Below are 279522 nucleotides of genomic sequence, written 5' to 3'. Positions count from 1 at the left end.
CCTCTTGGCAAATAATAGACATTTTCTAGGACATACCTTAATTTATGCCTCGAGATCTGGCAACTCTGCCGCCCTAATAGCTGGAGCCTTGACCTGGCGATCGCAGGGCACGAACATAGAAAGTGCTCAACGGTTTCTTCCTGCAGCGCGCACTTCCTACACCTGCTGTCACTAACGAGGCCTAACTTATAAGCATGTGACGTCAGAAGGCAGTGTCCAGTTAGTATGACTTCTTTCTTCAGCGATATGAGCCACTTGTGACTCTTATATCGAAGGCTTTGCGCATGATCTTAGAAATTTTGCAGCCCCGCGCTTTTTTCCACGCCTTTCCTGCTTGATGTATGATTCATCCAAACTCCTTCCTCCCCTTAATTTTTCCCAAATGGATTGGGACGTCTAACGTTGTTTCAACTAGTTTTGCACACTGCTTTGCGAACTCGTCGGCCTTTTCCTTACTTGCTATGCTTGTATGACCGGGAACCTAGTATAGATGTATGGTCTGGCCTGGCTAAGTTTTTCCAATACTTCTTTGCATTCCAGAACACTTTTTGATGAAGTACTGTGTGGCATTATTGCCTTAATCGCCGCCTGGTCATCAACATCTCTATCGATGCGACTGTAACTTAAGCACGCTTCTTCCAGGCTATAATTTCCACCTGAAGGATGCCACAGTAATCTGGCAGCCTGAAAGAGCAACATATTTCTGATCTCCTTCAAAGCTCAGGTATGGAACCATATATTCCGTTTGCCCGATATGGCCAACACTCAAGCCGCCCCGAGACCTTAAGCATTGTTGCTGTTGCTATGTTTTGGCCATTAGTCTGTAGGCGGGATGCGTAAAATGGTGTGCGTGGGTAGTTTTTAGGACTCCCGTTATGATAATCATTGACATCATGCATACCCCGTCAAGTCATTGTGTTGAGTAATAGCAGATTTATACAGCAAGCCGCAGATTTGTGATGGTAGCTTGATTCGTCTTCCCTCTTAAGAGATATGAGCTACATTGTAAGTCTGATATCATAGGACTTGCACATGATCTTAGACATTTTGCAGTCCCGCGCTTGCGTCCTAACTTTTGCTGCTTTTCTTTACCTTATATCCCTTTATGAGAGTGAAGCCTCTCCAATGCTTGCTAGAAAAACTTTACTTTGAATTCCCTACTCAGTACGAAGTAACACATGTTGTCAAGAGTGATTATCCATTTAATTTCTAGAGGTATATTTTTCACTGCTAATGCTTTTTCGTAGGTAGACGAAGTCCCTCAAAGTCTCTAATTCATATCCCATCAATATCAATGCTTTGGCTGCCAATGCCCGATTTCGCCAATCTTCTTTAATGAAAGAAAATACTTCATCGTATCGCATGATAAGGAGTCACCTTGTCCGAAGCCTCATTTGATTCATATCGGTAGCGAGAAGGTCTTGCCAATCCTTACGTGGCTGCTGGTGGTGCTCAACATCATTTACCAAAGCCTTATTAGTTTTCAGTGAACTTCAACTCACATAGAGCCGCATACAAACAACTCTCTTGTTGGCGATATCAGACTCTGCAATGAAGTCGGCATAAATATGGTGTATTTTGTACCGTGAGCCTATTTTAGGATTTGGCACATATTGAGAGCTTGGTCGATAAGGTCCACTAAGGTTGTTGACTTATTTAAGTTTCATTATTTAGCACAATACGTTAGGTGAAACCTTATACTCTATTAAGCCCTCTGATTTTATGGTAATTAGCTTAGTTCGCGGGGTCGCATTTCTTGTGGTATGCGCAAAGCAACTATTTTCTCCTTGTTATTCTTTAGCCACGATATTGCCACTGCCACTTCAGCATAGTCGGTTCCGGAACGTGTTTCCCGTCATCGACGATTATAGTGTCAGGTTCGTCTTCTCCCTCACAAGCTAGCAAAGTCTGTACCAGCATGAATCTGCCCCGATCTTGAAACCTTACGTCATACACTGAATTTCTTAATATAATTTCCTAGCCCTATCAGCCAGCATCTGAAGTTTCTAGCACGCATGCCGTTCTGTCTAACTTTTTCCTTCGAAATAAACGTCTCATTAATATTGTTCGCGTCACGAGAGTGCTCCAATATAATGTTCGTCACCCTCGCTTGTACGCAGCATGGTCCTATCCATCTGTCCCTCTATTTTGCCCCGTTCATCGTGATTCCTGTATGGCAGCGGTTTCGGCTTTAGCATTGAAGAAAACATTAAAAATCAGTACCTTCTCATGAAAGAGTTCGGATAATCCGGGTATATGCATTCATATCATAGTTTTTAGAATCATAGTCCGTTAAATGTTTGCCGTGAAGATATTTTGTGTTTCTTCGGAAGGCCATTTTACGTTGTTGGTCCCAAGCCTAGCGCACAGGAACGGAACGGGATGCCTTGCGTAAAATGTAAAATAGATACAAACTGGGTTGTTCCTTCTAGAAGATTTATGTCGAGCTTATCTCAAAATTTTTTTCATGCTACTTTTTGATATTTACTACGGGACGTCGATGAGAAGCTTTCTGGCCAGAAATACTTTCGGAAGGGGGACTTTGCTTTAAAAAAACTGTTTTCCTTAAGTATTTGACTGTTGCTTATCCTGGATCTTGAACCAAGGCCCTTCGATGTGGTAGGAAAAAACAATACCACCACACCCTTTGTAGTCTTTTAAATAGTGAAATCCCATTTACTGTTAATTGACGCTGTTGTTGTTGTTGTTGTAGCGATAAGGTTGCTCCCCGAAGGCTTTGGGGAGTGTTATCGATGTGATGGTCCTTTGCCGGATACAGATCCGGTACGCTCCGGTAACACAGCACCATTAAAGTGCTAGCCCGACCATATCGGGAACGATTTATATGGCCACGTTAATTTTCAGGCCATTCCTCCCTCCCCACCCCCAAGTTCCATTAGGAGCTTGTGGTCGCCAGAGCCTCGTCTGTTAGTGAAACAGAATTAGCTGCGGATAGGTGAGGTTGACAATTGGGTTTGGAGAAGCTATAAATTGCGCTGGCAACCTGAAGGGTTGCGCTACACAGGCCCTTGAATCTGGTATTGTAATCGCCTCTTACGACAGGCATACCTACCGCGGGTATATTCTGACCCCCTAACCCGCTGGAGGCTCCAATGACGTAAATTCAATTGTCTTTTTTGCACGCCATTAAAAAACAATCTGCCCTAGTAGATGTGGTTCGCAACTACTTACACAAGCATATATATAAAGGTAATTTGCAGCAATATTTTTTTTCTATTGATGCGCCAGGTAAGCAATATTTTGTGATTGTCCTCTGTCAGGATATATAAATGATATATGTATGTAAGTGAAAATATGTTTGCAAAAGAAAAAAGTCAATGCAGGCAAGCTAATGCAATCAAGTAAATTGAAATTTGTTTTTCCCCATATACCATAAATAGAATGACTTAGTGCATGTTTACAAATTTGTCTGAGTGCATTTGCATTTAACTCCATACAGAGTTTAAAATCCGTCACCCTCTGTCTAACGAAAATCTTTGCTCGAATGAGTAACAGTGACTTATATATTTTTTTTTTTTTTTTTTTTTTTTAATGGACGTTGTGGCAGCGCGCTGCCTTCAAGTGGCCCAATGAAACCAGGCTAATCCTGTTCACACGATCGATTTATATATATATATAAGAACTTTTTATTTTTTTTTATTTTGCCGAGTCTTTGATGGGCAGCGGTTTGTCAAGCGTTACGATCTGAGACTGCTCAGCTACAGAAGAAATTTCATCAGCCAAGCGTAATACTTAAAGAGAACAGAAGCAAACGTATTATACATTAATTTAGAGAGGTGAGAACAATCTTTTTTATAGAAAAAAGGGAGTCCGAGCTATCAAATGTGTTTGAGTGAGAGTTATAATCTTGGCATAAATGCCGAAAAGGTTCATTTTGTTCGAAATTCGTTCTACATTGTTTCAGCAGAAGAGGCTTGAAGTGTCTCGATGTCCGAGAGGGAACGCAAAAGTTCACTTCATTCAGAAGGAATGGGCTCGAAATTGATCCATTTAAAAGTTTTGTCATAAATATTACACCAAGCATTTCCCTTCGACTAGCAAGAGTTGGAAGATTGATAAGCTTTAATCGATTAGTATAAGGTGGAAGATTAGTTAAAGAGTCCCGTTGGAAATTTCTTAAGGCAAATAGTAAAAATTGTTTTTGTATTGATTCGAGACTGTCTGCATGGACTTGATAACGCGGATTCCAAATTATCGAGCCGTATTCTAATATTGGCCTAACTAATGTTGTAAAAAGTGCTTTAGTTATGTAAGGGTGGTTAAATTCTTTTGACCACCGTTTAACAAATGCAAAAACACCTTTGCCTTTATTCACTGTAGCATTAATATGAAGATTGAAACTAAGTTTGGAATCCATCATGACTCCCAAGTCAATAAAATTATTTACAGTTTCTAGACTATAGTTGTTAATTGTATATGAAGCTGGTGGCGAAACTCTCCGAGAAAAACACATGAATTTACATTTTTGAGATTGAGCGGCATATAATTTACATTGTACCAGGTAACCCAGTGATTTAAATCCATTTGAAGCAAGGAATGTTCCTCAACCGAGGCACATGATTTGAAAAGTTTTACATCGTCTGCGTACATCAAGATTTTTGAGTATTTATTTGTACCAGATATATCGTTTATGAACAACAAGAACAGAATCGGACCAAGATGGCTGCCCTGAGGAACACCAGAAGAAACATTGATGACCCCAGAAAGTGTATTTTTAAAGATTACTTTTTGCGTACGATAACCAAGATACGAAGAAATCCAACATATAAGACGGGGTTGAAAACCGAGTTGACTGAGCTTATGAATAAGTAATGGGTGTGATACTTTGTCGAAAGCTTTACTGAAATCGGTGTAAATTACATCAGTGTGAAGGCCTTTTCTAAATCCATTAGAAACGTGGGTGGTAAATTCTAGTAAATTGGTGATAGGTGATTTGCCCTTACAGAACCCATGCTGCGAGCTTGCAATTATGGGGAAATAGAGAATGTTAGGTGGTGGGTAACAATAGCCTCAAATAACTTTGGGATAGCGGATAACTTTGCTATGCCCCGGTAGTTTTCTATTGAAGACCTGCTTCCATTTTTATGAAGCGGAATAAGAAAAGATTCCTTCCATATTGTTGAGAAAACGCCATAAATTAAAGATAAATTAAATAAATCTGTTAGCGGCTGATAGATGTTTGCGGCACATTTTTTAAGAAAGTGTGTTGGGATCCTGTCGGGGCCGTAAGAATATGATACTTTTAAAGTTTTTAAATAAGATAATACATCTTCTGAAGATATAAATGGAGCTCTGATTGAATAACATGAATCAATATGGTATGGGTATTCATTAGGTGAAACGTTGGTCTCAATAGAGTAATTTGATTTGAAAAATTCCGCAAAGAAGTCGGCGATCTCTTGATCATCGCTGGAAATATTATCTTAGAATTTCATGGATGATGGAAACCCTTTCACCCTGCGTTTAGAGTTTACGAATCCGTAAAATGCCTTCGGGTTGCAATTTATATTTCTTTTCATTTTACAAAGATAAGCTTTGTAACACTTTTTGTTCAATTTAAAATACTTGCAGCGTAGAATCGAGTACTGTAAGTAATGGTTATGTAAACCCGTCTTTTTGAACAACTTGAAAGATCGAGACTTTTTATTCTTTAAAGTTTTCAGCTCTTTAGTGAACCATACTTGGCTTGTATCGGAATGTACACAAATCCGCTTAGGTACGTATTTTTCAAAAAGACAGTAAATGGTATTGTAAAAGTGAGAAACGCTTTGCTCCACATCAGCATTAAATATTGGCCACACTATTCGAGATAGATCACGATTTAATTTTTTAAAATTGGCCTTCGCAAAGTCGAAGCGATAACTGGAGTCGTATCGTTTATCTCCGCTGTTACAAGCATAATTTACAACTTCGTAAACTATTTTGAGGGAAGGGTGGTAAGCATCTTCAGGTTCAATAATGGGTTCGCATCGACTAATGGAATATTTAGATTCATCATCCACAAAGGCTAAATCTAACACTCTTCCGAATTTATTCGGTTGGATGTTGATTTGTTGAAGGCACAGCTCAGACATTCCGTCTAGAAATTCATTGTTGGAAGACTTTGACGAAACTGGTACGATATTAAAGTCAGAGATGCACCATGATATGTGTGGCATATTGAAGTCACCCAAGACAATAATGGAATCGGAAGGCTTTAGCATCGAATTAACAGTTCTTAGCAAGGAAATGTGATGCATATAAACGGACAGTTCAGAAGATGGCGGGATATAACAGATGGCCAAATAAATGTGGATATTTGCTAGTTGTGTGCGTATGCACAAGAACTCAGTTGTATCGGTGGTGGTTACGCAAATCTCTTCAGATGGTATTGAAGAGTGTACAGCAAGCAGAACCCCACCTCCAACCCTGTTCAGGCGGTCATTTCGATATATCTGGTAGTCATTACAGAGGATCTCTGAGTTAAAAACATGAGGTTTCAGCCAGGTTTCGGTTAAAGCAATTATATCGTAGCTTGAGTTAAATGATTTTAAAAACAGTTCTGTTAACTTGGTGTTTAAGCCTCTAACATTTTGGTAAAGTATATCTAAAGCAGATTTTTCGTTCAGTTTTTTGACTCAGTGTTATTAACAGGGATCTTTGCTAAGTTTGGAACACTCACAAGTGCCCCAGAGGGCCAAAAATCGTTACTCAAGATAGTGTCAAAATGGTCAATAGGTACATCTAATCTAAAGGAAGATACGTTTCTTTCATAACTAAAATTAAATTTCCGAATTGTTACGTCATGGGTTTTCCTTTTTGAGAAGATATACGATTTCAGATCCTCCTCAGTAGTATCCCTCTCGAATCTTGACACGAATATCGATTTTTTAGGAGGGACTACAACCAACTTCCTAGTTCCAGGCTCAGTCGCCTGAGAACGGTTTGCAGGTTCAATATTTTTTCTAGCTGCTAGTTTTGTTGGAGGTGCCTTTGATGTTGAAGGCTCTACTGTAAGAGGACTTGGAGATGCTAAGTTTATATTCATTGAAAAAAAATTTTTGAGCGCCTCTCGTGACTTCCATTCCCAGTAGTTTAAACAGTGGTAAGATAACCATTTCGACAAGCGTTATAATATTGTAACGAACATTGGGAAACTCTGATTATTTTGCACTTTCTGCTATCATTCGAGTCGCTGAACTGTCGAATAAATGACTCAAATATTCAGTATAGCAATGTCTCCTTTATTTAGAATTCTACTGTAGCAGTAGTACTTCATAATTATAATACCCGCGAACTTCACTAAAAGCGTGTTAAAATCAAACTGATTCATTATTCGTCAGATTATCCTGCTTTTAAACTCTCGGTTACCTCGTTCCACACATTTCTCCTAAGTTCTAGACTTTTCGCGAACAGCTGCTGATGTATTTTTCCTTTATGAATCTAATATCTACGTTTCTCTTCTAATTATATGCGTGTGTATGTGTGAGTAACAACTTCTGCTTTTAGTTGCCGACTACATTTATGTATGTTAGTGACGATACAGCGATTTGAGCTATCAGTGAAAATAGATATGGCGATTTTTGAATCACGGCTATTTTTATAGCTATAGCAATTTTTATAGCTATAGCAATGGCTTCGATTTAGTTTTAATAAGCGAATGTGCAATTTGTATACTTGGATATAAAAAAGGAATGTTTAAGTTTGTTTACCGGAGTATATTGAATGTTATACATTAATTTAGTTTAGTATATAGAATATATGAACCAAAATTGGTATAAAAAAAAAGGAAGCCTTTTATTGTAAACTAATGTAATGTGAAATTATAATTTTCTGAGATATTGTGATACAATATTATTAACTGGCTGACGACATTATGTTCAGTCTCGTATTACACTCAATGAGATGAAACTAGCGGAAATAGATGTATATGCGTCTTTGTTTTATAAATTTTGCTAATTGAAAATGATTTGATTTTTAAATGTAAGATGAATCAATCCGAAAGAAATCTATGTATGTGACACTATAAAAACATGATTGATTTACTATTATTTTTATACTACACCGATGTATTCAGAAATACTCCGTATGAATTTATTCTGAAAGTTGTGTTTGTTTTTATAGTAAAGTGAGTTAATTTTAAATGAAAAATTCAGAGCAAAAATATAGCAAATTCTTCAAACTATTATAAAAATATTTTTTAACAGAAAATTTGCCACCCACTTCAGTGCCCTAGAAATTAGCCGGAGAATTCAACCATATAATATGACAAAACTTGAATTGCATTATCTCAAAAAACTTAAATGATGAGTTACATCTGTTTACAATAATACGAGTGATTTATATTTCTATAATTCTTTTATTTTTCCATCAAAAACAGAAATTTTATAAAACTGGTAACGGCTACTGTCTAGAAGTATTAACTTAGGAATTACACAGGCAACCAATCTTAGACCAAGTCTAAAGACCCAGGTCTATTTGGCGTCATTTATAATTAAAAACAAAAAGGAAATCAGTCATTTACGCCCCGATTCTAGTGTGGTAACAACATTCTTCACCACGGTAACGAAATCATGTGGAAACTTCTACACCCGTTTGGTATTCTATCCGCGAAAGTAGCCGGATAATTTTTTACCCACAAAATTAGGTGGTTACATCGAAATAACTACACAACAGCTGTTGTTTAGAAAAAGGCAAAACTGAAAAATAAAGAATTGTAAGCTCAAAGTAAAGATAATAGTAAAAAAGAGTTGTATCTTGCTATACTATGTATTTGTTACATTATGTACTTTCACAGAATAAATTACAATATACCTATGTAGAAACTGATTATGCATAATATGCATATACATACACATCGTCCCGTTTATTCGTTAACCTCGTATCTACAAGTGAGACATTTTCGGTAAAGCAAACACGGTTGCCACACCATGTTTTCATTTGGGACCAAAATTCATCCAAAAAAAGGACCAAATTTTTGTTTTATTTTATTAGTATAAAATACAAAATTTTAGGATGTTTCTATAATTCAAGCTGAACAAACAAATATATGTGCATGCAACCAAAAATGGTACTATATTTTGACATAGGATAAGTCTATGTATTTCACCAAGCAAAAGTTGTGAACCTAGTTTTGGCCACAAAGCTCTTGGTTCTAGAATTATTGTTGATGGCAATGAAATAAAATATGTACTGCAGTTAGGTTTTAGTAAGAAACGGTTCAAAATTTGCGTTCTGGTGTTGCCGAACTATGTATGCGGAAAACTCAGTAAATCATAAATGAAACTAGGCAATTTTGTTAGTGCTATTTTTAACGTTTAAACTTCATATCAGAGCCTAGATTCAGTAAGTGTGAGTTTTGATCCCAGGCCTCAGGGGTTCTGCTAGCACCTATGGGAATAATTTTATACAAAACATTTGTTCCGAAATCAAATCTCTTTTGCATTTGCTTCCTTCTGTCTTCGAGTTAAAATATTTCTTGTGCCAAGATACTTAATTTTCAATTACCTTGCGTGGCTTAACACCACAATAGTCCTGGAATTCCTTGAACTCATTGAGCTGGGTTAGAAAGATTTAAATATCAACGTGCCAAACGAGAAGTAATGCATAGAATTTATTTGTATAAGTTTTGAAAGTGTTAGGCTCACGGCAGAGAGCTCGCTATAAGCTATGCTACGCGAGAAGCAATTTTTATTTTCATATATTTTACATACTGTTGTATAACCGATCGAAATATCTAGCCGTTATTAATATTATAAAACAAGATTTTTTTTTTTTTTTTTTTGATTTGTCGGTTATTTCATCAACAATTAACGACAATGTGTTTGCCAAAACTTTTCTTTTTAATGCCTGGCATAAATTATATCCTAGGTGAAATGTTATTGTTCTGGTACATTTTATTGACTGAGCATTTTTTTATGGTGAGAGTTCCATTGAAGTAAATTCAAAATTACATGGGGGCTAACGAAAGTGTGGCGAATTTTTGAGCAATATTGTGAATTTTTACCTGAGTGAAAACGAAAGAAAAGTACCAATCGTGGCTACTGCCTAAAAAGGTACCAAAATTGAAGAAAAGAGACCAGCGGACCAAATGCGGTTGCAAGGGACCATTTTTGGTCCAAATGGACCAAAGTGGCAACCGTAAAAGCGAAGACAACTAGCTTTCAAATTTCTTCACAGACACTGGTGAGTTCTTTGGTGATGACAGCGTTACCACTTGGGCCAGAATCACGGATAAAAGAACTGGTAACGATATTCGGTTACATAATTTTCTGGGTACTATTTTACCGGTAACGCTCAGAATCGTGACGTTAATCTCTTTTACAATTATCACCGGACTTTGCATGCGTTTCATTTATGGGCTCATAATTGCCACATTTCACTTTTTATACTCAGTTGAGCAGAGCTCACAGAGTATATTAAGTTTGGTTGGATAACGTTGGTTGTACATATATAAAGGAATCGAGATAGATATAGACTTCCATATATCAAAATAATAAGGATGGAAAAAAAATTTGATTGAGCCATGTCCGTCCGTCCGCCCGTTAACACGATAACTTGAGTAAATTTTGAGGTATCTTGATGAAATTTGGTATGTAGGTTCCTGAGCACTCATCTCAGATCGCTATTTAAAATGAACGATATCGGACTATAACCACGCCCACTTTTTCGATATCGAAAATTTCGAAAAACCGAAAAATTGCGATAATTCATTACAAAAGAGAGATAAAGCGACGAAACTTGGTAGATGAGTTGAATTTATGACGCAAAATAGAAAATTAGTAAAATTTTGGACAATGGGCGTGGCACCGCCCACTTTTAAAAGAAGGTAATTTAAAAATTTTGCAAGCTGTAATTTGGCAGTCGTTGAAGATATCGTGATGAAATTTGGCAGTAACGTTACCCCTATTACTATATGTACGCTTAATAAAAATTAGCAAAATCGGAGAAGGACCACGCCCACTTTTCAAAAAAAAATTTTTTTAAAGTAAAATTTTAACAAAAAATTTAATATCTAAATAAATAAATTATGTCAACATTCAACTCCAGTAATGATATAGTGCAACAAAATACAAAAATAAAATAAAATTTCAAAATGGGCGTGGCTCCGCCCTTTTTCATTTAATTTGTCTAGGATACTTTTAACGCCATAAGTCCAACAAAAATTAACCAATCTTTTTGATATTTGGGTGGGGCATAGATTTTATGACGATACCTCTTTTCTGTGAAATAGGTTGATGCCACGCCCACTTTTTATACACAGTCGTCCGTCTGTTCTTCCGCATGGCCGTTAACACGATAAATTGAGCAAAAATCGACATATCTTTAATGAACTTAGTTCACATGCTTACTTGAACTCACTTTATCTTGGTATGAAAATGAACGAAATCCGACTATGACCACGCCCAAGTTTTCGTTATCGAAAATTACGAAAAATGAAAAAAATGTCATAATTCTATACCAAATACGAAAAAAGGGATGAAACATGGTAAGGTGATTGCATTGTTTTATTGAAGCGAAATATAACTTTAGAAAAAACTTTATAAAATGGTTGTGACACCTACCATATTAAGTAGAAGAAAATGAAAAAGTTCTGCAGGGCGAAATAAAAACCCTTAAAATCTTGACAGGTATTACATATATAAATAAATTAGCGGTATCCAACAGATGATGTTCTGGGTCACCCTGGTCCACATTTTGGTCGATATCTGGAAAACGCCTTCACATATACAACTACAACCACTCCCTTTTAAAACTCTCATTAATACCTTTAATTTGATACCCATATCGTACAAACTCATTCTAGAGTCACCCCTGGTCCACCTTTATGGCGATATTTCGAAACGGCGTCCACCTATAGAACTAAAGCCCACTCCCTTTAAAATACTCATTAACACCTTTCATTTGATACCCATATCGTACAAACATATTCTAAAGTCACTCCTGGTCCACCTTTATTGCGATACCTCGAAAAGGCGTCCACCTATGGAACTAAGGATTACTCTCTTTTAAAAATACTCATTAACACCTTTCATTTGATACCCATATCGTCTAGAGTCACCCCTGGTCCACCTTTATTGCGATACCTCGAAAAGGCGTCCACCTATGGAACTAAGGATTACTCCCTTTTAAAATACCCATTAACACCTTTCGTTTGATACCCATATTGCACAAACGAATTCTAAAGTCACCCCTGGCCCACCTTTATGGCGATATCTCGAAACGGCGTCCACCTATGGAACTAAGGATTACTCCCTTTTAAAATACCCATTAACACCTTTCGTTTGATACCCATATTGCACAAACGAATTCTAGAGTCACCCCTGGTCCACCTTTATGGCGATATTTCGAAAATGCGACCACCTATACAACAACCACCACTCCCTTTTAAAACCCTCATTAATGCCTTTAATTTGATACCCATATCGTACAAACACATTCTAGAGTCACCCCTGGTCCTGGTCCACCTTTTTGGCGATATTTCGAAACGGCGTCCACCTATAGAACTAAGCCCCACTCCCTTTTAAAATACTCATTAACACCTTTCGTTTGATGCCCATATTGTACAAACAAATTCTAGGGCCACCCCTGGTCCACCTTTATGGCGATATCTCGAAACGGCGTCCACCTATGGAACTAAGGATTACTCCCTTTTAAAAGACTCATTAACACCTTTCATTTGATACCCATATCGTACAAATGCATTCTAGAGTCACCACTGGTCCACCTTTATGGCGATATCTCGAAAAGGCGACTACCTATACAACAACCACCACTCCCTTTTAAAACCCTCATTAATACCTTTAATTTGATACCCATATCGTACAAACGCATTCTAGAGTCAACCCTGATCCACCTTTATGGCTATGTCCCTAAATATCGTCCACCTATAGAACTATGTCCCACTCCCTCATAAAATACTCTTTAATGCCTTTCATTTGATACACATGTCATACAAACACATTCCAGGGTTTCCCTCGGTTCATTTTCCTACATGGTTATTTTCCCTTATGTTGTCACCATAGCTCTCAACTGAGTATGTAATGTTCGGTTACACCCGAACTTAACCTTCCTTACTTGTTTATACTCAGTTGAGCAGAGCTCACAGAGTATATTAACTTCGATTGGATAACGGTTGGTTGTACAGGTATAAAGGAATCGAGATAGATATAGACTTCCATATATCAAAATCATCAGTATCGAAAAGAAAAAGTGTGATAATTCATTACCAAATACGGATTAAGCTATGAAACTTGGTAGGTGAGTTGAACTTATGATGCAGAATAGAAAACTAGTAAAATTTTGGACAATGGGCGTTGGACCGCCCACTTTTAAAAGAACGTAATTTAAAAGTTTTGCAAGCTGTAATTTCGCAGTCGGTGAAGATATCATGATGAAATTTGGCAGGAGCGTTACTCTTATTACTATATGTCTGGTTAATAAAAATTAGCAAAATCGGAGAACGACCACGCCCACTTTATAAAAAAAAATTTTTTTAAATTCAATTTTTAAAAGAAAAGTTAATATCTTTACAGTATATAAGTAAATTATGTCCACGTTCAACTCCAGTAATGATATGTTGCAACAAAATACAAAAATAAAAGAAAATTTCAAAATGGGCGTGGCTCCGCCCTTTTTCATTTAATTTGTTCAGGATACTTTTAATGCCATAAGTCGAACAAAAATTTACTAATCCTTGTTAAATTTGGTAGAGGCTTCGATTCTAGGACGATAACTATTTTCCGTGAAAAAGGGCGAAATCAGTTGAAGCCACGCCCAGTTTTTATACACAGTCGACCGTCTGTCCTTTCGCTCGGCCGTTAACACGATAACTTGAGCAAAAATCGATATATCTTTACTAAACTCAGTTCACATACTTATCTGAACTCACTTTGTATTGGTGTAAAAAATGGCCGAAATCCGACTATGACCACGCCCACTTTTTCGATATCGAAAGTTACGAAAAATGAAAAAAATGCCATAATTATATACCAACTACGAAAAAAGGGATGAAGCATGGTAATTGTATTGGTCTATTGACGCAAAATATAACTTTAGAAAAAAACTTGGTAAAATGGGTGTGACACCTACCATATTAAGTAGAAGAAAATGAAAAAGTTTTGCAGGGCGAAATAAAAAGCCCTTGGGATCTTGGAAGGAATACTGTTCGTGGTATTACATATATAAATAAATTAGCGGTACCCGACAGGTGATGTTCTGGATCACCCTGGTCCACATTTTTGTCGATATCTCGAAATCGCCTTCACATATACAACTAAGGGCCACTCCTTTTTAAAACCCTCATTAATACCTTTACCATACAAACGCATTCTAGAGTCACCCCTGGTCCACGTTTATGGCGATATCCCGAAAAGGCGTCCACCCATAGAACTAAGGCCCACTCCCTTTTAAAATACTCATTAACACCTTTTATTTGATACCCATATAGTACAAACAAATTCTAGAGTCAGGCCTGGTCCACCTTTATGGCGATATCCCTAAATGGCGTCCATCTATAGAACTATGGCCCACTTCCTCTTAAAATACTCTTTAATACCTTCCATTTGATACACATGTCATACAAACACATTCCAGGGTTACCCTAGGTTCTTTTTACAACATGGTGGTTTTCCCTTACTTTGTCTCTACAGCTCTCAACTGAGTATGTAGTGTTCGGTTACACCCGAACTTAGCCTTCCTTACTTGTTTTTACTATAATTTGCTCTCATCTTTTACTCGGTATTAAAACGGATTTTTAATAAATTAATACAACCAAATTTTCGCAGCCAACCAGATCAAAACGTCGTTTATAAAAATATCAAGTCAAAATAACGTCGCCTGAAAGAGCAAACTAGCTAAAAGTAAACACGATCGAGTGAAGAAATATAGCTTCATGAAGAAATGTCGCTATGGCGAAATGCTGCCAAAATGCCAATCACTGATATATTTGGATAGCAATAGCTATCGCTATTAGCGATTTTTCATTCACGGCGTTGCAATCACCAATAGCGAAATATCGTTTCATCACTAATCTATGTGAAACATTCTCTTTGCTGAAAGCTTCGCTATTTACATGTATGTATGTCTGGCAGCTTGCTTTGATGTTTACATGTACATATGTGTGGCTGCTTACTTTGCTGTTGTTGGGCATTTATTTACTAGCAGCATAGTGATATATAGAACTGCTAATATTCGCCACAGTACCACATATTTTCTGACATTAAATCGATTTTATAAAGTGATTGATATTACAATGACCTTAACTCTCACATTATTTTGACATTAGTTAGTTCTTGTTTAAATTCGCTTTCAAAAGCTATTTAATGTCCATAGACGTTAGTTCAATTGACATTATTGCACTACAAATAAGAAAGTTGTTGTTTCTGTAGCGACAAAGACACTTCCCAAAGGTTTTGGATGGTAGAATCCTTAGAACTGGCGAAAGAAATGTTAATGGTTTGAACTGATCCTTCTTGACAATCTGGCTTCTCAGGGTTCAGAAGAGGTACTGTCCATGTTTGTGTTCAAGAGGACAGAGACAAGTTGAAAGCATGAGTTAGGTAGCTTATTTTCTCACAAGAAGAAGAGTAAAACGTAGAATTCAAAGGGGAGAAAGGGAAAGTGGTTGGGATTGTGGAAGAGGTGGTGGAGTAGGAAGTGGAAAGAAAACAATGCAGGAAAAGAAGAAGAAAAGAAAAGGGAATTTAGCAGAATAAAAGATGGGCCTAAGAAAATCAAGGAAAATAAATAAGCAACGAAAAAAATAGTAAAAGAAAGGGGAAGGCGCATATAACGAAGGTGAGAATAGGGGAAAAGGATGAATAAATTAAAGCGGAATTGAAAAAAATGGACGAGGAATTGGAAGCAGCAGATGTGTTGTGAGAGTCCCTAAGAAGTTAGCGGCGTTTACAAACGAAAACCTTCCTTGACTAGCATACTACACCAGAGACAGCTGAACTCACATCTGGTCAAGCACTTTCATGAATATGGTTACAAGTTGCATTGACGCGGAGACAATTTGCTTGATTTCTTCTAACCTCAATATTCCATGGGTGTACCATGCTATCAAAAGGCTATTTAGAGTCACCACTTCCGATGCAGAAGATTGATTGTGAATGCGAGTTAGTCTGAGATCAGCTCCCATGTTACTAGCAACCGCACTTGGAGATCGATATCAGTGTGGGGATATTAAGAGTTGGGCAGTTTTACAAGCCTTCAAATTTTTTTTATTCAAATTTAAATGATCTTTTCCTTCATCCCAGCCATTGTTGTTTCTCCAGACAAAGTTTCAAGACTGTTGTCCCCAGTTTGCCTGAGGTTTTGAGCTAATTTACAAGTCATCTGAAAATTGGATTTAGATGACCCAGTTTTTGTCATTTGGAATTATTTGAAAGCATTGCTAAAATCAATCAATGAAAAGGCCGAACTTTTGTTAGCACCAACTAAAATTTAAGAACTAATTTTTTTTACCATTCCCGCATTTGTGCCTACATTAACGAACACACAAATATCTAGCACCATAAACGCGTAATTATGGAATAATTTTTCAAAAGAAAATCACCATATCAGCAACAACAAAAACTTTTACAATGTTTGATAGGAAAACCCACGTCAGTGCAATGGTAAAAAATTTCTAGATGACGTATAAAGTCAGATTTGATTTACAACCATAAAATGGTGCGGGTATTTACATAAAACCGATTACAATGTACAACACATTCATGTAGGAGTTAACAGGTTTGTACAAGATGATACTGGTTGGTGAGTATATATGTATGTCTATATGTATATACTAAGTGTGTGACTCTAAATCGGTGCGTACTAAAGTTTTGCGTTCCATGGGAAAATCCAAGGATTATGGCGACATGCAGTTTATTGTCACCTCCACAGGGGATTCTTTAGCGACTATAGAATAGACAGTCAAATTAGAAAAAAGTAATGAGGGGAGTGACATAGTTTTAGGATTCGTACAAATAATTTTAAAAGCAAAAGTTAAAGTAAAAGTTAAGATAAAAGGAAATATGAGTAAGAAGTACATACAATACAGGTGCTGGCGGATTGTGGTGCTGATGATGTTAAAGCGACGTCGAAGACAAAACTCGAGGGGCACCTGCCTGTTAAGGGGCTTAGAATATACCCATGGTAAGCATAAAATACTTTTTAGATCCAAATTTTCGAGCGTAAAAAAATAGCTCTCGTTGAAGTCGAGCTAGTATTAAAAGGGGCTCAAAGGACTGCCCACATCTTGAAGCGTGATTTTTCATTAACAGCAACAACAAAACTCAAGCTGAATTTCCAGGTTGTACAAATATAAGATCGTTTTTTAAGGATACATAAAGTTGTAATAAATTATATGACAAATTAGCATGCGAGAGTTATTATTTTTATTTTTTTTATCCAGCATCTGAAACTGATCACAGGTATGCAACTCGGGTTAAATAATTTTCTGTCCAAAAAGATGTTTTATTTCTATTTGTTTCAGGACATGATTGGCCTCGCTGAAACCTATTGCTATAGATGACCATATTTCGTCAAAATTAAAGGGCAATTAAAGGATTTTCCAACCCAAATTTCAACCTGGCATACCCATGTTGAATAATATTTATCTAGCAGGCGATTCTTTGACGACTTCAAGTTCCTCACGGAGGAAGCTTCAAAGTAGTCATACCAAATCGAGCAGTTTCAGTATCTCTATAAAAAGAAGAAAAGGATCATATTTCGGATCTAGACGCCATATTGCCTAGTGGAGGGCTATAGCGTGCTTCGGGAGACCCAATGGTATTAACTAATTCTTTGTCTCGTCCATCCAGTTTCTCTAAGGCAGGTCATATTAGGCTTTACTTCTGCGCGGCAGTCAAGTATCTTACATTTCGAGAGTCAGAGAAATCAAGGTCTACTTCTGGTCAACATCATTAAACTGGTGTCGTATTTGTGTCTTTACATCTCACAAGCTTAGCACACAACGTTGATATTAGTTTTTCAAGACAATTTTATAAAAATATACAAATAAACTTAAACTCTCCCAAGGTACACCAATCGAGCGTAAGATTTTAATGTTTAAAAATAAAAATAAATTTAAGGCGCGTTAACCTCCGAAGAGATTTTAGACTGAGCTTCTCTTCCAATTTGCGTCGTACTCCTTTTAATTGTTCCTACAAATTGGGCGGACAGGACCTACTTGTTTTATGCCGACTCCGAACGGCATCTGCAAGGCAGATGAGTTTTAACTGAGCGCTTTTCATGGCAGAAATACACCCGGAGCGCTTGCCAAACACTGCCGAGGGGCGACTCCGCTTATACAAATTTTCTACTAATTGAAACCCCCCCCCCCTTTTTTCTAAAATTTTGATGTTGCTTTGCCCGGGGCGTGGACGCAGGATTTTAGGTGTGGTAGGCGGAGTACGCTACCATCACACCACGGCGGCCGCCGTACAAATAAAATTCTTAGAAACAAATCACCATTATTAAAAAAAAACAATTATTGAACTTCCTACACTTTAGGGCGTATTCATATCTACATACATTAATATAAAAGTGAATTATGATGACGCGCACCACCCGCAACGTGTTTCGAACGCGTAATATGCTGCAGTGAGGTAAAACGTTAATACCCGCAAAAAGCCAGCAAACTCCATTTGTGGTAATAATACGAGTGATAAAGTGAAGCGTGTACGAAAATACCGTTAAATATGCGAAACTTCATTGGCTGATAGCTCGTATAAAAACAAATACACACACTCACTAATACGGTTTTATACTCAGCGTGCTTTGCACACAGAGTATATTAACTTTGATTGGATAACGGTTGGTTGTACAAGTATAAAGGAATCGAGATAGATATAGACTTCCATATATCAAAATCATTAGTATCGAAAAAAAACTTTATTCAGCTATGTCCGTCCGTCCGTCTGTCCATTAACAACATAACTTGAGCAAATTTTTAGGTATCTTGATTAAATTTGGTATGTCGATTCCTGGGCACTGATCTCAGATCGCTATTTAAAATGAACGATAACGGACTATAACCACGCCCACTTTTTCGGTATCGAAAATTTCGAAAAACAGAAAAAATGCGATAATTCATTACCAAAGACGGATTAATCGATAAAACTTGGTAGGTGGGTTGACCTTATGACGCAGAATAGAAAATTAGAAAAATTTTGGACAACGGGCGTGGCACCGCCCACTTTTAAAAGAAGTTAATTTAAAAGTTTTGCAAGATGTAATTTTGCAGTCGTTTAAGATATCACGATGAGATTTGGCAGGAACGTTACTAATGTTACTATATATGTGCTAAATAAAAATTAGCAAAATCGGATTAAGAAAACGCCCAATTTTAAACAAAATTTTTTTAAGTCAAATTTTAACAAAAAATTTAATAGCTTTACAGTATATAAGTAAATTATATCAGCATTCAACTACAGTATTGATATGGTGCAACAAAAAACAAAAATAAAAGAAAATTGCAAAATAGGCGTGGCTCCGCCATTTTTCATTTAATTTGTCTAGAATACTTTTAATGCCATAAGTCGAACAACAATTTACCAATCCTTGTGAAATTTGGAATGGGCATAGATTCTATGACGGTAACTCTTTTCTGTGAAAATGGGCGAAATCGGCTGAAGCCACGCCCAGTTTTTATACAAAGTCGACCGTCTGTCCTTCCGCTCGGCCCTTAACACGATAACTTGAGAAAAAATCGGTATATCTTTACTAAACTTAGTTCACGTACTTATCTAAACTCACTTTATTTTGGTATAAAAAATGGCCGAAATCCGACTATGACCACGCCCACTTTTTCGATATCGAAAATTACGAAAAATTAAAAAAATGGCATAATTCTATACCAAATACGAAAAAGGGATGAAATATGGCAATTGGATTGGTTTATTGACGAAAAATATAACATTATAAAAAACTTTGTAAAATGGGTGTGACACCTACCAAGTAGAAGAAAATTAAAAAGTTCCGCAGGGCGAAATCAAAAGCCCTTGGAATCTTGGCAGCAATACTGTTCGTGGTATTATATACATAAATAAGTTAGCGGTACCCGACAGATGATGTTCTGGGTCACCCTGGTCCACATTTTGGTCGATATCTCGAAAACGCCTTCACATATACAACTAAGGGCCACTCCTTTTTAAAACCCTCATTAATACCTTTACCATACAAACGCATTCTAGAGTCACCCCTGGTCCACGTTTATGGCGATATCCCGAAAAGGCGTCCACCTAAAAAACTAAGGCCCACTCCTTTTTAAAATACTCACTAACACTTTTCATTTGCTACCCATATCGTACAAACACATTCTAGAGTCGCCGCTGGTCCATCTTTATAGCGATATCAGTAAATGGCGTCCACCTATAGAAGTATGGCCCACTCCCTTTTAAAATACTCTTTTATACTTTCCATTTGATACCCATGCCATACAAACACATTCCAGGGTTACCATAGGTTCATTTGCTACATGGTGATTTTCTCTTATTTTGTCTCCAAAGCTCTCAGCTGAGTATGTAATGTACGGTTACACCCGAACTTAGCCTTCCTTACTTGTTTTTTTATGTAAATTATGTTCGGCTAGCTCTGCATTAGGAGCCAGTTAACAGTGTTACGTATACGCAACGTACGCTGCTGTTAAGGTGAATGTTAATATACTTGCATATGAATGTGTGTGTATTTGCATTATTTTGGCTGCTTTTGACTTGTTTCTTGTTAATATAAATTTACTGTAGTACTGCTGCAAGCCTATAACGCAGCCGCTGCTGTGGTTTTTTAACAAATTTAAGGATGCAATTATTTGTTTGCTGAGTTTAAAACAAAGTTAAGTGACTACAAGAGTTATCAACTACTCTTTGTGCATACTTAGAGGCTATCATGTTGGCACGATGATGGTTGTGGTTTCGACAGGGTGACTTTGACTTTTTTTGAGGTTAAGGTTATGGTTATGGTTAAGATTTGATAAAAGTTTTTTTATGGTTACGGTTATCGTTATGGTTATGGTTATGTTAATGGGTTTGGCTATGGTTATGCTTACGGGCATGGTTAATGTTATGGTTATCGTTAAGGTTATATTTATGGTTGCGGTTATAGTTATGGTAAAGGTCATGGGTAAATGACCTGGCAAACTTATCATATCTATATCCATATAAAACAGATGATCCAACCAACCTTATGGAAATGTCAGTGTCAATGGCGCCATACCATACCGCCCTAGCCATAACCATACCATAGCCAACCAATTGGTTTTTGGTTTTCTCGTCTTATCCGTAAACTGACTGAAATTCTATATTAAGTGTGCAACTAGTTTTAAATTTTTTGCATTTTTTTTTATGAAACTACCACATTTCTTTAGGTTAAGGCACCAAAAACCGATGCAAATAGATATAGTTAAGTAAAAATATGGTTATGACTAAGGCATTATGACTATGTAAACTTTCTCAGGTCTTTAAGGTAATGGATATGGCTGTGGTTATGCTTAGGGTTGTGGTTATGATTATGGTTATAGTTATGGCTATGCTTATATTTGTGGCTGAGGCTATGGTTATGCTTATGGTAACGTTCATAATTCTGGTCATGGCTAAAATTATAGTTAAGGTCTTTACAAACTTCCAAATTCCGCAGCCGATTTTCAATATATTTTGAGGAATTCTCTACGTTGTAGCTGAGCGTAAAATCAGTCGTAAATTTGTGGCCTAGTGGGTGTCCCGCCCGAGGCAGTATAGAGGTAATTATTTTATGTCTATTTTTGCAGATTTATGATATTTAAATACAGTTGTCCGAGATATAAACATGTTTTGGGAAACCGCTTTTCGAAATTCATTTTCGATAAACGGAACCACTATGTAAGAGGGATTTATTGACAGTGGGAGGGAATAGGTTGAGTATGAGAGAGAATGGAAAACGATTAAGAATGTGGATATGAGAAGGCATGGAAATTGGAGTAGGAGTAGGCACAGAAATAGGAATATGATCAGGAGTTGGAATAGTAATAGGAATCAGAAAAGTAACAGGAATAGGAGTAGGAATAGGAATAGGCAAAGGAATAGGAATAAGAGAAGGAATAGGAATAGTAATATGAATAAGAGTAAGATTAGCAACAAGAATAGGAATGGAGATACGAATAGGAGTAGGAATGAGAATACGAATATGAATAGCAATAGGAACAGAGTAGAAAGAAAATGGAAAATATAGAAGCGAAAGAGGAAGTAGAATCAGAGGAAGATGAAGGGAGAAAAAATCCGACGAAAACAATGTGAAAAAGAAAACCGAATGGGATGAAAAGAGAAGAAGGGTGGGGTGCAGGAAATGAAGAGAAAAGGCTAAGAAGTGTTGAGAGATTACTTGGGAGAGCAAGAACCATGAAGAGAAAAACTTGAAGTATGGAATACCAATTTTAAAATTTAGGCAAATCAATTTTCGGGCAGGACAACCTTTGGCGGACACAAATTATGTGTGTAATGAAACATAAGTACTCACACCTTTCTCTCATGTTTTAAAATTAGCCAGAGCTTGTCCGGGGGTTGAAGTTGAAACCCGATAGAGGTAGCTTTACCAGAAACAACTAATTTCGGGCTCTTTGAGAAGAGATTCGTCAAGCGATAACAACCGATAGCGACAAATTATTGCCTTATTTTTGGCTTGTTAGCGAAAACGAAATTATCGTCGAAATAATGGTTTGTAGTTGGCTTGATGTATTGAAGTTTTAATTAGAGCTTACGATTTCTTCTCGAACACAAGCGGGATTTTCGAGACCCGAGAAATCGAGAACTCAACTTCTCACGAGATTCTCCTGTCTCGAAGTACTCGTAAATCTCACGAGCTTCTCGACATTCTTACTCAATAGCTGTATGGATAGTATTTATAAACTTGTTTTTTTACTTGTGACTTTTTTGTTGACATTTAACTCAAAACATATTTCTTATACATATAATTTTTTTCGCAATATTTTATTTCTTTTTATTTTTCGTAATCTCTATATAAAACAGCCAATGACTCGATTAAGTTGAATGCCGAGAAGCTTGCGAGCCTTACGAGTAATTCGAGATTCGATAATCTCTCGAGAAGGCGAGATTCGCGAGAAATCTCTTCTCGAGCAAGTTCGAGAAATCGTAAGCTCTAGTTTTAATGGTATCCGTTTTACAGAAAAGCGCCGATAACAAATTGGTAACACCTTTATAAGAAATCGATAAATTTTGATGACAAGTCTATAAGTTTGCGTAAAAAAATTAATAATTTTTCTATAACAAATTGATAGTACGCCGATAACAAATTACGAACACTCTGATGAGTTCTCGATTATATGTATATCGATATATTTTAGATTAAAAATCGATAACTTTTCCCTAACAAATTCGCGAAGTCCTGATAACAAATCGATAAGTTTTCGATAACAAATCGACAGCAATAACAAGAACTTGATAGTACTTCCATAAACATTTCATAACACTTCGGTAACATATCGATAACTTTTCGATATCAAATGTATCACTTTTTTGCTTGCTTTGCCTTAACTTGCTGCTGATTTCGCTCGTATAAATTCTTATCACGTGCAGTATTTCTGCACAAAGCTACAGGATAAATATAAAACTTATACTTCCAAGCACTACGCTTACACTTACATTCTGTATTCCTCAATACCGTGAGCAAAGATATTTATATATACATCAAAAGCCTACCTAGTCGACCCCCAAGCAGCCTGACACGCACTATCTCTTCGCCGATTCCAAAGCAACTTTTGATATTGCTTTCGTTTTCAGAAAGCATGAGTCAGAACCCTTTTTTCAGAAAGCCAAAATTCAGAAGTCATAATACGGAAGTAAAATTTCAGAAGTCAAAATTCAGAAGCAAAAATTCAGAAAGTAATGAGACGGCAAAAAAAACAAAAAATTTTGCGCAAGATGATATGTTATTTTGCCGTCTCATTACTTTCTGAGTTTTTACTTCTGAAACTTTTTTCAGCCGTATGTATGCAAGTGAAAAGCAAAAGCAATTTGATATGAAGTCAAGGCATTTCGGTGTGATATACAAATTTACACTAACAAGTTAACACAAAGAATTTTTTCAAAATATTGTAGCACTAAGAAAAATTTATTCATTAAGGGGACTATCAAAATTCTTTAAACATTTAAAATATATATTATTATTATTTTTTTTTTTTCAATTAAAAAAAGTTATATGCCGTTTTCACACAGAAACTTAATCGAATCACAATTTTATTTAATGAAATAATTAATATGTATGTAATTAGCGATACAATCACTAAACTGTTGAATAAATAACTCCACTATTCAATAATGCAAAATGGCCTTTATTAAACTACTTTCAAAATAACACTTCTATTGCTCGCCAGATAGCGTCTTAAATCAAACTGATTGTCATGCCTCCACTGTCGCTGCTTTTATAATGTGCGGTTTCCTCGTTGACATATTTCTAGGCGATTCTATTTCCAGAACTTACTAGTTATTTATCAGCTATAAAATTACTCAGCTGTAACTACAGATGCACGATTTTATAGCTTCTCATTTCGGGAGTATCTCAGATATATGCATGTGGTTTTACGTTGCTTCTCCGCTGCGTGTACGTACATATGTGTAGACATAATGATTGTTTCGTTTATGTACATACAAGTGACTGTCTGCTTTATTGTTGTTGTGGTTTCATTTACTTAGCATCATAATAGTGATGTGAGTATCACTTAGTGTCAATAATGTTCGTCACAATACAATGGTTTTTGTTATCTTTTGGCATTAGTGTACGTATAATTTTGTATATGTATTGTGATTTACACTTCAATATAAAAAATTTTGAACAACCCTGTTTCTGAGTTTTGACAAAAATTTAATATTTTTTCTGCCGTTTGATTACTTTCTGAATTTTGTCTTTCTGAAAAAAGGGTTCTGACTATTGTTTTCTGACAATATGTGTTTCTGAAATTTTTTTTCTGCATTTATGGGGGGCACCGAAAACAATATGAGGTACTTGCTGTCAAAAATGCTTTACTTTTTTAATTGTTATTATACTCAGCGTGCTTTGCACAGAAAGTATATTAACTTTGATTGGATAACGGTTGGTTGTACAGGTATAAAGGAATCGAGACAGATATAGACTTCCATATATCAAAATCATCAGTATCGAAAAAAAATTTGATTGAGCCATGTCCGTCGTCCGTCCGTCCGTTGGCACGATAAATTGAGTAAATATTGAGATATCTTCACCAAATTTGGTGCACTAGCTTATCTGGACCCAGAATAGATTGGTATTGAAAATGAGCGAAATCGGATAATAACCACGCCCACTTTTTATATATATAAAATTATGGAAAACAGAAACAACCTGATAATTTAGTAAGTAATACACCTAGAATGTTGACATTCGTCGTGTGGACTGGTATTGACACTCTTGATAAAAATTTGCAAACAGTTTTTAAAATGGGCGTGGCACCGCCCACTTGTGATAAAATCAATTTTAAAAATATTATTAATCATAAATCAAAAATCGTTAAACCTATAGTAACAAAATTGGGCAGAGAGGTTGCCTTTACTAAGAGCAATACTTTGAAGAAAAATTTACGAAATCGGTTAAGGACCACGCCCACTTTTATATAAAAGATTTTTCAAAGGGTCGTAGACGAATAAAATAAGCTATATCTTAGCAAAAAAGAGATTTGTATCAATAGAATTTTACTTTCTAAATTGAATTATAACATTAAATTCGAAATCAGTAAAATTTTTGAAAATGGGCGTGGCACCGCCCCTTTTATGACTGAGCAATTTTCTATGTTTCGGAAGCCATAACTCGAAGAAAAATTAACGGATCGTAATAAAATTGGGTACATATATTTTCTCTATAGAAGGAAATATATCTAATAAAAATGGACGGGATCGTTTAAAGACCACGGCAACTTAGATATAAAATAAGTTTAAAAGGGTCGTAGACTAGAATAATAAGCTATAACTTAGCAAAAAATTGTTTTGAATCAATGATATTTCACTTATCAAGTTTTACTGTAAGAGGAAATGGGGAAACATTTTTCTTTTAAACGGGCGGTGCCACGTGTTATGTAGAAAAGTAATTTATCTAAAATGAAATTTACAATTGAAGCTCACGCTGAGTATATAATGTTCGGTTACACCCGAACTTAGACACCTTTACTTGTTTTTTTCCTGAAAATTTTTTTTTGTCGCATGGTGTTGCAAGCAAGCATAAAGTAAATGCGTATTCTGTGTATCCATATATATATATATATACATTGTATGTATGTATTAGGGGTGGGACTATCCGAATAAAAATTATCCGAATAATAAACTCTTTTATCCGCCAGGTATTCGTAATCCGAATAATATTTATTCGGATTTTTTATTCGTTTATTCGGATAGTACTATCCGAATAGTGCGCACTATCCGGATACTTCGAATAGTAAAATAAAAGACATTGCGTTTATGTTACGCTCATCGCTTGTCCAGATGAGCATGCACATATATTTATACGTACATATATTTATGTGTGTATAGATGCATATATGCAAATATTTTTGTTTGTTTGGGGTTGCTTTGTTAATATTCATTTATTTAGTTACATATATTTACGTAACCAAAGTTGTGCTTGAGGCTTAAGCTAGAAATAGTTATCGGGGTCGTTTACAACTGCTCTGATCATAGAACTTTGTTTATTGGTATACAGGTGTGGAAATGGTAATATGGTAGGGATTTTTGTTTCCCATATACATACATGTATACATATGTATGTATGTAAGTTGTATGGAACATTTTTGTTTTGATATCTTTTGGTTTGTATAAACATCTAAATGGTCACCATTAAAAAAATAAGTTTACATGTTATTGTCAAAATTGTTTGCGAAGTCTGATGGATCAAAAGTTATTTAAGGTCAATGTTAACTTAATGAAAACTTTGGAAAAAAATTTCCTAGAATAAAGTTTGAAGCAATCCATTTTAAACGTAACAAAATTCTAGTGGAATTAGTGACTAGTTTCAAAAACGGCTGTCTGTCTGTTTTTGCGCTCCTTAAAATTTTGATTGTCAGATAATCAAGATATCAAAACAAAAATGTTCCATACAACTTACATACATACATATGTATACATATATGTATATGGGAAACAAAAATTCCTACCATATTACCATTTCCACACCTGTATACCAATAAACAAAGTTCTATGATCAGTGCAGTTGTAAACGACCCCGATAACTATTTCTAGCTTAAGCCTAAAGCACAACTTTGGTTACGTAAATATATGTAACTAAATAAATGAATATTAACAAAGCAACCCCAAACAAACAAAAATATTTGCATATATGCATCTATACACACATAAATATATGTACGTATAAATATATGTGCATGCTCATCTGGACAAGCGATGAGCGTAACATAAACGCAATGTCTTTTATTTTACTATTCGAAGTATCCGGATAGTGCGCACTATTCGGATAGTACTATCCGAATAAACGAATAAAAAATCCGAATAAATATTATTCGGATTATTTGAAACGAATAAATTTATTCGTTTATTCGAATAACGTTTATTCGGATATAATTCAAAAATAATCCCACCACTAGTATGTATATGTCAATTAACAACCAACCTGTTGAATGTGCTGTTACTTTCACTGTTAATTTTACTATCGCTCTGTTAACCAGAACTTTTAGTTAACATGTCTTTATGGTATTCCATGCAATTCCTTCATGTGGTTTCATGTGCATGTGTATGTGTGTATTACCGGTGTGTTGACTGCGGCGAATTGAATTGTGAATTTTCCTATAAAAGCCAATGTTTGTTCGTATTTGCTACAACATTTGTTAAGGTGAATTTCAAAAGTATAACGGTCGCTCCGCTAGAAGGTCGAGATATTTTGTGCTTAACGGCAACGAAGAAAATAAGAAAACGCAGTAATATTGTCGTTCGACTACAAGTTTGTAAAGATTTTTTTCTCAAAAATAAAAATTGTTGAAAATGTTTAACTGAAAGCGATTTTAATTAGTTGCGTATTTATTAAGACGAATTTGCATTCGAAAATGTGGCGCTTAACAATTTTTACAATATTTTATATTTATTTAATATTTACGGCGAATGTTAAAGGTAAATGAAATTATGGGCATATTCAAAATTTAATGTAAATTAATTTGTTTAAATGAATTTTACGGCAACGATTTCGAGGATATTTGGATTAATTTCTCTACAACAAAAAAAAAAAAAAAAACTAAATTTAAAATCGAATTTGGTTTGAAAAAGCAGACACCCAAAATAATAATTATTTGATTTTCAAGTTTAAAAAAAATCACAGAAATTTCAATAAATATAAAAAAAAGTATTTCAAAATAATTTTGCCGAATAAATATTTTGTTAAGTGATTAGAAATTATTTTTATAAAGTTTTTACTTTGTTTTAGTCTTTAAAAATAATTATTTAAAATTCTTATATGTAAAAGTTTGTATATAATAATTACGGACAGTGAATTTCGCTTTAATAAAGTCCTACAAACAACTGTGGTGTGATGGTAGCGTGCTCCGCCTACCACACCGTATGCCCTGGGTTCACACCTCGGGCAAAGCAACATCAAAATTTTTGGAATACGGTTTTTCAATTAGAAGAAAATTTTTCTAAGCGGGGTCGCCCCTCGGCAGTGTTTGGCAAGCGCTTCGGGTGTATTTCTGCCATGAAAAGCTCTCAGTGAAAACTCATCTGCCTTGCAGATGCCGTTCGGAGTCCGGCCAATTTGTAGAGAAAATCAAGAGGAGTACGATGCAAATTGGAACAGAAGCTCGTCCTTAGATCTCTTCGGAGGTTATCGCGCCTTACATTTTTTTTTTTAAAGTCCTACAAAGTTTTGATTTTTTGATTTAAGTTACATATAAAAGTCTTCAAAAATAATTAGATTTCGAGTTAGAATTTGACTTGTGGTATGCTGTAAAAGTGATCCGGAAAACCATGGACTAGACTATGAGTTTGTTTGATTGAATATTTGACGAGATCGTTTATGAATTGTTGAACCGAGGCCAATGCCATAATAATAGTAATATTTAAATTTGTTGCCTTATCCAATTATCAAACTCGAGTCTCCTTTGGAATATCCATATGTCGCGTTCGTCTATGGGTATATATATATAGGGTGGGTAAAATTTATTGTTGAAATGGCACATCCAGTTTGTGAATCTATGGGTCATACTGAGTAATATTAAGAAATTTAGGGAGGCTCGAAATTCATTTCAGGCCCATGGACAATATTACTCAGTATGACCCATAGATTCACAAACTGGATGTGCACCTGAAGTTTTTTTTCCCCATACAATTTGACCCTAAATGTATATGTATGTGTCTAAGAATACTTGATATTTAGGTTTCTCTTAGTTTTTCTAAAGGTTGCGCATTTATTTATGCACATCCAGTTTCTGAATCTATTGGTCCATACTGAGTAATATTAAGAAATTTAGGGAGGCTCGAAATTCATTTCAGACATAGGGCCAAATAGGACAATATTACTCAGTAAGGCCCATAGATCCAGAAACTGGATGTGCACCTGAAGTTTTTCCTCCATACAATTTGACCCGCCCTAATACATATACATCTCAAATCGGCAGCCCCTACCGTTTTTTTGGTAGCGTTTCCGATTTTCGTGGTATTCTAAACCAATTCTTTCAGCGCTTCAACCCGTTTAAGTCAAGCGGAAATATTGGTAGCCTAAGGCGAAGGAAATTAAATGTTACCAATGCCCATCCATCCGCCTATCCGTTTGAAGGCTCATCCTCACATGTATATATTTTTGCAATAACTTCCATTCGAATGAAGGTATTGTAATGAAACGAAATTTGGCATACAACTTCTTCTGGCCACCAGTAAGGTTTGTACTAAAAATGGACGCAACCCGTATATAACCACGCCTACTTTTTATATATCAAATATTTCCTATGGATAGATTTCTTCCATATTTCGATACCTTTTTAAGCTTTTATCTTCAAACGTATGCATGTAGGCTGGCTATAGCCAGGTAACTGTAAAAACCTAAAAATATTTACAAATTCGCATGGCAGTTCCTACTTTTAAAAATAGATAGAAAAAATAAAATTAATACTTGGCGCGATTTACATCTGACGATATTTAGGACGAGCTTCTCTTCCAATTTGCGTCGCACTCTTTACATTTTGCCTATAAATTGGCGGGACGGGAGCAAACTATATGTTTTATGCCGACTCCGAATGGCAACTACAAGGCAGATGAATTTTCACTGAGAAGCTTTTCATGGCAGAAATACACTCGGAGTGTTTGCCAAATCACTTTCGATGGGCGACGCCGATTAAAAAACTTTCTTCTAATAGTAAAAAACTTGTCACTAACTTTTTGATGTGGCTTTGTCCGGGGCGTGAGTCCAGGTTTTTCGGTATTCTAGGCGCAGCACGCTATCACCACACCGCCCAGGCTGCCCTTTCTTTAAGTGCAAATAAAAAACAACTCAGGTGTGCTGGACTATAAGTATATTGAGCGAAAATGATCAGTACGCAATCTTTTTCATTAAAAATAACATTATTACTATATGCAAGAAAATCTTAGCCACAATAGAGGTCGCAAGGGCCCCAAATGGTAAACGAGGTGATACACGTGTACACCGACGGTTACAAAGTAATGGAAATAGTAGGATCTGCGGTATACTATGCTGATCCGGAAATAAACACATTCTACAAGATGTCAGATTACTCTGGTTGTTTTTCAGGCGTAAGTAGGCGTCGTAAACAAAGCAGTAGAAATATTGAAAAAATAGCTTAAACTGCAGCCGCGTCAACTTTTATATTGGCATCCAAGTAGCAATGACTTCGTGTGAGATTGCTTACACTCTAAACCGAATCATACATTTGCATTGGGTAGCAGGACATATGTGAATAGATGCGAATGAAAAACCGGATGAGCTAGCTAAAAAGAGCGCATTCCCGAAGTTTGCACCGTAAACGTCCCAATAAGATTTGCAGAAATTGAGAGAATGCGAGATCTGTATATGGAAAAGCACGCAAGGTGGGGACCCAAGCTCGGGGGTTTAAAGTGTCGAACACCATGTACAGCTCTTACATCCTTAGACTAACAAAGCTATTTTTATTATTAAAATGAGAAGACTTTAGGCCACTGCTTATCATGCGAATTTCTCTGTATTCCTTTTTGCCATGCATCAGTGGCGTTATCACTAGAAATGTCATTTTACTCACAGCAGTCCAACCATGTATGTCTCTGCACATTAGGGGAACTAAATTCCTAATGGAAGGCTCCTCTGCAAAAACTCAGAGAGGCTTTTGCCGTGAAAACTAGGGCAATGAAACATTATGTGGTCTGCGTTTTCCAGTTTGGTGGGACAGTGTGGACAGAAAGGATCTTCCTATTAAGTAGATACTCCTTGAAACCGCCGTGGCCACTCAATATATGTGCAAGATGGTTCCGCTCATACCATTCTAATTTATTTCGAACTAACATGAAGGTGCAGCGCCCTTTCCTAGATTCTTCCCACCCAACTAATGTTCATGTCCTTGCGCATTTCTTGGCATCTTCAGATGGTGAGCCGATTCCAATGCCATACAGATCGTCTATTTCATTTGGCAGTAGATCTACTGCGACTTTTCGAGATAAAACATGGTTCGCGTCGGACGGACCCCGTCAGCTAAGCACATGCTATTTGGATTACAGTAAAATGGTAGGCTGCTAGTATATCTTTTTGGTGAGTCATTTTAGATCCGTGCTATACTGGTGCTACATATAATATTATCGAGCTGGTTACGTTGGATAATAGCTGACAGGTAGCTTCGCCTGGACCGCTGATGTTACACATTATTCGCTTTAGGGCTCCTCTAACTCTAGAGACTTTCTCTCCAACCGCTCAGAAGTTTTCTTTCAAAGTTAGCTTTCAAGAAAGGTTTTGACTTTATTTCATAGTCTCTTATGGTTTGGACCAACTTATCCCTAGTCTGCTTTGAAGTCACCGAAACGACTTCTGTCTTATTGCTATTTCTATGGACCCATTCAGTATATGCGAGGTCGTCACGTACCGTCCATTGCAACCTAATCAGTGCAATACAAAGTTCTTGGTTTTTATAAAAGTAAAATGCATATGAAGAATTTTCTTTAGAGCACAATTTGATAAGGATGCGAGTTTCTATGTTCACATATATGTATGTATGAAGATATCTAATACCCAGAAATTGCATTTTAATTAGAAATGTTACGTTATATATTGATCCATAATTAGTAACTGTTTTTAAATAATTTATAACCGGGATTAAGCTGCTCCACTGAACTTTGTACTATTAGAACTAAATGATGGTTATTGAGTGGAATTCCCCAAACATTGATAAGACATGCATAAATGAATTAATATGAAAAATTACATAAATGATATACAACATTGGAGATTAAAACTTAGTATTTATTTAAATAACAACAAGCAAAGTCAGCTAACGACACTCCAACTGGATTCAAGCAAAGGTCCGTCATATTGACACATTTTTATTTTCACTTTTTATTGGCTCATGAGTATAAGATATGCATATGAAAGTTGCTGTCAATATTTCACTTGTGTTTGTAACCTAACAACTAACATCGCCATATCTAAACCTAAGCACATATACCATTTTTAATTGCTGTCGTAAATTAATCCCTTCAGGAAAACATTCACTAACATTGAACGCATAGAAATGTTTGTGACAACAAAAAACAAGTAAGGAAGACTAAGTTCGGGTATAACCGAACATTACATACTCAGCTGAGAGCTTTGGAGACAAAATAAGGGAAAATAACCATTTAGCAAAATGAACCTAGAGTAACATTGGTTTCAAATGGAAGGTATTAAAGAGTATTTTAAAAGGGAGTGCGCCATAGTTCTATAGGTGGACGACTTCTCGAGATAACGCCATAAAGGTGGACCAGGGGTGACTTTATAATGTGTTTGTACGATATGGGTACCAAATTGAAGGTATTAATGAGGGTTTTAAAAGGGAGTGACCCTTAGTTGTATATGCGAAGGCGTTGTCGAGATATCGATGAAAATGTGGACCAGGGTGACACAGAACATCATCTGTCGGGTACCGCTAATTTCTTTATATATGTAATACCACGAACAGTATTCCTGCTAAGATTCCAAGGGCTTTTGATTTCGCCCTGAAGAACTTTTTCATTTTCTTCTACTTGATATGGTAGGTGTCACCCCCATTTTACAAAGTTGTTTCTAAAGTTACATTTTGCGTCAATAAACCAATCCAATTTCCATGTTTCATCTCTTTTTCATATTTGGTACATAATTATGGCATTTTTTTCATTTTTCGTAATTTTCGATATCGCAAAAGTGGACGTGGTCATAGTCGGATTTCGGCTATATTTTATACCAAGATAAAGTGAGTTCAGATAAGTACGTGAACTAAGTTTAGTTAAGATATATCGATTTTTGCTCAAGTTATCGTGTTAACGGCCGAGCGAAAGGACAGACGGTCGACTGTGTGTAAAAACTGGGCGTGGCTTCCGCCGATTTCGCCCATTTTCACAGAAAACAGTAATCGTCATCGGATCTATGCACACACCAAATTTCACAAGGATTGGTAAATTTTAGTTCGACCTATGGCATTAAAACTATTCTAGACGAATTAAATGAAAAAGGGCGGAGCCACGCCAATTTTAAAATTTTGTTTTATTTTTGTATTTGGTTGCACCATATCATTACTGGAGTTGAATGTTGACATAATTTACTTATATACTGTAAAGATTTTAAATTTTTTGTTAAAATTTGATTTGAAATTTTTGAAATTTAATTTTTATTTAGCGCACATATAGTAATAGGAGCAACGTGCCTGCCAAATGTTATCATGATATCTTCAACGGCTGCGAAATTACAGCTTGCAAAACTTTTAAATTACCTTCTTTTAAAAGTGAGCGGTGCCACACCCATTGTCCAAAAATTTACTAATTTTCTGTTTTGCGTCATAAGGTCAACGTACCTACCTAGTTTCATCGCTTTACCCGTCTTTGGTAATGAATTATCGCACTTTTTCGGTTTTTCGAAATTTTGGGTATCGAAAAAGTGTAGTCCGATTTCGTTCATTTTAAATAGCGATCTGAGATGAGCGCCCAGGAACATACATACCAAATTTCATCAAGATATCTCAAAATTTAATCATGTTATCATATTTAGAGACGGACGGACAGACGGACGGACATGGCTAAATGAATTTAGTTTTTCACCCAGATCATTTTTATATATAGAAGTCTATATGTATCTCGATTCGTTTATGCCGTTACGGATTACCGTTATGCGAACAAAGTTAATATACTCTGTGAGCTCTGCTCAGCTGAGTATAAAAAGCGCAGAAGAATGCTAGCGGATAAAAATGTATTGGCATTTACTCCATGTGAACGGCTCAAGGTGTCCACATATTTGGGTAACATACTAATACTGGAGCGATAGGGAAAGTGCTTTACCAACGCACATAGTCAAGCAAACACTGCTAGTACTATCAGCTTAGGCCGCTAATATAATTGCTTTTATTTCGGTTGTTTTCACGCTTGTCATTGCTTGCATATCCAAATCGTTTTTCGACTATCTCTTTTTATCCATTGACAAATTTTATTTAGGAGGCCAGCGTAGCTATCTTGAAGTACCATAAATTTTGTAGCTTTGAATTTTTGGCTTGTCATCGGGGAGCTCGAATATATTTGTGCTGTGCCTTCGTTTAGAATTTCGTTTCAGACGCTATAATATGACGCACCCAGTACTCAGTACTTGGTTTTCAGAATTCACAAATTTGTTTTGCTCATACTTGACAGAGGAAGAAAGGCGAATGGTTTTCCGTTTATTAATTGCGAAGTTTCATTAACAGAGGGCAGACAGACAAGTTAAAGAATTTTTGTAGTAGCTTTGGCGAAAAATAAATGTAGAAGAATCCCCATCGGGTTTAATGAGTAGAGAATATACCCGCGGTAAGGCTCACGCCTTCACAACTTCACAATAGGCGCCCAACATCTACAGCATCGGGGTTAAAAAATGCGTGAGTACCCAAAACGAATGCTTTTAGTAAACAAGAGATCCCACAGGGGTTGAAGTTACATAACTAGAACGGTAACTTAATCGGGAAAAAAATAATTTCGAGGTAGTTGAGAGGAGCTTTGTCGGCTTCTTATCGTTAAAAGCCGATACCGAAAATTTTTTGTTTTATTATCGACAGCGAATTTTTATCGTTGAGTTATCGTTTTGGCTTATTATCGCCCAAGCATCAATTTTTTTTTGGTTTATTTAAGGATAGTTATCGACTGATTACATATGTAACATCGATTTTAAATTGAAGTTTATCGGTATCTGTTTCATAACAAACCGATGAGCCGGCGATAAAGAATTAATAATACTTCGATAAAGAATTGGTAATACTTTGATAGGAAGTCGATAACTTACTGATAATTTGTAAATATCTTATTTGCATTTTCCATAACAAATCGATAACATGCCGATATCGATAGTATACCGATACATTTTTGATAAAAAATCGATAACTTTTAGTAAAAAAATCGAATTTTTTTCGATAAATTGAGGATACAGAATTTATAACTCGTGAATTATAAATCGATTACTGTTTGTGAACTTTTGTTATCTTTAGCAAACTTATATGACTTCGATAATAACTTGATGAATCGTCTTAATCTCGTCGATAACACACCTATAGTTCCATAATCCGTCAATAACAAGCTGATAAATCATCGATAGCATGTTTTGCCTTGTCTTGATTTTTGGTCTGATTTCGCTCACATCAACTCTACCACGTACATTGTGTGACGCTCGATAATGAAATGCGTTTTCTAAAGTTCAGAGTCTTAACAAAATCGTCAAGTCCCAACTTCGGTCTGTAGTCTACAGTATGTTGACCTTCCACATATCCAAAATTTCTCCCTACAAACACAATGTACAGCCACATTGCTTTGTGTTTGCGCGTGATATCGAGGTTGTGTGAGAGTATCTTGCAGCAGACTGTGATCTATATCTGCGATAAGAGATGAATACTTCAATTCCACACCGAGCCGCTCGATAAAACGACGGATAAAACTACTTATTCATCCATTGCACGATCTCACATTTCTGCTTGGGAATATTTACTAATATGGGTGGAGGACTGGTTTCCCATTATGTGCAGATATTTATCCTTTCCGTTTAAGGAAATGCTACTTTGGACTAGGTAGGCAATTGAAAAGTAAAGTCCTCTCTCGGCAAACGGAAATCATACTCTACAAGTCACTTATCGTACCCGTGCTGATATATAGTGCAGAAGCATGGATCATGACAACATCAGATGAAGCGGCTCTTGGAATGTTCGAGAGAAAAGTTCTTTGAAAAATTTCCACGCGTTGGCGATGGCGAACGCCGAAGAAGATATAATTATGAGCTGTACGAGCTATACGCAGACATCAACATAGTCCAGCGAATTAAAACGCAGCGGCTGCGCTGGCTAGGCCATGTTATGCGAAAGAAAGATGACGCTCCGTCCAAGAAAGTATCTATATCGGAACCCGCCTATGGAAGAAGAGGTGGAGGGCGGCGCACTCTCCGCTGGAAGGACCAGGTGGAAAACGATGTAAACTCCCTTGGTGTGACCAATTGGCGCGGGTTGGCAGAGAGAAGAGCGACAGGCGCGCGTTGTTGGACGGCCATAACCGTTTAAACGGTTAAGCGTAAGCTAAGTAAGGAAGTATGTAAGTTTAAGGAGATAGGTTAGATTTACTCGTTAGGAACCTCGATTTTACTCAGTCCAGTAACTTTTGCAATAGATCAGGACTCCGTTTATTATTTCACCGAATCCTACACCAAATCAATCTGGAGCTAACAAAAAAATCTGAATCTTCGAAGTTATGAAAACTTGCAAGCTTACCAATCCAATACCCACTTTGTGCCCCTCCATGCACAGTATACTTAATTTGATTATTGGCACAAAGAATCTGCTGGGGGTTGTGAACACAAAGACACGTGAGCAATTGGATGGGGAACAATATGCAAAGGCTCCACTTACCGTTGGTGCTGTTGTTGCTGCAAAAACAGTTCGTGAACGTTTAAGTGAGCTCAAGTGATATGTTAAGCCCTTACCCGGATCTTAATCTCGCATAACCGCCACAGGTATGTGGACTTTATTCGCCTTTTTCGACAAGAATGCTTACAGAAGGAATATCCTAAGCCCCTTAAATCGCGAATTTAGTATTCCAAACCCGTTACGTCCTGAGAGTTCCGAGATGCCTAGTTTCGCGCTGTAATAACTATCCTCACTATATTATTGCCATTAGACATGTTTACATAACGTACACAAATATCAATTAAAACGGAGATAAAGAGTAAGGACTCTATTTAATAGTAATTCCATCAAAAAAATCTCTTAAGCTGAGTGGTAATTATTCTCGTTATATATTTTTTTAAGTTTGATTCATAAAATTTTGAAATTTTAATTACTTTCCAAGTATAATTAGCTAACAATTATCTCATTCTCCTGTGATGTTAGAAGTCAATGAGGGTTTAATGAGTCATTTTATTATATAATTAATTGCGCATAAAAACCTGCACTCATGAATAATGAAAACATATATCTCTGTGTGTGTCCACCTCCTGTTGAATGTGCTACGCTTATCAGCAACAAGTTGAGCGCATCCTTCAATATAACACAAATTTCGCTAAGCTAAGTATTAGGCGATTGACATGTCATGTTCGACATTCATTGATTTGTGGGCATTTAACAGCGCCGATAAGTAGGCAATCGATTTAGAAGATAACAGCGCTTTTTTGCTAGTACCTTGCAAAAATCGTTGGATCATGTGGTACACTTACTTACCATTATACTCCACTGTAATGCAGCAATGGACCAACTCATGTTTCTACACGAACACATTGTAAGCCGATCATTGCTCGTTTTTAACGATTGTAATCACTACACGATGTTTATTGGACTGTGGGTACTCCATGGATTACTCTGATGTAATGCGAAGCTGGAGTATATGGGCCAGTCCTAGGACATCGCAATGTTAATTGGACCATATTTTTTGTATGAATTGTGGTTAATTTTGGAGTACTCGCGATTTTTGCAGGGTAATATGGCGAGTGTATGTGTAAGTGTATGCATGTATTGTACTTGCCATGTTAGCAACATGTTGCCGGTGCTATGGCATTAAAATTTAGCATATCTAATAGTTGCTGTATTATTGTTGGTAGCAATTGGAAGGGGATTTGTATACTTGCGTGAATGTCCGGTACAATAAAAGAAAAGCACTTCTTAGTTCAACGATTTAATGAGGACTAAAAGATAAAATTCATGTATACATATAGTTAACTCATCAATATATGTAATATGTCTTATTCATTCTAATTATTAGAAATATGTTCTGAATAGGAAATATTGAACTTAAAACTCCAAGTTATTATTTCAACAAATATTAGCGTGAATGGAAGGATACCCTGCAAAAATTCATGCGACTAATCCCTAAAGAGAGTTATCCGCGATTGATCTCTTTTGTCTTTATTAGGGTATAATTGATCCCCTCTGCAGGGTTATCTACTTGTAACAAATATACTTGTTATATTTTAAATTTATTATTATATTATTTATTTTTAATTATCAAAAAATTTAAATATTTTAAGTCATCCAAAAATATCTCTAAAAAAAAAAGAAATTATGTTTAAATATATTAATCCAAATTAAATAGAACATTATTATTTACTATACCCTCTAGTACCCTTTGGGTACAGTTGGAAAACTTATGTAGCAACCCTGCAAAAAAACCGATTAGCCTAGGATGAGCCCGGGATTAGTCGCAAAGGAGTACGCGACCAATGCCAGTTTTGATCTCTTTGTACGAGTTGAACTGTTCCCTTTTGTTTGAAAATGAGACTAATTGTACACATTTATACCCGAAAGGAATCGATAGGGTCAATCCCATTTGTACCCATATGGGAAGATATGAAGACTAGTCCCTTTTCGGTTCAATAAAGACTCAAATAGGGCGCAGTCGCATTTTTCATGGCAGCAACGCAATCGAAGGGTTTTCCAAGCCACCAAAATTATTTGATATAACTTGTTCGCCGCTTTTTAAAAAGAAATAAAAAATATTCTTAAGAAATTTAACCCGGCGTAGTCGTTACGTCCTAGTAATTTAGGTTCGGTATAGGGCTCCGCATTTTTCTTAAATAATTAAATCACCTGTAATCTTTTTTATTTTACTCATTTCGTTACCATTTTTTTAATATTTCTTAAAATTGGATGCATAGATTTTAAACTGACTAATCCCAACTGCACCGAAAGGGACTAAAGGGAATCAATTATGCCCAAATGTAGACAAAAGAGATCAATCGGAACCCAATCTCTTTAGGGATTATTCGCACGATTTTTTTGCACGGGAATTTTAAGAAACAATCAAAAAAACCAAACGAAATGGATAAAATAAAAAAAAAAAAATTAAATGGATATGAATCGAATTATTTCGTAAATATCCGGAGCCGCATACCGAGCCTAATATACCAGTAGCCTAGGTTTCACTATCTTGCTCACTACCTGGCCGTCACTACCCTTAGCGATACAAAGAGGCCCTGTCCGATAGTGCCCGCTCAAGTGTTCTGCGACAATTCATTGTTTAAACTTCTTTAGCGGCGTTGGTGAACTACGTTCAACTGTGGTCTGGTAAAGGTGTTATCAAACTCGATGAAACGACAACGATAAAATATCAATCGCATTTAGGGATAAAGTTTTGTCGGAACCGAACGCATTTTGTCGACAATTCATAATTTGGCCTTCGGCTGATAATGCCAAAGCGAGCAATGAGGCGAGCGCACAAACACAAAAAACCGCCGACGTTTATGAAGCCATCAAACAGGAGCCATCCAAAGCAGAAGGCTCAGTAGCCATGCCATGCCAACGGGTATCGCAGAAATTGTAAAGATCAAAAAGGAATCGTCTTTACAAACTTTTGTAGTTCTATAATGTTCCATCACTATCTCTGCTGCATCAACATTTTGTGGATCATTAACACTTGCTTTACGACGCTTCAGTATTCAAATCATGGGCTTAGCTTCAAATCTATCCTTATTATACCTTTCAGGAACATGAAATGGTATATTAACTTTGGTCCGATGTTTCGGTGAGATAGACTCACCATTAAGTATACCGAATTGATCAGGGCGACGAACTGAGTTGATATAGCTATGTACGTCTGTCCGTCCGTCCCTCAAATTTTGAGATATCTCAGTGAAATTTGGCACAAGGATGTATTTTTGTATTATATTAGACATTTGTCGGATGCGGTAGGATCGGACCACTATAACATACATATATCTCCCATACAACCGATGGTTCAGATAAGAAGATTTTGGTCATTCCTGCCGCAATTTAGAAAGTATAAACGTAAAACTCGGTGATATATATTCTAATATATCCTAGAAGATATCCTGAAAAAATCACTTTGATCGGAGCTATATATAGTTATCTCCCATACAACCGATCGTTCAGATAGAAAGATTTTTGCAATATCTCCTTTAATTTCCAATATAAAAACGTTAAACTTGGTGATATTTATTCTAATATATCATAGAAGATTTTCTGTAAAAATCATTTGGATCGGAGCTATATATAATATATATCCCAAACAACCGATCGTTCAGATAAGGGTCTTTTGCCATTTTTTTATATTTATCTTAAAATAGTTTAGGTATGTACATCTGTTCACTATATATTTCTTATCTTATACAGCGCATTATTTGGAGATTACGAATGGGATAAGATTATTGTTCAGCCCCATTCATAAAAGGTATGAAATCTTCGGCTGTGCCGTCCTTACTTGTTTTTTTTTTTTGTCATCTATTATTTTTCTTTTGACACAAGAAAGCGTTCACTATCATTAGAGTATCATTCTACTACCATTGGGGTTAAAAATGCGACTGAGGCCTATTTGAGTGCATATGATGCGAAAAGGGAATAGTCTGCATATATTCCCATATGGGTACAAAGGGGATTGGTCCAATCGATACCTGTTGGGTATAAATGTGTACAATCAGTCTCGTCATAGGACATGCTCAAGCAAAAGGAAATAGTCCAACTCATACAAAAAGATCAAAACCGGCATTGGTCGAATACTCCTTTGCGATTCATCCTAGACTAATAGCATTTTTTGCAGGGTAACTTCAAATTCATAGCTGCGCTAGCCAAATAATGTTACTTGTGCTGTTTAATAGAGCAACTTTGAACGTAACATAAACTTGACTATGAAATTTTATTAGTTTTTTCCAGCAATCTGTCATAACTCCTGGAAGCTTAAATTCTTTTTCTTATCATAACTTCTTTTATATTTATGGATGAGGATACATCCATCATTTCAGAAAAAACTGTACATAACGGTAAAAATATGATTATAAAATCTGTACAAATGTCTCAAGATTAACTCGAATTATCCGGTAGCGGCTACATGATGCAAAATCTTCATTAACACCAATGCACGTGTTTGAATAAAGTTCATGTCTTTGTCTATTTTTCATTTTTGTTCATAACGTTCGTTCGAGGTGTGAACGTCATAAACGTCACGGTTTGCTGCTCAAAATAAGCATTTTCGCTGATGTTTTTCTATTTTTATACTTTTTGTACCTATTTTTATACTCAGTTGAGCAGAGCTCACAGAGTATATTAAGTTTGATTGGATAACGGTTGGTTGTACATATATAAAGGAATCGAGATAGATATAGACTTCCATATATCAAAATAATCAGGATCGAAAAAAAATTTGATTGAGCCATGTCCGTCCGTCCGTTAACACGATAACTTGAATAAATTTTGAGGTATCTTGATGAAATTTGGTATGTAGGTTCCTGAGCACTCATCTCAGATCGATATTTAAAATGAACGATATCGGATTATAACCACGCCCACTTTTTCGATATCGAAAATTTCGAAAAACCGAAAAAGTGCGATAATTCATTACAAAATACAGATAAAGCGACGAAACTTGGTAGATGAGTTGAACTTATGACGCAGAATAGAAAATTAGTAAATTTTTGGACAATGGGCGTGGCACCGCCCACTTTTAAAAGAAGGTAATTTAAAAGTTTTGCAAGCTGTAATTTGGCAGTCGTTGAAGATATCATGATGAAATTTGACAGGAAATTTACTCCAATTAATATATGTACGCTCAATAAAAATTAGCAAAATCGGAGAACGACCACGCCCACTTTTACAAAAAAAGATTTTTTTTAAAGTAAAATTTTAACAAAAAATTTAATATCTTTACACTATATAAGTAAATTATGTAAACACTCAACTCAAGTAATGATATGTTGCAACAAAATACAAAAATAAAATAAAATTTCAAAATGGGCGTGGCTCCGCCCTATTTCATTTAATTTGTCTAGGATACTTTTAACGCCATAAGTCGAACAAAAATTAACCAATCCTTTTGAAATTTGGTAGGGGCACAGATTTTATGACGCTAACTGTTTTCTGCGAAAATGGGCGAAATCGGTTGATGCCATGCCCAGTTTTTATACACAGTCGTCCGTCTGTCCTTCCGCATGGCCGTTAACACGATAACTTGAGCAAAAATCGACATATCTTAAATGAACTTAGTTCACGTGCTTACTTGAACTCACTTTGTCTTGGTATGAAAAATGAACGAAATCCGACTATGACCACGCCCACTTTTTGATATCGAAAATTACGAAAAATTAAAAAAATGCCATAATCCTATACCAAATACGAAAAAAGGGATGAAACATGGTAAGGTAATTGGATTGTTTTATTGACGCGAAATGTAACTTTAGAAAAAACTTTATAAAATGGTTGTGACACCTACCATATTAAGTAGAAGAAAATGAAAAAGTTCTGCAGGGCGAAATAAAAAACACTTAAAATCTTGGCAGGTATTACATATATAAATAAATTAGCGGTATCCAACAGATGATATTCTGGGTCACCCTGGTCAACATTTTGGTCGATATCTGGAAAACGCCTTCACATATACAACTACCACCACTCCCTTTTAAAACTCTCATTAATGCCTTTAATTTGATACCCATATCGTACAAACACACTATAGAGTCACCCCTGGTCCACCTTTATGGCGATATCTCGAAAAGGCGTCCACCTATAGAAGTAATCCCCACGCCCTTTTAAAATACTCATTAACACCTTTCATTTGATACCCATATCGTACAAACAAAGTCTAGAGTCACCCCTGGTCCACCTTTATTGCGATACCTCGAAAAGGCGTCCACCTATAGAACTAAGGCCCACTCCCTTTTAAAATACTCATTAACTCCTTTTCGTATATAATACTGGACCGCTGAGCCCGCCTTGTCGGGCAGGTGGTCGTACGACCAAGATGAACAACTCATTACCTGAATGTAATAAGGAGGATGTACAGAGGAGTACTGAGTCGCAATCCAAGGACGACAAATACGAATTAAGCGATGCGTCGGACTCGGGGAGCGAGAGTAGTGCTGATTCAATGAACTCCGTGTTGGAGAAGCACACAAATGAAAACGGAGTAGAAGAGTGGAGAAGGGTACGGAGCAGAGGAAGTAAAAGAGCTCTCTCGCAGTACCGTGCAGCACTAAGAATTGTACAACGCTTGGGAGCAGTGGTCGACCCAACAGAAGTGGAGATCGAGCGCTTGGAATGGGCCCATGAAGCGGTAGAAGTAGGTCGAAGGCAGTTCAAAAGGTTTGCTGCGAGAAACCCTCGGTTCTGCAACCGGTACGAGGAGGAAGAAGCGTCGAATGGCAGAATGAAGAGGCAACGTTCGGCAGAAGGCGACAAGCCTGCTTTCAAGAGGCAGAAAGGACCCAGTCCTAGAGCCGCGAGGCAGGGCAGTCGCATAGACAAGACAAGTAGGCCCAAAGCTGTAAGACAGATGGGTTCCAATAGCGAGGTAGCAACTACCTTGAAAGCTGCCAGTCAGAGGGAAGTTCCAACTACGGAAGTAGGAGATAAGCCAAAGGGAGATAACACTAAGACTCCGGCTTTCTCGGAGGTTCCAAAGGGAGATAACACTAAGACTCCTGCTTTTCCCGAGAAGATGAGTGATGTGGCAAAGCAGTCACTGAATGTGGCGCTGGTTGATCGTAGCAGTCCGTTCGGACAAATGACTACTGAAAGGTGGAGATCTGTGGAAAGGGAGCTTATTAGCTTAATGCTTAAGATGATGCGGGAACAACCAAGTAAGCCCCTTCCAACCTTTGATTCGGGGGGATGGTATAATGGTGTGAAGATGATAGCGTGCGACAACATCGCGAGCTTGCGGTGGCTGGAGGAAGTCGTTCCAAACCTCCAAAGGCAAGGCACGAACGCGCGGTTTGAGGTGGTGGATAAAGCGCAAATCCCCACGGTACCAAAAGTTAAGGTATGGATACCATGCGTGATGAAGTCGGAGGATACACTGCGACTTCTGCAGAAACAGAATCCGAACATACCGACACAGGATTGGAAGGTACTTACTGTATCTCGGCCTACCGAGGATGGTCAGTTCTACATCTTCCGAATAAACAAGCAGGCGGAGGATATTTTGTACACGCAGCTTGGCAAAATGTCCTTTGGCACTGGCAAAATTTACATGCGACTCAGGAAAAGAAGTCCCGAGGATAAAAATCCTAACACGCTGGAAGTGGGCGAAGTCGAAAAGGACCTCAGAAGCCTAAGGGAAAAAAGACAGGTGGAGGTCCCCGACGTCACCACGAACGTGCTAGAAGAGGACCAACCGCTAAATGGTGCTGTGACTCGCACAGAGGAACACACGGCACAACATTCACGAGGGGCTGAAGGGGGCCTCGAATACTCTAAACCAAAAGGGCAAGAGGAGGACAACGACGTCAAGACGAAGGTGCTGGAGGGGGACAAACAGCCCAATGGTGCTGCGAGTCCTACAGATAAACCTCCAACACAGTAAAGTGGCGTCGAGCGAACTCCTCCTAACCCTTGAGGAGGGTTCGTTTGACGTGGCGCTGATCCAGGAGCCGTGGCTCTCATCGGGAGGAAAGGTTTCTGGACTTAGCGCGCGCGGGTTTGGCGTTTACTACGCACAAACGGAAGGACGGGTGCGAGCTGTAGTAATGGTAAGGAAACAGCTGCATTCATATATGCTGCCTAATTACACCACCGAGGATCTCGTAGCGGTGGCCGTTGAGCAAAAGAATAAGCCGGCATTTATCCTGGCGTACTGCTAGATGGCCCATGCTGCGGAGGTTCCACCGATGGAGTGCAAAAGGCTAGTACAGGAGGAAGGGCGCAAAGGGCGGTTGGTCATAGGCGCAGATGCAAATGCGCACCACAATGCGTGGGGAGGAGCAGATACGAACGAGAGAGGCGAATCTCTATTTTGTTACATCCTGCAAACCAATTTGCAGATAGCCAACAGGGGAAATGTTCCTACATACATTGGTCCAACATCAAGCAATGTTCTGTATATTACATTGAGCTCCGAGCGTGATATATCAAGGTATGATTGGATGGTTCTCGATAGACCATCCTTCTCCGACCATGCGTATATAAGCTTCAGCATCCCACTAAAGAGGGTAGAGAAGGGAGGAACCTTTAGAAACCCTAGGGCAACGAATTGGACTAAATTCCAGAAACATGTAGAAACGAAACTGGGACAACCCAAAGAGGTTGCTAATGTAGAGGAACTGGAGGATTCGAATGAATTCCTAACAAGGACGCTTATGACTGCGTATAACAAAGCTTGCCCTCTAAGAAGATTCAGAGGAAAAGCAAAGCCGCCATGGTGGAGCAATGAGCTGAGTCTTCTAAGAAGACAGGTAAAAGAAATGTTTAAACTCGCAAAGACCGCGGAAAGCGAAGCGTGTCGGGACGAGTACAGGGATCTACTGAGGATCTACAAGCGTGAAATTACCAGGGCGAAGAGAAACTCATGGAAAAGTTTCTGTACGGACATAGAGTGCTCCAGTGAAACAGCACGGTTGAAAAAAGTCCTAGCAAAGGAAACATAGTCCAGGGACTAATAAAGAAAGAGAACGGGGAATGGTCACGTGATAGTGAGGAATCCCTTGAGGTGCTTCTCGATACACATTTCCCATCGGGAGACGGTTTAGAAGAACCAGCAGACATCACTCACACTTCGATCACGGAGCTAGTGGTGCCGGGCTTGGTGACCGATACCAAGATCGAGTGGGCAGTGAAGACGTTTTCTAAGTGTAAATCGCCGGGCCCAGATGGTATATTCCCGGCCATGCTACAAGTCTCAAGTAGGGCGGTCGTGGAATGGCTTAAAATAATATTCGATGGGTGCATAAGACTGAATCATGTACCGCACTCTTGGAGAACTGCTCGTATAGCTTTTCTACCAAAGGTGGGGAAGATCGGTCACGTGTATCCCAAAGACTATAGACCCATTAGCTTAACATCATTTCTGCTCAAAACCTTTGAGAGGCTGATAGATGTGTACATAAAGTCCAACGTGGATGAAAAGCTGCTCTCCACAACACAGCATGCGTACACCAAAGGCAAGTCGGTAGACACCGCATTGCATAGAGAAATCCCTGGAATATAAGGAGTATGCTCTAGGAGTCTTCTTGGACATTGCCGGGGCTTTCAATAATGTTGCAAAATGTGCGATTATGGATGGTCTTAATTACATTAAAGTACATCCTGCCTTAATCAGATGGATCGGCTGCATGTTAAATTGCAGAAAGATTACATCACAATGGGGATTGTACGAGGCCACGAAATCAGTGGACAGGGGCACGCCGCAGGGAGGGGTGCTATCACCTCTGCTGTGGACACTGGTCATCAACCAACTGCTCAGGCAATTCGATGAGGGACCCGTAAAACTTACGGCTTACGCAGATGACGTTGCAATTGTCATAAGTGGAAAATGCCTTCCAACGATTAGTTCTTTGATGGATCGGGCGCTTCGGGATATTCATACCTGTGCATCTAATGTCGGGCTGAAAGTCAATGCGGAGAAGACGGATATGGTCTTGTTTACAAAGAGGTACAAGGTCCCAAATTGGACCAGGCCTAAGTTAGGAGCGGTGACCTTACAGGAGAAACCTTGCACAAAATATCTAGGAATCATCCTAGACAGTAAGCTGTCATGGAAGCTCAACGTGGAGGAGAGGGTCAAGAAGGCCTCAACGGCACTCTATGCATGTAAAAGAATGCTGGGGTGTACGTGGGGCCTATCGCCCTCTCTTTCTCATTGGGTTTTTACAGCGATTGTAAGCCCTATTCTATACTATGGAGTTCTTGTTTGGTGGAAAGCCACACAAAAAACAACATACCTCAAAAAATTAGAGGGGGTATGCAGACTATCGATGCTTTGCATTACGGGAGCCCTGAAAACAACCCCGACGGCTGCACTGTATGCCATTCTGCACATTCCACCTGTAGACCTGGTAGCAAAGAACAAAGCGTTAACGACCGCAACCAGGCTCGATGCTTCGGGGCAGCTTGAGCGCCGACCATATGGCCATAGTAGTATAGCGTCCTCAGTCACAAGACGAACAGACTACATGATTCCCTACCTGCACTTTGAGGGAGATCTTAAGGCCACAATAGAGGTGGACGGTTGGCGCAAGGGTGCGCAAATGGCGGACGAGGCGATACATGTGTACACCGATGGTTCCAAAATAGTGGAAGGAGTAGGGTCTGCGGTATACTGCGCTGATCCGGAATTAAGCAGATCCTACAGGCTGCCGGATTACTGTAGCGTTTTCCAAGCGGAAATATTAGCCGTAACCAAAGCAGTAGAAACCCTGGAAGAGAATAGCTTAAGCTGCAACCGTGTTAATTTTTATATTGACAGTCAAGCAGCAATTAAGGCAATAATCTCGCATAGCACAGCATCTAAATGCGTGTTAGAGTGTAAGCAGTCTCTGGAGAGAATCGGGACAGGGAGAAGCATACATCTATATTGGGTCCCAGGGCATATGGGAATAGATGGGAATGAAAAAGCGGATGAATTAGCTAAAAAGGGCGCATCCCTTGAATCTTGCTCCGTAGACGTCCCAATTAGATTGGGCGAGATTAAGCGAAGGCGAGAGGTGTACATGATCGACCAAGCAGAAAAGGCGTGGGTTCAAGCGCGGGGCTGTAAAGTGTCGAAGATTATGTGTAGGTCTTACAACCTTAGACTAACACAGTTGCTTCTATCATTAAAAAGAGAGGACTGTATACTCATGACGGGTATTCTGACTGGACACTGCCTTCTGGCATCACATGCCTTTAAATTAGGCTTGGTCAGTGATAGCAGGTGTAGGAAGTGCGGGTTGGAGGAGGAAACGATCGAGCACGTTCTGTGCTCGTGCCCTGCACTTGCCAGGCTAAGACTCCAGCTATTAGGAGTGATACAGCTGTCAGATCTAGAAGCAGCAAGTGGCTTAAGTCCTAGGAAGCTTCTAGTATTTGCCAAGAGGACGGAGTTATTTTATAACATAGGTCCTGGTTTTTGATAGGGTTTTTCAGTTTGGTCGTTAAAACAAACTTCTGGTAACACTACGGACTCAATCAGTCTATGTGAGGTCCTCATGGACCGGCCAGTTCAACCTACCTACCTTTCGTTTGATACCTATATTGCACAAACGATTTCTAGAGCCACTCCTGGCCCACCTTTATGGCGATATCTCGAAACGGCGTCCACCTATGGAACTAAGGATTACTTCCTTTTAAAATACTCATTAACACCTTTCATTTGATACTCATATCGTACAAACGGATTCTAGAGTCACCCCTGGTCCACCTTTATGGCGATATTTCGAAACGGCATCCACCTATAGAACTAAGGCCCACTCCCTTTTAAAATACTCATTAACACCATTCGTTTGATGCCCATATTGTACAAACAAATTCTAGGGTCACCCCTGGTCCACCTTTGTGGCTATATCCCTAAATGGCGTCCACCTATAGAACTATGGCCCACTTCCTCATAAAATACTCTTTAATGCCTTTCATTTGATACACATGTCATACAAACACATTCCAGGGATTCCCTCTGTTCATTTTCCTACATGGTTATTTTCCCTTATGTTGTCACCATAGCTCTCAACTGAGTATGTACTGTTCGGTTACACCCGAACTTAACCTTCCTTACTTGTTTTAGTATAAGAAGATCTTAGACCCCTAATTTGTCTGATTATACAATGAGTCAACTAATGGGAATGTCATTTGTTATACTTTTTGAAATATTGCCATTACTTTTTATTGGCAGGAGGGGGTGGACCAAAAAAAGGTAAATGCGGACTTCTATACTCAAAACTAAAAATACACTATACCTATATATATGTATGGATATGTAACACAATATATGCATGCAACATTCGCGAATATACAGTAGTGTTTGAAACTAAAGCATTTTATCTCATCTTATTTAAAATATTAACTTAAAACAATTTTAAGCTAAACAATTTTAACCTTATATAAGGCTTCTCTCTTCCAACCGGCGCCAATTGGTCACACCAAGGGAGTTTAAATCGGTTTCCACCTGGTCCTTCCAACTGAGTGGGGCCGCCCTCTACCTCTGGTTCAAAAGCGGGTTCCGATAGAAACACTTTCTTATTTTTCTATACTTATGTAATAAGACATAAGGATTATAGTTACCTTATTATAAGGTTTGTAGGCCAAATAAAATAAGGCTTACGTAATGACTTATTATAAAATACTGCTTGCTGCATTAGGATATTTTAAATATAGCTTATAACCCACTAAAAATCAGTCTTATATAAGGCGTTATAATAAGGTAATACATCGAGTACAATAACCTGATTATAAGGTTCATCAACCAGGTAACATAAGGAATAATATGTCATAAGAAAAATAAAAAGAAAATCCGGCTTATTTAAAAATATTATGAAAATTTATCGACTAGAGCTGAGAGCTATTTATCTTTATATCTTTAAGTTTAGGCAACATTTACTTTTTATTTATAGATTTACCTTAGGGATAAGGCTTAATTGTAGCGTAAATGAGCCTAAAATAAGGCATTAATATAAGGTGTATTATGTACTATTTATACCTTATTCTAAGGTTAACTGTCAGGAGTGAAACCAGTATTCTTTGTTGCTTACCACCGCTCATGCAAGTTTTTGCTGGGTATTATAGAAATACAAATATTTGCTTGTGTGTATGTGGCCTATAAGTCTCCAAAGTACTCAACCGATCTTGACGAAATTTTTGCATGTCCATCATCATCATCATTAATTTGGGATTAACCGCCTAAGCGATTTTGGCCGTTTTGTAACAAGTCACACCAGCTATCCCTTTTTCGCTATAACTTATGCTAATTGGCAGCATCAAGGGAGGTCAAATCTTTCTCCACCTGCTTCTGATAACCCAGTGGAGGTCTCCGGCCTTCCTCTGCTTTGGAACAGCGGTATGGACTGAAATACTCTCTTAGCAGGAGCATCTTCGATCATTCGCATGACATGACCTAGCCAGCAAAACCTTTGGAGTTTACTATCGACATATCTGCCTAAGGTTCATACAGAGCATCACTATACCTCCTTCAATACTCGCCGTTGGCATCACGGACAGGACCATGCACCTACCGGAGAACTTTTATCGAATACTTCAAAAGACATCTCAGCTTATCTCGATACCGTCCATGTTTCCGAGCTATAAATCAGGACAGATATGATAAGCGATTTGTAGGTCGTGACTTTTGATCGTCGAGAGAGAACTTTACTTTTGAGTTGCCTACTCAGTTCAAAGTAGCACTCGTTGGCAAGAGTTATTTTCCGTGTAATTTCTAAGCTGATACCATTTTTGTTGTTAATGCTAGCTCCCAAACAGACGAAATCCTTCACAGTCTCGAATTTATATCAACTTCCGCTTGGAAGACGCTACAGTGATCAGCCAACTAAAACTTGCAGCTGAGCGACTCATTTTGTTTTGTTGGTTGATTTTGGAACAATTTTCGCCATCCACTTTCAATTGTGGTTTGGAGAAAACCCGATTTTGGCGTTGTTTATTGTAATGTATAGTTCAGAACTAGAATGTTATCAAGAGGTTCTAAACTCAAAATCAGGCCTTTTACACAAGGTAGGAGTAAATTCTAGTCAACTTCAATTTCAGCAGATATGGAAACTTCTGAAAACAGTGAAATGGCTTCTATTGATCTTATAAGGAGCCCCTTATTTTCAAATTTAATACTGTTGGTCTCATTTTCAGACGTATTCGGGCTTGTATTTAGGATTATCTTGATATAACAAAGAAATCAACCATTTTGAGATTGAATAAAGTAAAATTTTGCCATCATTACCAGACCATCTCCAGGTCACTTCGAACCAAGTCTCATGTGGTAAAGATCGAGTCTGTAATTGTCTAGAAAAGGTTTTGAAAAGCTCTCGAAACGGGGTCGGAAGTGTAAAATAGCCCTAGAATATAATTTATATAATAAAGTTATACTAATAGCTTCTCACTGCTAAATACCGAAGAGTAGATAGCCTTATATAAAATACATGATGATGAAATATATATATCTAGTGTAATCCAAACGAGTATGTCGAAGAAAGAAAAAGGCACATGGAAATGGGGAAACAAAAAACCGTAAGCATAGAAATGAGATACCCATCTGTTTGGCAATGGCACATGGAAATGGGGAAACAAAAAACCGTAAGCACAGAAATGAGATACCCACCTGTTTGGCAATGAACCTCCACTGAAAGAGTAGAAACGTGATCGAAGCGTTAATGACCTTACCAAATTATCATTCAAGGTTCGAATCGAGCTTATGATAAGAAACACACCAGCAACTCCGTAGAAATTGGAAAGAATGTCCTCAACCCATTTGAACTAAACCAGAGATCTAACCGCGATCATACAATTATAAGTGCGTACAATTGCTGGTATATGCTTATGATATTGATACCATTGGCCTTTACAACGCGTCTTCTCTAGCTAGACAAGCCAAAGAATCTGATGTATTTATATAATTCGAAACTGTGAACGATTTTGTCTATTGAGACCAAATCGCATTAACTGCGAAAGAGTTGCATATTAGTTAAACCTTTTTTACTTAGAGTAATGGACGCTTTAGAATGAAAGTGTTCATATCTCCAGAACAACTAGCACTGAATATAAGCCCAAGGTCTTCGCTAACTAGATCATATTATGCGACCAACGTTTAAGGATATTTCATTTAAAAGACGATTTCCCACAGCTTCCCTAACGCACGTACCACAGCTCCAGCATCTGAGCATTCGCTACCAAGTCCTGCAGCAATTGGTATGTTTTTTACAATGGAATGACATGAACTACTTTCTATGAATGGTGGAACATATTGGGTCGAGACCATATCGATTAGGCAATTAAGCGAAAGCTACATAGTTATTAGAATAAAAGCTATTAATAGCCATGTTCATTTTACATGTATATACTCGACATTCGCGGGTAAAAAAAGTGCTTATCATCGCTAAGAAAATGTTTACGAGACCCATCTGGCAGCAATCATTGAAGACTCCCTTCAGTGGTTAAATAACTCGCTACAAAACGGGTTGTGCTTAAAAGCGGAGACAGGCACCTCTGTTGGCCATACTGTATAGCCTTAAGGTGAATCGATTGCGATGAATAGTGGACACACACACTTTTCTGTCATAGAAGTGGAGATAAAATGGAAAGACACATTTCAGTTGCAACTGACTATAATAACAATAAATGGAAGGCGCGATAACCTCCGAAGAGATTTTAAGACAAGCTTCTCTTCCAATTTGCGTCGTGCTTCTTTTAATTTTTCCTATAAATTGACGGGACGGAACCTACCTGTTTTATGTCGACTTCAAACGGCATCTGCAGGGCAGAGTTTTAACTGAGAGCTTTTCATGGAAGAAATACACTCGGAGTACTTGCCAAACACTGCCGAGCGGCGCTCCCGCTTAGACAAAATTTCTTCTAATTGAAAAAACTTGTTTCCAAAATTTTGATGTTGCTTTATACGGCGGGTGAACCCAGGATCTTCTATATGGTAGGCGGAGCACGCTATCATCATGCCACGGCGCACAGTGGACCGAAATTGAAAAGTTGACACTTAGGAATTTAAATTTTAACCTTTCGTATTCTGTGATTTTTTCCATAATGTATTGCTATATAACATTTTTTCGTAAAACCTAACTTAAAAAAGTTATGACACTTTTAGTAACCGGGTTTCATACCGACATACCCTAACGAGCATATGTGTACATCTAGGTATTTTTTCCAATTTCCAGCAATTTTGGCTTCACTAAAATAATTTTTACTATTTCTCAATAAAATATGTATCAATGTGTGCAAAATTCGCGAAAACTCGACGAATCTTAGAGTTTATAGAGAGTTAAGAGTTGGCCATGAAATCAAAGTGACGCTTAGATTTACTTGCTATAAAAAAGGTTACAAAGAGTTGATAGTAGGACATGAAACAAGCGTTGAGAAAATTATTGAAGTTTTTGGGGATTCAGCAAAAGTAAGCAGTGCGTGTTAAACTAACTTAAATTGCAATAAAGGATCCTAATCCTGCAACATATATTTTTTCGCGAAAACTCGACGAATCTTAGAGGTTATAGAGAGTTAAGAGTTGGCCATGAAATCAAAGTGACGCTTAGATTTACTTGCTATAAAAAAGGTTACAAAGAGTTGATAGTAGGACATGAAACAAGCGTTGAGAAAATTATTGAAGTTTTTGGGGATTCAGCAAAAGTAAGCAGTGCGTGTTAAACTAACTTAAATTGCAATAAAGGATCCTAATCCTGCAACATATATTTTTTTGCTATAAACGATATTTTTAACAAATCAAGTAATACATTGTTGTTCAAATTCCGAGAATCAAATCAATCATTGGTCATTAGCTTAAGGCTACCTTATTAACTTACTATCTACGACTCGCTGTTTTCGAAATGGATTGTGATTTAGTGACAAATTCTGATTTATTTGGTTTATTGGTAGACGTGGTAAAGCAAGGGCATGGTACAACGAATGATGGCAGTACCGCTAGACGATTTTTCGCTGACATTAAAACTACCGCCTCAATAAATGGTGTTAATGAAAATCTCATTCATGCATTCTATATAATATTAGGGGCACTTTCATGTTGGTGTCCAATAATGTACAAAATTTCAACATGTACGCCAGAGAAATCATTCGAGTTAGGAGTGGAAAGTGCCTTCCAACGATTAGCTCTTTGATGGATCGAGCGCTTCGAGATATTCATACCTGGGCATCAAATGTCGAGTTGAAAGTCAACGCGGATAAGACGGATATGGTCTTGTTTACAAATTGGATCAGGCGTGACTCTACAGGAGAGACCTTGCACAAAGTATCTAGGAATCATCCTAGACAGTAAGCTATCATGGAAACTCAACGTGGAGGAGAGGGTGAAGAAGGCTTCAACAGCACTTTATGCATGTAAAATAATGCTGGAATGTACGTGGGGCTTATCTCCCTCTCTTTCTAATTGGCTTTTTACAGCGATTGTAAGCCCTTTCTATACTATAGAGTTCTTGTTTGGGGGGAAGCCACACAAAAAGCAACCTACCTCAAAAGATTAGAGGGGGTATGTAGACTATCAATGCTTAGCATTACGGGAGCCCTGAGAACAACCCGGACAATTGCACTGTATGCCATTCTGCACATTCCACCTGTAGACCTGGTAGAAAAGAACATAGCGTTAACAACTGCAACCAGGCTCGGTGCCTCGGGCAGCTGGAGCGCCGACCATACGGCCATAGTAGTATAGCGTCATCAATCACAAGACGAACACACCACCTGATTCCCTATCTGCGCTTCGAGGGCGATCTTAAGGCCACAATAGAGGTGGACGGTTGGCGCAAGGGTGCTCAAATGACGGACGAGGCGATACATGTGTACACAGAGGGTTCCAAAGTAGTGGAAGGAGTGAGGTCTGCGGTATACAGTGCTGGTCCGGAAATAAACAGATCCTACAGGCTGCCGGATTACTGTAGCGTTTTCCAAGCGGAAATAGTAGCCGTAACCAAACCAGTAGAAACCCTGGAAGAAAATAGCCCAAGCTGCAATCGTGTTAACTTTTATTTTGACAGTCAAGCAGCAATTAAGGCAATAATCTCGCATACCACAGCATCTAAATGCGTGTTAGAGTGTAAGCAGTCCCTGGAGAGAATCGGGACAGGGAGAAGCATGCATCTATATTGGATCCCAGGGCATATGGGAATACATGAGAATGAAAAAGCGGATGAATTAGCTAAAAAGGGCGCATCCCTTAAAGCTTGCTCCGTAGACGTCCCAATTAGACTAGGCAAAATTAAGCGAAGGCGAGAGGTGCACATGATCGACTAAGCAGGAAAGGTGTGGGTTCAAGCACGGGGCTGTAAAGTGTCGAAGATTATGTGCAGGTCTTACAACCTTAAACTAACAAAGTTGCTTATGTCATTAAAAAGAGAGGACTGCAGACCCATGACGGGTATTCTGACTGGACACTGCCTTCTGGCGTCAAATGCCTTTAAATTAGGCTTGGTCAGTGATAGCAGATGTAGGAAGTGCGGGCTGGAGGAGGAAGCGATTGAGCACGTTCTGTGCTCTTGCTCTGCGCTTGCCAGGCTAAGAATACAGCTATTAGGAATGATACAGCTGTCAGATATAGAAGCAGCAAGTGGCTGAAATCCTAGGAAGCTTCTAGTATTTGCCAAGAGGAGGAATTATTTTATAACATAGGTCCTGGTTTTTGAAAGGGTTTTTCAGTTTGGTCGTTAAAACAAACTTCTGGTAACACTACGGATTTATTCAGTCCATGTGAGGTCCTCATGGATCGGCCAGTTCAACCTAACCTAACCTTACGTCGAACTATATGAACGGTGTTACATGCCTTCTAGTGTGCATACAATTTTAGTACACGGAGCTTCATAATAGAGCATTTTGATTCCATTCCTATTAGAAAAATTTCCGAATAAGCTGAAGAATCCAGAAATAAAGATTTTAGAGCTTATCGTCGAGACCATGCAAGAAAAATTAGCCGCAAAGCCACAAATGAGGACATTTTAAATAATTTGTTAGTTACTTCTGACCCATTTATTTCATCGAGGAGATCGAAATTACATATTAAGCATGAGGAAATATCTGAAGAAGTGAAAGCTCTACTACTCATACCGCAAAACCTCGACTATGATACAGAAAACTAAATATTTTAGTTTCTCAGTTTTAATTGGGTACGAATATACATACTAAATACGCAACAATTTTATAAGTGTCGATAAAGTTACACACTTAGCAGTTCATATAAAGCCTAAGTGCATATGTACATACATGTAAAAAGGACACAGCTAATATTGCACTCTTTTTTGCTTTATGTTAACTAAGTAATTTTTTGATATCGTAAAAAAGTGACATCTGAGGCTGCTGTATTTCTTCACAGCACTGTAGAAGTAGTTAATAATGAATATTTCACACAATGAACTACAACGGTACATTTCCAGCTGCTCTCATACTTACTCACTTACATACTTACGAGACGCACTCTCAGCTGACATCGTCCATTATGTATGCGGTCATAAACCATGACAAATAATTCTCTATAGAAGTACAAACCTTTAGTGAAGGTAGCAGCATTCAACACGTTGTTAATACACGCATACACACACACACACACACGCACACATTACCACACTTTTCATTCTCACTTTTATTCACATTCATTTCAATAAGAGTTAAAAACATATGTGGCTCACCTTTCCTTTACAATTGCTGATGTCGTCATTGTAGTTATCTTAGAAAAAATTTCCTTCATCATTTTACCATTTCAGAATGAATATTTGTTGTGTCTTATATAGTTGTGTGCACTATACATTTGTTGTTGTTGTGAGTTATTAATGTTAGTTAGCCTAAGGTTATGCAGCTTTTACGCTAATAGTTGCCGTATATCATCAACTTCTATTTAATGATTGAGTTTGCTATGTTGAGAACGTAAATCAGAGTTATTTAGAAGTGCAGTGTTGCGACTGTAATGGGCTTAAGTAAAATTATTTTCAGAGGATTTTTGCATTTCATGTTAACTGGTTATACTCAGTTGAGCAGAGCTCACAGAGTATATTAAGTTTGATTGGATAACGGTTGGTTGTACATATATAAAGGAATCGAGATAAATATAGACTTCCATATATCAAAATAATCAGGATCGAAAAAAAATTTGATTGAGCCATGTCCGTCCGTCCGTCCGTCCGTTAACACGATAACTTGAGTAAATTTTGAGGTATCTTGATGAAATTTGGTATGTAGGTTCCTGAGCACTCATCTCAGATCGCTATTTAAAAGAACGATATCGGACTATAACCACGCCCACTTTTTCGATATCGAAAATTTCGAAAAACCGAAAAAGTGCGATAATGCATTACAAAAGACAGATAAAGCGACGAAACTTGGTAGATGAGTTGAACTTATGACGCAGAATAGAAAATTAGTAAATTTTTGGACAATGCGCGTGGCACCGCCCACTTTTAAAAGAAGGTAATTTAAAAGTTTTGCAAGCTGTAATTTGGCAGTCGTTGAAGATATCATGATGAAATTTGACAGGAACGTTACTCCAATTAATATATGTACGCTTAATAAAAATTAGCAAATTCGGAGAACGACCACGCCCACTTTTAAAAAAAAATTTTTTTTTAAAGTAAAATTTTAACAAAAAATTTAATATTTTTACACTATATAAGTAAGTTATGTAAACACTCAACTCAAGTAATGATATGGTGCAACAAAATACAAAAATAAAAGAAAATTTCAAAATGGGCGTGGCTCCGCCCTTTTTCATTTAATTTGTCTAGGATACTTTTAACGCCATAAGTCGAACAAAAATTAACCAATCCTTTTGAAATTTGGTAGGGGCACAGATTTTATGACGCTAACTGTGACGCTTCTGCGAAAATGGGCGAAATCGGTTGATGCCATGCCCAGTTTTTATACACAGTCATCCGTCTGTCCTTCCGCATGGCCGTTAACACGATAACTTGAGCAAAAATCGACATATCTTTAATGAGCTTAGTTCACGTGCTTACTTGAACTCACTTTGTCTTGGTATGAAAAATGAACGAAATCCGACTATGACCACGCCCACTTTTTCGATATCGAAAATTACGAAAAATTAAAAAAATGCCATAATCCTATACCAAATACGAAAAAAGGGATGAAACATGGTAAGGTAATTGGATTGTTTTATTGACGCGAAATGTAACTTTAGAAAAAACTTTATAAAATGGTTGTGACACCTACCATATTAAGTAGAAGAAAATGAAAAAGTTCTGCAGGGCGAAATAAAAAACACTTAAAATCTTGGCAGGTATTACATATATAAATAAATTAGCCGTATCCAACAGATGATATTCTGGGTCACCCTCGTCCACATTTTGGTCGATATCTGGAAAACGCCTTCACATATACAACTACCACTACTCCCTTTTAAAACTCTCATTAATACTTTTAATTTGATACCCATATTGTATAAACAAATTCTAGAGTCACCCCTGGTCCACCTTTGTGGCGATATCTCGAAAATTCGACCACCTATACAACAACCACTACTCCCTTTTAAAACTCTCATTAATACTTTTAATTTGATACCCATATCGTACAAACCCATTCTAGAGTCACCCCTGGTCCACCTTTATGGCGATATTTCGAAACGGCGTCCACCTATAGAACTAAGGCCCACTCCCTTTTAAAATACTCATTAACACCTTTCGTTTGATGCCCATATCGTACAAACAAATTCTAGGGTCACCCCTGCTCCACCTTTATGGCGATATCTCAAAACGGCGTCACCTATAGAACTATGGCCCACTTCCTCATAAAATACTCTTTAATGCCTTTCATTTGATACACATGTCATACAAACACATTCCAGGGTTTCCCTCGGTTCATTTTCCTACATGGTTATTTTCCCTTATGTTGTCACCATAGCTCTCAACTGAGTATGTAATGTTCGGTTACACCCGAACTTAACCTTCCTTACTTGTTTTTAATTTAATGTTGACATATGTGAGTAAAATTTATTCCACCACGTAAGCTAATAAATAAAAATGAGTCTCTTAATTGTGTGTACCCAAAATAAGTTCATAGGGGGATGGTGCGAAATGTGATCGAACGATCACATGCAAGCAGATTGGAATTTAAGTATGCTCTGTCCAGTGCACGAAATCAGCCTGCTTAATCTCGCTTATGAGATTCTCTCTAGCGAATTGTGAGATAGACTCAAGCCTAAACCCAACGAACTGATAGGACCTTATGAAAGTGGCTTCAGACCTAATAAATCTACTATCGAGCAGATTTTTACGATGCCTCAGATCATGGAATAGACTGTCAGTCGACGAAAATATGGTCTTATCGTCATAAGAGAACCGGCACAGACCATATTTTTGTCGACTTCAAAGCTACCTTGAACAGTGCGAAAAGCTGAATTTAAGATCCCTGCAGTTTTAATAACGCTCTTCCAAATTACGTTTAGAAACACCACCAGTTTCGAAAAATTTGGAAAGAATATCTTTTTGACTCATTCGAAACCAAACGAGGCTTTAGACAAGGCAATTCCCTGTCGCGTCATTTTTTAACCTAATCCTCAGGAAAATAGCTTCAACAGCAGATCCAAGCAGGTATAGTTCAAAATATTGTAACGCATTGTCTTGATAATTTCACCTCATCATCATTCATGCAGCTGCAGCAAGAAGGGTTTTCTAGTGTGCAGAGACGTACTGCACTCGTGAACCTATTAATTTAAGCAGACCAGCGATGTATTTCAGGTCAGAAGGATCTAACTAATCTGCATGAGGCAGTGCTCGCCAAGCGTTTGCATAGCCGACGTAAGGCCCATCTACAGAGGAGCAGACTACAAGTGCCCAGGCGTATTCCCTACATCCATCTTCATTCGGTTTAGTTTTACCGATGTACGCTTGGAGATCCTTATTTACTGTGACGTTGAAGTCAACAAGCTTGGTTTTGTTGGAACGCTACTGACAGCAATCATATATCCTTTTTAGTGTATCACAAATAAGTGTAAATTTTATGGCGAAGAACATCACTTCAATGCTGATGCCGGTTAGACGCTCGCTAACGAGTGCAGACGAAAGCACTTGGCGGAGATTCCTATTTCACCAACACAAATCTAACACCCTAACTAAGCCTTCCGCATTTCTTTTTTTTTCCCACTGTAGTAGATGTTACAAGGTGCGAGAAAAGACAGTTCTTATCTGAAGAAAGACAGCTCCTAGACTGGTATGGCGAAGTAACGCCACACTGGCTCCTTGTTTTCGTGACACGATTCTAGCTGTCACAGGGGCTGATTATCGCAGTAGTTAGAAAGCTTGTGTTGACTTAAGTAAGCGAAAGGGGACGGATGGGCATGACCGCATGATTATATCTGCTTGCCCTGCGGTAATGTGGTGTACATTCCTGTTAATTTTCATACTGTTAAGCTATCAGGTTTTAAATTTTAATAAATATATTAAAAACAAGTAAAATATTTTATTACCCCACTGAAAGCCAAAGCATTGTCGAACTACAGGACGCAAAAAAGTTATAATTTTTGCCTGCCATACATAAAGGGTGCCTCGTATGGAACAACAAATTGGGTGATACTCTGTGGGGATTTTTTTAAATATTGTAAGACGGCAACAAATTTCCAAAAATCAGCTTAATTGAAAGTAATGACCTAACAATGAGGGAGGGGTACTAATTATTCACTTTACAAGTTCCTATGTGCAACTTGTCTTATTTGCTTTTAAATATTGTGACCAATATTAGCAACGCTAAGGGATACTATCATATCTAAGCCAATACTAAGCAGTGACTTGTATGCACATCAACAAATAAATCATTATTTCTATACATATGTCCATACAAGCAGCGGAGAAAACGCACAAACACATGCATATATCTTATCTGAGATGCTCACAAAAGTAGGCAATAATTTGTACAAGTATCACTCACATATACATGCGCATATGAGAAGCTATAAACGTAGTTATAGCTGGTAATTTTATAGCTGGTAACTAACTAGTAAATTCTAGAAATAGAAACGATAGAAATATGCCAACGAGGAAACCAAACAGTATAAAAGCAGCAACATTTGAGGCCCGACCAATCAGTTTGATTTAAGCAAGCTATCAGTTGCGAAGTATAATTGTTATTTTCAAATAGTCTAATAAAAACCATTTTTGCATTATTCAATATTGGAATTATTTATTCAACAGTTTAGTGATTCAAACGTTAGCAGAAGATTTGGAATAAGCGGAATTTCAGAAAGTTCGTCACAATATTATAGTCTGTGAATTTGGAGACCCACATACATGGAGGAGTTCAGCTGCATTTTATGAATTAAGTGTGACCTAAATTCTTTAACAACTTAAATTTACCTTCATACATATATGTATATGTATGTGTGACCTTATACAAATAATCATAAGCAAACACCTTGTATATAGAATATGCGTTTGCTTTAAGAAAACTCAATAGGAACCAAAGCAACGTGAAGATTTTTTTGTGGCTCACAAAATGCAACAAGCTTGCGGCAAATTGTTATTTATGAGTTATGAAATATAAACACACACACACACATACACATTAGGCCGGGTCGATTTGTGGGGAGGCAAAAAAATCGCCCATTGCTCTATGAAAATCATATTCTGGGGATCAAAATAAGAAACTTTGCCGAAGGAACCATACCTCTAAAACGAATTCTGATGTCCCCCCCCTTTGGGTCGTAGGGGCAAATTTTGAAAAATCCCACTTTGAAATGCCTATGTTTTTTCTTTTTGGGGTTTATTTTTCTTTTAGAAATTTATTTAGTCAGAACATATGTAAATGAAAAAATGAATTTAACTTAGTAATAGAAAAGAAATTAAAAATAATTATTAGAAATTAGCGTTTTTACAACCCCCTTTTAAAACCAAGGCATCACTGTGATGCATTTGCATGTCGTAAACATAGTTGTGTGGGTTTTTTATTCAACCGTTTTAAAAAATGAAGGTATCACTGTGACACAATTGTAGATCGTAAAATTGCTTGTGTTGTTTTTTTTAAGCCACCACAAGACACAGCAGGTAGAATTGATATTGCCCCTACCCAAAAGTTCGACCCAAAGGGGGGGAAATCATAATTCGTTTTAGAGGTATGGTTCCTTCGGCAAAGTTTCTTATTTTGATCCCTAGAATACGATTTTCACAGAGCAATGAGCGATTTTTAAATCGACCCGCCCTAATACACATACATATGCACAATATAAACTTGGTTGTTAAACTTTTAAAATAGCCACTGTTGTGATGCAGCTATGAATTAAGTTTGACGGCTCAATAAGTGCTGGCGGAAGTCAAGACTTGTCTGACTTAAATTCTTTTAAACTCGTGACTAAACTTTTTTCTTTCTCTTAATTTATTTGCAGGTTCTTGTCTGGAGTATGGACATTCATGTTGGGGTGGTGAGTACTAAAAATATTCATCTGGTGTTTTCACTTTAATGTATTCTCTTAAAACAGCACACGGCAAACGGTCTAGTGGTCCAGCAATTGGTGCCAATAATGCTCAGCATGGTTTAAGCGGCGCGAAGAATTTACGAACCTTTGAGTTGAATGTGTTGAGCGATGAAAACACAAATCAAAATGCTGAAAATAAGGTGAGTTATATTCGGGCTTTAGTCTTCAGGCTGAATTAAAAGTCATTACTTAGTGCCAAAAAACAGATGATCTGAAATTCCTATCAATCGATTGCTCTTAAACTATCCCGCCACGTTTTTCCTGGAGCAGTTATATGATTTCTTGTAGGGCTCTCTAGTTGAACTTGGGCTGCAAATGCATAATATTGGAAAGGAAGCTGTTCTGAATGCTTCAATATGAACAATTGAGATGTCTCGCAGACTCGGCGGAGTGGAGGCACCACAATTGTGTTTAGGCAACGTGTAATAAAATAAGAAAATATGAAGCGAGATATTTCTCGTTATAATATTACTTTTATTAAAGTGAAAGATGTGATTAGAACAAATATTTTACCTGGTTTGCAATGAAATATGGCGGGGTTCCTCGGGACGGTTATAGCTGTGGTTCGCTCGACAATCGCTGAAAAAGTAGACGGTTGCCTTGTCGAGGACAACCGTTGAACCGCGGAAAAAGTATCCGGTTTTAAGGGGAAACTTCCCCACACAGTTGTACCGGCATGTATATATATATATGTGTACGGACAGAGTAGATGAGGTCCCTTGGTGGAGCTTGAGTGGGAATTTTCTACACTTTCAGACGAATAAATAAATACATAAAAAAATGTTCGTTGCATATATTCCCATGTATAACCCCCTTATGCGCGGATGGGTTATATTCGATAAACAAGGTATTTCGTAATTAATCCCTATTAAAGTTGATACCTGTGTGTTTTTTTTTATTTATTTTTAAGGATGCGTGTACCTTCGTCAGACTATATCAAAAATGTGCGCCCAGTGAACATGCATGTATCAGGGGTTTGATAAGCGTAATACAAAGCTTTATAGCTTCAGAGGTTACAAATATGAATGTATCATACACATATTTAGCACGCGAGACTCTGGCCGCTCCAAGTTCCTCATGGTACTATAATGTGGGGGCGACCGGTATGACTTAAAAGGCTTAATGTCGCCATGGTAACCCTTCCCGAGATGGGTGGGCTAGTACCTTAATGGTGCTTTGTTACCGGAACGTACCGCTTCTAAATCCGCCGAAGGACCAACAACATCGTTAACACTCCCCAAAAACCTTCGGGGAGTGTCTTTATAATTTAATTAATGCAGCAACAACAATGAACTTCAATTTCCTTTAAGGATGGTTTGAGAAGGAAGTCCGTTATATTTCTATCCAAATATGGCCATAGGAGGCTTGCGACCTTTCATTGTATCCAATTGATCCAAAATAAATCCGTTGCGCTTGAAATGCATTGTCCCCTCAACTCGGGAGGGCACCAAATGGTGGAGTTGGCAGCTTCATTTATGTAAATTTTGCAACTACCACCACAACAAAGCGGTCCCAGATGTTAGGTCATACTATAACGGTGCGCCTTTGTAGGTGACTGATTTCCACATACTGGTTTCCGCTAGGTTTTAATTTCACTTAAAAGATTTCTATTGATCGCTTCTTTTCTCGAATGCCTTCCACCATACCAGAGCGCCATGCGCAACAGTACTTCGACAGCCGCTGTTCCTTATAAAGTCCATTTCGCATGTTGACCTCCCTTTTTCATTCCTCATTCAGCTGAGGATAGAGATTTATGATTTTGCTTTTGAGTTTCGCCAAGTTGAAGGGGGCGGAGGTGCTTTCCTTATAAACAGGGCAAGTTGCGTTGCCCGAAATGTTGCAAGTTGCTGGTGCCATGAACTTAATGGTTACTGAAAGAGATCTATCTGTCAGCACTAAGTCCGCAGGGTGTGTGATTTCGCTAGTTATTTTTCTTTAACAGTTTCCAACTTAGGGGACTTCAAATATACCCGTGGCAGGTAAGCCTGTCGTAAGAAGCAACTAAAATACTAAGTTGGTTCATGGGGTTGTTTCAAGGGGCAATTATAACTTCTCTATCCCAATTTTCAACCGCAGCGTTACGTATCCTGGTTCTGTTAGAGCCGAGGCTCTGGCGAGCACAAGTTTCTCATGGATCTATGGGCTGGGAGGGCGCTATGGTCTAGAATGTTTCATAGTAAATCGTTCCCGAGATGGTCGGGCTAGTACCATAATGGTGCTAGTTACCATAACGTACCGGATCTGCATCCGGCAAAGGACCATCAACTTCGATAACATTACCCAAAAGCTTCGAGAAGTGTGCTTACAACAACAACAACAACAGCAACTTTCTCTTAGCTACCGGTACCCATAGGAGAGGCTAAGGGACCTGTCATTGTGTGCTGCCCTTGTAAGTCATTTTACATAACGAGGCAGCGCACATAATGGTTATGACGAGTCCTTGATAGAGTCCTGTATTCCAATTGTCTACTTTATGGAAGCAAATGATTTTTAGAAGACCGTTTTATATCGTCTCCAATTTTTCCAAGGTATTTATAATTCTGTAAGCTTGCCTTTCAAACTTCCAGGTATAATTACCATGAGTACTTCCCTCCGAATCTTCCTTTCGATATATTCATTAATCAAGCTAAGTGGAGCTTTTGTGTATTCCTTTCTCAGAGCGTAACCAAGGCTCGGGCTGCACTTGCCTGCAGAATATATGGGCATTCAGTATTTTCGTAAGCAGAAGTTTTGACCTTTCCAATTTCTCCGGTAAAATATGCGTCTTAGGTAAGTCAATGCATGCTGAGGTTATTTTCCATATTATTACATCAAAATTATTTTTATTTTTGTTGAGAGCCGAACAGATCCAAAGCGCAGTTGTTGTGGGTCATAAAGCGCCCTTAGATTCATCCTTGATCTAAATCTTTAGCTAATTGCATTCCTTACCTTTACGTAGGATGGTGGGAGAAGCTGTTTTAAGGTACGCGAGTATCATATATTTCTAAATCAGCCGAAAGACTCAATGAGCACATTGGAACCAAAAAAATGAAGTTATAGGTGTCCCTTAAACTCCATTTTAGTAGCAAGAGATTGGCAATCCTATTGTTGTGGCTCCCTTAAACGTCAAGTTGTGAAGGCAACAGTCTTATACCCTGCCAAGTCTAGTGGCAAAAAATAAAGAATAGCGTACAGAGCAAAACTTGTAGTTCCCCCAATTTATCCAATTATGTTACACAAAGTGTCTGTACTTAAGCTATAGCAAATCATTCTTCAGCCCACTATCTTGTCATTTATTCACTAAATTTTATAACTTTACTAGCAGACCCGGTAGACGTTGTTCTGCCCTAAGTTTGGCCTATCTGCATACATTTTAAAAAGCTTTTTCCGTCTAACTCTGCCCTCCCCCCCTCTTCACTTTTTCCTAATCCTTTTATTCACTCCTCCCTCCGTCTTTTTCGCTTCATCTATCTCCATCTTCGTCTCATTCTATCTCTTTCTCAGTCTCCTTCTCTTTCTCTCTTTTCTCTTCTCTCAAGTTCTTTTAATTCTTCTTCATCCCTTATTGCCTGTCCCAGAGGGTGGTATGTACTTTATTCCAGTCCCAGTCCCAGTCCCACTCCGAGTCTCAGTCCCAGTCCTAGTCCTAATCCCAGTCCCAGACCGTCTCTGGTCTACTTCCCGGAAAGAAGGATCGTAAATACTAATATAGGCAAATTTATTTACCAAATTTCAGGCAAATCGAATAGGACGTATGTAAATAGGTATGTGGGTATTACTAATTCATGTCTTTATTTCGGCTTCGAATGCATATTTATCAGTTTTGCCAGGTTGATGCGACTAAATCGAATAACACAATGAAAATTACTTTAGAGCTCTCAGCAATAGCTTCCATTTGATATTCATATTACCCACACATTCTAAGGGTATCCCGGTCCACGTTTTGGCCTATAACTCGAGACCCTAGTCACCCAGCGTTGTAATATATTACTCTGTACTAAAGCACTCATCAACAGCTTTCATTTGATATTCATATTGTATAAACACTGTCTAGGCATTCACGGGCCCCCATTACGGCCTATATTTCGAGACCCTGTACGTCGATCGCAACCACCGCGTGAGGTATACGCAACTTGTGTCAACGTTTGAACAAAATCGACCAACGCATCTCTTCAAACACCGGCGACCAACTAACACACATTTTAGCATTTCTGTTTATATATATATATTTTTATTGTTCACACTTCACTATAATATTAAAACGAAATGCAGATTTTCGTTGCTGTTGAAATTCGGCTTGAAAACTGCACATGGAACAACTAAAGACTCTCCTGAATTAAAGCAAAATGTCATAGTACCTCTAAATAGCGGGCCCCCTTACAAACCCCGGGCTCGGGGCTAATCCCCCCCCCTCTCATCGGGCCTGGTGATGTGCTATACTTGATATCATTCGCTATAATATTTTTTATTGATAAGCACGTTGTTTAATTAAAAACCAACCAATTACACGGAAGTATATCCGCACCAACTGAAAATATGAGTACCGGTGCGTATACGTATCATTTTGTTAGTACGTATAAACATATAAAAAAAATTTCCAATAAAATAATATTGCGACTATAAACTGAGATATAACCTATCCTATATTTCAAGTTAGATCAAACTACACACGGGGTGCAAAACAAATTCAAAATCGGTTCAGTAGTTTAGGAGTCCATCGCGGACATACAATGTGACACGTGATTTTTATATATAAATATTAAGCAAGCTCTTTCTCACATAGCTCGACATTGATGATGCGTTCGCTTCAGCTGAGAGTTTACTACGCAGAGCTATTAGCAGCGGAGATTCCTTACACGATATGAATGATTCCACAAAAACACGCAGCAATTTAAATTTACCCAAATATGCCAGCGAGAGTGAGAGTAAAAGCGCAATAATGCGAGGCGAGAGTAATCGTATAGAAAATCGAGCAGTAAAACAGGCAGAGAGACACCCGCCACAACAACAACATAAACAACAAGAGCAACAACAATCGTCTTTATCATTACAACAACAACGCAAATATCCTCAACATGCTGAACGTTGGCGTCGTTTTCCTTTTTATGCCTCACGTGCCAGTTTTGGCAATTCACCATTGGCGTTAACCGAGGTAGCACCACAACTTGCAGAGATACAACCACGAAATTCTGATAATTATTTCCTACAACAACTAGGACAGCTGGCAGATGAAAGATTTGATGCTGATGGTGCATATTATGAGGTTCTATAAAATAAAATATAAAATTATGATGCAGCTTTTGGGGATTAGAGGGTGTAGTAAAAGCGGGGTAATATGAATTCGTGTGTTCCAAACGACAGTGCTCTGGATCATGATATCAATTTAACATGCAACTATAGCAACAAAATATATCAGGATCACAATGGCTGCTAAATTTTTGTGGAGATCGGGATTACTGTCCATTGAAATGCAGTAAATGCAATTAATGGTTAATGGCCGCTTAGGTAGGGACACACACATAGAAATAGTAACGCACACACATACACACAGGTAAACAAGAACTTGCCAATACTTTTGTTTGTTTAAAGGAAATTTAAAAAAACATGTCCTGAGTTTTAATATTAATTCATTCCAATATTTTCTGACTGTGTATAATAATAAGTAAATATTTAAATATTTATTAATAAAAAAGGCTCTAAATGTAAACATTTATTTATAAACATTAGTATATATTTTATTATAAGAAAAAAAATTTTGTAAATTTACTTCCGTAAGACTTGATCAAAAAATTGGTGTCAATCTTCGAAAAAGAATATAAAAATAAATTGTACATATATAAATTTGTTCTGTCACAATGTATACTAAAAAAGATAAATACCAAAACTAAATTATTTTCCAATAAAAATATTTGTCAAAATATTGATGATATGGGCTGGATACATCAATTTTATTGACGACTGTAAAAAATTGAAAATTTACCTTAATAAAGGCACAATAATGCAAAAAAAAGTTGTTTTACTTTTCCTACATATTCGGACATAGAATCCTCAATCGAAGCCGTGAGACTGAAAAAAGTCCTATCTAAGGAGTTTCGAGTCCAGGGACTAATAAAAAAGGACGACAGGGAATGGTCACACAGTAGGGAAGAGCCCTTTCAGGCATTACTAAACACACACTTCCCGCAGAGCGAGAGGTACCAGATCATACATACTGGGTTCGTGGTCATAAGGGGATATAAGGTAACGAAAAGGCCGATAAGTTGACAAGAGAGGGTGCAGCACTCGATGAACCGACGGTAGACGTCCCAATATTTTTGGAGAAATTAAAAGAAGACAGGAGCTGCATATGATCCATCAAGCTGGAAAGACGTTGGCAGAATAGCGGGGCTGAAAAATTTCTAAGATCATGTGCCATTCCTACGAATTAGACTAACAAAGTGGCTCATTTATCTGAAGAGAGAAGATTTAACGCTTACGATGAGCATACTATCTGGACATTGCCTTCTGGCAAAATAGTGAGAATTCAAAAACATTTGGCATGTCGGAACCCAAGGAAATATGCCGAAGAGCGCCGTGATGTGATGGTAGCGTGCTCCGCCTACCACACCGAAAATCCTGGGTTCACGCCCCAGGCAAAGCTACGTCAAAAATTTTAGAAACAAGTTTTTCAATTAGAAGAAAATTTTTAAAAGGGGGGTCGCCCCTCGGCAGTGTTTGGCAAGTACTCCGAGTGTATTTCTGCCATGAAGAGCAAGCACTCAGTGAAAACTCATCTGCCTTGCAGTTGTCGTTCGGAGTCGGCATAAAACAAGTAGGTCCCATGCAGCTAATTTGTAGGAAAAAATAAGAGGAGCACTACGTAAATTGGAAGAGAAGCTCGGTCTTAAATGTCTTCGGAGCTTATCGCGACCTACATTTATTTATTTAACCGAAATACTCCGTAATGATTTCGAAAATAATAGTAAAATGATCAGGTAAAAGTGTTGAAATGAACCCGAAAACAGTCTTGAAGCAGTCTCAAAATGATCATGAAACGGGTACAGAAACATTTCAAAAATTACTTCGAAATTATCATGATAATAATTCCAAAATGGTCCTGCAATAGTCTCGAAAAAATTCCGAAACAGTACTGAAATGACCTTAAATAATATCCCGCAACGATCCGAAAATCACCTCGAAATAGTGCTGGAATTAACACGAGGAGTTCCCAAATAGTTCAGAAATCATCCTAAATCATTATTTATACGCGATATTAGGCAGGCTGATTCCGCGATAATTGGCCCTTGAGGTTGGGACAGAGTACACTTAAATTTAAATCTGTAAGTATTCGCTCGTCCTACTATATTTTGCATTAGAGTTGATGTATGCTCTTTACCAACTCTTCGCATCCGTGTTTGAAATACCCGGCGGCTATTCCCTAATTACCTGCGGCCTTTTGATCTTTTAGCCCGAAAATTGCCATTCTCTCTTCGTCATAGTGGAGTGCCGGAACGTGTTTTCCTTCAACGGCGATTGGGTATTGGATTCGTCTTTTCCCTCACTAGCTAGCAATGAGGAAAAGTTTTCCCTCCACAACTTAAGCACACTCAATTACCAGGTCGTTATTATCGTTCCTGTATGAGTCTGTCCCGGTCTTGAAACCTTCTTTCAGGCGCCGGATTTTTTGGTATAATTATGGTCTGGTTTTTTCAACTTAGCTCGCTTCTAGCGTATTAGGTTGGCCATCCTTGGACATTTTTCCTGAGTCGCAGATAAAGTTTGCCTATTCTCCAGGAAACTTTCCCAAACTGCGAGTACAACATATCCCACCTTCTTCTTCATTTAGGAGATGTAGTCTGACCCTATACCGTACGCCAAGGTACACCAAGTACTTTCCAATCCTATGTCGGTATATCCGAGTTCTGACCATGCAGAAGACGCAGCGTATCTTCCAACTTCATCACGCTAAGTATCCATACCTTGAATTTTGGTATCCTGGGGATTTACGCTCTATCGACCATCTAAATACGCGCGTTCGTACCTTGCCTTTGGAGGTTTAGAATAACTTACGCTAACCACGTCCATCTTTACACCATTGTACCACTCCGCCATATAAAACGTTGAAAGTGGCTTACTTCATTCTTCCCCCATCACCTTTAGCATTAAGGTAATAAGGTGCCTTTCATAGATTTCCACCTTAAGGTGGACATCTATGCGAAAGATTGTCACTATCATTGGCTGATTTGCCACATCAATCAAATTCTCGGCAACAGCCGGGGTATTTGAGTTACCTCCAGTGGGCCTCTCCGAGAAAGCCAGAGTCCAATTACCTCTCTTTGGCATATCTCCTCCTTCTACATCGGTTGTTGGAAATCGCCAGTTTTGACGTCCCTTCTCTGACATACAGCTTTATATTCCATTACCTTGTGTATGCGGCTAGCCTGCGTCGCGGTCCTGGGACGAGGTCTATTTTGAAATCAGGTTTGTCGCCTTCAACCGAAATGTGCCTATTTATTCTGCAGCTTGAGGCTTCCTCCTCATGGTACCGTTTGCAGTACTGAGGGTTTCTCGCAGAAAAGCACTTGACCTACCTTCGACCTACTTCTGCCGCCTCACTGGAACCATCCCAACCGCTCACTCTTGGAGCGACCACTGCTCATAATCGTTGGACTATTCATAGTACTGCGCCTTACTATGCTCCGTACTCCTCTTCACTCTACTTCCCTTCTTCGATTCACTTGCTGTTCCATCATGGTCCTCGTTGACTCTCCACAATATATTCCACGTAACTTATAGTGCTATTGTCTTCTTTGGCTTGCAACTCTGTTCTCCCTCTCTCATCCTCCTTATGATTGAGTAGAAGATACTGAGTATTACATCTTGTTAGTACGTCCACCTGCCCGACAAGGCGGGCTTAACGGTTTAGTTTTAAATATGGGGTAAAAAGCCATCCGCCACAGCAGAGCCCCCTTACTGTGTTAAGGTCTTCGTAATCTCCCCAGGAAGACTCCGTTGGAATGCAGCAGGAAATATCCCCTTGCTGCAAATCATCCAATAAGCATGATCCGCTTAACAGCCTAGATAAGGGTGGGGGAAGTTCATGGTCAACGATATCCCGCCGCCTGCCTATGGGGCGGATTGACATAGATGAAAGCCACTAAAGAGCCCAGATAAATGGTCAGGCGCTATGGAGTTCGTCTAAAACTTCACACCACCGACAAGATGCCTACGATCTCCCCATTTCAATCTTGATTGAAATATAAATCTTATACAACAACGATCTGAAAGTCATGATAGTAGCTTTTGTGCAATGGAACCGTGTAGAAACATCAAAGGCAATATTTACATGTGAAAACCTAGTTTTTATTTGTGCTTTTACGTTCCTTCTATCATTTACTTTCTTAAGTATTATATACCGGGTCTGATATTGATTGGAATGGAAATTGTATAATGACAATCAAGTGTTACTGAAAGCCTCTATAGTAGCTTTTGTTGGACGAATCACTAAAGTCAGTACTTACCAGCGAAAAACTTTGTTTTGTCTCTTCCCCACCTTTTCGCCAATCTTCCATCTCTTTGTTTACCCGTTCCGAACGTCTCATTAGTAGCTTTTGTTCGATGAAATGTTGACAAACTGTCAATGTCATTATTTACCGTTGGTTTATTTCTGCTGTTACAAAAACCACTTCAGCCTAGCCTGCTATATAAAGTTTGCTCTGTGTTTCGAATAGCAGTCAACGATAAATCCTGAAATCGTCTAGTTAATACACTTTTTTTAATTTATAAAGAAAAATGAAATTTCTTTTAGTAATCGCGGTAATAATGGTTGGAGTTGCTAGCTCATCAGTATCGAAAAAAAATTTGATTGAACCATGTCCGTCCGTCCGTCCGTTAACACGATAACTTGAGTAAATTTGGAAGTATCTTGATGAAATATTGTATGTAGGTTCCTGGGTACTCATCTCAGATCGCTATTTAAAATGAACGATATCGGACTATAACCACGCCCACTTTTTGGATATCGAAAATTCCGAAAAACCCAAAAAGTGCGATAATTCATTGCCAAAGACGGATAAAGCGATGAAACTTGGTAGGTGAGTTGAACTTATGACGCAGAATAGAAAATTGGTAAAATTTTGGACAATGGGCGTGGCACCGCCCACTTTTAAAAGAAGGTAATCTAACAGTTTTGCAAGCAGTAATTTGGCAGCCGTTGAAGATATCATGGTGAAATTTGGCAAAAACTTACTCCTATTACTATATATGTGCTAAATAAAAACTAGCAAAATCGGAGAACGACCACGCCCACTTTAAAAAAAAAAATTTTTTTAAGTCAAATTTTAACAAAAAATTTAATATCTTTACAGTATAATAATAATAATAATAAACCCAACGGATTAATGCGCTCCAAAGCCCGCCCAACCGACACGAGGGGCGCATCCGCATGACGCACGGATTTGTTTTTGTTTTTGCCGAGTTGTTGATAGGCGGAGGTTTGTTAAGCGTCGAGATCTAAAACTGCTCAGCTACAGAATAAAAATCATCAGCTGAGTATTATATACATAACAGTTGAAAATTATACATATAGTAAATTGTTAAATAAGTTAAGGATTTAGCATATAAAGATTTGTATTTTTTTTTTATTTTTATTTTGTTACGAGTTAAGATAGGATAGGACAGTTTTCCTTATAGTAAAAAGTGAATCCGTTATATCAAATGAATTCGAGTGAGAGTTAAAATCATAACACAAACACCAGAAAGGTTCATTTAATTCGAAATTCGTTCTGCACTGCCTCAAAAGAAGAGGTTTGTAATGTCTTGACGCTCGTGATGGGACATTGAAGTTTACTTCGTTCAAAAGAAAGGGGCTAGAAATTAGTCCATTCAGTAGTTTAGCCATAAATAATACGCCTAGCATTTCTCTACGGCTAGCGAGAGTTGGAAGATTGATAAGCCTTAACCGACTAGTATAAGGTAAATTATGTCAACATTCAACTCCAGTAATGATATGGTGCAAAAAAATACAAAAATAAAAGAAAATTTCAAAATGGGCGTAGCTCCGCCCTTTTTCATTTAATTTGTCTAGGATACTTTTAATGCCATAAGTCGGACAAAAATGTACCAATCCTTGTAAAATTTGGTAGGGACTTAGACTCTAGGACGATTACTATTTTCTGAGATAAAGGGCGAAAACGGTTGAAGCCACGCCCAGTTTTTATGCACAGTTGACCGTCTGTTCTTCTGCTCGGTCGTTAACACGATAAATTGAGCAAAAATCGATATATCTTTACTAAACTCAGTAAACGTACTTATCTGAACTCACTTTGTATTGGTATAAAAAATGGCCGAAATCCGACTATGACCACGCCGACTTTTTCGATATCGAAAATTACCAAAAATGAAAAAAATGCCATAATTCTATACCAAATACGAAAAAAGGGCCACTCCCTTTTAAAACCCTCATTTATACCTTTAATTTGATACCCATATCGTACAAACACACCACCTTTATGGCGATATCGCGAAAACGTGTTCACATATAGAACTAAGGCCCACTCCGTTTTAAAATACTCATTATCACCTTTCGTTTGATACCCATATTGTACAAACGCATTCTAGAGTCAACCCTGGTCCACCTTTATAACGATATCTCGTAAAGGCGTCCACCAATAGAACTAAGGCCCACTCCCTTTTAAAATACTCATTAACACCTTTCACTTGATACCCATATCGTACAAGCAAATTCTAGAGTCACCCCTGGTCCACATTTATGGCGATAAGTCGAAAAGGTGTCCACCAATAGAACTAAGGCCCACTCCCTTTTAAAATAGTCATTAACACCTTTCACTTGATACCCATATCGTACAAGCAAATTCTAGAGTCACCCCTGGTCCACATTTATGGCGATAAGTCGAAAAGGTGTCCACCAATAGAACTAAGGTCCACTCCCTTTTAAAATAGTCATTAACACCTTTCACTTGATACCCATATCGTACAAGCAAATTCTAGAGTCACCCCTGGTCCACATTTATGGCGATATCGCGAAAACGTGTCCACATATAGAACTAAGGCCCACTCCGTTTTAAAATACTCATTATCACCTTTCGTTTGATACCCATATTGTACAAACGCATTCTAGAGTCAACTCTGGTCCACCTTTATAACGATATCTCGTAAAGGCGTCCACCAATAGAACTAAGGCCCACTCCCTTTTAAAATACTCATTAACACCTTTCGTTTGATACCCATATCGTACAAACATTCTAGTCACCCTTGGTCCACTTTTATGGCGATATCTCGAAAAGGCGTCCACCTATAGAACTAAGCCCTCCCCCCCCCCCCCCTTTTAAAATACTCATTAACACCTTTCGTTTGATACCCATATCGTACAAACATTCTAGTCACCCTTGGTCCACTTTTATGGCGATATCTCGAAAAGGCGTCCTCCTATAGAACTAAGGCCCACTCCCTTTTATAATACTCATTAAAACCTTTCATTTGATACCCACCCATAGATCTAAGGCCCAGTCCCTATTAAAATACTCATTAACACCTTTTATTTGATACCCATATCGTACAAACGCAATCTAGAGTCACCCCTGGTCCACTTTTATGGCGATATCTCGAAAAGGCGTCCACCTATAGAACTAAGCCCTCCCCCTCCCCCCCCCCCCCCTTTTTAAAATACTCATTAACACCTTTCGTTTGATACCCATATCGTACAAACATTCTAGTCACCCTTGGTCCACTTTTATGGCGATATCTCGAAAAGGCGTCCACCTATAGAACTAAGCCCTCCCCCCCCCCCCCCCTTGTAAAATACTCATTAACACCTTTCACTTGACACCCCTGGTCCACATTTATGGCGATAAGTCGAAAAGGCGTCCACCTATAGAACTAAGGCCCACTCCCTACTCATTAAAACCTTTCATTTGATACCCACCCATAGATCTAAGGCCCAGTCCCTATTAAAATACTCATTAACACCTTTCATTTGATACCCATATCGTACAAGCAAATTCTAGAGTCACCCTTGGTCCACCTTTATGGCGATATCTCGAAAAGGCGTCCACCCATAGAACTATGGTCTACTCACTCTTAAAATACTCTTTAATACCTTCCATTTGATACACATGTAATACAAACACATTCCAGGGTTACCCTAGGTTCATTTTCCTACATAGTGATTTTCCCTTATTTTGTCTCCATAGCTCTCAGCTGAGTATATAATGTTCGGTTACACCCGAACTTAGCCTTCCTTACTTGTTTTTTTTTTTTTAATTTATAAAGAAAACTGAAATTTCTTTTGGTAATCGCGGTAATAATGGTTGGAGTTGCTAGCTCAATGGCTGCTGTCTCTGAAGCGAGAAGTCGTAAGTTTGGAGGCATTCAATTGGTCGTAAAATATTTTTTTTCTTTACTGAACTCAAAATGCTATCCACGTTTTCTGTTTGAATTCAACAAGTTGCAATTCATATTCAGAAAATTACAACTAAAATAAATATGTAAATGTAAAGCGCGATAACCTGGAAAGAGATTTTAGGCCGATTTTTTCTCGTCTAATTTCCTACGAATTGGCAGGATGGGACCTATTTATTTTATGCCGACTCCGAATAGCATCTGCAAGGCAGTTGAGTTTTCACTGAAAATTGCAACTAAAGCTCGGAATTTTCAATATCAATTTAGAAAGCTCAGTTCAAGACAAGACACCTTCAGTACAAGGTGGTGTTATCCTATCAGCTGATTGCTTCTTCTTGACAATTTCCAAGAAACGTCTTGGCACAGCAAGATGTCAGTTAATCGAAAAGCAAATTTTATTTTAATTTGATGCCCGGCGAAATCGACCCAAGGATGTAAAATCGAAAGAAAATTAGTATTGGTTTTGATTAACTGACATATTACAGTGCCAAGGCGTTGCTGGGAAATTATTAAGAAGAAGCAATCAGCTGATGTTATAACACCACTTTGTAACTCAGTACATGGCAAGGCGAATTAGGGACCAGGCAAGGCGAATCTATACAGGTGGTGGCAAAGCGAATTCAATCAATTCGCCGTGCAGATGAATGTCAAGTCAAAAGAACATTTTCATAGATTTCGATTAGATTTTATTGTACAAGGCTTTGTATGGAAAATTATCAAGAAGAGGCAATCAGCTGATGGGATAACACCACCTGTAATGAATTCGCCTTGGGACCAGGTGTTGTTATCCCAATAGCTGATTGATTATTGATTATTTTGCATACAATGCCTTGTACTACAACATGTCAGTCAATCGGAATCAATGAAATTTTTTTTTTTTGACTTGACATTCTTAAGTACGACGAGTTGGTTGAATTCGCTTTGCCACCACCTTGAATGGATTCGTCTTGATTGAAGCTCATAGAATTATAATTTACTTTCAGAAAAATACAAATTTTGTTGATAACCGTTTGATAGAAACGCGTTCGCTACTTTCCTCCGATAAATGTTTGTTATCTCTAACTAACTGCATATGTACATGCCAAAAATGGTAATTACTTCGCCACACAACAGCAGTTGATACAATTTGTAAATTATATAACCAGAGTTAATTCATATATTTGAAAATATATACGGAGCAGCACTTTGCCCGCTTTCATTTTGTAATTTATTCGTTTTCGAAGTTAACTTTTGAACGGCGATTGCACTGTTTTGAAGACGATTGAAGTTTTGAAGTTAATAGCTGTAAAGATCGGATTGATTTTGGGAACGGCCACAGAAAATTGTATGACCGTTATTAGCAGATTGTGAGTTTTAAGAACAGCAGGTCTTAGGCGTCTTGGCTGTTATGCGAGTAGGCGCGAGTTGGAGCACGGCTTTTAAAATGACCAATACAGCAATGTAGCTATGAATTAAGTGTGACGGCTTAATAAGTGCTGGCGGAAGTCAAGACTCGTCTAACTTAAATTTGCTTTAACTCCTCGCTTAACTTTTTCTTGTTCTCTGTTTTTTTGCAGCTCATTGTTATGAATATGGACACGCGTACTTGGGTGGTGAGTATCAGGGACAATTATTTGTGTGTTTTAGTCTTTATTACAAACATAAATTCGTGTTCTTGTTTTTGTTTTTTTTTTTTTGCTGCCAGGATACGGCAAATAATAAAGTGGTCTAGAAATTTGTGCTAATGAAGCTCAGCATGGTTTAAGCGGTGCGAAAAACTTTCGAAAGTTTAAACTGAATTTGTTGGACGATAAAACACCAATCGAAATAAAATGTAATCCAGGATTGTGACTTTATCTGAAGTTTTAAATAAAAACAATTTTTGTTGTTATATCGGCCTACTGATTTGTAATATCGCGAGTTAATACATCCCAGAGCACGGGGAAAAAGTGTCAATAAAATATGACACTATGGCATCATCGCCATAAACAAAGTCCAATTTTCACAACTATTCTGTAACAGATGTCGCAGTGCTGTGAATATCAATTGGCAAGAACCAGAATTGAAGTAGGAATAATGAAGACAAACAAAAAACCGCTGTGATGGCTGAATGGTTATAGCAGCGGCGCCTAAACGTTGCCGATGAAGGAATTTAGCAGTTCCCGAAGTGGATCTATACAACGAGCTTTGGCAGTTGTCTAAATTTTTTCTTTCTTCTATTCTAATTTAAAATTTTTTCAATTAAGAAAAAATATATTATAACAATAATAATGATAAAATAATTATTGTTAGGCCTTGAGCTTGATATTAACTCGCGATGTTTTAAATAAAAGCAAAACAAACAAAAAATTACTTTGTACCAAAATGTTAGAGGACCACCATTAGAGCTCTTAAAAATATTCGAATAATTCGATTGATCGATTAATTGATTTTAGATCTTTTTACGTTTATTGAATTTTGCTAAGTTAGAAAAAATTAATTGTATTAAGAAAATTTTATAAACGTATTTCGAAAAGTTTTAGAAAAAATGCACAAGTTAAACTTAAAAAAAAAAATAAAATAAATTTAAAAAAAAAGTAAGGACATGTGCAACGAACGAAAATTAAAAAAATATCTTCCACAAATTTCAAGATTTCGAGACGTTTTTAAGAACCTTCAAGAAAATTTAAAAAATTAAAAAAATATATATTTTAAGAAAACCCGATGTAAGCCGAATTTGGAGAAATTTACAAAAAAAAGAGAAGATCAAAAAAAAAAAAATGTATACAAATTTTCCAAATTAAAAAAAATATTTTCTTTTGCATAATCATTGGTTCGAAACGAGCTCCAAGGCCCTAACGACAATTCTTTGCCATTATAATTTTTATTTTTATATACATATTTTGTTATTTTAAAAAAAATTTTATATTAGATTAATGGAAAGAAAATTTTACAGCGAACCGCCATAGCTGGTGATATAGATTCTCTTCGAGAGTTGCCAAACTTCTAATTTTGAAAACGTTTTCGGAAAAGTTCGAGAATTCACACACCTAGACTTGCAAGGTAGAGTGAACAGAAAGTCTTAGTACCATGTAGCCCAAAAGCTGCAAGGACGAAAGAGGAGTGGATTCGTGGCAGTATACCAAGAAAAGACAAAATGCGTAATAAGCTAGAAGGAGGTATCGACGAAACTTCGGATTCCCATTGTCTTGCGTGACAAAGCAATTCCTTTCTGCGGAACTTATCGATTGCAGCAACCTCCTTGGGCAGATGCCCATCCAAAGGTAAAAATCTGTAGCGCCGAAGCTGGTTGGTGTCTTGATCGAAGCGATGCATGATGTATCAAAGTAACCGCTTTCAATATTCGATTCAGCGGGATGGTATACTGATATCAATATCATCAGCGTACGCCAGTAATTGTACGCTCTCATAATGGGTTGTACCGTTACTGTTCAGTTCTGTTGCTAGAATTATCTTCTCCAGTATTATGCTAAAAAAATCGCTTGAAAGGGAGTCGCCTTGTCTGAAGCCTCGTTTGGTTTTGAATGGCTTGGAGAGGTCCTTCCCAATCCGTACGGAGTTCATGGCGTTGCTCAACCTCATTTGGCAGAGCCTTATTATCTTTGCAGGTAACTTAAATTCAGACATATCAGCATACAAGCAGCTTATTTTCGCAATTTCAAAGGCTGCTTTGAAGTCGTCGAAAAGAAGGTGAGTATCGATTATCTTATCGTAAGTCTTGTCCAGCATCTGGCCCATCATGATGATCTGGTCGATAGTAAATTTAGCATGTCTGAATACGCACTGAAAGGGTGCAATAAGTCTGTTGACTATGGGCTTCAGTCTTACGCACAGTACGCTATATAGTACGCTAGATAGAACCTTAAACGCGATATTAAACGGGCTGATTCCAAATAAGTTGGCGCGGTTTGCGGGATAGCCTTTCTTGCGGATGGTGGTAGGGTGCAATTAAGTTCTAATCTGGAGGGATGCGCTCCTCCGACCATACTTTGGACAGAGGTGGATGCATGCTCTTTACCAACTCTTCGCATTCGTGTTTTCCCAGCTACGCGGATATTCCGTCACTACCTGGCGCCTTGTGATTTTTTAGCCGAGACATTGCCATTCTCACTTCGTCATATGTAGTTGGCCAGTGGAGAGGGCTATTTGAAATCAAAAACCCTGGTTGTTGATTGGGTTTGTGATTTTCGTCGTCGAATAAACGTATGGTAATATGTACGTAATACTATGGACACATTCAATCTAGCGAAGAATTTCTGGACCAGCCAGTTTAATCTAACTTGCCATAAATTGTTTTCAAAAGCGTCACCTCTGGCAACTGCCCCATCTATGGTCCGCCTATCCAATATTGTAAGACATACATAACAACTTCTACAAGTCACTATAAAAGTATTACTTTTGTTTAAATAAAAGTTCAATGCCATTAAAATCGGTATTTGTGAATTAAAAATGCAATTCCACAGTACCGTTATACCATAAGTACATTGAATTATTATAATTTTATCACAAGTAACCAAAATTGTATCACACATCCTAAACGCTCATCGAATGCTACTCAGATTACACAAGTACTTATTTACGCTTTGATCTTTGCTGGTATTTCGAAACAAACTGCATCACCCTGTTTATCGCCTAAGCCCCAATGTATCACCAAACTGACAGCTGGATAGATTGATAAAATTTTGATGGTATTCTTGTAAGTATAAGTTTCGCCAGCTTTTAATGGACAGCCGACTTTCTCTTTACCCTCTGCATCATAAATATATGGGCAAGCGCTGGTGCCATAGTAACCAGGGAAAGGTAACGGTACATCCAAAATAATACCCTGTATATCAGAGTTGAGTTCACTGAAATCACGTTCGGGCTTAATTTTCATTTCTATGGACGCCTCAGATTTACGCTTAAGTGTGCATTTATTTTCGGGACAACTGGAAATGGTCACTTCGTCCGGTGTTAAAGCGCGTGCTGTCGCTATAAGAAGGGAAAAGTAATCAAATTGTAGTTCATAAACAAACCAATCAAGTTTGAGGCATTTTCGAAATTCATACTTACACTTGGAACATTTTTTCACTTCAGTTGCATTTGTCAGCGCAAAAAGTGCAAAAGTAATGGTAAGTAGGCATAAAAAGGACTTCATTATTGTGGATTTCCTTTGATAGATTTAAAATTCTTATGGATCTGAAAGTATAAAAAAAGCATATGGTTAAATCTAAATAAAGATCTCAATAATTGCAAAACATTTCGGGACTAACACTGGGTTACATCAGGGCCCTTTTAAGAGTTGTTTCCAGGCAGGTATACTTGTCGTAAGAGGCAACTTAAATACCCAAATGATAAAAGGGGTTGTGTAGCGCAATTTATAGCTACTCCAACCCAATTTTCAACGTCATCTACCCTCGGTGAATCCTCTGTTTTTTTAGCAGGCGAGGCTTCGGCGACCACAAGTTCCATGGAACTAGGGATTTGGGGGAGGGATGGCCTAGAAGGTTCAATGTGGCAATGCTTATTAATTCCCGAGATTGTCGGGCTTGTACTTTAATAGTGCTTGTTACCGGAACGTACGGGATCTATATCCGGCAAACGACCATCAGCATCGATAACACTCCCCAAAATCTTCGGGAAGTGTCTTTATCGCTACAACAATAAGAATTTTATTTTCCGATAGCTTTGGAGATATGTTTGAAATGTGTCGGGATTATTTTCGGAGCATTTTGTTAACATTTCGCGAAAGCTTCGGGACTATCGGCGAATCCCCTCGCATTTTAATTTCTATTTTTTAGTATAGACGTTGTAAGATTTTGCTTAAGCTTCCAAAACTGTTTTTGACTACTCTCAAACATAATATAAGATAAAACACCGTCTTTTTTAGTTCTCATCCACACAATTTTTATTTTTTTTTATAAAGTTAAAGAATTTAGTTTATATACCCACCTGCATTAGGTTTTCAATTTATCTACACTATAAAGACACATTTTGTTCACAAAAAAAGATGCGATGATTATAGCCAGTTTTGATCTCTTTATATAGGTTGCAGTGATTCCTTTTGCTTAGGCTTGTCCTATGGAGAAACCAATTGTACCCCTTTATGCCTGAATGGCCACTGTCGGACAGGTTCCTTTCCTACTCTCATAAATATACTTACGTGTACTGTTCGACAGGTCTTGTTTGTACTCCTTTGGGTACAACGATAACCTTCGAAGAGATTTTAGGCCAAGCGTGGTCGCCGCTCGGCAGTTATTTGGCAAGCACTCCGAGTGTATTTCTGCCTGCCTAAAATCTCTTCGGCGGTTATCGCGCCTTACATATTTTTATTTTTTTATACGTACTTTTGCAAGCTGTATGAGGCAGAAGAACGGTTTCGTATCGCAATTTGGTTTCCCACCTGACGTCTTTTTAAAATAAATAAGGCCTTGTCTCTAAGTAAAAGTTTTGTTTTTCTCTACTCTTGCTCTCACGATGTCTCTTAAATACATAAGCCCTTGTCTCTAAGTAAAAACCTTTTCTCTTCTCTACTCTTGCTCTCACGATGTCTCTACCAAAATCGAGTCTAAACAGTAATAAATAAATCAAACTTCGCATTGTATAAAGACTTCATTCGGGCGAAACTGAATTATGAGACAAACTGGTTCCTCTGCCTGTGAGAGACCCTTCTTCAAAAAAGAAAATTGATATCACTGTACAATTTTGTTATAAAAATAAGCTTAAAATCAAAACAAACTTTCAGCCGCAGTGAAATGTACAGCATAGACGAATTTACTAGGTCAAAAATGACTCGAAATAATACTCAAAGCTAAAAAATTATCATTTAGGTCCAACGGGCTTATACCTAGTATGTTCTTCTTTGGCACAAGAAATAGGTGTGAATTTCATTGAGATCCTCGTGTGACTTTTAAAACAGAATTCTTTGAGTTGGAGCTTATGTGGCAAGAAGCCGTTACTCCCCGTTATAAAACATGAATTGGGAGTGACAGCTGAGATCACTACTCAAAGCTCGATCACTCATTCCGCTTGCAGAAGTACTTAACTACTCACAAAGAGAGCCCAATTCTCAAAAACATGGTTAGTTGGCTTAGTTTTGCACAGCTCTATACTGGGCAAATAACACAATTTTTGTTGTTGTGCTTACTTGTAACTGCTTTAAGTTAGTAAATGTTTTATAAACAATTGGCCTTCCAATGACTATCTCATATTTTTATATAACTGTTTCCTTAAATTTATCGGCATGAAAAATACAGAAAATTATATATTTGCAATGAATTTATTGTTTTTCTTGCACAATACTGTAGCTTAAAATTTTTTTCACTGAATTTCGATATACAAAACTTAGGGCGCAATGCATTGCAACCAATTTAAGTTTTAAGTCGATATTGTATAAATACCTTTCAGTTAGATACGAATATACTATATCTAAAAAATCAAAGCTTATCAAGCTTTTTCCGTATATTATTCAAAGAGCACTTATTTCGTGAAGTAACAAATTGTCGTCTACTTAAGCAATGCTGATATCGATCTGAGTTAGAATTATGTTGCGCAATTAAATTTGCTATTTTTTAAGTTGAACTATATGATTTTTTTTATTTATTTTATTTATTAAACTTCTTTTCAAATTACAAAACACGAATGATTTGTTCGTATTTTTTTTTCTTCTTTTATTATAATTTTATTTACTTATATGATGAGTATAACAAAAGACTTAAGCCACACGCGCTCGCCTTCACAGCCAATAACTTGTTTTGACTGTTGAAAGATATGAACTGAAATTTACTCTTTGGCAAGTTTAATATTTATACAGATAGATATACGCATCGAAACGTCATATTGCATATAAGTACAATCAGTGGCGTAGCTACCTTGGGTGGCACCCGGTGCGGAAGTTGGTGGTGTCACCCCGCCGAAAGTACAAAGCAATAAATTGTATATGATAAGGTAAATAACAAAACACAATAATAACTAAGACAGAAAAGGAATTGTTATAAAATTAAAATTTCTTCTTTCTAGCTTTGACAGCTGCAAACTCAGCAATTACTTCATCGAAATTTATATTTTGTATTGCCTCGTGTTCGATGGCTAGTATAGCAAGATTGCTAAGCCGCGATTGGGTCATTGTTGCCCGCAAATAGTTTTGTATTAATTTTAATTTACTGAAACTTCTCTCATATGAAGCTACGGATACGCAAACCGTCACGAACAATTTCAGTGCAATCATAAGATTAGGAAGAGATTCTGTAAAATCCCATTCTACAATAAACTTTAAAAAATCTAGAGACACCCACTCAGTAACCGTAACATTAGCGGATTTTAAATGTCTTCGCAGCCTTGGTATCTCCAAAACTAATTCGGTTTCTGAGACCTCATCATAAAAATCAGTAAATTTAGTTGTAGCTAATTTCAGTTCTTCAGTATTCGCCAAAAGCAAAGCATTAGTTTGTACGACATCGAACAATGAAGCTACATCTTGAAGAGACAATTTAACAATTCGCGCCAACCAAACACAATACACTTCACCAAACAAATGAGAAATGTTGCAACTGAGACGTCAAAGATCGCGAGTTTGGGACGGGGAATCCCTCAAGACAGCGTCAGACTCTTTTGCAGAAATCCCCGAATTATACATAGAGCTGAGCTAGTGGGGGAATCCTAGAAAAAGAAATTTTTGTGCAAGAGATTTTTTTTGTTTGTACATTGTTCTTAGAGTTGAGTGACCGGGTGGGTGTCACCCCAAAAAAGGTGAACCCGGTGCGGCCCGCCCCCGCCGCCCCTTTGCTACGCCACTGAGTACAATGCAAGTAAGCTTGAGCGTGGAATATTGGCAGTACACCGAAAAAATAAGGGTAGTAAAATCAACAAAAAAGTTTTGTTGTTCTTAAATTAACAGTTATTCAGTAAAACTGATGGAATTACGGTTAATTCAACGGATTTTTTTATCATGAGGATAAAATTTTGTTAATAATCATACAACGAAAAAAAACTGCTTGTCCCCCGTTAACAATATTCTGTTGAAATTACAGATAATCAATCTTACTGAATTTTCTGTTAAGAGAGAGATCTCTGTAATATCAGCAACCACTGTTATACTTTTAACAGTTCTCATTGATATATTTAGGATGACAATAATAATTATTTTGGTGTGTGGTGTTCTAGTAGCGTTCCACGCCTACCTCAACGAAAAGCCTGGAAGAAGCAACATCGAAATCTTAACAAAAAGTTTTTTAATTGTTTTTTTTTTTTTTATCAAAGCTGTAGATGTACTTTTTGATGTGTGAAAACCTTTGCTCTCGGTATGGGGGAATCCTGAATGAAAGAGTAAGACATATGTAAGTTTAAGCGCTGTCTTTGTAAGAGGTATGCTATATGGGTGATATGTGTAGAATTTAAATACAGGCGTAGTGTGTATATCATACACATATAGTATGCCATGATACAAAAAATGGAGGTAGTTCCATTTAGTGAGACGTTAGCCACTTGACTTTTGCGGGGACAATGACAATTTCACCAAAAACAAGCAACCAGATTGAAAAACAAGTTACCAGATTGATGCATTTCATATTAACGGATACGAATAAAATACGCTTCCCAAGGCAGTCGGTTCTATGTACCGGAGGGACTCGGAATTTTTCCCGACCAAAGACTGTCATTTCAGTGTAACCCCATCACTGCTACAACAACAATAAATTACTTTCATAATTTATTTTATTAATTTAGGAAAACTTTAAACAACGTGACATCAGGACTGACAAGGCGACAGCTGTTTCGATTATACCTTCCTTTCAAAGCCTTTTCTTCCGGTAGTGGGATTTGAACCCACACTCCTACGATGGTTGAGGTGTTACAAACGCATTCAGCCACGGCATGCCGTCATGTCAAGGCATATAGCTTGAGCAGAGAATTGTTAAACCATTTTTTAGGGAGAACATTTCCCTTTAGCTCTGCAGGTTAGCCACTAGTTATGAGAGTTATTTTGCCCATTGTACCAGGGATCACCTATACACATTCTGTGCCCCTTTAGCATTGACATGGATGTGGCGTCCCACAAACGTAACAAATTAAACACACTGTAGACTTTTGACGTTTTTTCTCAACATGCCTTGATAGATATCCATTGTAGAGGCATGATAATGGGCCATGCTAGAACAACAGGATTTTTCGTGTATTTTTTTTCTGTCTAGGGGTAAAGCTGCCATAAAGATATGGGTCATTAACCAAAGTCATTATCCACTATTTTTCAATAAAATTGCATGTTTTACTGTATTCACAAACGATGCACATAAATCGTGCTAAAGCATTTTAATTATTGTCTCAGATGACCATTGCGTTTTTATCCTGAAGGAAATTTCGATCCCGAAAAACCATATTTCGCCGTAAACATTAACGGTATGGCAACGCTTCTAGCAAAACAACAAACATTATGCAACTTAAAAAATCCCCAAATATGTCAAACAATTTTGAGTGGAAAGACCTTTTTTTTGTATTATGTAGTATGCTGCATCGGTTAACAAAGAATATGAGCGTAAGTATAGTCACTACAATGTAGCGTTAAGTGGGAGGAAGGTATGAGAGTAATCACACAACAACTCAAGACAAACATGTTACCTACATATAAACTAAGGTTTCTGAACATATACACAATTTGTGTGCATGCAAGTGCTCGAACAGATGTATACACTGTTTTTTGAGAAATAAAGAGCCAGAGAAAACATGAGCAAAAACGTGATTTTCATTACTGATAGGAAAAGTAAGTGTTTGCTAAAATAAGGCACGTGTTTAAGTCTTCAGGTTTAAGTGGAAACTTGTTTCTTTTCAGGGTTTTGTTGCTTGTAACACCTTTGTACATTATTTAGATTTATATGAAATAAAAAAGTGCAAACAAAGTAAAAAATAATTAAAATTAACTCAATTAAAGATATAATAAAAAAATAATAAATAAAATAAAAATAAATAAATCAAAAAAACGGAAAACCTAAATAAACATAACCTTAAATAACATAAATAACATAGTCCAGCGAATTAAAACGCAGCGGCTGCGCTGGCTAGGCCATGTTATGCGAATGAAAGATGATGCTCCGGCCAAGAAAGTGTTTCTATCGGAACCCGCCTATGGAAGCAGAGGTAGAGGGCGGCGCCCACTCCGTTGGAAGGACCAGGTGGAAAACTATTTAAACTCCCTTAGTGTGACCAATTGGCGCCGGTTGGCGGAGCGAAGGAGCGACTGGCGCGCCTTGTTGGACGGACATAACCGTTTAGACGGTTAAGCGCCAATTAAGTAAGTAAGTAAATAACATAAAAAATAATAAAATATAGTAAAATAAAAAATAAAGCTTAAAAAACATACGGGCAATCCCCGGTTAATTCATATAAGTAGACAACATTTGGTTAATTCGTTGTAGTTCTATAAATAGAACAAAAACAACAACAAATACCAAGTTTCTCTGAAAACCGCCTTACAAACAGGCGTAACTTCAACACATAACTACATACGAATTATGTGATGTGTGGAAGATAATATATGCGAAAAAACGCAATTGAGAAAAACTTTACAACAACTAAGGCATAACGTAGCTGAATGCGTTTATAACCATTTCAACTATCGTATGAGTGCGGGTTCGACTCCCACTCCCGGGAGAAAAGGCTTTGAAGAGATTTGCAAGGTATAATCGAAACAGCTGTCGCCTTGTCCGTCCTGATTTCACGTTGTTTAAATTTTTCCCAAATTATTAAATAAATTATAAAATTAACAAGCAAGGAAGGTTAAGTTCGGGTGTAACCGAACATTACATACTCAGTTGAGAGCTATGGTGACAACATAAGGGAAAATAACCATGTAGGAAAATGAACCGAGGGAAACCCTGGAATGTGTTTGTATGACATGTGTATCAAATGAAAGGCATTAAAGAGTATTTTATGAGGGAGTGGGCCATAGTTCTATAGGTGGACGCCATTTAGGGATATAGCCATAAAGGTGGATCAGGGTTGACTCTAGAATGCGTTTGTACGATATGGGTATCAAATGAAAGGTGTTAATGAATATTTTAAAAGGGAGTATTCCTTAGTTCCATAGGTGGACGCCGTTTCGAGATATCGCCACAAAGGTGGACCAGGGGGGACCCTAGAATTTGTTTGTACAATATGGGCATCAAACGAATGGTGATAATGAGTATTTTAAAAGGGAGTGGGCCTTAGTTCTATAGGTGGATGCCGTTTCGAAATTTCGCCATAAATGTGGAGAAGGGGTGACTCTACAATGTGTTTGTACGATATGGGTATCAAATTAAAGGTATTAATGAGGGTTTTAAAAGGGAGTGGTGGTTGTTGTATAGGTGGTCGCCTTTCCGAGATATCACCATAACGGTGGACCAGGGGTGACTCTAGAATGCGTTTGTACGATATGGGTATCAAATGAAAGGTGTTAATGAGTATTTTAAAAGGGAGTAATCCTTAGTTCCATAGGTGGACGCCGTTTCGAGATATCGCCATAAAGGTGGACCAGGGGTGACCCTAGAATTTGTTTGTACAATATGGGCATCAAACGAATGGTGCTAATAAGTATTTTAAAAGGGAGTGGGCCTTAGTTCTATAGGTGGATGCCGTTTCGAAATGTACGATATGGGTATCAAATTAAAGGTATTAATGAGGGTTTTAAAAGGGAGTGGTGGTTGTTGTATAGGTGGTCGCCTTTCCGAGATATCGCCATAAAGGTGGACCAGGGGTGACTCTAGAATGCGTTTGTACGATATGGGTATCAAATGAAAGGTGTTAATGAATATTTTAAAAGGGAGTAATCCTTAGTTCCATAGGTGGACGCCGTTTCGAGATATCGCCATAAAGGTGGACCAGGGGTGACCCTAGAATTTGTTTGTACAGTATGGGCATCAAACGAAAGGTGTTAATGAGTATTTTAAAAGGAAGTGGGCCTTAGTTCTATAGGTGGACGCCGTTTCGAAATATCGCCATAAAGGTGGACCAGGGGTGACCCTAGAATGTGTTTGTACGATATGGGTATCAAATTAAAGGTATTAATGAGGGTTTTAAAAGGGTGTGGTGGTTGTTGTATAGGTGGTCGCATTTTCGAGATATCGCCATAAAGGTGGATCAGGGGTGACCCTAGAATTTGTTTGTACAATATGGGTATCAAAAGAAAGGTGTTAATGACTATTTTAAAAGGGAGTAATCCTTAGTTCCATAGGTGGACGCCGTTTCGAGATATCGCCATAAAGGTGGAGCAGGGGTGACCCTAGAATTTGTTTGTACAATATGGGTATCAAAAGAAAGGTGTTAATGAGTATTTTAAAAGGGAGAAATCCTTAGTTCCATAGGTGGACGCCGTTTCGAGATATCGCCATAAAGGTGGGCCAGGGGTGACTCTAGAATTCGCTTGTGTAATATGGGTATCAAATGAAAGGTGTTAATGAGTATTTTAAAAGGGAGTAATCCTTAGTTCCATAGGTGGACGCCGTTTCGAGATATCGCCATAAAGGTGGGCCAGGGGTGACTCTAGAATTTGTTTGTACGATATGGGTATCAAATTAAAGGTATTAATGAGGGTTTTAAAAGGGTGTGGTGGTTGTTGTATAGGTGGTCGCATTTTCGAGATATCGCCATAAAGGTGGAGTAGGGGTGACCCTAGAATTTGTTTGTACAATATGGGTATCAAAAGAAAGGTGTTAATGAGTATTTTAAAAGGGAGCAATCCTTAGTTCCATAGGTAGACGCCGTTTCGAGATATCGCCATAAAGGTGGACCAGGGGTGACCCTAGAATTTGTTTGTACAATATGGGCATCAAACGAAAGGTGTTAATGAGTATTTTAAAAGGAAGTGGCCCTTAGTTCTATAGGTGGACGCCGTTTCGAAATATCGCCATAAAGGTGGACCAGGGGTGACTCTAGAATGTGTTTGTACGATATGGGTATCAAATTAAAGGTATTAATGAGGGTTTTAAAAGGGAGTGGTGGTTGTTGTATAGGTGGTCGCATTTTCGAGATATCGCCATAAAGGTGGAGCAGGGGTGACCCTAGAATTTGTTTGTACAATATGGGTATCAAAAGAAAGGTGTTAATGAGTATTTTAAAAGGGAGTAATCCTTAGTTCCATAGGTGGACGCCGTTTCGAGATATCGCCATAAAGGTGGGCCAGGGGTGACTCTAGAATTCGTTTGTGCAATATGGGTATCAAATGAAAGGTGTTAATGACTATTTTAAAAGGGAGTAATCCTTAGTTCCATAGGTGGACGCCGTTTCGAGATATCGCCATAAAGGTGGGCCAGGGGTGACTCTAGAATTCGTTTGTGCAATATGGGTATCAAATGAAAGGTGTTAATGAGTATTTTTAATAGGGAGTGGGCCTTCGTTCTATACGTGTTCGCCTTTTCGAGATATCGCCATAAAGGTGGACCAGGGGTGGCTTTAGAATATGTTTGTACGATATGGGTACCAAATGAAAGGTGTTAATGAGTATTATAAAAGGGCTTGGGGCTTAGTTCTATAGGTGGACGCCTTTTCGAGATATCGCCATAAAGGTGGACCAGGGGTGACTCTAGAATGAGTTTGTACGTTACGGGTATCAAATTAAAGGTATTAATGAGAGTTTTAAAAGGGAGTGGTGGTAGTTGTATATGTGAAGGCGTTTTCCAGATATGGACTAAAATGTGGACCAGGGTGACCCAGAACATCATCTGTTGGATACCGCTAATTTATTTATATATGTAATACCTGCCAAGATTTTAAGGGTTTTTTATTCCGCCCTGCAGAACTTTTTCATTTTCTTCTACTTAATATGGTAGGTGTCACAACCATTTTATAAAGTTTTTCTAAAGTTATATTTCGCGTCAATAAAACAATCCAATTACCTTACCATGTTTCATCCCTTTTTTCGTATTTGGTATAGAATTATGGCATTTTTTTCATTTTTCGTAATTTTCGATATCGAAAAAGTGGGCGTGGTCATTGTTGGATTTAGTTCATTTTTCATACTAAGATAAAGTAAGTTCAAGTAAGCACGTGAACTAAGTTCATTAAAGATATGTCGATTTTTGCTCAAGTTATCGTATTAACGGCCGATCGGAAGGACAGACAGTCGACTGTGTATAAAAACTGGGCGTGGCATCAACCGATTTCGCCCATTTTCACAGAAAACAGTTAACGTCATAAAATCTATGCCCCTACCAAATTTCAAAAGTATCGGTTAATTTTTGTTCGACTTATGGCGTTAAAAGTATCCTAGACAAATTAAATGAAAAAGGGCGGAGCCACGCCAATTTTGAAATTTTCTTTTATTTTTGTATTTTGTTGCACCATATTATTACTGGAGTTGAACGTTGACATAATTTACCTATATACTGTAAAGATATAAAATTTTTTGTTAAAATTTTACTTAAAAAAATTTTTTTTAAAGGTGGGCGTGGTCCTTCTCCGATTTTGCTAATTTTTATTAAGCGTACATATAGTAATAGGAGTAACGTTCCTGCCAAATTTCATCGTGATATCTTCAACGACTGCCAAATTACAGCTTGCAAAATTTTTAAATTACCTTCTTTTAAAAGTGGGCGGTGCCACGCCCATTGTCCAAAATTTTACTAATTTTCTATTCTGCGTCATAAGTTCAACTCATCTACCAAGTTTCGTCGCTTTATCCGTCTTTTGTAATGAATTATCGCACTTTTTCGGTTTTTAGAAATTTTCGATATCGAAAAAGTGGGCGTGGTTATAGTCCGATAACGTTCATTTTAAATAGCGATCTGAGATGAGTGCTCAGGACCCTACGTACCAAATTTCATCAAGATACCTAAAAATTTACTCAAGTTATCGGGTTAACGGACGGACGGACGGACGGACATGGCTCAATCAAATTTTTTTTCGATCCTGATTATTTTGATATATGGAAGTCTATATCTATCTCGATTCCTTTATATATGTACAACCAACCGTTATCCAATCAAACTTAATATACTCTGTGAGCTCTGCTCAACTGAGTATAAAAATTGCTTGAAATAAATATTTTCATACATTTAAAGCGATACGGCCAATCCCCGGTTAACTCATATACTTAAAAAACATAAATCGAATAAAATATTTAAAATAAAATATAAAAAATATAGCATTTTAAATAAAACAAAAGAAAATAAAATCAAATAGAAAATAACACTGCAGTAACATAAATTAGAAAAAAGTTGAATAAAATAAAGAATTAAACCTAAAGTAACATAAAATAGAAGAAATTAAAATAAAATAAAATAAAATTAAATTAAATCAAATAAAGTAAAATAAAATAAAATAAAACAAAATAAAATAATACAAAATAAAATGAAATAAAATAACAAAAAAAAAAAATAAAATGAATCTTCACGAAGTTAAATTAAATAAAACTAAATTGAATTGAAATGAATTAAATTAAATTTATTTAAATTCAATTATTCAAATTAAATTAAAATTAATTAAATTAATTAAACTTAATTTATTACATTACTTACATAAAATAAAATTAAATTAAGCCAAATTAAATGAATTTAAGTAGATTTCTGATCTATGAGTTTTTCATTTGCTAGCAAAAAATTCTGGATTTATCATCGAAAGGTTATAGATTTTTTATCAAAAAGTTATCTATTACTTACCGAAAAATTATCGATATATTTTAAAAATATATAAATTTGTTTTTGGAAAATGATGGACTTGTTTTTTATGGGCATGTTATCGGCTTGTCAACGACAACTCATCGGTTTGTTATGGTAAAAATCCTATAAAGCTTTCATATAAAATAAATGACAAATATGTAAACCGATGACTCGACAGCAACATGCTGATTACAAACCGATAAGTCAACGATAAATATTCGTTATCGATAATAAGATGATTACAAAATCGTATGTGTTGTTGCTTACAAAAAACCGATGAAGCTTTTCTCAAAAAGCGCGAACCTAAGTATACTTTTCTGGTAAAGTTACCTCTGTTGTGGTTTAACTTCAACCTCTGTGCTAGCTTGAGTTAAATTTAAAAAATTAGTTTTCAGACGTGCACATGTCTGTTTACACATTGTACTTCACGAATAGTTGGCACTAACGGCTTTTTGGTTTTCTTGCTTTGATGATTGAAACGGGTAATTTAGAATCACCGATTTGTGCGAAGTTGATGGTATTGAATGCTTGCGATAGATGAAAACTGACAGATATAGGGGTTGAATTGACCCGTAGTTCGGTTGATTTTAGCAATTTTTTTCTTTCAGTGTGGGTAGTCGTTCCATTACATATTGCTATAGTCATATACAAACAAAAAGTATATAAATTCCTAAAAATTTTAAATTGAAATGTCATGCGTGTGTTTATAAGAATTATTTAGATTAGCTTTTTCAATTTTCATACCCAACAAGTTTTATTATAAATATGATGAACTGGATGAAAATAAAAAAGGGAACAAATTATAATTATTTATTCAACCGGCATTAAAGGTTATCTGTTTTGTATGCTTTAAGCTACTACTTGCGCTTCTGCTATGACGAGTTCTCGTGCTATTTTGAAAGATTTATATGCAATATAGAAGGTATACGTATATGTAGATACATATGTATGTGTGTATATACTGTATGTAGTTACATAAATATTTAAAAGTATTTAAAATATAGCATTTTTATAAGCATAAACGCATTTAATGTTATAGTTATGAAAGTTTGTTCGTGGAAAATATCAAATGCCACGATCTGGGGTCAACAAGCTGCAAGATAAGGGTTTTTATTTAAAATCACACATCATGTGCATCAACAAATTTAATAAGAATTTACTTATTCAGGTGGCCACCGTGGTATGATGGTAGCGAGCTCCGCCTACCACACCGTATGCCCTGGGTTCGCACCCCGGGCAAAGCAACATCAAAATTTTAGAAATAAGGTTTTTCAATTAGAAGAAAATTTTTCTAAGCGGGGTCGCCCCTCGGCAGTGTTTGGCAAGCGCTCCGAGTGTATTTCTGCCATGAAAAGCTCTCCGTGAAAACTCATCTGCCTTGCAGATGCCGTTCGGGGTCGGCATAAAACATGTAGGTCTCGTCCGGCCAATTTGTAGGGAAAATCAAGAGGAGCACTACGCAAATTGGAAGAGAAGCTCGGCCTTAAATCTCTTCGGAGGCTATCGCGCCTTACAGTTTTTTTTTTACTTATTCATTCTACATTCAATTCTATTTCCGTCTGATTAGAAATTTTTAAGTGCGGATGTGTGATTTTTTTGAAATTAAATATATCGATATTATTTTGAATAAGATTAATATTTGTATTTAGGTTCGAAGGAAAGGAAATAGAGGAAAAGGACAGGACAAAAACCGCTGTCAACGGATAACACGGTGTTACAAGAGAGACAAAAGTGAAAATACCTGGGCAGTCGTACCATTTTAGTAGATCTCGAAGATCTTAAACGAGATTTTCCTTAGACTCCCCTAAAATCGATGTTCAAGCAAAAAACTGGTTTTTCGTACGTTTGAACACTTGTGCTTCCTTGAATTTAGCGGTTGGTGAAGCGTGCTCCATTTCCATAATTTCTTTCTTCAGACCTTCCGCAAAACGCGAAGCTATTCTCAAGGATGCCGTCGAAACTTTGAATTATCGAACAAAGAAAGAACGTTTGAAGCGATTGTGTTAAACAAGATGGACGGAAAGACTAGATACTGTGATCTGCTTCAAAGCAATGTTTGCTCCCATTTATTTCAGTTTAGAAAAAATGCATGACTGTGGAAACGCTGAAAGTTCTAGAAATGCTTTCAGTTATCCACACAATTTGAAGACTGGAGGATTCATAGTGGCAATGGTTGTTATTTACGAAATTTTTTCTTTGGCTCAAACATTAACCTCTTACCTTCAAGGGAAAAGTGTTGATCTTTCTGCAGCAGTTTCACCGCTGATGATCTGGCTATCTTGTTGGAAGAAATGAGGGAAAAGGCCAAGTAAAAATTCAAAGAAATGTTTCTTGAAGCTAAAGAATTAGCTGAACCTATCGGAGAGAAGATTGAAATTCCTAGGGTTGTGAGTCGTCAAAAAAGATAGAGAAAATTACGAAAACAGCTCAGCAGAATAATATTTTCGCAAATTAATATTCATCCCTTTCATCGATCACTTCATATCTTTAGAGTCTAATAGATTCATCAAACCTAAAACACATTGCCCATTATTGAAAATATCATTCCCGATAAATTGGTCAGAAAAGTAGGTGAAAACGTTTCTGAAACTGTCGAAATAATAATGGATCAGTGGCCAGCACTTACTGGAACAGCGGTATCTATGATGAAAAATGAAGTCCTACTATGGAGACAACGTTGGGTTGGAGCAGAAGATCGCCCAAAGACATTCATCGATGCATTAAATCTTTTTAATGAAGAGCTTTTTCTACACGTTTGAAAAATTGGATAAGTAATTCAACCGGAGAAGATTGGCTGAATGGACTTGATACTTAATAATCAATAGAAATATTGATATCACAGTGGAAGAAGTCATTGGCCGATTCGCTCAAAAACAGAGGAAAATCAATTTGTAATTTTGCTCTTTACTATTAATTATTACAACAACATTTTCAGTAAATGGATCACTGAATAAATACAATACTATTTCCTCCCAATAACATTATCCCATACAATAAGTACTTATCATCACTTAACAAAATTTGAATTTTAAATTTTGTGACTCCCCCCGAATAATTCTTGTACTACGCCACTGAACAAATCAATAGCTTTTCGATAGAAAATCGATATTTTTTCGATTAGAAATCCATATCTTTCCTGTATTAAATCGATAAAATGACTATAATTCACCAATAGGGTTGGGACTATACGCATATTCGAATATCCGGATATCCATACGGATATCCGTTGACACACATAAAATCCGGACGGCATGGATATCCGGTTAATATTCGTTTGTGAAACTATCCGGATATCCAGACTTTTGAAGATCCGGTTAATAACCGTATTTTTGGATATCCAGTTAAAGCATTGATGTACCATATATGTATGTTTATTTATTTATTTATTTTGTGGATAATTTTTCGATGTTTGCTTCGGTCAATTCTGATATGCAGATATTCAAATTTTATATTCCAGTATCCGGGCATACGGATATCCGGATTTTCCGTTTACGTATCCGGATAGCGGAACAGCGGATATCCGGATTTCTCATTTATGCAATGATCGCTAGCATTATCCCGAAACTATATCGAAATCACTCCGCAATAACCATAAGATAATCGCTTAACGATCTCAAGAGTCCCGACATAGTCCGGAAATGTTCCCAAACACCTTCCAAAAATAATCTCGAACTAGTACCTATATCCTCCCGAAATGATCCCTATATTATAGCAATAAAAAACGCAAAATGATTCGAAAAAATGGACCTGGATGACGCCAAAAAGATATTATCGGGACTTAGTATGAGTTTTCTGGTTTAAATTTTGAAGAATAACAATTATTTGCAGACCCTAAAAGTAGCATCGTTTTAAGTTTACATTATGTTAATTCTAACAAAGCAGACATAGTTTCACCATTCCCAAAACGTATTTACGTCGCCAAATAACAGTTTAAAAAAAACTTAGGCAATAAATCACACTCAGTGAGCAAACATCTGAAAATAGATACTAATCACTGAGAAAGCAGAAAAAAATTCGAAAGTAAACATATATCACAAAGAAAGTTCTTTCTTGTTGTTGTTGTGTACCGACAAAGACACTCCCGGAGGGTTTTGGGGATTGTTATCGATGCTCCTTTGCTGGATATAGATCTGGTATACTCCGGTAACAAGCACCATTAAGATACTAGCCTGACCATCTCGGAAATGATTAAAATGACCACATTGTACCTTCTAGGCCATTCTGGTCCTACCCTTAGTTCTATAAGAAACTTGGGGTCGTTAGAGTCTCGCCTACTAAACAGGCGTTCGATACTTTTATATATGTAAAACGATTCTTCTCGGGTAAGTAAGATAGACGATTGGCTGGCGGAAGCTGTGAAGCTATTAAGCTTCATATCGCGCTGATTTTCGCCCTTTTTTGTTTTTGGATATCAGTAGTTATCCGTATTAAGCCGAATTGCTTTTCTGATTAATTCTTAAATGTAATATCTGTAATAAAGTTTTCCAGAAATGGTAGAAAGAGACCTGCCTGATAGACCCATGAATGTTAAAAGAGAATCAGTCCGACATGACCAGTAAACTGGTGAAATGAGCCTCTTTATATGACATGCTCAAGCAAAAGAGTTAAGTTCAATCCATGTGAAGATATCATAAGTAAATAAATTCTTCCTAGACTAATCCTTTTTTATCCGAAGTTCCATCAGCGCAAAAGCGCCTTGTCAAACGTTGAATGATTTTAACAGAGGCCGACCATTCTCACTAAGAATCACATCTAACCTATTTAACCAGGAAAGAGCGTCCGAAGTATGAGTGGAAGTTCGCTTTTACATTAATTGGCCTACAAGGTGGGCCTCCGAACTACATGTCAGTCGGATGCAGAGAAAAACAATTGACATCCACGCTTGTACAAACAGTGCCTAAGTCTGAGCTTTGTGTATTTAAATTAATCAATCAAGGGCTGCGACACCCTCAAAACCGCCTGCCATTTAACCAGTTCAGAACGCGCTCAAAAAGCCAGTAAAGGGAATAACTAGTGCGATTCGCTGCGGGTTATCTTCATGCCGGCCACTACGAAAGTATTTTTGCTGTGCCAAGTTTAGGAGTGAAAATTTATCAGCTTACAGATGACGTTCGAAGAGAAGCTCTGCCTAAATCTCCTCCCTGGTATAAGCATACATTTTTTTATATATTCATATGTTTACAGATCTTGCTTGTTTGTTGATAAAAGTAATACAACTCTTAAGTTATTTGCATTTCCCTTTATCGATTTCTGATTCACTAACTTTCCGAGCTTCGGTTCATAAGCGTGTTAAATTTTATTTGTGCTAATATTAATAAATATTATAACTTAAAACAAATATTTATATTATTTTGTATTGTTCTCACCATTGTTTGATTTGTTACAAATTTCAAAGTTAAAGCTTTTAGCAAATGATAATGAAACCTTGGACAGCCATTTTACCTGCAAAAAGAATAAGCTAAGGTGTTGAGTTATATAAATTAATCGCACATCTGGCGGCCACCGAGGTGTGACAGTATTATTTTTTCAATTAGAAAAAAGTTTTTCTAAGTAGACTTTAGGCTCACCACGGGTATTTTGACTGGACACTGCCTTCTGACGTCACATGCTATTAAATTAAGCCTTGTCAGTGATAGTAGATATAGGAAGTGTGGGTTAGAAGAGGAGACGGGCGAAATGGAGCACGTTTTGTGCTCGTGACCTATGCTCCCAAGGCTAAGACTACAGCTATTAGGAGAGGCACAACTACCAGATCTAGAAGCAGAAAGTAGCATAGGTCCAAGAAAGCTTCTAGTATTTGCCAGGAGAACGTAGTTATTTTAAAACAAGTAAAGGTGTCTAAGTTCGGTTGTATCCGAAGATTATATACTCAGCGTGAGCTTCAATTGTACATTTCTTTTCAGATAAATTACTTTTCTACATAACTCGTGGCACCGCCCATTTAAAAAAAATGTCTCCCCATTTCCTCTTACAATAAAACTTGATAAGTGAAATATCATTGATTCAGAACTATTTTTTGCTAAGTTATAGCTTATTATTCTAGCCTACGACCCTTTTAAATTTGTTTTATACCTAAGTTGTCGCGTTTCTGCTATAAGGAAAATATGTGTACACAATTTCATTACGATCCGTTAATTTTTCGTCGAGTTATGGCTCCCGAATAATAGAAAATAGCTTAGTCATAAAAGGGGCGGTGCCACGCCGATTTTTTAAATTTGAAGTTTTTCCAATTTATTGTTATATATCCACTTGGGAAATGAAAGACCATTGACACAAAGCTCTTTTTCGCTAAGATATAGCTTATTTTATTCGTCCACGACACTTTTAAAAATCTTTTATATAAAAGTGGGCGTGGTCCTTAACCGATTTCGTTAATTTTTCTTCAAAGCATTCCTTATAGTAAAGGAAACCTCTCTGCCGAATTTTGTTACGATAGATTTAACAATTTTTGATTTATGACTAATAATATTTGTAAAATTGATTTTATCACAAGTGGGCGGTGCCACGCACATTTAAAAAAAAAATTCAAATTTCTATCAAGGGTCTCAATATCAGTCCACACGTCAAATTTCAACATTCTAGGTGTATTATTTACTAAATAATCAGGTTTTTTGTGTTTCTCAAAATGTTATATATGTATATGAAAAGTGGGCGTGGTTATCATCCGAAATCGCTCATTTTCAATACCAATCTATCCCAGATAAGCTCGTGTACCAAATTTGGCGAAGATATCTCAATATTTACACAAGTTATCGTGTTAACGGACAGGCGGACGGACGGACATGGCTCAATCAAATTTTTTTTGACGATGCTGATGATTTTGATATATAGAAGTCTATATCTATCTCGATTCCTTTATACCTGTACAACCAGCCGTTATCCAATCATAGTTAATGTACTCTGTGTGCAAAGCACGCTGAGTATAATAAGGATCCTGGTTTCTGATAGGGGTTTTCAGTTAAGTCGTTGATTAAACATCTGGTAACACTATGGACTCATTCAGTACATACCAGGTCCTCGCGGATCAGCCAGTTCAACTTATATAACGTTTACGAGAGACTTTATAAAACTTCTTACATTTCTCGATTGGGAGGTATAAACCGTCATTAACTAAAACAGAATTACAGAAGTATATAGAGTAAAGTTCCCGCAAGGGAGTAATACCAGATTACTCATACGATAACCCTCGGGCTTACTGGCAAGCAGATAGATAGATTTTTATGAAATATTCATAATAAGTCAGTTAATGGGTAAAATAACGGCAGACTATAATTTAGGAAAAGTAGGCCGTGTCACGCCGTTATGAAAGAGAAAATTCTAATGCGTTATACTTGCAAAATTTGTGTCTTAATATTTTCCTTTTTGTATTCAATTGAAGATTAAGATATCAAATGCATTGTATTTGTAAAGAAAGATCTTTACTTATTATAATCTAAGACATATCTTTTTTTCATTTTTGTAATATTATAAAAATTGATTTTCTCAAACTTATGAAAAGTTGGCATGGTCTCTCGGGAGTTGTTGTTTTTTTTACAGCTGCTTTCGTAATTTCTATCGGAACCCGCCTATGGAATCAGAGGTAGAGGGCGGCCCCCACTCCGTTGGAAGGACCAGGGGGAAAACGATTTAAACTCCCTTAGTGTGACCAATTGGCGCCGGTTGGCAGAGCGAAGGAGCGACTGGCGCGCCTTGTTGGACGGCCATAACCGTTTAGACGGTTAAGCGCCAATTAAGTAGGTAAGTAAGCTTTCGTAATAGACTGCACCGCTAAACATTTGCTCCTTCAAAACATAAGGTAGGAGATTAAAATGGCGCCCAACAAGGGAACTACCAATGGGTCAAGGTCCCCTTTGTTTTTTTTTGCATTCTGATAAGCTGTTTACAGCTAACATCACAAAATCGGAATTCATTAAAATTATGTTCATGTTTAAGGACACATTTTCCGCTGCACTTTGATCCATCACTGGGATGTTTGTCGATGCATTAGCTACCTAGCGGAATTTTTGTGACATTTGTTCCATTAACGTTGGAACCACGTTTTAGATTTCAAATTTTTATCTCACAGATAATTACTTAAAGAACAATCTCAATGTTCCAAATCCCGTAAAATTTTTCAAATAATTTTTATCCGCTCGCCACCTAGCGGATTATTTTTCTATTTGTATTGCATCGCCTCGGTGACATGAACTATGTGTGAGATTTTGAGTTTGTAGCGAAATGGAAACTTGCTTAAAACTCGACAGCAACCATGGCCAAATTCAGACGAGTTTTCTAAAGTGTGTTCCATGTTTCAAGACTCTAGCAGGACTCGACCTTATGGCCATTTGAAGTGGTCATAAGGGCAATTGACTTTACAATCGTTATTTTTATATCACTGTTCTGAAATTTTGCCTCGATACTTGCTTCGACGAATATTTCATAATGCTGGTGTATGCCGAACTAACTTTTCTTATACGGTCTAATGTACATACTCTTAATGTGATACATATGTATATAACACGTAAAATAGAGTCAGCACGAGCGATTGTAGGAAGTATAAAAAGGCCGGAACCACTTAATTAATGCACACACGTGAGTCTTTCAGATTCTCTTTTTTAGAGCTTTTGTCAACGACCGGATGACTTAAAAAACATAAAGAAAACACAAAAATAAAGCTAACAAAAATATAATAATTACAACAATTTTATATGTAAAATCTGTTTATAAATAAAAAATATATGATTAAAATTAATCAGATTTAATTATTGATCGCCTATTTACATATAGTTTATATACATTAGGGTAGTCCATATAAAACAAGTTAATAATTTTTTCCAATCTCATACCTACGTAGGTCAAAAATATCACACCTAACTTTCGGTACCGATTGGAGACGGTTGAAGGATGCCGCACTTTTCTCTATGGAGATTCAATATGTTAAAATCTGAATTTTAATCACTGTGCGACATCTAATAACCGTTTCCTGAAGGAACCAAATTCATATGTGACATTTTTAGCTTAGGTGCTACCGTCTCCAGGGGTGGGACTGAAAAAAATCGACGAGTATATTCATTTATATTCAAAACATTATTTATTTACTTATAAAGCAAGAAACCTTTCCCATATTTTATTTGCGAATGATAGAATTATTTACTTGTTTCATTATTAGGCACTAATATTTAAAATTTTTACTCAAGCTTAATGTTTGAAACTAAATTGAAATAAAATGCGCAACCTTGACTTTTCGTACCTATTTTTAATGTTTGTTATTTTTGAAATGATAGCGCCGAACTTCTTTGATACTGATCGATTGGAGTGGCCGAACTAGACTGAAGCCACAAAATGAACACTGCCCAGCTTTGGTGCGAGCAAGTGGCGATTCATTGGCAAAGTACGACTTGAAGCTTTGATGTTTTCAAGAACCACATATGTAAATTATAATTCAAATGAACATTTGCATTAGTGTGGGTCGCATATGTAAGTTTTAATATTTTTTACATTAGGAGGAACGTTTTAACCTTCGACTATCGTATTACCGAGCCCCCGGCGCTAACGTTCTATATTCCTGGTGTTGTTGTTGTTGTTGTAGCAGTGCTTCGCCCCATCCAATAGGTGTGACCGATCACAAATTGTCATGAATATCCTCTAATGGGAGTCCAAGGAAACTTGCTGTTTCAACAGGGGGAACCATAATGAGAGGGGTGTTAGAGGCGTTGGTTCCACATTACAATTGAAGAGATGGTGTCATGTATGGACACATTGCAAGCAGGGCATACATTTTGTATGTCGGGGTTGAATCTGGATAGGTAAAAGTTTAACCTGTTACAGTATCCAGATCGAAGTTGAGCTAAAGTGACTCGCATTTCCCTAGGGAGTGTGCCTTCCTCTTCTGCAGATTTGGGGTACTGTTCTTTGAGTACAGGATTCGCCGGGCAATTCCCGACATAGAGGTCCGACGCTTGTTTGCGGAGTTCACTGGGGACTTGCTTGTGTTTTTTGGCTTCGTAGGGATGTGTTCTCAGGTGCCGTATTTCCTCATAATGCTTACGGAGATTACTCCTTAAGCCCCTGGACGGTGTTGACTCATAAATCAGATGTCTGTTGGGGTGCCCAGGTTTCTGGGTATTCAACAGGAGCTGTTTGGTTAGCATTTCATTTCTCTAACTGATGGGGAGTCTTCTCGCCTCATTATGTAGAGGGTGTTCTGGGGACATAAGAAGACAACCCGTGGCGGTTCTGAGGGCAGTATTTTGGCAGGCCTGTAGCTTCTTTCAGTGAGTAATCTTTAGGCTTGGCGACCATATCGGGGACGCGTAGCATGCAATCAACTGGCCAATTGCTTTGTAATTGGTAATGAGCGTTTCTTTATCTTTTCCCCAAGTACTGCCAGCAAGAGATTTGAGGATTTTATTACGGCTCTGGATTTTCGGTACAATTGCGGCTGTATTCTCACTAAAATTTAGATCCTGATCGGACGTCACACCCAAGATTTTGGGGTGTAAGACAGTCGGTAGCGTAGTGATGTTGACGTGGATGTTCAAAATGGTCGACATTTGGGACGCCCATGTTGTAAATAAGGTTTCGCGAGGTGAAAAATTGATCGGGGAGGTAGCCGGTTATTTTGTTGCAAAGCTCATCGATTTGTGGGCCTGGACCTGTAGCCATTATTGTGCAGTCATCGGCGTAGGAAACGATAGTTGGTGTCTGGTGGCGAAGGTAGCTTTGATATGTAGAAGTTAAACAAAAGTGGAGATAGGACACCACCCTGTGCACCCCTTGTTTAATTCTTCTTGGTTTTGATGTTGCGTTTCTAAATTGTACCGATGCCTGCCGGCCACCCAGATAATTTGCGGTCCACTTTTTAAGACTTGGGGGAAGGTCTTGCAGTAGCATGCCATGGTTGACCGTATCAAAAGCTTTTGATAGGTCTACCGCAACGAGTTATGTTCTATGGTGGGGGTTTTGATTTAAACCGCAATTTATCTGGGTGTTAATGGCATTTAGCGCGGTGGTTGTGCTATGAAGTTTTCTAAAGCCATGCTTAAGCCAGGTTAGTTGCAATTTGCGGTGGGTGGGCAGGTTTCGAGTCGATGTGCTTTGGATTACAGGCGTGAGCTTTACCAAGTGAGCATTCACATGTGTTTAATTAAACTTATCACTTCACATTTATAACAATCTATGACTCATTCATTACTATTGCCTTTTACCTTAAGCTTAAGGCTGACTCCTTCATCTTGCAGCTCTTCGACGCTCTTGCGTTGTCACGCGCTTGCCAAGAACCATAGATTTCCTATATCACGGCAACTATTTGATGCAGATATCAAAAATTTAGTGTAGTGATTCTATATATGAGGGAGTGAAATTGATACTGGGCGCGGGGATGGTAGTGGTGTGGTGGTTAGGGGTGAGAGTATGAGTGTAAGTGCGAGTGCTATAATATAAGAAAACCGAAAAGAAAACTAAGCAAAGTGAATTGCAAAAAAATTTAAAGCTCTGCCCTAATGTGCAAATACATATGTATTACAAAATAAATCTCAACCGCTGCAGTTGAATTAAAACGCAGTATTGTAAGTTCAAAGCTGTTTACCACTGACCAATATTACAAGATAACAAAATATGGGGATCTGCTGAAAGTTCGTTAAGTTTCAGCACAACATTTTACTACATATCTTAATTGATGACATATACCTATAAGCCGTTATTTTTGATTGTGGCTTAAGTCTACTTTTTTTTTTTTTTGAAATTTTCCCAACACTCATTTTGGTAAGTACGATTACTGTATATACTAAAATTAGGACTAGAAAAAAAAATTTTTTTTCCGTGGACGTGTGCCTCTTTCAAAAATAATGGTTCTTATGTATATGGTATGTGTAGTAACATAATTAATATAATATTTAAGTACATATGTATGTAGCTTAAGGCCTCTATAAGTCAAATATAAGATTTTGTCCACATTCACCCCCTCAGACGGCAATACCTAAGCCAACAAGTAAGGATAGAACTCTATTCGGCTGTGCCGAAGACTTCATACCTTTCATGAGTGGATCTGAGCAATAATCTTATCCCACTCGTAATGTTCGAATAATCGGCTCTATAAGATACGAAATATATAGTGAACAAGATATACATACCTAAACGATTTTTAAGATAAATATAAAATAAATAAAAAGATGGGTATTTTGTGTGGAAATACAAAGTTTCACGTTTCTTGTGGTCTGTGTGAGATAGCTATGACCATGAATCACTTATCTAAACAATATATCGTCGGTCCAATGCCAATGAAAGGAATGTGCCATTTTTGTTTAAATGAAATATTATATATGTCAAATTTTGCAAAGCCAAATCAACAAATGTGCATTTTTTTGGAAAAAGATTTAAAAATCATTTCTTCAATTAACGTTACTTAGGAGTTTACATAAGTACACCTTGCAATAGTGGTTGAAAAATACAAAATTAAATCTTTTTTTTAACAGTGTCTTACGCGTTTTTCTCAACACCGACGATATATTGTTTAGATAAGTGATTCATGGTCATAGCTAAAGCATACAGACCACAAGAAACGTGAAACTTTGTATTTTTACACAAAATACACATCTATTTTTTACATATTATGTATGAAATTACGAAAAGCTCCTTATCTGAACAATCGGTTCGTATAAGGTATAACTATAGTATATACGATTTTTTCAGACACAATATATGGGGTATTCCATCCCATTTCGACCAATTTTGAACCCGGCCCCTTTAGAATTGCCTGAAAGTTTTTCTTCTTTTTCTAGCTTACGAAAGACGTTTTTCAGAATTTTTTCAAATTTTTTCATCCAACTCAAACAAATTATGAATTTTTAAAAAAACACCGTTTTTGTTTTCAAAATGCTATAACTTTTTCAAAAATTGACCGCTTAGGATCTTTTTTTTTTTTAATTTGGTTTTAAATGTACTTTTCGGAAAAAATACAAAAAATTTTTTAAAGTTTTTTTTTCAATTAAATAAAAAAAAAAAAATCATCGGCCCACTCCGGGATTAGTGGGGATGATTGCAGAATTGATTGAAGTTTTTTATGAGAAAAAAAAAATGGCGAAATACGAAAAATCTCGAAAAACTGAAAAATTACAAAAAAAAAACTTTAAAAATTTTTTTGTATTTTTTCCGAAAAGTACATTTAAAAACAAATTAAAAAAAAAAAAACAGATCCCCAACGGTCAATTTTTGAAAAGTTATAGTATTTTGAAAACAAAAACGGAGTTTTTTTTTTAAATTCATAACTTTTTTTGAGTTGGATGAAAAAATTTGAAAAAATTCTGAAAAACGTCTTTCGTAAGCTAGAAAAAGAAGAAAAACTTTCAGATGGAATACCCCATATACTTTATATGTAATCGTTTGGTGAAATTTGAAGCTGATAGCTGTTTCTTGTGTTTCTTATCTGAACAATGGGCTGTATGGGACATATGCTATATATTCCACCGATCTATAAAATTTGTTGAGATAGAAAATTTTGCCGTATACGTAAGCACTTGAGGAAAAAGCTTCTAACTGTTATAATGGGGTACAAATTACGATACGATTCTTATTTGAACAATCGGTTGTACGGAATATATATGACCGATCTCTATAATTTTTTCAGACAACAAAACGTGCTATATACGAAAGCATATATTTAAATTTGAAGTTTCTGGCTTTTAAAATGGGATAGAAATTACGAAAAGTTTCTTATCTGAACAATCAGTTTTATGGAATATATGCTAAATACACGACCGATCTTTATGATTTTTTCACACAACAATAAATGTTATATACGTAAACATTTCGTGAAATTTAAAGCTTATAGCTCTTAAAATGGTGTGCGAATCGCGAAAAGTATCGTATCTGAATAATCGGTTGTATGTGATATATATACGACCGATCTACTAGATTTTTTCAGACAACAATTGAAGATATGAAAAAAATCCTCTTTTCTGAAAAATCGGTTATATGGCGGATATATACTATAGTGGACCGATGCGCCCGGTTCCGACAAATGTCTAATATGACACCTAAATATACCCGCTAGCCAAATTTTATCAAGATATCTCAAAAATTGAGCGAGTAGTTTGTGTTCAAATAGACAGACGGACAGACAGACAAACAGGCAGACGGACATGGCTAAATCAACTCAGCTCGTCATCCTGATCATTACTGTCTACTTATTGGTGGGTCTATCTTTTCTCCTTTAAGGACTTACAATTATGAGATTCGTGACAAGCTTAATATACCATTTCATTTTTATGAAAGGTATAAAATATCATAAATAAATTTTGGTGGTGATAAGAAACGGTAAAAGGCTTATTTTGTTTTGTAGATTTTCCGACAGGGTGGATAAATGATATATATTGATATATATTTTCCGTCATCCCTTGTCAAATTTGGTTACGAGCAAACCGGTTTCGGTGTTGTGTCATCATCAGTGTCGATTTTCGTTCTGAGAACTGATAATGGCACAACGCGGAAACCGGTTTGTCGCGAAACCAAATTTGACAAGGGATTACGGAAAATCGTTCCAATATACATCAAAACGGTAAAAGGGTGCCGCACAGTGGTTAAAGTTCAGATTTTAAAATTATGAGACTTCATTGGGTAATTTGGGGTGAGGTTGAATTCCTGTACAGCACGGAATAACCGATTCCAATCGGAACAAAATTTGTTTTGTCTTAATGTCAACTATACTAATGGGTATTGAAACGGAAAAATTCAATTTTACTTTCTTGAGTTTCCATAGATTTCTTTGACTTTAGTATAAGCGTATTTAGGCCTGAGACTGGAAAAAGTCGTTTATTTGATTTATATTAGGTGCGTGAGATATGGGTGGGGAATTTTCTTTATTACCTAACAATTGCTTAGTAGAATATTCAAAATTACAAAAAATATATACAATATGATTCAATCGACAATAGTTTGACACTTTATGGAAATCAACCCTTTATGTTTTAACTCGTAAGCAAATGTCAAAAGTCTAACTGCTGACCGATCATTCACGTCAACATTTGTCCATTTAATTTGAGGCTCAGACAGCTCATTGCTTTTTTTTAATGGGTTCAAGACATTTGCGAGTGTAATAATTAAACTTTGTTTAGATTTAATTGTTTAACATTATTTAAAAATAAAAATGAGTAAACATACAAAGTTTAGCTTTGTTAATAAATACGTTAGGGTGGATCAATTTGTATAGAGCAATTGCGGATTCAGATTCTATATAAACAACGCATTTTCGAAATATCAATATTTGGTATACTTTGTGTTCTTCTCAGGACTATGTATGTGTGTATGAAACGTCATATATCCAATGAATGAATTGAACAAAATAACCGATTTCCTTTTTTCGGAACTTTAAACTATGTGCAGGGCGACTAAGTAGTTTAAGCGTGAAAGTCTTGCAAGTGCTCACTCACTCAAAGCTTCATTTAAAATTGCGTAGGTTAGAATCGGCTTCAAATCTAGGCAGCAATGGAATTATTTCAAAGAATTTTTAGTGGAAACCCAAGCTGCTAGGGATGATGCCGCACAAAAAAAAAAAAAAAAAAAAAAAATTGCCTACCCTAATGTACATATATAGAACGCTATTAAATTTAATTTTTTTAACTACTCCTCTAGCTGTCTGATTCCGTCGTCCTTTTCATCTTTAATCACACACTTTACCCAGCCTCACTATCCTAATTATACCTTTCATGAAAATGAAATGGTATATTAAATTGGTCACGAATATCAAAATCGTAAGTCCTTAAAGGATCAGACATAGACCCTCCAATAAGTATACCGAAATGATCAGTATGACGTGCTGAGTTGATTTAGCCATGTCCGTCTGTCTGTCTGTTTGAACGTAAACTGATCCCTTAATTTTTAAAATATCGGGATGCTATTTGGTGAGCTGTTATATTTAGGTGCCCGATTAACCATTTGCAAAATTGTCTGCCATCCCAAAGGTATTTGAAGCCATTGTTACCAATCAGCTAACATTTTCCATTTCTACATTGATTGCAGACTCTGAACATGGATTCTGTAAAGGCAAATCTACCATTACCAACCTACTTGAATTCACAACTCATGTTTCTAATGGATTTAGAGAAAATCTTCACACCGATGTTATTTACACTGATTTCAGTAAAGCATTTGACAAAGTTTCCCACTCCTTGCTTATCCACAACCTAGACTTGGCTTCCAACCTGGTCTCACTCAGTGGATATCTTCGTATCTCTGCGGTAGAACGCAACAAGTAATTTTTAAAAATACACTTTCAGATGTCATTAATGTTCCCTCTGGCGTCCCACAGGCAGTTATCTCGGTCCAATTCTGTTCTTGCTATTTATTAACGATATATAGGTAAAAATTTTTATGTCCTATGCGTCTATTGAAGAACGTCCCTTGCTTCAAGTGGATTTAAACTGCTTAGTTGCTTGGTGCAACGTGAATTCAATGCCGCTGAACATCAATAAATGTAAATTCATGTGCCTCTCTCGGAGATCTTTGCCAGCAGACTCTTACGTAATTGATAATTTTTGTCTTGTATCATTAAATTATTTTGTTGAGTTGGGAGTCACGATGGATGCTAAACTTAATTTCAGCCTTCATATTATGACTACTGCCAATAAGGCTAGAGGTGTTCTATCATTCGTGAAGAGATGGTCTAAAGAATTTAGTGACCCTTATGTAACCAAAGCCCTTTTTACCACATAAGTTAGACCGATACTAGAATACGGATCAATAGTCTGGAATCCGCGATATCAAGTTCATGCAGATAGGCTTCAATCAATACAGAATCAATTTTCTTTAAGGAATTTTCATCGGAACTCTGCGTATAATCTTCCACCTTATACGGTTAAAGCTTATCAATCTTCCACCTCTAGCAAGTCGTAGAGAAATGCTTTGCGTATTATTTATGGCTAAGCTACTGAATGGGCTAATTTCTAGCCCCTTTATTTTGAACGAAGTTAACTTCAACGTCCCATCACGAGCGTCAAGACATTACAAACCTCTTCTTTTGAGGCATTGCAGAACGAATTTCGAATTAAATGAACCTTTTCGGTGTTTGTGTCATGATTTTAACTCTCATTCGAGTTCATTTGATATAACGGATTCACTTTATACTATAAGGAAAACAGTCCTATCCTATCTTAGCTCGTAACAAAATAAAAAATCCAAATATAACAAAAATTCTTTATATGCTAAAAGCGTTAACTTATTTAACAATTTACTATATTTATAATTTTCAGCTGTTATGTATATAATACTCAGCTGATTTTATTCTGTAGCCGAGCAGTTTTAGATCTCGACGCTTAACAAACCTCCGCCTATCAACAACTCGGGAAAAACAAAATCCGTGCGTCACGCGGATGCTCCCGTCGTGTCGGTTGCGCGGGCTTTGGAGGTTATCAATGGGTTTATTATTATTATTATTTTTATTATTATTATTTTTTTTTTTTTGTACGTGGAAGGAGGAAATGCTTTATGCACTAACCGGGTTGTTAAGCCTCGGTGCTACTCTCTGTAGCAGCGAGCCTCTCCGAGTGTAGGACTCCCTTTCGTTTTTTCATGGCCTACCCACTAAAACCTAACCTCCAACGGCCCGCGCATTTTCCGCACCTGGGATCGCGTTTAGCATAACTTCGGGTACGGAAGCGCGCTACGTGTGCTCGTTGGCTACTCTCACGTTATTGGGCGAAGCAACCATCTTGCCGTTTAGCGAGGAGAATATTCCTTGCATATCTGCTGACCATGTCCCATCTGTCATTTCCGCAGGTCATTTTATGGATGACACTGCCCGGGGATAGGTCGCCTAGTGTTACTTCCACTCTTCTTCGATGCTGTGCGAAGTGATCGCATTCGAAAAAGGTGTGGCGTATGTACGTCGTCTATGAGCCCACAGTATAAACGATTCGGATTTTCAACCTTGCCCATTCTGTAGAGGTGTTCCCGGAAGTAGCCGTGGCCGCTTAAAAACTGTGTCAGGTAGAAGTCGACCTCTCCATGTGGCCGTTCTAACCATGGCTCCAGCTCGGGAATCAGTTCCCTGGTCCACTTGCCTGCATTACTGCAGCTCCATTGCTGTTGCCAGCGTCGGATAGAATATTTTTGCGCCTGCGCAGCAGCAACATCTCTACGTACTTCTCGTCGGAGGTGGTAAATTAATTTCCTCTCCTCAGCGAGAAGATGTATCGGTATGGTTCCCGCAATAACAAGAACTGCGTCTGCGGATACCGTGCGGTAAGCTGAGGCAATTCGTAGCGCCCCTCTGCGTTGGACAGAAGTAATAGCTGCTCGATACTTTCGGAATTTCATTGCATCCGCCCAAATTTCTGCACCGTACAAGAGTATAGAATCCGAAACGGAAGCAAGCAGCTTTCTTATACATGGACTTGGCCCGCCTGTGTTTGCCATTAATCGACTTAAGTATCCTAAGGTCCATGCAGTTTTCTCACAGGCTCCCTGAAAGTGTTCCGAGAAGGTTAGTTTGCTATCTAGCCTCACCCCAAGGTATTTCGTGGAGCTGCGTGTTTGTACTTGTTGTTCTCCAACCATCATATTCATAATGGTGGGAATTCGTCTCTTCGTGAGGATTACGATCTCAGTTTTCGCTGTCGCGAGCTGAAGTCCATGGTCACTCATCTATCTATTTACACTGCGCATTACTTGGTTTAATTTAAGCTGCGTCAGCTCGCAGTTCCGTGATGTAATTACGGCAGCCACGCCGTCTGCGAAAGCGACAAGAAAAGCACCTTTTGGCATGTGCAAACGAAAGAGGCTGTCATAAGAAGCATTCCAGAAGTCGGGACCTAACACCGATCCCTGGGCTGCTCCGCATGTTATCCTCATGTTTCTCTGACCTTAATTTGTTTCGTACGTGAGCCAGCGATCTTTTAGGTAGTCTCTTAATATGGCTAGTAGATAAGGAGGTACCTTGAAAGAGTGTTTCAGCGCATCGAGCATGTCGTCCCACCTGACGGAATTGGAGGCATTTTTCACGTCCAGCGTGACCAGTAAGACAACCGGCCTAGCTTGGTGGCACGCGGTTTCGGCTTTCCTTACCGCATTTATAACCTCGGCTATTGCATCTATTGTGGAGTGACCTTTCCGGAACCCATGCTGCCGATGGGACAGACCACCTCCATCTTCAATGGTTGCTATCAGCCGTTGTTTAAGGAGGCTTTCCATCATTTTCCCGGCCGTGTCGAGCATGCATAATGGTCGAAAAGACGACGGGGAGTTCGGGTCTGATTTTTCAAAAAGAGGGTTTTTGTCATTTACTCCTCATTTTAACTGGTAGAAGCTTGAAATTTCTCAAATTTGTTTACATATAAGGCATTCATTATAATCTGAAACAATTTTTAAGATCGGTCGTATTTATATTATATATATCCTATACAACTGACTGTTCAGATTTTATGAATTTTTGAAAATTCTACACGTTATTGGTCACCTCCATCCATGAAAGGTATGAGGTCTTCGGCACGGCCGAAAACAATCCCGTCCTTATTTGTTTTTTTTTTTTTTGTTTATTTCACTATAATCGTCGATTCAATCTAAAAGATCTACATCATGCAAAGAAACAAAAACCAACTTTGCGAACTTAGTTTAACGTAACCTAATTTGATATGGTGATATATGTGGTACGAAACAATTTCAGATTTAAACTCTAACTTTTAACCATGTACCTCTACCGCTAACTCTGCCTTTCCCTCTTCCTTTCATATGCCTCTACCATCTGAATGAACTTTGGTACTGAATCGGCATTTCCGACAGTTAGTTCCGAATAGGTTGATTAACCCTCTAACCGGTAAAAGTGCCTCAGGGCAAGCATTATAAAAATCACATTTTTAATATGAAAATGAAGTTTTTTTTACAAGAGTTAATTCCACGCTCTTTGCCAAATATTTGGTGATATTTCTTTCTCAGAATAGAATCAAATTCAATGTACCGCTTAACTTTTGTAATCAGTTTTATGCGAACAGAGGAAGAACGGTCGATTTTATGCAGTAAAAAATTTCCGTTTTTCAGCATCTAAAAGTTTTATTAAAAATAAGTGCTTTCGGCCTCATAATTTTTTTTTTCGTTGAGTAAAGTTCATAAACTTCGTGCTTTTATATCAAGAGTGGAATAAAATAGTTGGATTTTGTGTTTTGTAGTGAAAAACTAAATGCTCAGGGCACTCTTGTCGGTCCGCGCGAACTTTTTCCATTTTGAATTTTTGAATAACGATTTATTTGTAGTACTTATTTCCCGGTTTCGCAAATTTGTTCTTTTAAATTGTTAGCTCGATTTTCAAATATTTTCTTAAACGCAATACTCAAAAACGTCGCATAATGAAATCGCGAGAGAAATTGTAGAGATTATCGGACGAAGAAATCCGTGAAATCATGGAGTCCTGTGAAGAAGAAGGTTTGTGTAGCGAAAATGGCTCTAGTGACGAAAACTACGACCCAGAGGAAATTAGACCAGAGCACGACCATATTATATCCCATTGCCTTGGGGATATGGAATCGAGTGACATATTTATAAGCGAAGCAGCCAATTTTTCACTGAATATTTCTGCAGCTAGAGATACTGTCACTTCCGATGAACTAGTCACGTTCCCGACAGATGCGATTCCGTCGACTTCGACTCCACTTCCAAGAAAGCGAGCCCGTTCGCCATTACCAATTGTGGAAGCCACCGGTCCAGCAATTGAACCAACCAATGGTGGTTTCACTGGAAGTAAGAACTGCTACCTCATCTTTGAACATTTTATTTTATTCCATTGACCATGATATTATTTTTGCAGGCGTAGAATCTATAAACAAAGATTGTAATGAGTTCAGCAAAGTGATTTGGAGAAAAGCAAACCTCAAGCTTCATGTAAACGAGGTCGCATTTCGCAACTCTGCATTATTACCTGAGAATATAAAATCGTTCTCAACACCATCGCAATTATTTTTGTATTTTTTCGATGTGCATCTAAATCAGGATATAAACACCAAATTCAATTTGAATGTCGATGGTATCTGCCAATATATTGGAATTCATTTATATATGTCAATTTATCGCTACCCGAATTTAGATAGCTATTGGGGTAAGAATGATTTTGAATCTATTCGCAAAACAATGCCATTAAAACGGTTTGAAGCAATAAAAAGATTCCTGTCCTTTTGAGATGAAGACGAAATAGTTAAAAAAGGCGAGCCCGGCTATGACCCCCTATTTCGTATGCGCAATTTTTCCAACCTTCTCAACGAACGATTTGATTCCATTCCGAAACATGCCCGACTTTGGTAGGCTTTTGAAAATTGCACACTTATCATTGAACTAATTTTTTTTCCTTTTCATTGGCAGTGTAAATGAGTAAATGTGCTCAACAAAAATCAAACATCATCTACGACAAGATATGTATGCCGAACAAACCGCACAAATGGGGGATGAAATTGTTTGTATTATGCGATTCGTTTGGTTACGCATATAGGTTTGAAATTTACAAGGGTGCTGGCGATAATACAATTCTACCGAATTGTCCAGATCTAGGTAGCTCGGCAAACGTTGTCGTTCGTTTGTCTCAAACTGTAGATAAATTTAAGTACCATATAATATACTTCGACAATTTTTATACGTTCTTACCGTTGCTGGTCTACTTGCGAGCTCGTGGTATATTTGGTCTTGGGACAATTCGAATGAATCGCATACCAAATTGCAAGCTCCCACTGGATAGTGAGGCATCAAACAAAGAGCGTGGCTTTTCAACAGAGTATGTGGGGTCAGCATATGGTATCGATGTTAGTACTGTTCTGTGGAAGGTTAATAAGGCGGTCAGGCTGGCTTCAACGTATGTAGGCGTGAGAAATTTGCTCCACACAATCCGGATGAACAAGTGGCTAAGGCTAAAGGGTATAATAAAAAGAAGAAGCAGCACATTGAAGTTGATTTCCCTCAAATAATTCGGGAGTACAACAGCCATATGGGGGGCGTTGACCTTATGGATGGTTTAATGGGACGATACCATACAAGAGCCAAGACACGTGATGCAATAGCTCGTCTTTTTTATCACTTCATTGATATGGCTGCAACAAACGCTTACAACCTATATCGCCGAATTCACACGGAGAAGTTGAATAACTCCAGACGACTGCTGGTCTTGTGAACTACAATGAGATTCGTTCGGTAGCCCATCTAAATCGCTACCTTCAACATCTTCAGAAAGTCAACCCGCTGCTCTTAGTGTAGGAAGAAAAGCTGTCCATCCCGTTGATGACGTTCGATTCAACGGCAACAAACATCTTCCAAAATGGCTTCAAAAGAAAGGTGGTAAAAAATGGTGCAAACATTGTAAAAAGTCGCAAACTCAATGTATTTGCGAAGTATGCAATTTACATTTATGTTGCTAGGCCACAAAAATTGCTTTTCGGAATAGAAAAAAATTCCCAACAATTTCGGATAAGTATTTCCAAGTTGCCGGTTAGGGGGTTAATCTGAAGAAAAGTATTGCCGGCCGCCGTGGTGTGGTGATATCGTGCTCCGCCTACCATGACAAAAATCCTGGCTTCAAGCCCCGGGCAAAGCAACATCGAAATTTTATAAACAAATCTTCCAAATTAGAAAAATGTCTTTTTAGCGGACTCGCCCCTCGGCAGTGATTTGGCAAGCACTCCGAGTGTATTGCTGCCATAAATAGCTTCTAAGGGAAATTCGTCTGCCTCATAAATGGCGTTCGGAGTCGTCATAAAATATGTGGGTCACGTCCAGCGGATTTGTAGGAAAAATCAAGAAGGAGAAGGACGCAAATTGGCTGAGAAGCTCGGCCTAAAATTTCTTCGGAGGTTATCGCGTTTTTTTTATTGGCTTTCTATATATAGTCATATGCACTAGGGTATCCGATATTTAACATGTAAGTTGCGTTCCAATGAAGCGCGATCCAGATACGGATAGAAATTCAACATGCAAATGCAATAGCATCCCTGTGATCCTGATATACATATATCTGGATCAGTTTGATTCAGCAGAAGGGTTGCGTGATTCTAAATCCTTTTTGATTTAAAATCCAACTTAAAATCAAAGACCATTTTTATTTTTTTATTTGATGCGGCATCCAAATAAAAAATATTTGTTGTTTGATTCTTCAGACGAATCAAAATACTTTTTATTTTTTATTTACTCGGCGTCCAAAAAAAAAATATTTTTTATTTGTTATTTGATTCTTCAGGCGAACCCAAGATACTTTTTATACTCAGTTGAGCAGAGCTCACAGAGTATATTAAGTTTGATTGGATAACGGTTGGTTGTACATATATAAAGGAATCGAGATAGATATAGACTTCCATATATCAAAATAATCAGGATCCAAAAAAAATTTGATTGAGCCATGTCCGTCCGTCCGTCCGTCCGTCCGTCCGTTAACACGATAACTTGAGTAAATTTTGAGGTATCTTGATGAAAATTGGTATGTAGGTTCCTGAGCACTCATCTCAGATCGCTATTTAAAATGAACGATATCGGACTATAACCACGCCCACTTTTTCGATATCGAAAATTTCGAAAAACCGAAAAAATGCGATAATTCATTGCCAAAGGCGGTTAAAGCGATGAAACTTGGTAGATGGGTTGACATTATGACGCAGAATAGAAAATTAGTAAGATTTTGGACAATGGGCGTGGCACCGCCCACTTTTACAAGAAGGTAATTTAAAAGTTTTGCAAGCTGTAATTTGGCAGTCGTTGAAGATGTCATGATGAAATTTGGCAGGAACGTTACTCTTATTACTATATATCTGCTTAATAAAAATTAGCAAAATCGGAGAACGACCACGCCCACTTTTTAAAAAAAATTTTTTTTAAATTCAAATTTTAACAAAAAATTTAATATCTTTACTGTATATAAGTAAATTAAGTCAAAATTCAACTCCAGCAATGATATGATGCAACAAAATACAAAAATAAAAGAAAATTTCAAAATGGGAGTGGCTCCGCCCATTTTCATTTAGTTTGTCTAGAATACTTTTAATGCCATAAGTCGAACAAAAATTTACCAATCCATTTGAAATTTGGTAGGAGCATAGACTCTATGACGGTAACTGTTCTCTGTGAAAATGGGCAAAATCGGTGGAAGCCACGCCCAGTTTTTATACACAGTCCACCGTCTGTCCTTCCGCTCGGCCGTTAACACAATAACTTGAGCAAAAACCGATATATCTTTACTAAACTTAGCCCACGTACTTATCTGAACTCACTTTATCTTGGTATAAAAAATGGCCGAAATCCGACCATAACCACGCCCACTTTATCGATATCGAAAATTACGAAAAATTAAAAAAATGCCATAATTCTATACCAAATACGAAAAAAGGGATGAAACATGGTAACTGGATTGGTTTATTGACGCAAAATATAACTTTGGAAAAAACTTTGTAAAATGGGTGTGACACCTATCATATTAAGTAGAAGAAAATGAAAAAGTTCTACAAGGCGTAATCAACAGCCCTTGGAATTTTGGCAGGAATACTGTTAGTGGTATTGAATATATAAATAAATTAGCAGTACCCGACAGATGATTATCTGGATCACCTGGTCCACATTTGGTCGATATCGCGAGAACGCCTTCACATATACATCTAAGGGCCACTCGCTTTTAAAACCCTCATTAATGCCTTTAATTTGATATCCATATCGTACAAACACATTCTAGAGTCATCCCTGGCCCACCCTAATGGCGATATCTCGAAAAGGCGTGCACCTATAGACATAATGCCTACTGCCTCTTAAAATGCTCAGTAACACCTTTCGGTTGATACCCATATCGTAAAAACATTCTAGAGTCACCCCTGGCTCACCCTAATAGCGATATCTCGAAAAGGCGTCCACCTATAGACCTAATGTCCACTCCCTCTTAAAATGCTCAGTAACACCTTTCGTTTGATACCCATATCGTACAAACATTCTAGAGTCACCCCTGGCCCACCCTAATGGCGATATCTCGAAAAGGCGTCCACCTATAGACCTAATGCCCACTCCCTTTTAAAATGCTCAGTAACACCTTTCGTTTGCTACCCATATCGTACAAACATTCTAGAGTCACCCCTGGCCCACCCCTGGCCCACCCTAATGGCGATATCTCGAAAAGGCGTCCACCTATAGACCTAATGCCCACTCCCTCTTAAAATGCTCAGTAACACCTTTCGTTTGATACCCATATCGTACAAACATTCTAGAGTAACCCCTGGCCCACCCTAATGGCGATATCTCGAAAAGGCGTCCACCTATAGACCTAATGCCCACTCCCTCTTAAAATGCTCAGTAACACCTTTCGTTTGACACCCATATCGTAAAAACATTCTAGAGTCACCCCTGGCTCACCCTAATGGCGATATCTCGAAAAGGCGTCCACCTATAGACCTAATGTCCACTCCCTCTTAAAATGCTCAGTAACACCTTTCGTTTGATACCCATATCGTACAAACATTGTAGAGTCACCCCTGGCCCACCCTAATGGCGATATCTCGAAAAGGCGTCCACCTATAGACCTAATGCCCACTCCCTTTTAAAATGCTCAGTAACTCCTTTCGTTTGCTACCCATATCGTACAAACATTCTAGAGTCAACCCTGGCCCACCCTAATGGCGATATCTCGAAAAGGCGTCCACCTATAGACCTAATGCCCACTCCCTCTTAAAATGCTCAGTAACACCTTTCGTTTGACACCCATATCGTAAAAACATTCTAGAGTCACCCCTGGCTCACCCTAATGGCGATATCTCGAAAAGGCGTCCACCTATAGACCTAATGTCCACTCCCTCTTAAAATGCTCAGTAACACCTTTCGTTTGATACCCATATCGTACAAACATTCTAGAGTCACCCCTGGCCCACCCTAAAGGCGATATCTCGAAAAGGCGTCCACCTATAGACCTAATGCCCACTCCCTTTTAAAATGCTCAGTAACACCTTTCGTTTGCTACCCATATCGTACAAACATTCTAGAGTCACCCCTGGCCCACCCTAATGGCGATATCTCGAAAAGGCGTCCACCTATAGACCTAATGCCCACTCCCTCTTAAAATGCTCAGTAACACCTTTCGTTTGATACCCATATCGTACAAACATTCTAGAGTAACCCCTGGCCCACACTAATGGCGATATCTCGCAAAAGGCGTCCACCTATAGACCTAATGCCCACTCCCTCTTAAAATGCTCAGTAACACCTTTCGTTTGACACCCATATCGTAAAAACATTCTAGAGTCACCCCTGGCTCACCCTAATGGCGATATCTCGAAAAGGCGTCCACCTATAGACCTAATGTCCACTCCCTCTTAAAATGCTCAGTAACACCTTTCGTTTGATACCCATATCGTACAAACATTCTAGAGTCACCCCTGGCCCACCCTAATGGCGATATCTCGAAAAGGCGTCCACCTATAGACCTAATGCCCACTCCCTCCTAAAATGCTCAGTAACACCTTTCGTTTGATACCCATATCGTACAAACACATTCTAGAGTCACCCCTGGCCCACCCTAATGGCGACATTTCGAAAAGGCGTCCACCTATAGACCTAATGCCCACTCCCTCCTAAAATGCTCAGTAACACCTTTCATTTGATTCCCATATCGTACAACTAGAGACACCCCTGGTCCACCTTTATGGCGATATCTCGAAACGGCGTCCACCTAGGGAACTAAGGATCACTCCTTTTCAAAATACTCATTAACAGCTTTCACTTGATACCCATATCGTACAAACATATTCTAGAGTCACCCCTGGTCCACCTTTATGGGGATTTCTCGAAAAGGCGTTCACCTATAGAACTAAAGCCCATTCCCTTTTAAAATACTCATTATCACCTTTCATTTGATACCCATATCGTACAAACACATTCTAGAGTCAGCCCTGGTCCACCTTTATGGCGATATCCCTAAATGGCGTCCATCCATAGAACTATGGCCTACTCTCTCTTAAAATACTCTTTAATACCTTCCATTTGATACACATGTCATACAACCACATTCCAGGGTTACCCTAGGTTCATTTTCCTACATGGTGATTTTCCTTATTTTGTCTCCATAGCTCTCAACTGAGTATGTAATGTTCGGTTACACCCGAACTTAGCCTTCCTTACTTGTTATTATACTCAGTTGAGCAGAGCTCACAGAGTATATTAAGTTTGATTGGATAACGGTTGGTTGTACATATATAAAGGAATCGAGATAGATATAGACTTCCATATATCAAAATAATCAGGATCGAAAAAAAATTTGATTGAGCCATGTCCGTCCGTCCGTCCGTCCGTCCGTTAACACGATAACTTGAGTAAATTTTGAGGTATCTTGATGAAATTAGGTATGTAGGTTCCTGAGCACTCATCTCAGATCGCTATTTAAAATGAACGATATCGGACTATAACCACGCCCACTTTTTCGATATCGAAAATTTAGAAAAACCGAAAAAATGCGATAATTCATTGCCAAAGGCGGTTAAAGCGATGAAACTTGGTAGATGGGTTGAAGTTATGACGCAGAATAGAAAACTAGTAAGATTTTGGACAATGGGCGTGGCACCGCCCACTTTTACAAGAAGGTAATTTAAAAGTTTTGCAAGCTGTAATTTGGCAGTCGTTGAAGATATCATGATGAAATTTGGCAGGAACGTTACTACTATTACTATATATGTGCTAAATAAAAATTAGCAAAATTGGATGAAGAACACGCCCACTTTTTAAAAAAATTTTTTTTTAAATTCAAATTTTAACAAAAAAGTTAATATCTTTACTGTATATAAGTAAATTAAGTCAAAATTCAACTCCAGTAATGATATGATGCAACAAAATCCAAAAATAAAAGAAAATTTCAAAATGGGCGTGGCTCCGCCCATTTTCATTTAGTTTGTCTAGAATACTTTTAATGCCATAAGTCGAACAAAAATTTACCAATCCTTCTCAAATTTGGTAGGAGCATAGATTCTGTGACGGTAACTGTTCTCTGTGAAAATGGGCGAAATCGGTTGAAGCCACGACCAGTTTTTATTCACAGTCCACCGTCTGTCCTTCCGCTCGGCCGTTAACACAATAACTTGAGCAAAAACCGATATATCTTTACTAAACTTAGCCCACGTACTTATCTGAACTCACTTTATCTTGGTATAAAAAATGGCCGAAATCCGACCATAACCACGCCCACTTTATCGATATCGAAAATTACGAAAAATGAAAAAAATGCCATAATTCTATACCAACTACGAAAAAAGGGATGAAACATGGTAACTGGATTCGTTTATTGACGCAAAATATAACTTTGGAAAAAACTTTGTAAAATGGGTGTGACACCTACCATATTAAGTAGAAGAAAATGAAAAAATTCTACAAGGCGAAATCAACAGCCCTTGGAATCTTGGCAGGAATACTGTTAGTGGTATTGCATATATAAATAAATTAGCAGTACCCGACAGATGATTTTCTGGATCACCTGGTCCACATTTTGGTCGATATCGCGAGAACGCCTTCACATATACATCTAAGGGCCACTCGCTTTTAAAACCCTCATTAATACTTTTAATTTGATATCCATATCGTACAAACACATTCTAGAATCACCCTGGCCCACCCTAATGGCGATATCTCGAAAAGGCGTCCACCTATAGACCTAATGCCCACTCCCTCTTCAAATGCTCAGTAACACCTTTCGTTTGATACCCATATCGTACAAACATTCTAGAGTCACGCCTGGCCCACCCTAATGGCGATATCTCGAAAAGGCGACCACCTATATACCTAATGTCCACTCCCTCTTAAAATGCTCAGTAACACCTTTCGTTTGATACCCATATCGTACAAACATTCTAGAGTCACCCCTGGCCCACCCTAATGGCGATATCTCGAAAAGGCGTCCACCTATAGACCTAATGCCCACTCCCTCTTAAAATGATCAGTAACACCTTTCGTTTGATACCCATATCGTACAAACTTTCTAGAGTCACCCCTGGCCCACCCTAATGGCGATATATCGAAAAGGCGTCCACCTATAGACCTCATGCCCACTTCCTCTTAAAATGCTCAGTAGCACCTTTCGTTTGATACCCATATCGTACAAACATTCTAGAGTCACCATTGGTCCACCTTTATGGCGATATCTCGAAAAGGCGTCCACCTATAGAACTAAGGATTACTCCCTTTTAAAATACTCATTACCACCTTTCATTTGATACCCATATCGTACAAACACATTCTAGAGTCACCCTGGCCCACCCTAATGGCGATATCTCGAAAAGGCGTCCACCTATAGACCTAATGCCCACTCCCTCTTAAAATGCTCAGTAACACCTTTCGTTTGATACCCATATCGTACAAACATTCTAGAGTCACCCCTGGCCCACCCTAATGGCGATATCTCGAAAAGGCGTCCACCTATAGACCTAATGCCCACTCCCTCTTAAAATGCTCAGTAACACCTTTCGTTTGATATCCATATCGTACAAACATTCTAGAGTCACCCTTGGTCCACGTTTATGGCGATATCTCGAAAAGGCGTCCACCTATAGAACTAAGGATTACTCCCTTTTAAAATACTCATTACCACCTTTCATTTGATACCCATATCGTACAAAAACATTCTAGAGTCACCCCTTTCCCACCCTAATGGCGATATCTCGAAAAGGCGTCCACCTATAGACCTAATGCCCACTCCCTCTTAAAATGCTCAGTAACACCTTTCGTTTGATACCCATATCGTACAAACATTCTAGAGTCACCCCTGGCTCACCCTAATGGCGATATCTCGAAAAGGCGTCCACCTATAGACCTCATGCCCACTTCCTCTTAAAATGCTCAGTAGCACCTTTCGTTTGATACCCATATCGTACAAACATTCTAGAGTCACCATTGGTCCACGTTTATGGCGATATCTCGAAAAGGCGTCCACCTATAGAACTAAGGATTACTCCCTTTTAAAATACTCAGTAGCACCTTTCGTTTGATATCCATATCGTACAAACATTCTAGAGTCACCCTTGGTCCACGTTTATGGCGATATCTCGAAAAGGCGTCCACCTATAGAACTAAGGATTACTCCCTTTTAAAATACTCATTACCACCTTTCATTTGATACCCATATCGTACAAAAACATTCTAGAGTCACCCCTTTCCCACCCTAATGGCGATATCTCGAAAAGGCGTCCACCTATAGACCTCATGCCCACTTCCTCTTAAAATGCTCAGTAGCACCTTTCGTTTGATACCCATATCGTACAAACATTCTAGAGTCACCATTGGTCCACGTTTATGGCGATATCTCGAAAAGGCGTCCACCTATAGACCTAATGCCCACTTCCTCTTAAAATGCTCAGTAGCACCTTTCGTTTGATATCCATATCGTACAAACATTCTAGAGTCACCCTTGGTCCACGTTTATGGCGATATCTCGAAAAGGCGTCCACCTATAGAACTAAGGATTACTCCCTTTTAAAATACTCATTACCACCTTTCATTTGATACCCATATCGTACAAAAACATTCTAGAGTCACCCCTTTCCCACCCTAATGGCGATATCTCGAAAAGGCGTCCACCTATAGACCTAATGCCCACTCCCTCTTAAAATGCTCAGTAACACCTTTCGTTTGATATCCATATCGTACAAACATTCTAGAGTCACCCTTGGTCCACGTTTATGGCGATATCTCGAAAAGGCGTCCACCTATAGAACTAAGGATTACTCCCTTTTAAAATACTCATTACCACCTTTCATTTGATACCCATATCGTACAAACACATTCTAGAGTCACCCCTGGCCCACCCTAATGACGATACCTCGAAAAGGCGTCCACCTATAGACCTCATGCCCACTTCCTCTTAAAATGCTCAGTAGCACCTTTCGTTTGATACCCATATCGTACAAACATTCTAGAGTCACCATTGGTCCACCTTTATGGCGATATCTCGAAAAGGCGTCCACCTATAGAACTAAGGATTACTCCCTTTTAAAATACTCATTACCATTTTTCATTTGATACCCATATCATACAAACACATTCTAGAGTCACCCCTGGCCCACCCTAATGGCGACATTTCGAAAAGGCGTGCACCTATAGACCTAATGCCCACTCCCTCTTAAAATGCTCAGTAACACCTTTCATTTGATTCCCATATCGTACAACTAGAGACACCCCTGGTCCACCTTTATGGCGATATCTCGAAACGGCGTCCACCTATGGAACTAAGGATCACTGCTTTTCAAAATATTCATTAACAGCTTTCATTTGATACCCATATCGTACAAACATATTCTAGAGTCACCCCTGGTCCACCTTTATGGCGATTTCTCGAAAAGGCGTTCACCTATAGAACTAAAGCCCATTCCCTTTTAAAGTACTCATTATCACCTTTCATTTGATACCCATATCGTACAAACACATTCTAGAGTCAGCCCTGGTCCACCTTTATGGCGATATCCCTAAATGGCGTCCATCCATAGAACTATGGCCTACTCCTCTTAAAATACTCTTTAATACCTTCCATTTGATACACATGTCATACAACCACATTCCAGGGTTACCCTAGGTTCATTTTCCTACATGGTGATTTTCCTTATTTTGTCTCCATAGCTCTCAACTGAGTATGTAATGTTCGGTTACACCCGAACTTAGCCTTCCTTACTTGTTTTTTATTTGATTCGGCATTCAAATAAAAAATACTTTTTAATTGTTTTTTGATTCTTCCGCCGAATCAAAGATAATTTTTATTTGTGAATTGGTTTCTCAGCCAAATTAAAGATATTTTTTACACCTTTCATGCAAATGGACTAGTACATTAAGTTTGGTCCGAATCTCAAAATTGTAAGTCCTTAAAAGGGAAGAGATATACCCACCGATAAAACAACGGAAATAATCATGATGATGATCGCAAAGTATTTAGCCATGAGCGTGTATATGTATTTTGCTTTCTGATTAGAACTGTGTCGGAACCGACCGGATAGGACCACTATAGTATATGTTCCTTGGCGAGCTTTCTGGCCTCTGATCCCCCTAGCCAAAAGAATCTTTAGGCGCAAACGAGAATAACCGTTCAACCTGCGCTGAGGAAGGTAAAGCTGTGTTATATTTCAGAAAAAGTTCTTTTGCTGCAAAAAAGACATTAAGGACATTAAGCGAAGTTGAAGTTTGATTGAAAAAGTGTCTGAGCTCAGACTCCTCTTTTAATAACAAGCGAAAGTCTTCATTAAGTACATTATTGTCAACGTCGCTGTCGAAATCAAAAAAAATCTTCCTTTTCCTTATATGATACAGTTTCATTATTTCAAAATTTGGTCAGAGTCCGTGAATCCACTTATTTGTAACACGTATCAAGTAATTTTATGAAAAGGAATCGTGCACCTTCGTAAACCTAGGAACATACAAAAACTCAACCAATTTAAAATTGATCGTTCCCTTCCATAAACACTTAAATGGAAAAAGGCTTTCAGCAATAAATAAAAAAGTAAGCAGGTCCGCACAAAAGCTTAACTCTTCTGTCAAAGTTAAGGCCGGAATATAAAGTTCTAAGACAATAAGCCATTTTCTTTTATTTTTTTTTTTGTCAGTTCATTGCGGCTGCTGAGTACAGAATCACCCCATATCCGCTGCCAGTTCGAAATCGCCCTATCTCAAAATATTTTTAAAAAATTGCCCATTGCAGGATTGGCACAATAACGTCTTATTTCCGAATTAGGTTGAAGAATGCCGTATCCCAGAATGCTTTTCATTAACTCCTCTAATGTCAAAATGCATTGGAATTATGCTCAGATATGAAGTTTTTGAAAAAAATTTTGAGATGGTGTATTATTGAATAAAATGCTGACGTACGACATTTTTCAAACAAATTTTGAAAGAATGACCAAACCAACATAACTCTTTTATCAATTCTCGAAATATTTAGTAGATAAAGAATTATTTCCTCCAGAACCTGGTGGCGTTTACAAATTTACTATCACTACTAATATACTTCTAAAGATACTTTTCTACTACAATTTTCGTTGAAGATATTTGAATTATTCACCGTTTTCCTTACTTCGTAAAAGCAACCCGTCCAGATTTTCCAATTGTCTAGTAATTCAGTCATGGATTTGGCTTAAAAATCAAATCACAAATAAAAATTGTTTTTTATTTGAACGCCGAGTAAATAAAAAAATAAAAAGTATTTTTGATTCGCCTAAAGAATCAAATAACAAATAATAAGTATCTTTTATTTCAATGCCAAATCAAATAAAATATCTTTGATTTGAAAACATTGTCAAATAAAAAATACATTTAATTTGTGGATTCGTGATTCATTCAAATAAAAATCACGCAACCCTGTTGAGCAGTTTAGATCTTACAGTAGTCAAGTTATAAACCAAATATACGTATAGCACCATCTTTTGGCAAAATTGGAAAAGTTATGAAAGGCTCGTTTCAGTCCATCAAGGTGGCATCATTATGCTTTGACGTTTCTCACTTTCATTTGCTTTAAACTGACATTCGGCGAACGCTGCTTTTCGTGCGCTCTCTTCATTCTCTCGTTACTTTTATATTTATTTTCTTTATTTTCCTCGCTTCTTTTTTCGTCTTTCAACATTTTTTTAATTGCTTTTCGTGTGCTTTTTCATTTTCAATTCCCATTTGACTGGCATTTGTGATTTCTGGAATATGGCATCAAGATCAGATTTTGAGGTGAGCTCGCGTTTAATTACAAATTTTACTAAATGAATTAAATATAAATCGTATAATATTAGTGATTTCAATTGTTAACATGTCCGGACCCAAAAATTATAAAGAGTTGATATGCAATTTTATGCAACCAAATGAATTATGCGAAAATTTTGTGAGCAATAAGAAAAATGAAAACGAAAGAATTATGCACATACAACGTACATATTAACTGTAAATATGCGCAAAGATAAATGCACTAAATTTGGAAGTGTTTATATTGCAATTTATACATTTTTGCTGTGCTTATCAAAAAATTGTTCATGACTTCGCATGAAGCTAAGCTAAGGTGAAAAAAATTGTTGTTTGTGTTGTGCTGTGAATGTTTGTGCGTTGGTGTGTTATATCAAATTGTCTCAGGTGGCGTTGATCTGGCCATAATCGTTGTTCAGTCTGGTTTAGCGGCGACGCCCTTCGCTGTTGCTTAGATGTACATAAAATTGAGTTAATTAACAAAGCCGAATGAGTGGCTCCATTTAATAGATGACACACTCCCAAGTTGTGTGTTGTAGGATGGAAAGTAAGCTGCTGGCGTGTCTGTGAAGTGGGTGTTCGTGAGATTTTTAGAAGGTATATATTTATAAAGTTCCATAACACTATTATGACCAAATGCTTGAGCACAATTTCTCATTTACTGGAAATAATTAAGCATTCAAATCTATCATTTTAAAAGTTAAAAATGGATCCAGCAAAATAATATCATTGGAGTTGTGTTTTTGTTTTTACAGTAATGCATTTCTGTCGTTTTTCGTTGAACCCACGTGTGGGTGGCTCATTAGTGCATTGTATATCTGTATATGCTCGTGTGTCAGGTTCAATTTTGTTTCTTCGGTGGCGACGAGGAAGGGCAGCAGTTTGCCACACTGCATCGAAATATGAATATGTAAAGTGGTTTGTGAAAAATTCTGGCTATTTTCATGCCCTCTCATTGCATTATTTTCACACTTCTCTCTCTTCGCCTTGTTAAATTGTGCTCTTTAGAATTTTTGTTTTGTTGTCGCACCCTAAACAGTGTTGTTATTCGCTAGTTACTAGGTTACTGGCACGTTTTCTATCATTAAAAATAGTAGTAGGAGTAGGAACCTGAACGCTCAAGAAATATTTTAAATTATCGTAAAAGTCTAGAACAGGGGTTATTGTTGTTGTATTAACGATAAAGACACTGATGTTGTTGTTGTTGTTGGTGTTGTAGCGATAAGGACACTCCTCGAAGGTCTTGGGGAGTGTTATCGATGTTGATGGTCCTTCGCCGAATGCAGATCCGGTACGTTCCGGTAGCAAAGCACCATTAAGGTACTAGCCCGTACATCTCGGGAACGATTTATATGATCACAATCAACTTTCAGGCCATCCCTCCCTCCCCACTTCCTAGTTCCATGAGGAGCTTGTCTAGAACAGGGGTCCACTGCTAATACGCGTTTGAAACCATCGAAAAATGTGTCAAACGACGCGTCTTGATATCTTAATAATTTGAAGACGGAAAACAAAAGATATTAACGAAAAACCGAAAATGACCCCGAGTACCTCTCCAATCTGGGGTTGGGTCCGTGTATTTTTGTCCAGAACACCTTTCAGTGTTGGCGGCCTTCGGGCGCGCTTTTGAAAAATTACACTGACCGGTCCACCAATGGGTCGGCATCAAAATTAAATCCATACACAATCTCTTTGTATACTACATTTTGTTCAGTACACAACAACATTAAAACAACCAAATGAAATTTGGCAACTTCAATTGCAAATATCTCCGGACAGAAATACAATTTTGCTTTTCCGTCTTCGCATAATTCCTGTCGATACGCGTCTTTTTACACCTCTCCCGATATTTTTGGGCGCGTATGGTCATAAATGGCACGGGACCTGGCCCTCCAATATACGAATTTCTAGAATAAACAGCTATCTCCCCAGTCTTTCTAGTTTCTTCACCTCGAGCGACCTGGCATTATCACCGACCAAATCCATGGCCACTGCCAGGAACAGATGACGCAAATATTGGACCTTCACGTCGATGGTGTTACGCTACCGACTGTCAGTCACCCAAAGATATTAGGGGTAACGTTCGAAAATACTCTCACCTTCAAGGCGCATGCCAACGAAATTATATCTACAAGTACAAAGTCGAAACAAAATCCTCAAGTTGCTTGCCGGCAGCACTTGGAGAAAAAATGAAACGTTGCTAAACACTTACAAAGCAATTGACCGGCCGCTCATGTGCAGTTTGCTCGCCTGCCCTTTAAAAAACACATAACTGCCAAGTGTTATCTCTTTATGAGCCCTGAACAGAATCGGTGAACGCCTTTGCCGGGATTTGCACAGTGAACCCCGTTATTAATATACCTAGGATAGGGCTTGCGGAAGAAGAAAGCATACTACAAACAGAGACACCCAACTTCGTTCTGAATACCGTAACAGGCTAAACTCGTACTTGCTCAAAATCAATCCCGACATTTGTAATGTATGTCCCACATGCGATGTGTCCCCACATGACACCAACCATCTTTTCAATTGTGATGTAGTACCTACGCTTCTAACATAAACTTCCCTTTGGCACGTCCCTGTTGAAACTGCTAGTTTCTTTTGACTGTCGTTAGAGGACTTTGATGACAATTTATGAGTTATTGCACCCATTGAATTGGGCGAAGCGCTGTTAACACAAGAACATGAACAAAGTCCTAAAACCATCTCTAGGCTTTCATCCCTAAATGAACCACAAAATAAAAGAGAAACTCGAAAATTTTCAGCTAATAATGTAATAAGAAAGAGACACCCCCAGCGGGTTAGGGGGCTAGAATATACCTGCGGTAGGTATGCCTGTCATAAGAGGCGACTAAAATACCAAAGAGATTTAAGGGGTTGTGTAGCGCAACCCTTTCAGGTTGCCAGCGCAATATATAGCTTCTGCAAACCCAATTGTCAACCTCACCTATCCGTGGGGGATCCTGTTACATTAACAACCGAGGCTCAGCTCTAGGGGCTGGGAGGGCGGTATGGCCTAGAAGGTCGCATGTGGTCATAACAAATCGTTCCCGAGATGATCGGGCTTCGTACCGGAACGTTCCGGATCTCAATCCGGCGAAGGACCATCAGCATCTATAACACTCCCCAAGACCTTCGGGGAGTGTCCTTATCGCTACAACAACAACAACATAAGAATGAGACATATGTGAACCCCTAGATTAACTATTGTAGACTGGTGAGTGTGTAAACGTCGCTAAGTGTGCACAATTAAATTTTTTCTTTGGAAGAATATGAAATACCCTTCGTAAGAAAAAATAAAAAAAAAAATACGAATTTGATAGACTAAAATTTGTTGGATTGAAATTTATTTAGTTGCAAAACTGAATACTCAAAAAGTTTCCAAAATATGCACATAAAATTTGGAATTGTCAAAGATTTTTAAACACTTGTTTTAAATAACAAATAAATAAAATAAAAAACATAAATTTTGTTAAAAATATTTGCTGCCATTTTTGTAATCGCAGGTGTATATGTATACTAAATTTATACATAATTGAAAGTTTGAATGAAATTTTAAAAATATGGTAACTCTCTGGTGGACTTGCAAAGCTTTCTACTCAAATCGTGCTTTTAACGATTTTTTCTTGCTTAGCTCTCGCCCAACATACATATATTTTGTTTGGCATACTTTTTCACTGGAAAAGTGGAATTACATAACCCGAACTGTATACTAACTGGAATTCGTGTAAAGCACCAATCATTATGACATTTCAATTTATAGTAACATACATACATACATAAGTACATAAATAATTTGCTGATTGGAATTGCCTTCCAGCCATTCGCCACCCCTTGGGATTTTCGCCGCTTGTTTGCGCAACCACCACCCTTTCTTTTCCATGCCGGAATCGGTGTCATTAGGACGAGTCGTGCTTGGCTAATTATTGACAAGTATCCATATGGCCATCATACATACATACAACGTAGGTACCCGTGTCGCCGTTTTTTATGCCCATTTTTTATTACTTTTCTCTATGCTTTTGTGGTTTTGATTCACGTGTGTTTTTTCTCGTTTTTACTGTCTACATTTAAAAAAAAAAATTGTTAATTTTGTAATTTTTCATTTGTTTTTTTCTTTCAGTAGGTACAATTTAGCTTATGTATTAAGCTGGAGTCATTGGTGCCGTATGTCGTATCGCTGTATCCGTATCCCTAACGTAATCAGCTGTTTATCGTTACGACGGTAAACCAAAACCCAATTGGTTGGCTACGATACGGTTACGACCTTAGCGGCACCAATAATCGATTGCATTGCTTCTCATAAGGTTGGTCGAATCAGCTGTTAAAAGGTTTCCGATACGGTTACCGATAAAGCACCAATGTCTCTAGCTTTAAGTTGGTTCGGTCGGTTGTACCGGCCGTTTACAATTGCCACAGATATTCTCATTAATGAGTTTTCAACCTTGAAATGATTTTTGTGTCTCTGCCATTTAACCGTGAAAAAAATTAAAATCAACTAAAGAAAGCGTCTCTACTCATACATAGTACATATATAGATAGATAGTTTGTGCGGCTAAATTTTAGGTTATATGCTGCGAGCACATCTGTCAATCAATCCCTCCAGTCACACATAATTGTTGCATGAAAATTGCATTGACGTTGATGATGCAATATCCGTTGACGCTTACGTTGGCACTGGCAATGCAGTTAAACGCCAAATACACGACACGAACATTTCCGCGAACATTCCGCAATCTTGTTCGCAGCTTTGGCCATACACCATACGAACTTTTGGCCAAACATTAGTTCTCTTTCACACAGCGATGAATGCGAACAATTTTAATTTTTCGATTAAAGTCGCATAATCATTATTCTTTTTAATTCTATTACAATAATCTTTGCTTTTTACTTGCCACAATGATGGCAAAGATTTATACATTTCAATAAATTCACTCAGAAATTTTTTATTGTCCATTTTACTTTTCCGCGCACGTCTGTTCCGTTCAGAAATTACTACGATTATGAGCTATTTCGCCATACTCGCACGAACAGTTCTCACAAATGTTCGCCAAAAATTAAAATATTTTGACACGACGACATAAAAGGTCGCAGAAACATGACATAACGGGAATGTTCGCGGAAATGTTCGTGTCGTGTATTTGGCGCTTTACTTAACATCGAGTAAAGAAAGAAAAGTAGATCGAATAGTGCAAAAATGTGTTTTGGTACTATTCATCAACAAAGTACTTAGCGACAGTCAAGTCGCAATTTCTTTATGAACCAAATACAGCGCTCGTTCTGAAGTACGTAAAGGGGCTCAAATATCTAAGAACCCACAATGCTGTACAACTAACCTGGGTATCCTCTCACGAAACTATGAGGAATTGCGAAGGCGTATTGGTTTTGGGGGTTTTAATACGCTAAATCTAAGAGTCACCACTATCACAGCTAAACGAGTCAGCTCGATTGAAGTGTTCAGAAAGAGTCGAGGCTATGGTCGCAATTCAATTCCCAATTTAATATCTATCTGTATAGTTTCAAGGATAACTTCAATGTTGTTTTGTTTAATGTATAATATAAATTTGAACAGGTTACTTTTTTGAATCGAGTTGTTTTTTTGGAACCGAATACTTTTTTAGAATCGGATAATTTTTTGACCGGAGTACAGTTTACTGTTCTAAAACCGGATAATTTTTCAGAGCCGTCTAATTTTTAGAACCGGTTATTTGTTCAAAACCCGGTACATTTTTGAGCTGGGTACCTTTTTAAAATCGGGTACTTTTTTGAACAGGACAAACAAAAATAAATACTGCTTATCCTTATATAGAGAACACTTTGGGAAAAAAAAATTGTAAAAATTCAGGAACGCCTCGAAACTACTAAAAAAATCTGAACTTTATTAAACTGAGGTTGATTGGGTTACAAAACTATATTGCTGTTTTTTTAATTGAAAGTAGAAAATTTTATAACATTTTTACCTTTTTATTACCCGGGTACTTTTTTGGAACCGGTTACTGTTCTAATAGCGGATACTTTTTCAGAGTCGGGTAATTTTTAGAACCGGTTACTTGTTCAAAACCGGGTACTTTTTTCAACTGGTTTTAAAATCGGGTATTTTTTTGAATAGGATAAACAAAAATAAAACGGGTTATCCTTATATAGAGAACATGTTGGTCAAAAAAATTCTAACAATTCAGGAACACCTTAAAACTACTTAAAAAAGCTGAACTTTATTAAACTGAGGTTGATTGGGTTACAAAACTGTATTGCTGTTTTTTTATTTGAAAGTAGAAAATTTTATAACATTTTTACTTTTTAATACCCGGGTACTTCTTTGGAACCGGTTACTGTTCTAAAAAAGAAACTTTTTTTAGAACCGGTTACTTCTTCAAAAGGGGTACCTTTTTGAACTTATTTAATTGGCGCTTAACCGTCTAAACGGTTATGGCCGTCCAACAAGGCGCGCCACACATTGGGGACGAACTTTTCAAAACCACAAATATTAACAGATTTTAATCATTTTAGTACAGACACTTTTGTAATTGAATTCCGAAGAGACTCACATCGCCCGATCTTTAAAATTTAGAATTTAGAAAAAAAAACAATTTTGCAAAATGTTCTTTAAAAAATTAATTTGAAGAATCAAGCGATGTGAGTCTTCAGAATTCAATTACGAAAATTTCTGTGTAAACATTGTTGCAATCGGTTGATTTTTCGAACCTGTAAGTGGTTTTGAATGAAATTAGTGCCTAATCCCCAATGTGCGCCAGTCTCTCCTTCGCTCCGACAACCGGCGCCAATTGGTCACACCAAGGGAGTTTAAATCATTTTCCACCTGGTCCTTCCAACGGAGTGGGGGCCGCCCTCTACATCTGCTTCCATAGGCGGGTTCCGATAGATCATCTTTCATTCGCATAACATGGCCTAGCCAGCGCAGCCGCTGCGCTTTAATTCGCTGGACTATGTGGATGTCTGCGTATAGCTCGTACAACTCATCATTACATCTTCTTCGGTACTCGCCATCGCCAACGCGTAGAGGTCCATAAATCTTTCAAAGAACTTTTCTCTCGAACACCTCAAAGCCGCTTCATCTGCTGTTGTCATGGTCCATGCTTCTGCCCCATATAGCGGGGCGGGAATGGAAAGGGACTTGTAGAGTATGATTTTCGTTCGCCGAGAGAGGACTTTACTTTTCAATTGCCTATCTAGTCCGAAGTAGCATTGATTGGCAAGATTGATTCCTCGCTGGATTTCAGTGCTGATGTTGTTGCTAGTGTTGATGCTGGTTCCCAAATACTATTTCGAAATTATGGCTGGCAACAGTAGCGTGGTTGCCAAGGCGCGTATGCGCTGACTCTTTGCTCGTACTTCGTTTTGTCCTCATTCACCATCAACTTTTTTGAAGATAACAAATAAAAATAAATACTCTATGCCTTATATAGGAGCAAATTTTTGAAGAAAAAATTCTAAAAATTCAAGAAGACCTTGAAACTACTTAAAAGCTGAACTTTGTTTTACTCAAATTAATTGGAGGCTACCTTTTTTTAATTCAAAGTTGCAAATTTTTAAAATTTTTTTCGAAACGTTTTTGAACTTATGTAAGACAGGCACAAAGATAAGAATTTGATTCATGTATACTGAACTGAGCTAAGACTTCGTTGGGTAGGCCTATTATATACAAAAGTTGTTTCTAGTTCTTATTGGTAAGCTGCTGGAACAAAATAATTTATCAAAGAAAAACCGTTTCTTTCGAATATGAAAATTTTTAATCTGGCGTTCAAAGCAAGAAACGAACAAGCGATTCATTTTTTTTCTTAACAAAAGAGTGTCAACTTTTGCCATTCTCATATCAATATTTCACTTCACTACACATGTCTCGCTCGCTTTTTCTCTAAACACGTAACTCTACACTCTTCGCGTCAACCATCCGCTGCATTACACAATCACCCCAACTTAATGTTAAATGTTAAATCTCTTATTCGCGCATTCAGTTCTAATTGAATAAATCTCTGTTTTTTTGCATAATTTTATCTATTCATCAAATAGCTACATTCTCACTTATATGTATGTGCATTAAGCTGGGTCGATTTATTAACCCATATCGCGCCATCGATTTTTCGATAGGTTTTGGGCTCAGGAAAAAAGTTCCACTAAGCATACCCAAAAAATTAATTTTCGAGCCTGCAAAATTTGAGTTTTTTTTCTTTGATTTTTAAGGTTTTTTCATGACTTACTTAAAAAATTTTCATTTGGTTTTAAAATTTTCATGTATACCCTGTCCGACTCAGAATTGTCCGCTAAAAACTTTGGCGATAACAGTTTTTAGAAAAAAAAAAATATTTTTTGGGTTTTGAGGAGTGTTTTGGTGAAAAAATTTATTTTTTCGCCATTTTTTTAAGGGTTTCTTCAGAAACGTGCAAAAGTGTTGCCGATGAAAACGAATTTGCCTCATAGTTCCTATCCCATTTAAAATTATGCGATAAAAACGTTGGCATTAACAGTTTAAAAAAATTTTTTTTTTTTTGGTGTTTGGGACTTGTTTTGGTCGAAATCGATTTTTTTCATTTTCAAGGCTCCAAATCATTTTTTATGTATATGTTTCCGTTAGACCCACCAATAAGTATACCAAAATGATCAGGGGACGAGCTAAGTTGATTTAGCCATGTCCGTCCGCCCGTCCGTCTGTCCGTTGGTTTGAACGCAAACTAGTCCCTCAATTTTTGAGATATCTTGATGAAATTTGGTTAGCAGGCGTATTTTGATGGGGGATTTGACATTTGTCAGAATCGACCGAATCGGACCACTATAGCATATACCTGCCATACAATCGATTGTTTAATAAGAGGGTTTTCGCCATTTCTGCCCCATTTCTGCCTCATTTTAACAGCTAGCAACATCAAATTTTACTACAAGCTTACGTATTGGGCATAGATTGTTGTCTGAAAAAATCATCAAGATCGGACTAAAAATCGATTTCGACAAAAATGATGAAAATCCTCTTACCTGAACAGTCGGTTGTATGGGATATATATTATAAATATGTCCGGTCTTGATGATTTTTTCAGACAACAATCTATGCCCAATACGTAAGCTTGTGGTAAAATTTGATGTTGCTAGCTGTTAAAATGAGGCAGAAATGGCGAAACCCCTCTTATTGAACAATCGATTGTGTGGGAGGTATATGCTATAGTGGTCCGATCCGGTCGATTTCGACAAATGTCAAATCCCCCATCAAAATATGCCTGCTTACCAAATTTCATCAAGATATCTCAAAAATTGAGGGACTAGTTTGCGTTCAAACAAACGGGCAAACGGACAGACGGACAGACGGACGGACGGACGGACATGACTAAATCAACTTAGCTCGTCCCCTGATCATTTTGGTATACTTATTGGTGGGTCTAACGGAAACATATACATAAAAAATGATTTGGAGCCTTGAAAATGAAAAAAATCGATTTCGACCAAAACAAGTCCCAAACACCAAAAAAAAATTTTTTTTTTAAAACTGTTCATGCCAACGTTTTTATCGCATAATTTTAAGTGGGATAGGAACTATGAGACAAATTCGTTTTCATCGGCAACTCTTTTGCGCGTTTCTGAAGAAACCCTTAAAAAAAAGTGGCGAAAAAATAAATTTTTTCACCAAAACACTCCTCACAACCCAAAAAATATTTTTTTTTTCAAAAACCTGTTATCGCCAAAGTTTTAAGCGGACAATTTTGAGTCGGACAGGGTATACATGAAAATTTTAAAATCAAATGAACATTTTTTAAATAGGTCATGAAAAAAACCTTAAAAATCAAAGAAAAAAGCAGTCAAAAATTTTGCAGGCTCGAAAATTATTTTTTTGGGTATGCTTAGTGGAACTTTTTTTTTTCCCTGAGCTCAAAACCTATCGAAAAATCGATGGCGCGATATGGGTTAACTTTAGTCCATGCAAATCAACCCAGCTTAATGTGCATGCAGAACAACAACAAAAACAGCTTAAATGGGCGGCCAATTCATTGTGATTTGATTAGATTTTTATTGACTTATAATTTCATTAGAGAAATAAAAAAAAAACGGACACTAACGGCGAATAAAAGAATTGTAAACAGAAATACAAAAGCAAGGTATGAATGAGTAGGATGCCCTACCCCGACCCCCGGATGCTATTGCTGCCAAAAATAATAATTCAAGGACCTGTAGTAATTTTAGTTTCTTTATGTCCAGTGGTGGTTCGTTCGTCTGCTAAACTCTTATTTCTAATACGCACTAAAAACACAAACTATTATAATATCGTGACTATAAATATTTAACGAGTCACGTCTGATTTGGTTATTAATTATATGGCTACATCAAAAATTAGAAAAAAAAACTAAAATTCACTTTTCTAATGAACAATTTTGTATAAATCTTTGTACTTTGCTGAAAGTTTATTAGCTGTTCTTCTGTAGGATTGCCTAATTGTACTCGGCGAGGCATTGATAGTTTTAGAACTTTTAGAAAAAGTATCGATACCGGTACTCATATAAAATGCTCGGATCAAAGTATCTATGCTAGTACTCATACTCAGTAAAAGGTATCGCGTATACTCGATTCAATTTTACATATATTTTAAGGATTCATTTAAAGGCAAACGTCACGAACATTAACTGATTTAAACGATTTTTGATCGACAGTTAGAAATAAGTTTTTCTAAACGGGCTCGCCCCTCGCCAGTGGTTTAGCAAACACTCGTGAGCGTATTTCTCCCATGAAAAGCTCCCCAGTGAAAATTCGTTTGCCTTGTAGATGCCGTTCGGAATCGGCATAAAATATGTAGGTTTCGTCCTCTCGATTTGTAAAGAAAATTCAAAAGAACACGACGAAAATTGGAAGAGAAGCTCGATCTTAATGTTTTCGGAGATAAATCGCGTCAAGTATTTTTTTTGCATTAAACGTTTTGTGAAGAGATTAACTAAATAGAAGGGGATCAGAACGATTTTCCATTTTGTTAACATTTTTAGTTTGCACCATATCTCTACTGGTAGCATTGTCACGTACCATATATATATATGTTTCAAATATTGTAAAGACTGTATCTGTATGCCAATTTTTTAAAGTAGGCGTGGTCCTTATCCACTTATGAGATTTAAAGGCAACTTTATCCGCTGTTTTTGTATTTTTGAGTAATCTATAAATATCGGCATTATTTCGTCTGTTGGTTATCTTGGTCTCTCATAATATCTCAAAAAATCTAAATTTTGAGTTGAATCAATTTACAATAAAACGTGCGATATTATGTTATGAGTTAAAAGCAATTATACCCACAAAGTAGCAAATTTTCTCATGTATTCCAACAACAAAAGCTGACACTTCAGTCAATTATATAATACATGTGTATAATCAGTTTTAACAACAAAAGCCACAAACACACACTATTTAACAACAAAAATAACTAATTTAACTACTGAGCCAGCAATAAAAGAGCAGTTCTTTCATTCGACGTACGGATATGTACATACGTATGTATGCATAGTTTATTGACTAGGGATGGCAAATTAACGGTGTCATTATCGCTTGTACGTAACTATCGCCATTATCGATAATGATGCCTACGGAAACATTTGAACACTGTACGATATTTTTTTACCAGAGTACGATTTTTTCGTACACCCCGCCTTGCTCTAACGGAGCTTTAATATAATACAGTTTCAATGTCAATAGTTTAAAGGTTGAATTATATTGGACTAAAATTTAATGAACTACACTCAGAAAAAAACACTTACACTAAATTAAGGAAAATATTTCTTAAAAAAATGTTCCATTAAGTTGAGGGAAATTTTACTGTAGTGAGTAAGAACTTCTAATTTTTGTGTAAAAGTTTTCCTTAATCTGAGGCAAAATTTTCCTTAAATATTTTTAATCAAGATTGAATAAGATTTTATAATTTTTGTATAAAACTTTCATTTATTTATCTGAGAGATTTTTTTTTCTTAAATTTTTTCATTAAGACTATTTGATTAAATATTTCTTATAATATTTACATGTAAGGGAGAGCTCAGTGGTTAAAGCAATCGAGTGTGAAATTGGGGACCGCGACTCGAAGTCACATTTCACTTTATATTTTTAATCATAGCTGCTCAACCCCTATACACTTAACGCCATTTTGTCTTTTGTTTCACCCTGAATCATACGCACAGATACGAGTTTTAGCTTCAAATATAAAAAATAATTATCAAAGCACTACCGTATGCCCTCACTATAAATAAAATTCTTATCGAAGTTTTTGATTTTCATATGTAAGTGCAAAGCAAAAGCACTTTCGGTATAAAAAACAAATTTACACTAACAAATTGACAACTAAAAATTATACAAAAATATTATGGTATACAAAATTGATTCATTGGGAAAATTAAAATTTAAGGATTTGACCTCGGAACTTGAAAACTTGCATTCATTATACTCCATTTAGCACATACGATCTGCATTGTACTTGATTTTTCCTAAAAGAAAAACGCAAAAGCAACAATTTGCTCTCAAAAGTATGTCAACATGTTTAAAGAAATATCAAAATAAAGTTTGGAAGCATAAATGGCATCCAAAAGTAAGAGTAACGGGCGCCAATAACATCGACTATCCATGGCGTTCACTATCGATTAGAGATATACGCCGCCGCCGCCGAATGTCAAAAATATCGGCGTGGCGGCGCGGCGTCCAGCGCGTTACTATATTTTCTACTCGTTTAAGACTGTTTAGGCCATTTATTGTTCATGTCGAAAATTGGTCGGATATGGTCGAAAGTGGTATCAACGGATGCGCATCACTGCCAGTTATAAGAAACTAATTGCGAAATTTAACTCTTTATAACTATTGAAAAGTTATTTAAAATAACAGGCGCTTTCGATGTCAGCTTAACACGGACTTTCCATCACCCAATTCAGCAAGTTATTAAAACAAAATACTAAAAGAAAAGTTATATAATAAATTTATATGCTCACTTTGCATTTTTGAAAAAATTAATAATGAACAATTATTTCAAATAAAATGACCCAAGGCGAACATGTTTTTAAACTGTCCTCAAGAATAAGCCAAATCAGTGATGCAAAATCCTTTAGTAGGTTCTAGGGGCATAAACACTCCTTTGAAATTATTCTTACCTCATACTTAAGTTGAGGATATATGTACATATGAGAAGGGTTTGAAAAATCGCTTGGGCTTACATTCAAACATCTGTTGTTTATTTGCGAAACTATACAATAGCGTCTGAAATGTTAATTTTGATTTTCACACTTCATCCTTCAACACCTAAGTCTCCCGGTTTGACATTTCCTAAAGTTGGCGGCCCTATCCAAAACTAGTCCCTTGGAGTGAATCACATTGATTATAGCCTATCAACCAAGTTTAAATATCACCTACACGTTACGGCTCCTTTTAAAATTGTGAATACGTAGGCACATATATCTACCAGGTGAGGCTTTGTCCTTCGCAAGAACACTCAAAGTGGTGAAGCAAAAGCTTTCCCAAGACAGTGGAACTAATGACCGTGTGTGATACTACCCTAACGTAGTGTACAGTTGAACTTGTCTGAAAACTGAAGCTACGCGGTCATCCATAATGAGCTCCTATATCGGAAGGCCGGAAAACCGTAGTTAACAACTTTCAACTTAAAATCCGTCGACTTTCATTCTAAATTTGATTTAACGAAGACTATTGAAATCAATGTTGTGAACACAAATGTCAGCAATCCAGGGTCCTTGTAATATTTTAATTATGTAGATGCGCCGAGGATTATACGGATTTTCACCCATGACGCAATGACATCCACTTAGACTGCTTATGATTTCGAGGGCGGCATCTTTGGCAGAATAGTCACTCCCTAACGTTTCAAAGTGTAGCTCGGCAGCATAGCGCAACAAAAGCATCCGTTGGAAAGTCTTCGGAGCTACACCTAGAGCTTCTAGGAAAGTGACGTCGACGAAGGTATGAGTTCGAAGTCGCAGTCGTATAGCTTCTGTACTGGCATATGGTGTTAGGCTCAGGAGGCGTGGTAGCGACTGGTGGTAGGGATTCCTACTGTTCGCACATCGGAAATTTTAGCTCTTAAAAACAGCCGAAAAAACGGGAGGCGCCCTGTGCCACGATAGTCATGAGTATTAATAGACCATTCATAGCAACCCTAAGTCGCCTTTATGCGTGACCGCCAAGGAGCGACAAATGATTTAAAGAAATTGTGTTCGCGACGATTATTAGAAGTTAACCCTAGGTGGAACTACGCTTTGCACGAGATATACAGGCAAAAGTGTGACTATTTTATGTATCTCTATTTCTTTTCAGCAGACGCAGCAGTACCAATTCCAAAGACCGGGGTTAGGTTCGAAGCCTCTGGAGCATGCGGACGAGCGACAATCCCTTCGCAAGGAGCTACTCCTGAAAATTTTTGAACGGTCTGCGAGATTTTGATGCAAAAACCCCGGATCTTTCCGTAATGGCCAACACGTTGATTTCCTTAAATACATATAAACAAAAACTTTCCTAAATATTATTTTTTTAAATAGAAAAATCAAGATTTTAAAGTAAGAACACCGGCGTATGCCGGCGCGCCGCCTACGCCGCCGCCGCCGGTATATAATAGAGCCTACGCCGCCGCCGCCGATAAAGTGATCGGCGTAAACCTCTACTATCGATAGCTTGTCATCACCACTATATAGCACATACACATACATACGTTTATGCGTATACTCTTATGGTAAACTTTTTTTTGAATTAATAACCTGGAAAATACCTATGCAAACACGTTCAATTTAGTTGCAACTGGATCAAACTGGCAAAATGAAACCAAAGCTGAGACCGAATTCTTCAAACCAAAGGCAAATTAAAAAAAATTCACTTCTACCTTCCAGATGACTAAACTTAATGAATACTTATGTATGCAAATACCACATATATTGTGGTGTGTATGCTCATTAACTCCCCATTTTCTTAGCAGCTTAACAGAAAAATAAAAAACCACGCATATAATTCAAATCATAAATAAATAATAACAACTTTTATTTAAGTACAACTTTGGCCCACTTGCAGAGCGACAATTTTTATTTATTATTATTTTTAAACTCATACATTTTTGAAATTTATTTCATCTTAGATGCAATTCTACAGGCCCCACCCCCATACCTAATGGTCAAAAATATAACATTAAGAAATGCAACGATACTCAATTCCTAAGGACAGCTTGTCCGCAGGCCGTACAAATATAATAGTAAAGCATTATTTATAATTTTACATGCAGAGTATATGATCATGTGCCTGGAAGGGGGATCTAAGGGCTATTACAGAGGTTGAAGGGTGACGAAACTGAATGAAAAAAAATGATAGAGTTTGCGGTATATTTTTCTCTGCCAGATCACTGTAGGGGCTTTCACGCGGAAATGGTAGCAGTGGCTCAAGTTGGGCACAGGGCACTAAATTTTCAGATCTAGTACCACTAAATTTTGAGTGGTAGTGAAACACTATTATCCCAATTCTAAATATTCCCTCGGAATTTTGTTCTCGCGGACTTTTTTATTTCCATGAAAATATTCCTCCAATTCTTTTCTCCTAGGGAGAACAATAATTGGGGACTAGGAATTTCGAATTTTCGAAGTCAGCTGTTTTGTCAATTGAAATTTCGTTGCGCACTTCTTATTTTGTTTAAAAAAGTGAAAAGGTTAATTATTGTTGAAAATTTGTTTGAAATTAAGAAATAAAATATAAACAATGCACAGTATTGCATTTCGTGTGATATTCGCTGAAATGAGTAATAATGGTGCCACAGCAACATCAACAGAGGGGCATAAGAAGAAGACGGCGGGATAACACAAATCCGCCGGAGTTGCTTGCTTCCATTCAGCAAAGCGATTTTCTGGCAGCCAAGTCGAGTTGAATTCGTCTTTCGTCATATACCAAAATCTATTTAAGCCTTCTTAAAAAATCTTTGCGCAATTTTTGGATGGCTGCATCAAATATACCAAGAGCTCTTCCGTTGCTTATGATATACCTTTGGACTCAAAATAAATAATATTGTGATAGAATGTACATATTTTAGCTCAAATTTGTACAAATAAGTGTTCTTTCTTAAAAGAACCAATTTCCTTTAACTACTTTCATGCATTCCCTTTAATTTAACAAGTGAAAAAACTCCTAAGAAATGGCAGAGAAATCTCCCTCTCACTCACATTCATAATACCTACTTTTCTCCCATAACCGGTTTCCGCTTTTTCGAACATTGTTCAGAATAGCAGGAAAGGGAGAAGTGAAAAAACTCACTAGGAATTTTTATTTAGAATACGAGGAATGGGAGAAGGGAAAAAACTGAACTTTTGTTTATAATTGGGCTCATTTTCATTAGCTTATTCATACTGTGACGAATATTAGTAACACCAAGTGATACTCACATCACTAATCTGATAGTAAGTAAATAAAGCCACAACAACAATAAAGCAAGCAGTCACTTGAATCTACATAAACGAATCAATCATTATGTCTACACATATGTACGTACACTCAGCGGAGAGAAACGCACAAACACATGCATATATCATATCCGATATGCTCACAAAAGTACGCAATCATTTGTGCAAGTATCACTCACATATACACGCGCATATGAGAAGCTATAACGTGCATCTGTAGTTATAGCTGGTAACTAAGTTAAATTCTAAACTAACTAGAAATATGCGAACGAGACATCACAGAGTATAAAAGGAGTTAAAGCTGAGTAATCAGTGATCAGCTTGATTTAAGCACGCTATCTGTTGAGAAGTAGAAGTGTTATTGTGAAGTACTTTAATAAAGGCCATTTTGCATTATTGAATAGTGGAGTTATTTATTCAACAGTTTAGTGATTCAACCGTTAGTAGAAGGCTGCAAATAAGCGGAATTTCCCTAAATTCGTTACAATACTATATACTTTCCATAGGTTTCAAAAAATTATAGTAAAAAAAAAATTATTTAATATCACAATTTTCCACTAGCACTAAACTTTTAGAAGTAGTGAAAACTTTTTCACTGGTAGTGGAATGGTTAGTATACTGTGCCCGAGTATGCCTTGACCAAATCAGCGAGAATACTGTGGGCATATATGATAACAAAAAGCGAATGAGCTGATAAAGAAGGTGCAACTATTAAAGTATTTATGGTAGACATCCCAATAAGATTGGGTTACATGAACAGAAGGCAAAAGGTGCATGTGGTCATGTGAGAAGGAAAGGCGTGGAAAGGGGGGCGAGGCTGTTAGGTGTCGATCATCATGTGCAAGTCGTACGATATTTGACTAAAAAATTTAGTCTTATCACTAAAAACAAATGACGGTAGGCTCATGATGGTCTTCTTAAAAAGCATTGTTTTGTGGCAATACTCGCATATAAATTGGTTCTGGTCATTAGACAATAAATAGATGTTAGAAATGTGGACGGCGGCAATAAATAGTTGGCGCGCCGGTCTTGCCAGACTATTGGGACTTTCAAACTTCTCACATCTCGAACAGTAAATTGTGAAGGCCCAAGAAAGCTTTTCGAATTCACCAAGAGGACAAAGTTGTATTATAACATAAATCCTGACAGTTTTGCAGTTAAGTCATGGAATAAACTTCTGGTCAACTTTAGTCTACGTTACTGACCGACTAGTTCTACCAAACACACTCAAAACTTCAAAAAGTGAATATTTGTCAAAAGAACAAAAATAAATTTCGCAATGGGGAAGGGTTCTATTCAATATTCAAATGTCAGTAGCGATTGCAGCCAATTTTAAGGCGATTCATTTTCATTATATAATGACATTTGTTCGTAGTGGGTTTTGAGTTAGAGCTCGAATGTTAGATCCCCCATAGAAATGCTCATAAAATGCAGCCTTAAAATCTATGAAGTGTAGAGGAACCATGATGAGATACCATGTTTATATTAAAAAATCTCTAAGTAAAACTTAAAGTAATTGTTTGTCATCAAATGCTTTACATTCCCTCGCATAAATAACTAGAATATTAAATTAAATAAACATTTATTATTGTTGTGTCGTTAATATTTGTGATTTAAGATGTTGCAAGCGACAGAAATAAGAGTGAACAAAAATTACACTTTATGTAGGGAATTAATAAAAACAACAACAAAAAATACACATACAATACAACGAAACGACGTCAGCAAATTTCGTGCTACCTACCCCCACCCTACAACTACTACAACGTACTTGTGATACAAACAAACCAGCACTCCTTGATATATCAGGGGTTGATTTGAGGAGGTAGCAATCGGATGCTATGGCCCCCGTTCCCTACAATACTACTTGAAAATGTTAGGTCAGTTATTGAATCTGGTTGCTTGAGAACTCATGTAGTTCAACTTTTGTATTTACCGCAAAGCAAACTGTGATTTTTAATTTCGGAAGTCAATCCCTTCTCATTCTCAGCCACTGTCATATGCATGTACATGTGTGTCCACATCAAATCGTTTAATCATAACATGTGTATTTCTCTGTCAGTTCATCGTCATTGCCACAATCAGCAGTAAAGAAAAGTGTAGCATTTGTGTTGTGGCACAATTTTCCAATTGTGTATGATGATATTCGCAACAATGAAAACGTAACCTAAATGGATGTGATAGATAACTGTGATAAATGTCTTAAAACTTAAGTATACTGTTTCTATGAGATAAAGAAAAGATGGTAAAAAATACTTGATCTAAGTATCCAAAAAATACGAGTTAAGGTTAACCCATCTTAATCTGCGATTGCGGGTTGAGGTCTCATATATGGTGAACTACTTACTTTCTTAAGCAGAATTTTTAAACCTTACATTCTCAGCTATCATTGACAAGGACATGAGCCCAATGATAATTTGCTGGAATCCACGGTCAAGATAGGAAGGTCAGGAGTTGGAGAGACAACTAACTGGCGCAGCGATGGCCTGAAGTGTTGTATTACCCAAAGTCCCCCTTATTATGTCAATAAAACCGCAGGGGGTTATGCTTGTATACCTCAGAAAATTAACCAGAAATCCCTCTGATAATGGCACAGCTACGAAGCTGGTTTGGCTGCAAAGAGATTTGACATAGGATTAAGAAAAATCGAATAAGGGAATAGTAGTTTTCCATACTGCTTTCAAATCAGCTACCAACGAGCGATCCCTCGGGGTTGAGAATAGGTGCTGTTTAGGATGTATATTGGAATGATTTTCCGTCATCCCTTGTCAAATTTGGTTTCGAGACAAACCGGTTTCGGCGTTGTGCCATCATCAGTGTCGGTTTTCGTTCTGATATGTTGTTGGCGTTTGTCCTGTATTTATAGTTCGTAGGTACATGAACAGGTATTGTCAAAATTTATGCTTGTGTATATTTAGGTATGTGTATGTGCTGTGTGTTCATTCATTACCGAGGGCGGTTTTTACTGATCGATTTGTGTGGCTGACTGAGGCAGGTAAAAGTCCGTGATTTTAGTCGTTTGACCTTCTTTGTGGGTTTGTTGATTTGGAGCGTTAATTGTTTTGTGTTTATTTGTTGTTGTGTGTTTGTCTGTTGTACTTGTGTGATTAATATGTTTCTTGTAAACAAGTTATAAAGGCTCGAATTTTGTGTCAGAAATTGTGTTTATCTGTTCGTTTATTATTCTATCGTCGAATGTTTTCTGTTTGTAGATTTCCATGTTTTCGAGTACGTTGAGACGTCGCCTTTTTGCTTGTATATGAAGAACCCTAACTGTTTTATTGATTTTTGCTGGGGAACATGTGATTCGCGAAGTTAGACTCTGGTATAATGTTTGGATTCCGTTTGTTTTTTTTGTTGTAATCTCTAATGTGCCCTAGATTGTTCGATGTTTTGAACGCTGTGGTAATGTTGTATTTTTTAAAGAAGTTTGCAAATTTATATGTTGCTTTTCCAGTATATGTCATAGTCGTCCAGGTGTTATTATTTTCCTTTTCATTTTTTGTTTTTGGTTCACCATGCGTCCTTCTGAGCTTATCTACTACTGCTTTTTTTATATCCGTTGTTTGCAGCAATGTTATATGTGACTTCAAGCTCTCTTTATTTGCCTCTTGTGTAAGTGGTGTTCTTTCAAGTCTATGTACCAAATGCCTTAATGCTGCATTTTTATGCTGTTGGGGGTGATTTGAAGTATAATGTATTATTGTGTCGGTGGCCGTTGGCTTTCCATATATGTCATAGTTAAATCTTTTGGCAACTTTATCAATTTTTATCACGAGGTCTAGATAGTTGATTCCTCCGTCTTTTCGTCGGTTTCCATTGTAAATTGTATATTTCGGCGCTGCTTGTTGAGGTACTCCAGTACAAGCTCTTCGTTATTAGTAGTTAAAACGCGTATTATGTCATCCAATTATCTAGCATAAAATGACGCGCCTAATTTAGACTTCAGCTCCTGTATGTACTTTTCTTCCAGATTTTGCATGAACATGGCATAAGAATGGCTGATGTGGGGCTTCCCATTCCAAGACCGTTTGTTTGTCTATATATTTTATTGTTGAATTGAAAATAGCTTTGACGTAAAGTGGTTCTCGCCTGAAGCTGTCTAGGAGTGAGAAGGGTTCACCTGGAGGCATATAAGACGTTCGTGTTGTGTGCAGGGGAGTTTTATTCATGTTGAGGTCAGTGGCCAGAGCACCCAATAATAAATACAAGGCGTGATAACCTCCTAAGAGATTTTAGACCGAGCTTCTCTTCTTTTTTGCGACGTGCTTCTTTGCAATTTTTCCTTCATATTGGTGTGGAGCCTACATTTTTACGCCGATCCCGAACGGCATCTGCAAGGCAGATAAGTTTCACTGAGAACATTTTCATGACAGAAATACACTCGAAGTGTTTGCCAAATTACTCGCTTGGAAAACTATTTTCTAAATTGCTGCTAATGAAAAAAATTATTTCTAAATTTTTCCTGTGTCTTTGCCCGGGAATTAAACCCAAGATCTTGGATGTGGCAGGCACGCTACCACCACTCCACGGCGGCCGGTGGCCAGAGCATTGCCTACTTAATAAACAGGATTCGCCACGAGTAGGTGAGGTTGTCAATCCCTTAAAGAGTTGGATCCAGGGGCTGTGTTGTTTCTTGTCTTCCCACTTCATAGATATTTAACAGGATTCGCCACGAGTAGGTGAGGTTGTCAATCCCTTAAAGAGTTGGGTCCAGGGGCTGTGTTGTTTCTTGTCTTCCCACTTCATAGATAAATACCAATCTATTTTTTTTTTGTTTTCGCGAATTTAAACTCTAGAGTTAAACTGGAGTCACGACCTTTTCGAATACTGCGCAGGGGCTGAAGTAAAAAAGTATCTAAAATTTCTTCATGACTTTGGCAGAACTCTTTAAAGGTTCTACCGAAATACGTTTGTGTTACAAAATTAACATCGCATCCATTAGTGTCTAAGAAAGACACTCACTTGTAAGTTTAGCCGATATCTACTCAAGTATACCATGGGAACGGCGGATTGATCTATATTCCGATTGAACTTGGCTGAGCTCTAGCACGGAATGTGTGAATTAAAGGTTGTCTCTAATTCCTCGTCTACCATATGGCTTTCTACTGGTCAGCTTTTGCTCCATTTCTACTATACTCTTCCCTCATAAAAATTCGGACAATTTTTTCATACCATTCTTTATTCCAACATTCGTAATTTCTCACCCCATTCACACAAATTTAGCAAAAATGCTCCGCTGAAAGCTTATTTCAAAGCAATCATTTATGGAACGCAAAATAATCATACGGTCGGTCGGGTCGGTCCATGCATTGGCAATGAATCTTTGTGCTCACTAACTTTTTTTCACTATGTAATTCTTTCTTTCGCAGCGTATCCTCATTTCGCGTTTTGATGCGATATTTTTTTGTCGGTAATTTTAATCAAACAAGGTCGCTTTCATCTGTACATGTGAAGGTTCGTGTTTTTTTTATATCACAAGCTTTGTTTTGAACGCCGGAAAAAGTGCATTCAATGGGCAGGTGGGAAAAGTAAAATGTTATAAACATAGATTCATACATATATTTATGTATGTATGTACATTAGACTGGATCGATGTATTAACCGATATCGCGCCATCGATTTTCGATGGCATTTGGGCTCAGGAAAAAAAGTTCCTTCGAGCCTGCGAAATTTCATTTTTTTGATTTTTTTCGACTTTGATTTTTAAGGTTTTTCCTGACCTACTAAAAAAATTTTCATTTGATTGTAAAATTTTTATTTTTTTTCAAAAAACTGTTATCGCCAACGTTTTTAGCGGACATTTTTGGGTCGGACAGGGTATACATATGAAAAATTGTTTAGTAGGTCATGAAAAAAACCTTAAAAATCAAAGACGGAAAAAAGTCAAAAAAATAAAATTTCGCAGGCTCGAAAATTATTTTTTGGGTATGCGTAGTGGAACTTTTTTCCCTGAGCCCAAATCCTATAAAAAAATCGATGGCGTGATATCGGTTAAATTTCGTCCATACAAATCGACCCACCCTAATATACATACTGTGCACCCGCTTAGTAAAACCCCTTTCATAGGCTTGCTACAAAAAAAAAAAAAAAAAAAAAGATCGTTCAGCTGTCACCGCTTAGTGAGCCGTTGAGGTCAAAATGCCAAAGGCATTGAATTTGTGAATTGTTAGTGCAAACGCGTTAATCAACTGTAAAGTCACATACTAATTTACGTATGACGCCCACATTCACACATCTTAGTGCAAATGTACTAACTTTCCTTATATTTTTTTATTAAACTCATAGTCACATCCTCTAAGTTCTGACAGAAGTCGTTTGCTGACATAAAGAAAAAAATTAATCATTTAACAGTCATATAAATTTGAATTAGTAAACATTTAATATTAAGAAATAACTGTTTTATAAAAAATATTCCTGGGGATAATATCTAAATAGATTCGCAAAAGCTGGTCTGTTATCTGTTGTCTGTTGTCAATGCATAAAATAATAAAGTGCTCCGAACCCTTGTAAGGGACGAAAGCTGCTGCCTGACTGATTGATATCGTCGTTAGAGAAGATGAGATAACAGATGGGCGGCAGTTATGCTGCGTACATCAGTTGTAATTTTAACAAGAAAGGAAATGATGTCATGTTGTTTGGTCATCGCACAAATTTACCTTATAGTGCGACTCCAGACGTGGTAAGTCTACTATCGATCTTCACTATACGTCAAATCCTTCCGGAGAAAGTTCCACTTGATTTGGTAAAGTGTCATTTGACTGGGGAATAATGCATTTGATTTCACAAAAAAAAAATTAATTTGGTTTGAATAAAGTTTAGTTTGATTTGAAAAAGTTTCATTTGAATTGCAAAAAGTTTTATTTGAGTTGAAAAAAGTTGCATTTGTTATTTGTTTTGAAACCAGTTACATTTGATTTACAAAAAGTTTTATTTGAGTTGAAAAAGTTTTATTTGAGTTGAAAAAAGTTTCACTTGATTTGGAAACATTTTCTTTTGACTCGAAGAAGGTTTCAATTGAGCTAAAAATGCTATAACCCTAAATAGCATTAATACTCAGAAAAAACTGCTATGGAATCGTACATACGATCACGGATCGAAAATTATTTTCACTCAAGCGATAAAAATTAGGCTATTACACTATTTAAAAAAATAATAATATTGTGACGAATACTAGCAACACTAAGGGGTACTATCATCTCTAAGCCGATACTGAGCAGTGACTTGTATGCACATAACCAAATTAATCATTATGTCTACCATATGTACGTATACGCAGCGGAGAAGCAACGCACAACCACATCCATATATCTGAGATACTCCCGAAAGTATGGAATAAATGTGCAAGTATTACTCACATATACACGCGCATATGAGAAGCTATAAACGTATTTATAGTTGGTAATTTTGTAGCTGCTAACTAACTAGTAAATTCTAGAATAGAACCGCCTATAAATATGTCAACGAGGAAACCAAACACTATAAAAGCAGCAACAGTTGAGGCACGAAAATCAGTTTGATTAAGCACGCTATTAGTTGAGCAATAGAAGTGTTATTTTGAAAGCAGTCTAATAAAGTCCATTTTGCATTATCGAATATTGGAGCTATTTATTCAACAGTTTAGTGATTCGAACGTTAGTAGAAGGTTGCAAATAAGAGGAATTTCACTAAAATCGTTACAATATATTATGGATCTAGTGTGTACGCGTTGCCCCTAGTTAATTTATTTCATTAATCAGATACACCATTTCGGAGGTATTGTGTTTTAAAAAACGGCATTGGATCACGGATCGTATGTTACGTTGGCCCCTGGCTTTGATTCCCATACGAGCATATCTCACTTATTTTTTCCAGTTTCAACCAGGTGGCAAGCTTGTAAGAATATCCCTTGTAGCAACACCTAACTAAGAGAGTTTGCAATGTAATGTCGAGTAGCATAACCTAGATAAATATTATTGGAATGTTGTGCACTATTTATGACAAAATTTCGTTCAAATCGGTTGAGCCATTCCACTCACAAAGGTTACAACCAAAGAGTTTATATTTTGCAGGAGAAGCAAAAAATATATTTAAAAGTACATGTACGTGGTTACTGATTAAGAAAATTGCTCACTACTTCAGCAAAGTATACTTGTATTTACTAGAACAACAATATACATACATTTTATGTAAATACATATCTTATGACACAGTCGATTATGTACTTCTTTATTTTTAAGGTGTGTTAGCTTGATTTTTATACTCAGCTGAGCTCACAGAGTATATTAATTTTGTTCGCATAACGGTACCCCGTAACGACATAAGCTAATCGAGATAGATATAGACTTCTATATACCAAAATGATCTGGGCGAAAAAAGAAATTCATTTAGTCATGGCCGTCCGTCCTTCTGTCCGTAAACACGATAACTTGAGTAAATTTCTTCTTATATTAGTGAAATGTGGCATGTAAGTTCCTGGGAACTCATCTCAAATCCCTATTTAAAATGAACGAAATCGTACTATAACCACGCCCACTTTTCGATATCGAAAATTTCGAAAAACCGAAAAAGTATGATAATTCATTACCAAAGACGGATAAAGCGATGAAACTTGGTAGGCGGGTTGACCTTATGACGTAGAATAGAAAATTAGTAAAATGTTTGCCAATGGGCGTGGCACCTCCCACTTTTAAAATAAGGTATTTAAAGTTTTGCAAGCTGTAATTTGACAGCTGAGTATGTAATGTTCGGTTACACCCGAACATAGCCTTGCTTACTTGTTTTTATCTCGATGGCTATACCTAGAAAATTCGAGGACATGTTGGAGTGCATACAAAATGATTCCCCTGTTACTACACCAGTTTTTTTTTTATCGATTTTTTACAGACATTTGCGTCATCTTGGTCATTGCGTAAAAAATGGTTTTAAACTTTTTTGTAATGATTATTCCTAATTGTTAGATTGTTCTTTCCTGTTAGTTCGTTGATACCTCACTTCTTCTGTTTTGTTACGGTTACTTCATTTTTAAACGGTTTTATTTAGGTTGACTTGACAGGCTGCATGGCTAGCACGAATTTTGTAATTAAAATTTAAATAACTTCCCGATAAGCTGCAAACTTGAAACTTGGAATATAGTTCAGAACCCGATGACAATGCAATAATAAGAAAAAAATCGCCGCTAGGTGGCGCAAGGATCGAGATATTCACAAAAATCGTATTTGTGGTCCGATTTCGCTCATATTTGGAACACATAATACATGCAAGAATAGAAAGCGACCTATGAATAAAATAAATAAAAAAAAAAAATTCAGTTAAACGGTTTTATTGAAAACAATACTTACATTAAGTAGTAATAATACTAAAGGATAGACAATAATTAGGTAGGTCCTAGGTACTAGTCATCACACTCCTCATCAATCTAGGGCGTTGATCAGACAATTAAATAAAAGCGTTGGGCGCGTGAAATTGTGAGGCTTAGCATAACCTGATTAAGGTTCAGTTGGGCTTACTTATGACTATCAATAGAAATTTGACGCGTCCAACGCTTTTATTTAATTGTCTGATCAACGCCCTAGATTGATGAGGAGTGTGATGACTAGTACCTAGGACCTACCTAATTATTTTCTTTCTTTTAGTATTATTCCTACTTAATGTAAGTATTGTTTTCAATAAAACCGTTTAACTTAACATTTTTTTAAAATTATTTTATTGCCACTAATAATAGATAGATTATATATTATATAACTATTGTACAATTTGATAAGAATATAAAAAAAGAAGAAATGATCTTGATATTTTTTATCAGTTGTTTCTAGCTTTTGGAGATCCTTCAAGTTATTTTAACTTACCAAAAAAAGTAACTTCATAATAATTAGGTGGGCCTACTGTTTGGTAAAAACTTAATGCATGTATTTACTTCTTAATTTGATTGTACGGTATTTGCAATAGGGTGTTCCTCAAAAGTGAAAAAATATTCAATATTCCTAACAAACAACGAAAACATACATATTTCTCTGACCTTTGGGAAATCTATTGCTCTCATATGCAATATCATCTTCCAATTACTCAGCAACCTTAGCGACATTTTTAGAAATAATTAATTCTTAACCCGCCGTGGTGTGGTGGTAGCAACATCAAAAATTTAGAAACAAGTTTTTTCAGTTAGAAAAAAGCTTTCTCTAAACGGGGTCGCGCTCATCGCCAGAGATATGGCAAGCACTCCAAGTGTATTTATTTCTGCCATTGAAAGCTTCTCAGTGAAAACTCCTGCCGTTCGGAGCCGGCGTAAGAAAAATTGAAAGGTGCATGATGCAAATTGGAAGAGAAACTTTGTCTAAAATCCTTTCGGAGGTTATCGCGCCTTGTATTTATTTATTATTTATAAGCAGCTGAGAATGTCTATTCTCGAGTTAGGGACTGTCCAGAAGCAATTCTTGAAATTTCAAAGAAGTCCTCTTAAGAAATATTTTTGAAATTATACTAAATTTCTTATAAGTCCGCTCAAAACTTTCCTGCAGCTAATAGTATTAGCTTAGAGCTATCTCATAAGAGGCGGACTGATTCTGTCCCCTCGCAGTGCTTTCACCTGACACTTAACTTTGTGGTATGCTACGAAATTTGCAATTGTCCCCATTTGCAGTCCTTTTGAACACATTCTTAAGTGGTTCTGTCGTAGGTGGTTATTAAATAGTCGCTGCCTTTGATTGATTAATTTAACTACATATTGCTCAGACTAAAGAACTATTGGTATAAGAATTGCTGCCAACTGTCGCGCTATGCATCTGATTAACACCAGTTCGGAGGTAGTCAATAAACCTGTAGTGCATTACGCGACTGTCTGCCATTTTCGCTGCAAGGTTAAAATAACTTATTAGAGATTTATAGATTGATTCTTTAAAGGTTGTCAGCCTGCCACTTCCAAATCTTAAGTACTAAACTGTCCACACCTAAAAAAAAAACGACCACCCTAATGTTGTTGGATAAAATTTGTTTGAACCAGTTTATGTTTGCAATTCAATTGGTTCTTACCTTAAGTTTATTGACAATTGAAATTAGTGAAATTAATTAGAGTTTGAATTGCGTTAAGTGCTATTGTTTACTGAAAAAGTAGGCACTTGTTGTGATAGCAATCTAGGTCTACGCTACACCTTTCATCTTGTTATTTCGGCGGGTAAATATATCCTCAATGCCCTTCACCATACTAATTGATGTTTGTTGCTGTAAAACACACAAATAGCGATGACAATTTTTTAAAATCAGATTTCGCCCCTTTAATTCTTTTTTTTCGCTATTTTAATAAAAAGTTCTGTAAATGAAACCGTGGAAATCAGTATCAAAGATGTTTTCGTAATAATTTTAAAAAATTTTACGAAACCTTCGAACTTTTTATTTGAAGTTCTCTGAATTTTTTTTGGTATCCAATTTTGTAGCGGAATCAATTTTAGTGTGATAAAGTATAAGTTATAGATCTCTCAAAATCTGTATTGATTTTCAAAATTTTTTTCCGAAGTGTGTTTAAGGACTAGAGCTGTTATAAGACAGCTGTCGGATTTCGCCCCCATTTTTTTCGAATCGAGCCTGGAATATATTTAGAATAAAAGTGAAGAACATACTTCACAGCGCTGAACACTGGCAGATTGCATTTAGCATCAGAAAAAAACCCCCCGAAATCAGAGAGTACTAAACTTACGAAAAAATCATCTACATTATTATTGTGTCAATCATGGCTGGCAGAACAACAATCCTATTAAAATTTTATGAATCCATTCAACGTTCCACAAATAAAAAGAAATCAAAATGTAAAAAAATTCCAAATTAATGCTGAAATTAACCAGACATATCTGACCTTGTTCAGTCAAAATGAGAGCAGATTATGCCTAAAAAATTATTCAATTAGTATACATTTCTTTCTTTCGTTTGAAATCAAGTGATTTGCAAATTTAAATCTGCAAAAGATCTGTCAAGGTGCTGCATACAGCAGCGAACACGAAAATAGCAGTGGCACTTTTTATCAAAGTTTGTTTCTTTTCGATAGTCTAAGAAAAAACGTCTTTGAATTTTGTTACTTTTACTATGCAAACCAATCCCAAACACGTTTTCATAAATATTCGAAAATTCAAACAAATTTTACGAAAACTGTGAAATTTTTATTTGGAATTCTTTAAATGTTTTCGAGTATGTATGTATTTAGTTTTATAGCCCAATCAATTTTAGTCTAACAAAGTATAAGTTATACATATTTCATTCAAGATTCGCATTAATTTTTTTGGATTTTTTTTTAGCTTCATGAAAACTGCATACGCACAGAAACTCAGAAAACTGTAAATAAAAAATTCGAAAGTTTCCCAGTTGAAATAAATTGTATGCATACGCGAGGTATGTCGATATTGATATTTAAAAATTTAAATAAATAGTAAATAAAATTTAAAAAATATATAGTTTAATTTAAACTATAATGTAAATATGCTTTAAGCATGAACAAGTAATATTCATGGTTTTTGAATTGAAAACATATTTATTCACACATAAAGTATGCGTGCTGTATTGGCGAAAAAGTATAAACTATTCATCAGTACTCGAGTGGGAAAATTATAGGCATGTTGTATCGATGAAATCGTATGTTTGTAAAAATACACTTTTCTGAATTTCGTCTGCCCGTATATAATTTAGATTTGACCAAACCTGTAAGAATTGTGCGTGTATCAATGGTCCATCCAAATTGATGACTTAAAGTTGCGCTATCTCTCATCATATCACTTTTATTGTTATTTTCATTACATATATATGTAGAATAAATTCCTATTGATCAATGTAGGGATATGCGTATGGATGTATAATTGTTTTTCTGGTGCTTTTGTATGCATTCGGCATTAATACAACCATATACATACAGAAGTAGTACAAAGGGAGTAATAGAGTACGCATGCTCCCTGAGAAACTACACGTGTTGAATAGAAATAAAAGTGCATTTATACTGGGTGCTTACACACGAAAACTCGAAATAAAGTTTTCGAAATTTTCGTAAAATTTTTATGAGTTTTCGAATTTTTTCTAAAAGGTTTGTGATATTGGTTTGCTTAGTTTCGGTTACGAAATTTTCTTAAAATATCGAAAATAAAAAAGAGTAATTTAATTGACGAAAATTGGAAAATATCGCTACTGCTATTTTTCTGTTCGCTGCTGTATACCATTTTTGTTGAAGAACTAAACGAAAAAAAAAAATTAAAAGATTGCATAATTTTTTATTTAATCAGAAATGTTGACAATTTCCAATCTAAACAAACTTCAGGCGGATTAATTAAGTACTTTAACCTATAGCAGAAAGAAGTTGTGCTAAACTAAAAAAAAAAATAATAAAAAAAAATTTTTTAAGTTAAACGGTTTTATTGAAAACAATATTTACATGAAGTATTAATAGGTCCTAGGTACTAGCCATCACACTCCTCATCAGTCCAGAGCGTTGATCAGACAATTAAATAAAAGCGTTGGGCGCGTGAAATTTCTAAAAATGTGAGGCGTAGCATAACCTTATTAAAGTTCAGTTGGTCTTATATACGACCAACGCCATAGATTGATGAGGAGTGTGCTGACTAGTACCTAGGACCTACCTAATTATTTTCTAGCTTTTAGTATTGTTATTATTTCATTTAAGTATTGTTTTCAATAAAACCGTTTAACTTAAAATTTGTTTTTTAATTATTTTATTTTCAAGTTTTTAGACTTTATTTAATTGCATATTATTTCTTATTCTATTTAGTTCATTTAGTGACTCATTATTACAAGGACTTTCCTGACAATTTGTTACAATCTAAGTCCTCAATACATAATCCTTCCAAAGACTTTACTCGACTCGGCGCCACGTCCCTCCTCCAACTCCAAAATATTTTGATGTCACTTTATCGGATTGTATGTAATATTTGTTCGAAATATGAGCCAAATCGGACATCATAGGTCGCTTTGTATTCATGTATGTATTATGTGTTCCAAATATGGACCAAATCGGACCACAAATACGATTTTTATACTCAGCTGAGCAGAGCTCACAGAGTATATTAACTTTGTTCGCATAACGGTAATCCGTAACGGCATAAACTAATCGAGATAGATATAGACTTCTATATATCAAAATGATCTGGGCGAAACAAGAAATTCATTTAGCCATGTCCGTCCGTCCATCCGTCCGTCCGTAAACACGATAACTTGAGTAAGGTTCCTGGGCGCTCATCTCAGATCGCTTTTTAAAATGAACGAAATCGGACTACAACCACGCCCACTTTTTCGATATCGAAATTTTCGTAAACCGAAAAAGTGCGATAATTCATTACCAAAGGCGGATAAAGCGATGAAACTTGGTAGGTGCGTTGACCTTATGACGCAAACTAGAAAATTAGTAAAATTTTGGACAATGGGCTTGGCACCGCCCACTTTTAAAAGAAGGCAATTTAAAAGTTTTGCAAGCTGTAATTCGGCATTCGTTGAAGTTATCATGATGAAATTTGGAAGACGCTTTACTTCTATTACTATATGTGTGCTAAATAAAAATTAGCAAAATCGGAGAACGAACATGCTCACTTTTGTGAAAAAAATTGTTTAAGTCAAATTTTAACAAAAAATTTAATATCTTTACAGTATATAGGTAAATTATGCCAACATTCAACTCCGGTGATATGGTGCAACAAAATACAAAAAAAAGAAGAAAATTTCGTATTGGGCGTGGCTCCGCCTTTTTTCATTTAATTCGTCTATAATACTTTTAATGCCACAGGTCGAACAAAAATTTACCAATCCTTGTGAAATTTGGTAGGGGCATAAATTCTATGACGGTAACTGTTTTCTGTAAAAATGGGCAAAATCGGTTGAAGCCACACCCAGTTTTTATACACAGTCCACCGTCTGTCCTTCCGCTCGGCCGTTAACACGATAACTTGAGGAAAAATCGATATATCTTTACTAAACTTAGTTCACGTACTTATCTGAACTCACTTTGTATTGGTGTAAAAAATGGCCGAAATCCGACTATGACCACGCCCACTTTTTCGATATAGAAAATTACGAAAAATGAAAAAAATGTCATAAGTCTATATCAAATATGAAAAAAGGGATGAAACATTGTAAATGGATTGGTTTATTGACGCAAAATATAACTTTAGAAAAAACTTTGTTAAATGGGTGTGACACCTACCAAATTAAGTAGAAGAAAATGAAAAAGATCTGCAGGGCGATATCAAAAGCCCTTGGAATCTTGGTAGGAATACTGTTCGTGATATTACATATATAAATAAATTAGCGGTACCCGACATAATATTCTGGATCACACTGGTCCACATTTTGGTCGATATCTCAAAAACGCCTTCACATATACAACTAAGGGCCACTCCCTTTTAAAACCCTCGTAATTACCTTTAATTTGATACCCATAACGTTGAAACACATTCTAGAGTCACCCCTGGTCCACCTTTATGGCGATATCCCGAAATGGCGTCCATCTCTAGAACTATGGCCCACTCCCTTTTAAAATACTCTTTAATACCTTCCATTTGATACCCATGTCATACAAACACATTCCAGGGTTACCCTAGGTTCATTTTCCTAAATGGTGATTTTCCCTTGTTTGTCTGCAAAGCTCTCAGCTGAGTATGTAATGTTCGGTTACACCCGAACTTAGCCTGCCTTATTTGTTTTGAATATCTCGATCCTTGCGCCACCTAACGCCGATTTTTTTCATAGGTCACTTTCTATTCTTGTATGTATTATGTGTTCCAAATATAAGCCAAATCGGACCACAAATACGATTTTTTGATCCTTGCGCCACCCAGCGGCGATATTTTTCTTATTATTGTATTGTCATCGGGTTCTGAACTATATTCCAAGTTTCAAGCTTGTAGCTTATCGGAAGTTAGTCAATTACAAAATTCGTGCCAACCAGCCAACCAGCTAACGAACCAGCCGGCGAACCAGCCAGCCAACAGCCGGTCAAGCCAAGCTAAATAAACCCGTTTAAAAAAACAAGTAAGGAAGGCTAAGTTCGGGTGTAACCGAACATTACATACTCAGTTGAGAGCTATGGAGACAAAATAAGGAAAATCACCAAGTAGGAAAATGAACCTAGGGTAATCCTGGACTGTGGTTGTATGACATGTGTATCAAATGGAAGGTATTAAAGAGTATTTTAAGAGAAAGTAGGCCATAGTTCTAGGGATGGACGCCATTTAGGGATATCGCCATAAAGGTGGACCATGGCTGACTCTAGAATTTGTTTGTACGATATAGGTATCAAATGAAGGGTGTTAATGAGTATTTTAAAAGGGAGTGGGCCTTATTTGTATATGTGAAGACGTTTTCGAGATATCGCCATAAGGGTGGACCAGGGGTGACTCTAGAATGTGTTTGTACGATATGGGTATCAAATGAAAGGTGTTACTGAGCATTTTAAGAGGGAGTGGGCCTTAGGTCTATCGGTGGACGCCTTTTCGAGATATCGCCATTAAGGTGGGTCAGGGGTGACTCTAGAATGTGTTTGTACGATATGGGTATCAAATGAAGGGTGGTAATGAGTATTTTAAAAGGGAGTAATCCTTAGTTCTATAGGTGTACGCCTTTTCGAGATATCGCCATAAAGGTGGGCCAGGGTTGACTCTAGAATGTGCTTGTACGATATCGTTATCAAATGAAAGGTGTTAATGAGTATTTTAAAAGGAAATGGGCCTTAGTTCTATAGGTGAACGCCTTTTCGAGATATCGCCATAAAGGTGGAACAGGGGTGACTCTAGAATGTGTTTGTACGATATGGACATCAAATGAAAGGTGTATTTTAAAAGGGAATGGGCTTTAGTTCTATAGGTGAACGCCTTTTCGAGATATCGCCATAAAGGTGGACCAGGGGTGACTCTAAAATATGTTTGTACGATATGGGTATCAAATGAAAGGTGTTAATGAGTATTTTAAAAGGGAGTGATCCTTAGTTCCATAGGTGGACGCCGTTTCGAGATATCGCCATAAAGGTGGACCAGGGGTGACTCTAGAATGTGTTTGTACGATATGGGAATCAAATGAAAGGTGTTACTGAGCATTTTAAGAGGGAGTGGGCATTAGGTCTATAGGTGGACGCCTTTTCGAGATATCGCCATTAGGGTGGGCCAGGGGTGACTCTAGAATGTGTTTGTACGATATGGGTATCAAATGAAAGGTGGTAATGAGTATTTTAAAAGGGAGTAATCCTTATTTCTATAGGTGGACGCCTTTTCGAGATATCGCCATAAAGGTGGGCCAGGGGTGACTCTAGAATGTGTTTGTACGATATGGGTATCAAATTAAAGGTATTAATGAGGGTTTTAAAAGCGAGTGGCTCTTAGATGAATATGTGAAGGCGTTTTCGCGATATCGACCTAAATTTGGACCAGGGTGATACAGAACATCATCTGTCGGGTACTGCTAATTTATTTATATATGCAATACCACGAACAGTATTCCTGCCAAGATTCCAAGGGCTGTTGATTTCGCACTGTAGCACTTTTTCATTTTCTTCTACTTAATATGGTAGGTGTCACACCCATTTTACAAAATTTTTTCTAAAGTTATATTTTGCGTCAATAAACCAATCAAATTACCATGTTCCATCCCGTTTTTCGTATTTGGTATAGAATTATAGCATTTTTTTCATTTTTCGTAATTTTCGATATCGAAAAAGTGGGCGTGGTTATAGTCGGCAGGAGTAGTACACTGGCTTTATGAGATGGTTGTCAAACCGATTCTGCTATATGGGGTGCTGGTCTGGTGGAAAGCACTGGACACGGCGAGCACCTCCAAAATGCTAGTGTCAGTGCAACGGACGGCGCTTATCGGCATCAGTGGCGCTATGAGAACAACACCTACCTTGGCACTGAATGTCATGCTGAATATACATCCAGTAGATATTGCGGGAAAGGCAGCCGCGGCCCGGTCGTTGGTCAGGCTTCGTGATATGGGTTATATGCTTTCTGATTTCGGACACTCTAGCCTTCTTACTAGTTTCGACTTTATCCCGGACAGGACGGACTATTGCATGCCGGTGGCCGCTCCCTATACAACCTTCACCCCAGTCATTCCCCCGAGGGAGGAGTGGAGAAGAGGAATTATCTGGGGCATGGGACCGGTTAACTTGTTCACGGATGGGTCGAAGTTGGACGGAAAGGTTGGCGGGGGGGTCTTTTGTCAAGAGCTAAATGTAAGCCGCAAGTTTAAGTTGGCTGATCACTGCAGTGTATTCCAAGCGGAAGTTGCTACGATTAAGGATGCGGTGGATGAAATGCTATCCAGCGCTACTACGGTTAGGGAATTTAACATCTACTCTGATAGCCAAGCGGCTATAAAGGCCTTGAGCTCAACTACAGTGCGATCGAGGGTGGTCTGGGAGTGCCTGACCACACTTGCGATTGCATCGAATTATTTTACAATTAAGATTATCTGGGTCCCGGGCCATAGTGATATTCCGGGTAACTGTCAAGCGGATCTCTTAGCCCGAATCGGTACAACTGAACCGGATGAAGATGGCTGTAGGGATTTCGGGATTCCGCTAGCCACCTGTGGATTGCTCTTCCATAGCTGGGCCTCGAGTCAGCTCAGCAAACGTTGGGCGGACACTACGTCTTGTAGGATATCAAGATCTTTCTGGCCGAAAGTGGATGGCAGGAGGTCTGCTGAAATAATTGGGTTCACTAAGGCTCACCTATCAATGGTCATTGGGGTTTTGACAGGGCACTGTCCCATGGGTATCCATGCGGTACGTCTCAATATATTGGAAACTCCATCCTGCTGCAGCTGTATGGAGGATGATGAGGTGGAATCACCAAATCACTTTATGCTTGACTGCCCAGCTTTTGCCAGAACTAGGCGAAAGTATTTTGGTCGTGACTCACTTGGATCTCCCGAGGAGCTATCCAAGGTTGAGATCGGGATCATTCGGAACTTTATCGTTGCTACCCAACGATTCTCTAAGTAGTTATATCTACGTCACCGTTAGTTTAGTTTATTATATGTGGTATCACAACGGACCGTCATGTTGTCCAAGTGAGCTTCCTCTCATCAGGGAAGCTACCACCCAACCTGACCTGACCTATAGTCGGATTTCGGCCATTTTTTATACCAAGACAAAGTGAGTTCATATAAGTACGTGAACTGAGTTTAGTAAAGATATATCGATTTTTCCTCAAGTTATCGTGTTAACGGCCGAGCGGAAGGACAGACGGTGGACTGTGTATAAAAACTGGGCGTGGCTTCAACCGATTTTGCCCATTTTCACAGAAAACAGTTACCGTCATAGAATCTATGCCCCTACCAAATTTAAGGATTGGTAAATTTTTGTTCGACTTATGGCATTAAAAGTATTCTAGACAAACTAAATGAAAATGGGCGGAGCCACGCCCATTTTGAAATTTTCTTTTATTTTTGTATTTTGTTGCATCATATCATTACTGGAATTGAATGTTGACTTAATTTACTTATATACAGTAAAGATATTAAATTTTTTGTTAAAATTTGACTTAAAAAATTTTTTTTTAAAAAGTGGGCGTGTTCTTCACCCGATTTTGCACATATATAGTAGTAGTAGTAACGTTCTTGCCAAATTTCATCATGATATCTTCAACGACTGCCAAATTACAGCTTGCAAAACTTTTAAATTACCTTCTTTTAAAAGTGGGCGGTGCCACGCCCATTGTCCAAAATCTTACTAATTTTCTATTCTGCGTTATAAGGCATCTACCAATTTTCATCGCTTTATCCATCTTTGGCAATGAATTATCGCATTTTTTCGGTTTTTCGAAATTTTTGATATCGAAAAAGTGGGCGTGGTTATAGTCCGATATCGTTCATTTTAAATAGCGATCTGAGATGAGTACCCAGGAATCTACATACCAAATCTCATCAAGATACCTCAAAAGTTACTCAAGTTATCGTGTTAACGGACAGACGGACGGACGGACGGACATGGCTCAATCAAATTTTTTTTTCGATACTGATGATTTTGATATATGGAAATCTATATCTATCTTGATTCCTTTATACCTGTACAACCAACCGTTATACAATCAAAGGTAATATACTCTGTGATCTCTGCTTAACTGAGTATAATAAAGCATTGCGATCGTATATCCATATATTTCCTTTAACTTCTGTTTCTGCTACCAGTTTGAGCTAGTTATTTCTGAGTTCCACATACCCTATGGAAATTCTACAAGCATTGTGAATCGCTAACTATTTTCCTCTTTCTTTGTAGCTCAGCGCTTCATAATACAGTTTTAATTAAACACAGCCCACACTTTGTATGACTAAGAAATTAAATCTGATTTTATTACTTAATTGCGCAAAAGAGCTGTCATATTAAAACTTGTTAACACCAAAAATTTTAATTATGATTATTCATTTGTATGTTATAATGTTCGTTGAAAAATAATGGTACTATCAAATCTAATTTTACTTTTTATTCGAAATCGATTTGTTTGTTATTGGAGGCTTAGGTGATGTTATTGTGGGCCATAGACAGCCTTTGAGCCATTACATGCTGATCCTTCATTGAATCCATCACTTTTAAACTGAATGAGGCTTAAACTTACAACAATGATAGTTTAATTACGGTTATTACAGCCCTCCATGAATCAGCCATGATTATAACTCTTTGCCTTAACAGCTGAGAGTAAGCGATGCTGTTACTTTCAATCTTTATACCTTTCCTTCGAGCGTTGCTGGACGGGTAGCAGTCGTTTGTTCTGTTTTATGGAAATTGTTTGTTACATAAGTATGTCCAATACTTAAAATACTTTTGAACTTCATTACTAACCCACAATTCCTGTAGTCCTGTCCTCAATTCAACCGAAAGCTACAACGTTTTTGATCATCTACATACAAAAGTATGATTGAAATTTATTGCGCCATGCAAGCTGACGATGAATAATCCGCAGCGTCAAATTACAATTCTTAACTAAGCGGATGCTCTCCACCACGACGATTATTCAATCGGACGGTCTGTGATAATTTCACAAATATATTTTCCTAAAAAGTCTAGTTCAACAAGCATAACAAAGTTTGTATGTGAAGGAATTTCCTAAGCTTCAAATCCATACTCTTATTGCTACCGTCATCCAACCGCCATAAGGAATGACTTGTGTGAGGTCGCGACCTACACGTTCGCTTTTTTGCGATTTGTAAATTAAACGCACAACAATTGGTTTTTTCCGGGCGTTATTCATTAAACCTTAAGATTTTATAAAATATTTCTCAACCACATTGTCTAGGCTACAAATGAAAATGTGAGTGTGGTTGTGTGCAGTGGAATACATTAGAAATAAATTAGACAAGACAGTTTGAGATTTTGCCTTCATTTCTTGTCTGTTTGTTGAACAAGCGCACTTTTAGATTAGATATTTAACATTTTGCTAGCGAAAGGAGGCTAAATCAGAAATTACAATTTTTGGGACTAGAAATACTACTGGACGCCTTAGACTGCGTCCCTTTACACTGTATAACAGATTTTAAAATAGGTTCGACTCATCACTGTAAATACCATACAAATTTGTCTACCTAACATATTCCATTAGGAATTGGTGAAAGCTGTTCCTAAAGGTGAAAGTAATTTTGCTTGTCTATTCAAACAATCAAAGAATATTCGGGGAAAATTTCTCATTAGAAAAATCTATCAAGCAGATATGACTGAGGGACAGCAGAACTTGTGTTAACCCCTCAAAGACAGCGGTTTTTTATCATTACGACGAAAATCCCAAGTTTTAACTTATCATCTAATGGCCCAGAGCTATGTCTTTCTTACGGTGCTAAATACCTACGAGTGCGTTGCACTTAATCTGAAGTGTAGTCTTAATCAGGGCTAACAGTAAGCGGACCATACATAGATATGTCTATCATAGTTTTCGATACAAATTATAGGACTTTGCCTACAACCAAGATTTGAAAACTCAGTTTTCACGGATTTAAAATGTAGCTAATTGTGGCTTTGCAAAACTCCCAGCTTTATCCATATCCAAGCCTTCCGCGGTTGTATTTCAGTTGGAACCTTCGATATCCAGGAGAACATCACTTGGTACAAATAGAACTAACAGAGAGGGTAGCCATCTTTTCCGATAGTCAAGCGGAAGTGCAAATAGTGGGACATGAATATGGCGCGTCTAATCAGCTAGCACACAGCGTGTATCGGCTCTTGATATCGAAGAGGGCCGTCCACTCTGGAACTCACTTGAGGTCGCATTTCTCAGGGTACGGCATTCCAATCTTGAAATCAAACCGACCCTTTCCCAAATCCAAAAATGGAAAAGCGCTTGAATCCGTTGTACAGCACGCATACAATTTATAAACCGGCTAATGTCCCTGAGGATAAAAAATCTTCGATTCATGAACTTGTGTTTTTAGAAAACGGCTAATTCGTTGATGTTCTTTGCTGGTAGTAGATCTCGTATTGAACCGATTTTTTAAAACTTTTGTGCCTGATGCTTAAGGTGGACTGTCGTTACTTTTGTTATACGTGATGATATATGTAACTAAATTCACAAGGCGATTATATATCTCTATGAAAATATTTGAACGCCTTCGAGCTCAGCCTACTTATTATTATTAACTGTTTCTACTGACGTTTGGTTGCAAGGCTTCAGGAGATATCCTATTGATATTCACATATCGTGCTGGCAAACCTAGAAAGCTTACTCTCGGCTACTAAAATACCGACAGGTCTATCGTCTCAAATAATTAAAAACCAGAGCTTTAGGGTAGGTGATAATAAAGCTTCATTGCATTTTTCCCAAACTCGTATGACTGATCAAGCTGAAAACCTTCAATAGACATAACCAGATACCAGGGTTATTCTATTAAAGTGGCAACTGTGGTTTTGTGGTTGCCGCACTACGCTAATAATACAGCTCTGTGGTGTTCAATGTTCGAAACTGATCCGTGTACTGCTTGACAGTTATTTTCTATTCTAATTTGTATGTACATATATAGGTACAGCAGCGCATTGACAAATAGCAGTGGAAATTTTTCAAAATTTTGTCAATTTAATTCTGTTTTACTTTCGAAAAGCTTCGAATTTTGTAACTGAAACTATGCAGATCAATCTTATTAATATTTTCGAAAATTTACAACTTTTTTTAGAGTTTTCTGATTTTTTTGAGTATGCGGTTACACCCAGAGAAAATAGCATGAAATTCTCAATATTTTCACTTAGATTTAACTATTTTTACCAATGGTTTTGCATTAAATTGTAATTTCGTCAGTCTAACTATGTATGCACTTAAAATATCTTTTGATCATCAACATTGTGTTTTCAAGGATGAAAATACTTGAACCAAATTAGGCAAAATATTTGACTTAAAGTGTTCTCATATTTAACTCAAGTATAATTCTACCATTATTAAAGATTTACGTATTAGTTTTAGGTATTGTCATACAATTTTAGCAGAATAAATATATATTTTTTAATTTAAGGTGTTTGGTATTCAAACTTGTTGCTTCTCATATTTAAATCAAGCAAAATTAAAATGAATAGGAACGTATTTAATTTTCCAAGACGGTTTTTCTCTGGGTGTATGTAGCCCAATCAGTTGTAAATGCAACAAAGTACCAGTTCTATGAATCGCAAAATTCACATTCACACTTATCGCGAGTTTTTTTGTCGCCCGAAAATATTCACAGTTTTTGTTCACCCTATCGCAGAGTGGCAGGGTGGCGAAAGAATTTTTCGTATTCGAAAAAGATTTCACCTTATCGGCAACTCTTTGTTCGGGCGAAATGAACAGTGGGGAAACCCAAATTTGTTCACTTATATTTTACAGGCGAACGAGAGGAAAAGAAAATTTGGTACTCTTATAATTATATGTACTTTTATTATTAGAAATAAATCAATAAACAATGCACAATCGGGAGCTGAGTGGAAAAAAGGGAAATTCCTATATTGCTAAGTATGTACATTCTATTTTTTATGACAACGTATCAGTCGGCCAAATCCATTGTGGACAAAGCAACGATTACAAAATGTTGAGCACCTCGGTGAAACAAGATTGGCTAAGACCCACTCCCTGGTCCTTTCCAACGCCTTTCCCTATGCGAAAAAACGAAGACATGTACTCAACTGTACAATTGGTGGAACTCCAAATTTGTGCTTCAATGGGGGCAAGGAGTTGGTAAGATATCTAGCAAATATTAGAATGCCGGCTTGTTTACCCTGTAATATTGGCGAAAGCTAATTGAAAAAAATATAACTTGTTATTCAAAAGTGCTGAAAATAGTAATTTTTAGCTTAAAGTGAATCATTTAGTTTCAAAGGATTAGAACTGTCCCTTAATTGCCTCCGAATCGCTTTCACATTTATATTCTCCTCGCGCTCAATCAATACCAACCTAAGTACTATACTAAACATTATCTTATATATTTTTTATTTCTATTTTTGTTGTATTTTAAGAAAATATATGCTTGTTTACAAAATTTACACAATTGCAAGTAAATTATTTGTTCACTGCTAGTTCACAATAGAGCATCAGCTGTTTCGAAGTGAACTTTTGTTCGCCCGAAATTGCCGATAGGCGGAAAAAGTTCACTCGAACAAAAAAAGTGAAGGCGAACAGTTTTCCGCGTGAACTTCGCGATAAGGGTGATTGATTTTCGATAATTTTTTTCCGAAGGATTGGTTAGATTTTCCTCCATACAAAGTGAAATTTTTTATGTAGATTAAAATCTCAAAACCTCTTGATAAAAAATTGTCAAAAATCTATGCGAATTTTGAGAGACCTTAAGCTCGTACTTTGTTAGACTTAAATTGATTGGGTTACGAAATTGCATACCTAAAAAATTCAGAATTTCTCAAAATTTCCTATTTTTTCGTAAATATTTTTAAGATTGGTTTTCATAGTTTCATTTTCAAAATATAGTCGAAAATTAAATATAAAGGTAAAAAAGGTTTTAACTGCCGAAATTTGATGAAAATACATATACGAGTATGTATATTAAATGGTTATATGTTTAATTTATTTCACTCCTCGTTTACTTTTGCTCAATGAAAAATGCATAGCTGAGGATAGTGGACGTTAGATAGTGTTCAAGTCACTAAGATAGTAGTGGGCAGTAGCCTATTTTATAGGACAAGACACAACAAAAATTTCGCATTTGTGGCGCTTATCAACAGCTTTGTTAAATTTTACATTACACATTTTTTGCTCTACTTGCATTTGTCTTTTTTTGTATTCTATACTGATTTGTAGTTGTTACTGAGATTCAGTTGATTCTGGAAATTGCTCGTTTTATCATTTCTTCATGTTATAAAATTTGTTGATTTGAATTTATTGTGTCGTTCCATTGTACATATATACACTCCTCTCACTATATACATTTGTTGTATATATGTATACACTAGTTTAGTCTGTATATAAAGATGTCGTATGCGTAAGCGACACCGTCTGTCTTGACAGTTGTGGCTTCCTTTCTATATCTGTTTCATCCGCCATTGATAGTTTGGTTTTTTGCTTAGAATTTGTGGTTAAATAATATATTATAACTTTATATTCAACAAGGTTGAGCGAAATCGATAGCCTTAACTGAAAAAACAATTTCTCAACATCGGTATATCCGCCAGCCCTTCATTCCGAAGGCTTATCTTCACATGTTTTTTATACTCAGTTGAGCAGAGCTCACAGAGTATATTAACTTTGATTGGATAACGGTTGGTTGTACAGGTATAAAGGAATCGAGATAGATATAGACTTCCATATATCAAAATCATCACTATCGAAAAACAATTTGATTGAGCCATGTCCGTCCGTCCGTCTGTCCGTTAACACGATAACTTGAGTAAATTTTGAGGTATCTTGATGAAATGTGGTATATAGGTTCCTGGGCACTCATCTCAGATCGCTATTTGAAATGAACGATATCGGACTATAACCACGCCCACTTTTTCGATATCGAAAATTTCGAAAAACCGAAAAAAATTCGATAATTCATTGCCAAAGACGGATAAAGCGCTGAAACTTGGTAGGTGGATTGACCTTATGACGCAGAATAGAAAATTAGTAAAACTTTGGACAATGGGCGTGGCACCGCCCACTTTTAAAAGAAGGTAATTTAAAAGTTTTGCAAGCTGTAATTTGGCAGTCATTGAAGATATCATGATGAAATTTGGCAGGAACGTTACTACTATTACTATATATGTGCTAAATAAAAATTAGAAAAATCGGATGAAGAACACGCCCACTAAAAAAAAAATTTTTTTTAAAAGTCAAATTTTAACAAAAAATTGAATATCTTTACTGTATATAAGTAAATTATGTCAACATTCAACTCCAGTAATGATATGGTGCAACAAAATACAAAAATAAAAGAAATTTCAAAATAGGCGTGGTTCCGCCCTTTTTCATTTAGTTTGTCTAGAATACTTTTAATGCCATAAGTCGAACAAAAATTTACCAATCCTTCTGATTTGTTAGAGGCATAGACTCTATGACGGTAACTGTTTTCTGTGAAAATGGGCGAAATCGGTTGAAGCCACACCCAGTTTTTATACACAGTCGACCGTCTGTCCTTCCTCTTGGCTGTTAACACGATAACTTGAGCAAAGCCAATATATCTTTACTAAACTCAGTTCGCGTACTTATTTGAACTCACTTTATCTTGATACAAAAAATGGCCGAAATCCGACTATAACCACGCCCACTTTTTCGAAATCGAAAATTACGAAAATTGAAAAAAATGCCATAATTCTATACCAAGTAATTTGATTGGTTTATTGACGCAAAAAATAACTCTAGAAAAAACTTTGTAAAATGGGTGTGACACCTACCATATTAAGTAGAAAAAATGAAAAAGTTCTGCAGGGCACAATCAAAAGCCCTTGGAATCTTGGCAGGAATACTGTTCGTGGTATTACATATATAAATAAATTAGCGGTACCCGACAGATGAAGTTCTGGGTCACCCTGGTCCACATTTTGCTCGATATCTGGAAAACGCCTTCACATATACAACTAAGGGCCACTTCCTTTTAAAACCCTCATTAATACCTTTAATTTGATACCCATATCGTACAAACACATTATAGAGTCACCCCTGGTCCACCTATATGGCGATATCTGGAAAAAGCGTCCACATATAGAACTAAGGCCCACTCCCTTTTAAAATACTCATTAACACCATTCATTTCATACCCATATCGTACAAAGAGATTCTAGAGTCACCCCTGGTCCACCTTTAGAACTATGGCCGACACCCTTTTAAAATACTCATTAACACCTTTCATTTGATACCCATATCGTACAAACAAATTCTAGAGTCACCCCTGGTACACCTTTATGGCGATATCTCGAAAAGGCGTCCACCTATAGAACTAAGGCCCACTCCCTTTTAAAATACTCTTTAATACCTTCCATTTGATACCCATGTCATACAAACACATTCCAGGGTTACCCTAGGTTCATTTTCCTACATGGTGATTTTCCCTTATTTTGTCTCCAAAGCTCTCAGCTGAGTATGTAATGTTCGGTTACACCCGAACTTAGCCTTCCTTACTTGTTTTTGCAAAAACTTTAATTTGAATAAGGATATTTTTACGAAATTTGGCATACTACGTCTCCTGACCACGTGTGAGATTCCTACATGGGCGAAATAGGTAATAGGTAACTACGCCCACCTTTTACAATAGCGAACAGAAAAATAGCAGTGGCAATTTTGATCAAATTTTGGCTATTGAAGCCTTTTTTTATTTCGATATTTTCAGAAGAAGCTTCCTGAACTTTGTAACTGAAATTACAAAAACGTTTTCGAAAATATTCGAAAATTGGAGAATATTTTACGGAAATTTCCAACAATTTTTTTGGAGTTCTTTGAATTTTTAGTTCATCAAGTGTAAGTTATGGGCATTTCAAAATACGCATTGATTTTTTACAATTATTTTTTTCCTACGGTGTTTTCTTCCATATAAAACATCTTAGAGAAAAAAATGTTTCAAAAATTAATACGAATTTTAAAAAACCTACAACTTTTACTTGGTTGAGCTAAAATTGCTTCGGTTACTAAACTGCATACCTCAAAAATTTCGAAAACTTAAAAAAAATTCGAAGTCTTCGAAAATTTTCTGAATGTTCGAATTTTTTCGAAATTTACTTTGAAATTAATTTGCGTAGTTTCAGCTACAAAATTCGTGTAAGTTTTTTTTTTTAATTATCGAAAATAAAAAAAAAGAGTTTATTTAATAATTTGGGAAAAATTTAAACAACGTGACATCAGGACGGACAAGGCGACAGCTGTTTCGAAACACTGATGTCACGTTGTTTAAATTTTTCCCAAATTATTAAATAAATTATAAAATTAAAAATTGCTTCAAATAAATGTTTTCATACATTAAAAAAAAAAAAAAAAAGCAATATGGGCAATCCCCGATTATTAAAAATCAAAAAAGAGTTTAATTTACGAAATTTGATAGCGGTTGAAATGATGGAATTTGGTGCGCAGCTTCCACATTCAGTGAATACGGAAGGAACTTTCTATGATGTTCGACTGGGAATTATAAAATACTCCCTATCCGTTCTTGATAAGATCTTAATATAGAATAGCTCGGCTTAGTTCTCGAGAATGACAAACATCAACGGACTAAGGTTACAGCACATGTCGATGGGTCGGTATTCTTCCACAATTATCTGGCTGTTTGCCATAGACAGCATCCTGCGCTAACTCAACGGGAATGAAGTTAAAGTAGTGGTGGAACAACAATACTAACAACTTCTTTGATGAGTGGGATGAGTTTTGTATGGGGCGCTGGCAAAGATGAGAGGATGGGCAGAGACCAGGGGCTGTATTCAGTAAGTGTGAGTTTTGAAATGTACATTCTTCTTTCATACAAATTATATGAAGAACAAGTGTACATTTTAAAATTCACACCTTCTGAATATACCCCCTGTGGTCAATGTAAATCCCTCAATGTTAGAGCTAGTACTCTTCACTACAACTAATACTCTTCACTATCTTCATTACAAGAAGGAAATCTCAGGAAGGAAATCCCAGGCTTTAACTTAAATTCTCTCAATGGTCAAGAGTTAAAGAGTTATATACCTACGAGACCGTTTGATAGGTTGAAAATGAAGACGAGAACCAAACAGGTCTGAGAGGTCCTGTATGTTTGCAAAATAAAAAAGGACACAAAGTGTCGTCGGGAGCTAGAGCTGAGGGCAGGAACGAAAAAAGAGGTAATTTGACAATGTAACATACGGTTCACTGGTGTGGTGGAAGGCATTGGAGATGAGCTGGTAGGTAAAATGTGAAGACTTATCTGTGGCGGTTATAGTGGTGATTAGGTCATGCCTTCCATAGCCAGGGCTCTCAACGTGATATGCAACAAGTCACGGATCGGTTTCCTTAACAAGGAAACGACACTGAAAAGGGGTATATACTAGCACGACCGCATTTCGATCAATGTCTCATATGGTTATTTTGTTTGCAGTTTGAAGTTTCAGTGCTCACGAATTAGCCACTAATAGCCTGTAGAGTAGGAGCCGAAATCTTTGAAACGCTCTCGACCACATGCGAATCTATTCCGGATCCCAGGTGTATGTAATCCGGACAACATGCAAAGTACTATTGTAAACGGATGTTACCGGTACGGGACACCCAACCCATTTGTTAGGCAGATGCCTCTTCGGGCGTTTGGTTATGTTGACATAGAGTTTCTCTAATTAAACGAAATAATCAACGAGTTAGCTTGGATCTAGATTCTACTGTGTTTCTACTGTGTTGCTAGAACTTTTGTTACAATCAGCCAATCTTAAGATGAATAGAAACAATATACTTACATTAGTCGCTAGAGCACTAGACTAATGTGGATCATGCGGTACGAGTTAGATTTTTATAAAATACCTCATATCGCCGCAACAATTTTCCAGGGTAGAAGGAACGAGTAATCACCTACTTCCGACTGTTAAATTTTCTCTTCGTGAAATGTGATATTCGATCATTTTTCAGTGATAATGCCCACCTAATTACGAAAAATGAGACTGAAGATGGCTCCAAAGCAAAATTTTACATCATTGATCAGTTGATCTTGTTAGAGGAATTTCTCACAGATTATTCAACAACATCGAAAGTACTATGATTTTATGTAATCCGACTTAACGGGTCGTTTCAAGAAAAACTGAGTAAATTGCAAATTCTCTTCCTGATTCTCGGATAAAGCCTTTACAATACGCCCGCCTACCCAGAGCTTCCCAATTTCTATACAGTCAATTGGCAATTACATAGTTTTCTATGTACCGCTGAATTTTTACTCTGATTGATTTGGTAATATGCACATACATACGTATGTAACACGTAAGGAGCTGTGAAATGTTTGTATATATTTACGTGTACCGCACCTTCTACATGTGCATTTGAGTATTTCTATTTATAAAGACGGCAATTGTTTGAATGATTGTTCTTAAGCACAAAATTACTATCTTTGCTTCACTTTCCTCCACAAGACCTCAAAAACTATCAACTGAAAATTGTTAATAAATTTCACACAATGGCAAATGTTGAAATATCCGAGAATGTAGTACAAAGTAATTTACATCTGTTTGTGAACCCAAAACAAAAAAAGAATAGAAAAGGGACGACGGAAAAATTAGGTAAATAAAGTATAATTTGCACATAAATGCAAAATGGTCTGGTAATTAAAAATCTAACTATGATTTTAGAATGCAAAAATATGTTTGCTTAAAAAATTTTATTTGAAAAACTGAGATCAGCTTTGAAGGGATATTTCATATATGGGCACGTACACACGTTTTGTATAGCAGTTTAACGAAAATGTATTGTATTGGATGGTGAACGTGATCTTATGGAAGTGATCTAATACTACTTAAGCCCGGTTGCTGTGTAGAATATTAAATTTTTATTTTATAAATTTTTTTTCAGCGGTGGTAATTCGTGAATATTTTTATATAATTGAAAACAAGTTATATGTTTTTAAACGGTTTTATTTAGCTTGACTTGACAGGCCGACCGCACGGCGGTTGTGAACGAATTTTGTAATTAAAATTTAAGTAACTTCCCGATAAGCTACAAGCTTAAAACTTGGAATGTAGTTTAGAACCCGATGACAATGCAATAATAAGAAAAAACATCCAGTAGGTGGCGCACGGATCGAAATATTTCAAAAATCATTTTTGTGGTCCGATTTGGCTCATATTTGGAACACATAATACATACATGAATAGAAAGCGACCTATGATGCCCGATTTGGGTCATATTTACAACAAATATTACATACAGTCCGGTAGAAGTGACACCAAAATATTTTGGAGTTCGAGGAGGGACAAACATAAGTGGCGCAGAGTCGAGTAAAGTCTTTGGAAGGATTATGTATTGAGGACTTAGATTGTAACAAATTGTCAGGAAAGAGTCCGTGTAATAGTGAGTCACTAAATGAACTAAATAGAATGAGAAATAATATGCAATTAAATAAAGACTAAAAACTTGAAAATAAAATAATTAAAAAAAAAAAAAAAAATTTGAGTTAAACGGTTTTGTTGATGATTTAGTGACCTTTATGTTCTTAATCTATGTGCACCTTGAGCCGGCAAAAAACATAGCTTAAACGGTTTTATTGAAAACAATACTTACATGAAATAATAATAATACTAAAAGCTAGAAAATAATTGGGTAGGTCCTATGCACTAGTCATCACACTCCTTATCAATCTAGAGCGTTCTTCAGACAATTAAATAAAAGCGTTGGACGCGTAAAATTTCTATTGATAGTCATAAGGAAGACCAACTGAACCTTAATAAGGTTTTGCTACGCCTCACATTTTTAGAAAAAATTTTGTAAATGAAAAGGCACAAAGTGCTGGACGTTCTACCAGAAACAGCAAAATTTAGTCGACTAACAATATCAGAGGAGTCAATCTCGCCCATAATGAGCTTATGAATGAACATTACCACGAGTAAAGTTCTTCGATTTTCTAAAGTTGGCAGATTAATAAGGAGAAGCCTATTTCTATATGGTGGCAAATACACACGTGAATCCCAGTTAAGACCAAGTAGTGCAAATATGATGAATTGCTTATGTACCGACTCAATACGCTTTATAAAGTTTTGATACCCTGGGCACCAGACACGAACAATACTTCAAGATTGGTCGTACCAACGATGTGTAGAGGGTCTTAGTCCTCCTATATACACCTTTATAAAATCATTTAACATAATCAGGACTAAAGTAATCTTAGGGCTAATGAGATCAAGGTCCTGTGCCCTTTTACTATACCTCTTATCTTCTTTGAAATTCCTTGGCTAACTTAAGGTGTTATATTTGACCCACTTTGTGCAAATGAATGAGCCTTAAATTACGTCACGTTAAAGCAGACATAATCGTATTGTTTGTTCGTTTAATCCTCTACACAGCCATGCCACTCATTGGCAGTATTATTGAGTAGCCAAATGTTTGACAGTTTGAATCACCACCAATTTTTGCAAATCATGTCAAAAATATTTTAGCCCATAACATGACCTTTTGCTCTTTTCTTCGTTATGCTATACATGTACATACTTTTTACGTACATACATACATATGTGTTGTTATTGTGAGTCTTACGTAACAAAGGACATCAAATATTCGTGCCAAAAAAATAATATCGAATTTAGGATTATCTCATTTATAAGCAATTTCGTTATCCTTTTGTTGCCAACTACATCCAAATATTATACATTTCTTGAGTAAAGTTAAATATAAATAAGTGGTATATACATTAGACTGGGTCGATTTATTAACTGTTATCGCCAACGTTTTTAGCGGACATTTTTGGGTCGGAGAGGGTATGAAAATTTTTTTAGTAGGTTATGAAAAAAAATGAAATTTCGCAGGCTCGAAAATTATTTTTTTGGGTATGCGTAGTGGAACCTTTTTTCCTGAGACCAAATCCTATCGAAAAATCGATGGCGCGATATCGGTTAACTTACGTCCATACCCATCGACCCACCCCAATATCTATACATACTTATTGATATACCTAGCTACCTACATACATATGTATACATTGATATATCTATAAAAAAAGCTGCGCTTTGCGCATTTCTCACAAAATGACCCCACTATTATTTTAAGCTGTTTTAACCGCCTTCTATTACCACAAAAATAGTTCGGAATATTTCATTGGTTAGACAGTTGTGTGAATATTCATTTTGCCTTCATTATTGTTTTTGTCTTCTATTAAAAGCTGACCTTTTTTTTTGATACACTTGCTTTTTCTTTGTTTTTTCTTTGCTTGTATTTCCTACTATTTGTTTGTTGTTTTCTTGTTCCATTCTTCCTATGTACATTCATATGTTTGTAATTGGGCAAAGCTTTTTGTTACTACACTTGTAAATTTATTGCTTTTAAACGCTACTCTTTCGTAATTATCGCATCGTTTTGCTGACAGCATTGCCAATAGGCCACTTCACTTCCTTTACACGTCATTGTCTATGCGGTATATAGCCAAGCGTAATGGTCGAGCCACAATGAAGCTTTTCATATATGTAGATGCGTTCAACGCAATCGTATGCGTTCCAGTAACATCGCCACAATCGTGCAAGATATTGAGTTTGTAAGTATAAAGGAACTTCAGACTTAGCAATTGAATTTATTTCGCCTTGCCCATTCACATACAAAACTTTGTGAAGCACTGCTAAAAACAATCTCACTATACAACAAAAATATTTGCTAACATATTTTGTGTCCTATTCATTTGAAAAATTGCCGGTTTGAACTGTGAAAAATGTTAGAACAGACCAACGAGCGGGAAAAAGAATTTCGCTTGCTAAGTGTGAAAGCACATATTCTTCTTCTTATGCTTTGTTTGCAACAAAAATTGGAAGTTGGCCACTTTTTCACATCAGCTGGCGCCAGTGTCGCTCGATTTGCCGTTCTCCATAAAAATACGTGCAATCAACTCATCATGCATAAGATTACGTTAAACGCCTCTACATATATGAAAAGGTGCTTGTGTGGATGGGCTTTAATATAATTTGCCCACAGTAGGTGATTTGTAGATGTCCAGGGATAAAAAGAGAAGTACGTCGTATACAAATAAGATAAAGAAACAGACAAATATGGTACTGAAAACTGAAAAAGTTAGCTACCGATTATTTTAATATCAAATAAACTTGGGAAAATTGAAATACATAAATTAATTTAACCTAGACCAAAAAGAATTCAACTAGCAAACATTCCGACAGAGATAAATTTTAGTCATATCAAATTTTGATCTGCCAAAATCAGTGATAAATGAATCAAATTTTGTTTTTTGACTAATAAAATTGGACAAAAAGATTTAAGATTTTATAAAAATGGGCCGGGCACTCTCTCATTGTAGGTACTTTAAACTTTATATTGTTTATTGATATTGGTATTGAAGTTTTTCTTAAAATGTTGAAATACGTGGCAACATTAAAACTTTTTTAAAGTAACGCACCAGTAAGAGTGCAAGTTAGCCTTATACACAATTCTGTCCAAATCGAATACGCACTTTTTCAGATAGAATCGGACATACAATCAATGTAAATTCATCCTAATTCCGATGAAATGCATTACATTTGAACTGAACCACGCCTCGCTTATACACCGCTTATATAGCCTGCGCGCGTTGATGTTTCCGCACTTGGTTCTATGCGCCGCTGAATTATTAGCGTATCACAATTTCAAATATTTATCTGAAGCATTGGCATATCTTTTTTACCTTTTATTCCTTGACAACATCACAGTTTGATCTCTTTCTTTTCTTACTTGGTCGTTGCTGTTGCATCAGCACTTGTTTACTTGTGGTAGTATACTTACTAACATATCCCACATTGCCCTCCACCAAAGTCTTGTAATCTCGATAAGCCATATTCATTCAAATGAAGCTGGCTTAATTTTATTTCGTCGTTTTTCAAATCTTTTTGTTGTATAGGCTACACTATTAGTCCATTATACAGCTTTGTATGGGCTTTCCCTGTTACACTGCAATTTTTGGAACACATCTTTTTTTGGTTGGGAGATGCATAGCAACAATAAGTCTCCTTATATCTTTTCTAATCACTTATAACTCTGATGCGATGTCTCACAAGCTCGTTACATTTTCTCAACTTATTGTCTAAGATAGTATTGAATTTTCTGGAATTTTCTCCCTCATCGGCATTCATTCTATACATAAAATCCACTTTCAATTGAAGGACACTGCCGTTAATCATTCTTTTTGTTATGTTGTTTTTCCAAAAGGGTGTATAATTTATGTATATTGGAACGGTTTTCCACCATCCCTTGTCTAATTGTGGCATCTTCAGTGTCATTTTTCATTCGAAAACACTAAAGATGTCAGAACACGGTTTGCTCCTAAACTCAGACAAGGAATGACGTAAAATCGTTCCAATATACATCCGTTAATCATCTTTACAATAGCCTGACATTATACATCCGACGTATATACAAAAAAGAATAAGGGTATGTGCCCAATCTTTATTAAATGTATGCACCACATTCCTTCACTCGGTAATGGCTCTTGGAGTTGGGGACTTATGTTTTGACGCACACAATCCACTCTGTGACTGCTTGACTGCAGTCAAACTAATAAGATCGCCACTTTATTTTATCCAAAATATTTGTGATGTCAAGAAGACCTATGCTTAGATCGTTATGTTAATGCGATTCACTGAGAACATCATGAATAATTTTTCTTTGAACAACTGACGTTCTCTCACATTTGATGTAAGCAAGCAGATCCCAGTCGTGGACTATGTTTGAGCGCAGATTTAAAGTAATGCTTGCATACCGAAATACATGATTTATATTACATTTTATGAGCATTTCCTTCCGGATAGTGGGAGAACAAGATCCATTTTAACTTTGCGTCATCTCTCCGCCCGTATACATTCTTGTGAAAAACTTTAGTTCCTATCTACTTTCCGAATTGATCGTATGTAGTTTGTAAGTACCTGATGTACATCGGTTCTGACAAAACGCCTCCTATAGCTTATAAAGCTAAAGAGGTTTTAAGAATTAGGTCAGCCTGGTTTGAAACCATCCTAATCAAATATTACTGCGCACTTCCAGAGAAATTTTTTTGCTTATTTCTGATAGTCTTTATCTAGCCATTGGTCGCGTACTCTTATACTGTTGCAATCCTTATCATTGCCAAATTTGAGTGCCATACCTGCATAACCTCTCAATCATTGCGTAATATATACTTTTTTTGAACCAGTCCACTGTACCTCTAAAGGGCACCGCCTCTGTATTTACATATGTTTGTGTTTGTTGCTTTTTTATACACATTTGTTGATTCATCATTCTTATAGTTGGAATCACTTTGATTTCATTCTGATTGATAAGTTTGGCTTTGAAATACGTATATTCATTGATATGTGTTGTGATTGAGATATCATTTTGTTATGAAATGTAGATACGCGGCTATTCTTTGCATGGCGCTAATAAATTACCTTGGTCGCTACTTGAAACCAATGACATTTTTTCCAATTTAAAAGTTGCGGTTATGAGCAAAGAACAAGTACCAAAACATGCTGAAATCTCAGAGCTCCTTTTGAAAAAAAACTGGTGACCAATTTAGGGATTAAAAAAAGTCGATGAAGGACTAGAGAAAGGCATAAAAATAACCATAGGAAAACTTATAAATTTAATGAAAATCCGACATGAGGCCGGGCTCGGTATGAGGAGGAAAAGAGCAGAGAGAGACGTCTAGTTAGAAACGGACGGATAGCTTCAATAGTTGCTGACAGAAATAATACCCCAAAACTCTACAAGAAAATCTGGCGAATGAATAGAAGTTTCGAGACAGTGGCAAATCGTAAAAGCCATAATAATGGCGACCTGGTATTTAACTTCTGTTGAAACTTTCTTATGCTGTTGCCGGATGTTTGAGTGTAGTTTTACATTTCATGGATCTTGCTTTATGAATATGATCTACTAACCAAGTTTTATTGGCCTTGATCGAGTAGAGAAAATAGTCACGAAAATTGTTACGAAGTAGTCCTGAAATTATAAATAAACAAACGCTCAAAAATATTAAACAATCCATAAGTATTCCAGAGATGGTCATAAAATGATCCGAAGATAGTTCTGAAATTATTCCGAAAAAGTCCTGTAAAAATCCCTAACTTACCCCAAAATGTGCCCGAAACGATCCCAAAATGATCTCTAACTGACTCTTAAACTTAAAAATAAATGGACCGTACATTATCTCGAAAGCCAATGAGTCTTGAATACTCTCGAAATAGTATGGAAATGATCCCTCAAACAGTTCCGAGATTATCCCGAAACAGTCCCAAATAATCCAATAATAGTCTAGAAATAGCCACATCATAATCACAAAAACCATCTTGATATGATGATCTACAAGTTACAACGAAATAATACTTAAATCAATTCCCAGAATAATTCCGAAGTAATTCTTAACACAATCTTGAAACGGTCCGAAAGAATCTGAAAACAGTCCCGAAAATGGTCCAATATGACCCTGAAAATAATTCCGAACTTGTTCAAGTGTAAAAATTTTCTCGAAACTATTACGAAAACAGCTCCGAAATAATCCTGACATGGGCCTGACATTATTGTGTTTACCATTCTGGAATAATCCTGAAAAGAGTCACAGCCCCCAAATGATCCAGAGATATAATTCTGAAATGGCCCCAATATGATGCTTACAACCATTCTAAAATTTTCCTGAAAACAGTCTTTAAATTGGTCTGCATATTATAGTTTACCTTATACAATTTATTGAAGTTTTCTATAAAGTTGACGAAAATAAATAGAACTAATAAAACTTTTTAAGCATTTTTCTACAATTTTTATGCACCCAAGTGTTCATACATTCAAAAATGTGCAAAATTTACAAGAAGCACAAGGCAATAGAATGCAAATCCTTTGCCCAAATACATAGTTCATACTTTCTCTGCTATGCGCTCTTTTATGGTTGGGCTTACAATTATCGCCTCATAAAAGAATATTAGAATAATAGAAAATTCGTGAAGTGCACGCATAGTTGCCATGCCTTCAGCCCTACCACATGAGTGTGACTATGCGTTATCGTCCCATTTGACTGATTCTTTTACTTCTTGGGTACACGCGAATATATTTAATATAAAAAAGTTAAATATTTACAGCAGCGAACAGAAAAATAGTAGTGAAAATATTTATAAAATTTTGTTAATTCAATTTTTATTTTTTTATTTTCGATAGTTTAAGAAAAAACGTCCATCAAACCTGTAACTGAAACTGTGCCAACCAATCGCAATAATTTATTCCAAAAAAAAAGAAGAAATTTTACGAAAATTTCGAATTTTTTATTGGGAGTTTTCTGACTTTTTTTGAGTATCCCATTTTGTAGCCCAATCAATCTTAGTCTAACAAAGTACAAGTTATATGTCTCTGAAAACTACCATTGAATTTTGACATTTTTTTTCCGAAGAATGTTTTAGATTTTCCACCATACAAAAAAAAAAAAAAACACAAAACTAAAAAACTAAGATTGATTGATGTTCTGCATACTCAAAAAAATTCAAGGAACTCCAAATTAAATAGTTGAAATTTTCGTAAATTTTTTTTTCTAATTTTCGAACTTTTTCGAATTGGTTTGCATAGTTCCAGCTACAAAATTCATATAATTTCTTTTTTAAAATATCTAAAAAAAAGTACTCATTAACAAAATTTGCTAAAAAATTACCACTGATATTTTTTTGCTCACTGCTGTACATAAATGTTAAGTATATATACGTATATTTAATTATGTTAAGTTTGGTATTTTTGTTACCAATTAATAAATTTTGAATTCAGTAATAGCCTATGACATTTGCATTTACAAATCATTTGCTTTTGATTGATTAGGGGTTGAGTTTGCAAATTATTCAAGTGACTGTCATGTTATATCATTTTTATACTCAGCTGAGCAGAGCTCACAGAGTATATTAACTTTGTTCGCATAACGGTAATCCGTAACGGCATAAACTAATCGAGATAGATGATATAGACTTCGATATATCAAAATGATCAGGGCGAAAAAAGAAATTCATTTAGCCATGTCCGTCCGTAAACACGATAACTTGAGTAAATTTTGAGGTATCTTGATAAAATTTGGTATGTAGGTTTCTGGGCACTCATCTCAGATCGCTATTTAAAATGAACGAAATCGGACCATAACCACGCCCACTTTTTCGATATCGAAAATTTCGAAAAACCGAAAAAGTGCGATAATTCATTACCAAAGACGCCTAAAGCGATGAAACTTGGTAGGTGGGTTGAACTTATGACGCAGAATAGAAAATTAGTAAAATTTTGGACAATGGGCGTGGCGCCGTCCACTTTTAAAAGAAGGTAATTTAAAAGTTTTGCAAGCTGTAATTTGGCAGTCGTTGAAGATATCATTATGAAATTTGGCAAGAACGTTACTCCTATTACTATATGTTTGCTAAGTAAAAATTTGCAAAATCGGATTACGAACACGCCCACTTTTAAAAAAAAATTTTTTTTAAAGTCAAAGTTTAACAAAAATTTTAAAATCTTTACAGTATATAAGTAAATTATGTCAACATTCAACTCCAGTAATGATATGGTGCAACAGAATACAAAAATAAAAGAAAATTTCAAAATGGGCGTGGCTACGCCCTTTTTCATTTAATTCTACTAGAATACTTTTAATGCCATAAGTCGAACAAAAATTTACCAATCCTTGTGAAGTTTGGTAGGGACATAGATTCTTTGACGATAACTGTTTTCTGTGAAAATGGGCGAAATCGGTTGAAGCCACGCCCAGTTTTTATACACAGTCGTCCGTCTGTCCTTCCGCTCGGCCGTTAACACGATAACTTGAGCAAAAATCGATATATCTTTACTAAACTCAGTTCACGTACTTATCTGAACTCACTTTATCTTGGTATAAAAAATGGCCGAAATCCGACTGTGACCGCGCCCACTTTTTCGATATCGAAAATTACGAAAAATGAAAAAAATGCCATAATTCTATACCAAATATGAAAAAAGAGATGAAACATTGTAATTGGATTGGTTTATTGACGCAAAATATAACTTTAGAAAAGACTTTGTAAAATGGGTGGGTATTAAGTAGAAGAAAATGAAAAAATTCTGCAGGGCGAATTCAAACGCCCTTGGAATCTTGGCAGGAATACTGTTCGTGGTATTACATATATAAATAAATTAGCGGTAACCGACAGCTGATGGTCTGGGTCACCCTGGTCCAAATTTTGGTCGATATCTCGAAAACGCCTTCACATATACAACTAAGGGCCACTCCCTTTTAAAACCCTCACTAATACCTTTAATTTGATACCCATATCGTACAAACACATTCTAGAGTCACCCCTGGTCCACCTTTATGGCGATATCCTGAAATGGCGTCCACCTCTAAAACTATAGCCCACTCCCTTTTAAAATACTATTTAATACCTTTCATTTGAAACCCATGTCATACAAACACATTCCAGGGTTACCCTAGGTTAATTTTGCTAAATGGTGATTTTCCCTTATTTTGTCTCCAAAGCTCTCAGCTGAGTATGTAATGTTCGGTTACACCCGAACTTAGCCTTCCTTACTTGTTTTCCTAAGCTTTCCTTTTTTTTTTGTTTCTTACATATTTACTTATATGTATAACTTTACTTCCATAATATGATGATATTCATTCTACATACTCGTAGGTACATACATACATATATTAATCTCCATAACTTTAATAAAGCTTCACCTTTCTAAGGGTTGTTAGCACTATACGAGTAGGTACATTGCAAATTCGTTTACTTACTCTTTTTCAATTATCGTACTTCAGTTTATTCCTTGCCCAAAAAAAATTTCTATACATATGCATAAAATTTTAATGGTGCCAGGTTTCTTTTAATTTCCGAATATGAATTTGCTTTATGGAGCTGTTCTACATTTTGTTAACTTCAATAAAAAGCGTCATCCCTTAAATCGGCTTACTATAAGCTTGTATGTCATTGTAGTCGTAACAAGTTTTACTTGAGAGCAGATTGCACTTCGGCCTTTTGAGACAATGCACAATGGAGTCAAATACAAAATTCGTTCGAATAATTAAACAATTCTTAGCACTTTTTTATTTCACATTAAAAATTGTATAAAGTATTAGAAAATCTGGACGTGCATGAAATCGGATTGGTTTGATATGAAAAAAAAAAAAATGTAATGTAAGTAAAATTATTGCCGTATATAATTTTTTTTAGTGTAATACTAGCAGACCCGGAAGACGTTGTCCAAACCTCCCCTAGGCGCGTCACGTAATTTATGTATCGCCCCTTAAAATAAATTTCAAGTAGTTTCTATGATTTGACCTTTCTCGCTTGTCCTTTTTTTCACACCATCTCTTTCTCTCGCTGCCCCTTAATCTACTGATACTTCTCCCCCTTGCTCTCACTCAGGCCCGTTCACTCGAACACTCCATCTCTCTTCCTGGCTCTGTCTTCCTGTCCCCTCTCCTTCCTGCTTTTTCTCTGGAACGATAAATACATTTTTTCCCCCAAATTATTCTCGTTCACCGTTCCGGAAGAAAGTATTTCATGTCTTCGTCGAAACAAAGAGCTCGCTATATACCAACAAACCCCGATCATCTGTGATAAATTTTCGGAAGATCGATCTCTATGGTGTAGTATAAGGGTAACTAACTGTCGCGGTGTATTTCCGCCTATGGCAATAGTCATAAAATATCGCTTAGGGGTTGCTTTATGAAAATGTTACATCGCTTTAGTGCAATACTTGGTCGAAGGTATCAATCGAATGCATGCAGCCGCAAGACGAAGTGGTCTTTCCAAACACCTGGAAAAAATATCTTTTTTCTATTCTGATTGAAAAAAATTTATTAAATTAAAATAGACAAAAATAAAACTAAAAAGAAAATAATAAAAAATTTAAAAAAGGAAAAGGTTAGGTTTATATTCTATTTAACTGACATTAAAAAAAAACTAAAAAAAGGAAAGCAAAAATTATTAAAAAACAAAATGTAAATTGAATAAAAATGCAAAGGAAAAAAATATAAAAACAAAAAGTAAAAATAATAATTATAAACAAATAAAAAAGCGAATCAAAAAAGAAAAACACAAAAAATGAAAATTAAAAAAAAAAACTTATAAAAACATCTTAAATAAAGTTACATATAAATATTATTGAGAAAAAAATTGGGGAAATGATGAAAACCACGTCTTCATTTTTAAATATATAATCACACGTAATAATTTGATGAATAAATTTAGGAGTAAAATTTGCTTGCAAGTTTTCCAAATAAAACCCACTGTACCATGTCGAAATTTTATATCGAATACTCATAGTACAGATTTTGCGCATGCGCCATTCTCACGTATTTACAAAATGAAGTGCTCTGTAAATTCGGTTTTTCATTCCGGTAGCTATACAATGATTCTGCATTGAGCTGATTAAAATAGAAAATTTAAAGATTGTTATCTAATCTGTAGTTAAAGTATTATATAACCAAGTAAGATTCAGTTGCAGTTCGGTAAAATAATTTTAAAAAAGGCTCACTAAAATTATATACATAATTCATTTGAAATCGATATTTGGAGTATATTTTGCAAGGAATTGTTTGTGCAGGTTGTGTAATGACGTCACCACATTCTGCATGTTCCGCTAGTAAGCTTTACAATACTCCTTCTATCCTTAAGCAAGCAAAAAAAGCCGCCTTTTCATGTATATATATACTTATAGTAAATACATATGTACATGCCGCACTCTAGCCTACCTGCGCCACTGTAAAAAAAATCTGCTCGGCAGGTACTTGTATGCAATTTGCCACAGTGCCACACATTTTAGTTCAACCAGAAACGATATAATAGAGAGACATTGCATAGACGAAAAATAGTGTGAGGCAAGCTTCACAAAATTCTAGTAGGTCACATTCACCACTTACCACAGCAGAATTTGTTAAACTACCACTGTCTGTATTTGTTATTTAACAATTATTTGTACACTTTTTATTCAGCTAATGTGTTCAGAATTTTAACTTTTACTCACTAAAACTCCAATCAGTGTATTTCTGTGCTTAAATTATGTTAAAAATTGTGTTAAAGTTTTTGGTGTGGTGAAAGTGACCTACTAGAATTTTGTTACGCTCCGCTGCTTTCCACCGAAGTTCGCGCATGCAATATCTTTATATTCCAAAATTTTTGGTTCAACCACAACAGCAACCAACTAAAATCATTTGTATGTATCTGTGTGCATATTTTATGAGATTCATGTTTATTATGTTCTTTGTGATTTGATATCGTTTCTTGTGCAAACCAATTTGTGCAATTTTCTCGATTCGTGACTTATTTCCAACTTTGCTCGACATTATGCATACAATCAGCGGGTCGTTCGGCTTGCGTTTGTTTGTTTGCTTGATTGTCTGCCGTGTATCTATCTAATGACCGCCCCAACTGGCCTTCTCCGCTTCTTGCTTTCAATAAATTCATGTGTACTTCATTTAAGTTGATTATTTGTTTGCGCTGGAAATTGGTTTTTATCATAAACGAGCCATTTTTCTTGTGGTGGGCATTTGGGGGGAACATGAACGTTTTGTTCGCTTTGTATCACCAACAAACCGCTTTAACTAATAAATCGCGGCAAAATCTCGCACATCAGCAATTCCGTCTGATGACGACAACAACCAAATACATTGTACAGAAATGAGAGCGCCAAATCACAAGTAGAGAGTGGCGTCGTTATATGGTTGAATGCTTCGTCTTTAATTGCAGCTGCGAGCATGCAAAATATTATGCTGGTAAAATGACAGTGGGTTGGAATTAAAAATTTGACTTGAAAAAATGTGGATATGGATATATGATTCTAAATTTTCATAAAATATTGATGTAATTCATAAAATACAGTTTTAAACAATAAAAAAATTAGATTTACTCAATCTATGTAATTAGTTTTTAGCAAAATATATCCTCATTTGAAACGTTAATTGTTTTCTGCATCTGCAATCTTATTAGGAACCAGTACCTTTTTGGGAAAGGTTACCTTTTGAAACCGGTTTTCTTTTAAGAACCGGTTACTATATTATGAATCGGTTTTTTTAAATTACACCTTCACTTTTGGAAGGATGGTGTTCTGTCAATAATTTGTTTCTGAATACGAAAAAGTCTTGCGTTGTTTCTTATTCGAAAAAGACAGCTACTACGTTTTTTAAGTATCATTTAAATGCTGAATATTTAAACTGTAATTCTCTTATCACATTGACCTTATTGTCTCGAAGTCATTTGTATTAATCGGCTTTATAAGACATAACTCTGGAGACTTTTGAGATCCAATGACGCTTAACGCACTTTTTACTTCTTTGGTGAGAAGTCGCCTAGAATATTGCTCATTGATATGGAATCCGTTATATGAAGTGATGTCATATAAAATTGAGAGAGTTGAACTTTTTTATAGTAAAATCGCTCTTCGTGTGCTTCATTGGCCGGATGGTTTCCCATCATATGAAAGTAGGCGTAAAGTACTCGGCCTCCAGTTCCATAATTAAGGGCTCTGAGAAACCTTTTCTAAACACCAGGATAACCACAATTAAAGGATGTAATTATAACTCGTCACATCGAAAATTTCCGTTCGCGTCCAGGGCATAAAATCTTAGCTACTAGTCACATTTACAGTAGGTCCAATGCCTTCGTTTAGCATAGCATAACGCAGTTTCACAAATTTCAGGTATCCTGCTTAGCTTAGAATAGGCGACAGAGCCTCAAGAAGGAGCTTTATTGCCATATCCAACGAAGAGACCGTATTTCCCCGAAGGGAATGCCTTATAGTAAGTTTAGAAATCTGAAGAGACCACATTACTCCAAATGAATTGTTAATTTCAGCGGAGAAGAGACTGCATATTTCCATTGAGTACTTATGCTTTATTGTCAACTTCCCCAAAAATGAACTACCCGCGCATTAGGTCCGAGAAACTCCCATTAGGGGGCCAGTCCCAAGCACAGGGGCTGATATCTCTATACAAGCATTTATGATACAGTATATACAGATCACAACTGGCTATTCCTGCTCACTGCGGTACAGTTTTTAATAATGACCGTGATAAGTCGTCCACATTGCTCGACACAACGACATATACAACTAAACGAAAACATTACAAAATTAAAATGTTTTGTTCTGTTTCTATAAAAACTCTGACGCGCCCTATTAGACTCTTTCATTTTTGACAACAAAAAACAAAAAGTTTTGAGATTTGTTTTAACACAGAACTACCACAGAGATTCTGGACCGACGAGAGGGGTGCTGAGGGGTCATTTACCACGGGCCCGGGCTTTGGAGGATCCCGGGAATCTCGAAATACCAGCCAAGCTCTTTGCTTACAGAAAATAAACAAACCACACCTTTAATCACCTTTTGTAGATAGCAATCATTTTAAATTTCAACAAATTTTATAAATCTCTTAACGTGTCTGCACCCTGCATAAGGTGTTGTTGGTTTTTGGCGTCGGCTTTGTAGCATAAAGTTTAATTCGTTTTCTGTTGCAGCTGAAAAATTGGGTATGATGCAAATTCTTTTACAGCGATATACATGTATGTATTGTATGTAAACAGCGATACGCCGAAAACAAACGAAGCTTGCGAAGCTAAAATTTTGCTTTCCTGACGTTCGAAAAAGGAATAGCAAAAGACATTTTTATGAATGTGAAGAGAACGAGACGATCAAGGACGATCACGAGACTGATTTCAAAAACAACACCTTTTTAATGATAGTTGATTCGGTTATTGCAGGTATTGCCGAACGATTTGCTATATTGAAAAATTTGAAGAACACCTTTTCTTTTTTGTGGCAATTTGGATACATGGATGAGGTTTCAATACGAGAAAATGCCGTTCAGTTTGTCAGCAAATACAATTCATACGTTTCCGAGAGTTTAGGAGATGAAATGATCTACTTGAAGCACATTTACTCAGCAAATTTTAACGAAAATCTGTCACCATTTGAATTGTTGAATGCTATCTGTGCTCTAAAACTAGCTAAAAATTTTCCTAACATTTGCGTTGCTCTACGTATTTTTTGCACCATACCTGTTACAGTACCAGGTGCTGAACGTTCCTTCAGTGTTCTTGCAAGGATAAAGAACTTCCATCGATCGTGCTCAACTCAAGAACGCCTTACAGGACTTTGCATGCTATGTATTGAAGCACCAACAGTGAGACAGTTAGATTTTTACACTATCATATATAATTTCGCAGCTGTTAAGGCCAGGAAAGCCCACTTGTGTTAATTAAACTCTTTTAATATACCAAATTACTACCAAAAAATATTTGTAAAGCAAATGAAAAATTTATTTCATACAATTAATGCAATATTTAAATAAAACTATAAGTAATAAGCTGTACTTATTTTTTCATTAGTTTTCACACCTCTATTTACCGATTTTTAAAGTGTAATATTTCTCGCAATCAATATAATAGTTTATTTTCTACAAATATATTAATACTTTATGAAGAACATGTATATTTCTATGTAAACATATTAACTAATGTTGTTCTGTATGAATGTGTAGATAAATTAAAGTTCATAACTATATATTCATTGAATATAATATACATGTATGCATGTTTACTAACCTGGGTCGATTTGTATGGACGAAAGTTAACCTATATCGCGCCATCGATTTTTCGATAGGATGGGGGTCAGGAAAAAAAAGTTCCACTACGCATATCCAAAAAAAATAATTTTCGAGCCTGCAAAAAAAAAATGCAATGTTATCGCCAACGTTTTTACAACGGTATTTTGAAAAAAAAAAAACAATTTTTTGGGTTTTGGGAGTGTTTTGGTCGAAAAATTTACCCTTTCGCCGTTTTTTTTTTGAAGGCTTGAAAATAATTTTTTTGAGTATGCGTAGTGGAACTTTTTTTCCTGAGCCCAAATCCTATCGATAAATCGATGGCGCGATATAGGTTAATAAATCGACCCAGTCTAATGTATACTCTTAAATATACATGTATATACAAAGTTACTTCTTATTTCTTATAAAATGAAAATTGACCAAAACAATGAAGAATCGGACCGTGAAAACGAATAAAAAATATTAAAATACTAAATATTAAAGCGTATTTTTTTCATTATTTTTTACAAGCTTGGAAAACTGTTTGAAAAACAGTGAAAATGCTTAATTAGTAATAGATTGTTTCTGACTCATAAAAAAATGAATTGTTTACAAAAATGAATTGTTTACGTAAACAATTAGCTTGTAAACAATTACATTGTTTACATGTAAACAATTGCTGTAAACAATGTAAACAGTTTACAGGCCAACCCTGATACAAATGCATATAAATATGTAAAAGATGGTGATTTTGATTTTGAGAATATGTTCATTTTAGTATAGGGGCCCGCATTTTTTTGCCCCCCGGCCCGGAGTTTCTCTCGGCGGGCCTGCAGAGACTATACCAAAAGATCCTTCTTACGAAATCGAAATCTTATAATCTGCCTGGTTAGAGGACGCGGATGTTCATAAATATTTTGACATCCATACATACAATTGTTTATATATGCGTATAATGGAAACATTAAAATAAGCCACTGTGCATTTGTAAAGCACAATGCTAAGGGACGCTATTGACAGAGTGCAGTTTTCAACGGTTGTCATACCTCCTCACCCTCTTTACAGTTATATTACCAATGTACATATGTATGTGCGATGCAGCTGCTCTGAAATCCATAAAGAGAAGAGAAAGCAGCTGCGACTGACGATATAAGAAAAATCTAAAACTTTTCGTGTGCTGTCAGTGTGCGCGTGTTCCATACAATATCTCCCTACCTACCTACTTAAAGTATCTCAAAATATAAAATAAGCCTCTTAGCGCCCACCACCCTTCTTCAAAATTCATTAGTATATGGTACTCGTTTGTACGGCACAAATACTTGTGCTCATATGAGTATTTGTCGAGCAAGTATGCTCGGATTCTGCTGGCGATACAAGTAACTGTGTGCGTGTTTACTAAACAAATACCTGGTCGATCAGCTTTCGGTACAAAATGTATAGCCAGCCATATGTATTGGAATTTTAACGAGCGCACATAGAGCGGCTGCCTGCGCTGTTTCAATGGGGTGGGGACTATATTGTGCTTTTGGTCGATTATTTCGTTGGGTACAGGGTACAGTGAAAGCTTAATCGCTCTGTAAGCGTTGAAAATTTTCAGTCGAGCGCTGATACCGAACAAGGAAGGTCGGTCTAGGCAAATAATCTCGTCTCGCGGGCTTCTTACACAACACTTAAGCGCATAGCAAAAAAAAAAAAAGAGAAAAGCAAATTTTGAGTATAGAAAATGTTAAATACAGTATTTATTGTGGTGATGGAATAAAAGTAGTTGAAAAAAAAAAATAAAATACATTTCAGAATACTGAAAATATTTTGAAATTCATAAAAAAACATTTTTATTTCGATTGAAAAAAAATATAGTTAACTAATATTAATTGCATATACATTTCCTCCTAACGCAAAAGAGGAAACATAAAACGCGAAAGGGGGTACTTTTTGTCCCCTGAAATATAAAAAATATTAAAATCGATTAATATCGAATAGAATCAGGAAAAAGTTATTGTGTAATACCAACCCGAGTGCTGCTGCTGCAGTAAGGTATATAGAAAATATAATAGAAAAAAAATTTACAACACTGGCTGCTTTAGTCTTTGGCTGAAAAATGCGCTCAAAACACTCCTCTTTGCGAAAAGTGCTCCTTTATGGTTTTCGAAAAATTATTTTACTTAATTTTTTGGCTGAGCATAATTTTCATATTTAAGAAAAACCCCGAGGGGGCACATTGAAAAGACTTGAGTTGTGACGCAGGCGTTGGCAAAGGCAAAGCAGTGGCGACATGAAATGCTGAAGAAAATGTCCTTGTTTAAAATCGATTTTTCTCAACAAGCTCAACTTGCCAATCAACTCGACACATATCTCACACAGCATGTAGAATTCGTGTGTATGTATATGTGAAACGATAACGTGTGCGTGTGTGTATAACGGGATAACTAAAAGTGGAAAGATATTGAAAAATTTATTAAATAAAAGTAAAAAAAAATTTCAAAATTTAATTATATATCCAAAAAAAAAATCTTAAAAAATCAATAGTAAAAAGAGAGCTGAACAAACTAATTTTTTTTTCGAAAATGAAATACTTAAAAAGTTAAATAGAACTAATTGCTATAAAAAAAAACAATATTAAAAACATCAACTAAACAAACATTCATCTACGCGAAAAAAAATTTAAAATACGAGGAAATTAAAAAAAATAAATACGATTTTTTTTATTGTTTGCAATTAAAAAAAAAAAATTATGAAATCAATAATATATCAGATCCATACCATACAACATCCATCAATTTTAATTTGAAAAAAAATTTAACCGATTGAAAAAGTGCAATAAAAAGCTTTAATATCATGCTAGTGAGGACGAGTTATGTTTGCCCGGCATTGTTGTTGTTTTCGTGGTGCGTTATAGGCGGCGTATGTGTATGTGTGTTGTAATCGATGAAGGAAGAAACTCGTTAAAGAAGAAGAAGAGCCAAACTAAAGTAATATACATAACTATGAAATCAACGTTCCAATTCAAGGCACAGTGGCCGACAAAGGAAACGAAAGCAGCGGCGATGTTGTTGTCGCAGCTGCTTAAAAAGTTACTCATACGTCGTGTGGTCCCTCCCCGCGCTGTGTGTGTGTGTGTGCTGGGCGTGTAAGAAGGCACGCTTTATGTCCGTATACCCAACACCCGCCACCATGAGTTGCACAACAGTTTCGATTTTTCACAAAAATATCTTTAGAGAGTATCTTTTTTTTGTTTTTTTTTTTTTGCAAAGCAAATAGCGGAAGTTTAAATAGTAAAATGAAAACGTTGTTCAATATGCAGATATTTTATGTTACAGACATTTTTTTATTTGTATTGAACAGTATTCTTACTTAATTATATTTTGTGTTTTTTTTGCCATTTTTATGTCATTTAAATTGTTTGTTGCGTTATTTGTTGAAAACATTATTTTCTTAAGTCTTAATTTGTTCAGTATTTGTAATTTTTTTTGTTAGTTCTAATAAAATTTGTTTGCTTTCGTAACTAGTATATTTAGACACATTCTATAAAATTCGAAATCTCCTTTGTTAAAAGAGCTAAAATAAAAAATTAAAATAAAAAAAGGGTAAGAAAAAAAATTTTATCAAAAAATTTTTTTTAAATTACAGAAAGAATCTTTAGCTCTTATTATTTTTGATTAAAAAACAATAGCGAATATCATGTTTGATTTAAACACAAAGTCGCTTAAGAAATTTTGTTAGAAAGTCATTATAAAAAAATTTCCGTTAGAATCATATTTTTTTGTTTAAATTTGACTAAATTTAATTTTTTTTGCATAAAAATATAGAATATGCCATCTTAAAATTTAAAGACATTAACAGTTACAGATAAAAAATATTTCCATACAATTGATAAAAAAAATAATAATAAATGCCAATTTAAAATTGAAATTTTAGTTTTAATTTTGTTTTTAAAAATTTTAAATAAAAAAAATTGTGTTATTAACTTTTTCTGGTTTCTTTTTTTGTGTTAAAAGTAATATCAACTTATATTTTCATTTAAAAACAATGTGATTAGAAAATTTTGTAAAAAGTTTTTACATTGAAAAAATATATTTTTTGTATCAAAATTTTGCTTTTTTTACGTTTAAATTATATTTTTTATTTTAGAATTTGAAAAAAAATTTATTTAAAAATAATAAAAAATATAAGTGGAAGTTTACATCTTAACTTTAAAATAAAGAATGTTGACTTAAAAAATAAGTGATATTTAATGGTTACTTTTCGACTTCTGTGAAAAAGGTTATAAAATAAAAGTCATTTGATATAAAAACTCATACAGCATAGTAAAATTTCTTTATTATTTTCCCATATCGAATGGGTAAATTATTTTTATGGGAGTTTTTGAAACGATAATGGTCGAATTACTGTCAAATTCGGCCCCTGAATAAATTTATCAGCTTTACTATCGGTTAGTTCCCGTTTTGGAATTCAAACAAACTTATAGAGTTCAATTCAAAAAGTTATTCGGATTTTTAGTCCCACTTGTGGCAGTCTGTAAAGTTGAATTGATTTCAGTCTGTTACTAGTACAACAAAAACAAACCACACCAAATGGCTTTGAATTTTTTTACGTATTTCGCTAGGACCCAGGTTTAAAAGAAACAATCCCACTTTTGAGCGCCAACCACAAATATTTTTGTCAAGCCTACTTTAAAATAAAAATAAAGAGTTATAATGATGTAATAATGATAAAATAAAATAAAACTCGGTGAGTTTCCAAAAAAAAAAAATTGCTTTATAATCAAAGTTTCCATGTTTGGTCGCTACTCGGGCGCCAATTTCCGTCCCTTTTTTGATATATCAAAATCGCTAGCATACAATGGAAAGATAATTTTGGTATATTTCAATTCATATTTTTTTATAATTGGATTACTGAAATTTAAAATTTTCGTAATAATTAATTAATAATTGTAATTTCAATATAATGAATTTGCTCGCTTAAACAAAATTTGTTCAAAACCCTTCAAAAGTTACTCTCACTGTATTGTTTAATACTTACTTAATTACTTAATTGGCGCTTAACCGTCTAAACGGTTATGGCCATTTGTTTAATAGTTTTTGAAAATCATAAAATTTTAATAAAAAAGCAATAACATTTTACTCCAATCGATTTAGCAGAGAGATAGAGCTTTCATTATTTGCATGCGCTCTGGGCAACGTGCGCCCTTTTAACTCTCCTTTTTCACATTCAGTAAAGGGTATAAGTTCGAAAGCATTGCTACCTATTTTTTCGCTCGCTCTTCTTTGGAAAGTCGGCAATTTTCCCATTTAAAATTTTTCTTTTCCAATATTCCATGTTGGAATTGCCACCTCAATCACATGCTGTCAAATATCCAGTTTGTGCGCATGCACATACACACACACATACACATTTTAGCCGCTATTAACGCAACGACATACATACAAATATCCTGTACAATAACGAGTCCTTGTTGCATAAAGTTGTATACGGGTTTCGTGTAAAAAAAAATGAAAATATAATAATTGTGTTACGCGAAGGTGCAGGCTCGTAACGAATTTTAACATTTTTTTAAATTGCATTCACACGAGTTATTTGCATGCCAGTGATTGCATAATCGGCGTGACCCGCATTCATACATATATGCTCATTAGGGAGGCCACAAGAAATCAATTTTAGATTTTCCGCTAGGGCACCCCCATAAAATATGCCAATAGATTAGAAAATGATACATATAAAGGTTCAGGCCAATCCGATTATGTTAACACGTGCCTCATTGAGGTCAAAGTTAGAAAAACAGCGATTTTTCAGAAAAAACTTTTTGTGTTTCGTCAGTAAAAGTGAAACCATTTATGCCAGGAACTTGACTCGTACACCATTCGATAGGTAATTTTATTTGTATTGATTTTGATCTAAATAATATTTTTATAAAACGGTTATTTTTAGCAGTATTTAGCATTTATCAGATCAGGTCATAGTGGATATCCCTAATTTTGAATTTCCATGCAAACGTCTATGGACATTACAATATTCAATGGTATACGAGTCAAGTTCCTGGCATAAATGGTTTCAATTTTACTGACGAAACACTAAATTTGTTTCTGAAAAATCGCTGTTTTTCCTAATTTTGGTCTCAATGAGGCACGTGTTAACATTATCGGACTGGCCTGAAACTTTACAATAATCATTTTCTGATCTATTGACATATTTTAGGAGGGTGCCCCGAAAGATAGAACAAAAACTAAAATTCACCATATACCTTGTAACCACCCTAATGCTCATACTTGAAGTACCTACTCGTTCGTATGTGGAGAACGGCGACCGAAAGAAGCGAAGGATACACCGTGCGGTGTTAAGGACTATATGACGACAGATTTTTTCATTTTGCAGAAATTTAATTAAAATTGTTCTCTCAATTTACTTTGTAGATTTTTGCTGTAAATATTTTTTTGTTGGTAATTTAAAATCCTCAGTATGAGTAACAATCAGGTGGGTAATTGTGCATTCTTATATAAGCCAATTCATTAAGTTTTTTTTAAACATATTCGTATTCATTTGCATAGTGTATAATAATTTCTTTTTATATATTACATGCATTTCTTTTTGTATATATTTTTTTTAATTTTCCCTACCCATCATATCGTATTGCTATGGTATATGTTTACATTATTTATTATCAGATTCATATGTAAATATTTACGCTTACAAAACGATTGTATATAAAAAAGGTAATACAAGCCAAGCGTTTAATATGAGCTACAAATAAAATAATAAATATTTATTATTTGTAATACGAGATGACAATGAAATTAACAAAGCTCCCTTGCACTTTGGTTTGAAAGCATATCAACAGCGAAAGCTTTAGTTGATTCACTGTATTTATTGAATGTTGCGATAGGTTGGTAGGATGTTAAGTATTGCAACGATTTTCATTCATATCTTGCAAAATTTGTTTTGGAGACAAAACGGTTTCGAAGTTGTGTCATCTTCAGTGTCATTTTAAACTAGGACTAATGACATTGAAAAGGACGCAACAACGAAACCGGTTTGTTCTCAAAGCAAAATTTGGCAAGCGATGAAGGAAAGTCGTTCCAATATACATAAATACATACAAACAAAAATTAGGAAAAAATTTTTAATAAAAAAAAAAAAAATATTAAATAAAAACAAGTAAGGACGGGAAGACAGCTTCGGCTGTGCCGAAGACTTCATACCTTTCATGAATGGGGCTGACCAAAAATCTTATCCCATTCGTAATCTCCAAATAATGCGCTGTATAAGATAAGAAATATATAGTGAACAGATGTACATACCTAAACGATTTTAAGATAAATATAAAAAAATGGCAAAAAACCCCCTTATCTGAACGATCGGTTGTATGGGATATATATTATATATAGCTCCGATCGAAATGATTTTTACAGGGAATCTTCTATGATATATTATAATATATATCACCAAGTTTGACGTTTTTATATTGGAAACTAAGGGAGAAATGGCCATAAATCTATCTATCTGAACGATCGGTTGTATGGAATAGGTACATACTATATACATATAGCCCCGATCAAAGTGATTTTTTCAGAAAATCTTCTATGATATATTAAAATATATATCAGCGAGTTTCACGTTTATACTTTCTAAATTAAGGGAGAAATGGCCAAAAATCTTTCTATCTGAACGATCGGTTGTATGGGATATAACTATCATGATATCTTCTATGATATTTTAGAATATATATCACCGAGTTTCACGTTTATACTTTCTAAATTGCGTCAGGAATGATCAAAATCATCTTATCTGAACGATCGGTTGTATGGCAGATATATGTTATAGTGGTCCGATCCTACCGGATCCAAAAAATGTCTAATATAATACAAAAATACATCCTTGTGCCAAATTTCATTGAGATATCTCAAAATTTTAGGGACTAGTTTGCGTTCAAACAGACAGATAGACGGACGGACAGACGGACATGGCTATATCAACTCAGTTCGTCGCCCTAATGAATTCGGTATACTTAATGGTGAGTCTATCTTCTATATTTCTCAACGTTACAAACATCGTACGAAAGTTAATATATCATTTCATGTTCATGAAAGGTATAAAAGTTTAAATCAGTGTCATTTTGAAGAATAATGAAAATGGCACTGAAAAGGCCACAACACCGAAACGGATTTGTTTTCAAAGCAAAATTTGACAAGGAAAGTCCCTCCAATATACATACATACATACATACAAAACAAAACTAGAAAAAACAAAAATATATAAGAATACCAAACTTATAAAAAAATAAAAAAAAAAATAAAATATTAAAAAAAGAAATAAAAATAAAAAATTAAAAAACAAAATTATTTAATTTAAATTAAAAAAGTGTATCTTTAATATAAATAAAAAAAATTTATTTGATTTCAATTAAAAAAATGTTTAGTTAATATAAATAAAAAAATATTTCATAAAAAAAAAACAATAATAATAATAAAAAAGAATAAAAAAAAATTTAAATATTTAAAAAAATAAAAAATCTGCAAACCAATCTCATTTTCAAAAAATCGAAAATTCCAAAAACTTACGAAAATTTCAAAATTTTTATTTGGAGTTCTCCGAATTTTATTGGGTATGCAGTTTTGCAGCCCAATCAATTTTAGTCTAATAACGATCAAGTAATAAATCTCGCAAAACTCGCTTGGATTTTTGATTTTTTATTTTTAAAATTTTTTTTTTCAAAAATCAATGCGAATATTAAGATACCTATAACTGGCACCTTGCTATATAAAAATTGATTGGGCTACAAAAATGCATACTAAAAATAATCATAAAACTGCAGAATAAAAAATTTGAGATTTTTGTAAAATTTCTACGAACTTCCGGTTTTTTTTTGAGATTGGTTCGCAAAGTTTCAGTAACAAATGTTTTTGTTTCTTAAATTATCGAAAATAATAAAGAATTAAATTGACGAAATTTTATAAAAATTTCCACTTTTATTTTCGTGGCCGCCGCTGTTTATCAAATTTTTTTTTAAACTCGCCCCATCTCAGAAACCGCTTGAAAAGTGTTCGTCTTCCTTCCATTCGTAACTTAGAGTTGCCAGAGCCCCTCTGCTAAATATGTTTACGGCTACTTTCATATTTCTTACATAATTATATTCGTGTAGATGGCTCGGAGAAGCTGAGTAGTTATAAAACTATATATTGCGCTCAAACGACCACTTGAATCCCGTTATCGCTGTTTTCTTCCCTCATTTTACGCAACAGTTACCCACCGACTACCAGACTTTTTCTCCACGTTACTTAGAGAATTTTTCCACTTTAAAGGAAAGTAAATAAATAAGATAACAAAGCAAACTCTATAATGTGAACTCGAAAATTTTACAAATACCCAGCGTTTTCAATAATTTAATTAGTGTTTCAAATTATTAACAAACATTCTCCCAAGTCTCCATTGTTTTATATCAGTATATATATTTATAATGAATTATTAGCGTTTTGCGCTAATTTTCTTTTCCTTTATTAACTGAACAAATATCATAAAACTTTAGTGGAAATGTGCTTGATTAGTCGATTGTTGTTGCACGCCAAGGGCACGTACTACCTGAATGCACGGTTGACTGCTAGGACTGAGTGATGGATGACTTCTATTGTCTATAATATAAAAATAAGTCGGGTTTTCCTTCCTGACGCTATAACTCCAGAACGCACGAACCTATTTCCACGGTTTTGCATTCGTTGGAAAGGTCTCGGGCTCCGTGAGGTTCATAGCAAAGAAAATTCAGGATCGACACACAGAGTCTCGATATATAGGCCAAAACGTGGAGCCGGATACACCTAGAATGTGTTTTTACATTATGGGTATCAAATTGAAGCTGTTGTGTGCTTTAGTACATAGTAAGTTTTACACCGCTGGGTGGCTAGAGTCTCGAGATATAGGCCAAAACATGGACCCGAATACACCTAGAATGTGTGTGTATTATGGATATCAAATGAAAGCTGTTGCTGAGAGCTTTAAAGTAATTTTCATTGTGATATTCGATTTAGTCGCATCAACCTGTGAAAACTGATAAATACGCATGCGAAGCCGAAATAAAGACATGAATTAATAATACCCACATACCTATTTGCATATGTCCTATTCGATTTGCCTGAAATTTGTTTTATAAATTTGCCTATATTAATATTTGCGATGCTTTTTTCCGGGAAGTAGACCAGAGACGGGCTGGGACTGGGATTAGTACTAGGACGGGGTCTGAAACTCAGATTACGACTCGGAGTGGGACTGGGACTGAGACTCGGAATGGGACTGGAAAAAATGCATACCACCCTCTGGAAATGGCAATAAGATATGAAGAAGAATGAGAAAAACTTGAGAGAAGAGAAAAGAGAGAAGGAGACTGAGAAAGAGATAGAATGAGACGAATATTGAGACAGATGAAGCGAAAAATACGGAGGAAGGAGTGAATACAAATATTAAGAAACAGTGTAGAGGGGCGAGGGCAGAGTTAAACGGAAAAAGCTTATTAAAATGTATGCAGATAGACCAAATTCAAGGCAGAACAACGTCTACCGGATCTGCTAGTTATTAATAATTTTCTCTGCTCTTGTTGAGCATGAATATGAATTCTGGATGATTAGACTCTTCATTTTGATCTTCTTCTTTTTGCTATTTGAGTAATTTGTCTAGCAAAAAGCCGAGCGTTTTTTGTTTTTTTTAGTGTCATAACATCAATATTTTTATGAGTGACAAAAGATTACGGCATTAAGATGGGTTATGGCACTTCTTATTTTCATTAATAAAAGAGTTTATCTATACGAGGACTTTGTTGTCTTTAGTTTTGTATATACACCATAAATTGTATGCCTTGACATTTGAAATATTATTAAAACAAAATATATATTTTTCTTTGAATATTTGTTTCCCGCGCATTTGAGATTCATAATTAGATTAATTTTGAAATATCTGCTATGAGTGGAGAGCCGGAAGTGTGTCTTTTAGCAATTGTAGGTTACATTGGGCATACTTTTAAGACTTATCCGTGTGTATGTTTGAATTAATGCGACTTGTTTTTTGTGTTTCATTAATACTCATGCTGGCTTTGGTGCTTCCCGGAATAAAAAAAATCAAAACAACCCGAAATAATTTTTATGTCTATGTGGTTTTTTTTTAATAAACGTCACTAATTAATATGCTAATTCCATTCTCTTCTAAAAAAAAAATTAAATGGAAATTAAGCTAAAAATCTTAAACAATTAATATCTCGTATGCAGCTAAGTAAACAGTGGTGTAAAAATCATCAAACTGCCAACATAATGTGCCGCACTAGAAAAGCATACTTTAAACTTACTGTTCCAATTCACTCTTTACAACCTTTACTTTTATTTTTTATTGGCGGCCGCCGTGATGTAATGGTAGCGTGCTCCGCCTACCACACCGTATGCCCTGGGTTCAAACCCCGGGCAATGCAACATCAAAAATTTTAGAAATAAGGTTTTGGAATTAGAAGAAAATTTTTCTAAGCGGGGTCGCCCCTCAGCAGTGTTTGGCAAGCGCTCCGGGTGTATTTCTGCCATGAAAAGCTCTCAGTGAAAACTCATCTGCCTTGCAGATGCCGTTCGGAGTCGGCATAAAATCATGTAGGTCCCGTCCGGCCAATTTGTAGGGAAAATCAAGAGGAGCACGACGCAAATTGGAAGAGAAGCTCGGCCTTAGATCTCTTCGGAGGTTATCGCGCCTTACATTTATTTTTTTTTTATTTTGGAAGAATTATGTCACTTAATTCAATAATGGAAATAGCGGTAGCACAGCGACTAAATTTTGTCCAAACTTTTAGTTGCTATTTTTATTATTACACGTCAATGTATAAAGAAAGAAGATTTTTAAATTAATATGGTCTTAAAATTAAAATAAAATAAAAATTTTAAAATAATAATTTAAAAAAATTATTGAAAAAGTTTATCGAAAAAAACATTTTTTCTTCATTTGTTTTCCTGACGAATAGTCGTATCCATGTAAAATAACTAAAAAAAGAAAAACAAATACTTAGGTACAATTGCAGATCGGAAAGTTAACTTTTTAGCTCAGAGTTAAACTGACATGCGGGGTAAACTTATACATTTTTGACAAATTTTTCAAATTAATTAATTTAGTTGACCTTAGACTCACTTGCAGAATGGCAAGTTATTTTTTTAACTCAGAGTTGACATGGATTAAACTGAAATATTTTTGACACATTTTTAAATTAACAACATTTTAAAACTGCATTTCGTACGTGTCCCTTGCAATCAATTTTACTTTTCCACAAAATTTTTTTTTTGTTTTTTTTTTTTTTTTTTGTTTTTGTTTTCCTCAATAGATTTTTCCAATTTGTTCTCCAAACTATTCAAAATTATCGATTTAACTGGGCTTGGTCACCTTGTGTTGGGGCAAACGAAGATGACTATCTCAAGGATTGTTATCATTCAGTCAAATTCTATGTTAACTAGAGATGGCGAAAACGACCCCTAGTCTGTGTTTAGTTAAGGACGAAAACTGTCATTCGGCAAAACTGGATGTGGTAAAAGGCATATTTAGTATATATGTAGCTGCCGCAGTGATTTCTGGATACTAGATTTGTGTGGCGATATTTGTCAGGCTGAGAGACATTTTTTGTAATTTTATCACTTCACATACCACAAATTGCCCTCAATAACTTTTTCTCGAAAGGATTTAAAGCTTGACTGTCCGATTGCCAATATTCAGCGTATATAAGAGTGGGTATATTGAGCTCCTCTTCACAGTGATTTCATTGACACCATAGCTGTTGGTTTCGTTTCTGTGTAAATATGTGTGTACGTTTTGTTATCTTCTTCTTACGTTGTCGTTGTTTCTTGTTCTATTTTTCTGTTTCGAAGAAATTTTTTTTCAATGTTGGTCAAAAAAAAAAAAATATGTAAAAATGTGTTAAAAAGCTCGAGCAAAAATTCAAAGGTGTCATTAGAGAATTCAATTCCAAAACCCATTAAAGCTTGCAACAGTTTTTAAACATTTCTGTCCCACATTGCTTGTCAGTAGCTGGGTACTAAACACTCAAACACGCATTCACGTAGCTCTGATGCGCCGGCGGCTATAATCTTCATTCAAAATACTGTTGGAAAAAGAAGAAAAATCCGGTTTTCAAAAGCAATTACTACTCTTCAACGACTTTTTATAGTATTTCTAACCAAACGTGCTTGTTTACGCTGGCACCTGACATACAAATAGTCATATGTAAAGATAACAACGTATACACTCCCTATGAATATTTAGTACATTAAGTATGCGCATTTAGATTAATACAAATATTCCTATTATTTAACATATTTTAAAAGTTCTTTAGATTATTAGTTATTGACTTTTGGTTTAACACTGGCATACATATTTCTTATTAAAATGTCATTAGTGTTTTTGCTATATCTAAGCACGTTTTCAGTTTCATTACGGCACGCATAGCTCGATTTCGAATCCAGTTAAATCCAGTTGTAATTTTGTTTAAAGAAACTGACAAGCAAATTTGTGTTATCGGATATTGCTCTACATTTTTTCGTCACTATTTATATAATGTAGGTTTTACTAATTTTATGTGACGTATTTATTGGTGTTTTAGTAGTGGTTAAATTTTTTTGCATTTTCTTTATTTTATGCTGTGCGCGAATTTGTTATATTTCGTACAAGAACAAAAATAAAAATTATATGCATACACTTGCACTCGCATTTGTACCACTTAATGGTACGTTTTGCTTTATGGTTTATTGTTTACAAACAAATTCAAGCTAACAAGAGAGATTGCAAATTTGGCACTTAAAATTTCTCATTGCGTAAAACAACGCCAAAAGAAATTGAAAGTGGAATTATGACGTTTTTTTGCTGTCTAGCTAACGTTCAAAACGAAAACGTAATCTGGTACAAGTACTTTTGTATATATTTTTGGGGTTGGTACTCTTTGTTTTCCTAGCGTACCTACGAGCTGAGATGCGAACTCTTTTTGTGAAAAAAATAAAAAAATATGTTTTTTTCTTTCTCATACTTTTATACTTATGAAGTACTAAAAATCTTAAGAATTAGCTATTGCCTTAAATTAACCGGTTCTTTTTCTGTTTTGCTCTTACATTTTTAATTATTATTTTTGATTTCTTCTTGTTGTGTCTAATTCAATTTTGGCACGACTGTTTTGTACTTTTACTATTTTTATATCATTTGATCATTGACGTAATTTGTTAACTTGCTCTTCGGCGCATTTAGCGTCATAAAATATACCGCGTAAAATTATGGGTTGCTTCTCTCGCCATTGATCTTCAATGTGCACCAGGCATACTAATGTGACGTTATTGAACACTGTCTGACGGGCATTGTTTGTGTGCAAAAATCGGTGCGTCATCATTTGTTTTTACTGTAAAATTTATTTCAATTTCACTTCACAATTGTTGCCATACAATTTTATCACCACACTTTTTTATTTACATATCTACTCTAGAAACACATTTATATAGTACAGCGTGCTGATCAATTAAAAATCTATACACAATTTAATGGACAGGTACTAAATTTGCATTGACGTTTTGTTTGAGAATTTTTATTCTTGTGTATTTCCTTTGCAAATTTGATTAATATATTTTTTTTTGTAGAATATAATGGGTGTTTACTTGGATGATATGTGTCGGTTCTCTAGAGTTTGAAAATATTTTTCTGGTAGCGGTATAAGGTCCAGGCTGAAAAGACCTCTCCCTAGCTGAATTAGTCCATGGTTTTACCAGAAATTAGCTTCACGAAGAAATTGAAAATCCTTTTAAGAATATAGATTTATGTTATACATAACTCTGCTCTCTTGGTAAATACTCAAAGCCCTCTAGGATGTATTATGGCTAGCATACTGTGTTATTCTAATGTCATAAGACGTGCACAGCTATTACATTGAAAAAGAATTTAAAAATAAACAGATAATGAATAACAAAAAAGATAAAGATAAGGTGAATGTAATGTTTTATAACGAAGTAACACATGAAACAAGTTAAACACAATTCAAATTGTAAGTCAAAGTCACCTGAAATCGAAACCAAATAATACAAAATAACACCCATAACTAGATCCAGCTTAAATCAAACCAGACAATGCTCAAATACAAATCCCATTAATATTTAAGGCGAATCAAATAAAATGAAATGAAAAATAAAGTATAAAATGTAAAAGACAAATGAAGCTTAAATTAAGTAAAAGAAAAATCAAGCAAACAACTAGATTCTAAGTCTACACTTAAATCAAAATCCAAACCAATCCTAGCATAAGTCGCAATCCAGATCAAATTAAAACGAAATCAAAGCAAATTCCAGTTAGATCCGCAGGAAAGTAAATCCAAATCAAATTTAATCAAAATTGAAGTATTATAAAATCAAAAAAATGATTTCATATAAAATTTTAGATATATACATATATATATTGTTTAATGTAGAGTAAAAAAGAAGTTAAAAATGTTCCTTTTGTGTTCTAATACTTTGTTAAGATTTCATAAATCTGATTTTTTTATAAGCGCTTTCCTTAAGCAAATCTCTCTTTCGCTTCGGTAATAAATCGATTATAAAGTATTTATAGGGAACGCTCCATTTTCGCTGTTTTTATTGGTTGTTTAGAAAAATTTAGTTTGTTTGAACCCTTTTTAAGATAATTGTTTAAGTACGGAAATAATTTTTGCAACAGTTCCGGAGTGGCCATTCTAGAAAAATTACTTTTGTATGCTAGTTGAGGCTAGAGAAAAATCACAAAATTCACAGCAGTTTGCTCCTATCCTCATTCAAATGTGACGGATATAAAAACCTTTTGTGACGGTTGTGACAGCCTTTTGCAATGGGTATGACAACCTTATGTGACGGATGTGACAAATTTTTGTCCTCATATTTTCACCATGTATTTGATAGATTTGTCAGTATCAGATAAGCAACAATAACGTCCTTTATTTTTAAAAGAAAAACTGCTAAAATAGTTAATTAACTCTGACATTTGACGAATGTGACCGAACATGGTCCATAATTTCACCGTAAAGAAAAATATTCTTTACCTTTGACATTCCTAGCAAAAAATGTGTTTTTCTTCAAGAAATAAAATTTGTTCGTATTTTGTGACTGGCTCGGCATAAGAGTATGAAATTCCTCTGCAAATATAAGCAAATATCGAATTTTCTGGAAAAAGAAATCGAAAATAAGACGACCGCGAACTGCTTTCTTAAATGACCGGTCAAGTGACCTAAATAGTCAATATACTAAATACGGCCGCCGTGGTGTGATGGTAGCGTGCTCCGCCTCCCACACCGAAGATAATGGGTTCACGGGAAAAGCAATATCAAAAATTTTAGAAACAAATATTTTCAATTAGAAGAATATTTTTATAAACGGGGTCGCCCCTCGGCAATGTTTGGCAACCAGTCCGAGTATATTTCTGTCATGAAAAGCTTTAAGTGAAAACTCATCTGCCTTGCAGATGCCGTTCGGAGTCGGCATAAAACAAGTATGTCCCGTCCCGCAAATTTGTAAGAAAAATTAAAAAGGAGCACGACGCAAATTTGAAGAGAAGTTGGGGCTATAATCTCTTTGATGTAAAGAATAAAATATGCAAGGAAGGCAATTGGGATAAAGTTTACAACAACTAAGGCATGACGTGGCTGAATGCGTTTGTAACACTTCAACCATCTTACGAGTGCGGGTTCAATCCCACTCCCGGGAGAAAATGTTTTGAAAAGATTTACAAGATGTAATCGAAACAGCTGTCGCCTTATCCGTCCTGATGTCACGTTGTTTAAATTTTTCCCAAATTATTAAATAAATTTAATTTTTGTTTTTCTATATATACCTTTTGATCCAAGTGACAACGCTCTTAAATGGAAATAATTAAAATAAAAATTTTTTTTTCCAAAAACTGTTCGTTGTTGACCGTTTGTAGCTCACACAAGAAACCTTTAGAACAATGCAAACACAAGTGTTTGCAATTAAAATATCAACACATTACATACATATATTTGCACATTTTTATAGGTTATAGCATATGTGGAAGTATAAAAGGAATTCGTATGTAAAATGTAATTACTGTCACTGGGGGAAAAAGTAATAAAACTTTATTGTTGTTATTGTTTTTATACTCACCTTTTGGTTTTTTTCATTCTGCCATTGTTGATAGTTAATGAAAGGAAAAGGGGTGCCGTAGCACGATATAAAAACAACTTGACAAAAGTGAGAAATTAGTGCAACGTGACGGAAGTTTAAAAATTTTGGGAATTATTTAGCAGGAATTTCGTTTTTTTTCTTTCCTTCAATTTTTGTAAAGTTTTTAATTTTTTTTAAATATATTTTCTATATTATTTTCTTTATAATTAATTCTTGTTTTGTTATGTTTTGCGACATACTCTTTGATGCCTTAATTTGTACTGAACCTTTTTCTTATTTTATAATTTCGTGAGAAACCCTGCGCCTAGCACTTTAAATGAATATAACCAACTAACTTCAGCTTATGAAGTTTATTTACTCATTAGCTGCATATCTTATCATCAGATATTTCAATACTAGAATTTTGTATTTTGCTAGTTATTCTGATTGTCTGTTCCTTGACTGTTTTAGTATGCTTGGTTCTTAAATTAATGACCCCCTTATTCATATAAAATACAAAAGTTTTATAAAGCTTTTAAAGATAACAATTTCTAATTATAAAAGCTTTTTAAACCAATCGTATTTTCTATGAATATTGTTCATGAACGCTTACCTAGATCAATAGGGAGCTAAGTAAAAAATCTGAAATTTTTAGGCTGTGCATGCTACCGGATTCCCCATTTCAATATCTACCGATCTATATACTGTATTAAATGTTAGTTCCAAACTTACCCTGAGACGGCTTGGTACAACATCAAAATTCCATTGGTACATAAGGTCCAACAGTTTCTTGCCATTCCTGAACATAGCGATTTTTTGATGTATGTATATTAGGACGATTTTTATCAAGGACTTACAAACCGGTTTCGGTGTTGTGCCATCTTCAGTGTCATTTTTTAAACATAAAATCGGAAATTCGAACGAAAAATGAGACTGAAGATGGCACAACGCAAAAATCGGTTTGTCTTTAAACCATACTTTACATGGGATGACGGAAAGTCATTCCAATATACATCAAATATCCAGTTTGTCTGAATATCAACAAAAAAAATATATGATTTTTTAGTTCGTTGTTTTTTTGATTCAGATGCACATATAATTGGCCCAAGGTCCGAAAATTGTGAGTAAAAGAAAAAAGAATATATAAGCCCTACAATAAGTACACGGCAATGATAAGAGCGATGAGGTAAATCGATTTTGCCATGGTCGTTTGTCTATCAGCTTGAGCGCAAATAAGTCTCTAAATTTTTGAGATATCTTCATGAAATTTATTAAACGGATGTTGTTTTGTGCCTTTTTAATCATTTGCGGCAATATTTATCAAATTAGGTCAATTAAACTCTTTTTTTGTTGATAAAAAATTCAATTGTTTTTGCAACTGAGACTATGCAAACCATTCACAAAAACGTTTTCAAAAAAGTTCGAAAACTCGAGAAATTTATGAAAATTTCGAATTTCCTGATGCTTTTTTTACTAAGCAGTTTTTTAGCCCAATCAATTTTAGTGTATAAAAGTACTAATTATAGTTCTTTCGAAACTCGTATTTTTTTAAGGGTGTTTTGCATTTTCTTATATAAGAAGGGCGCACTGATTCATTATTTTTTATATGGAGAAATAATCTAAAACAACCTTCGGAAAAAACAAAATCAATGCGAATTTTGAGAAACTTATAACCTGTAAACTGCATACTCGAAAAATTTTTGAAAGCTCGAAATTTTCTTGTTTTTTTTTTTTATGAAATCATTTTGGAGATTGACTTGCATAATTTAAGTTATATAATCCACTAAAGTTTTTTCTAAAATAAACAAAAGAAGAATATAATTGATAAAATTTGCTATGTATTTTCACTGGCATTTTCGTGCTCGCATTTGTATGTGTTTAATTGAATTACGTAATTGATATTCAAGTTCAATGAATGTTGAAAAATAAAAAAAAAAACTTAGTCCAATTGTTTCACAAAGAAAATGCAATTGGAAATTGAAATAATTTTTATTTGTTTAAGAAGAAGATTTTCGTTGTTATTCAGACACATGAAAGGTTACTGAGTACAATGTATGTATGTATATTGGAACGATTTTCCGTCATCCCTTGTGAAATTTGGTTTCGAGACAAACCGGTTTCGGCATTGTGCCATCATCAGTGTCGGATATTCGTTCTGATCTGTTGTCCTTTGTCCTGTATTTATAGTTCGTGGGTACAGAAACAGGTATTGTCAAAATTGATGCGTTAATTGTTTTGTGTTTATTTGATCTTGTGTGCTTGTCTGTTGTACCTGTGTGGTTACTTTGTTTCTTGTAAACAAGTTTTAAAGGCTCGAATATTGTGTCAGAAATTGTGTTTATCTGTTCGTTTATTATTCTACCGTCGAATGTTTTCTATTTGTAAATTTCCATCTTTTCGAGTACGTTGAGACGTCGGCCTTTTGCTTGTAGGTGAAGAACCCTGTTTTATTGATGAGTACCTACCTCCCATACGCTCCGATTTCTCGTGAGAGTTGGTTGTAGGGGATACAGGCTTCAACTCTTACTGTGTTGAAATGGTGCTAATTATTATTCACTCCTTATATTTTAGTATATGGGTCATTATGCTAGAAAAGCCATCTTGGATAAAAACGTGAAGCAGTTGTGCAAATGCACTAGAAATCCTATTTTAAATGCACAACTTAACAAATGGTACAGCCAATTTTGAAAAAATGTTTATAACTTATCTGAAATTGGAAAGTGAAGTCATCGAGTTACATAGGGGGTCATATCGTAGTCCCACCCATCACCTCTAAGAAATTTATATTTTATTTAATTACTAGTTAAAGAGAAATTACTTAAAGTTTGAGCCAAAGTGGATTGTGCATCGTTGGCCGAGCCATTGTGCGTTTTTCTTATCTGGGATTGTGTCTTGTTCGACTTACTGAAAAAAGTCCGTTTTGTGCTTTGAAGGGTTTTTGAAAGTGGCATTATGAGGTTTTTTTTAAATGGTTCACTATGAGCACTCTAATGTACTAATGCAATATCTTTTTCTTTGTTATTTTATCCTATATAAAACTTTTCCACTTCCTCAAATGCCATTATTTATACATTATGATATGTGTACGTACATCAGAAGATGAATACCGATTGCGATTTTATGAGTTTAAATGACATATCATTGCCGAATAAATGATAACAGTGCAATTTTTTTGTTTCCATTGTTTGTTGGGTTTGTTAAAAATCGTATCAAATCAAAAATCCGAGATACGTAATAGTTGTGGCATGATTTAAAGCTCTCGATATGCCCACTATTTTTTTTTTGTTTTTTTTCCGAGTTTTTGATGGGCAGCGGTTTGTCAAGCATCGAGATCTGAGACTGCTCGGCTACAAAAGAGATATCATCAGCCAGAAGCAATCGTTTATACATTAATTATTAAGAGTGGTGAGAACAGTATTTTTTATAGAAAAAAAGGAGTCCCAGCTATCAAATGTCTTTGAGTTAGAGTTATAATCATGCCACAAGCACCGAAAAGGTTCATTTAGTTCGAAATTCGTTCTACATTGTTTCAGCAGGAGAGGTTTGAAGTGTCTCGAAGTCCGAGAGAGAACACAAAAGCTCACTTCATTCAGAAGGAAATTCAAAGTTTATGAGTACATGTAATGATTGCCGCTTTGTGAGCGCTTTAAAACAAAAAGTACAGCACCGAAAACAAAAATAGCAGTGATAATTTCGTAAATGCAATCTTAAAAACGGCCGCATACCCCACCTAAGATCCTGGGTTCACACCCCGGACAATGCAACATCAAAATTTTTGAAAGTTTTTCCAACTTTCTTCCATACGAAAGGCCCATAGCTTTATTTTTTATATGGAGGAAACTTTGAATTACCCTTCGGAGAATAAAAAATTCATATTTGCTCTGACGAAAGGGATCATAGCTTCTTATTTGATCACAGCGTTTTTTCTCTCAACAATGGCGTCGAATTTGTACCCAATAAGGTGATAACTATCATACTTCTAAAATCTCATGCGTCATTTTTAAACAGTAGCTCAACTTGAGAATCATAGCGTTCTCAACAAAAAGAACTTTTTTTAAAGTAAAACATTCTGTTACTTAAGTTGAGAAAAATATAGTTATCAACTTGTACTCAAGTGTGCTGTTGGTTTTTCAACTCCATCTCAACGCGGTACCTAAAGAAGATTATCAACTGGAGAAATGTGCTGGATACTTATTTAGAAACTATGAATTGCTCAAAATCTCTCAAACGTTGGAGAATTATTTGAGAATGATGTTGGAGATCAGCTCGAGAACTATAAATTACAAATACACAATGCAAAAGTACTCAACGCTTGCATAGTGATTGGCGAATGATGTTAGATATCAATTTCAGAACTTGATATATGTTTCTCGAAGGCTTGAACAATTTTTTTTCAGGTTTGTTGGGTAAACAAAGTCCAGCTCTTGCTGTATCTACAAATTATCTAGGTAATGAAAAACGAATGTTGCCGTACAAAAAAGCCTACCCCAAAGTTGGCCTTAAACTCTGACTGAAAAACTGATCTGTAGTTTAACTGAAGTTTGAATTTTACTCGGGTCTATGCAAACTAAGTTTAAGCTTAGCTTAACCAACTACCTAAAAACCGGGCCTAAGTAAATAATTGCTGTGTTTTTTATAGCGCATATACATATGCACTTAAACTTTATATGAGACTGCGGAGTGCATAACTTTATTCATTAATTTATTTAGTGCACATATAAGACATAGTCTTTTACAGTGTCATATTTGAAATGTTTACTTAATACTAGTACAAATTTATTACTTATTTATATATTAAATATTAGTTATTGACAGAGCGTAAATTCAAAAAGTGAGATGAAGAAAGAAAAAAGCATAGATATTTTTCATAAGTTCATTAACAAAGGAGAAACTTGAAGCGCTTAGGATTTGGTTTTAACTTTACTTTATTTGCACTTATGAAATTGTGGCACATAAAATTAGTACTTAAAAGCGTGTTTCTCCACTGTTATTTGTTTTAAATTTTGGTATGCGTTATACATTATGACCGAAAATGTGCGTCTCTACACTTTTTCTACACATACTACTACTATGTGCAATTGTCGATGAACATTTTTTTTGTCGCAAACGCAGATGTATATGAAGTAAAAAAAAAAAACACAGTCAATGTGTGTCCCAGACATTGTTCCTGCTTTTTATTTTATTTTTTAAACATAATTGCGGTATGATTGTCTTTTGCTGGCATGAGAATGAGTGTACGATTTCTATTGTCTGTTGTTCTTTTTTTTTTTTTTACAAATTTAGTACTTTTCCTCTGTTTGTGATTAAGTAATAGCTAATTTAAAAAGATATAATTTTAGTAATTGTTATTAACTTGCTTACGCAGTTGTTTAGATACTTATTGTTTAATCAAAAATCAATTGTTATAATTTTCCAAGAAAAGCTGCTTTGCTTAAAACAGTATTATTTTGTGTGCGGTTGTTGAGTAATACCTAGAACTTTTTACTTGTATGTGATGAGTCATTAACTTGTGCGAAATGTTAGCCCTGGGCTTTATTTTTGCAGGAGAAGAATATTATGAAAGAAATTTGCAATACAAAACATTATTTTGTGAAAATTTACTCTTACAGGTATAAAATGGATAATACCAACAAAATTTTCAATTATAAGCTGGACCTGTTAACAATTAAAATAAAACCATTAAGATGTAGGCCTAAGTAGTCTATTATTAGATGTATTTATTGATATTTAATTACAGTTTTATATATAATAGTAACTTACCTTACGTATTATGTATTTCTATACACCTACAAACAAGTTATCAATGATTAAACCAAAAAGTAGTTTTTCTCCATAGAATTTTCTACAAAAAGTATTGATCCAAATTAAACGAGGCATAAACTGTAGCACAACAGGTTCGGATCAAACTCGCCTGTTGCCACCAATGGACCCATGTTTCTGTTTAAAATGTACGCGAAGATCGACTTCATTGCTTATTAAAAAAGCAAGACGATTTCATCGATTATCTATTAATCTTGTAATTTTCTCACATTTTGGGTGAAATTGTGGTTCCGCGAAACAATTAGAGCTTTACGAAGAAAACGCAGTGATGTGAAATTTACAGATCACACAATTTTAAGATTATATGGCTAAATGCACAATTCAAGGTGTTATTTACATGTTTGAACATGTAAAAGTGACATATTTTTCACTTTAATTCAAATGCGGATTCCCATAAAAATGTGTTTTTTACATGAAAAAACTGAAAAATATACATATTTTTGCTGTAAATTGTACATAAAATATTGTAAATTTCTAAAAACTTTACATATGGGGAAAAAGTGCAATTTTTTAGTCAAAAATTATCGAAAAAAATAGAATTCCTCAATAATAATGACCAAATTACTTATTAGAAATATTGTGGGGGTCGCTAAACAAGAATCCGATGTCAAATTTCAAATTCAAGATAGCGCCCAACATACAGAATTTAAATCTAATTGCAATTGCAAGATACATCAACTTCCCACCTTGTCGGAAACTCAACAGAATAAAAGGAATAATTTTTTATGCATATTGGTGCAATAATTAACTCATTAGTAGCCAAATATTATCCCGAATATTTCATATAAAAGTTCCAATATTACCCCATTAGATTATTACTTGCGTTACCTCGGTTACGAGATCGCCTCCATTGTTCTTGTCTTGTCTTAAAACATTCTTTTCACATGAGTCATGGAGCTGATATGTTTGCCGTAGCTGTACCGTGATCGATTTGGCGGTCGGCTTTACTCATCTCAAAACAAGTAGATATCTTGGTGGATCGTTTTGTACTGAAAATTAGTTCCTCAGACGACCATATTACGGACAAACTCTTCCCATTAGGCTTTGCTATCTCGTGACTGGAGGCCTAAGGGCCTTTTCCTTGTCCACTCTCTATCAGAAATAAAAAATCATAGATGAAGTTCCCATTCTAGAGTTTCCTCTATATCTTCGACGGGTGGCCGCTTTGCGCGGTCCATCTCATCTCTTGTAGCGCGGCGATGATAGTATTTGCATTGGCGAGGACATCAACCAGCCGCACAGCGTCACAACCGCCGTGATGTATCTAATCATTCCAGATAAATGCTCTCAACTTATAATCGTTTAAAGGATTTCCACCCCCATTGTTTGGTCTTGTCCTAGGCCTTTTTCTATGACTTTTATTTCGTTGAAAGCGGTATTTACATGGCAATTCCACAGCACACAATTAAGTTTACGTTATAGACACCGCCTTACCGCTGCAAACTTCAGTGTATTCTTAGGGAAAAATCCGAGGTTAGTCCCATCTGTAAAAAACACACCACTTCGCATGTGGAAACAACACCCTAACAGTAAAATACGTTATAATACATTCTAAAAATTTAAAATAAAATTTTGTCGGACAAAGGATTTAAAAAAAAAAAAACAAGTAACAGAAAATATTAAGTAAATTTGACATATTGTAATGCTTATTTCACATTGCTGTTTTCTCCGTATAGTTCTATGACTGTAGGCCTCATTTTATGCATTATTTGCAGTATATAAATATTTGCATTTATCTACATAATGCATAATGAGATTAGAAAAGGTTGGGGTTAAAGCTTGAGGGAATACTTGTTTATAGTAAATTCAACTAGAAGGGTTCTAGAAATCTGTGAAATTCAATGGAGCACAAAAAGAGATGACTGGATAAAAAATTGTACCTGTAGTTTTTTTTTAATTGAGCGAAAGAGTGTGTATGTCGCACCCCACATCTAAACAGGAATCCATTCCAAAAGTTTCTTTGATTTTTGGAATATGTTTTATAGATCGATATACATTTAGAACTCGAACTCAAAGATTGTCACAACAAATAATCTAAATTATTTAGTTATCTCTTATTAGATCGAGATATGCGATAAGAAGCTTTGAAAATTGATATCTATAATTCCAGAATAAAAATTAGTATAAGATTCTTAATTAAGTGATTTATCATTGTGTTCTGATCTAACCTAACAACAATTTCTCTATGTTTCTTTCTTTCGCACACTATACTGTCTATGCACATTTATTTTACTTGGAATAAACAAACTTTGCACCATAATATATTTGTGTATGGATTCTTTCTACAATGCATAAACAATATGCGAATATAATGAAATAAACAAAAACATTGCATATAGCTTCTTGATATAAGAACGCATGAAACGAATATTGCGTAAAGAAACAAACAAAATCAAAATACGTACGAAGAATCTGTCATGCACTATCAAGATTGAAGTGCATAAAACTAAATAAACAAAAGAACTAAATAACATTTTATCGCAAATAAAAACAGAAAATTACGCACAAAAAGTATACAAGAAAGTCAAACTAAGCGTAAAAAATTAACATCATATTGGCAATTTTTTCGTTCTTGCTCTTCAACGAGGCGTTTGAACTTTTTTTTGGCGTTTAACACAAGTTGCCGGCCTTTTTGGTGTTTGTGGAACAACAATAAAAGCGGGAAAAAAAACCAAGCGCAACAAATCAAAATAATAAAAGTGAAAATCTACAACCAAAATTACGGCTAAAATAAAAAGTGCGTAATAAAAGATGTTGAAAGAGAAAGTAAACAAATACAAATTAGCTTAACACACTTTGTCGGCCAATAAATATAAAACAATTAAATTTTTATAAACAAATCAACAGCACCTATTTAAACAGAGGAAACATTTTTTCTTTTTATAAAGTTTGCGCCAAAGAACGATAAGCGTTTGTTAATTTAATGCTTAGTCATATTTTTATTTTATTTTTGTTAAGAGTGTTATAAAAACGCTAAATTTAAATTGAATTCAATTGTTTAATTTCGAGTTTCTCTGTCAAAGCTAATAATAACAAAACATGTGTTATCTTACAAATTTTAAACTTAGGGCTATAAAATACTATGATATCAATATATTTATGATATTTTATTATGGCGGCATGTGCAAATTTTAAAAACTTGGTTAGAATGTTTTCCTTTTTTAGATCTGTAAAAGTAGCTAGATTGATGTCTAATTATTGTAGAACATGAAACAAGTATTTTGTATGTTCCACTGCTTTCAGTTATATGTTCTATAATACTAACTTAATTTTTTTTTAGTTTGAATACAGTTGTTCTCGCCTAAGACGAGTTAGTAGTTTTGGAATTAAGAATATTGTTCGTTATATCTTGTTTTGTCTTTAGTTGCTGTTTTTTTAGGTTGTGTTTTATTGTTATTACTCTCTTTATAATAATGGCCCATTTAAATCTGAATTCTTGTTCGATGATGTAAATAGCAAGCAATATTTGGCAGTACGTCAGTGCTATTGGAAATCGGGTTGGGCTGGCACTCGGATGAGCAATTTCTGGAAAAAATTAAAAAGGTCTGATGACGAAACTTGGATGTTTCCGAAATAGTACTACTATAACTTCTTTTATATATATATATATCTTAAAATAGAAATATATAGTTTAAAGACAAAAATAATAACAACAACTATTCTAAGCTGGTCTTGAGCTCATTCAAATATTCCAGAAATACTTTTCAGTTTTGCAAACAGCTGGCAGTCCAAGTTCACCAATTTCAGAACAGTTAAAATATGATAAAATACTTAGGTTCTTTCTTAAGTTTAGGCAATCAAATCTAAGCCCAAACTTTTAAACGTTAATGGCTCTTCTGTGCTCCAGAGCTCAATGTAGCTTTATGCGCATTGGTCGCATTTTTGCGACTTCAGTTCTTATATCATCAAATCATGTGATTTCAACACATCAAGAACCTTTTCATGAGGTTACAACCTAAAACTGGAAAATAATCCATTAATCAAACCTTAATATACGATATTGATTTAACTCTTGAGCAAAGGGCGTCAGCTAGTGAAATAATTATTCGCGTTCACTTCACACAAATTACACAGTGCTACAAAAAAAAAAATATCTCAAGAACTTTTGTAGGGACCTAGTGTGCGTTGTAGGTCTTGATGAGTAGATCAAGATGCCGTGTTTCAAAATTTTCTAACACCCCGAAATTTTCAAGTTATTGTTGAAAAACTGTTTTTCTTGTACCTCTCGCATTCAAAAATTCGTTACTCCTTCATTTTTCCATCAATTGATTGCTTAACAGTTTTAGAAAGCTGAAAGATAGGGCTTTAAAAACATATACATTTGTCTACACTTTTTATAGCAAATTTTTGAGATTTTTTAAAAGTTATCTAAAATTTTCTCGTTTCTTTTAGTTTTTCAAAGTTTGACGGCTTTTTAATGTATCATTTCTGTAATGAATTATTCTTTTTCTTAAAGAGGTTGAGAGAACATTCTATTTCGAGTAAAAAAAGTACTGGTTGATCAAATTCGGTTGAGAATTGTTGAAATGACAACACTTTTTGTGAACAAAAAAATTTTGCTCTCATCGTAGAATCGATGTCGCGCCATGTCAGGATTGAATGTGTGATTTCAGTATATCGCTGCCATCGTATTGAACATTCTTATCGTTTCTTTTATTCCACCCATTATTTTTTGTTATAACAAAATTTCAATTATTGACTTTAATTATTTAAACAATTTCGATATTTTTTATTTATCTACATATATCATCTCTCGAGTAATTTTATTTCGCTCCTATGTTGGAGAGAAAAAATAAAGAAATAAATAGTTGCAAATATATTTACATAAAATTTAGTTTTATATTATGTACTTAATACAAAAAAACTTCGAATTTCGATAGCTGTTAAAAATGTTTGCTAGATCTTCTACGTTTATAAGCCACATCGTCAGTATCGCGTTTTAGAGACCAGCAATAATTTGCCAGCATTCTGATCTGACTTTTTCCGACAAAGCGTTTTTCGATCTCTAATAGTTCCTGATGGAACCGTTCTCCCTGTTCATCACTGAATTGTCCAAGATTTTCAGGGAAGAAATCCAAATGCGAATGCAGAAAATGGACTTTGTGTCGTTGATTTCTAGGCCGTCAGAAATTTCTTCATCATCAGCTTCTGATGAATTTTGCAGTTCGGAAATTGCATCACGAATAGTCGATATTTCTCCCTGAGATACAGTTAACACATTAGCATATTGTATACGGTCACGGGTTTTGTAGTGATGACCAACAGTATTTGTTTTGCAGAAGTAGCAATCTTCTGGCTTATGGAAAAGTTGACGATGCCATATCATTGGAGTTGAGTATGGTAAAGGTTGTTTGTTGCATTTCCCAGTTTTCCATTTTTTGAGTGCGCTGCAGCACTTCACACAAGCATACTCTGGTTCATACCAAACATTTTCACTATACACGCGATTAAAGATAGATGTGAAAGCTTCTGTGAGAGCTGCATTGGTTTTTAATTGTATACGATGTTTCGTATCAACGAATAACCCGCAGACGTAACAAAACTTATTACGCTTATCACACATTTTTAAAAAAGTACTTTGTAGCAACACGTACAACCACTGACTGATTTGATTCTACCAAAATGACAGTATCCTAACTTTCGTCTTGTCATTTATCTTACAGAGGCAAAGAAACAAATGTTTCGGAGAGCAATTAAATAACTGTGTATCTCATTTCCACAAACAAGAAAAACCGGTGTCAAAACCGTGGTCATATCAATTTTTCCTAACACATGATTTGATGATAAAAGTAAATAATTTTGTTTATCTTGGTTTCATAATTAAATCATAAAAAAGAGGTTAAACGGAGCATAGAGAATGCTCAAAACAACGGCGACGAAATCATACATTCAATCCTGACATGGCGCGATATCGATTCTACGATGAGAGCAAAATTTTTTTGTTCACAAAAATTGTTGTTATTTCAACTCAACCGAATTTGATCAACCAGTACTTTTTTTTTACTCGAAATAGAATGTTCTCTCAACCTCTTTAAGAAAAAAAATAATTCATTACAGAAATGATACATTAAAAAGCCGTCAAACTTTGAAAAATTAAAAAAAAACGAGAAAATTTTAGATAACTTTTAAAAAATCTCAAAAATTTGCTATAAAAAGTGTAGACAAATATATATATTTTTAAAGCCCTATCCTCCAGCTTTCTAAAACTGTTAAGCAATCAAAAATTGATGGAAAAATGACGGAGTAACGAATTTTTGAATGCGCGAGGTACAAGAAAAACAGTTTTTTAACAATAACTTGAAAATTTCGGGGTGTTAGCAAATTTTGAAACACGGCATCTTGATCTACTCATCAAGACCTACAACGGACACTAGGTCGCTATTAAAGTTCAAAATCAGTGTAGCACAGTGTTATTATTCTCTTTTGTTAGTAGTCGCTGTACAAGCAGAGTAGAAACATCGAAGGATTCTATTGTTTATTTGCGGATATCAAAAAATTCTCATTCGCATATTTTTTTATTGTTTAATGTTTGCAATATATATATATATATATATATTTTAATTTATTGTTAAACTTTGGGAATAAAATAACAAATATGCGTGCCTCGTTGCTCGTCAATCAATGACTAAACCATTACCACTACAATGAGTTTATTCTTGTCAACACAGCCACAGTTTCCAAATAGGTGACCACTGCTCCGCAGCAGAGGTGCCAGAAGAGCTTCGTAGAGCATCGGATATCTATTTGGCCTTTACCTACATTTCGTGTGAGGGCAGCGATTCAGGTTAGAGCAAGAACTGAATCTACTTGTTCTTCAAGCAGTAACCATGCGCAAATTCTGTGTTAAAATTTTTCTTCAATATTTTCCTTTTACCCATATACGACTACAAGAAATGGGTGCAGTGAAATAACTCCCAAATGAAATTAGTCCCAATGAAATAAGTCCCAATAAAAATGAAATAACTTTTTTAATAAATGAAATAACTCCCAAAGAAGGAAATGATATAACTCCAAATATTTGCCAGTTATTTCATAATGAAACCACAAGTCCCAAAAAAAAAATGAAATAACTCCCAAATGAAATAAGTCCCAAAAAAATGAAATAAATCTGAAATCAAAATTTGAAATGGTATCTTTATACTATATAATCAGTTACAATGAGATTTGAAAAGTACAGCAAACTATTATGTACATATGTAAAATTTACAATTACAAGAAAACTTGAATAGTGTCGTCGACCTTTTCACGGCAAATAGGACAGTTAAAGCTTTCTAGTCTTTCGGAAATACTCTTAGCTTGCAGCATTAGAACACAAGCGTTGCATATTTTTAAATGTTTGCACGGCATCAATAGTAAATTGGGCTCAACCTCGAAACAAATTACGCATAAAATTTGAGAGCGCGGTATTTCTGATGGCTTTGATGCGGAATTTTGTTCTTCCTCCTCCTCTTCTTCAAGATTAGGTTGATCTTCAAAAAAATCTTCTGGCTCCATTTCACTGACAATTTTATTTTTTGGATACACCATTCGATTAACAAACGCAGTAGCTGTTATGATTTCAGAACGAAGATTTTCGTTGGCTTTCGCAAACAGTTCAGCTTTTTCAATAAATTTCCGTCTTTTTTTAGTATTTCCTAAAGCTCCATTACTATAAGCCAGCATTTCGAAATTTCGGGACATATTGAACTCCTCTGTTTGCAAAACTTTGATAAATTTATAAAAGTTTCCCTGTTTTGGTATCATTTTTGCCAGCGCTCCATTATATCCCTCGATGGCCGATGTCGTCCGTGTTGTTGTCGCAAAGACTGACATTCCATCTGGTCCAATCTTTATACGATATAAATTAAAAGCAAAAAACAAAACTAACAACGAACTATAGGCAAGACTTGTATGAGATTTCGGTAAAAGTCTAGTTGAGGGGTCGACTGCTAATACGTGTCCAAAAATATCGACAGAAGTGTCAAAAGACGCGTATTGTCCTCGACAACAATAATCCGGAGATATTTTCAGTTGAAGTTGGCAAATTTCATGTGGTTGTTGTAATGTTGTTGTGCACTGAAAAAAATTTGTACCCAGAAGGACATCACCGTGGCGGTAGCCACGGTTATACCACACACCCGGACTTGGCATGGCGAAAACCCAGGTAATTTTTTATAAGCGCAAAAAGGGTTTCTGTTAGAAGAACGTCAAAGTTTGATAAAATTGTATTTTTAAGAAAATGAAATAACTCCCAACAAAAATGAAATAACTCCCAGTGCCTGAATTACAAACAATGAAGTAAGTCCCAATAAAAATGAAATAACTCCCAATCTCAAAAAATTAAGAAATAACTCCCAAAGAAATTTTATTCGGATTATTTCATTTGGGAGTTATTTCATTATGAAATAATTACCAGCAAAAATTATGAAATAAGTCCCAATGAATTGGGAGCTATTTTATAATGAAATAAGTCCCAATTTGTATGGAAAATATGTGGGAGTTATTTCATTTTTTTGTTGGGAGTTATTGCATTTGGGAGTTAATTCACTGCACCCAAGAAATGTTGTGTTTATATTCGAAGTTCTGCTGGCGTTGTGCACCTTTGCTCAACAGACATACAAACCTCCTATTATTAAGCACAACTCGATTAGTTGAGTTAGAGTTATTTAACCACTGCAGCGAGTCTTCAATAATTTCCGCTACATGTGTCTAACTCTCCTTTGCGCCTAATGAGTTACAAACAAATATACATACAAGTGAAGCTAATATAAGCGTGTTAAAAATAGAATAGTCTGTACTATGGCTGCTAAGAACTCTTTAAGCTTGTCTTACCTTCTTCGGTCTTTAAGCTTGCCAATCACCTCTCAAGAAATCTAGAACTTCATATACAAAAGCTTATCAAGCAACGGGTCAAGCAAACTTTTTCTGCAAGGATGGCCTAGAATGTTTAATGTGATCATATTAATCGTTGCCGAGGTGGTCGGGCTAGTACCTTTATGGTGCTTTGTTACCGGAACGTACCGGATCTATATCCGGCAAAGGACCATCAACATCGATAACTTTCCCCAAAACCTTGGGGGAATGTCTTTATCGTTAATACAACAACAACATGTCATTTAAGAATTGTTTTCAGGATTATTCCCTGATTGCTATGCCATTATTTTTGGGATAATTTCAGTAGACACTATCACAGATCTAGGCCCAATAGGAAAAGTTCTAAATAAAGGGAAAGCTGGATGAATATCTTGAGCAATGTCATTATTATTCTAAACAGTTTTAAACTTTTTTTGGTATACCCAGATCTTAGCTGTCGACATTAACGTTGCCAATTCCTGAAAGCAAAAGTGATTCAGTAATTAATTTTTGTTTTAACTTCCTTTATGGTATTAAATATTTGATCTCTTAATTAATATTTGCGGCAAATATTTTCCGTCTGTGCAAACATTGATCAGATGTAGTCTAATGGAGCTTTTAAAAATTAACTAATTAATTTTGAAATGCTTTTATAATTTCTTAACTATTTATTTTTTTACTATCCCACAGTCAAATGCAAAATATTAAAATATTATTCTCCCAGAATTGTTTTTGACTTCACTAAACTTTTTTTCTTCTCTATACCTCATCGTCTTCATAGTCCCCACATTATTTTGTATTTTCTATGCCTGACTAATTGGCGTTTTTCTGTTGTTATAATTTTTTATTTTTTTTTGTTATAAGTAAACACACAACTAATCATACATCCAATATAAATCTCAATCAAAGCGGCTGAGTAATCAGCGAAGGCTTTCAGTAAACAAAACAAATCCGATTTTGGCGGGAAAAAATATGATTTCCTTCGCCTGTAGTCAAGTGCCATTACCATATCGAAAATTTGCATTTTTATTTTTAAATTGTTTTTTTTTTTTTCATAAATATTACTTACAAAACGATACGTGAGAATATGTAGTGGTTTGTTGTGGGCTAATCGAAATGTAGGCGCTCGAAATTGCTTAGTAACAGGCACGCGATACGAATATAGACATCATACATATAAAAAACAGTTTCCAGCGGCACAATTTCAATATAATTGAATACAGTTTATGGTGTTTTCCAATATTATTGATTGGGTTGTAAAAACACTTACGAAATTTACTTGAATTTAGTTGCTTTTGTATTTAAAAAAGCTTTTAAAGTGTGCTTTTAGGCGTTTAACCAATTGCATGACTCAATTTGACCCAGTTATTTGTCTGAGTTTTAGTAACAATGAGTAAGCAAATGGCGGCAATTGAGGGTATAATGAGAAACAAAGGGATGAGTATTAAAAAAAATTAGTATCTAGTGCGGAAAAAAATTAAATATTTTGTGCCAAAACGCTTTTTATAAGATTGATTAGATTTTATGTATATTTTCAACTATTTTTATACCTTTCGTGAACATGAAGTGGTATATTACCTTTGGTCCGATGTTTGTAACGTTGAGAAATATAGAAGATAGACTCACCATTAAGTATACCGAATTGATCAGGGTGACGAACTGAGTTGATATAGCCATGTCCGTCTGTCTGTCTGTTTGAACGCAAACTAGTCCCTCAAATTTTGAGATATCTCAATGAAATTGAGAACAAGGATGTATTTTTGTATTATATTAGACATTTGTCGGATCCGGTAGGATCGGACCACTATAACATATATCTCCCATACAACCGATCGTTCAGAAAAGACGATTTTGCTAATTCTTGCCGCAATTTAGAAAGTATAAACGTGAAACTCAGTGATATATATTCTAATATATCATAGAAGATATCCTGAAAAAATCACTTTGATCGGAACTATATATAGTTATATCCCATACAACCGATCGTTCAGATAGAACGATTTTTAGACATTTCTCCCTTAATTTAGAAAGTATAAACGTGAAACTCATTGATATATATTTTAATATATCATAGAAGATTTTCTGAAAAAATCACTTTGATCGGAGCTATATATAGTATATATCCCATACAACCCATCGTTCAGATAGAAAGATTTTTGGCAATTTCTCCCTTAATTTCCAATATAAAAAAGTTAAACTGGTGATATTTATTCTAATATATCATAGAAGATTTCATGAAAAACTAATTTCGATCGGAGCTATATATAATATATATCCCATACAACCGATCGTTCAGATAGAAAGATTTTTAGCCATTTCTCCCTTAATTTCCAATATAAAAACTTTAAACTTGGTGATATTTATTCTAATATATCATAATCACTTTGTCGGAGCTATATGTACATAGTATATACCTATCCCATACAACCGATCGTTCAGATAGAAAGATTTTTGGCCATTTCTCCCTTAGTTTGCAATATAAAAACGTGAAATTTGGTGATATATATTTTAATATATCATAGAAGATTTCCTGTAAAAATCATTTCGATCGGAGCTATATATAATATATATCGCATACAACCGATCATTCAGATAAGGAGGTTTTTTGCCATTTTTTATTTTATATTTATCTTAAAAATCGTTTAGGTTTATACATCTGTTCACTTTATATTTCTTATCTTATACATCCTATTATTTGGAGATTACGAATGGGATAAGATTATTGTTCAGCCCCATTCATGAAAGGTATGAAGTCTTCGGCACAGCCGAAGACAGTCCCGTCCTTACTTGTTTTAAATTTAATTATGCATTGATATAAGACTTATGTTATCATATCCTTAAACTTTTTTCTTGTTCCAACAAAAAGAAATCGCATGCTAGTTATGTATAATCCTATTTACAACAGCGTAATCGAAAATAACAGTGGCAGTTTTTTATTATCAAATTTCGTCAGTTAAATATTTTTTGTATGTATACTTGAGTAAAAAGCTTTTATGAATTTTGTAACTGAAAGTATGCAAACCAATTTCAAAAACATTTTCGAAAAAATTCGAAAATTCAAGAAAGCTTTACGAAAATTTCAAATTTTTACCAAAAATTTTGATTTTTTTTGAGTATGCAGTTTCGTAGCCCAATAAATTTTAGTCTGACTAAGTACAAGTTATAGGTCTTTCCAAATTAGCATTGATTTTTAACAATTTTTTTTCCAAAGCGCGTTTCAGGTTTTCTTCCATATAAAAAATAAAGTTATGTTCACTTTGTATGGAAGAAAATCTTAAACACCCATGGAAAAAAAAAATTGTCAAAAGTCAAGAAGAATTTGGAGATACCTTGAACTTGCACTTAATTATTACAAGAATTGCTAGGATCACAAAACTGCATACCCAAAAAAAACTCCATAAAAAAGTTGGAACTCTTCGCATAATTTGAGATTGCATAATTAAGCGCGAAGTGCCCTTTATTGTATGAAATTATGTTTTTAAAGCAGTTTTTTAATTTATTTAATAATTTGAGAAGAAAATGCCTTCTTTGCATGGTTTTATTCCTTGAATAGTCCATCCTTTGGTATGTTTGCTTGTACCAAAGCTAGGCTTTGTTGTTGGCAAGTTGCTTTTATGAACTGATTTTGCTTTGTGGTTGGTTTGCATAGTTTTAGCTACAAAATTTAAAGAGATTTTCTTCTTTAACTATCGCAAATAAAAAAGGAGCATTGAATTGACGACATTTCTTAAAAATCGTCACTGCAATTTTCGTGTTCGCTGCTCTATGTATTTTTTTACTACAAATAGTTTTACATACATATTCCTAAAATTTATCAATCCCTTTTACATACTATTTTTTATTAAATTCTTTGTATTGTTTTTCTATTTTCCAATTTTTGCCCTCGCTGTTTTATGCCTGCATTACATTGACATAACATAAAATTACATTTGCATTACGTACCTCCATATATGTTACGTATATTTACGTTGTTTTTGCGTTATTGTGCTCGTTTAATCAACGCTACCATGTTCCTGTGCTTGTTGTTATTGTTCTACCTTATAATTGTTGTATTTGTTTGTTACACATTCAACGATACGAATATACTCTGTACTATATAGCATGGGAGAGCAGACTCTTATCGTTTCGCCACGGTTATACCAACCGATGACGATAATCGTACAGCCGATGGACGTCTTAAGGTAAAATATATATATATAAATATATAGATTCATATACGTAAATTCATACATAAACATAAATACACTTGTCATATCTAATATTGCAATAAATGTTTGTTTATGTACTAGATATACGTACATACATACATACATACATAAAGTTTCATATATGTAGCTAAATTCCTATCTATATTATAATTTATCATTAATTTTCAAGCTCATGCGCTAAGTTCTATTCTTTTATTTGTTTTTTGTTGGATTTGTTGCTAGTTTTTTTATAAACCCTATTAATTAGTAATTAGAACTTTTCATTCTTTTATTTACATACACTTAATCTCACACTCATAAAAACAATTAGTCATATTTCGGGTTTCGAATTCGATTTATGAACTGCTCAGATTTGCTCGATTCGAAAAACGTTTTTTCTTTGCTTGATTCAGCACTATATCAACCGCTGAGTGGAATACCTCGAACACGCCCTTATTTAGAAAACTTTTGAAAACCATCCTTTTTCTAATTTGTATCACCCAATTTCTTCTTTGGAGTGCCCATGCGAATAAGCGCAGTTTCGGCGTCGGATTCGTGGTGGGAGAGAGACTTTGTCGCCAAGTGCTGGCGTTCACGCCTGTGGACGAGCGTCTCGCCGCTATCCGAATAAAAGCAAAATTTTTTAATATATCATTCATCTGCGCCAATGCGCCGACAGAGGAGAAAGACGATGAGGTGAAAGACACTTTTTATGAACAATTAGAACGCACATACGAGCGCTGCCCCCGTCATGATATAAAAGTCGTGCTTGGCGACTTTAACGCCAGGGTGGGCAAAGAAGGTGTTTTTGGCCCAACAGTCGGAAAGTTCAGCCTACACAATGAAACTTCTCCTAACGGACTGAGGCTGATTGACTTTGCCGGTGCTCGAAACATGGTCATATCCAGCACGAGGTTCATGCATAAAAAGATACATCAAGCTACATGGCTGTCTCCTGATCGAAATACTCGCAATCAGATCGATCACGTGATAGACGGACGGCATGCCTCCAGTGTTTTAGATGTGCGCACGATCCGAGGACCTAACATCGACTCGGACCATTATCTCGTTGCAGCCAAAATACGCACCCGCCTCAACGCGGCTAAAACCAAGGAACAAAAAACACAAGGAAAGCTAGACGTCGAAAAGCTTCAATCACAACAGACTGCCAATGATTTCGCAACTCGACTCTCACACCTGCTCTCTGAGAGCACAACTCATCCTGAAGGAATACAGGAGCAGTGGGAGCATATCTCCAAAGCACTTCGTACTGCCGCCGAGGAAAAAATTGGTTACCGGCGGCCACGAAAAAACAACTGGTATGATGAAGAATGCCGCGTTGCAACCGAAAGAAAAGACGCTGCCTACAGGGCTACGTTAAAAGCGAGCGCGACAAGAGGAGTGTGTGAACGCTATCGTGAGTGGAAAAGGGAAGCGAGACGCCTTTTCAGGAAGAAAAAGGCAGAAGCAGAAAGGCGTGTGTGCGAGGAGCTTGAGTTGCTAGGCACCAGGAATAACGCCCGAAAATTCTACCAAAAAATACGGCGACAGACGGAAGGTTTTAAGACCGGGGCAAACTCCTGTAGGAATGAAAACGGCGACCTTGTCCAGAGAGTGCTTAGATTATGGAGGGAATACTTCTCTGCTCTCCTAAATGGAGGCAGCAATTCACCGCGCAGAGATGAAGAACCCGATCCCGCAATCGGAGATGATGGAATATATGTATGTCCCCCGCCCGATTATGACGAAGTTAGGATAGCAATAACCAGATTGAAAAACAACAAGGCCATGGGCGCTGATGGATTGCCTGCGGAGCTATTCAAGTTCGGCGACGAGGAGTTGGTAAGGCGCATGCAGCAGCTTCTTAGCAAAATATGGGCGGACGAAAGCATGCCCGACGGTTGGAATCTAAGTGTTCTTTGCCCAGTCCACAAGAAGGGGGATACTGCAAAATGCACCAACTATCGTGGAATCAGCCTTCCTAATATCGCATATAAGGTCCTTTCAAGTGTATTGTGCGAAAGATTGAAGCCCACCGTGAACCGGCTGATTGGACCGTATCAGTGCGGCTTCAGACCTGGTAAATCTACCATCGACCAGATTTTCACAATGCGCCAAATTTTGGAAAAAACCCGTGAAAAGAGAATCGACACACATCACCTCTTCGTCGACTTTAAAGCCGCCTGCGACAGCACGAAAAGGAGCTGCCTATATGCCGCTATGTCTGAATTTGGTTCCCCGCAAAACTTATACGGCTGTGCAAAATGACGTTGAGCAACACCATCAGCTTAGTCAGAATTGGGAAGGGACCTCTCCGAGCCGTTCGAAACTAAACGAGGTTTCAGACAGGGTGACCCCCTATCGTGCGATTTCTTTAATTTGATGCTGGAGAAAATTATACTAGCTGCAGAACTTAACCGCACTGGAACAATATACTATAAAAGCGTGCAATTACTGGCATATGCTGATGACATTGATATCATAGGCCTAAACACCCGCGCTGTTAGTTCTGCTTACTCCAAACTGGAAAAAGAAGCGGTAAAGATGGGTTTGATGGTGAATGAGGACAAAACGAAGTACCTGCTGTCATCGAGCAAAGAGTCAGCGCATATGCGGCAGCCATAATTTCGAAATAGTAAAAGACTTCGTTTATTTGGGAACCAGCATCAACACTAGCAACAACATCAGCACTGAAATCCAGCGAAGAATCAATCTTGCCAATAAATGCTACTTCGGACTAGGTAGGCAATTGAAAAGTAAAGTCCTCTCTCGGCGAACGAAAATCATACTCTACAAGTCACTTATCGTACCCGTCCTGCTATATGGGGCAGAAGCATGGACCATGACAACAGCAGGTGAAGCGGCTTTGGGAGTGTTCGAGAGAAAAGTTCTTCGAAAGATTTATGGACCTCTACGCGTTGGCGATGGCGAGTACCGAAGAAGATTTAATGATGGGCTGTACGAGCTATACGCAGACATCAACATAGTCCAGCGAATTAAAACGCAGCGGCTGCGCTGGCTAGGCCATGTTATGCGAATGAAAGATGATGCTCCGGCCAAAAAAGTGTTTCTATCGGAACCCGCCTATGGAAGCAGAGGTAGAGGGCGGCCCCCACTCCGTTGGAAGGACCAGGTGGAAAACGATTTAAACTCCCTTGGTGTGACCAATTGGCGCCGGTTGGCGGAGCGAAGGAGCGACTGGCGCGCCTTGTTGGACGGCCATAACCGTTCAGACGGTTAAGCGCCAATTAAGTAAGTATGTAAGTAAGTAATTTCTTCAAAAACGCCCTATCTGTAAAGTCAACACAAGCACCCCTATAGCTTATAAAACTAGTTATGAGCTAAGGGGCTCCTCAGCCGAATTCTGAGTTTGGGCGATTTTGAAAAACATATCAAGAAGAGGTGTTTCCGAACTGATAGAGCAATCGATATACGACTCAGCAAACGATATATCGCAATTAGTGAAAAATCCTGTGTAAAGACACTTAGATTGTAAATTGTCTCAAAAGACGTTTTCAAATCGAACTCGAAACCTAGAATAAGATATTCCAAAATCATTTATTCATATAATTATACTCAGTTGAGCAGAGCTCACAGAGTATATTAAGTTTGATTGGATAACGGTTGGTTGTACATATATAAAGGAATCGAGATAGATATAGACTTCCATATATCAAAATAATCAGGATCGAAAAAAAATTTGATTGAGCCATGTCCGTCCGTCCGTCCGTCCGTCCGTCCGTCCGTCCGTTAACACGATAACTTGAGTAAATTTTGAGCTATCTTGATGAAATTTGGTATGTAGATTCCTGGGCACTCATCTCAGATCGCTATTTAAAATGAACGATATCGGACTATAACCACGCCCACTTTTTCGATATCGAAAATTTCGAAAAACTGAAAAAATGCGATAATTCATTGCCAAAGGCAATTAAAGCGATGAAACTTGGCAGATGGGTTGACGTTATGACGCAGAATAGAAAATTAGTAAGATTTTGGACAATGGGCGTGGCACCGCCCACTTTTACAAGAAGGTAATTTAAAAGTTTTGCAAGCTGTAATTTGGCAGTCGTTGAAGATATCATGATGAAATTTGGCAGGAACGCTGCTACTATTACTATATATGTGCTAAATAAAAATTAGCAAAATTGGATGAAGAACACGCCTACTTTTTAAAAAAAAAATTTTTTTAATTCAAATTTTAACAAAAAATTTAATATCTTTACTGTATATAAGTAAATTAAGTCAAAATTCAACTCCTGTAATGATATGATGCAACAAAATACAAAAATAAAAGAAAATTTCAAAATGGGCGTGGCTCCGCCCATTTTCATTTAGTTTGTCTAGAATACTTTTAATGCCATAAGTCGAACAAAAATTTACCAATCCTTCTCAAATTTGGTAGGTATATAGATTCTATGACGGTAACTGTTCTCTGTGAAAATGACCGAAATCGGTGGAAGCCACGCCCAGTTTTTATACACAGTCCACCGTCTGTCCTTCCGCTCGGCTGTTAACACAATAACTTGAGCAAAAACCGATATATCTTTACTAAACTTATCCCACCTACTTATCTGAACTCACTTTATCTCGGTATAAAAAATAGCCGAAATCCGACCATAACCACGCCCACTTTATCGATATCGAAAATTACGAAAAATGAAAAAAATGCCATAATTCTATACCAAATACGAAAAAAGGGATGAAACATGGTAACTGGATTGGTTTATTGACGCAAAATATAACTTTGGAAAAAATTTTGTAAAATGGGTGTGACACCTACCATATTAAGTAGAAGAAAATGAAAAAGTTCTACAAGGCAAAATCAACAGCCCTTGGAATCTTGGCAGGAATACTGTTAGTGGTATTGCATATATAAATAAATTAGCAGTACCCGACAGATGATTTTCTGGATCACCTGGTCCACATTTTGGTCGATATCGCGAGAACACCTTCACATATACATCTAAGGGCCACTCGCTTTTAAAACCCTCATTAATACCTTTAATTTGATATCCATATCGTACAAACACATTCTAGAGTCACCCCTGGCCCACCCTAATGGCGATATCTCGAAAAGGCGTCCACCTATAGACCTAATGCCCACTCCCTCTTAAAATGCTCAGTAACACCTTTCGTTTGATACCCATATCGTACAAACATTCTAGAGTCACCTCTGGCCCACCCTAATGGCGATATCTCGAAAAGGCGTCCACCTATAGACCTAATGTCCACTCCCTCTTAAAATGCTCAGTAACACCTTTCGTTTGATACCCATATCGTACAAACATTCTAGAGTCACCCCTGGCCCACCCTATTGGCGATGTCTCGAAAAGGCCACCTATAGACCTAATGCCCACTCCCTCTTAAAATGCTCAGTAACACATTTCGTTTGATACCCATATCGTACAAACATTCTAGAGTCCCCCTGGCCCACCCTAATGGCGATATCTCGAAAAGGCGTCCACCTATAGACCTAATGCCCACTCCCTCTTAAAATGCTCAGTCACACCTTTCGTTTGATACCCATATCGTACAAACATTCTAGAGTCACCCTTGGTCCACCTTTATGGCGATATCTCGAAAAGGCGTCCACCTATAGACCTAATGCCCACTCCCTCTTAAAATGCTCAGTAACACCTTTCGTTTGATACCCATATCGTACAAACATTCTAGAGTCACCCTTGGTCCACCTTTATGGCGATATCTCGAAAAGGCGTCCACATATAGAACTAAGGATTACTCCCTTTTAAAATACTCATTACCACCTTTCATTTGATACCCATATCGTACAAACACATTCTAGAGTCACCCCTGGCCCACCCTAATGGCGATATCTCGAAAAGGCGTCCACCTATAGACCTAATGCCCACTTCCTCTTAAAATGCTCAGTAACACCTTTCGTTTGATACCCATATCGCACAAACATTATAGAGTCACCCCTGGCCCACACTAATGGCGATATCTCGAAAAGACGTCCACCTATAGACCTAATGCCCACTCCCTCTTAAAATGCTCAGTAACACCTTTCGTTTGATACCCATATCGTACAAACACATTCTAGAGTCACCCCTGGCCCACCCTAATGACGATATCTCGAAAAGGCGTCCACTTATAGACCTAATGCCCACTCCCTCTTAAAATGCTCAGTAACACCTTTCGTTTGATACCCATATCGTACAAACATTCTAGAGTCACCCTTGGTCCACCTTTATGGCGATATATCGAAAAGGCGTCCACCTATAGAACTAAGGATTACTCCCTTTTAAGATACTCATTACCATCTTTCATTTGATACCCATATCATACAAACACATTCTAGAGTCACCCCTGGCCCACCCTAATGGCGACATTTCGAAAAGGCGTCCACCTATAGACCTATTGCCCACTCCCTCTTAAAATGCTCAGTAACACTTTTCGTTTTATACCCATATCGTACAAACATTCTAGAGTCACCCCTGGCCCACCCTAATGGCAATATCTCGAAAAGGCGTCCACCTATAGACCTAATGCCCACTCCCTCTTAAAATGCTCAGTAACACCTTTCATTTGATTCCCATATCGTACAAACACATTCTAGAGACACCCCTGGTCCACCTTTATGGCGATATCTCGAAACGGCGGCCACCTATGGACTAAGGATCACTCCTTTTCAAAATACTCATTAACAGCTTTCCTTTGATACCCATATCGTACAAACATATTCTAGAGTCACCCCTGGTCCACCTTTATGGCGATTTCTCGAAAAGGCGTTCACCTATAGAACTAAAGCCCATTCCCTTTTAAAATACTCATTACCACCTTTCATTTGATACCCATATCGTACAAACACATTCTAGAGTCACCCCTGGTCCACCTTAATGGCGATATCTCGAAAGGGCGTCCACTGATAGACCTAAGGCCCACTCCCTCTTAAAATGCTCAGTAACACCTTTCATTTGATACCCATATCGTACAAACAAATTCTAGAGTCAGCCCTGGTCCACCTTTATGGCGATATTCCTAAATGGCGTCCATCCATAGAACTATGGCCTACTCTCTCTTAAAATACTCTTTAATACCTTCCATTTGATACACATGTCATACAACCACATTCCAAGGTTACCCTAGGTTCATTTTCCTACATGGTGATTTTCCTTATTTTGTCTCCATAGCTCTCAACTGAGTATGTAATGTTCGGTTACACCCGAACTTAGCCTTCCTTACTTGTTTTTTATTTATTTATACAGCACCGAACAGAAAAATAGCAATGGCAATTTTTATAAAATTTATTCAATTAAATTCAGAGAACTCCAATTAAAAAGTTCAAAATTGTTTCAAATTTAACTTTTTTTACGAAAACGTGTTTGAGATTGGTTTACACAGTTTTAATTACAAAGTTCATAGAAGTTTTCGCCTAAAATATCGAAAACTAAGAAAGAAAGAAGAATTTAATAATTTGGGAAAAATTTAAATAACGTGACATCGTACAAGGCGACAGCTGTTTCGATTATACCTTGTAAATCTCTTCAAAGCCTTTTCTCCCGGGAGTGGGATTTGAACCCGTACTCCTACGATGGTTGAAGTGTTACAAACGCATTCAGCCACGTCGTGCCTTAGTTGTTTTAAACTTTATCCCAATTGCCTTCGTTGCATATTTTATTCTTTTTGCACAGTACATAAAAAAAAAAAAAAAAAACACACAGTACATACTTTGTATGTAATCATGTGTCACGTTGTTTAAATTTTTCCCAAATTATTAAATAAAAATATAAATTAAAAATAGCTTCAAATAAATGTTTTCATACAACAGCAATAAGGGCAACCCCCGCGTAATTCATACAAAGAAGCATTTAATTGACGAAATTTGACACTGACCTGCTAGTTTTCTGTTCTCTGCTGTATATAAACATCGTTTGATTAGCCGTTAACTTATAATTTTGAATAATCACAAAATAAATTACGTAATTTATATAATAAATCTTAATTTTAACTAATCAAAAATTAAGTTTCTTCCAGTAGTTACTTTCTGAATTAATACAAAAAAAAATATTGATTATAGATTAATATATTGATTAAATACAGTGTGAGTAAAGTGATTAATCACAATCCTGCCATTTCTATACTTTATTTTTCCTCGGTCAGCCTTGCCTTGAACGTTTCTTCTTTTACTTAAATTTTTTTTTTCATTTTAGGTTTCTAAATAATATTTTAAAATTTAAATTTAAAATAGATTATTCAACTTCTTCGATTAATCGAATAAAGGCACAGTACTATTATATATGCATGGAGTACGCATTCATAAAATAAAATAAAAATAAATTAATAACTTTGTTTTTTTTTTGTAATTTATTTATAAACATTTAAATCTCACAACCAATTTTCGTTTATTATTTTGTCTTTTGTCTCGTTTTATTTACAATATTTGTATGTACAGTGTCGAAGAAAATATTTTGAACATAGCGGAAGCGTTTTCTTGTTTGCTTTTATTGTTATTGTGAAAACTGTAACTTACAATCATTCAATAGTACTTAACTGTAATCATCAATATTGATTGCACAAAAACTTTTGATTAAAATCATTGATTGTACAAAAGTTCTGATTGCAGTCAGAGTAATCATAATTGTTTTTCTTGCTGATAATAGTAATTAGGAGCAGGAATGACTATGAAGTAGGAAAGCAATTCACTTTTAATTAAAAAAATTTTGAACCTCGTACTTCAGAACATTCATTTCCAATCAAATGATTGCAATCAGTTTAGAGATTCAACCAAAAACGTGTACTTCTAAACGGTCTTATATACTGAAATTGACTCGGTTACAATTTTTTTAAACAAATTATGTTTTCATTTTATTGCTATTTTAGTTTTTAAATCTATCACTACGACGATTGACATCAAATTGACTACAAATAGATATTCTTACAATTAAATTGAATGCAGTCGTTGGTTTTTTAAATCATAAAAGCAGTAATCAAATGAGATTACAATCAACTTAAAAGCGCAAACATATGTAGATGGTCAAACTAAAGATTGCAATCTGACCAACTAACGTTATGGATTAGAAAACGGGGTTACTTATGTATTATTGCTCCAATCGATATTCAACTATCTCGAGGCAATTTCTAACAAAACCATGTAACATGTTTTTCGCTTTTCCAAAATAAAGTTATTTTTTAAACGATTAATTGTAGTTCAAAATGTATTCAAATAAATAGTTTCGCATCAAAAAAGTAAAGGACACTACTGTTGGGCGCACGTAAACTTTTTGTCAAAAAAAGAAAAAGCAAAAAAAAAAACAAATCATAAAGCTGGATATTCAAATAAAAATGAATTAAAAATAGCTGTAATTCATAAGTTTGTATTGCAACTGTCGCATCTCACAAAAATTTTATATGCTTAGCGCTAAATACTTACATATGTACATATGTATTTATAGTAAGACGCGACACAGCTGGTTGTGTTGGCGTTTAGTATCTTTAAGTGTGTTTTGGCTGACTGACGTGTATTTGTACATTTGTTTGTGCTTATTTTTGGACAAAAAAAATTTATAAAAAACAATGCACTTCCGAGGTCGAAATAGCTAAAACCGCGCCAACAAGAAATTGTAATAAGAAAAGAAAATAAATAGAGGCATATGTAGTATTTATTTAAATAAATAATTATGGTTTGAGAAAAAGTAATTGGTCTGCGAAAATTTTAAAATTTAAATATATTTTTTGCGCAGTGTAGTTTCAAAATAGCTTTAGGTTTTGTTTACAATACTTAGTCATATTGCCTGGATGGATAAATTGTTACTAATTTAATATATATATTTTTTCGTAATCTTAGAGTTTTTTGTTCTGTGTTTTTGTAGCAGACTTATTTTTATTGTCCCTTTTTTATTTTTATTACCAAAAAAAAAAATTTTTTTAATTCGGATATTTTTGTTTTTAAATTCAATTTCAATTCATCATACTTAACCTCTTGTCGCTAACTCTTCACCACATTTCATAAATTAATGGTTTCGAAATGGTTATATATCACTAGTTATGCCTTAATGTGTGGTAAGTAAGGCACAGTAGCTAAATATAATATTCGAAGATTTTTGTTTCATATTTACATAATTAGTTTCAGAATGCTTATCATACGATAACTCAAACAACGGTGTTTTTGGTGTCGGATTCACAAACTTTATTATATTTTAAAGACCTCTGCTAAAATATTTCGAAAAAATTAAGCGTGAGCTGTACCAATTTCATTAAACCCCCTCATTCAAAAGCTGAAACTATGCAAATCAATCTCAAAGACTTTTTCAATATATCCAAAAAATCGAGAAATATTTAAAAATCTCCAAGAATATTTAGAATTTTTTGTTTAGAATTATTATGAAGCCCCAGTCAATTTTTGTCTTCTAAAGCGTATGTTATGATTTTCTTAAATTCATAGTGATTTGTCAAAATTTTTTGCGAATGGTGTTTTACATTTTCTTCTATATGAAGTGCGCAAGATTTTATTTTTTATTTAAAAAAAAAAAAATAACACACTTCTCAGAGACCGGCACTGGATTACAAAACTGCAAACTCAAAATTATGGAAATTCAAAAAATGCAAAATTTGCATGCAGATTTTTAAACACTTCTCGTTCTTTATCGAAAACTTTTTTGATATTGGTTTGCATATTTTTAGATACCAAATTTTTTCAAGCTTTTCTAAAATCTACCAACAAAAAAATTTATAAAATTTGCTACCAAGTTTCATTGCTATTTTCGTGTTCGCAACTGTGTACTATTACTATTGGTATCAAACTAGTTTTAACGAACGCGCCTAAAATTATTCCTCACTCTTTGTGTTATCATATAAAAGTTATCTGATGAATTTGTTTTTTTTTTTTTATTTCTTACAAAAAAAAAGTAATTTCCGATGAAAGAAAAATTTGAAACTTAAGAGATATTCATAAAAAATTAATGGAAATTTTACTTCTATTTCTACAAAATTTTAAATATCTATTTGCTTTTTTATTTTTTATTTATCTTTACTCTTGTTAAATTTTTTAATTGTTTTTATTAATTTCAGTTTTTCTTTTTATGCTTTTGTTAAAATTTTTTTTATTAAAATTTTTTTTTTGTATATAAATTTTTTGTAAAGGTTTCCAAAATATGCTTGAACATATTTTTATTTCATAAAAATTAAAAAAAAATTTGTTTTATCTTTTAAGTTTTTATTTATTTTTAATTTTTTATGTTTTTACTTTTTTGTACTTCTATTAAATTTTTTTCATTTATTTTTGTTATCAATTTTTTTCATATTAATTATTATTTAATTCTATTTTTCATCATAATGTTTTTATTTAATGGTTTTTTTTTTGTTTAAAATTTTCAATGTAGGCGTTGATATTATTGCCCAATATTCCCTGAGTTAAAGTTTGTTTTTGAAAACCCCATTTTCAAATGTTTAAAAACACTTAAATTTTGAAAATATTTCGATCTGGTACAGCTTTTATTTTTCTCCGTAGTATTTTGAAATATGTCTTCAAAAATAACAAACTTTATATTTTCGGAGAAAAAAAATTATATTTTTTGGTGGGGCCTTCTAATGTTAATATTTAATTTTATTATGCTAAGTTTCAAAACAAAACAAATTTCAAATATCTTTCATTTAAGTATGAGTATAAATGTAGTTGCAATGACATGTAAAATTGGTTTCTGGTAATAATTAACTAATAGTAAAGGTGCAGCGTAAAAAATAAATAATTAAGTATATGCAAAAAAAGTGGCTGAAATAAAGAATAAACACACATACGCACATAAAAATGGTGTTAAAAGTTACTAACAAAAAACTGGCATGATTTAAAAGAAAAATCGATTTTTTACTGGAACATTTTCTACAGTGTACTATCGCAAAGGTGTTGGCTGAAAGTGTTTATACAAATTTGTTTGTACAATTACAAAAATGTTCATATAACTATTAAAACATTTGTATTTGTTTACACAGTCTAAACGCAAGATGCCACCAAAGCCACAAAAGAAGGAGAATCTTGATGATCTCAAACAGGAGTTAGATATAGATTTTCATAAAATCTCTCCTGAGGAACTGTATCAACGCTTTCAGACGCATCCAGAGAATGTAAGTAGAATGTTAATATTTATTTATTATATTTTATAAATGTATTGTTGCTGATATTAAAGAAAAAATATGAAACAACACGGGGATGCTGTTATGAAAATATTGTTGAGGAAGACTAGGCGCCTTTCAATCACTTCTTCAATCTGTATGGGTTATAATAGACCAAATATATGAACCAAGTTAGTGGAGAAAGGAGGAGAAAGCGAAAAATGCCGATTAAAGGATAAACACACAACGAACTGGGGGGTGGTCATATAAATGAGTGGATAGAAGAGCCTGACGCGCACACCAGTTTGATTGCCGGTACTTGGGATCGCATACCAGTACTCGAAAAGTTAACTGATGAAAAATTGGGGGAGGGGGGTGCAGAAACATGTGCTAGCAAGTATCGCCGTGTTAAGCTTTGCAATTTTACTCTAATATCAATAACAACGAATTAAATTTGATTTGAGGCGAAACTGTGCCAACTCAAAATGCAGGCAATGACCAAGAAGTAAAATGTTATAAAAAATGTGAAACTGCTCACGAAATTTGCTTTCAACCATTTTTTTATTAGGTGCGTCGCTTAAGCTTCGCGTTAACAACAATAGGTCGATAGATGAATATCGATCGATAGTTATAACATTTGGTTTGAGTGTGCGCCCTGCTTAAGCCAAAGCAATTCAAATCATGATGTGCTAACTTTTCGTGTTATCCCATCGATTTGTTTGTTGTTATGAGCCAAACAGAGTCAAAGTGGACTACCGAGACAGTGGCTCTTTATACATTTCTATAGGCCTACATTTTTTTATGCTGAAGGTCCTGCAAGGTCTTTTAGGCATCTATAACAGATCTGTTATAATAGGGCCAAACCTATCAAAGATTTGTTTGGTGTTGTGAGCTAAACAGAGCCGAAGTAATATTGTGAGCCGTAGAGAGTCAGTGCATGAGAAGCCATAAGCTCTACTTTTTTCAAGTTGAAGGCCCTGATATCGGAACGATTATAACAGGCTGAAACCGATAAAAGGCACAACATGCCTATATGAAAGGTAAATCTACTGAATTTTCCCTTCATGAACCCCCTGGTACCCTAGAATGATCACTACAATACAAGAAAAATGCTCTATCGCCTTCTTAGATGATTAACGGTAGTAGAATATCGCGTTATCCTAACGATAACGAACATCTTTGAATAAGAGCATGGTGGGTTTAATACCGGTGCCCCAACTGTTCAGAAACAAAAACAAATCTCACAACTTTGACTGCTTTCGCTTAATGACACCAAACTAGCTTTCCATTATAGTTACTTTTAAAAAAGGGTAGATAAGTCCCATATTCCCTACCATCGCGTGAAAGAATAATCAGCGGAAGCACCAACACAAAACCAAAAAAAGTGTACAGTTGGGTTGAACCGGACAGTCAAAAAAGAGTTCACACACACCAAACTTGCCAATAGTTTTTGGGCACACAGTGATATAAAGCAAACAAATAAATTATAAAACTGAATAAGTTACAACTGACCCACGTAATAGGAGCACTTGGTTCGGTCCCAACAGAAGCACTAAATTTTGTCCTGCAGACAGTTCGTACATAGGACTCAAAAAGTTTGAATGTTGGAACGAAAAACAGTTTGGACACAGTGGTACCCTCAAGAGAATCATCAGTGTCATCAGACTATCACCACCCTTATTGACTTCTTAGCAAAAGCTTTAAGTTAAAGCTACCCTAAAGAAAAAAATAGAGGTGTAGCAGAAGAAGGAAGTAATCTCACTATACCGATGGCTTCAAAAATTACTGCGATGTCGAATCACGGGATTTCCGTTTTTCCCGCGCTACTTGAGGTCCATTTTCATCGGTCTACCAAGATCGGCGATGAAAGCTTTGGTTAAATCCGTATAGGTAGACGTAGGGCCAGAGTGCATAGAAGAGTTCCTAAAGCGAGTATTTAAGTCTTCTACTCTGAATAGTGATAGTAAATGTGCATATAATGGACAGTGCTATTTAGGCTGGCTGTCAACCCTAACTAAACGGAACGCGTTCTTTTTAAAGAAGTTAGAGAACTCGTAGTGTCGGCTCTCCATCGATTAGGGGACTCTAGCTGATACGTTCTGATAGCATTAAGTTCTACCACAGCCACTGAAATTAACATTTACTGGGATGGCCAAAATTCTATTATTGTTTTGAGCTCAGCAGTGGTGTGATCGAAGGTGATCTGGGAATTCCTAATCCTTCTTTCCATAGCCTCAAACTATTTTAAGATTAGTATCATCCGAACCCTGGCAGCTTTCGCGTAGATTTCAGTTTGATATGGGTGCGCCTGAACTGGACGTAGTGGACAGCAGAGCGTTTGGAGTTCAACAAACCGCTTGCAGATTACTCTTGGACAGATTTGCCCCGGGTGAGCTCAACAGACACTACCTCTTGCAAGGTATCGATACCCTTCTGACAATTAAAAAAAACCTATTGCGTTCACTAACGCTAATTTATATTATTGAAACTCATCTTCCTTGCATATGCTGTTCGGATTCGGCGTGTAGGTCCCAATCCGCCCATTAAAAGGAGCACGACGCAAATTGGAAGAGACGCTCTCTTCGGAGATATGTCGTGGTTTGTATTTATTTATTAATGATTGGGGATATTACGGGACACCGTCCAATGAGAGCCCATGCGATGAGTCCTAACATACTGGACTTATGCTTAATGCTTAACTGTCTAGCTTTTGCTGGAACTAGACATAAGCAGTCTACCGTCTCGTGTTGCTTGAATTTCAGATGGATATATCTACGGTCTAGATCAGTCTTGTTCAGATCGTATTCAGTCAATGTAAGTTTCTAATCACCGGCCTAACCCACCCTTCCTAAATGAGATATCGCTTATAAATTTTAAAGTTAAATGAAAAAGGAGAAAAAGAAAGAAAATATGTTCCTAAAATTATGCAACGATTTTTATAATTTTTTTCTGAATAGGAGTCATTTCGCCTACAAACGCAACAATTTAAAATTTTGTTTAATTTTAAAAATTTTCTTTTTTCCGCACACTAGGGTCTGAGTCACGCCAAGGCCAAAGAGAATTTAGAGCGAGATGGCCCCAATGCCCTCACTCCACCCAAACAAACACCCGAATGGGTAAAATTCTGTAAGAATTTATTCGGTGGTTTCGCTATGTTGCTGTGGATTGGTGCTATACTTTGTTTTGTGGCCTACTCCATTCAGGCCACTACCAGCGAAGAACCCTCAGACGATAACTTGTACTTGGGTATTGTGCTTTCGGCTGTAGTTATAGTTACTGGTATATTCTCATACTATCAGGTGAGTAAGATAATGTAATAGAATTATATTAACAATGTTAACATTTTTTCTCAAATACGCAGGAATCCAAAAGTTCAAAAATTATGGAATCGTTCAAAAATATGGTGCCCCAATTTGCTACTGTTATACGTGAAGGTGAAAAGTTAACCTTACGCGCCGAAGACTTAGTATTAGGTGATGTTGTAGAAGTGAAATTTGGCGATCGTATACCCGCTGATATACGTATTATTGAGGCGCGTAACTTTAAAGTAGATAACTCATCGTTGACTGGCGAATCAGAGCCACAATCACGTGGACCCGAATTCACACATGAAAATCCATTGGAAACTAAGAATTTGGCTTTCTTCTCCACCAATGCTGTTGAGGGTACTGGCAAGGGTGTCGTGATCAGTTGTGGTGATCACACTGTGATGGGTCGTATTGCTGGCTTGGCTTCGGGTTTGGATACTGGCGAAACACCCATTGCTAAGGAAATTCATCATTTCATTCATTTAATTACCGGTGTTGCTGTGTTCTTGGGTGTGACATTCTTCGTTATTGCTTTCATTTTGGGTTATCATTGGTTGGATGCTGTTATCTTTTTGATTGGTATTATTGTTGCAAACGTACCCGAAGGTCTATTGGCCACTGTCACTGTATGTCTGACACTGACTGCGAAACGTATGGCTTCGAAGAATTGTTTGGTCAAGAATTTAGAAGCTGTCGAAACTTTGGGTTCTACATCGACAATTTGTTCCGATAAGACCGGCACCCTCACCCAAAATCGTATGACCGTCGCCCATATGTGGTTCGACAATCAAATCATTGAGGCGGATACAACTGAAGATCAGTCGGGTGTGCAATACGATAGAACTAGCCCTGGATTCAAGGCGCTCTCTCGCATTGCTACTCTCTGTAATCGTGCCGAATTTAAGGGCGGTCAAGAAGGTGTACCCATATTGAAGAAAGAAGTTAGCGGTGATGCCTCTGAGGCTGCTCTGCTCAAATGTATGGAATTGGCTTTGGGCGAAGTAATGAATATACGTAAACGTAATAAGAAAATTGCTGAAATTCCATTCAATTCAACCAACAAATATCAAGTATCCATACACGAAACTGAAGATCCCAGTGATCCACGGTACTTGCTTGTTATGAAGGGTGCACCTGAACGTATTTTGGAACGCTGTGCTACAATTTTCATTAATGGCAAGGAAAAAGTATTGGATGAAGAAATGAAAGAAGCATTCAACAATGCGTACATGGAACTTGGTGGTTTGGGTGAGCGTGTGCTCGGTTTCTGCGATTTTATGTTGCCCTCCGATAAATATCCAACTGGCTTCAAATTCAACACTGACGATGTTAACTTCCCCATCGATAATTTGCGTTTTGTTGGTCTTATGTCTATGATTGATCCACCACGTGCTGCTGTACCCGATGCTGTTGCCAAATGCCGTTCAGCCGGTATTAAAGTTATTATGGTTACTGGTGACCATCCAATTACTGCCAAAGCTATTGCCAAATCTGTGGGTATCATTTCGGAGGGTAATGAAACTGTTGAGGATATTGCGCAACGTTTGAATATTCCCGTATCGGAAGTTAATCCACGCGAAGCTAAAGCAGCTGTTGTACATGGTGCTGAGTTGCGTGATGTTGCACCCGAACATCTGGATGAAATTTTAAGATATCATACAGAAATTGTATTTGCACGCACTTCACCACAACAAAAATTGATTATTGTTGAAGGTTGTCAACGTATGGGTGCTATTGTAGCTGTAACTGGTGATGGTGTGAATGATTCACCTGCTCTGAAGAAGGCTGATATTGGTGTTGCTATGGGTATTGCCGGTTCGGATGTGTCCAAGCAGGTGAGTGATCTTAGAATAGAAAAATGTGCGCTGTATTCGAGTTTGCGAAATGATGGGAAAATTGGCAAATAGAATATAATTTGATACTATAAATCACGTAATTTATGTCGACTATGTTGTGCATTATTCACATGGGGTTAAATAATTCATTATTCGAAAATAGTACAACCTCCGAAAATCGGTTCGATTTGCAAAAGTCTAAAGGTTTCACATATAGCACCAATAAATTTTCAAGAAAGCATTAAAACGCTTCTTAATTTGAACTTTACTTTGCTAATAAATATTTAAGCATGCATTGACCCTCAGGTCTATTGTGCCCTCATTTGCTCATAGCACCCTATCCAAGCTAAACACAATCAGAAAATAGAAAAATTTACTTAAACTGACGTATATGTCTGTTCTCTATGCACTGTTACAGCATAGGCTGGAGGTCCAATAGCTAGTTTATACCATAGAGCCTTAAGTCTGCAATGTCATATTGAGACCCTGAGATTGCTCTTAATCTAATCATGTCCTTTCTTTGGCTTATTATCTGACGCCATTAGTCCCCTGTCAATTGTGCATCTTTTTGGAGCTTACCGTTTATGTTTTGGGGAAACTATAACGAAACAGGTATTAGGTGCTAAACTATACTTTTGCCCCGCTGGCTAATTTATCACCTTACTGTTGTTGTTGTTGTAGCGATAAGGTTTTTCCCCGAAGGCTTTTGAGAGTATTATCGATGTGATAGTCCTTTTCCGGATACAGATCCGGTACGCTCCGGTAACACAGCACCATTAAGGTGCTAGCCCTACCATCTCGGGAACGATTTATATGTCCACATTAAACCTTCAGGCCATCTCTCCCTCCCCACAGGATTCGCCGCGGATGGGTGAGGTTGACAATTAGGTTTGGAGAAGCTATATATTGCGCTGGCAACCTGAAAGGGTTGCACTACACAGCCCCTTGAATCTGGTATTTTAGTCGCTTCTTACGACAGGCATACCTACCGCGGGTATATGCTGACCCCCTAACCCGATGGGGGTTATCACCTTACTCGTTTCCTTCTATGCCTTAGAATCTGCTCCAGCCGAACATTGTTCCCATATAATAAGCTTTTAAATTCTTCTTTTCACTCAAGGACCACGCAGAATATAACCTTTTTGAGTACAGCGTATTTGCCACTCAGTATCAGTCTTTGCAGTATCCGCATTGTAGACTTATCTCCGCCCACAGACTTGTAGCGACTATCGCCTCATGAAAGATGCCCTTAAACTAGCTCAGTGTTATTAACCTGCTTATTATTGTTTTCATAGTCTATAATCTGCTCTGAAGACCTTCTTCACATGGTTACCCAAGCCTAACTCATGATATAGGAATGGTATCTGAAGAGAATGTCCATGTGGAGTTGAGGCTATCAGCCAGATTGCTACCCATTGTTTCTAGAATTAATTTCTGGCCTTAGTAAAGCAGGTAGTTCAACACAATAAAAGTTTGGCATTTGTGCTCCTCTACAACTTATGCTGTTGTTGTAACCGCAAAACATTGGTTGAGAGTTCAGTGGAGGGTTCCTTTGGAAAATATGATTCTGGAGCAAAGCAGGATTAGTATTTCTGGCACCATTCTGGCTGCCGCGAGTACGACTAATTTCACCATCATGAGCAACCCTCCCTAGAAAGGTCGAAAAAATATTTTTTCATCCTTTGAGAAATTTAAGTTGTCAAGTTGATATCGAAATAATTTTCAAATTGTTCTCCAACCCTTTTGAAATTTTTAGCTTTCATGTTGATATCTAACAATGTTTATTTCTCAAGTTGATATCCAACATCATTTTCCAATTATTGTCCAACCTTTGAGAAATTTAAATATCTTCAGTTGATTCTCAAGTTGAGCGATAGTTGAGAAATAGCTCTTGAGAAGCATGTTCGACCCCAGCGGGTTAGGGGATCAGAATATACCCGCGGTAGGTATGCCTGTCGTAAGAGGCGACTAAAATACCAGATTCAAGGGGCTGTGTAGCGCAACCTTTTAGGTTGCCAGCGCAATATATAGCTTCTCCAAACCCAATTGTCAACCTCACCTATCCGCGGCGAATCCTGTTTCACTAACAGACGAGGCTCTGGCGACCCCAAGCTCCTCATGGAACTTAGGGGTAGAGAGGGAGGGAATAGCCTGAAGGTTTAATGTGGCCACATAAATTGTTCCCGAGATGGTCGGGCTAGCACCTTAATGGTGCTATGGTACCGGAGCGTACCGGATTTGTATCCGGCAAAGGACCATCACATCGATAACACTCCCCAAAGCCTTCGGGGAGCAACCTTATCGCTACAACAACAACAACAACAGAAGCATGTTCGTTCACAACTTTGGGTATATTTTACAGAAAAAATGGTTCCCACTCAGAAGTACCTTAAACGAAATTTATAAAAGAACACTTATTTGTTGATCGTTATTTAACTTTCCTTCAATAACAGTTATTTTGAAACTTTTTATTATTTCTATAAGTTTTGTTCTTCCGATTTACATTGGATAGTAAAATTTGATTTGAAGATTCTCTATTTTGTAATAAGATTCATTGCATCCCCAAAGATGTTGCGCGTTTTAATTCTGCTTCTTTCTTATGTATGTAATTGCACTTGTACTAATGTCTTAAAAATATTATCATCTAGGCCGCAGACATGATATTGCTCGATGATAATTTTGCTTCGATTGTAACGGGTGTTGAAGAAGGACGTTTGATTTTCGATAACTTAAAGAAATCCATTGCCTATACACTTACCTCCAACATTCCCGAAATCTCACCATTTTTGGCTTTCATCCTGTGCGATATACCACTGCCATTGGGTACCGTTACCATTTTGTGCATCGATTTGGGAACTGATATGGTAAGTTTAACAATGTCCCATGTGACAAATTTGTACATTTGTATACTTTTTGTGGTTGTGCGAAAAAAAAAATTATTATTTATCAATTGAGTTGTTTAAGTTAAGTTTTTTTTTTATTTAAGTTATACATTTTTTTCGTGAGATAATAATTTTTTAACTTAACTACTAAACAAACAAAAAATAATAAACGAAAGGTATATGTTAAGAAAAAAAGTGAAGGAAAATAGCGTTTAAATAATTTTTAAGCATATATTTTAGGAAAATTTGATAGGTAGCTACACACACTTATACTTAGGTGCCATTGTGCGTTATTAAGCTATATATTTAATTAATATGTTATCAATAAATATACAATATTTTATACCAACGCACATACATACACACGTATATACAATAAAAATAAAATAAAATGAACAAAAATGCCGCTATACACAAATCAACACATAGATACCTGCTATATCATTAGCCTACGAAGAAGCTGAATCGGATATCATGAAACGACGACCACGTAATCCAATGTTTGACAAATTAGTGAATGAAAGGTAAAAAAACTGCAGCTTTGTTTTGAACAATAAAGATATACTTACTATAGTTATTGGCTAAATTGTGTGCTTGAGGACGTACGGTTTCTATAATCGCTAAAGCTTGGAACTCTATGGAAAACAACCGTTATATACCTTGCCTCATCGCTATTTAATGTAAAATTTTTATTATCGCGAAAAATTATATATAAAACGCTACTGGTGGAAATCAAATGTATTTTGCTACGCTACGTACTTGCACGCCTTTCTTCTCCAAGGACATACCTACCTACATAAAACGTACGCTATGATAAATGAATCAACTATCGCTATAAAATTGTATCGCTATTGTGTTATAAAATTATTGTTTTTAAGTTTAAGTTAAGTTCTTTATAAGACTGGGTAGAAAAAAAGTTGCACAAGACTGCCCTTTTATTTGATGCCAATGTTGAGAAAGTCTCGAGTGAAATTTGTAATTGATTCTAGATGAGGTTAAGTTGAACTGGCCGATACGTGCACATAGACTGAATGAGGCCGTAGTGTTACCAGAAGCTTATTTAACAACCAAACTGAAAAATCCTATCAAAAACAAGGACCTATGTTATAAAATACAAAAACAGCCCCGATTTACGCAGTCCTTTGCCGTATATGAATCCGATACTAGACCGACTGCCTGGGTAATGATTTTTTCGACCCCTCTAATCCTGGAGTCTGTGGATTTTAGTCGTAAGAAGCGACTAAAACATGCCTACGGCGGGAATTATGTATATCTTTTGTAGTATTAATTTTTGAATGCAGCTTGAAATGATGTATAAATATCCATAAAACCAATGAAGACTCAGGGACCCAACCCTAAACACATCTTGGAGTCGACGGTGTAGATATTTGTATGCCTTTATAAATAGAGGGCTATCTTCCAATTATTCTTACTTAGAGGGATAGTATCAAAGCTGTTCTCAAAATTTAGTTTGTGAGAATACAAAAGAAAATTTCTGTACTTAGTCTGGCCGCTGGTAATAAACTATGGATATTGGTATGTTCTTCATGTGTATGATATTTTCAGCACCCAAATTCAATTCAATTGGAAGCAAGCAGTGCGTTGAAATTTCTGTAGGCTGCATAGATTGCAGGTCTTTTAAAGGTCATCCTATTATACTCTAGTGGCTCGTACATTCATAATTTTATAATCGGTTTCAGGCTCCCTTTCTCTCATTATAAATTTACAAGCACAAAGAGCAGTGGTACTGAGTGTTAAGGTTAGTTGCTGGTCGTTTAGTCCTAGCAGTCTGAAAGTAGAGGGTTTGTACTTGAAGAAAATTATACCGATCTTTTGCGGATTCAACATAAGGCAATATTCGAGTACCTACTTGCTTAGATTTCTGAAATTTATTTTTCATTTATTTTATTTAACTTGCCTTGATGCCAGGTAATAAATAGGGATCACGATCACTACATTGTCATCGGAATTGTACTTAACCTCTGATCTCCCTACTCGAGCTTTGCTGACTAAAAAGTACACCTTGTGATGCGCAGCCTGGGAAAATTTCATAGACGCTTTCTGTGGACTTCCCTCCCTCAAGTATACATGCTACGCCATTTTATTTCCTTGTGTCCTCTTTTCAGTTTCTATTTGGAATCGAATTATATTTTTATTTAATGTTAGTACAACAAGAAATAAGCAAACAATGCTCATTCAAGTCTTGGTGCTATTTTTTCAACCACCACTGTATGTAATTAATGCTATAAGTAACTAACACAGAAGTTCTATATATACAAAATATTACTATATAAACATGTTTGAAGAAGATATAATTTAAGCGCCATAATCTATGCAAGCTTTTGTGAATAAAGGGCAAGCTATGGTACATCATCTGTAAGCCGATTTGTGGATAAAATAAACGGCAAGCCGGTTAAGGAAACGTTCAACGTAAGATCTTTGCTACTGAAACTTTGAGCTCTGCGAAAATTGCTTAAGTTAATCTTTTTGAGTGTTGGAATGGTGTTAATTATAAACTCGTCATAATGTGCTATTAAGTGTTTATTTGTAAGATAATTATTATACTTTGTAAAAAAATGGAATAAATAGTTATTTAAATTATATTCTATTAGTGACTAACTTTTAAATTAAACACATTTATGTATATGTACTTGCGAGTTTTGCTATCTCTCTTTCTATGTATTTCTTCGCGCCACGATTTTTGTTCAAACTTCAATCAGTTTCTTAAACATACATTTTTCTTATATCATATATAATTTCCAAGAATTTATGCATACTTGTACATTCCACCAAAATTAAATCATAAATAATTAAATCTAAAATATAACTAACGGCTGTTGATGTAAAATTTTTTTCAAAATAAATTGAAAGCTTATTATACAGCTCTATTTTTTAAAAGGGAAATATTTTAATATCACTAAAACCAGACGTTTTTGAAATTTCGACGGATTGATACATTTTTTTTATTATTACTCAATTACAACAGAGAACAAATGAAAAGAAGCAAACATAGTTGCGTGATTAACCCAACAACAACGACAACATTTATAACCATTTAAAATTTCATTTGTCTATTTGAGCGCACCTTGGAGCTCTTGTATGAAGAACAACTACCAGTCAGTGCTCAATTATATTGGCCGTGGTCACGTTCCGATATCCGGCTGCATGGCGCTTGTCATGCTCATCTTTCTCCCTATCTATTCTCTTTTTGTGCGATCATTCAGCTTAATTAATTTCATCATGCGTAACAAAACTGTATCTTCCTGTTTGCGGCTTCTAAGCTACCTCATAAATTAATTCTTTGTAATTAAGGCTTTGTGAAACCAATGACCGAGTACCTTCTTCCGCTCTTGTTATTAACTATGTTGTGTTCAAAGCTTAGCTATGAATATCTACCTCAGCCAAGAGATCCACAAACAAGTTTTTCTGCGTATTCACATTTTCAATTATGACTTCACACGCTATATCTCTCGGAGTTTGTTTGGTATTACCTATCTGTCATTTTATTATTTGAAGGTAAGCTTCCTACAATACGCTTTCGTTCCGCCAAATTAATATGTGATAACGCTACTCTTTCTCTATGAGGTCAGCTTGAGCTCACGGTTTTTATTTTGCGCGATCTCTCAGCTACTAATAATGCAGCATTAAATTTACTTTCTGTCTACGTGTTCTTGAATTAAAACTTAATTGCTTGGAATGAAAGTGAACCTTCTAAGGATGGTTTAATTACCATTGGACCATACGTTTATGCTGTTGGGTGGATTAGTTGCAACTCCTAGGTACGACGTTTTAATACATTTACATTGGCCGAACTACAACTAAAATTTGTGACGATATTTCGCCTCCTGTACCTCCATTATGGATGTTATGCTTGTCTTCCGCGCGTACATTCTGTATGTTTTTCGTGCCTATATTCTTCTAATGCTGTAGATTGTGCTATAATCTTGATTTGAGTTAACATAGCCAGCAAGGCGCTTGTGTCTACATTTGCCAGTGGTTTCGGGGCATCTTACTTACTTTACTACTATTTCTGTTCATGCTTACTTATCGTCAGAATGAAATACCCAAAGTTTCTTTACATTAAGGCATTTCGCTTCCATATACTCTTATAATCATATCTGTGGCTTAGATTTATTGCCGAACGGGTTAATTGAAGCGTAATTGTAGCTCAAGTCGACCCAACTTCTTTATTATGAGTATCAGTTCACAACACGTTAAAATTAACTGATTGCCCTGTTTTGCTTTTATACCGCCTTTTATAGCTAAGTATAGCATGAGTTACCTAATTCGAAGAATCTACACTTAGTATTTGCGTATCACATTCTAGAAGACTCGTTTCATGCATCGAATTTCAGTCTTTATCTCATATTCGTTCTCACACATTCATGTGTCTGTGTAGATATCGTTATCCCTCTTGTGCTTTCATTGTCGTTGTTGTTCTCGGAATATATATAAAAATCATCTTGATAAAAAGATGTATAATCATGCCTCAAGTTTTCTAAAATCAAATATTCCTTTTTTTACAAACTAATTTAAATACAAATTTTTTAAAAGCATTTTTTTATTGCTGTCCCTATTCGCCCGGATAATTTCTGGCAAAAAATTCCATAACTTTTTCTCATATTTATTTTTAAGTATAATGGCTTTATTTCAGAAATAGAAATCAATAAAGAAATTTAAATACGTTATCTTAGTATTTGAAGAATAATAGAGCAGTCAGTCAGTCGCTCAACATCAAATAATCTGTTACAACTAATTAATTGGCCTTGAATTAATCGTTTGGCACAACAATCGACTGGTTTCTTTTTTCTACCAACGCTAATATACAATATATTCAAAAATTTAGTCTAAGTTACAGGTCAAGTTGATTATCTAGCTCTAATTAAACGATTAATGATTTAAGTTTTTTTTTTGCCGAATAATATGTCGATAAATCGCTTAATACCCAATAGCTTCTTGCAACAGATAAATTGACCTTGAACTAATCTTTTGATGCAATAATCAAGTAGTTATTTTTTTCTACCAGCGCTAATCATAATCTTATCAATATGTGGCACAATATATTCAAAAATTAGTCTAAGTTTGAAGATCAAAATAATTATCTACTTCCACTCAAGCGATTATTCCTTTAAATTTTTTTCCTGATTAACTGAAATTGAATTAGTTGTTTCATGTAAAGATCGACTTGTTATTTCTTTGTAACGCTTATTATAATCCTATTTAATCTTAGTCTAAGTTGAAGATCAAAATGATTATCTAGTTCTATGCAAGCGTTTAATTATTAAAATGTTTTTGCTGAATAATAATTTAATTAATTAATAATTTAATTTAATTACGCGTAGTGTGATTAAACAAATATTTAAATTCAGTCTGAATTTTGAAAATACTTTCTTGAAAATAAACAATTAATCAAAATAATTAATTAGCCGACTAGTTTATAGTCTATTCTGTTAAATGCTGTCAAATTATTATATGATTTAATTAGCAGTTATTTACTAATTTATATTTTGGTGGAAAGTACATATTAAGAATATTGCGGCTAAAGCTGAAATCAATTTTTTTTTATTTATTTCTCATATTTACTATGGACCATACCTATCTATACACGTACATATATGTGAACTCGTTTATTTATTTATTTTTTTTAATCAACTTACATACATACATGTACTATTTATAAAAAAAAAAACGAAAAGCCTTTTATGTTGTTACTTACTATATGTTGAAATTTAAAAACAAACTTAGGTGCCTGCGATTTCATTGGCTTATGAAGCTGCTGAGGCCGATATTATGAAGCGTCCACCACGTGATCCATTCAACGATAAATTAGTCAATTCAAGGTGCCAAAATTAAGCAAACAAACACACAGTAAATGTGTTGTTTTGCATTTTTTCTATGCTATTAACAAACACCATATACATACATAAGAATATATAAGAGAGCGGTTTTCAATATGCAAAAAAAAATTTTTTTTGTGGAATTAGCTGAATTTTTTTTTTTATTAAATTCAACGAATTCAATTTTCAATTTCTTAAAATTTAAAGTTTTAGGTTATAAAAAATATGAAAGCTCAATTGCACTAAAACTACTTTATTGTTACTTTGTAAAAATTCTTCACTTTAACTATCAATTAACAACGCAATTGAAACCCGCTATTTTCTTTGCTTTATAAGCAAATCATAAACGAAAGTGGTCTCCCTTCAATACTAACGTGCTCGTTTAATAAGAATGTTGTTATTTCCTTTTTTGTTTTTTGTTTTTTTTTTTTCAATGTCCTAACTCCGAATGGCCATATTAGACATGGTCGACTTAACAAAAATTTAACAGAATTAATTTTAACCAATAATTTTTCATAATAAAATCCATAATTTAAATATCTATCGTTTAATATTGTGTTGTTTTGGTGTATTCACTACATAAGTACATACACATTAATGTTTTCCCCATACTTACATATGTATATACTTTTGTATATCTTACTCACCCACCCTATGGTGTATGTATATGTATTTGTAACCTGTTATTGTCAATTAAAAGAACTAACCACTGAAAGTTGTTGTAATTTTAAGCAATTTAACAACTAAGCAACAAAAACAAAATCATTATGCCAACTTCATCATCTGTTCAGCCGTCATCGACGTTATTAACATCATTATCGTCAACAACATTTATTTAAGTGTTTATGTCGTGTTGTTTTCATTCTATAATATGTTGTTGTTTTTATTATGAAAACATGTCTTCATAAATAAAATTCATAAATTACACACATACATTTATTGTAAATCAAAATATATGATTTTATTTTTTATATTTGTATATACATTGGTATGTATTTATGTTTTATTTGTTGTGTTTTAAATTTAATTATATATATTTTTTGTGTTATGGTATTTTTGTGTTTTATGTTCTTTTTATTTTTCACGTCATTGTATTATTTTTGTTAAAACTTTATGTATTAGAGATGTGCTGCTTGTGAAACTTTTTATTAATAAAAAAAAAGTTACTCTTAGTTAACAAGGGCAATCAAAATTAAAACAATTGTCTCATTAGGATACCAAAAAATTTCCTACTGAACTAACAACAAATCACTGAAACAAATATACAAACTTCTGTGTTCAAAATTCTACCCCTCAATATTGAGGTATTGTCGATCGATTGTGTCAACTTTTGCTTTGAATGTGCGCCATGACGAATGCAACACGATAATTTTACCGAAAACGATTTATTTCTTGTTCGGAGTCAAACAGAGCCAATTGCATATTGTTGAGAGCCATATAAAGCCATCCTGCAGACGTTTCCCTTGGCTTGATAGCGGTCAAATACCCTGAGCTTTGCGACAATGCATATAGCATTTATCATGATACAAGCTCATTTTCCATGATCGTCGAAATCTTACTAATTTCATAGGCTCAGCTTACTGTGGGGGTTAGTAGCCATGCCATAATTAAAGATGGGAAACTACATAATACATATTATTTTTTGTGAAAAATCCCAAAAGTTGTCAGAGTGATATTAAAGCTATAAAAACAAGCAAGCACTGTGCGCTCAGATTCACTGGTCTGAATAAATGAAATGCTTGCTAGTTGCTGGATAAGTCTGATGTTGCAGATATATTAATTTCAGCCTTCATCAAAGTGGGTGAGCCTCATTCCATATGGATGCTGAACTGTCCGATTGTAGCACCAAAAAAGTACCATCCTTTGCTGTCCAAAATCGCCAGGCAGAAGCATCTGATGGCAATACTTGGTACATTGTACTATCCTTCCCAACACAAATCCGACACAACAGTCACGCTCCTTTACAAAATTATAGTATTGTATTATTGAGTATACCACACAACGGGAAGCGGTGCGACTTTTATTTGTAGGGGTTCTACTGCCTCTTTAATATAATTGTGGTTTTTTCTTTTGTTTTTGTTTACTATCTTATTTCTAGAACAAGCTTCAATCGTAAGTCAAACTCCCAAAATAGTATGGGGAAAAATAAGGAAAAAACTTAAATAGTAAAAATTTAAAGCTCGCCAAAAAACCTAAAAAAAATTAAATAACATTAAATAAAATGGTGGATTATTTACTTCATTTAATCTAATTTAAATTTTTATCAATTTTATTTAAAAAAATAAGTGGAGTATAAAAAAGGGATGAGATAAAATACAAAATATTATTTCTTATACAGCCTTATTCTATTTCATTGAAAAACATTTAAATCAAAGAAATTAATTCAAATGAAAAACTTAATATACAAAAAATTGTTTATAGCAATAAAGAAATTATAAAAAATGTAAATAATATAAAATATAAAAATTAATATGCAGAAAAGAAAAATAAAAACATAAAAATATAAATAAAAATACAAAATATAAAAAGTGAAATAAAAAATATCAAAAAAAAAAAAAGAAAAAGAAAATAAAATACAATATACATAGCCTTCGACTTTTATTTCCATCATAAAAAAATATTATAATTTAATAAACAAATTATTGTGCAGGGCATTGAAAACTCGTTAAAGTTTACGAATATTAAGAAGAAACATTAAAAAATTTGATAAGAAAGAATAAATAAATTCAAAAATTTTAATTTATAAAATATCCAAAAAAAATTCTAACTATAGATAATATTATCACGCGCCAACTTATACAGTAACATCTTTACTTACACAATAACATCTCTAATACATAATTTTTTAACAAAAAAAAAAAAAAATATATATATATATATATATACATATATATATATTTTACAAAAAACATATTGTAAATTTCTATATGATACATTTTTAGATATACATACTAATAAAAATATCTAATTATATAAACAAATTTATCAGATTATTAAAATGAGCTAACTGAACGCGAAAGAATATTTTTTTTACAAAATTCATACTTACAACATTTCATTGTTGCACTTTTTCAATTGATTTCTTACTTAAAACTTTTGCGTTTGTTACTAAAACCTTTTAACTTATTTCTGTCATTCATTGGCTAAACATTTTCGCTATACATATTAACATTGTTGTTGTTTTGGTACAAAAGTAAATTGCGTGTTATGCGTATTTGGAAAGAAAAATTGTCTAAAAAATCTTTGTTTCTTTATAGGGAATTCTGAAGTGTGTCTTTCTTTTTATACATACTATTGTAGCAAATCATTGTTATTAAAGCAAAAAAATACCAAAGGAAAATAATTATAATTACTAATCTGAACTGTATATAATTTTAATTTTTTTATGAAAAACATTATGTTTTATACAATTTTATGAACTAACGGTTATTGAAAAAAAATTTAAATGTTTTATGAATATACTATTTTTGTTTTGAGGCACATGACAATAAAATTCAAGGGATTTTTTTCCTGTTTGAATACCTAAAAGTTATTTTTTGGTTTTATTTTATTTTCTTTATTTTATTTTATTTTTATATTATTCTTTTCCATTTTTTAATTTCTAATTATTTTTTACATTTTTTAACTGTTTTTTTATTATATTTGTTTAGTTAAAAAACTATCAAATATATACTTTTTTCAGTTTCGCGAACTATCTCATTATACTTGTATACATCTTTTTTCTTTCGTTATCTACATATATTTTTAGGTACGTCTTAAATTTTTTTCGTTATATTTTATTTTTTTTATTTTTTCCCCCTTTTGAACTTTTTTGAATTATTTTACTTATAATTTTGAGCAATGAGCTTTGCTCGATAAACAAATACATAAATAATAAAATTAAAAAAATAAAATTTTTTTTAAATCATTTTATATTTACTATCTACTCTGAAATTTTTTTAGTTTTCCTTTTTTAAGTTTTATTATTCTGTTTTTACTTTTTCCTTTAATCGAAATTTTAAAAAAATTGTTTGTTTTATTTCTTTATTTAATTTTAAAATTTTTTATATATATATATATTTTTTTTAAATCTTTTAAAACATGTTTTCATTTGTATGTTTTGGACATACAATTGCACAGTTTTCATATCAAATTGTATTTATCAGCAGCGTTGTAACGTAATTTTTCAGCGTGCAAAACTTGCTAAACTACTGCGTTGTTTCCAAGAAGCATTAATGTCTATTTTTTACAATTTGCATAGTCACACAACCACATATTTGCCATATTTGCTTTATGTATCTACAGAGCCATCTTATGGGGGTAATGATTAACTTTTTTTTTTTATTTATTTATAATAACAACTTTTTGGTTGTTTTTTTGTTTTCATTTTTGCTATGCATTTATTAACACCATAAAATATGTCTGTATGTATGTGTTATCACAAATAGGTACCTGCTATTTCCTTAGCCTATGAAGAAGCTGAATCTGATATTATGAAACGTCAGCCCAGGAATCCATTTTGTGATAAACTGGTAAATGAAAGGTAAAGTTATTTTGATGAGCTTCCGTTAAAATATGGAGCTTCTTTCGAATTTGCGAAAAAATCTGAACTCCGTAAAAAAAATATTCTAAAATATTTAAAATATCATTTGTACCTTCTACTATTTTTTGAATATAAAATCAATTTCAATTTAATATTAAGTCACCCGAATGCCTGATAAAAGCCTCTCCGCAACCCTATCCACTTACCAAAGAAGTACCTTATATATAATATCCCTATTTTAAGCGCTCCTAGTTAGTTACTTAACTCTCTCTCTCTTAAATATTTCCACTCGATACTTATAGTACCTTCACTCACTTTTCTATTATATTTAGTACTTAATTATATTGCCTATTCTTACCCACTTCCACTTTGCCACACATCAGTTTTTTTTTTTAATGCAACAAATGCATATTAAAATTTCTACAATTTATTTAATTATACAAAATATTATTTGTATTAAATACAAATACTGTATACAATAAGCCAATATATTTGAACTGCCATTTTCTTGTATTTTTACTAAAATGCATTTTATAAAAATTTCATATATAATAAAATTTCGAAAATCACTTTGGTAACGAAATTCTAAATCTTAGCAACAAAATTTTGGCATAAAACTGCAAAATTTAACTAAGGGTTAATGAAAGTCTTGCAAATTACCCATTTTCGGCATTATCAATTAAGGAAAAACTAAAATTTTTTTTGTAAAAATTTGCATACCAAATTTGCATTAAAAAAGCAAAGTACGTTGTCACGTATCTCCACGCGTACACAAATATAATTTATCTATTTCCACCAAATCTGGTTTTCTTTCTTCTAAAGTAATGTTTATCATAGTTAGTTGTCTATATAACATATTTATATATATTTATAAAATATATACTCTACTACTTCTTTAGACTAATAAATATATTAAGTTTATAAATTATATGGTGGAAGAAGTGCTTTCCAGACTTAATTTTTTACTTCTGTTTAAACTATAAAGACTTCCTTCGTATATCTACTTTAGCTTAAAAGTTAAAAATTACTATAAATTGTTCAGCTGAAAATTTTATATTTTCTTTAAATATTTATAATTACGCATGTTGGTGTGAGATATTTTTAAAATAATATATAAATTCTATATATACTATCTATAAATATTTGAAATGCATTATGTAATTTTCAGTTGAGAGACTTTTGAATGTCTATTAAAATAATAAATTTACCTTCTTAATTCTATAACATCTATGTATATTCTGAAACTTAATTTCCCAAATCGATTTTCCATTAAAGTCTCTCCTATCCTTTTACATACTTAATTGGGGCTTAACCGCCTAAGCGCCTCTCTTATCTTCAACGGCTACATAAATATGTACTACAAAATTTCGCCAATTTTCGGCCTTAGGAATTATTTCATTTAACAATTTTAATTAAATCTATACTTGAGAACCAAAATCTATACGTTGTTTACTCTAAAAGGTTATTTCAGATTATTATTATTATTATTTTTTTTTTCAAAATCAAATATCTAGATAACGGTTAGATCTATAGAAGCTAAAAGCTTAAATAACTAAAATAAAATAAAAATATTAAAACCGTTTTCCGTTCTTCGCGTTCCATATCTTGAAGTTTTTGAGTTGCTAAATTAGAATATAAAAGAAATTCAAATTGCGAAAGTTCCAAAAACTACACTGAAAGAAATGGTGCTAGTAAAATCAACAAATCGGTTCTGTTGTTCTTGACTTAACGGAGATTCGGTGAAATTGATCGAATTATGGTTAATTCGACCGAGTTCCTTGTCAGGCGAACAAATTAGTTTAGTCATTTCAACAGAAGAGAAATTGTCGCTAGCAATCTAACTGATTTTTCTGTTAACACAACTGATCTTACAGGTCATTTCAACGGCGATCAACTGTCAATACATGAGCAAATTTTAAAGAGAATTTTACGCTCACTGCGCTCTCTACTTTGTACTTATGACTTGTTAAAAAAAAACACACCAAAGTAAGAAAACCATCTAATCAAAAAAACAAACAAAATGGGAAAAGAATAAAAAACTAGTTTTTCAGTTATCAGTACAAAACCAAAAAACCCTTTTTTGAATATACTGTGCAAAAAATTATGAGATACCGGGACACCTATTTATCGGGTACAATTTTGCAACTTCTCGTCCAAGCGAAATGTAAAATTGTGCCCACTTGTTGCAAAAGTTTTGATTGAACGAACAGGATTTTTCCAAAGTTAGTAACATTTTTTTCAAGTTTTTATGAATTTTCACTCGCGTGAACGAATCTAATAAGATAATAAAAAAACATCCGTTTTTAATGTTGATGTTTCCGACAAAATAGAAGCTTGAGTTGTTTTGGAATCGTTTCAACTTAAAGTGTTACGAAAATTAAACTTGCCGAATTACATGTAAAGTTACTTCAGTTGTGAATTACCTTCCTGCGATTTGATCCTTACTTTTCTATAACTTACAAGTTCCCTTTTAAAAATGTTACGTCAAACATTTATACTACAAGTTTGGTTCGAAACAATCAAGTGTGGCAACTACATGCGAGAGAAGAAATTGAGAATGAGCTGAGCTGCAACTGAGGAATTGAGAATCAGTTTTGTGACTACTATTTTCATTTCTATATTCAAATGTATGTATATGTAGCAAGCATGTGTATTTATGTATTCACATATTTACGTATTTATATGGCGGCCGCCGTGGTGTGATGGTAGCGTGCTCCGCCTACCAAACCGAAGACCCTGGGTTCACACCCCGGGAAAAGCAGCATCAAAATTTTAGAAACTCGCTTTTTCAATTAGAAAAAAAAAAATATACACTCCGAGTGTATTTATGCCATCAGTGAAAACTCATATGCCTTGTAGATGCCGTTCGGAGTCGGCATAAAACAAGTAGGTCGCTTTCCGCCAATTTGTAAGAAACATTAAAAAGCAGCACGACGCAAATTGGAAGAGAAGTTCGGCCTAAAACCTCTTCGGAGGTTATCGCGCCTTACATTTATTTATTTACATATATGGCAACATAGTTACTTTCATACAAAGCTGTCGCAACAACTTTTTTGTTCATTTGACTGCCAAAACGGTCAATTACGAATCAACTATTTGTGCGCAGTTGATTCACCATCTTGTTGCGATGGATAAAAATTGACAGGAATTTCGGTTGAATTGACCCGTATTTCTGTTGATTTTACCAGTATTTTTCTTTCAGTGTAACGATAATTAAAAACATCCCAAAAAGGCTTCATAACTTGTTCGAAGATTTTAGAAACTTTTCGAATGAATCCTTGCCTATGAATTTCGTGCAAAACCGCTTTTTTAATTAAATTATTCCATAATATCTTGGGAAAATATTAAAACCGAATATTGATAAAGTTTACTGTTTTTCGAAACTAGCAAAAAATATTTTTGAAGATTTTAGAACTTTTTCTAGATGGCATATTTATAGCTCATGCATTTCTGGTCAAAAACCGTCCCTAAGTCAGAAGTTTGTCCATGAAATCGAGTATTAGTAAAATGACCAAAAATGATCGGTGTTTTGCATGAAAATCCAGTTTCCAAGATATTTTTATATTAAATTCGAACAATTGAAGTGATCCAAAAAAAAAAAAGCATTTTTTAGGAATATATATTCTTTTTCGGCTTTAGAGACATTTGTTTTAGTCAAAATCAGTTCGTAACTCAGTAGTCTGCCCTGCTCGTAAAATCGAATATTACAGAAATTTCGAAGTTGGCCAAAAGAAAAAAAATTTTTTTTCGAAAGTTTCGGTTTATTTAACAGGAAAATCGAATTTTTTGAAGCATTGAAATTTTTTCGAAACTGTCACATGTGTACAGTAGTGAACAGAAGCACAGAAGCGGCAATTTTGTTTATCAAATTTTGTCAAATTATATTTATTTTTGATAATATAAGAAAAAACTTATGAATTTCGTACTTAAAACTAACCAAACCAATTTCAAAAACGCTTTCGAAAAAATTCGAAAAATTGAGAAAATGTTGCGAAAATTTCCATCTTTTTATTTGGAGCTATTTGGTTTTTTTTTGAGTATGCAGTTTTGTAGCCCAATCTACTTTAGTCTAACAAAATACAAAATTTGCATTGTATTTTGACAAAGTCTTTCCGAATAGTTTTTGCGATAAAAAAAATATTTACACTTTATATAGAGGAGAATCTAAAACACCCTCCGAAGGAAGTTGTCAAAAATCAATGCGTGTACTTTGTTAGACTAAAATTGATTGTGCTAAAAAGTTCGTACTCCCAAAAATTCAGCTAACTAAAAAAAAAAAAATCGAAATTTTTTGTAAATTTTTTTTAGATTGGTTTGCATGGTTTCAGTTAAAAATACATACATATATACTTTTTTTTTCTTTAAATATCAAGAGTAAAAAAATATCGAAAAGAAATTTGATTAAAATTTGCACTGCTCTTTTTCTTTGCTGTACTTGTCTCTTCCCTCTGATATCGTGAATTTTATATTGAGATGAGTATCATGCCTTTTTATTGCGATATTTTGAGCCATCCCTTATTTTTAGGGTGTTACTTGTTTTGTGAATATGGTCCACTAACGAAGGGTTTTGTCAATATATTGTATTTTTACCATTTTTTTTTGTTTGTTTTTGTTATATCAGCTGCAAAAGTTTGTTTCTTCTTGCAATTATATAAGATGTACATATCTGCTTTCGAACAATCTAGAACTGGAAATTAAGATTAAACCCCACCAAAAGGGAAGTTAAATTTTTTTCCTTCAAACGTAATTTTGTGTATTCTTCAACTTAATTCTCCAATTTTTAAGATTCTTGTTCAAGTAACTTTTCTTGGTAATTTAATTCTATTTTTTGTATTTTAACTATTTCTTAAGTCTGCATTTTTCTACATTAAATGATAAACTCGTAGTGCGCCCTCACTTGTTCGTCATCATCCTGTTGTTTACGAATCTAATTTAATTTTTTGTTTACGTTACAATAAATTAATTCAGTCATCAAATATTCCAGAAAACAAAAATCATCGTTACGTATGTGGTTGAGTAAAAAATAGAAAAAATCTATTCCTCATTGAAAAATTAAGTTTGAATTTAATTAGGATTAGTTAAATTGTGATTATTTTGAAATAATGTAATCGAATTCCAAATCGCACAGAATTAGTAAAACTTAGCTGAATTTAATGTTGTCGGTTCTTGAAGCTATATATGTACATATTTCTCCCAAACAACTAATATCGAAACACAGAAGACTTAACCCACAAATAAGAAAAAAACTAAATTAAAAAACAGAATAAAATAAGTGACAGGATCTCTCAGAACACTCTCACTCTTGCGCTTATTAAAAAAACACAAATAAACCAAATTTAGCAAAAAAAATTAACAGAATTAGTTAGTCATAAGTTGGATCACAAAAATCCAGAAACAATGAAACGAAACCACAATATATATGAGTACAATCCAAACAAAACTAGAAACTTCAAAATGTCTATTAGCAATTAAATAGTAGTATGAATTATTTCTGTCTATTCTATTAGCGTTTTCTTTACGAATATCCCAATGAAGTACTTTTTGCTAAACTATCTATATCTATAGCTAGTCTTAACTTAAGTTTTTATTTTACAAAAAAAAAAAGGAAAAAAAAATAAGATTTACTTTTTTATATTATATTAATTTCTTTTAAATACAATTTTACAATTAACTATTTAGCACTTCACTGCCCAATTTTGAATTAAACAAATACCCCATTTAGTTGATTTTAATATTATGTAAACTAATAGGTTTTGCTTCTCACTTATGATATACAATTTTTTTGAATTTTTTTTATTTTTATACTAATTAGTAAATATATATTCCTAATTTTTACCATTTTTCTTTTAATCTTATGTATTTACATATATTAACGAATTGCTTATAAAAATATTTTAATTTTCTTCTCGTTTAAAAACTCTGCATATGAATTTGTGTGTGTATGTATGCGTGCGTGTTTGAGTGCGCTAAATTTTCTGTGTCCGACCCCATATTAACATATGTACAAATTTTTAATAATCATCGCACTTGAACAACAACAACAAAAATTACAAACAAATCAATCAATCAAAAAAAATAATTAAAAATCAAAACAAATCTGTATTCTACAAAAATATAACTGTAATTATCGACGATCAGGTGCCAGCGATCTCACTCGCTTACGAGCAAGCCGAGAGCGACATTATGAAACGTCAACCCAGGGATCCCTATCGTGATAACTTGGTCAATCGCAGGTCAGGAAAACATAGCAAAACGAAATTAATAGCATAACATCAAACAAAAAAAAAACATAAAATTAAACTTTTTTATAAAATTTTAACAACTTCACTGTTAAAATTTTCGTTAACTGTATGTTGTTTCCTTTTTTCATTAATTGGAATGAAAACAAAAAAAAAAAAAAAAAAAAAAATAACCAAAAACTTGTTATTATATGCTAATTAGTGCTTTGTTAGAAACAAAAACATGTATGGTATTTGTTGTAGTTTTCAATTCAGTGTACCATAAATTCAATCCAATGACCTATTCTCTATACATACATACATACAATACATCACTCTTGTCATAATGACATTAATCCAAGACATATATATCCTACAATACATAAATGAATAGATACCTATATAGACATATATCTGTGGTTGTAAGCAATAAACGCCTAAGTGCCATGTAAAAAAAGAGGCGGCTATTTCTTGTGCCTTACCTTTTTAAAAAATCTTGCCTTAGTTCGTTCGTTATAAATTAACATGATATATTTGTAACATCCTAAAAAACAAGTAGCCGTATTAAGGTTTAAATTTTTGTTATCTAACGTAATCGTTCATACAGTTCTAATGTTAAATCACTTTTTACTTTCATTTTCTTATGAATAAAGTACCTTATACAAATAATTTTCGCACTAATATACTTTTAAGAATATACCAAGTACAGCTCTGACTATTGCGATGTTCCATGAGCAAATTTTCATAAATTTCAACTAGTTCATCAGCGACATCTGTTAACAAGATAGAAAAGAGCTGCATAAGTGTCAAAGTCACAGTGACAGCTTAAGTCATATCCCTTGACATAGCACTTGGACGACTTTTGTCTTCTCTGTTTCACAAGCTAAATGTCGAAATGAATCTTTCCAAAATACAATGATAATTCTTACGTTATGTATAAGCTCTGCGGGTAAGGCTCCCTATTAGAAAAACCGTGTAGCTCAGCACAGCTGCCACTACACTGTAGGGAAAACAAGTGCGCTGATGGTACATTCGAAACAACTACAAGTTTGTCTATTTAATGCTTTCAACAGTCGAATTTAACGTGGCTATGTCCTAGGCGGTGGAAATTGTCCCCGCTTCATTATCCTTTCTGTAGTTCCGAACGAAATACAAATTTCAACTTCAGAACTAGTTCTTTTGTTGGCACTTTTTCGATAGATCCCAACTAGCTAAAAAATGGTTAGTATCGATTTATTCCGTTTATTGGTACTATTTCGTTAGTTCCAAACTAGTGGAAAAATTTCCAGTTTGGATCTATTTCTTTTGTTGGTTCTGAACCCGAAGGATATTCAACACGTAGTTTCTAATACGATTTTATCAGATTTTTCGATAGTTTCGAACCACTCCATAAATACCCGCATTTGAAATATCAACTCCAATTTTACCATACATCTGATCCAGCGAAATTTTGAAATATTTTAGCCGGTTCCTCGTCCCACAGATTATTATATGTATATTTGTTGATAGCATATTTATAAAATTTGTGTAAAATGTTAAATGTGAAACCCCAAAATCCATTTTTGAATTACCGAAAATCTAGTTACTATCGAACTAGTGCTTTTTTTTACTACTTTAGATCTAGTTGTGAACCAGAAATTTGTATCACTAGTTTCCAACTTCCCTACAGATAGGCATAAGAATTCTTATACCCCTTGTGATAGACACAATCCCCGTCTATATACATTATATGTGACCCGGTCTATGAAAAGGTGGCTTATGACTAAAAAAAAAACCAGCTGTTTCTCGCAATTTCTTTTTTGAGTCATAAGCCACCTTTTCATAGACCGGGTCACATATGCGCTTTTAAATGTCTTGAGAAATATCCACCAATGAAGCTAGATAATGGGCAGGTACAGATTGAGTACACTCAGAAAAAAAACACCTGAAATGAGAAAATAATTTACGAAACAAATTTTCTTACAAATGAGGAAAATTTCGATTCATCAGTGAGAATTTCTGATTCTTGTACATTTCTTTAAACAAATTTTTCCACATTTAAGAAAATGATTCCCATAAGCAAGAGAAAATAACATCTCAGTTTTTGAGAAAATTACTAGTCTAGATTAAGGGAAGCGTTTCTATGGCGCAAAATCAATCTCATTTTTTATTAGTTTTCAGGAATTTTCAAGTTCATTTTCTTTTTGAGGATATCTCGCCACTGCTAGAACAACAGTATAAACTCATTATTTGATTGGCGTGGTTCCCAAATACAAAGGCATTCACAATGAATAAATTTCACACACCATACATGCATACCCTAAAACTTCTAAACTAAAAAAAAAAAAAAAAACAAAAAAAAAACAATTTCCAAAAACTATTCTAAATCATATTTTATCTGTTTTTGCATCCATAAATTTCAAATTTCTTGACGTAATTTTTTTTCATAATTGCATCTTTATTGAATGCTAAATTTCGAATTGGTCTATGTGTTTTACCTTTCCACAATTGTATTAACTAATTGAAATAAAGTAGACTTTTGTTTATAGCATACACTAATATCTCCAAAATCCCTACAATATTTGAAAATTCGAAATCTCTTACAAAATTTCCATTCCCATTTAAACCATTTCCTAATACTATGTACAAACACAAATTGACAATTTATACCATTTGGGCAATTTATTACGCAATTTATCATATATTAAATTGTAATAATAAATTGCCAATTTAAAAAAAAAAATCGTAATAAATTGTTTTAAACTGCAAATGCAGCCTTGCAAAGTGTATTTATTGAGTAGATTTAAACGTCACTTACGCATGGCTTAACTACATGGTTGGCTCATCTCATCAATTGATTTTATTTTTTTCATTTCACTGGGGTAGGGATTGTCAAAAGAGGATGGCAAACTCAAAACGAAACCAAAACATTGAACACATTATCTTACAACACACAAAAATTTCAAAGTTTTATGTTTTCATTCTACTCCATTCGCCTAATACCAACACGCACATTTTGACAGTCTGAACAAAGGCATGTTGTTGCTGTATAGCTGAGCCAACCAGCTATCAGATTACTATTGTGTAAGCTAAATTGAGTTGTATGAACACCACTCAATTTAAATGGAAATTGCCTCAATTTATTTTTCTGTTTGTACATAGTATACATTTTTTTTTATATAATTGGTAAATTGTATCATTTGACGCGAATAGTGCTTAGTTGAATAAAAGATAGAAAATATTTCAAATTTACAAAAAAAAAGGAGTTCAGGATTTTAGGCAAATGGCCTAGAGCATTGCATTGCAAACGTGTGTAGGATATTTTTTACAATACACTAACAAAGTACACGGCTATGCATTTGCTACGTCATTGCAAATACGCAACATCAAAAACTGTAACTTATTTTTTGAATACTGAATAACAAATCAGCATATGTTAATAGAACACAAATGTGGAAAAAAAGTTGAAAATGAAAAAGGTTACTCACGATCCTTAGCGTATATTTGACATGACAACGTTTCTAACGTCAAATACACAAAATTCTGAACTTCCTTAATAGTTATTGAAAGCCGCACCCGCAGTGTTCCTGAATCAGGTAGAAGTTCAGCAACACATAAAACAAAAACAAAGATCGTAACTTCGCTCGATTAACAATTCCATCAAAAAAATCCACTTTTATCAAAATCAAATCGTCCCTCTTTCGAGATACGGAGGTCAAACGCCTTGCTGCAATGGATAGCACTGAAGCTATTTTAATTAAAAATGTTGGTTATTATTTTCTGTTCAGTACAATTCCGTATTCGGATACATCAAAGAAGACGGCTTGTCTAATTTTGATAAATTTTTATTCTGGTTGTGTAATTGTTAACTAGACAAGTTACATTTTTAGTTTTAATGATATGTTTTGGTGACCTTTTAGCTCATTCAGGAACAGTCTGTATTAACGTAAAGTTAGCATAACTGAACTTTAAAGCATACAAATTGTTATAAATAATTAGTTAAAAGTAGTTTATGCACATAAAATGTTTCATATTAGAATTTAGCGTTAGTCTTGTTGGAATTTAGCGCTAAAATGGCTTGAGTTGTTTTGAAATATTTATAAAAAAAAAAAAATACAGCTCTTCCGAATAAAAAAAAAAATGCCCAGTTGGAATACATTCTTCCATGTTGTTCAAGTCCCTGCGGTAAAAAATGTTTGTTAGAAATTTATTTAAAAATGTGCTGTTTCGTTGCTTTTTCTACGCTAAGCAGCTTATACGCCATCAATGGATCCACCAAGGCGAACTTATACAAGGTGATAGAAAATTTAGCCCAATTCACCGTGGACCAGAATATCAAATCAAGAGAAAATTGGCGTCGATTTCGTTTCCCTGACATCCTTCTGTACCAAATTTAGTCTGGAAAATTGCAAGAACAAGCAATCAGCTGATGGGATAACACCACCTTGTACTGACTTCGCCTTGAGATCTACATAGCTTAGTTAATTCGCTGAGTTAAAAAAACAAGTAGAAAAACTAAAGCACTTTCAGTGTACACGTTAAAACTGAAAATATATAACACGAAATTGAGGAAATGATTTTTGTTTTGTTTTTATAAAAAAAAAAAACGCAACCAAACATGTGTGCGGTGTATGAAAATTCTAGTAGTTCTTCAATTACACACCGATGCGACGTATATTTAGTATAAGTGTTGTCTCTGAAACGTTTTGCATTACGCTCTTTAAGGCTTTGCATGATTCTATGTTTACTATATCTAACTTCGCTAAAATTCATATGCTTTTTGGCATCAAATCCAAATAGTTTGCATAATTTTTTTTTCGAAAGCTTAGGGCGAAATCACAGAACATTTCTAAACACGTTTTTTTTTACATTTAAGGCGAAGACAAAGCGAATTCAATCTAATTCGCCATGGAAAAGAATGTCAAGGGAAAATAAAATTAGCATTGATTTCGATTAACTGTCACCTTGTTGTACCAAGGCTTTGCTTGGACATTCTCATGAATAAGCAATTAGCTCATGGGATCACCTTGTACTGAATTCGCTTTGCATTTAATTGCCTTAAATATGTAGTAGCAAACAAAATTAAAATATGTTCAGGCAGGAACTGTCATCAAAATTTAAGAAACAAGTTTTTTTTTAATTAGAAGAAAATGTATCAAAGCTGGGTCGCCCCTCTGCAGTGATTTGGCAAGCACTCCGAGTGTATTTCTGCCATAAAAGCTTTTTAGTGAAAACTCATCTTCCGATCAGATGACGTTAGGAGTCGGCATAAAACATGTCCCCTCCCGCCAATGTGCAAGAGCACGACGCAAATTGAAAAGAAGCTCCGCTTAACATCTCTTCGGAGGTTATCGCGCCTTACATTTATTTATTTACGGTCACCCTGTGTTGGTGAAAACGCAAATGTAGCTATCTGAACGATTTTTATCCTCCAGTTAAATTCTAACTTAACTAGAAATGGTGAGATCGGTCATAAAATAGTAACAATATTTCCGTTATCTGGCTTGAACATATTGTTTGGCAAAACGTGTCACTAGTATTTTTTATTTCCACGACAATTTTAATCTTAAAAAGATTTTTTTTGACTGTCACATTTTCGACTATTACACCAACGAAAGTTCTTTCTGTAATTCTCAATTAATTTATGAAAATAAATTTGTTTAATTTTTGAACTTTGAAAACAATTTTTTTTTGTTTCTTTTATTTTTATGTTTTTTATTCATATGGGGCATAAGCTTGTTTGGGTCATGGTGGAATAACCAGGTGAAGTAAGCCGTCAATTGTCTTGCTCTAAATTCTTCTTTGTCGTGTCATTCGGCTATCTGAAATTTTTTCACCGATGTTGTCCCCGAAAAAGTGTTGCTTTTTGCATTTTTCAGGAGTAAAATATGCCACTTTTAGTATTTTTTTCACATAAACTATTAGGTGAATATCGATGGACCTTTACTGGATTTAATTACAGAAATTCATCATTTAGCGTATCTTTGGTGTTGGCTTACGTGATAAACTAATACTTCCATATTTTTGATATCATTATATACAGATGTGTAATTTGTTCCCAAAAAATTGAAAAAGGTCTTTGTTAAAACAAACTATTTGCATTCACGTCATATTCAACCAAGGATCTTCCCCTGTACAGTACTACTGAATACTTTCGAAGAATGTTTTCCTCATTCCTTCAAGAACCAAAATTGTCGTATTATACCTTATTTTGAAAAAACTTCGCCTAAACAGAGGTATCATAAACATACAAAAAATTGTAACTCACTGTTGCTGTTTGGCCCTAAAAATTAGAACACTAAAATGAGAGGAATGTTACATTTAAGGATTGTAATTTAGAATATATGAATCCAGCTCGCTTCGGATCAGCATATTATGGTTCTAGGCCGAACGCCTCTGGGCTAGTCTATCCCCTGATATATTTTGGTAAATAATAACTTGGTAACATTAGTAATACATCATGAATTGAACTGTCAAGAATTTTTGGGGGATCTTCTGATTAAGTTTGTTATTATATATTAGAAGAGCATATGTTTTAATACCGACTTTTAACGACAAATCAATAAAGCAGATGAACATGTCAATGAATTTTAAGGGACGGAAACATTTAAGACTATCACGATCACTTACAAGTGTGACTGTAAAACTTTTCATCGAACCCGAAACCCATTTAAGTTCCGCCAAAGGCAGAAAAGTTCAACTAAATAACTGACGTACATATGTACTTTATATGAATAATACATGTTTCTTTTATGTATGTGTTCTTTTATGTTTTTTTTATTCTATCCTAAAAGTAATGTAAACTTACACTGGTCCTTTGTTTCATATATTCCTTTGTATTCAATTTTGCATTGGCGTTAGGTGGCACTGATACGTTGAAAAAAGCAATTTCTGTAAGGCTTTCGTAGCAAAGTATTTATTTTTCTACTCCTATTTTTTCAAAGCGTGTAAAAATTGTACCCTCTCTGACCGTCGAAAATACATCACTACCGTTTCAGATAGCGCACATCTTCTGTCCTTTTTTATTTACTTCACCTGGTGATTCCACCATGGTTTGGGTGATCCAAAAAGTTTACATATTTCTATCATCAATTCAGCATACAGCAGCAAATAAAAAATTGAAAAGAAAATTTTTTTTTCCAATTTCGTAGGTTAAATGCTTTTTTTAAGTTCTATATATTTTACCAAACTCAAAAATGCGTGAAAGGCAGATCACGTTAGCACCACACCACTGCGGTTTGATGTTCGTATTTGGCATTACTCAATACAACGAGCAACAGCGTTTACTCCATAATTAATTTTGATATCACTCCGAAAAGAGTATTACTTTACAATTACGCCAGACCTTTTCACATTGTATTAATGCTAAATTTGAATGTACACCAAAATTAGTTCTGACATTACTCGGAAAAGTGTTAAACTGCATTTTTGTGTGTGTGCTATTTTCGTGCTCGCTGCTGTATTTGCTTGCGACTTGGTGGTTTTTAGAACTAATACAGGTGTCCTTTTGTAACTCGGCTATAAGACAACTCCGTTTATATTATGAAAAATGTTAGTAAGAATATTTATTCAACTAATTTGATTTCACTATAAAGCACAAAATTACGTTTTTGGGTCATCCTAAAAATATGTCATATATTTACATTAGGGCTGCGAACTGCATCCGGATTTTTCAACTATCCGGATAAACCGGATATCCCAATAACCGGATAGCTAAGCAAAAAATTCGGCTATCCGGATATTCGGATGCATAAATGGGAAATCCGGTTATCCGCTGTTCGGCTATCCGGTTAGGTAAACGGAAAATCCGGATATCCGTATGTCCGGATACTGGAATATAAAAATTGAATATCTGCATATCAGAATTGAACGAAGCAAACATCGAAAAATTATTCACAAAATATGTTTGTAGATTATTAAATTAACGTCAAAAATTAAAAAGCTACAAGTTTACAAACAAGTGAAAATAAGAACAGTGCCATTTGTTTATATTGTGAAAAAACGCTGTTAGTTGATTTAAATGCCCCACGAATTTATTGTTATTAGTGTTAAATAAACATACATGGTACATAAATTTGTTGCTTTCACTGGATATCCAAAAATACGGTTATTAACCGGATTTCCATGCCGTCCGGATTTTATCCGTGTCAACGGATATCCGTATGGATATCCGGATATTCGAATATGCGGATAGTCCCAGCCCTAATTTACATACATTGCTATCTATTACAACTGCGGTCATCTCTTTATTTCTTTTTTATTCGTTTTCACTGATGTATTTACAAATATATATTTTTTATTGCTTACAGAATTAAAAAGTAATAATTCAAGATTTTAGTGCTAACATATGGTTGTATGTCTGGTTACTTATTGTGTATATATATACTTTTTGTCAATGTATTTATTAGTTTTGCTTGCAAATATTTGTATATAAGTGTATATGATTGTTTCTACTTCTTGTAATATTTGTATATAATTTTTTTTATAATAATTAGAAGTATTTTTAAAGTCAAATGTTAATCTTAGTTGAACTTCATCTTATTTTCTAGTTTGTTGTTGGTTTGGTTCGTTATGCTTAGTTTAAGTATTTAGTCTATTAGTTGACAATGCACACTAGAACAAATTAAACAATTATGTATTAAAACAAACAAAAAAACTGCTTTGCTTTTCTCGCACTTAAATTGTGCTCAAAATGCATTACAAATCTCAAATTCATGCTAACCTATTACCACTTCCCACTTCCGCTCATAACTCGCATTTCTATAAATTATATTTAGTATTAAAAATGCCGCACAATGCACTTTGTTTAAATATTCCTGACGCTGAATTCATGCTCATTTTGCCTAAAAAAAAAGCTTAATAATGCAGCCAACTTCACTCTTCACTTGCTTCTTGTTCATTGTAGTTATTGCTATAAAATTTAGAGAAAGTTTGGATTATTATTAATAAAAATTATTTTTTAACTAAGTTTTACACACAGTTTTGAAATTAATCCGAATAGCATTTTTTCAAAATTTTTTTGTAAATAAAAAAATTTGCATTAAATATAAAAAAGTAATTAAAGTAGAGACTTCAAACAACTTAGTAACTTTCACTTCTAATCAGTTAGATTCTATATAGTTAACCCGCTCCGCCATGCCTGTAACTAAATCAAATTAAAAATACAAAACTACTTTTATAAAAAAAAATCTATAAAATAAATGTACAAAAAGTTTATAATTTATTTTACATATTTTGTACATATGTTTGCAAAAAAAAAACAAAAACAAGCCAACTGCTGTACGAGCAAAGATCTTATTTTAGTTAAATTAACTTAATTGTAGAACTTTCTTATTCTATATACATTTTTGTATATATTTTTTTTAAATAAGAAAAACCAAATCAAGTGATATGCTAAAAATGTTTAAGATGAGAAAACGGTCTCACAAATAAAAAAAATATATTTTTAAAAAACTTAAGCAAAAAAAAATTTTGCCAAAAAACATTAAAAATAAAAAAAAAAAAATAAACAAAAAAAAAACAAAAAACAGTGTACATACATTGGAGCAAAAAAAAAAAAAAACAAAAAAAAACAATTTAAAATATTAAGAAAAAGTTAGTTCCGTTTCTATAAATAGGAAGCAAAATAAGCAAACAAGTTATTAGAATTAACCGCCAACAACAAAACGTAGCATTGGGACAAGCTAACATACAAAGTAATACTGTCCAAAAAATAAATCTACATCTGGGAAAAGTTGCAGAACAACAAAGGCATAGCTTTGGCAGAATGTATTTGTGAAACAGTTCAATTATCGCAGGAGCAAAGGTTCGAGTCTCACTGCTGAGAGAAAAGGCTTTGAAGAGATGCACAAGGTATAATCGTACCGTCCTGATGTCACATTGTTTAAATTTTTCCCAAACTATGAAATAAATAAAAAAAAACTATCAAAAAAATAATAAAATAATAAAACTGCAATTTAGATTAAATTTAAATAAAACAAATAAATGTAAAAAAAAAAGATTTTTAAAAGAAATCAATGTCAAAAAGTAAAATAAAAATAAATATATAAAACAAAACCTAAAATTTTTTAGAATATGGAATCAAAAAAGATAAATTCGGCCTAAAAAAAATAAAATAGTTATTGTGCTTCTGGGAATAAGATAAAAAACTTTAAAAGCGTACAAAAAGTGAAAAAAATTAATTTATAAAAGCATGTATAAAAAAATAAGTGACAAGAAACAAAAGTCAAAGAAAACAACTAACAAAAGTTTAATTAAAAAAAATTTTAATAAAAGAAAAGAAAGCAATATTGTAAAAAGAGAAACAAGTAAAAATTATATTTTACAATTCGAACAAAAAGGTTAATTTAAAATATGTTTATGTAAAAAAAACAAGTTAATTAAAAAAGGCTACAAAATTGACTTAAATGAAAAAATTACAAGTAACAAAAAAAAAACAAGTAAGGAAGGCTAAGTTCGGGTGTAACCGAACATTACATACTTAGCTGCCAAATTACAGCTTGCAAAACTTTTAAATTACCTGCTTTTTAAAGTGAGCGGTGCCACGGCCCAAATTTTACTAATTTTCTATTTTGCGTCATAAGGTCAACCCACCTATCAAGTTTCATCGTTTTATCCGTCTTTGGTAATCAATTATCGCACTTTTTCGGTTTTCCGAAATTTTCGGTATCGAAAACGTGGACGTGGTTATAGTCCGATTTCGTTCATTTTAAATCTGAGATGAGTGCCCAGGAACTTGCAAACCAAATTTCATTAAGATACCTCAAAATTTACTCAAGTTTTCGTGTTTACGGACAGACGGACGGACGGATGGACATGGCTAAATGAATTTCCTTTTTCTCCCAGAAGACTATATCTATCTCGATTAGTTTTTGCCGTTACGGGGTACCGTTATGCGAACAAAATTAATATACTCTGTGAGCTCTGCTCAGCTGAGTCTAATAAAAGGCAAAAGTAAAAACAAGATACTATAATAGTGTTTAAAAAAAATGCGTTTGTTCTTGCAAAAATTCTAACAAAAATGCATTATATGTATGTATGTACTAGAGGTTTACGCCGATCACTTTATAGGCGGCGGCGGCGTAGGATCTATTATATACCGGCGGCGGCGGCGTGGGCGGCGCGCCGACATACGCCGGTGTTCTTACTTTAAAAAGCTTGATTTTTCTATTTAAAAAAAGTATTTAGGAAAGGTTTTATTTGTATGTATTTAAGGAAATCAAAGTTTTGGGCATTTCGGAAAGATCCGGGGTTTTTGCCTCAAAAACTCGCAGATCGTTCAAAAATTCTCAGGAGTAGCTCTTTGCGGAGGGATTGTCCCTCGTTCACTTACTCCAGACAGGCTTCGAACCTAACCCCGGTCTTTGGAATTGGTACTGCTGCGTCTGCTGAAAAGAAATAGAGATACATTAAATGGTCACACTTTTTTCTGTATATCTCGTGCAAAGCGTAGTTTCACCTGGGGTTAACTCCTAATCGCGAACACGATTTCTTTAAATCATTTGTGGCTCCTTGGCGGTCACGCACAAAGGCGACTTACGGTTGCTATTCATGGTCTATTAATATTCATGACTCTCGTGGCACAGGGCACATCCAGTTTTTTCGAGCTATAATTCCCGATGATTAGGAGCTACAATTCCCGATGTGCGAACAGTAGCAATCCCGACCACCAGTCGCTACGACGCCGCCTGACCCTCACAATATGCTAGCACAGAAGCTATAGGACTGCGACTTCGAACTCATATGTACCTTCGTCGACGTCACTTTGCTAAAGGCTCTAGGTGTTGTTCCGAAGACTTTCTAATGGATGTTTTTGTCGCGCTATGCTGCCGAGATATACCAGAGAAACACCTTGAAACGTTAGGGAGTAACTATTCGGCCAAGGTTGCCGCCCTCGAAATCATAAGCAGTGGATGTCATTGCGTAACTCATGGGTGAAAATCGTATAATTCTCGGCGCATTTACATAATTAAAATTTTACAAGGACCCTGTATAAAATTTTTAAAACGTAGACCAAAGTTTGCAGACGTTTGTGTTCACAACATTGATTTCAATAGTCTTCGTTAAATCAAACCGATATTTTAGAATGGATGACCGCGTAGCTTCAGTTTTCAGACTAGTTCAACTGTCCACTACGTTAGGGTAGTCGCACACACGGTCATTAGTTCGAAGTCTTGGGAACGCTTTTGCTTCACCACTTTGAGTGTTCTTGCGAAGGACAAAGCCTCACCTGGTAAATATATGTGCCTACGTATTCACATTTGTAAAAGGAGCCTTAACGCGTAGGTTATATTGAAACTTGGTTGGTAGGCTATACACAATGTTATTCACTCCAAGGGACTAGTTTTGCATAAGGGCCGCCAACTTTAGGAAATGTCAAACCGGGAAACTTGGGTGTTGAAGGATGAAGTGTGAAAATCAAAATAAACATTTGAGACGCTATTGTATAGTTTCACAAATAAACAACAGGTTTTTAAATGTAAGCCAAAGTGATCTTTCAACCCATTCTCATACGTACATATATCCTCAACTTAAGTAAGAGGTAAAAATCATTTCAAAGGAGTGTTTATACCCCTAGAACCTATTAAAGGATTTTGCATCACTGATTTAGCTTATTCTTTCAACCAGTCGCAATATACATTTTTTTTTTTTTAATCGGCACCTTTTTTATGTATTTTGTTTTTTTTTTTAATATTTTTGACATTCGGCGGCGGCGTGCGAAAAACGACTAAAATCGGCGGCGGCGTTTATCGGCGGCGGCGTTTATCGGCGGCGTATATCTCTAGTATGTACATATAAAAAAACTAAAAACATGTTCAATGAAAGGAAAAGACTTAAAACATCAATTACACTAAAAACGAAGATCAAAAACAAAATAAAAACGTGTTTAGTTAAAAAACAAACGGTATGGAAAAAGAATAGAATGCCAATGAAAGATTGAGGTTTAGGAAATAAGTGTAAAAATGCTTAATTATAATATCTAATAGGAAAAAAACATTTTAATTAAAAGATAATAAGTTTACAGATTTTATGTGGTCCAGCATTTAAATAAAAAAAAAATTAAAATTAAGCAAAGTAAAAATAAAATTAAAAAATGGATTTTAAAAGTAAATGAAAGCAATATATAAACAAAATAAGATAGAACAAAATTTGAAAATTAATCAAAACAAACCAAACGAATATTAATTTTAAATGATAATTTAAATTAAAACCAAAGACAAAACGAGAAGGAAAAGTGAGAAAAAATAAATAAATAATTAACAAATTTAAACTAAAAACAGTATAAAAATTAGTTTAAAACTTTAAAATAATTTTTTTTTTAATGTGGTTTATAAACAAGCGATCAATAATTAACGGTTTTTAAAACTGAGAACCGATCAAATTTAAGTAAAAAATATGGAAAAAGTAACAAAAAATTTTAATTAATACAAATATCACAACAAGGTCTAAGAAAATTAAGAAAAGGTGCACAAAAAAAAAAATAAAAATAAAAAACTTCAAAAAAAAAAAAAAACCTATATTTTGTAATATAGAACTAAAAAATAAGTCGTTTTTACTTAATTAAAAAGAAGAAATTTTCAAATTATTAACAAAATAAAAAACACAAAAAAAGAAAAAGTTTAAATTTTATGCACAAAATTCCTGCTTGCTTAATTAAATGACATGCATTCAAATTTCCAATAACAAACGCTATATATTTTTTATATTCTTTATGAATTTGGGGTAAATTAAGCTTTTTTTTAAGAAAATAAAACAGCGTTCATCCCTTTTTTAATTTAAATGTGTCGTACTATTTTGATCCAATACGAAATATTTGCATCACCTTTGACATGCACAGCAGTTGACTAACGTTTTTACAGCAAGCATTTCAAGTAGTTAATTCTAACCAAAAATAACAACATCCCACTTTCTTCCCATCCCCATAAATATGTATGTACGTATTTTAACATTTATTTACATACATTTTAAATACAATTGATGTACAATTTAGTAATTTTTATTTCTTTTTTATTTATTTGCTTTTGAAATAACTATAAAATAAATATAGATTGATTTCGATGGCATATGGTCAAATTGGTATGATCCAAGCTGCTGCCGGTTTCTTCGTATATTTTGTCATTATGGCTGAAAATGGTTTCTTACCAATGACATTATTTGGCATACGTAAGATGTGGGATTCAAAGGCTGTCAACGATTTAACCGATTCATATGGACAGGAATGGGTAAGTTTTTTTTTTTGGTATGAAAATTGGATAATTGGGCTGACGATAGCGTAGAACCTAGAAGGGCTGCCATAAAACTTTTATACTTTTTGTATAGAGAATACTGCATATAGTTTGCTGCTATGAAAAAAAGTTTCAAAATTTCCATTTCAGCAAAGCTTAAAGCTTAATAAACCATTAGAAAAATTTTACTTTTCCATCCCCGAAAAAAAATTTCGCGAAAACCATTTTAAAGTGAATTTAAATTTGCTAAATTTTTCAATGTATTCCCGGTTCAATCAACCCGAAATCAAACCAATTTGCCGTGCAAAAGAACGACAAGTCAAGTCAAGTTAATTTCGACACAAAGGCGTTGTATGGAAAATATCAAGAAGACCCAAGCAGCTGATGGGATAATACCAAGGCGAATCCATACCAGGTCGTGGCAAAGCGAATTCAACCAATTTGCCGCGCAGAAGAATGTCAAGTCAAAAGAAAATTTTCATTTCAAATTTTGATTAACTGACATATTGTTGTACAAGGCGTTATATGGAAAATAATCAAGAAGAAGCAATCAGCTGTTGGGATAACAACACCTGGTACTGAATTCGCCTTGGATAATACCACCTGGTACTTAACTCGCTTTTGCTTAGACCTTCGTTGCAGCGAATGAGATTGCATAGGCAAACCTCGCCGGCGAGTTTTAAGCATATCGTCGTACATATGACACGTTGGGCCGATGTGAACTTGCTGCCAATTAACGTTGTATAATTTTTGGGCGAAGAAAATTCACAGCAAATTTTTGGCGACTAAGAATTCACTGGGGAACATCTCTGGCGAAGTTTTTTGGATGATGCGGTGATTTTGAAGTTTTTTTTGTGCAAATGGAATTTGTTGGCTGGTTTTGAGGGTGAATCTTGATCTATTTTAGGCTGTTTTATGGATGAGAATTTATTATCGAGTTTGCTGGCGAACTTTATGTGTGTTTTTAAACGAATAAAAATTGGCTGACTCGCTTTAGGGAAGTTTTTCCCGCAAATGGAAATTCATTGGCAAACTTAAGGCGAATTCGCCCCCGAACTGAAGGCATACTTTTGGGCGAACAAAGTTTTTGGGTCAATGCGAATTTATTGGCACATCTTTTTTTTTTTATCTATTTTTGAACTTATGAAGAATTTTATAGCGAAGTTTGAACAAGTGAATAGGCAATCACGAATTTGCGGCGAATTTTCTGGCGAAATTTCGTTTTAACTGACATCTTGTTGTACTAAGGCGTTGCTTGGAAACTATCAAGAAGAAGTAATCAGCTGATGGGATAACACCACCTTGTACTGAATTTGCCCTAGCACATTTTGGACTATTTTTAGACTAATACAGATTTTGCTGGCGAGTCTTGAACAAGTTTATCAATAAAAACGAATTTTGCGAATGGAAATTGATTGTCATATTTAATGATGAATTCCGCATCTGAGACAAATTTTTGGGCGAATAGAAAATCGCTTGTGAATTTTAGGCGAATGCAAATATCTAAATTAATAGCAAAATGTTCAATAATAATAAATAATTGAATAATTTTAATTGATTTAATTTGTTTTTGTTCCTTTCAGACCTACCGCGATCGTAAGACACTTGAATACACTTGCCATACCGCTTTCTTCGTATCGATTGTGGTTGTACAATGGGCGGATTTGATCATCTGTAAGACACGACGAAATTCCGTCTTCCAGCAGGGCATGCGAAATTGGGCATTAAACTTTGGTCTAGTGTTCGAGACGGTGTTGGCAGCCTTCCTGTCGTATTGCCCTGGCATGGACAAGGGTCTGCGCATGTATCCACTGAAGTGAGTAAATTAAATAAAAAATGTTGAATATAGAACGACTTGGCTGTGACTGAAATGACCGAAATAAAACTTTTAGCCATGGTAGTTCAGTTTCGGTTTGCTTTTAATTTTTGGGCAATTTTTGTATTCCTACTGTATAAAGTAGTGGTTTCAGCCTTTACAATTGTTATACGAACGTTCTTTACTAATCAGCAAATATAACTTACCATTTTTTCCTCACTCTTTTTGCAGATTCGTTTGGTGGTTGCCAGCCATTCCATTTATGTTGTCTATCTTCATCTATGATGAAATTCGTCGATTCTATTTGCGTCGAAATCCCGGTGGCTGGTTGGAACAAGAAACGTACTATTAAGCTGTATGTTCATTTATACATCAACAACAAAAACAAAAGAAAATTTGCGACAACAAAAACACAATAGGAAACGCATTTTCAGTAATAAAAAAGAAAACAAATTGAAAATACAACAACAACAAATTATATATAAAATTTTCGAAACAAATGCGAAGACAAAAGACGAATGCGCGCAGTGGTCGTGGAATGGTGGCAAAAGAAATAACACAAAAAAAAAACAAAAACAACGATAGCAGCAAAAAATTGAAAACGCGTTGAAAATGGAATGAGTTTCTTGCTGCGTAGAAAGAAGCTTATCAAACGAGACCACAACCACCACAACAACAACAACAAATATAATTATATATATTTTTTTTTTTTTTTATTTTAATTATTATTTAATAAAGAAAAAGATAATTATTTTAAACGATTAAGTAAAGTTAAATTATACATTATAAATAATGGTAAATATAATAGTAATAATATGAAAAAACAAGAAAAAAATGAGAATAAAAATAAAATTACAAAAAAATTAATTTAACAAAAATACATTAAAAACTCCCAGCTACACATTACACAACAACAAAAAATTGGCAGTTTATTTTTTTCTAAGCAGTAAAATTCACGATTTTTTTTTTTTAATTTTTTCAAGCAAAAATTTGAGACAAGAACGGGAGTGCTGAAACAACGTGCAACAACTAATGAAATGTTGAAGGAATAATGTTAAGGTTTGTTCATATTTGCGTCGAATTTTTTTTATTTTGTTACCAAAGTGTTTTACGTAGACTTTTGAAAAGTTTGATATCTTATTGTAATTTTAGTAGGTAAAATTAACGCTTTTACTAAAATTACAATAAAAGCAAAATTTCATAAGTAGCCTTATAACACTTAAACAAAAAGCCGCGCTTGTTATATGCGCAGTCGTGAAAAAACAAAACAATTGGTGTATTGTGGCAGATTTGGCCATATTTCTACAAACATACAAAGACGTATGTATGTATACTAGAGGCGGCAGGCTAACAAAATTTCAAAACTATTTAAAAATAAAAAATAAAATATTAACTTAGTTGAAAATTTGTTGCTGTATTTGAATTTGTAGGCTTAATAAGACAATTGATACATAAAAATAAAACAAACATAATAATAATTAGATAAAATAAAAACACATAATTGAAGATAAATAATAATAGAAAAAAAAATAACAAATGCTAGGTAAAAAGAAAACAACTCTGAATTAGTATGCGCGTAAATTTGAAAAAGTATATAAATTTTAAATAGAAATGACATGCAAGTAAGTGTTTATACATATTCATATATAAATATATACATACATACAAAACGCATACATACATACATACTTATATTCTTGATGATAGTAACAAAAAAAAGCAGTAATAGTAAATTTTATTAATGCAGTTCACTACCACTAGCAAATTAGAAAGGGAATACAAATATATTATGTACTACACCAACAACCAACCACCTTAGAAAGCTATAAACTATTTTAGGATCCCAGAACAAAAACCACCCAACGCTGAGCTAAGTAAATGTTTACAATAGCAAAAACAGCAACGATAGAATCGATC

The 279522-nt window shown here is 35.5% G+C and overlaps 3 protein-coding genes across 15 annotated transcripts; 2 read left to right on the top strand and 1 right to left on the bottom strand.

Moving 5' to 3' along the window:
- The first annotated feature begins 27828 nt into the window (after positions 1 to 27828).
- On the top strand, positions 27829 to 68405 carry CCHa1 (CCHamide-1). Its single transcript, XM_067761902.1, has 4 exons — positions 27829 to 28097; positions 62346 to 62381; positions 62439 to 62575; positions 67198 to 68405. The coding sequence occupies exons 1-4, from the start codon at positions 28034 to 28036 to the stop codon at positions 67684 to 67686; spliced, it is 726 nt and encodes a 241-aa protein (XP_067618003.1). The 5' UTR covers positions 27829 to 28033; the 3' UTR covers positions 67687 to 68405.
- An 11849-nt stretch (positions 68406 to 80254) lies between these two features.
- Npc2b (Niemann-Pick type C-2b) lies at positions 80255 to 101749 on the bottom strand. 4 transcript variants are annotated; one of them, XM_067761898.1, is made up of 4 exons: positions 101622 to 101734; positions 97759 to 97834; positions 80844 to 80969; positions 80255 to 80762 (listed from the first exon to the last, which is right to left on the bottom strand). In XM_067761898.1, exons 3-4 carry the CDS (start codon positions 80926 to 80928, stop codon positions 80368 to 80370), a joined length of 480 nt encoding a protein of 159 aa, XP_067617999.1. In that variant the 5' UTR covers positions 80929 to 80969; positions 97759 to 97834; positions 101622 to 101734; the 3' UTR covers positions 80255 to 80367. The 4 variants fall into 4 exon arrangements, with proteins under 4 accessions (XP_067617999.1, XP_067617998.1, XP_067618001.1 ...); XM_067761897.1 differs by lacking the exon at positions 97759 to 97834 and having other exon boundaries at positions 101622 to 101749; XM_067761900.1 differs by lacking the exons at positions 97759 to 97834; positions 101622 to 101734 and adding an exon at positions 83460 to 83534.
- A 24188-nt stretch (positions 101750 to 125937) lies between these two features.
- Positions 125938 to 278468, top strand: Atpalpha (sodium/potassium-transporting ATPase subunit alpha). Of its 10 annotated transcripts, XM_067761865.1 has the most exons (11): positions 190492 to 190995; positions 195369 to 195429; positions 224828 to 224908; positions 236864 to 236995; positions 240016 to 240282; positions 240345 to 242126; positions 244775 to 244990; positions 250754 to 250848; positions 275612 to 275786; positions 277373 to 277605; positions 277837 to 278468. In XM_067761865.1, exons 2-11 carry the CDS (start codon positions 195415 to 195417, stop codon positions 277955 to 277957), a joined length of 3117 nt encoding a protein of 1038 aa, XP_067617966.1. In that variant the 5' UTR covers positions 190492 to 190995; positions 195369 to 195414; the 3' UTR covers positions 277958 to 278468. The 10 variants fall into 10 exon arrangements, with proteins under 10 accessions (XP_067617968.1, XP_067617971.1, XP_067617970.1 ...); XM_067761867.1 differs by lacking the exons at positions 190492 to 190995; positions 195369 to 195429; positions 224828 to 224908 and adding exons at positions 125938 to 126025; positions 214235 to 214632; XM_067761862.1 differs by lacking the exons at positions 190492 to 190995; positions 195369 to 195429; positions 250754 to 250848 and adding exons at positions 125976 to 126025; positions 261506 to 261600.
- The last annotated feature ends 1054 nt before the right edge of the window (positions 278469 to 279522 follow it).

This window comes from Eurosta solidaginis, chromosome 1 (genome assembly GCF_040869045.1).
Source record: "Eurosta solidaginis isolate ZX-2024a chromosome 1, ASM4086904v1, whole genome shotgun sequence".
Classification (NCBI taxonomy): domain Eukaryota; kingdom Metazoa; phylum Arthropoda; class Insecta; order Diptera; family Tephritidae; genus Eurosta; species Eurosta solidaginis.
Note: the sequence above shows the minus strand (reverse complement) of the source record. Positions and strands in the feature narration are given on the sequence as shown.

What these genes read in the sequence shown, in the direction of transcription:
- CCHa1 (XM_067761902.1), top strand. Translation starts at nt 28,034, where the DNA reads ATGTGGCGCTTAACAATTTTTACAATATTTTATATTTATTTAATATTT. An exon ending in ATTTACGGCGAATGTTAAAG is followed by an intron (nt 28,098 to 62,345) that starts GTAAATGAAATT and finishes ATTTATTTGCAG; the next exon opens with GTTCTTGTCTGGAGTATGGA. An exon ending in TGGACATTCATGTTGGGGTG is followed by an intron (nt 62,382 to 62,438) that starts GTGAGTACTAAA and finishes CTCTTAAAACAG; the next exon opens with CACACGGCAAACGGTCTAGT.
- Atpalpha (XM_067761862.1), top strand. Translation starts at nt 126,002, where the DNA reads ATGGCATCAAGATCAGATTTTGAG. An exon ending in TTCAGACGCATCCAGAGAAT is followed by an intron (nt 236,996 to 240,015) that starts GTAAGTAGAATG and finishes TCCGCACACTAG; the next exon opens with GGTCTGAGTCACGCCAAGGC. An exon ending in GTATATTCTCATACTATCAG is followed by an intron (nt 240,283 to 240,344) that starts GTGAGTAAGATA and finishes TCAAATACGCAG; the next exon opens with GAATCCAAAAGTTCAAAAAT.
- Npc2b (XM_067761897.1), bottom strand. Translation starts at nt 80,928, where the DNA reads ATGAAGTCCTTTTTATGCCTACTTACCATTACTTTTGCACTTTTTGCG. An exon ending in AGTGAAAAAATGTTCCAAGT is followed by an intron (nt 80,763 to 80,843) that starts GTAAGTATGAAT and finishes CCCTTCTTATAG; the next exon opens with CGACAGCACGCGCTTTAACA.